Source organism: Uranotaenia lowii, chromosome 3 (genome assembly GCF_029784155.1).
Source record: "Uranotaenia lowii strain MFRU-FL chromosome 3, ASM2978415v1, whole genome shotgun sequence".
NCBI classification, from domain to species: Eukaryota; Metazoa; Arthropoda; class Insecta; order Diptera; family Culicidae; genus Uranotaenia; species Uranotaenia lowii.
The window spans coordinates 46,687,848-46,976,205 of NC_073693.1; the positions used below are offsets into that span (position 1 = coordinate 46,687,848).

At 33.9% G+C, this 288,358-nt stretch overlaps 2 protein-coding genes across 5 annotated transcripts; one reads left to right on the forward strand and one right to left on the reverse strand.

The window, feature by feature from the left end:
* The first annotated feature begins 3,152 nt into the window (after positions 1 to 3,152).
* On the forward strand, positions 3,153 to 241,938 carry LOC129752380 (uncharacterized). 4 transcript variants are annotated; one of them, XM_055748171.1, is made up of 8 exons: positions 3,288 to 3,482; positions 159,371 to 159,547; positions 159,613 to 160,060; positions 205,743 to 205,918; positions 217,717 to 217,789; positions 217,991 to 218,893; positions 228,326 to 229,006; positions 241,543 to 241,938. In XM_055748171.1, exons 3-8 carry the CDS (start codon positions 159,955 to 159,957, stop codon positions 241,707 to 241,709), a joined length of 2,106 nt encoding a protein of 701 aa, XP_055604146.1. In that variant the 5' UTR covers positions 3,288 to 3,482; positions 159,371 to 159,547; positions 159,613 to 159,954; the 3' UTR covers positions 241,710 to 241,938. The 4 variants fall into 4 exon arrangements, with proteins under 4 accessions (XP_055604143.1, XP_055604146.1, XP_055604144.1 ...); XM_055748170.1 differs by lacking the exon at positions 3,288 to 3,482 and adding exons at positions 78,800 to 78,836; positions 158,975 to 159,222 and having other exon boundaries at positions 159,371 to 160,060; XM_055748168.1 differs by lacking the exon at positions 3,288 to 3,482 and adding an exon at positions 3,153 to 3,277 and having other exon boundaries at positions 159,371 to 160,060.
* LOC129752144 (uncharacterized) lies at positions 3,384 to 12,089 on the reverse strand. Its single transcript, XM_055747938.1, has 3 exons — positions 11,600 to 12,089; positions 5,759 to 11,498; positions 3,384 to 3,426 (listed from the first exon to the last, which is right to left on the reverse strand). Exons 1-3 carry the CDS (start codon positions 12,087 to 12,089, stop codon positions 3,384 to 3,386), a joined length of 6,273 nt encoding a protein of 2,090 aa, XP_055603913.1.
* Positions 241,939 to 288,358: the final 46,420 nt, after the last annotated feature.

Below are 288,358 nucleotides of genomic sequence, written 5' to 3' on the forward strand. Positions count from 1 at the left end.
TTTATGATAATGAGACATCGATGATTGAAATCGTATTTAAGTAGGCTTCAAAATGTTGGTCTATTTTTAGATCATCGATGACGTGTTCTACGATTTAAAAGATTTTAGTTATAGAAATATACGAATTGTTTTGGTTTAATGCCTTTCAAAGGCAGATCCCCTTGAATATATATTCCAGATAGCGTCGAGGAACCATCATGAGCTGCAGATCGTATCGTCAGGGGATCAAGTCCAGGTACTACAATAACTTCATGAACGTTGAAAAAATTCAGCAACCAGGCAAATAACAAATTGAACGATATAAACTTGAATTTGACAACAAAAACGCATTTCTTTAAAATTATTTTATTTTTATTAAGCTGACGCAAAATGAGAGCCCTGCACTCAATTCGCAGAAAACGACCAAATAAAACATCAAACTTTCCATATTGCTACAAAAAATGTCGTATATAAAGATATTCCCAATCGCATATTGAGCGAAGACCTACAACATTACAACCTCAATCATCTATATGATGTAAATTGTCATAGTATATTCCAAAAAGAATCAGGGTAGTCGTAAATGATTCGCATGACAAATCGTGCAAATCGTAATTCAATACAATCCAAATCAAGAATATGTGTGCTTATACTGCTTATGTACCTGTAAGGCCTCCAAAATGATACGTATATTCTGGGTTTGCTGCATTATATACGATAGGATTACACGTATATTTGCACGTATATTTGTGTTGCAAATTCGAAATACTCATCAAATGGTTGTCTGGGGTTGTTTGAGCCGCCCCTGACCTGGGGAACAGACGCGTGCGGTCACCTTCTCAGTCTGCATGCGAGCAAAGCATCCACCGGGGTTGGGTACCCGATCTTCGCTTAGGTTACTCGCATCCCAGCCGGCACCGCGGGGAGGTAGAGATAGGTGTTGTGAATAAGAAGTGATATGACCACTATGGGGTTTCGTGTTGCACATTATCCACCATTCACCAGTCAAGAAGCGCTGGAGAAAAACAATACTAATGGAAAGTTACTGAGGAAGTCGATAGACAAATAATGAATCCAAGTGGTATCAAAACTGACTCGATCTCGTTTAGCAGAGTTGAAATCACAGATGAATCTAAAATTGCATAGAAGTTTAATGACTTCTCCATCGATAGAGTCATGGAAATTCACGACAGTATTCCAGGAAGCTTTAATTATTATTATTATTATTATTTATTAGAGACCTTTTTTTTAGCTCTAATGGTTATTTGAATAAAATAACTTGAAACGACGGAGATTTTAGCACATTTGAACCCTTAAAAAGTCAAGAGTACACTGAAACAGTGAACAGTATGAAACCCATTGGCGGGATAGATGGACTAAGAAGTGAGAGTTCGTATCAATAATACAATTCTCAACTGGTTTAGGAATTATTTGGCTAACAGAATGCAAAGTACTAAATTTGGTTCACCTCACTCGTGATACAGAGAAAATAATTTAGGAGTCCCCCGAGGAAGTGTATTGAGTCCATTGTTATTTATACCATACATCAATGACCTGAAAAAATACTGGATGATTATAGGAAACCACAAAATCGGAGAGTGTTTAAACTTGTTGATTGATGATCGTGCAATCGAAAGAGACTTGGTTCTAAAGTTACGAAAAAATTATAATTTTTAAGCACTAGAAGATAGGCTCTAAGGATCGATAACTCATATTGATCTAAAATGTACAGGGAGGTTTGAGAGAAATAGGGTGGGATTAGGAAACTATGTAGAAACTGTATTCTTTTGCCGGCCGGTTCACATATACACTCACAGCTTATTTTGGATGGTGGTTTTTGTCATCGGTTGAAAAAAAATGTTTTTTTTTCTAATGCCGATGTACATCCATACACATCACTCAGTACATTATTTGACAATATCCTTGCTGGCTTATTGTTTCCATCCTGTTTTGTCCTGTGATAGGATATGGGATATGTTTTATTTGGTCTCTTTCAGACATATGCTTTGAGGTTGCGCTGGGTGGAAAATGCAAGTTATTATATAAAAACCTTGTGAATGCCGATACGGCATAGAATCTCATACCGATAATTCCACCTCAAAGGACGTACATTATTGGAAAAGTGTCTAATTTATGAGCGAGAGGAGCAATTTTGTTATACCTTATCTGGTTGGAAGCGGGGTTCTTTTCCTAGGCGGTGAATCTAAATCCAAACTGAAGACATAAGTCTGGGGAAATTGTGGTGTTGTTTGAATGTGTAGTTTCTTATGCATGGGTTCAGGCTCGTCTGCTGGTGAGGTTCTTATTTCGTGGAGATGTTGCTGGTTACTGGTGCTTTGGTCGATTTATTGGGTGGTGTTTAATTTGACTGCGTTCGCGTATCTAATAGCATTGTTGCTCGTGTGTATCATTCTTCGGGCCTCATTGATCGGGGTATTCTTATCTGTGCTGAGTCTCAGAGCTGATTATTCTGCTGTCCAAATGGGGCATTTTCGACCCAAATCAGAATGAACTGTTGTTTCGCATTTTCCACAAAAGAGTTTATTTCATGGCAGTTAGCACTATCGTGATTTTGTAAGTAATTTCTAGATGCCAATTGATTTTTTCACCGGTTTTTAGGATGATCGTACTGCAAACATTATCGACATAACAGAGGCTACGAGCAATAAATCCGCGGAACGACCATTAAAAGTTTGGGAAAATTAATATTAGAGCCAATGGGACTCTTACGGTTAATGGGTTATTAGGCTGAAAAGTTGGCCTAAAAAGTCTGTTTCCAAATAACACGAGAAAAAGCTCAGTATTTACCTGTAAAAATTATCAAGCTACTTTTTCTGTAACATGTTACCTACTATTTCCGTTAGAAAATGATTGACTAGTGGTATAGAATCTCACGTGGTGTTCAAAACTTTAACCAATGAATTTCCCGTTCGAATGTCTTTCCGCGCCAATTTTCCTAAAAGCTCACCCAAAACAGCTGCGCGATAACCGGTGGAAACATTCTCCTGTCGGAATTCCTTTGCGAGAGAAAACCGACCGAGCCGAGTATAACCGAACTGTTCCGTCGGTTTTGTCCGACAGGCTCCGCGGTTGGCAGGCAGCTTCCGAACACGACACCGAACCGACGACACGGCAGGGCAGGTTGTTTGTCGTTACCCGATGTGGGACGGAATCTGATCCACGACGGGACGGATCAGTCTACTTCTGGACCGTGGCTCGTAACGTTGTTGGAAAACAGGAATTTTCCGCGGTCGTTTTTTTGCGGTACTTGCTTCTTGTTCCGGGACCCTTCGACCGGGTGAGTGAATGTCGGCAAGAACATCCGGCGTTTGGCCTCCGAGTTGCTGTTTTTTTTTTTCCTTAGACGTGTTCTTCCCGGCGACTGGCTAGTGTGTGGTCCTAGGTCACGGAAGTTTGGAGTGTGGTGCCGTGGCGTGGGTGTTTAGCCTGGAAGATTGGAGAGAGGAAGTGAGCAAACGAGATTTTACCCCAACACAGCTGATGTGCGTGTATAGTTTTCCTTTTGAGGGGTAGTTACACTTTACTACTGTTTGTAGTTTGGGGGTAGGGCATCCCGGGATAGTTTCTGGATGGTAAAGTTTGAAACTTGTGGCCAGCTTGTCGATACGTTGCGTTGTGTGGGGAAGCTTTTGCTGAAAGTAAAAGTTTTTCAATCGACTAGTGGTGGCTGACTGGGGTTCATGGAATATTTATACGTAGTCCGAGGGTTTTGTTACCGTTTTTCGTTAAACCGGTCTGTTGAAAAGTGGATGATTTTTCTTCGTGTGAGACAAGCCCATGTGTATATCAACCGAATGTTAAACTAGTGCGACAACAAGAAATCCCATTGTGCGGATAATGAGTGGAAAAGCGAGGATTGGGGAAAAGTCGTCGTCGTCTGTGTTACAGTTGATTATTTTTCTACCCTGAATGTAACTAACTTTTTTCCATCGTCCTCATCATCTCGTTCTCGTTTTTCCAGTGAGTTTAGCTAAAGAGTGCGGTATTTGCTATATTTTTGTTTTTCATTAGTTTTTCTGCTTCTGGCACTCGTTGCTGTTCGTCGTTCACCTTACCCACGAGAAGAAATCGAGTCTGTTGTGGGTCGAGGCTGGTATTTTCGTTTCGTTGTTTCCGAGAATGTTATGAGAAGGACCGCCACCAAGGATGAGGATGATGGTGTGTTTTTATTTGTTCGCTACGAGAGAAGCCGAGAAAGCTCTTAGCCGGGTGAAATACAAGAAAAATTGGGTGGGGTGGCGCTTTTTTGTTGTGTGTGGTTGGATAGACCAAATAAAGTGAACGGTTCTTTTCATTTAGCTTTAATTGCTGAAGTTGTAATTTTACTCTCTGTGCCTTTGCACCGTTGTCGTCGTCGTTCTTGAGAGGTTTTATTTTCGCCTTTTCTTTCCTTTTCATTACCTTTGGGTGATATTTTCTGCTGCTGCTGCTGCCGGACTAACGAACTAGTTCGAGATGACAATTATCTAGTAGGTACAATTGAGGTGGTCTTCTTGGGACAAAGAAAACTACCGCAGCATAATATGTGATGATTATTATCGCCAGCTGGGAAAACCGTCTAATCATCCTTATTAAGGTCCTATCAGCTGCATAGAATTGGTGAGTAATAAATGAGCTGCTTTTTGTTTGAGAACTGTATTAATTTACTTCTGATTGTATGTTTATTTTGATGGAGTTTGTTTTTGGACATATTGATTCGATAAAATTTATCAAATAATTTTAACGAATCCTCAATCATACAGAATGACCGTTTTACAATAGATGTGATCAACTCTCCTGAAAAACAAATTCAATAAAAAATTTTAACCAAATATATGAAAAAATATAACAACTTTGTCACTCTTGTATCACTTCACTGACTACATAAATACATACATTTAAATTCCATCAATCGTCTTCGAGATATCGAGCTATCTCTAGAAGACGAACGAAGGATCCGGAGTTCAAGGGATACTAAGCCTAAGACAATTTAGTTAAATATTTCACACTCTTTTTCTTGTTATGTAGGTACCTTCTTCTTTATACAGTACCTAACGAGTTTTTTTTTTCGTTTTTTTTACTTACAAAATGTCTCAAAAACCCATTCAGATAATCAGGATAATTAAGTGACACTTTTCCGTGGTGCGATTTGGGTCAAATTTGGCTAATATCCTTCTGGTAGGCCTCCGTTAACAGTGTGCCTACAGCTGATAAGACTTGAACAATTCTGTTGCGGATATGGTTGAAGCGAAACACCGATTCTCGATAGCGGATGCTTCAAACTGCAAAGTGTATTTATTAATTACAATGGGTTTATAATATCATGATTTTCAAAGTAGGTAACTTACAATTTAAGTGTGCCTTAGTGGTATTTCCACACAATTTCAAATATTGCTCAGCGGTTGGGCAATTTAATCTCCAATAAACTATCAAAGCAAAAAACGTTTGTTAAGTATTTCATCTGGCTATTCAGAAACGAGTTATCTGTGGCCTTACCGGTAAGGTATAAACTAGTTTTCTAATTTCCCTTTTAATTGTGCAAATAACTGTTGTACTACTGTAACGCGTAATGTAAACAACTTCAGTCTCTTCGCGATGCGGCTAAGGAAATTAATGTTAAACAGGTAAGTTTTATAAAAAAGTAATTTTAGTAAGAAAGAATACCTAATCCATCTAATCGAACACGTTTTACTATCATTGCACGCCCATTTGACGTCTCTCAATTGTTTTTGTTCCTATCATTCCTTAGTGATCGATTGGTGAAGTCGCCGAAACTCACTTATCAGACCTCGGCACAGTGGGTTCGACAACATCCCCCTCCCCGTGTAGTCTCGGGGACTTCCGGTCGTCCGTATCGTGCCGTGCTTGAACATCAAGAAGTGCTAAAATAGTTGCGGGGCGACGAATGATTCCGTTGCTAGTTTGAACCAGCGCTTGTCGCACTTGGCCATCAGCTCCCTGGTAAACTTCCAAAATGCGGCCACGTTCCCAACCATTACGATGACTTTTGTTGACCACAATCACCAAATCTCCAGCTCCTAATGGTTTTACTGAGTCAAACCACTTTGTCCGGCGTGCAATCGTGGGCAAATATTCTTTAATCCATCGGTTCCAGAACAGATCAGCTAGCGTTTGCACACGCGCGTCGGATTGAATAAGGCTAGGCGGCTGCGTAATACCCTTTTCTCCGTATAACAAGAAGTGATTTGGAGTGAGGGCTTCCGCATCGGTATGATCCAGCGGCACATATGTCAAAGGTCGGGAGTTGACGATCGCCTCCGCCTCCAGAGCAACCGTTTCCAGGACTTCATCACTAGGATGCTGTTGATGATTTCCAATCGCTTCCATCGCTTCCTTTATGGACCTTACCATCCGTTCCCAGGCACCGCCCATATGAGGGGATAGGGGCGGGTTGAAATACCATTGAGTATTTGTATTGGTAAAAGTAGCTGCACATTCTTCATTAATATTTTTAATCGTATCCCGCAGAATGTTACTGGCGCCCCGAAAATTGGTACCATTATCGGAGTACACGGAAGATGGTGAGCCACGACGTGCTATAAACCTTCGTATTGCGAGTATACAAGAACTTGTTGAGAGGCTACTAGCGATTTCCACGTGTACCGCTCGAATGGTGAGGCAAGTGAAAAGACACACCCAACGTTTCACTAAACTACGACCCTGTTTGGCCATAAGTGGTCCAAAATAATCCACTCCTGTGTGGGTAAACGGTTTTATGTATGGTGTCAGTCGAACTGCCGGCAGAGGAGCCATCCTGGGCGGGTGTGGTCGTGCGTTGCGGACACGACAAACCATACAATTCCTCGCTACTCGGCGCACAGCTACGCGCAAATTGGGAATTCGAAACTTTTGGTGGATCTCGTTGCAAATCGTTTCGTTGTTGCGATGAAGGAATAACTGATGATAGTTGAGAATAAGCAGATTGGTAAGATGGTGATTCTTCGGTAATAAGATTGGATATTTCATTTCAGTTGTAGCGCTAGGAGCGGCCCCTATTCTACTATCCATCCTAATGACACCCGCGTGATCCATTATAGGAGAATAAGGATGTAACTCACTAGTTTTCGGGATATCTGCGGACTTCGTTCCGTCTAGGTGACCTTGCAGTATTGCACATTCTTCTGGATAGACTTCGAATTGGGTTTGTTTCCATAGGAACGTTTCTGCCTCTAACAGTTCGGCAGAACTAAATGAACCAGAAAATGACATTTTTTTAAACCGTTTCGCCGCTCGTAGAAAACTTGCTGTAGCCCGTAGCAGTCGGTTCCATTGTGTGAAGCGTGTAACGTCAATTAGTGCAGCCGGAACTTCAGCGTGATGTAGAAATGCGGATCGGAGCTCGTCTTCCGGGGAAGAATAATTCTTACGATCGGATGGCCAATTCTCTTCGGATTGATTAAGGAAGTCGGGCCCAGTAAACCAACGATTATTAGGACTAAAATTGGGCCCATTTCCCCATTTAGTGGCGTCATCAGCAACATTTTGTTTGGAAGGTACGTGATGCCATTCAGAAATCGATGTCTTAGCCAAGATTTCACCTACACGATAGGTTACAAATTGATGATAGCGTCGGCTGTCTGATCGTAGCCAGGCAAGAACGGTGAGTGAATCGGTCCACAGAAATTTGCGATCAATCGGGACCTCTAAAGTTTCCAACAAAGTTTCCATCAAGCGAGCACCCATCAAAGCTGCTTGTAACTCCGATCGAGGCATCGATATCGGCTTTAAGGGAGCTACTTTGGTTTTGGCAGAAAGCAAGGCACAATGAGGACGTCCTTCATGCATATGACGCAAGTAAGCTACGCAGGCGAATGCGGATTCGCTGGCATCCACGAAAACGTGCAATTGCAGTCCGTTGAGACTTGAACTTGAAATTCCTGGAAAGAAGTAGCGTGGAACACTGACTTCGTTGAGTTTTGGTAAAAGTTTAGTCCATCGGTTCCATTTTGCTCGCAACTCTTCAGGCATAGTATCATCCCAGTCCGAGCCATATTTCCAGAGTTCTTGCATTATAATCTTGCCGTGAACTACAAAGTGAGCAATCAGTCCCAAAGGGTCAAACAGGCTCATAACTGTTCGCAACACTTCTCTTTTAGTCGGTGTGTGCTCTTGATTTATTATCTGTTCGATAGCTGGCTGCATAGAAGTGCTAAAGGTGAAAAGATCTTGATGAGGTTTCCACAACATTCCCAGGATTCGTTCCGCCTTTTCCGGTTCTTCCACACCTGGCTCCAGATTCAAATGTTTGATGTCGAGAGGGCAAGGGGCGCCTATTTTCTCGAGAACTTCCGGTGCATTCGAAAGAAAGTTGCGAATTTCAAACCCTCCCCGCGCATGCACAAGACTGACTTCATTTACCTGTTCCACAGCTTCCTCAATTGTATCAACACTGGCAAGATAGTCGTCGACGTAGTGTCCATGAACGATGGCTTCAGCAGCGCGTGGGTACTGTGCAGCATGTTCGGCTGCGTTTCTATTTTTTATATATTGGGCAATGCAGGGAGAGCAGGATGCGCCGAATGTAGCAACGTCCATGACATAAATCTGAGGCGTTTCTTCCGTTTGGTCGCGAAACAGGAACCGTTGAGCCTGCTTATCTTCGGGTCTTATCTTCACCTGATGAAACATCTCCTTGATGTCCCCGGATATGGCAACACTCCTTTGGCGAAAACGCAGCAGAACAACTGGAAGCGACGTCACCATATCCGGTCCCTTCATTAACATGTCATTGAGCGACACTCCGTTCGTTTTGGCTGCAGCATCCCAAATCAAACGCACCTTTTGGGGTTTCTTAGAATTGCGCACTATTCCCAGTGGCAAGTACCAGACTTCATTCGGATCAGTCTCGATCAATTCTTGATGGGTGATTTTATGAGCATAGCCCTTTTCCAAGTAGCTGGCAATTTGAGTCCGGACAATTTCATAAAGCTCGGGATCCTTTTGCAGGCGTTTATTTAAGCTAGCCTCGCGACGTGCTGCTGTGGGAAAGGTGTTTGGAAAACAACGGTGTTTGTATTTCCACAGCAGCCCGGTTTCAAAACGATCGCCTACACGTCGCGTGGTTCGCTGCAGTATTTCCAATGCCGCTTTTTCTAAGGTGAAATCCGGCTCTTTAATAACTAAAGTTTCTTCCAATTTAAGGAAACGACCCATCAAATCGTGTAGCTGCTGGTTTCCAAATTGTTGCTCCAAGTGTAAATTTAAGCTTTCAAAGTTCTTGGTTGTATTAATCTGCTTACCGTACACGCACCATCCCAGTCGTGTCTTAGCTGCTATCGGTTCGTTGTGGCGACCTTCCCGGAGGGTTATGGGTGTTAAAAGACTCACGTGTTCAACTCCGACGATAAGCATTGGTCTGACGTCGGTGTAACTGTTTAGCGGAAGACCCTTTAAGTGAGGAAAATTGGTCTGCATCGCATCGTAATCGAATGATTGTTTTGGTAACTTTAATTGCTCCACAGTTCGAACGTTTTTCATCGTAAATCTTTTTTCAGAATGCTGGCCAGAGATTTGCACGGAAATTCTTTGGGATCCCTTTTCCTCACGTGAAATTTCGCTGGTCCAGGTCAGCCACAGTGGTTCGTCGGGTCCTGTGATGCCCAGTTTCGTTGCGATAGAGGCGTCCATCAACGTCGATGAGGATCCATCGTCAAGAAACGCGAAAGTCTTCACGCTTTTTCCATTGTGGTGTAAGTCCACTGGTAGGTATCGAAACAGTACAAATGATGACCCGTAATGATGGTTTTGGTAGGAACACTCTCCCTGGGGTCTGGATGTCTCTTCCGTTTTTCGCGCATTCTTAGCGGCAACTCCGGAGTGTAACAAGGCGTGGTGTCGATTCCTACAGCCTTCAACGCCACACACTCTTCTAGAGCGGCAGGGTCCTTTCTTATGAGGTACCAAGCAGGTTTGACACATTCCCCTCCGCTTTACCGCCGTCCACCGCCCATGCAGGTCCAGAGTCTGGAATTGCCCACAGTACATAACTTCGTGGCTGGGATCATTACAGTAAGAACAACGCTTTGCGGGAGTAGGATCGCCTTCCGAATCGTCATCGACCGCTGAGTTTTCTAGATGGACGTTGAGTTTTTGTTTATCGCGCCCGGGTTTCCCTGCCTTCTCCATAGTAAACGGCATACCGTAAGGCATAACAACGTCAGAGGCCGTTTCGATCTGTTCCGACATAAATTCACTAAAAGTCGCCAGATTCACTTGAGAAAACTGTCGCTTATAACGCGCCCATTCCATTTTTGTTGGTGGTGGTAGTTTTTCTACGAGCTCGAACAGTAACATCGGATTCCATATATGTTCCGCCAAATTTGCGACGCTCATTTCGTCTACGGCATTTCTAACGGCAAGCCCGTATGCAATAAGCGACCTTAGATTTTCCTGTTTAGGCGGGGGCGTACGACGTAGCTTTTGCAACATAGAAAAAAGTAAAATTTCTGGGCGTCCGTAAAGCATCTGAAGTGTGTCCATTATGTACGGAACAGAGTCTGGGAACTGTAATTTACTTTTCACTGCTTCTAATGCCTCACCTTGCAAGCATCGCTGCAATCTGGCTAGGTTTTCGGCATAAGTGAAACCACACAATTCTGTGCTATTTCTGAATGTTCCAAAAAATAGAGGCCAATCATGGGGATTGCCTGTGAAAGTTGGAAGTTCCCGATTCATTATTTGACGTGCTGCAAGTTGGGAATTGGTGACGGCCTGATGCGGTAGTTCCGTTGGCCCCGTTTCAGGTCGTTGAAAGTCGGTCGTCGAATTCACATTTTGAGATGCAGTCCATTCGGGATGGTTGAAGAAGGATTGCACATTCGGTCGAGTTATACTCACAGGTCCATGATTAGCAATTGGAGCCGTCTTGGATTGGAGGGAACTTATGACTGTCGGTATAGGAACGGAATTGCCAGGTTGTGTAATCCAAGTAACTTGTGCAGTGTTGTTGATGGGGACATAAGACGGATAAGGGGGATGCGCTACTCGAGAATCTCTGTAAGTGGATTCTCCGGAATGGTGGAACTGCGAATTTACACTTGAAGAGAAGGAAGCAACTGGGTATGTGTGAATACCTTGTTCCTCGGGTATAGCGGACAGAGGTCTTCGATCACCCACGGGAAGAATAGGATCTCCTATTCCGGATATTCCTGACAGACTGTCAAAGGATACTGGAAGGCCACTAATATCTGTGTATGGAACGCCTTTGCTTGCGGAAAACGGTAGAGGTCCTGCCAGTTCAGTAAGGCTAATCGATGTCGGTTCGCCGAGATGCGTCGCAGTAGAGCTCACCTGTGCCGTTCGAGAGAGAAAGGTCTCGGGTAAACTCACTCTCGGTACCAAGCGAGATCTGCTAGTCTCAGTAGTTTGCAGGGTTCCTATTCTTAGATCCGACAAACTACCGCACAGACTAGGGAGAACTACGGCGGGAATGGTGGGATGAGTGGTGCTGGGATATCCTTCGCCAATAGTGTCGAAGCAGACCTTGCATGTGGTCTCGGCTTATTGGTAGTAGGTTGCGGTGGAAACTCCCATGCTTTTACGCGTTCTGCTGTTTCTTGCACAGGTTCCTGGGTCAACCATCCCTCTACCATCCGCCTACTTCTGCCACGACTGGAATTACTCTTGTCACTTCTGTCGCTCGGAGATCCTTCTCGTCGAACTTCGTATCTTTGCTTTACATAATCCTGCTTTATTGCTACTCTTTTCCTACGGAAGTCTCTCCTTTCTGCTTCCTCTTCATCTAACGCCTGTAGCTCTATCTGCTGTTGTTCTTCCAGCATCTGTAGATTTTCATCCACGCGTGACGATCGTCTACTGGTCCGTGAACGAGCTAGTGATGGATTCTTCAAAGCCTTATCTTTAGCACAACATGTGTTACACTTCCAGGTTTTATCCTTAACTGACGCGGTTACGCCAGCACAGTCGAAGTGGGCCCACGCTGAGCAATCGTCGCAACCAACAAGGTTAGCGGCACTATCCGAACGAGTGCACATGAAGCAATTGTGTGCTCCAGTAGCTTCAGCCCCGGTGACGGTGGCCTCCGTTGGTTGGTCCGTCTCGGGACGAGCATCGCCTTGGGTATTGACCATGGTAACCGATTAAATTTTTGAAGATTGTTGCGGATATGGTTGAAGCGAAACACCGATTCTCGATAGCGGATGCTTCAAACTGCAAAGTGTATTTATTAATTACAATGGGTTTATAATATAATGATTTTCAAAGTAGGTAACTTACAATTTAAGTGTGCCTTAGTGGTATTTCCACACAATTTCAAATATTGCTCAGCGGTTGGGCAATTTAATCTCCAATAAACTATCAAAGCAAAAAACGTTTGTTAAGTATTTCATCTGGCTATTCAGAAACGAGTTATCTGTGGCCTTACCGGTAAGGTATAAACTAGTTTTCTAATTTCCCTTTTAATTGTGCAAATAACTGTTGTACTACTGTAACGCGTAATGTAAACAACTTCAGTCTCTTCGCGATGCGGCTAAGGAAATTAATGTTAAACAGGTAAGTTTTATAAAAAAGTAATTTTAGTAAGAAAGAATACCTAATCCATCTAATCGAACACGTTTTACTATCATTGCACGCCCATTTGACGTCTCTCAATTGTTTTTGTTCCTATCATTCCTTAGTGATCGATTGGTGAAGTCGCCGAAACTCACTTATCAGACCTCGGCACAGTGGGTTCGACAACAAATTCCATTAATCTGAACACCCACATTTCAGACTCTACTCCAATAATGAACTTCCTTGGATGTGGAATCATCGTTATAAGATTCTATGCCGGATCGACATTAACAAGTTTTCTAATAACTCGCATTGTCCTCCCAGCTCAACCGATAGAGCACAGGATGGAAACAATTAGACAGCAAGGATATTGTCGAAAGATGTACCGAGTGCTGTGAGTGGATGAAAACCGGCATTAGAAAAAAAAAATTCTTTGTTTCCCATCCACGGCAAAAACCACCAGTCAAGATAGCTATGGGTGTATATGTCGGCCGGACATAGAAAACAGTTTCTAGTTTCCCATTCCCACCAAATTCCCCTCCTATTCTTACCCTTTTCCCATCGAACCAAAGGAGAATGAAAAAATACACCGGCCAAACGGCAGACGGTCAATGCAGTGCGTTTTAGAGCACTGGATAAGTTATCAGACTGTCAAGCGGAGATGAGATGTTGCTATGAGTTCGATTCTCACTTAATTTTTTTTGTTGGGATAAATTATAAAGAGTGTTACGCTTGAAGGTAGTGGCCATGCATCATTTTACTGGGAGCACGAGTTTTTATGCCAGTAGTGCTTTCCCAATCATATCATTTTTGGTACAGTACACTTCTAAGCGCATTTTTGACACAGAGATTTGGTAAATGGGCATTGCATTTTAGCAACATCTTCTATGGGTTCTTGGATTTTGGGAAATTCCTTTCTATATTGCCTTCAAGAGTCAGTGAGGATTAGGGGGGGTTCATTTCTGTTCGCATCAAGCCTCTGCTGAAAAAAATATGCTATCGCTTGGCAAGTTGCGACTGATTTTCCAGGGTGGCAGAAAAATTCCAGCCTCAGTGTTGTGATTATCTTCAGAATCGTCAGTGTTTTTTGTTAGTTGATCACTCAGGTGGTAGATCATTTTTTACAAATTGCGTTCCAAGGCACGGTGAGCCACTGCGTTTGCTACTCTGGGTCTATGGGAACATTTGGTGACTCATGATGTAGGGATACATACATCATAAAGTCCACCTGGGGTCACTGGTCATAATTCTAATCCGGATCTGCAACGAAGGCTATACCCGTGATGGGAGACCATGCTCGGCAATACTACTTCACGGCAATACTCGTTTTTTCGTTCTTCATCAGCAAAGCTCTCCCCCTCTATTGTCACGATTCGCGACTCACTGGTCAACTAGTCGTTCGCAGCTACTCGTTGACGAAACGCGTCTCTTCGTGACTTGAGACCGGGTAACTGAGATAAAGAGAGAGGATACGTCAATGATCACATAAATTGTGTAGCCAATGATTGAAATTGTGAGAGAAACCAGTGCTCAGAGAGAGAGAGAGAGAGAGAGAGAGAGAGAGAGAGAATGTGCGAATTGATGCAAATTGCAGTTGTGGAATTTTGATCATTACCGTTCCAAATGCAAGGAACTCTCTCTCTGTATTGCAATTCTCCGCTTGAGACCCTCATTTACTTCGCCTTCTTGACCCGATTCGAGACGAGATTATGTACCTTGCCTCTCCTCTTGTCTTGAAAGCTCTCTCTCTCTCTGTCTCTTGACCCAATACGAGACGAGAACAACTCGCCTCTCCTCGTGTCTGGAGATTCACACGTTTTCCACTCCTAATTGTGTTCTCCGTCTCAACTCGTTGAGACTCAATCTGATGTCTGGGCGCCACATGTTTTCGGCACAAGGCCCTCTTCTCTGCCCGTCGTGTGCCGATCATATCCGCTAATCGGGGCCAGGAATCTCCCCAAAAAGTACACCGATCAACACGACCCCTCCCTCTACTGGTTGTCACCTTGAGCTGTTTAACACTCTATCCTTCAGTAGTGGGAGGTCAAGGCAATACCAATAGATGAGACCACTTTCAGCAAAACCTCCCATCCTTACGATCACAACTCGAAGCCTGAACTCACCTCTAACGACTTGAGAACCGACATCTCCTCGCAATGACTCAAGATTCCCTCATGAACCTCTCTTCCTCGCGACTCGTGACCAGATCTCTCCTCTTACGAGGTTGTTTATTAAAACACGTTTTTCGATCGATCAACTGTCAATTCACTTCGATCGATGCTTTTTTCCGCCAGTCGAATACCTAATTGCGCTAATCGTTGCACAAGCAATAGACGAAATTATAGACAACCAGACTCAGCTAAAAGAGATTCAACTGGGCTGATTGTCTGACTACTTCGTTGTATGTAAGAATTTCTTCCATCAAATCAATGTTGCAGCTGGTCAGCCTGACACCATAAACTAACTTGGAAGTAACCATAGAGTTTTCGACCTAAAAAAGGGTTTTACGGTGAACTCTTCTCAGTTGGTATCCGAGTATTTTCAGGATTCTGATACGATTTTCACAGCTCCGTTTAATTTGTTGCAAGAGCACGCCTAGCACTTTCATGGTTCTAGTTTGTGGTATGGGTTCTTTGATCAGCTTGATCGGTCTACCTCGCTTTATATGCTTAATTCTGCATATGTGCAATAGTTTAGAATTCGGGATCGACAGCCTGAAACCAACTGATGTAGTCCATTTGGCAACAGGTTGTCAGCAAAAAGTTCTGTGTTTTTGCAAAAAACATATTCTGACTTTCTTTGATTTTATCCAAAAATTCTGTGATGATTTTCTGTCATGATAATTCTATAAATTTCATTGAAATGTCATGAAGCATTTGGTCTTTTTAAAATTTTATCATTTTCTGAAAATTTTAAATAAGTAATCCCAAATTTATACTGACATAAAAATTATGGTCTAGAAAATACTTATACAATTTTAAAAAGATGTGAATTATGTGAATTTAAAATAATATCTGTTTTCTGTGACAGATTGTGTAATCAAAATTTGCTCGAAATTCTGAGAAGATGAAAGATTTTTCGGTAATTTTGACAACCTTGCTTGCAGCTGCTCTCAGCTCTTGGCGTAATTTAATCCTATCCGTACCCTTGGAGATCAGAAGCACTCCGCGGCCTATAGGAGAGTTTCGACGTTACTTGTTCCTGTAACGTACACCTTCATTTGTTCTTTAACAATTGTGATTGATTATTTGCCTTGAGTGCAGTCAAAATAAGTGCAGTAAAAATTGGTCCTCGCTGAAAACACGGGCTGTATTTATACACCAATGGAGATTATCAACTAACTGATCAATCTCGATGGATTTCCTCAATAATTTGTGAACTGGCGTACAGCTTTCCATAGGCCTCATGAGAGTAGCAAAGTTACTCATGAAAATAGCTACAAAGATCATCGTCGTTCGGTATTAAAAGGGTTAATAAACTTTAAGAATTGAGAAAAATTTAGAATTATGAGCTAAGGTTACAAAACATTCTTTTTTGTGAATGTTTATTGTTTTCTCAATTCAAAATCAACGAATGAATGAAACTATAAATTTAATTTCAGTTTTCTTTAATATCAGTTTTTATTTTCTTCAACTCTTGATAGAATTTTTTATCTTTTTTTATATCAGTGTTTTTTTTCTGTCTGTCTGTCTGTTCCTTAGAGACTTGGAAACGGCTGTACCGATCGACCTGTAATCTGGTAACTGGTATTTTTTAGGACCGGAAATGGTTTTATAGAAGTTTCGAACCTTTCACCCTTGAGAGCGGAGCCCCCTTGCAAAGTCAACATTTTTTACTTATTTTGTGAATTTTAAAATGATTTACCATAATGGTTGATAAGTGATGATTAATTTAGTGATTTATTGTAATTGAATGTAAACGAAATAAATTTAATGCATTGTTAAGTCTGAACTGTCTTTGATATTCTGCGGCAGGCTGGTTAACATTTTTAGACCGTTGTAGAAAACTGATCGTTTTGTCATTTCCTTTCTCGTCTTCGGTAATCTGAAATCATGGACTCTTCTCGTATTGTAGCTATGTAGGGCTAGGTGGGGTAATTATGAACAAAATTTCTTCATTTGGCACACTTACAGCCACCATATGTTAATTTCTTATCACAAACTTTGAAAAGCTACCACCAATGAATGTTTCCGTGCTCTTCATCATTCTGTAGAAAAACTTTTGCTTTTTGGTCGCAACCTCTGTCCTTGGGACGTCTGTTCATAATTACCCCGTCTGTTCATATTTACCCCACTCTCTAGGGGGTAATTATGAACACGGATTACGAGCTTGGTATAAAATTTTTGAAAAGTAACAGTAGTTATACGTTACATTTATCCATAGTAAGCAGTGTATGGTGATTTTTTACTTAAAAAATTATGTTCATAATTACCCTAAACTCTGTTCATAATTACCCCGAACTATGTTCATATTTACCCCGAGACTTGTCCAATAAGAGTTTTATGGTGTCAGAAAATCTCAATTCAACACCAAATAATGAAAATAATTAGCAGTAACAAGAAAATGGGTTGTTTTATAAAAACTCAATCCAATTCATGTATAAAAGATGCAAAACAATAGAAAAATAGCTAAATATTTAGTGTTTTTTCTATTTATTTATTTTTCTATCTATTGTTTCGAGAGTTTAATTTCTTTGTTACATCTTTTACGTTTTGGTTGGTTTCTTTTTTCCGTTTATTTACGTCTTTACAGAACATTTTATTTGATAGGACCTCTCCATACGTGTGAAATTTTAGACGAGTTAGACTACTCGATAGTTTTTACATCGGTTTAAAATGTCCTGCGCAGCAAACATCAAATCTTCAACAAAATGTCGTGGGATAGGCTTTTCACGTACGTGCGAGGTATCATGAAATTGAAACCTATACATATATAGGAAATTCGAAAATATTCTAAAAGGGTTGTTTCACAAAAACACTTATTAAAATCTTCTTGGATCAGTGAACAGTCTTTTTTTACAATTCTTGTCAGTTCTATATGATTTAAAAAAAAATTGAAGTACTACCGAAGTTTTCCTCAACAAACTTAAAGAGAAAATCTTCAACCAAAAGATGTTCATTTTGCACCAAATTAAAAAAAAATATTCGAACAAATTAACATTGAAAAAAGTATCTATCAGGTATCAGAAAAGGGGTAGGCTTAAATTAATATTGAAAAAAGTATCTAAGTAAAAAATTAGACTGCAGAAAATAGATTTTTCCGGATTTAACACATAAAAAAATATTTTTTGTTGAAATTCTAATGTTCTGAATAGCAGCACGTTGTCCAAACATTCAGGAAAATTGATCTTTGCTTTGTGGACTTATTCACCAATTGAATTTATCAAAGTTTTTCATATATTTTACTGTTTCCACAGAGTTTTGAGGTTCATAATAATGTTAAATTTCACACAGTTATGGATAAAAGCTCGATCAGCAAACCTTTTGTAAACAAAGGGGAATTTAATTTTTAGTCAAATTAAACATTTCTGCACCCATAGAAGAGGTTGCAAAAATCCAATGCCTTTTTAGCAAATCTCTGTGCCGATAATGCTCTGAAATCTGCACTGTGCCGAAGACGGTATGTTTGAAAAACCGTAACTGGCATAAGGACTCGGCTCCCAACCAAAATTATGACCACTACATTCAAGCGAAACAAGAAAAACATTTTATGGGATTTCCTTCCTATTGGATAATTCATCCCAGAAACAAGAAAATAAAAATTAAAACCACAGCGCTGTAATGAGAATCGAACTCACATCACCAATTGTAGCGTATTGCCAGTCCGACATTCTAACCAGTGTACTATTCGAGCTTCATGCAGGACGAGGTATATTTGTCATAGGCTTTCTGTTACCGATCAATCACAAAAAACGTACAACGGCGGCTTCCCGGCGTTTGGCCTTTTTTCAATGCATTCCTTTGTCTTAAGATGGAAACGGGAAAGGGAACGGGAGTGAAGGAACGGGAAACCCATTGAATGAGAACTGTGCTTTGCTTACTGCCTGCTATTACATACACACGCTACATATACACAGCTGCTAAAGCCGGGCAGGTTGGCCGGTGTTGTTTGCCGGTGAATTGAAGGAATGTTTTTGTTGTTGCTTTTGCTACATACACACGCACAGCTTAGCCGTGTTTGTCGGTTGATTGAATTAGAAGGATGTTTTTTTTGTTGCTTTTGCTACATTCACACGCACAGTGCTCGGTTCACTGGCTGCCTGGTGTTGGCCGGTATTTATTTCCATCCTTCTTCGGCTTGTGATGCGATGGGGAGGGACGCGAAAACGTTTTTATTTTGTTTCATTCAGACATACGCAATTCGGTTACGCTGGGAGGTTAATGCCGGTGGGCGCAAATCGAATCAGTGCCGGTCGCGTTATCTTCTTGTACCAATGATGCTATGAAATTGACTACACGCCATTGGCACAGAGGCTGAATTTTGGGTGTGGTCTATAACCTTATTGTTTATCAATTACCAAAAAACCTGGTTTTGGAAGCAGGTAAAACCTGTACTCGGTATAAGAGAACTATTCCTGGGATACAGGTTTTCGGTTTTGGTGTTACCGGTAAAACTATTGACTGCCTTTTTTATTAACAAAAATCGAGTTTTCAGCACTATTTATTTAAACAAAATAAAGACTTGTTTAAATTTTATTACAGATTTAGCTTTTTTCAAAATTTCTGTTCTATTCACTTTTTTCCACTTTTGAAACTTTATTTTCAGTTTAAAAAAAATGGGGTTCAAAAGTTTTTGCAAAGACTGAAAAGAACTAGTAGAGCTTTTTTTCTAAATCCGAATCTCAATTTTGGAAAAAAAAATCAATGTATCAAAAATTCAAAACTTAACACATTGTAGACCTAATTTAATTATGAAATTTATTGAATTTGGTCCAGTGGATTCTGGGGTATAAATGCCGAGTGTTGATGTTTCCCGGCTAAGATTTCTTCACGGTCATTAATATGTTAAGATGTTATAGAAAGGGGGGGGGGGGGTTAGTAGTTTTTTAAGAAATTTCTTACAAGGGGAGGAGGGGGAAAGGGGTCTGGAAATACTTGGGTAATTAGTGAATGGCCCCCTAAGTTGATGAATAAATCATTTGACCATTAGAAAGCATTAGAAATGTCAGGAAATGCATAAGAAGATGTGTTCATAATTACCCCATAGGACGGAGACTATGGGGTAAATATGAACACTCATCTGTGAACCAGTGCGAATAAAATTTTTCAAAATTTCTTCAAAATCCAGACAAAGCATCATAAACTGCATGTAAAACAGTGGATAACAATATTCTAACAGGATTTCCTATGATCTGATATTCCAAACATTGAACACTTTCCGAAACGATTTCCGTTTCACGAGGTAATGGTTTTTTAAAACATCTGAAATGATATCATTATGATTTGAGAACAGATCGGAAACACCTTACAGCTATCAATCGGGTGTTAAACTACCACTTTTGGATCTTTTGGTGTTCATTCATCCCCCACAGCAGCGCGTATGGCACTTGTTCGGAATTACCCCGTGTTCATAATTACCCCACTTGACCCTACATCGTTGCCGTACTGCAGACCGTCCATTAAGTAAGCATGTAATGCAATGCATGTAAATTGGATTAATATGTTTTAATGTTATGAAATAAATTTTCGCTACAAATTTGTCAAATGAAGCCGAATCCGTTCGCGTCCCGGTAAAAGAGCAATAACAACAAACCAGCAAAATCAAATTGTTTCGATGATTTTGATGTTCTGAACGTTCACCTGCTCGGTAGAATAAGTCATTTATCCGATCAACTTATAAGAAAAACGCATCCGTGAACAACAAAGTCCTCTAAGTTTGGAATAATTAAAAACCTCCTACATCCGACTCTTTTCATGAGTTCTGCAGAAATGTTAGAAAAAGAAGATCTTCAAAAACTTACTCATACCATAATGCTAAACGACACCAAAACTTATTTTTTTTTAAATTTTATAAATGTATAAATGTTTTAATTTTAAATAAAATATATGTTTACAAGAGCATTGAGTGCATTTTTGCACTTGCACCATTGCATTTTTACCTTGATCTGATAGTAGCAGATCATGTTTCTGCCATGTTTTTACATAAAATTTCTCGGATTTTCCGGCTTGGATACCGTCTTATTTTTTTTTGGTTATATTAGGCTAAACGCAAGCACAACTTGCTTCAGTATTGGATCCACCTATTGATCAAATTCGAAGTCATTTTCAAATGGTGTTTTTTTTTAAATTATGTTGCATTACCAAATGAAATAGAATATTCTGTATTTTTGAAACTATGTATTTTCACTCTTAAATGCAGGTGTTCCTCAATGCAGTACGCTTGTTTCATTCATGCCGAACTCCCAGCAAGAACCAGAAATCTAGATACAAAAAAAAAACATAAAATTCCCATTTATCATTTTCTTTACGATTGTAATGTCTCAATCCCATTTCGCGTGTCCCGTTATTTCTTATTTGTTGCTGGTTGTGAGCCAGAAAACCATTCGGTAAAGAGGAAAATGTAGAAGTTTTGTAGCAAAAATATGTTCCGCTATAAAGCGTAAAACTTTCAACATTTAACACGTCGACCACCAGCTGCCGAGTAAGTTGTAAGCGCCAATTTTGTGTCCAGTACAGAAGGAACATCTTATTCACCATCCAGAACATCTTCCGATTCCGACTGCCAACAAAATGAATAGAAATAAAAAAGGGGGGAAAATAAATGCCAGATAGGTGAGGGAGTTTGGAGTTTGGGGGTATTGCAGGAAAACAAGCGATAACAGATGTTATCCTTCGACGTCCCTGGCCACAGTTTTGCACCGATTTTTTGCCCATCCTCGTTCGACCGAAAAGTCGAACTCAATTTGAAACCGTCCCGGCAGTTGTGGGAAAAATCGAAAGACCCTTCGAGAAAAGGGCCCCCCAAAATGGCATTTAGGCGACCATAACCCGCCCAACCTTTTATTGTCAGTTGTGTGTGTTGTGCATTGGATTTCTCGAGACTGGGATGCCGCACGAGACAAATATGGCGAGTGAAAATCTTGGAAGTTCTTTATGGGACCGAGGGCAGCTGCTACTGTTCCGAGAAGAAGCGCAGATTCATTCTTTATGGACCCCGGACGACGAAATTTTCCATCATTCAGAAGGTGCCGAGGGATGATAATAAGACGAAGACGAAGACGAAGACGATGCCAACGACGACGGAACTCCGGTATATGTGAATATTTAATTCAACAGCGTCGGGCTAATGAATTATTCATCAGTCCTTTTATCCAGTCAGTGTTTAACTTTGGTGTATTGGCAGTTAGGGGCAGTGACTCTCAGATTGATAAAATGGAAAACACTGTTCTTGAAACGAAATTCAGTAACAGATTATTTTAACATTCGACTTAACTCGATTTAACAAAAATTTTCAAAACTTAACAAAACTTTACAATATTATGAGAAAAATTAAAAGAAAATAAAAAATTTTACAGTTTTTATCAAAATTTTTAAAAATAGACAAAAAAAAAGACAAAAATAGCAATAAAGACAAAATTGACTAAAATGACAAAAATTACAAAAATGACAGAAATGACAAAAATGATAAAAATGACAAAAATGACAAAAATGACAAAAATGACAAAAATGACAAAAATGACAAAAATGACAAAAATGACAAAAATGACAAAAATGACAAAAATGACAAAAATGACAAAAATGACAAAAATGACAAAAATGACAAAAATGACAAAAATTACAAAAATGACAAAAATGACAAAAATGACAAAAATGACAAAAATGACAAAAATGACAAAAATGACAAAAATGACAAAAATGACAAAAATGACAAAAATGACAAAAATGACAAAAATGACAAAAATGACAAAAATGACAAAAATGACAAAAATGACAAAAATGACAAAAATGACAAAAATGACAAAAATGACAAAAATGACAAAAATGACAAAAATGACAAAAATGACAAAAATGACAAAAATGACAAAAATGACAAAAATGACAAAAATGACAAAAATGACAAAAATGACAAAAATGACAAAAATGACAAAAATGACAAAAATGACAAAAATGACAAAAATGACAAAAATGACAAAAATGACAAAAATGACAAAAATGACAAAAATGACAAAAATGACAAAAATGACAAAAATGACAAAAATGACAAAAATGACAAAAATGACAAAAATGACAAAAATGACAAAAATGACAAAAATGACAAAAATGACAAAAATGACAAAAATGACAAAAATGACAAAAATGACAAAAATGACAAAAATGACAAAAATGACAAAAATGACAAAAATGACAAAAATGACAAAAATGACAAAAATGACAAAAATGACAAAAATGACAAAAATGACAAAAATGACAAAAATGACAAAAATGACAAAAATGACAAAAATGACAAAAATGACAAAAATGACAAAAATGACAAAAATGACAAAAATGACAAAAATGACAAAAATGACAAAAATGACAAAAATGACAAAAATGACAAAAATGACAAAAATGACAAAAATGACAAAAATGACAAAAATGACAAAAATGACAAAAATGACAAAAATGACAAAAATGACAAAAATGACAAAAATGACAAAAATGACAAAAATGACAAAAATGACAAAAATGACAAAAATGACAAAAATGACAAAAATGACAAAAATGACAAAAATGACAAAAATGACAAAAATGACAAAAATGACAAAAATGACAAAAATGACAAAAATGACAAAAATGACAAAAATGACAAAAATGACAAAAATGACAAAAATGACAAAAATGACAAAAATGACAAAAATGACAAAAATGACAAAAATGACAAAAATGACAAAAATGACAAAAATGACAAAAATGACAAAAATGACAAAAATGACAAAAATGACAAAAATGACAAAAATGACAAAAATGACAAAAATGACAAAAATGACAAAAATGACAAAAATGACAAAAATGACAAAAATTACAAAAATTACAAAAATGACAAAAATTACAAAAATGACAAAAATTACAAAAATGACAAAAATGACAAAAATAACAAAAATGACAAAAATTACAAAAATTACAAAAATGACAAAAATGACAAAAATGACAAAAATTACAAAAATTACAAAAATTACAAAAATGACAAAAATGACAAAAATGACAAAAATGACAAAAATGACAAAAATGACAAAAATGACAAAAATGAAAAAAATGACAAAAATGACAAAAATGACAAAAATGACAAAAATGACAAAAATGACAAAAATGACAAAAATGACAAAAATGACAAAAATGACAAAAATGACAAAAATGACAAAAATGACAAAAATGACAAAAATGACAAAAATGACAAAAATGACAAAAATGACAAAAATGACAAAAATGACAAAAATGACAAAAATGACAAAAATGACAAAAATGACAAAAATGACAAAAATGACAAAAATGACAAAAATGACAAAAATGACAAAAATGACAAAAATGACAAAAATGACAAAAATGACAAAAATGACAAAAATGACAAAAATGACAAAAATGACAAAAATGACAAAAATGACAAAAATGACAAAAATGACAAAAATGACAAAAATGACAAAAATGACAAAAATTACAAAAATTACAAAAATTACAAAAATGACAAAAATGACAAAAATTACAAAAATTACAAAAATTACAAAAATTACAAAAATTACAAAAATGACAAAAATGACAAAAATTACAAAAATTACAAAAATTACAAAAATTACAAAAATTACAAAAATGACAAAAATTACAAAAATGAAAAAAAAAACAAACATGACAAAAATGACAAAAATAACAAAAATGACAAAAATTACAAAATAGTAACAAATATGACAAAAATGACACAATTATCAAACAAAAATGGCAACGAAACGCATAAAAATCTTCCGAATTGAATTTGGGCAGCACTGACCTTTCATTCCAAACTGTTCGACTTATCGTTTCTTATTCTTGGCCGAAAAAGGCGAGAAAAGAACTGTCGAAAGCTGGGCATCGTACCGAAGATAAGCAACCGTATCTATATGAACTTCTATACGATTATACATCGACGAACGACCTCACATTGTGGGAATCTCGAATTTGAAAGCAACCGGAAGCTGGGCATTTTGGCGAGAAACTCCTTCATCATACCACCAAGCCGTGCTGCAGGTCGGATGAAGGATGGAAGGTGCCAAGACTTCTTTAGATTTGGATCCTTACAGATGTGTGTCAGACAGAAGGCATTTTTGATTGTTTCTAGCAAGATAAACTCAGTCCACCCACACGGAGTAGGAACACGTTTAACTAGTTAGGCGGCCTTTGTGGGTTTGATGATAGGCAACTTGTCTCTGGCTGGCTCAGTCATTCGAGTCGGGAAAAATATGATACTATATCAATTTGAGAGGCTCTTAGGAAATTATTATGATCTAACTATAGAGATAACAGATGAGAAGCGCTATTTTGGGATGTTCTCGATCGTTCCGATGTCAGCACTGAGTGGTTTGTAGAAACGAACGAATTAGCCAGATGAATGGTTTGGTGATGGTGATTCGATAAATATTGCAGATTTTTTGAAACACAGAAAATCATGTCTAAATTTTGATAAAACCAACTGGATGATTTTTGGAAATCGCAAAATAGTAGTAAGTCCTAAGTTATTAATCGATGGTTTCGAGATCGAAAGGGTTAGTCAGGTCAAATACCTAGGAGTATAAGTCGATGAGAAATTGAATTTTATAGCTCACATACACTCAAAAAATTCGACACGTTAGGGTTATGTGTCAGCCTATATAGATTTTTGCAATTTGTCCCTCAATTGAAAAATATGTGTCCCACACATAGCAAAAAAAAAAACATAGAATGTTATTTGTGGTGACACATAAAAGGCTAATGTGTAGCAAATGTTATTTATTAATCTTCCTATTTAGTGGCTATATGTAAGGCAATATTAGTTTAATTAATTTTTTTTTCTGTTTATTCCTTCCAATTTTTTTTAATTAATCAATTTAATGAAAAATCATAAATAATCATAGTAAAATATTACGATTACAATAGTTTTATTGAATAATGTTATTTTTTTTTATTTTTAGATCACAATTAATGCAAATGTTTTTTGAAAACTATTTAAATAAGTAAAAATATCATTGAAACGCGTCACACATGAACATAAATCCAAATTTTGAAGATGCTGCAAATAACATGCATAAAAAACTGATTCTAGCTGTCTGTTTCACAAAGAGTGCATCGACACACTTTCTCATCATGAGGAATCAAGCTGATAAATTTTCCCCTGATGTTATGATGTTCCGGAACTTGCGATGCAATGCTAAAAACTTGAAGGAGCCAGAAACCGCTCGTTGCTCTAACCAGCTGGATTTTTTCCTAAAAAATGGAGACTAAGATTGAATGTAATATTTGAAACAAAATTAACATAACAGCACTTGTACCTGTTTCATAATTTGCACCGTTTGAAAGTTGCTACAATTTACTCATCTGTTTCCATCCACTTGAAGTAAACCGAATACCAAAAAGTATAAAAAAACGGCTGTATCTTCCTTCGAAGGGGTGAGTTTCTGCAGGTAACAATCAGGTTCGAGCATTTTGAGTTCGATCAATTGACGATACATTCTTTCTTCGCTCCGTATCTTGAAGAAAAAATTGTTGTTGTTTCGATTTGGCGTTCACGCCATTTTGAAATCAAAACGAAAAATATCATCGAAAAGATGTTCGATGACGTTTGGGCTGCTTTCACACGCTCATTTTAAAATAGTCAGCCCAATATATTATTTTTATATAAAATGTATGTGTAAAGAAAATGATTAGTATTTTGCTCTAATAAAATCGATGTGTTAAACAATTTCTGAAGCTTATGTGTGAAGAAACATACATTTTAAATGACGATTTTTTGCAGTGTACATATGACCCATTCCAAGCACCCCTCAACTAGAGAACTGATTTTTATTTTTCATTACCCAAAAATAAATTACATAGCGTTAGAAAGGTTATTTCTTGAGTGTCATTTTCCATTAAAAGATTTTCAGCTACCTTTTTTTAGAATTGAGTATGTTAACGTTGAAATTTAAAAATTTTAGTATGAAATTAAATTGATTTTTGCAAATATACTTTATGTATAACATAACTTTGTCAAAAATCTAGCTATGTCAAAAAAAAATACTGCAAAATGATGGTAGAAAAGCCATCTTTTAAGCATGATATAAGATAAATAACAGTTACTGCTAGTTTACGCTCTAGAATCGTTGATAAAGGAAACTATTTTTAAGCGTTGTGACGTCACGCAAATTCTACTGTTTTTAAATTTATGATTTACTGAAATTTCACATATTGTCGAAAATTGGAGGTCTCTTCAAACTTTTTGAGTGAAATTTAATGCAATTTTTAGATTGAAAAACGGTTTAGCAGGTTGTGAGTTGCACCCGGGTAAAGAATGCGTTGTGACGTCACGAAAATTTATTTTCTTTTTTTCGAAAACGTTCAAGACTTTTTACTTCAACACTATGATAGTATTTCTTCAATACAAGTTCAACACAACAATGTGCTTCAATAAACGAATTCTATTATCATGTTTTTAAAGAACCTATTTTTTTTTGCATTAACTTAGTTGTTTTTAAACATTTCTAATAGAACATATAAAACAGCGCTCAAAAACGCTTGATTCAAGAATAAACAAACTATCAAACAAATGAAATCCTCATGCATTTTGTAAAATAATATTTGTGAATCATAAAGCAGGTAGTTATCTGTGATTTGAATAAAAATCTTGCAAAAGATCAAGTTCTTCATATATCTATGTTAGAATGAAAAACACTGCTAGTAGCTTCTATTTCTTTCTGGCATTATGTTCAAACAAAATAATTTCCATGAAATAAATGCAATGAGATTCAAAAAATCTTTGAACATGGTAAACTTAATAGATTATCATTTTTATTAAAAAAATCATGAGATTTTCATAGAAAATCTATATATATATAAAGCAATTTCTGTATGTTTGTTTGTTTGTTTGTTTGTTTGTTTGTTTGTTTGTTTGTTTGTCCTCTATAGACTCTGCCGTCTTAAGAGCTAGAGAGCTGAAATTTGGCATGGATGCTTATTAGGACCAGGAAGGATGAAAAATGTTTTCAGATTTTTGGATGATCCCTTCTGAAGGGGGTCGTCCATACAACACAAATATTGTTTTCACGATATTGACGTTATTTTTCGTCGGATTGTGTTGAAAATTTGCGCATGAGTGTGTTGAAAGACGAGCAATCGATCCCAGGTATCAAATTTTGTGTAAGGGGACAGCCAAAGGGGTCGTCCATATTAAATTTTCAGTATCTTAGTGATATTGTCGTTTTTATACATCGGATTGGGATGAAAATTTGCACATAGGAGTTATTAGGGACAAATAACTGATTTCACTTATTCAAACTAAAATCAGGGGTCGGCCAAAGGGGTCGTCCATGTTAACTATTCACTGTTGATGCCGAATTTTCGTTATTATACATCGGATTCAGACGAAAATTGGTACACGAGGGTTTTGAGAGATGAGCAATGGATTTCAGGTATTCAACTCAGTTTAAGGGGCCGGCAAAGGGTGTCGTCTATATAAACCTTTCAATATTTTTGCAATATCGACGTTATTATACATCGGATTGGGATGTAAATTTCCACACGGTAGTTTTCAGGGACGGACAGTCGATCTCAGATTTCAAATATTTTGCCAAGGGTCGACGAAAGGGGTCGTCCATATAAATTATTTTTTCACTATTTTTAGCAATATTGACGTTATTATACAATGGATTGCTTAGGAAATTTGCACAAGAGAGTTTTGAGGGAAGGGCAATCGATTTCAGATACCAAAGTTTATATAAGAGCCTCCGAAAGGGGTTTAGCTTTTTGGTAATAATTGCGTTGTTATGCAATGATTTAGTTGAAATTTCTACACGTGGTTTTTGATTCCTGATTTACTATTTAGTAGCAGACAACAGAGAAAGTGATCGTCCAATATTTTTGCAATTATTACTTAACAATGAATTTGGAAAATGCTTGGCAATTGACTTTCATACAAACATATTCCAAGTTGAAAGCGAAACGGAGTTCGTATGGGATCAGCTAGTCTATATATATAAAAAGCAATTATCTGTATGTTTGTTTGTCCTCTATAGACTCAGCCGTCTTAAGAGCTAGAGATCTGAAATTTGGCATGGATACTCATTAGGGCCAGGAAGGATGAAAAATGTTTTCAGATTTTTGGATGACCCCTTCTGAAAGGGGTCGCCCATACAAGACAAATAATGTTTTCGCGATATTGACGTTATTTTTTGTCGGATTGTGTTGAAAATTTGCACATGAGTGTTTTAAAATACGAGTAATCGATTTCAAGTGTGAAATTTTGTGTAAGGGGTCAGCCAAAGGGATCGTCCATATTAACTGTCAGCTGTTTTTGCGATATTGACGTTGTTATACATCGTATTAAGATGAAAATTGGTGCACGATAGTTTTGAGTGACGTGCAATCGATTTGAGGTATCAAATTTAGTGTAGGGGGCCGGCAAAAGGGGTCGTCCATACTACACAAATACTGTTTTAGTTATAATGACGTTTTTATGCATCGGATCGGGATGAAACTTTGCACATGGGAGCTATGAGGGACAAACAATTGATTTAACTTATCCTAATTAAAGTCAGGGGTCGGCCAAAGGGGTCGTCCATACTAACTTTTCAACATTTTTGCAATATCGTCGGTATCATACATCGGATTGGGAGGAAAATTTACATACGGTTGTTTTCGGGGACGGGCAATTGATTTCAGATGTCAAATGTTTTGCCAGGGGTCGACGAAAGGGGTCGTCATTATTAATTAATTTTTCACTGTTTTTAGGAATTATAGACGTTATTATGAAATGGATTGTTTTGAAAATTTGCACACGGGAATTTTGAGGGACCGGCAATCGATTTCCGATATCAAAGATTGTATAAAAGGCCACCGAAAGAGGTTTACCTTTTTGGCAATAATTGCGTTGTTATGCATCTATCGAGTCGAAATTTATACATGGGGTTTTTTTGGCACGGTCAATTAATTCCTGATTTCAAATTTAGTAGCAGACAGAAAAATTGATCGTCCAATATTTTTGCAAGTATTAGTTAACAATGCAATCGGAAGTGCATCTGGAAAACGCTTGACTTTCATACAAACTGTTCATGACATATTCCAAGTTGAAAGCGAAACGGAGTTCGTATGGGATCAGCTAGTTAATTAATAAAATTAATTAAACTGCCCTTATTGAAATTTCCACCTCAAAGAATGTCACTAGAAGATCTAAATCGAACCCCGTGTTCACATAAAATCTCACAAAAGAGACTTTGAACTGAATTACAAAATTTAATAAATTCAAATATGTTCTAGCACAAGGTCTCATGCAAAATTTGGGTCAGATTATTCTAAGGGAAGGGGTTGCGCAACGCACCTGAAGTGTGTATGGAATTATGTAGATTTTGTTCGGCATGATTAAAAAACCGTTTTTCGTAAATAATTCAGGTCTTTATCAACCAAATTTCCTTTTAATTTGAGTATTTTAAAGCTTTGATTATGGCAATATTTCATCTGAGGAACGCGTTTCGATTAGAGTTATCATAAAACAGCTATAACGTTCAAAATAAGCGTCGATTAACGATCATTCAGGTATTTTTTGTATTTGACACATCAGAAGCTAATTTTTGAAACTCAAAAACCTTTTTAACTTAACCATTGTCGAAATGGGATCTTGAGATAAACTTTTTGTCATAATGAAAGTTTTGAGAATGACTAAAATTAAAACAAATCAGCCGATAGGGACTCCAGAAATTGGTGCATAACTAGGTTTTAATGTCCTTCCAAACCCAATTTCTCATAATTTTATACAAATTTTAGGCTCATTGTGCCCTCTATTTCCGTGGGCCAATCCCCAAATTTGGCACTGAACTTTGTCTTAGGCCTAGAATCTATTTAAGCTTGCAACTTATAAGATTTCCATTAGATGGCTGATTTAGGCACTCTAGTGTCGATTAACTAAATATCTTTGAAAAGATCGAAGGCTTTGAAATCATCATTTATTTTACCTTTCCTTTGCAATTAAGAATTAAAAAGATTCAGAAACACATTTCAACGCTTTTACGAATAAATATTTCCTGGTTTTAGTTTTGTTCAAAATAATATTCACATGATCGCACAAAAAAACTTCGAATAAAATTGATGGGAGCAGTGTTGCAAACCTTATCTACTTATATGAGCCTTTGAGATTTAATTCCTTTTGATTTTTGGGAATAAATGATTCTACTTTGATTTATTTCATGTAGCTAACCATAAAATTTCGTGACGTCACAACGCTTTGCAAAACCCTGCTTCAAAAAAATGGTGCGTTGTGACGTCACGAAACTGAATCGCACTAAAATAAATTGAAATCAAAATTTGAAAAAATCAAGAACAGCGATTTGTTGGTTGTAATGAATCGATACTTTCCTGAAATTTTCATGAAATTTGATCAAATAGAAGAGCAGAAAATTGCGGCGTTGTAAAAAAAACTGAAAAGTGGAAAAAGAGGCGCGTTGTGACGTCACGTTTCCTTTTGCTTATATTTTGATGATTGTATCCCATTTACCCGAAAACCATTGCCCAGAATGAATTTTTCCCAGAATGACAAATACCCGAAATCAAACCCCAGAATGAACCATTTCCCAGAAAAAAATTCTCCAGAATGCACCATTTACCGGAATTTTTTTTCCCAGAATGGACCATTTCCCAGATTTTTTTCCCCAGAATGGAACATTTACCAGAATGGCACAAATCCCAGATTTTTTCCCCTAGTATTTTAATTTGTTTTTTTTTTTCTAATGAATTCTTGTATATTTTAAATGATTCGAAATTACTTTTTTCAAAATGATTTTTCAAATGAAACTACGACTTTGAAATTTTCCAACTAAATTTATTTTAGAACCAATATTGTGTTTTGTTTATGGTTTGGGTACTTTAATTGATTCAATGCTTACCATGGTCCTTTAAAAAACCGTTTTGGTATCCGACTCCTCACGCTGCGCGTTCGAACTTGAAAGACGTTTTGTCCTTCACGCTGTCGCGTGGCGGACGGGGCTAAGGGATCACCCCTAGCTTTCACGCAGACCTAGGAAGCCCCGGCAGACCTAGACCAATGTCTTAGGGCCGCCGCTTCCGACGGCGGGTCGGCGGCCTCCTCGGATTTGGGAGCTTCGGCGGCTTTGTGCCGCCTCAGCCCCTTCATCCTCGTTGGTTGCGGCATTGCCGCAAAAGAATAAAGTTATGAAACCCCATTTTTTTTGTAACAATTCCTTTTTTTTAAAATAATTTCTAGTAAGGATAAATGTTTTCAATTTTCTGGGAAATGGTTCTTCTGGTGAAAACATTTCTGGTACATGGTTCATTCTGGTGAAAAAATTTCTGGGAAATGGTACATTCTGGCGAAAATTTTTCTGGGGAATGGTTCGTCTGGGGAAAAAAATTCTGGGGAATGGTTCTTTCTGGCGATTGGAATTCTGGGGATTTTTCATTCTGGGCAATGGTTTTCGGGTAAATGGAGTACAACCATTTTGATAACTATTTATTCTATACCAATACTTTTTGTTTCAAATGGTAGAGAATTAAATTTTGACCTTATAATGTACAATTTTTAACAATGTGCGATATGACCTGTAAAACTTACATACAATATACCAAAAAATTGTTTTGCAAACGTAGTGACGTCACGCTGGAATGGGTCATATACATAAACAAGCAAAAGTAAAGCAAAATATAAATAAATTAGAATCTATATTTATGTTCTTATACATTGTAAAAATTAAACCATTAAATGTTTATTAAACCTTAAATCTCTCTCAGTGCAAAACCTTAGCGTAAAACACATGTTTATATAGAAAAAATGTCAGAAAAAAGAATTTGAAACATATTGAAAAATTTGAAAAAAAAAACTAAAGTTTATAAAGAAGCTGAATATAAGTCAAACAAAGTTGACTTCGATGGAAGGGCGAAACGATATTAAAGAGTTATAGAAGAGTCAACGTTGATTGATATTGAAAAAATAAAAAAAGGTTGATATTTTATTATTCTGGATTTTTTTATGAATATAAAAAGGAAAGAATACACTCAAAATTAAAATAAAATCAACATGAGGTATAAGGAAAAAAAAAGTTCAGGTAACACTGACTGATTTTGCACGAATTAAAATAAGTAGAATATTTCACAATATTAAAGCTTGAATAAATATAAAGAAAAAGAAAGTTCAGTGTTCATGAAAAATTCAAATTATGAGGGAAATAAAAACCTTTACTTGTGATAAACTGCCAAATCTAATAAATATACATAAAAAGAAAAATATTTTTGTGAAGAAGAATGAGTGAAAAAAATACAGAGTGAATAATATAAAATACTAATGAATAAGTCAATTTTTACTCTGTAAAATGAAAATACGGCCAAGCTTTATTGATTACAATTCTAAAAAGATTCATTGATCATTTAATTGATTAATTCATTCATTTAAATTGAGAATTAGTCAACGAATGATGATTCCAAATTTTTGATGGGAATTTGTAGAAGAAGAGAATATGATTTGATATATGAAGGGATTAATATAAGGGAAATATTTTATATATGAATTGTTGCTGTTCGTTGGGTTCGATTGCTTCCGAGAATACCAGAATAGATTATTTTGCTTACAAAAATACTTTACCTTCAGTAAATTTTATTGAAGTGAAGCGGAGGAGGAGATTGTAGAATATAGGTCGATTCACGCACTGCCTGGCCTCACTGGTTTTGACATTTCGCGATTCCTGTTTTGATTCCTTATTTTCCAATTCTACACGCTGAGGAAGCAAAGCAAACATTTGGGTCCTCATTGAATTCTCATTCACACGTTTTTAGCAAAAGTTCTCAGCTCAATTTTGGGATAAAACATATTTTGAAAGAAAATTAGATGTTTTAAGTATCAAATAATCAAAAATCAATAAATTTGTTTGTTAATCCAGCTGGAATAAATGGACTTAATCCTAAAAGTTAAACCACTGACCACACTGACTGGACACTCGATTTAGATTTTTAACGCTGCACGAAAATCAACGAGAGTGTCGATACCAGAAATTTTCATGTTCGAATTGCTGCCGCGCAATACCGACGATAGGAGGCTTCTAGCCTGAGAGTTATTTGGTTCTAAGACTCATGTCAGTGTGGTTAGTGGTTAAACTATCTGACGTTATTTTTATTCCTCGAAAATATCATATCGTAAAAATTTATGATAGTTCAGCCTTTTCTTTCGGAATGTTTTCCGGAGAATTTTCCTATATTTGATTCTTATGTCCCTGGATAGTGTTGTCGTACAAGTATGTGCATTTGTTTACAGTTTCCGGTCAAAATAACAGAAGAAATTTCCGTACAATCGATTCGGCACATTCGAATTCTTTAGAAGTTTCCACATTCGGACATTCGATGGAATTTTTTTTTTGCAATGTAGACGCGCTTTCCCAGAATATTCAATACGAAATGGGTTGGTCTAGAAGAAACGTGTTGAAGAAGGGTTTTGAAAACATGTTGAAACATTTTAATAAACAAACCTCCTTTTCGAAATTTTTACGAATTTTCAATTTTCTGTTCATTTCTAAAGAGATAGACATGAGAAACAAAAAAATGCGCTAAATAGAATTCACAAAATGGAACTTGGTTTTTTGCTATCCTTAAACTGAGTTTTGAGTTAAATTTCTTGACCGTGCAGCTACACGAAAAATTTCGCCGCACCCCATTTCTCATTCGTAAAATTTTGTAAACAGGATGTGCGAACTGTCACCACAAAAGGGAGAATACGTCATCGTGTATCGACCCACAGATGAAGAGTGCATGTGTAATACCTCAAAATAATACAAAATTCGTTTTGAGTAAAATTGGCTTGATAATGAGTATACTCGATACAGCATGTAATGGAGGGATTACGGAAAAAAAGAAAAAAAAGGTCAGTCTTTAGCAAATTTTAGCGGCAACGGACGCGAGTTTTTGTGATGGAATGGATGTTACCGGAAGATTCGGTCTCGAAATATTTTTAGATGAAATATAAACGAAAAAGATATGAAGAAGATACTGTCATTGTGGTTGTGTGGATAAAGTCAACGAGAAGCAAATCACTTAATTTCTGACCTAAATAAACACGGTGAAATCAACGCAGTTTTTTAGTTTCATTCACGTCTTGAAAATCAATCTTTTCACTTGAAAATCATAGAGTTTAAAAAGTTTAGAAAATACATTCAAACAAAATTTTTGAAATAAATCAAACACTTGATTGAATAAAATATTCAAAAATAAATTTCTTTGGGATTTTAATGTTTTGAATCATTTATACTAAACAGCGCACAATCCGATGATTTTAGACTGTAGAAGTCACTAAAAAACTGCGTGTTCCGTCGTATGAAGCCAAAAATCACGAAGCTTTTGGCTACTGTCGTGCAAATGTCTAAATTGGTACCAAGGTCTTTGACGACCAATGTGCAATTCAAGTTAGTCGTTGAAATTTTGTACCCGAAAGCGTTGGGACTTCGTTGTCAGGTGAGCACGATGGTAGTATATTTGGTGATATTCGAAGTAATACCTTTTTAATGGCATCAATCAAGCAGACAGTAAATGTCCTTTTGGAGAGCGCAGCAGTCGACTATCAAAGAAATTGTTCGGAACATCTTGAGGTCGTCGGCGTACAGAAATTTTTCTGACTCTAGAGTATAATTTAGATCGTTGATTAAAAAGAGTAATATCAGAGGTCCCAGAGGACTTCATTATTGTTTTTTAAGGTTTTTATGGTGCTTCCATAAAAAAATAAACAATGCAACATTACAGTTCTTCTGCATTCCTAAGAAATCTCACATCAAAATAATTTTCCTTAGAAGCCTCTTCAGCAAGATACAAACCACAAACTTCTTATAAAATAAGCTTGCCAGATTGCCCTATTTTACCCCGACTAGTTCGGATATTTGATAAAAAAAATAGTAAAAATTTGTAATTTTCGTTGAAAATTGCCTGGATTTAACCCGGATTTATCAACTTGCAAAATCTAACAAAAAAACTCACATAAAATAATTTTTTCGCATTCATAAACGATTTTTAAAAAACCTTTTATTAAAATCATCATGAACTGTTTTTTCGAAGCCTAAAAACGATGTGTTTTAAATAATAAAATATGTTTCCGGTGTTTGCTGCTTGAGTTTTGTCTAATAACTCCTGGGGTTTGACCTGATTTGCCCGGATTTCAGGTTAAAAATTTAAACATTAAATGCCCGTGTTTTGGGGTTTAAGATAAAATTACCCAAATTTGTTGGGCCTGGATGTGTGCGAGAAAGATTCTGGCAACCTATACAATAAAAAAACGCTCTTGTTTCAAAAGCGTTTGTTAAAAGTCAATCAGTATAAAAACTGCTTCTGTCCATAAAAAAACTAAAATTAAGTATTCGGCAGATAGCCATTTCAACTTCAATTCCGATATTTCCCACATTTTAAATAGACTTCTCCAAGAAAACCATACGGCACAGATTGCCAATGCATTTCAAATGGGAATATTTGAGCAGTTAAAATTTCTCTCTGGAGCCACCAGCAGTTGAGGTAGGGAAATAAAATCGCCGATTAGATTTCTTGAACCCTTTCTTTATTAGGATCTAAAAGATCGTACAAATGAAGGTTAAATTAAATTTTTCAGAATGACCGATGAACAATGTAATTTATTTTTAAATGTATTATCTTGCGATTTTTTTATTGGAATTTTTGTTAAAAAAATGAGTAGACAAATGGTGGTGAAATTTTTGAATTTTTAGCCATTTCACGGATCCAAAACACATGCCATTATGTATAAATTTGTTATAATCTTTCAACAGCTTCACCATTGACGATTAATTGACGATCAATTTTTGAACGATATTGTGCTTAACATTTTATATCAGCCTATCAGTCATAAGTGCACAGGAAGAAACCGTGTCACCCTCGACTGAGTCACCCCTTTCAAAAAATCCTTCTCCCCCTCCCATTCGGCGGGAAGAAAAGATTTTCCACTCCTAAATTACAACCACCAGACAGTGGAAAGTCTATTGTAAGGTGAGGTCCCAGCACCAAAGTAGGAAAACGTGTCTGACTTGTGGTCTTGTCACACATTTCCATTTTTTCCTCGCTTTCGGGAAAGAGGTTAAAAGAGAGAACGAACGAAAATAAAGGAAATAAGTATGTTCGTGTGGTGCGGGAAAAGTGAACCAAAAATCGCAAAAGCCTCAGCTTTTTCAGCTCTCCATTTTCGTTCATAAGTAAGTATATTGAACCGGGAGGCAAGAAACTTGTGGGATGAACTAGGCTGCAGTTTTTTTTCCACACAAAACTGACTGGGTACAAATGACAATGAGCTGTCGCTGTTGGTCGTGAATGGAAAATTGTTGAAGCAGCAGGATGTATCTACGAGTGGGGTAGATCGGAGAATGGATAGGATAAAATCGAGAGCTTTCTTCCCAACAAAGGTGCTTGTATTTTGAAGTAGGAAAGAGGTTTTGGGGAAAAGGGGAATCGTTTTGAAGATGATGCTTTATGTGTGAAGGGATATATCCCCATTTTTCACATTTGAATGGAGCTCGGGTGAAGTTCAGTCAACCCACATTTTCAACGATAAATTGGGACATGTCAATTGGGAAATTTGTGCCCATTATTGATAAATCACACAAATTTCATAAAACAGAATTCTCAATAAATGAATCAATTTTTTTTGAACAATTTTTTCTGTTTAGAATATTTCACCGTTTAGCTAGTTTTTTTCAATCTCTTCTCGACAAGACCTTTTCAAAAACCACGAAGGTTTTTGGCTTATGTCGATGAGTTTTGTTGCTGGTTGCGGATACTCAACATTTTCTTCAGCAGCAGTGTTATTTGCTGAGGGAAAAAAAGTTTAAAGTCAAAACCATGAGGGCTAAAAGGGAATGTGGTCTCATGGAGCTGAGGATAAGAAGCACATTCTCCTCAGTAACTCTGGCTGGAGCGCTCAAAAGAAATAAACATGTACAAGAAAGGCAGGATTTCTTTTTTTTTTGGTTCCGTTGAGTGAGCTTACAAAAAATCAAACACAGACACAATACACGTTTATGCTAAGTATGCGGTTGAAGAGCATGTTACATGAAATGTTTTGTTATCGTTTGTTCGTCGTGGCTGCTGTTGGTTGGAGGCGAGATTTCATTTTTCCCTGTTCCGTATCATTTCTCGAAAAGATGACAGAACGTGAGATGCTGCTGCTGGGTAAAATAAATATTGGCTGCGTATTAACGAGACAATTTAGAATTGTGGTTATTGAATGCGAAATAGGGCACCCACATCTTTCTTCCTGTGGCAATTCAATAAACTAAGTAGAGCGTGTTGAACACCCGATTATGAAAAAATGGTTGAATTGACATTAGCTGTTTAGCGAATCCATTAAAAGATTTACAATAAGTTGTATGATATCAAAACTTTGCTTGGAATAAATTCGCATGGATTAATTTGTCGGAAAGAGCCTGCTAAGAATTAAGTCAACCTAGTAAAAAGAATACCAGTTAAGCAGTACCTAGTTTAATGATAGATATTCACAAAATTCAAGTGACACATTCCAGGCGCTTGTACCGCTCAAAAGTGATTTTTATCCGTTCGCGTATAAAAAAATCTCAAAATTGTCTATAATTTTGATAACTCAAATCTTACAAAACCAACGGAAAAAAGAGAAAAAAGTTTTTTTACACATGTTTTAGATGATTTTTTTTTTAAAAAAACGAACACAAACACATACAGGATCTCAATGAAACATGATGTTTCCTCGAAGAGATTCCTTTTTCTTAACTCTAAGCGTACATCTTTCGAGGATATGATGGCATGCATCCTAAAAAGGCTAAAACCACCAACCCACTGAAAGTGTACTATGTATGCCGTGACCGGGATTCGATCTCATACCCCCTGGCTTAGAAGACTTGAAGGCTATCTTCTACGCCACGGGCGGCGGCTTAATTTTGAAAATCAATTTTTTTGTTGGAAAAAAATGGTTATTTGGACAATTTTTACAAAATCATGAACTTAAATATATGGATGATTTTTTTTTTGAAATATTTTTAGTATGTTTTGAAGCCAAAAAAACACGACTTCATTTTGTAGAAAAAAGAATTTGTTTATAATCAATGTATTGGTTTGAAAAGCTAACAAAAACAGTCGCAAATGAATGAATTAACGTCACAAAAAATGGGAACTTTTTAATTTTACGAGAAAACTATGACATTTTTTTGAATAAAAAAAAAAGATTTTCTTTGAAAATGATAAGACGATTCCAAAACTCTAAAATTTATAGAAATCGGTTGGAATCTAGCTGAGTTACAACTGCGCAAATGAGTGAATTCACGTCACAAAATTTGATTTTTTGTTAAGTTTTATATGAAAAATGTGCTCTGAAAGCTGTTTTGACCCTCCAGATGGTCGGATTTTTACAAATCGAGCATAATTTAGTTTATTTTTTTTTAAGTTCATTATTTTCAAATAAAAATACAAAAAGATTGAAAAAAAAATTTTTTTTGGTGAATCTTTAAATGAAGACAGCAGTAATTTTAACATATGATCCCTCAATATGTTGCTATTCAAGTGCCTATCAAAATAAGGAAAAAGTTAGGTGCAGATACTAAAAATTTATGATAGTAAAAGTCGGAACAACAAAATATCGTTTTTGAAAGTGTACTTAAAATTTGAAGACTCCAAAGAATGGTTCAGTATAACCACTGTATAACTCCCAGCAAACATTTTTGTAGGTATATTTCTCAACAACTTTGTTATACGTTTCATATACATTTTAGAATGGTCGTATGAAACTCGAAAAAACAGCATTTACCTACCAAAGTGGAGGCAATATACATAAAAATTTTCAACTTCTGGCTTAAGCTATAAAAGTATACGATTTCGACACCATATTTATACATACTAGAAGAATGCAAGAGAGCAAAAAATTTTCCTCTCAACGCATGCGAACCGTTGCCAGCGACAATATTTGCTGCTTTTGTCATTGGGCAATTCTTTTTTTTTTGTAATTCCTTTATTTGAAACGGCTCATACCTTGAGGCTTTAAGGAGCCAAACTCGTTTTGTTTTTTTACAATTGTTTGCTTAGGTCTAGATCACTTTTTGAACACTTTATAAAGAGAAAAGAAAATAGATAGAGAAATATGAAAATAAAAAGAATTATAGACGGAGATCAATAGCTTTTAGGAAAAGGTATATTTCGAACATGATTGGGCAATTCTTGCAAATACACCATCTGATTTTTAGCAATCTGGTTGCACTGCTGGTCGCAAAGAGAACAACAAAACTGTTCTCTCTTTTGACCCACGCGGGAGAAAAAAAAGGAACGAAATCGTCTTCAAAATCTGCAAACATGGCGGACTTTTAATCATATCCGATTTAAACCATTTAATACGACTTCGAGCAACGATTTTTACGACATTTTACTTGCGATAGTTGGAATTACGATTAGCAGTAACGTTTTTAATGACTTGAGTTATCATTTTTAATGCAATTTCATGTTTGCTGGGCTTTATATTTCGTGACGTGAATTCAGTCAACTACCCTGTTCTGTTTGAACTGAGTGAATTCACGTCACAACTTCAAATAAGCATAACTTCGTTCGTTGTTGTTCAATCGAGAAGTACATCAAATTGTGGGTAATTGTTTTCTTTACAACTCATTCGAAGACACCGATATTCTATTTCTACAGAGAGAACAGGAAATCAAAGATGTATGTACTAAAGTCCGAAATGGTTAATTCTAGCGTGATTTCACGTCACAAAAGTAATTAATCACAACAAAAACAACTCAAATTTTAAAATGGCCAAATTATATTCATTTTGAAAGAAAATTCAATTTGCGATCGTTTGCTACAATTTTTTTTTAATTTTCAAGTAAATTGGTTGACTTCTAGTATGATAATAGTGCAGAAAAGTCCGGAAAAGCGATTTCACGTCACGGTCGAATTTTAAAATAGAGATCAAAAATATGCCAGATGTAATAAGATAACTGAAATACAGGAGCTGCAATCTTAAGTTATCAAAAGTAGCTTTTTTTTATGATGGTTGCCATAGAGAATAGATCTTTTAACAGTTATGTGGCCAAATGAAATCGATTTGTTCATAGTTTTTTTTTATAGTTTCTTTATGAATTTTTTTACTTTTTACTATTCGACAAATAAAAAAAGGCTACGCAAACCAAAGAAAACAAATTTCCCCAAATTGTTAAATGTAAAAACTCACACAAGTTTCAGAAAATTTAAATCCTATTTTCACCTTAAGCTCAGAGAAAAAAAAACAGATTGTTTAGAAAACACGTTATGAAATACAGTCCCCCCACAATCATGGGTCACACACAATTATTAGTCACCGGTCGTTTGAACTGCTGATATCGACTGAACAAAAATAAATTTTTTCAAACTACTATTTTTAGTTTATCGATAATATCATCAAAATGCATTAATAATTTTATGTGTGCGCTTGTTTACAGTCAAATTGCTGTTTCAATAGTTTTTGTCACACGTTAATAATTATTTGTTGAACTATCGCAAAAATTTCCAATGTTATAAGGTTGACATCTTAAACCGTTAAGCCTCTTATGCGGGTATTTGAAAAATTCTAACAAAATAAATTGTTCTCATATAAGCAAAAAGGACGAGTTCAAGTTTTCCGATTGAAACTGTGCGAATAAAATGCGAAATTTCAAAATTATTTGCAAAATCAAATTGACCCATAATTGTTACAACATCTACCAAATTTCACACAATCATGGGTCACTTTTTTGCTAGCAAAGCAAAACATTTCTTGGTTGCTATAGCTCAACCCAAATATCCCATGAATTTATAATATCAAAGAATGCCCCTGAATGTTTTCCAGAATCGCGACGATTTTCATGTTGATATTCGAGTTGGGGATGAATAACACGAGAGTGTTAAAATCCCAGAAAAACAAAAAAACAAAAAAACAATGTTGATATTCGAGTGTTGCCATGGACTTCTATGTGAATAATAATTGTGAGCAATTTGACTCAAAATTGTTACGGGCTACAATTTCGACCCATGATTGTGGTTTTTCCAAAACGCTGATTGTTTCGGTAAACTATGTCATTTTTTAACACAACTGAAAATAAAAACACATTTGAACTCAAAGAGGAAGCATTTAATGACTGAAATGCATGAAATACTTGATATTTGGTCAACAAACACCCGAATTAACAAGTATTTTGTGGTGAAAGGATACGTTAAGTGACTAATGATTGTGGGGGAACTGTATTATTTTTTTTCTTTTTCCCTAAAAACTGTGAACTTTACATCAGGCCCGTGTGGAGGACCGGTCCAGGAGGGGAGGAGGGTTGGTCTCGAAATTCAATTTCAGCTAGAAATAATAACATTAGATATTAAAAATGCTGAATAAAAAGGAAATTGATTTTTAATAGTATTTTCCTACTTATGACAACCACACAAGATCGAAAAAAAAAATTCAATTTTACTTTAACAATTCAAAATTTATCAGAATCAATTTTAAACCAATGATTCTGCTGGTAAGTCATAAACAAATTATTTAAATTGTTCGATAGATCTTGGCGAAACAAGAGAAAATTTGTTAGAGCATCTAGCTTATAAGAAAAAAAAGTTATGAATTGGAGAAGTTGAATTATTTCAAGATAAAAAGTGGCAAAAACGTTCGGTTTGCGAGCCATGTTCCAAATTTAGTCGACATGCAGATGGTTTCAACAGTCAGCTTTGTCAGTTTCATAACATTATTCTACCACGGTAGATTTTTTGGGCTCCATAAGTTACTTTTTCTTGTTTCACCCACCCTACCCTCGTATCCCAAAAAACCTAGTTTAAAATATATTTTCGCCCAGTCTGCTATGCTTATGATATCAATATGTATATGAAAAACCATGAACGAATTGGCGATTTGCTGCACAAAACGACTCTAAGTGAGAACTGCGATTGAAATGATGATGTTATGGATAGAACTGTTAAATTGCATGGTACCTTTTCAAAACATGATAGAAATTTGGAAAATTTTGTCATTCAAGAAATTTTTATTTACAATGGGTTAGTAAATGAGATAAGAAAAAGTGGTTTACATAATCGGTCATAGTTATCAAAACCAGTTCATTCTTCTATCTCTCATAATTTTTAGTTTTCTGTATAAAAACTGTGGGGTGCTAATAAAATCATCCAAAGTAATCAAGTTTGAGTACCTCCTTCGAAATCAAGGCATGTTTGGAATAGAACAACCGTTTATAAGGAACTATTTACAAGCATTTGAAAGATGACAATTTAATTACAAGTAATAGTTTTCAACACCTACAACATTGATCGTCGCCGAAAAAAATTATAAATGTCTGAAATTTTCTTTTAAGATGTTAAGTAGAGCTAAGATTTGAAGTTTTAATGATAAAAATCATATATTTATTCTATTTAACCTGTTATTTTGGGAAAGCGGCATTTTACAAACATGATTATTATTATTATTATTATAATTTATTAGAGACCTTTTAACCACCCGGGTCATTCGGGTCTTTACAAACATGATGGGGGCATACAAAAACACTCTCTTTTTCCACCTTTCAATCATTATGAAAGCTTAAAAAAAGCATAATTATGGTTTACTTCTTAAGTTTAATTGGATAGGTAACAAAAACTACTCAAGTTTTTGTTTTGAGCTCCTTTAAAGCATGGATCACTACAAATATGGACACACTATTTATTTTACCATAGTGCTCCTAGTTGTCGGATCTGGAATGTTTTGGCAGCACTTTGTAGAGGAATGTTTCTTCTACCAGTGCTGAAAATGTCATTACGATTCGTTTTGTTTCAAAAAAGTTACACGTGATGGAAGCCGCGAGATGAAAATAAATTTTGAACAGCCACGTCAAAAACCCGACGTGGTCGGGTTCAAAAATCGCGAAATCGTTAAAAATGGTCAAATCAACCGTGTGTAGCGTTCTCAAACGTTTCCGTGAGATGCGTACTATAGATCGGCAGATTCATACCAAGCGTTAGAGTGGACCTAAGAATCAGAAACTGCATTTGAAGGTGTTGAGAACGATCAAGGAAAACACAGGGTAGTCGGACTATGACATTGCCAAGAAATTCAACGCCGACCGGTGCATCGTCAGCAGAATTCGTCTACGCGAAGGAATACGATCCTATCGGACCAGTAAGCAACCAAACCGGACATTGAAGCAGAATTTAGTAGCCAAAGGACGTGCCCGCAAGTTATACAAGAAGATTCCAACGAAGTTCGACGGATGCATCCTCATGGATGACGAAACGTACGTGAAGATGGATTTTGGGCAGCTTTCTGGCCAAAAATTATGTAAAGCCACTGCAGTGGTGCACTGCACTGGTCATGGTGATGTCCCCGGCAACTTCAAATTCGTTTTTGCTGATAAGTTTGCAAGAAAGTGTTTGATCTGGCAAGGTATTTGCAGCTGCGGACGAAAAATTCGGTTTTTGTGAAAAACAAGACCATGGACTCCGAAATTTACAAGGAGGAATGCCTGAAAAACTTTTTTTTTCGTTCATTAGATCTCACAAAGGACTAGTTAAGTTTTCGCCAGATTTGGCAAGCTGCCACTACAGCTAGGAGGTTCTACAGTGGTATTGGGCCAACGGGTGGATTTTGTCGAAAAGGACATCAACCCACCCAACTGCCCTCAATTCCGCTCTATCGAAAAATTTTGGGCAATTGTCAAGCAGAAGATGAAGAAGAATGGTAGGACGACTCGGGAAGCAACAGAGATGAAGAGATTGTGGAACAAAATGGCCGCTGAGATCAGCGAATAGGGTGTTCAAACTATAATGAGTGATACTCAACCAAAAGTTCGAAAATTCATCAAAACAACATCGGAATAATTTTTTTATTATTTTTCCTTTAAAGTGCAATAAAAACCCTACATTTCAAGTACAAAACATTTTTATTTCGTTTATATAGCTCCGAGATAGACCCGTTTTAATGCGTCCAGATTTGTAGTGATCCATGCTTTACGTATAGTTTTTATAAGTCAAAATATTACATCAAAAGGTATCAAAACCTTGTATGAATTTTTAAATTTTTAGGAGTTGGTAAATTCATAAAATTCTTTCTTGCCTTATGTTCAAAGCGTATCACCCTCAAATTGCATTGATTAGATATGTTGTCTTGTCAGCCATTTCGTCAAACAGCCGTAGGCGTATTTGACCCGATAGGCCCATTTAGGAAACCTTTTTTAATCTAAGAACTCAACCCGAGTTAGAAATTTTTTTTATGGTGATAAAAACAATACATGACAAACTCAAAGCGAGGTGAATTAGTGTGAATTAATTGAAATTTCGTTGCTATCATCTCTGCTGTCAATGGTGGCTCCAGAGAAAATGCCTAAATTTTGGTTTGCATAAAATGGTATAGTTCCAAGTAAGAATTAAATTCAAAACATATGAATAGAGTTTCTGCTTCTAAATTTATTAGTAGGATGGTAGAGTCACATTCACCATCCTCAGCTTTTAAAGATGATATCATCATGAGATAATTGAATCTATCGCAACCAGTCGTTTTTCCCCTCGGTGCGGCACAAATCTCTACAACCCGATTTCCTTCTAATTTATAATTTTCTCGGTTCTGTTAGATACAACCTTTTACTCCGTTCACTCGTTTGTTAGCGTCTGAATGCGAGGGGTATCCCTCGTTGGGGATGTCCTCCTGAATGAGAACGAACGTTTGAATCCGCTGCCGTAGGAAAACCGCAACCGATTGCTCGAGACGGGTAATTTATGGCACACCGCACAGAGCAGTTTTATTGGGACCCAATTGAGGATCCCCCAACAGAAACCAACCCCGCTCGCTAACGAATAGATGGGTGGTAAACATTTTACCAGCACCCTCAACCCAACACAATGATGGCGGTGTCGCAGTCTTTACTGGAACTTTATTGCTGCCACGCGCCGCCTTACTGCTGCAAGTCAGACCCCAGTCAGTCACACCTTCTTAAACCGCATTGATTGGAGGGTTTCGTGAAAAAGCGAGTATAGTGATCTATCAGTGAAAGTGATGTCGTAAGTTCAATCTTAGCTTAATAATTTTTTTCAGTTGTACAATCCATTGACCCGAACACTCTCAGATAACATTTTTTACGATTTACATTGAGACACATAAAGCACATTTTCATATGTGATGAAAGAAATTAGAGAAACATGAACTATCAAAGAACGAAAGAACATAAGCCGTAAATAGGGGAACATGCCCTATTATGCGCCATCTAAGCGAATCGCTGATTTTCTATGTATTCCACGTACAAATTGTGTTAAAAATGGGTGTAATCATTGAAGAAAAGTGTTTTCTACAAATGCCTATGATTTTTTATTACTCAAATCGCTACAGTTGCTTCAAAAACTTGATTTTTAAAAACCATATTCAAAGCCACAGAACAAAACTGTGTTGCAAATACGCGCCGCTGTGTATTCAATACGCGCCTAGTAGCCGAACACACCCGAGAGCAGCCGAAGACCGAAAACACACCAATACTTACAGACACTTTGATTGAAAAGAAAATCAAAATGGACTAATCAAAATTAAAAAAAAAATAAAAATAGATTTTTTGGGCTGAATTAATGCTCAGAATATGGTTTAAGACTTTTTGTTCATTTTCAATGAAAAATGGCCTTTTTGAAAAATTAATGCTATTTTCAGCCAACTACGATTGGCGCGTTATAACGAGCGTATGGGCCGTGATAGAACATACCCATAAAAAGCATACCTTAGCGAGTTCATTATGATTTTTTTGCATAAAATCATAGTTTAGATTTTCCTCTATCGATGTGTCAGAAAATATTGTCCTATTCGTTTTCTCTGCTTTGTGACACCTTATTGAAAGTGTTTTAAAATATAGATCGAAATGAAGAAAAACCTAAATTGTGAAATTATTACGACACAGGGGCATTTTAAGGAAAAATTCATACTTGCCATGACCAATCACAGCATTTGAAACAATTTGGTGATATTTTGCAGGCTTAAAATGTTACAGATTCTTCAAAACAAGGGTGGCGCGTATTAGCCACATGGGGCGTTATATGAACTTTTCCCCTATCATGAAAATTTCGAAAAAGATACAACGGCTCACCGACAGGACTTGAACCTGCAATCTCCGCTTCGGTACAACGGCGCGTTAGCCAATTCCACCACGGTGAACGTGATGGAACCGGCGAACACGAGCAATCGAGCTCTGCCGATCAACTGCTGGACCTTCTATCGAAACACCATGTAGGGGAAAAGTTCATATAACGCCCCATGTGGCTAATACGCGCCACCCTTGTTTTGAAGAATCTGAAACTTTTTAAGCCTGCAAAATATTACCAATTTGTTTTAAATGCTGTGATTGGTCATGGCAAGTATGAATTTTTCCTTAAAATGCGCCTGTGTCGTGATAATTTCACAATTTAGGTTTTTCTTCATTTCGATCTAAATTTTAAAACACTTTTAATAAGGTGTCACCAAGCAGAGAAAAACGAATAAGACAATATTTTCTGACACATCGATAGAGGAGAATCTAAATTATGATTTTGTGCTAAAAAATCATACTGAACTCGCTAAGGTATGCTTTCCATGGGTATGTTCTATCACGGCCCTTGCGCTCTTTATAACGCGCCAATCGTAGTAGGCTGAAAATAGCATTAATTTTTCAAGAAGGCAAATTTTTATTGAAAATTAACAAAAAGTCTAAAATCATATTTTGAGCGTTAATTCAGCCCAAAAAATCTATTTTTCATTTTTTGTTAAATTTCTATTAGTCCATTTTGATTTTCTTTTCAGTCAAAGTGTCTGTAAGTATTGGTGTGTTTTTGGTCTTCGGCTGCTTTCGGGCGTGTTCGGCTGCTAGGCGCGTATTGAATACACAGCGGCGCGTATTTGCAACACAGTTTTGTTCTGTGGCTTTGAATAAGGTTTTTAAAAACCAAGTTTTTGAAGCAACTAGGTAGCAATTTAAGCAATAAAAAATCATAGGCATTTGTAGAAAACAATTTTCTTCGACGATTGCAGCCTTTTTTAAAACAATTTGTTCCTGGAATACATAGAAAATCAGCGATTCGCTTAGGTGGCGCATAATAGGGCATGTTCCCCTATATCCCGCATGTGATCTTTCCCTCTATTGATCTCTCTTGTTTCTCTAACCCCACCCATCGACTCGGGATTTTAGCCGAGCGAGCACATGGTCGATTGCTTCGGGTTTGCCGCAACTTACGGTCAGATGAAGAAGCAATCCGAGATATTAACCAAACAGTAGCGCCACCAAGTGCTCCATACTAGAGTTTAGAGAATTTAGGAAGCTTTTAGGAAAAGGCATATAATTAAAAGGAAATTAACTCCTAATGTTATTTTTTAACAATCATTTTGCAAAATTTTGTCATGAGAAGGTACTTGCAAGACATGCCGACAGAAACACATTTGATTTCTTACAAAATTTTTCGAAAAATGTGCAAACAGCTCTAACATAAGAGCAGACATTTCAAAAGTGCATTTTTCATAAATGAAATACAACTGTAAAATAAATCTATAAAAAATCTAAATAATTTCAAATCTTCTTCCAGTACAAAAAACAACTCAAACACTCCGTTAATTCCAGAAAAAAACATCAAATTTGTTACTTTGGTTAACAGAAATCAGGATAAAATTCCAGTTTTTTCAACCAGGTTTTTTTCTTGTTAGAATGCTTTTCAAAACAGAACTTTCGTAAATTTAGCTTACAAATATCTCCAACATTTTTTTTGGATGAATGTTTTTGTTAAAATATCAATTTTTCATTCAAAAACTTTTAAAATACTTAGGTGTGTTTTCAATAGCAAGAAAAACACCGGTTTTTGAAACTCAATTTATCGCTTAGTAGCTATCAATACTTTTCAAAAAATAATTTAAAACACTACAAGAAGACCTAAAAGTTAATTCTACTTACTTTTTAAGAGATCTCTGAAGTAAAAATCCGTAGTAAAATGAGTTTTAAAATCATCGAAAATTTACACACTTTTGTTTACCTTTTTTCCTAACTACAAAACGTCAACCATTTACCTGGCATCGCGGATCAGTGCCGCTCAAGGTTCCGAGCAGACCAGTTACACAGGGAGGTGTTGCTCTGTTGAAATCAATACTGATGTTATGAAATCGCTTGGTTTCAGGTACAAAGATGTACCAAGCGATTTCATAACATCAGTATTGATTTCAACAGAGCAACACCTCCCTGTGTAACTGGTCTGCTCGGAACCTTGAGCGGCACTGATTGCTTCTTCATCTGACCGTAAGTTGCGGCAAACCCGAAGCAATCGACCATGTGCTCGCTCGGCTAAAATCCCGAGTCGATGGGTGGGGTTAAAGAAACAAGAGAGATCAATAGAGGGAAAGATCACATGCGGGCAGGGTTGCCAACTATTTTTCAGAAAAGTCTGGAAGATTTTGAAAAAATGTCTGGAATTGTCTGGAAATGTCTGGACACCAAAGTTTTGAAGGTGGCAAACTTTTTTTTGGTCACCATAAGGGGCCGTTCACATACCACGTGGACAACGTAGGAGGGGGGTTTGGAAATGTCCACGCTTGTCTACGGAGAGGGGGTTAGGGGTTTGGGTCATGTCCACGTGGACATGCTTACTTTAAAAATATTTTCAAAAGGTAAATAAATATTAAGAAGTTTAAATCAAAATCTTCAAATAGTATACCTTCCCAGTTTAAGTTTAAAAAGTAAGCAGCTACTTGAAAGCAAGTGATAAATATGGTAATAACGAAATTTAAAAATTTTAATTTTTAAAGGAAATTCTTATTCGGTTTTTCAAAATCAACCATTTGAATAACAAAACGGCAAAAAGTGGTGTTTTCTAACTTTTAATTATAGGTATTTAAAATAAAAACTTTTTCAAATCTGTCCACGTGGGAGGGGGGTAGGGGTTTGCCAAATGTCCACGCTTGTCCACGGAGGGGGAGGAGGGGTCAAAAATCTCATTTTTCTGTCCACGTGGTCCACGGCCCCAAAGATCAATTTTGCAAGTTGCAATACACGCAGCGGAATGATTTTTGATTTCAAAGAAGAGTGCCGAATTTTTTTCTTTGATTTTTGTTTAAACAGATATTGCTTTGGTTAAAAGGTATTTTCCTTGGTTTTAAAGAATCTTTCTTTTCAATCAAAATCTTGATGCTTTGAAACAAAAAACATCAAAAGAGCAAAGTTGTTTTCGTTTGCCACAATGTTATTGAGATTTAGATTTGGTTCATTGAACCATTTTCCTTTTATTATAATTGTAAGAAATATATTCTGTTGATCCGAAGTTCCTATTAGGAATTTTGAATAAGAAAAACAAAGAAATTACATCATAAATTGGTTCACTATAATTGAATCATCCGGTCCTAATTTTGGCCTGAGGGCATTCTTCTTGGGTCGCTCAATAGATTTCCGGAAGAAATTCCGGTTGCTAGCTTGATTGGTCATCCAACTGGTGAATGACGATGAAAATTGGGCCAAAGATAATCAGGATTTGGGGTGGAACCAGTCGTGGTCCTGTAAAAATGCAAGATTTTATATGCAATCTTACATATTCACTTTTAGATTAACGGATTAACACACACTTACCATTTTTCATCAAGAATTCTCCTAAATAGCTGTCTCTTATTCGAATTATTCGCATTCGATTTTTGCTCAATCTAAAATATCTTCTAAGTTTGAAGTTTCAATATAAAGCAATTATTCCTTTCTGTTGAAAACATTTTTTTTTTGGTTGAAAGAAAACTCAACTCAATAAAAAGTGCAAGTGGACAAATATCTTTTGAATCCAAGAATTTGTTCAAAATCAAAGTCCAAAATTATTCAGTTCAAAAAATTAATTCTTTCTTTCCAAAATTATTTTTTCGAATCATAAAAATAATTTATTGATTCAAAGAAAACAGGAATTTAATTAAAAAAACCGAATATTTTAAATCAAAGTCAATTTTGATTTGTTTCAAAATCCAAGTTTTCTCTGCGTTTCGTATTTTTTCTGTTACTATACCAGTCACGTGCTCTGACTGACTCTCGATTGAATATTCATCTTCAAAGCATTTGCCATTATGAATAAGTTTCGAACACTTTTCAATTTATAATTCATAAAATCTATCATTTCCTTTCATATAACACCATGGCCAATTTGAATTTTCATAGTTTCTTATAATTAATTAATAATTATTAATGTCCAAACCCAAAAGTCTGGAATTGTCTGGAAGAAATGTCAAAAGTCTGGAAGTCTGGAAACCTAAAAAAATGTCTGGCAAAAGTCCAAAAAGTCTGGAAGATCCAGACAAAATCTGGAAGGTTGACATCCCTGCATGCGGGATATACATGGTGTTTCGATAGAAGGTCCAGCAGTTGATCGGCAGAGCTCGATTGCTCGTGTTCGCCGGTTCCATCACGTTCACCGTAGTGGAATTGGCTAACGCGCCGTTGTACCGAAGCGGAGATTGCAGGTTCAAGTCCTGTCGGTGAGCCGTTGTATCTTTTTTGAAATTTTCATGATATTTACGGCTTATGTTCTTTCGTTCTTTGATAGTTCATGTTTCTCTAATTTCTTTCATCACATATGAAAATGTGATCATTTTCAGGTACAAAGATGTACCAAGCGATTTCATAACATCAGTATTGACATAAAGCACCTTAGAGCTATAGTTTATTTTATCTTCAAACAGCCATTCTCAGCAGTTCTTTTTTTCCCAACACCCCAGCTGTCTTCTTCCGGAAGCGGAAGTTCTCCGAGACGGAAGAAGAAGTGTAACGCACCAGCAGCTTCCCTCCGTCAGGCAACCGGCTGCTGCTTGGGGGGCCTGGTGCGGTGATAAATTTAAATTTTCAAATGGAAAATTTTATTCACTTTACCATCGCCGGTTTCTCAGAGTGCGGGACGAATGAATCTGCAGGAAAGCTCCCAGCTGCTTCCCTAATCGAGAGGAATTTTGCTACTGCTACTTCTTCGAAAAAAGTATTTTATTATGCATTGAAGAGATGAATTGTATGGTATATTAAACTCCGATCGAGACCCGTCCATTAGAAAAGGATTATTCTGTCACACAGGGTCTTCAAAATGCTTGGAACCAATTTGCTTGTGGCAGCTGAACTTTTTGTCTCTAGTCTATTGAGACTTGAGATGGAATCAAACAGATGATTTATATGAGGCAATGAATTTTTCAAATGTAATTGGCAAACGGGAAGAACCACATATAATCGTCCTGAACCTGGTAGTATTTTTTTTCTAAATAATTCTAGTATTCTTACCATCGGATACAATGTTAAAATCTTCAAAAATGTTTCACAAAAATTTTCCGTAAGTTTGAATGCCATATGTTCAGCCTTTTAGAGTTGATAATGAAACTGTGAGATGGGTCATTCGAAACTTAAAATCGGTATTGAAATCAATATTCAGATAGAAATAAAACAGGTCGACAATATTCTCATTATTTTCAAATGATTTCAACTTAATTTGGGGCACTAAATTCAAACCTGGAATAAGGTTTTCGTATGAAACTCAATTCTTTTTTCAATGTTTTATGGAAATTGAAAAAAAACTTATCACTGCATCGCTAGATGTTTAGAAGGTTCATACGGAATTTATTCATGCATTAAAAATTACTGTAACTAAGGATAAATAAGAGCCTGAACTTTTACCAATTTAGGATGAAAACACTTTATGCAACAATAGTATGTGTTTCATTTATTTGTCAGATTGACTAACTCTCAGTTTGATTCAGTAAGTAATAGATATGTTTTGGGTAATTTTATTCTGGTTCCTTATTATTTTTTCTAAATGATTCAGGTTTGAGAATATTGCATTGATTTTAAAATTGATAAAATAAACAGTGACATGTCTAGTCTTGGAGGGCCTTGAATATCTTGATTATATTTGCTTAAGCCTTTTAAATTTATATTTTTATTGTTCATCATCCTCAACAACTAAATTAAAAACATAATAAAAACATATTGAGTTCTTGTACAAAATTCATAAATATTAAGAAAAAGAATCCAAATTAAATTATGCATTTAAAAAATACTCTGAAATAAATAAAAAAAATAAAAAATTAGACACAGAATCATAATTAACGTGTTTTTTTTTAAATGGAATGAAAAAAAACTTTCGCAAAAAGTTACAAAATCAAATACCGTATATAAGCAAGTTGCAGCAGCAGTTACAGATTATCAGCTTCTACAGAGAGTTTAAAGAGATTTCAACATTTAATCCTCTACTGCATACGAGTCCTTATATTCCCACGATGTTCTTTTTACATTTTGTCCTGGGAAATTCATAAATTGCACAAAGCATAATTGAGTACTTAAATACTGTATAAGAAACTTGAAAATTTCAATTAGCAATTATAAAAAGTAAAAAAAAGTTTTAATTTATATTTATCTCAGTTCTTAAACTGCTAAAACATTAAAAACTATTTGAAAAACAATTTTGTTTTTGGCTTAAATAGCTTAGTTGACGGTCAATAAAGTTATTTCCGTTGACGAAAATTTTTTCTCAACGGATCCATAGTCCATGCAGTAGAGTGTTAATTTTATATAAAGTCGAACCTGGATAAGCGAAAAAACCTCTAGATATATGAGAGAGAAATCGTCAGGACCAATTATAAAACAAAGCTTCTTCTAGTGGAATTGGAGAACATCATGTTTTCGGAATAAAGTGGTGGTATCCAGATGACATTATGGTTCCAAAGAAAACTGAAATAAAAAATCATCAAAACCTAGCATACTTACAAACTTCTTCAATTCCATTTATAAACTCGCTTGGGAGATTTTGAACTGATTCTTTTTTAATGTTTACGACAAAATCACAATAAATATAGATTTTGTGCAGTTTTGTTTGCTTTCCTGAATAAATTTTCATCATTTATGCGTTTATGTCCCTGAATAAGTGAGAAAGCTCTATAAGCGAGCAAAAGTGTTCGATCCAATGGACTCTTGCTTATCCAGGTTCGAACGTAAACAATATAAAATCTTATTACAAATTGTTAAAATTTAACTAAGAACTCAGAAATAGAGTTCAAAATATTAACTATTGATGGTTGGGATGAGTAAGGGTTTGTACTCAAGAGTAAACCATTAAAATAATTATGAATCTCGAATTCAATGCTGAATGAAAAATGAAAATAAATAAAATATTTTATTCTGAGATTTAAAGAATACCTTAGCATTAAATTTGATAATCGAGAATGCAGTAAATTCTCACACAATGATTAAAAAATGGAATGCAATGTGAATATTTATTCTTTTTTCATTTAGGACTTAAAAAACGAGTAAATATTTAACAATCAAAACTTAGTATTGAAAATTTATTTATAAATAAAAAAATCAAATTTTTTTTTTTATTTTATACAACCAGAATTTCTATCGTTCACTCGAAGGTCAAAGATCATGCAAACAAGAATATCCATTTCCCGGCCATTTTAGTACCCCCGGGAATCGGAAAATCTGACGATCCTTTTCCCGAAAATTCTCGGGATTCCGGGAAAAATTGAAAACGAGGATTTTAACACTCTACTGCATACTAAACTTTATCTATATGGTACTTAAAATTTTCAGGCAGTTGTATTGAAAACATTTCAAACTTTTTTAATGTCTCAAAAATTCAATAAGGAATTATAAAATCCAATCCAATCCAACAAAATACTTTAACCGACAAACTTGACTGATTCTTGCTGCAAAAATTTGAAAAAAATGATAAAGATTTTTCACTATCGATAGAAGTTGGTTAGCTAGACTTCAGGTTATTCATCAAATGTCGTAAATTTTCAGATAACTATCCTTTTGTTTGAAAATATGTAATTTCTTTGTCGATAATTTTGCTACTGACAACAGTTTGCGAAACGGAAGTTTTAAATGATGAATGTTGCCAAATGGAACATTCTGACTCTTTTCGAAGCGTTCATTTATTTGCCTTCAATAGACGTTTTGTCGTTCCGTTTCAAGAAATTAAGCAGTTTGATAAAGCGCTGGAGGAAAATTTCTCAAAACCCCTTTTAGAACCTTTGGAATGCTAGAAAACGCCTAAAGTCGCAGTTTTGTTTTATAAAAGGTTCATAGAAACATTTCTTATTTCTTAAAATTAATTTGAGTGCAAAGTGCAAAGTGCAAAGTGCATAACTTTTGTAAAGTAAATTTTAAGATGATTTCTGTAGAAAAATATAAGTGGTACTATTCTTATTTCGCGCCCTTTTTTATATCTATTTTTGGTCCTCAACGCCAATTGCTTCTTTAAAAAAAATAAACTACTGCTTGATTTATCCGTTGAACAGGTTAAAATTAACTGTAGAAGAAAATTCTGACGATTTTCGTTCAATCATAACATGATCAAATAAAAAAAAATTATATTTCTACAAGCGAAACTCATAGTCGTACTATTTTTATTTCGCTCACTGTATAAGCCAATTTTTAGACAAAAAATTCAAGTCTAAGCCATACATGAAGGTAGGATCATCATTTTTCCAATTTAGATCAAGATTATTGGCTTCGGGAATTCCCGGGATTTTAGCATTTCCGGGGATTCGGGAATTCTCGATTTCCCGATTGTTCCTGGGAATTCTCAGGCAGAAAATCCCGAGTACGACACTCTAATGCAAGCAAATTTTTATGCAATTTGTTTAATGAATTGAAAGTGCATAATTAAAAAATCACAAACTACCAACTTGTACCGAAATTTTACCTACAAGTTGAAGGCTTAAAATCTGGAGTAAATCCGAATAAATTATTTTTCACAAAATCTTTTCTTGTTACTATAGCCCTGTTTATTATCAATCATTTGATGTTTAAGATTTAATTATCGCAAGAATAGGAGCAAAATTATTTAAATATTAATGCATCAGCTTTCAAATCATAATTATGTTCCTATTCAAGTTTTAGCTTCATGCCACCTGAAAAACGTGGCATCAAAAGAACTTGCATACAACTTGATCAAAGCGCGCGCTTTTTTTTAACTCCTGGCTCAGTCATGGGGTACTAGATTGAATAAAATATCTTTACTTGTGCACAAGTTGGTGTGGAGAAAACTTGAATGAAAAATATTTTATCAATTCAAATTTGTTGCAAACGTCTGTAAATAACTTGACCGCTATAAATCCAATTTGTATGTTTATTACATCAAATAAAAAGGTAATAAAAAGGCTAGTTTTACAAGAAAAGCTTTTGCGAAAATTTTTTTTTTCTAATTTACTGTAGATTTTTAACTTTAACTGTAGATTTATGGTAGTTTCTGATTTCTTAAATTTTTTCGGTTTGTTTTGAACGGTTATCTAAAACAGATCCATAAAACTGCTAATAATATCAACCACCGTGCATCCTAAAATTATCGTTTCATATTAAAAGGGGCATGCTAGAACTCTCATAAGAAAATTTTCAAGAAAAATGAACTTTTTTAACAAAAACTCATTGCGCAGAACAGAAATTAGTTCAATAGATTTAAAATTTGGCAGAAATATTTGAAATTGCATGAGGAACAACCCATATGAGTCCGGCTTTGATCTGCGAAAAAGCCGAAAAGTGTACTAGTCTAATGTACATATATGTTATAGAATAACTGTTGGCTTCGAACAAATAATTTCACAAATTATTTCCAGATTTGTTAAAGTATGTGAATACAAAGGAAAAAAATCCTCTCATTACTCCTAACGAGCAACATTGCATCAGCAGCAGCAGCTAAATTCAACTTTAACTTACCCATACACCCGGATTCTAGCCTTCCTAGCCTCCGTCCATATTTGATGAATGCCAACAAAGAGCCCAAAAGAGGAGAAGGAAAAGCGTACAGAAAAAATCCGTTGAGCCTTTTGCTGACATAACACATGTTTTCAAGCACGCCACCGACCTTTGGTGGGGGCGAAGGAGTCGCGAAAGGGTGGCAGTGAAGTGTTTCAAAGTCACTTTTTCCCCATTTTTTCGAGAACCAAGTGAGCCTCCGAGGAGGCCAAGGTAGAACTAGACACAACCCGGTTGAAGTCTCATTTGCATCTGCACCTTCACAAGAACCCGTCCTCTGTTCCCGATTCTTGCTACTTGTGGTCTTGTCGGAAAGGCCAAAACCGAACCCTTCTAGGCGGTGCTGTGTGCATGTGTGTGGAAGTGTGTATTTATGCTAATGCTCATCTTTCTACAACTTTCTCCCCCATTTTTTTTAACTAAAGGGGCTGGAGAGGCCTGATGGCAGTCGGCCGGCCGAATTGCAAACTCGGGAGATGCAAATGGAAAATCGTGCACAAGAGATGAAAAGCTCACTGCATCCTTACTCTGGCTCGAGGACCTCTACATTGCATCTTGTCTTGTACATTGTGGCAGCAGAAAGGTAGTAAAAAAAAACCAGGGAGGAAAAGTAAAAAATCAAGCACCAAAACCGGCGAACACGTGAGTGAGAAGCTTCTTGTTCTTGTGTTGTTTCCTTTTTTCATGCAGCAGCTAAAATGCTGCCAGGACATTTGGAGAATCCGCCAAGCTAGAAGTTGCTGCTGTTATTATTATTTTTTTTTTTATAAATTTCGCTCTAACTCACTGACTCGGTTGTGCATCGTTTACAATTGCGGGGGAGGAGTCATTGTATCTCTGCTGAAGGCGAAGAGGAACCTCACCGAAGAAAAAAATCCAACCAGAGAAGTGTTCAGCCAAGGCACACGAAATGAATTATGAAAATGCTGCTTAGGCTTCAAGCGACTGAACGACCAACTGGAGGGAAAAACCAGCGAGTCAGCGAACGAAAAAAACACAGATTTCCGAAAGGAATCTCCAATTGATGAGGAGAGCAGTTGCGGGGGTGGAGACACACAGATGATGGCGCTGCTGCTGTCCTCGTAATCATTATAATGGATATTGTTCCATGCTCCAGAGTGTTTAGCAGCTCTCGTAGGGTCGAGACTCCGGGTGGATGAGATTCACCACTTTTGGTATTTACAGCTTCCGTGGCGTAAAACGACTTATAATTTTGAATTTGAAAAATAAAATTAAAGACATTTCCAAAAATAATCAAATAATTTGTTCCCTGTGAACATACACGTAATTATAAACTGGCGAGTTTTTCATGTGTATACTAATTTTTAAGAATATACTACCCCACTGTACCCCTTTTCTCGATCAGCTGCCCTGTTTCCGTTTTTATTGTTGAATGCTTTTTCCAAGAGGAAAGGAGCAGCACATTTGCAGAAAGCTGCAGAGCCAAATGTGCAATAGGCGAAAATTGTTCGTACATTGTAAACTTGTTTCCTACTGATAATGGAAATTATTCTTCGTTCTTCGGAACGAAAGGGTGCAAGATTTGATAGATTTTTTGACATTGAAAAAAAAAGAAAAATATTGTGTGCATTTTTTTCCAGTCAGAAAATAGACGAAAACATTTAATAAATGTTTTCCATAGGCAAGGAAATAATAACCCATAAATGTATAGATCTTAAATAAATTATGGATAGTGGAAATAATAAAAGCCAAGGACTGAAAGCGAGTAACTGCTTTCTAACCTCATGCTAAGATATGCTTGTGTTTTGGATATTTATAATCTAGAACCTCCTGAGGGGGGTGACATTCAGAGCTTACAAGAGAGCGGATAAAGAGCACAGTACTACCTTTTTGCATTTCTTACACAAAGGTAGGGGAAAGGTTTCCTAAATGGGCCTATCGGGTTAAATGACCCTACGGCCGTTTGACGAAATGGCAAACAAGGCAACATATCTAATCAATACATTTTGAGGGTAATACGCTTTAAACATAAGGCAAGAAAGAATTTTATCAATAAACCAACTTAAAAAAATTTGAAAATTCATACAAGGTTTAGATACCTTTTGATGTAATATATTGACTTTTAAAAATTATACGTAAAGAAGCTTAAAACAAAACTATGATGGTTTTTGTTTCTTACTCAAATTAGCTTAAGAAATTAAACATATTTCAGCTTTTGTGGAGGTTTAATAATGATTATATAGTGCAATAATAGAGTGTTTTTGTATGCCCCCATCATGTTTGTAAAATGCCTCCATCCTAAAATAACAGGTTAAATAGAATTAATAAATGATTTTTATCATTAAACCTTCAAATCTAAGCTCTGTATAACATCTTAAGAGAGAATTGACGATCTAAAAATAGATTTGATAATGCTTTTCTCATGGATGAACTGCCTCCATAGTATGGAAACCCTAACTTTTGTTTTACAGGTCGGACTCGATTGTCCGGAGTATCGATTTTATTTTCACTCCGGATAATCGAATCTTCCGGATAATCGAATCATAAAAAAATGTTTTTTTTTCAGTCTGAAGACGTTAAATTGTAATTTTTTTGTGCATTATTTTCGTAAAATGCAGTGGCGTAAAGCCAGAAATCATTTTTATAGGAAAAAGGGGTAAAGTCGTGATAAGAAAAAAAAAAAACAAATATGTAATATTATACAATTACTGGTTTCACTTTACCTTGACCTGACACACCTCGGAAGTGATTTTTGTTCTCATGCTTCGTTATTCAATGAATGAATATGTTTTTAAGCTTAAATAAACGAGAAGTTTCCTGACAAGAAATATAAATTTTATTTAAACAAAATGAGAATGTAACAAAAAAGAATATCAAAAGGGGAACATACTGAAATGACACCCTAGCATAAGTCCCTCTTTTTCTTACTACGTTCACGTTTGTACATTTGATCATACTTTGTAAATAAACTAAAGTACATTTCAAAATCCACTCATTATCAACCGAAGACAATCGATAACTAATCAAACTAGATAATAAATAATTAACCCGTTACTTCACACGATTTTTTTTTAAATATTTGAACAACAAAAAAGCTTTTGTAAGGAAAGAGCTTGAACAAAAGTTGTTCCCCATGGCCTCAAAAGTTGTAATTCGTTGAAAAAAGTTTTTGATTGTTTCAATAGTTGCTAGATTGTTTTTCAATAGTTACTATATCTAAATTTCAAGAAGGATTATAGACAAGCACAATGAGTACACAAGGAAGTTTATACAATTATTGACTGCATCATAGTAGATTTACAAACTTGATAAAGACGCAAATGTTGTGGATCACTTGTGCTACCATGGGATGTAGAGGGTTAAACATATTGACAACTCTTATTCTTACCCCTCCTGTTCCTAGCTACGTTCTTGGTTGACCACATATTTATATTATGTATGATAGAGTTAATGAGTTTGATCTTGAACAATACACTGTGGATAACCGAGTTTTAATATAAAGTACAACTAGGGTAACGGACTTATTTTGGACCAGTAGACCTATTTTGGACCACCTTGTCTAGCTCTCTTATAAAGCAACATTTCATGGAATTTTTAACCAGATATAGTTAAAGCCCGAGCACTTGATGTTGTGCACTATTTATTTTCATTACTAGTTGCTTCATAAAAGAGCTAGACAAGGTGGTCCAAAATAGGTCCCCTGGTCCAAAATAAGTCCGTTACCCTACTATACTAGCCCCTGACCCCCCTAACTCCGTCCAAAGCTGATAAAAATATTATTTTGTGAATTATAACACTAAATTTTTTAAAAAATCAAGATAAAAATTAAAAAAAAAATTCAAAAAAAAAACTCCGGATAATCGAGTCTAAAATTCCGGATAATCGAGCCCCGGATAATCGAGTCTCCGGATAATCGAGTCTCCGGATAATCGAGTCCGACCTGTATTCGATAAAATTTTAATATAAATAGATTTTTATGAAACTTTAGCTTTGTCGTTCGGAAATTATTACTTTCTAGCAGTTTCTTTGAAATTATACGGAAAAATTGCCCAAAAAACAGAAATTTCGTTCAAAACATAATTAGGCGCATTTAGCCCGCACGGTTTGAGGTTCGGCATTTTAGACAACACTTATAATTAAATCATTTTCTTGGAAACAGAAGAAAATTTTAACATAAAAATTACTCCAATGTATAGAAAACAGTTCCTGCACACGTGTGTAAAGTTTTTTTACACATCTTCGATGTGATATTTGATTGAATCAGTGTTCTGCTGAATGGGCGCATATAGCCCGCTCCTCCCCTATTTGGGAGATCATTAATTATGGGGATTAGATGTATGTACCTTCATAGGTACCTATTGAATCAGCTTGACAAGTTCTGATGTCTGTGTATTTGTGTATTGGTGTGAATTTTTGTAACCCTTGTTCTCCACGTTTTTTTGCGAAACAGAGCCGCACAATAAAATTGATTTTTATCTTAAAAAATGGATTTTTTTCTCTTCAATCTATAAAAGAAAGAAAAAAAACAAAATAGTTTGAAATTTTTTTTTTTAAATATCATAAAATCATCACTCCAAAAATCGTGTCCATTTGGCTTGCCAGCAATGTCCAGCAATCACTAATCAAGATGATCGTTAATATGACGTCGAATTGTACGTGACGTCATAGACACGATGGGCGCGCTTGCTATCTGTATGGAACGATGTGTGGAAGGACGGGAGAAACTAATAGCCCTATTATAACTTTCATTTAATAGTATTCCTTTTAAAATTTAATAATGAAAAAATTTAAATAATTACAAAATAACAAAATTGATAAAATTGAAAGAACAAAAAAAAATTGATAAAATTGAAAAATTGAAAAAATTGACAAAATTGATAAAATTGACAAAATTGACAAAATTGACAAAATTGGCAAAATTGACAAAATTGACAAAATTGACAAAATTGACAAAATTGACAAAATTGACAAAATTGACAAAATTGACAAAATTGACAAAATTGACAAAATTGACAAAATTGACAAAATTGACAAAATTGACAAAATTGACAAAATTGACAAAATTGACAAAATTGACAAAATTGACAAAATTGACAAAATTGACAAAATTGACAAAATTGACAAAATTGACAAAATTGACAAAATTGACAAAATTGACAAAATTGACAAAATTGACAAAATTGACAAAATTGACAAAATTGACAAAATTGACAAAATTGACAAAATTGACAAAATTGACAAAATTGACAAAATTGACAAAATTGACAAAATTGACAAAATTGACAAAATTGACAAAATTGACAAAATTGACAAAATTGACAAAATTGACAAAATTGACAAAATTGACAGAATTGACAAAATTGACAAAATTGACAAAATTGACAAAATTGACAAAATTGACAAAATTGACAAAATTGACAAAATTGACAAAATTGACAAAATTGACAAAATTGACAAAATTGACAAAATTGACAAAATTGACAAAATTGACAAAATTGACAAAATTGACAAAATTGACAAAATTGACAAAATTGACAAAATTGACAAAATTGACAAAATTGACAAAATTGACAAAATTGACAAAATTGACAAAATTGACAAAATTGACAAAATTGACAAAATTGACAAAATTGACAAAAATGACAAAATTGACAAAAATGGCATAATTCCAAAATTGAAAATATTGACATTTCAAATTTGACAAAATGTTTAATATCTATAGTTTATTTGATCGATTATTGTTTTCTACGTTGAAGCATCGTATTTCACTCTAACAGTTGTAATTGTACTCAATTATTTTTTTCAATTTATTCGTTTCCTTCACTAGTGAGGTTGAATTATTTCAGACACATGGTTTGGCATATTTTTTTTTTAAATTATACTCTTTATTTTTAAACCTCTTCTATTTTATAGATATAAGATCATAATGTCATAGAAACGGGATTATTCAAGATATTCAATCATTCAAAAAATTTTAATTAGTTTCAAGTTATGTTATTTATATTAAAATAATAATTATATCAAAATAGAAGAAAATGAAAATTTAATCATTACTTTAATCATATTGCAGTTTAAGTTTAAGAAAACTGGAAAAGCAATTGAAAAACGGTATTATAATGTTTAATATGACAGGTAAAGGGGCCCCTTTGAGATAATATCTCGGATAGTTTCAATCTAATATAAGTTAAGGAGACCCTATTGAGTAAGTATTAAGCGTAAATAAAACCTAATGTTCTGAGTTCGTCTTGGCACATCACATAAATTTTTTGAAAATATGAAGAAAAAACAGTGCCAAATTTTTTCCAGCATTTTTTTGGCTGAACAAATTAGCACTAATTTTTACAATACCTGGCAATATCAGGGCATTTGATCTCGAATTTTTCAAAATTAAATCCGGACAAATCTAAGCAGAATTCGATCAAAATTCTAAAAAAAAAATCCTAAGGGAAGTGACTAAAACCACTTGAAATTTTCAATCTCTTTTTAAACTCCAAAAAATCAAAGCTCGGAAAAATTGAGCCTAATTTAGTCCTTAGTTTGCTTTATTTGTCCATTAGCTGGCCCGGTGTGCTTTGCTACACCTCCTGAAAATCAATAGATTGTGTGAAAATAATTTCATTTTTAATAAATTTTCGATATCTTTACAATGAGAGCTTTCGCATCAAATTATTATTGGAATACAAAGAAGATTAGATGCTCTGAATTTTTTTACATGATCTGAAATTGCTTTTCAATAATTGTTTTAAATCTTATATTAGGAACTCGTTTTTATTCGCTATAAAACTGTATGGAAGATCCCCTTTCCCCTTATTATCCACCCAATGGAAGGACAGATGGGTCTCAAACTACGAAGAATCTTGACTCGTAGCCTTAAACATCATATGTAAAATTTGAATTCATTTGAATGATAAGTTATCGAATAATGCGATATATTGTATAGAAGACCCCCTACCTTCCTTTATCTCCCTAATCGAAGAGTTTGAACCCCTAACAGTTATAGAAACATTTCTCGTACTCAAATATCCACCCATGTCAAATTTAGTTCCATTTGCTTGATTAGTTCTCAAATTTTGCAAAAAAATGTGAGAGAGGCCCCTCCCCCTTCTGTATCTTCATACCCATATACCTTCGCATGCCAAATTTGATTCCGTTTGCTTGATAAGTTCTCGAATTGTGAGGAAAATTGTATGGGAGACCCCCTCCGCCTCATATTTTTCCATTGGAAAAGAGAGGGGTACCAAACCATTTGAGGAACATTCCTCGTACCAAAATACACTCCCATGCCAAATTTGGTGCCATTCGCATGATCAGTTCTCGAGTTATGAAGACTTGTTACTTTTATTTGAGAGCCCCCTCCCCCTTCTAGTGAGAGGGAGGGGTCCCAAACTATTATAGGAACATTTCCTGGCTTTAAATACCCTCACCTGCCAAGTTTCACGTAAATCGGTTCCGTAGTTTACGAGTCTATAGGAAACAGACAGACAGACAGACAGAAATTCATTTTTATATATAGGGGAGAATGGGGATACTTGATCCCCTTTTTTTATTTTTATCATATCTATTTGGAAAAAATAGCAACTCGCCGTCTTTTGCGTTTTCTGACAGCGTGTTATTTCAAGTTTATACGCTCCAAAAGTTGGAACGATAGATGAACTCGTAGAGGAACTAGAAGCATTTTCGTGGAAGTAAAAAAATGCGATATTTTTTAAGTTAAGAGAGACTTGATCCTTTATTGAAGGATTGGAAAAAAATCAAATAAACTTTAAAAAAAGAATGTCGATTGACTATTTTGGTAATGTTTTTTCTCATTACACAATTTATAAATGTCATAAGAAGAAAATTCCAAAACTATGTTTCAACCCTAGTTTCATTGCATACTTTAAGGCGCTATTTTCAGAATTTAAGAGAAAATCAACTTTCTTAGCCCTTCTTGCCAGACAATTATTGTATGAATATCCGTTATTGAATACCGTACCGTAATCTTGTAATGAGCAACGATCAAGATCCATTTAGAAGAAAAAAAAACCTTTTTGAACTTTAGGGATCAACTGAACCCATAATGAACATTTTAGAAAACTTTATCTGAAAAATGATGAGAGTTTACCATTGTTTTGAAAAATGGTATTATGAAGTTCATTTTACACTCTAACGATTTATGTATTGTAATATATATTTTTGTTCCAATTTTTTCATGTATAGAAAAACATTTTAAAGTGATTCAAAAGATCTTCAAGTCTCATTTTGTGAAATTTTTCAAACAAGGTTCAATAAATCAAAACATTATTTTGTTAAAATTTTTTGAGCTTAAAGCGTACATGTTTTGCTCCATTTACCACATTTTTCTAGAACATTTGATCCTTGTAAGTCATTCCAGTTTCGAGATATAGCTAAGGAATCAAGTATCCCCAGGGATCAAGTATCCTCATTCTCCCCTATAGATCTGACTTTGGAAACCCGGACATGTCCGAATATATCCGGGGAATTTGAAATGCATACTCTACAATATATAATGGGAAAATATAAGATTGTAAAAATTACTTTTATTAAATTAAATTTGAATAAAATTTATACACTATTTAAAATGGATCTATTTTTCATGGCATCTGAGCTTCTAGACTGTCTTGAGTCTGAACGTAACTTGAATGTTTGAAGAATAAAGGAGCCACAATAGGAGGGATCATAAATACAATAAATAATCCCTTTAAATTTAAAAACAAAATCGCTCTTTTAAGCAAAATTCAGACTGTTGGTAACTGTTCAGGAATCGCCCCTGACGTATTCAGCGATAGCATCAGATATTTCTCTTAGAAATTAAACTCACTCATTCAAACAAACGTTACAAATAGTGGACTGTATTAGCTAACAATTATTTTACAAACTAAGAGGACTTCTGATACACAATACTTTTGGCCCTTATAGCCTCTGACTTGACCATTCTGGGCACTTACACTGGCCAATCTTGCCTCCAATAAGGTGAACCTTCGCTTCTGTTGGTTGGTCGGGAAAAGAGATCGAACCAAGGACCAACTTTGGCTCGACCCTGTGTCAATCGTCTTCGGAACCGATGATGCCCGATGCATTTTGGCGCGCATAGCTGCCGTTAAAGCTAGCAGCATGGCGATGTACTACTGGGCCCTTTTTGGTTCAATAGGGTGGTTCAATTTCCCCTGCTCGTTCCAGAACAGTAACAGAACCTGTTCGAACGAAATTTTACTTCCATAACGTTTATGCATATTTTGAACAAAAAAAACCGAACTTTTGGATTCCAAATACAGCCGAGTGAATAGCTTCCCAAAAACGATATGGCTCCATAAATTTTTCTAAATGTCTTGACTTTCGTATGGACTACCTAAGATTCCCCAAACGTGGGGTTCCTCCATTACGTTTGGTTCACCATTATCAAAACATATTGATTCAATTCGTTTAACAAAAAAACACCCAAACATTGTTTCAATCGCTTCAACCAAATCGATCAATGTCCCGTTTATTTTCTCAGAAATTTCCCGGTATCAGTTTCCAAACGGTTTGCGGCTATTGACACAGCAAAGTCAAAACAAATAACCCGACAAAAGGTTGCCCTTTTCAAACTGGATGCCGGCTGCTCCAAAAAGCGAGAAAATTTACCTTCACGCAAAATAAACGCACAAATCAAAATGTCTCGCATACGGTACCCCAGAAGCTGTCAAATCCTTTTCCTTCCTTTCGTTCGTTCACTCGCCGGTTTGTGTAGCTAATGGCCGACGTCGTCCTGTTTATATTTGGGTGTGACCTACCGTCTGATTCCCTTCCCTTCTGGGGTCCCTCCAAGACCTAGGATTCGAAAAAGTAAAATAAGCGCAATGCGTGTATGAATGTAAATCAATATCTGACGACGGAAGGCCGACCGACCGACGTCAAGGTCCTTTTTTGACGACGTCTTCCGAAGGAGAAGAAATTTGAGCAAAGAAACTGCTATATTTACACCCACACTCGGCCCAAAAATGGTTTCTTTTGAGCTTCACGAGCGTTTGTTTGTTGAGATCTTGTACTGCCTAATGGTCTCAGACTCATTCAACTTTTTTTTCCATACTACATCAAACAAATAAGGTGTCTATGAGGAGCAAAATGTGGCGATAAGATACTTTAATGATGTGATCATTTGAATGATGATAGTGAGCATTTATTTTATTTATTTATTTTTTACATGATTTTCCGTCTCACGACATAACCTTAAGAACAATATTAGGATATGGATAGGAATGTTAAACGCTTCTTCGTCATTATTGAAATTTTTGTCATTTTTGTCACTTTTGTTATTTTTGTCATTTTTGTCATTTTTGTCATTTTTGTCATTTTTGTCATTTATGTCATTTTTGTCATTTTTGTCATTTTTGTCATTTTTGTCATTTTTGTCATTTTTGTCATTTTTGTCATTTTTGTCATTTTTGTCATTTTTGTCATTTTTGTCATTTTTGTCATTTTTGTCATTTTTGTCATTTTTGTCATTTTTGTCATTTTTGTCATTTTTGTCATTTTTGTCATTTTTGTCATTTTTGTCATTTTTGTCATTTTTGTCATTTTTGTCATTTTTGTCATTTTTGTCATTTTTGTCATTTTTGTCATTTTTGTCATTTTTGTCATTTTTGTCATTTTTGTCATTTTTGTCATTTTTGTCATTTTTGTCATTTTTGTCATTTTTGTCATTTTTGTCATTTTTGTCATTTTTGTCATTTTTGTCATTTTTGTCATTTTTGTCATTTTTGTCATTTTTGTCATTTTTGTCATTTTTGTCATTTTTGTCATTTTTGTCATTTTTGTCATTTTTGTCATTTTAGTCATTTTTGTCATTTTTGTCATTTTTGTCATTTTTGTCATTTTTGTCATTTTTGTCATTTTTGTCATTTTTGTCATTTTTGTCATTTTTGTCATTTTTGTCATTTTTGTCATTTTTGTCATTTTTGTCATTTTTGTCATTTTTGTCATTTTTGTCATTTTTGTCATTTTTGTCATTTTTGTCATTTTTGTCATTTTTGTCATTTTTGTCATTTTTGTCATTTTTGTCATTTTTGTCATTTTTGTCATTTTTGTCATTTTTGTCATTTTTGTCATTTTTGTCATTTTTGTCATTTTTGTCATTTTTGTCATTTTTGTCATTTTTGTCATTTTTGTCATTTTTGTCATTTTTGTCATTTTTGTCATTTTTGTCATTTTTGTCATTTTTGTCATTTTGAAATAAAAATCAAATATTTTGACCTGTGATTTACATGGACAGTTTTTTAAGCCAACCTGAAATTTTTTTTCGAAATATGGCTATTCACATACATGAACATGCACAAATATCTCCAATGTCACAAATAATAGAGACATGTCTTCAGCATTGAACCCCATCGAGTGGAAATCGCAATGCCGTTATCAAATCGCACCACACTGACATGATTTTTCGTTGGAAGGGCAAAAGTTGCAAACCAGCCACTCAGTAGAAAATGCCTCTTTCAGCATCCTTGAGCCAGGAGCAGCCAGGGATGGAAATGGATGGACGGAAGGATTTGGCAAATTTTCACCCCCAACGAGCCAGTTCGAGCCGTCATTGTGTTCTCGCCATTGGTGCACAGAAATCGGGCATCGTCGTCGTCGTCCTCGTCAATGGACTAGTCAAACACACATCATCGTTAGCCTGAAGAGAGAGCCTTTGGAAATCGGATTTTCAAACCGCGTGGTTTGGAGCCTTTTCCACATTATTGATTATTTCCTTTTTTAGAATTTTGCCACATCCAATCCCCATTTGCCATCGTCGTGGCGTTATAACTACCAAACCACACATGATGTGTAAGTAGGTTACATTCTTGAAATTTTCGAATCGGCTAGTGGGACATATCGTCATATTCGCTTCTCTTCGTTTTGGATGCTGAATGGTTTGGTGCGAATAAATTGTTTCATTGAACAATGCAAGAGTGACCAGACAAATCGGACCTTTCGTCAATTGGCATTAAATACATTCAACCACGATCAATAACATACATAAATTGAGTACACACACATAACAAAGTGAATGCTGAAAACCGCATAACAAGTGGTAGACATGTCGAATTTTTCAAACCCTGAGGTCTTGAAAGCTTCGTTTGGGTTAAAAACTCCTCAAAATTTATTTTTCAAGATTTTTAAATAACGTTTACTAGAGTTTATTTTAGCTTTTAGATTTGTATGGGAAAGTTAAAATAATCTGAAAAACGAACATTTTTTCTGTTAATCGTGCTTGTGAATTTTCAGCTGAACATTTTCAACTAAGTCCGTAACTGAGTTGTATCTCTTCAGATAATAAACATATGAGGCCCTTAGAGCCAAAGGGGTATAAGTGACAAAATGGAAAAAATCGAGATAACCGTCTAGAACGAATCCTTGACTATTAAACATCATATGATATTTTAATCATAATTTTTTTTCATTATTTTCTTATGTTTTGATCTCGTTGAAAAAATCCTGCTAACTGAAAATTAATTTTTGTTTGGAGCCAAAGGGGAATAAGTGCAGCACTTATACCCCTTTGCCACCAAGTAATTTACTTATACCCCTTTGCCACCAACCCAAATGTCATTTCCAGTAAGAAGTGTTTTTTTTTTCATGGGGACGAAAAATAAAAAAAAGTGGAATTTAATTTGGTTTAAATTTTCCATTAACAGTTAATCATTTCACTGCATTTAGTGATAATTCTAGTGAACAAACTATTATCAAATTTTGTATTTTTTCTACTCTAACCCCAATTAATGAATTCCAAATTCCTGATTTCTGGTCATAATTATATGGAGTATGCCACAAATTTTGGGCTAGGTTCAATATGTATTTGTATGAGATGGATGATTGCATTAACGTTGAAGCACTAGTCGTTAATGTATTGTTAAACATCAACTCATAATGAGCGGAAATCCTTTTCCAATGTTCAATTTATAAGGAAAAGGCGCAGGAAACATGCATTGATTAAGAATTCATATAGAAATACTTTCCACGAATTATTATCATAATTATCCTGATGAAAATTTGTTGCTTGAAAAGATTTACTCCAACTGACAATATAAGGTTGATCTTTAGACATGAAATCTCTCGATTAATTGTACCAGGGTACATTTCCCATCATAACAGTAAAAAATGAATATGTATACCTAAGTGAATTTATTTTGTGGCAAAGGGGTATAAGTGCATGTGTTTGGAGCCAAAGGGGTATAAGTGCAAAAATAAAAATTCACGTGTCGTCTCAATTTACGTTAAATAAACGTTGTTTTTCTTAAAAATGATGTCAAATGATTTGTTTTTGTTTTAGAAGATCATACTCGTTGAAAAATTTCATAAACAATATCTTTGGAATTTTTTTGGAACATAACAAACTTTAAGTGCATTTTTCTCGAAATCAGCTTTTATGCACTTATACCCCTCTGGCTCCAAGGGCCAACAACATATGAGTTGTCAAAGCTTTCTAATTGATATATAAATAAGAAAGCTTTGACAAGTTATTTAAAAGAAATTTATTCCGTAAAAATTGAACTAACTTCATGCTTCGACTAATATCGTGAAGAATAAACTGCATGTTGAACTGTTTCATGTTCTAGAAATTTTTAAATCACTATCCCAAGTAACAATTTTAGCTTTATTATGGTCAGCATAACTTCTTTAAAGCTATAACAATAATCATTATAAAAAGCCTAAGCGCATTCCATACATCACCATAACCCTACATAAAACAAAAATCCGGCTGTTTGGCCGTCGTCAACGTCAAAACGTCATCATGACTAATTCTTTATTCATTGATAAAATCATTATGCTGTAACACTTTGGTCACCAAGGATTTTATAAAACCTGTCAGCAATTTTTTTTTCTATTCCGTGGGTTTTTCGATTTTTTTTCATTTTTTCCATCAATCACGATGGTTGATGAATAATGATTGCATTATTGAGATATGATCTGGTTATCTTAATAACAAAATAGTTATGTTTTAATTATGTTATGAGCATCTTTTCTGTTGCCAGTCAAGGTTTTAGATAAATGCGTGTGAAATCTTAAAATAAATGCGCCTTATCAAATATTTTGAACAAGGAAATTTTGATAAAATACCTATTTTTATTGGAAAAAAAAATTAAATTTTAAATATTTCGCGAAAAGAAAACTTCAATAAATATAATTTAAAAACATGACATAATGACATCGCAAACATAATGGAAATCTTTGGAAAATTAATGGCCTGAAAACATTTTCAAATACTTGACATTGTGAATTCATCAACATGGTGTCATTTTGTACCCTTCGATTTTGCAACCAACATGGCGTTATTTAGTCAATTAAATGCTTAATAGCTTTATTATGGTCAGATAAATGGCTAAATAGTTTTGAAATGGTTTTATGAGAGACATACAAAATGCTAAAATTTGACGTTTCTCTCGCAAGCCAACCAATTAAATGCGTTGGATGGGTTCCTCCAAGGGGGGGGGTAAATAGAAGGTGATACGATCATTCAAATTTCAGAATCAGCCATGTTGATTGCTTCGTTGCGTTTGTTTACCTTTAACCCACGGAACAGTTGAGACCAAATCATGCCTTTTCATTTTAGCACACTGCTAGTTTGTAAACAAAGATAACGAGCATCACCCCACGTCACCGCGCTCTCCACGCCTACTGACTGTAAAAGTCAGAGAACCTAGTAATTTAAAGACCTTGGGTTCCTCATTTCCGAGTTCTCGCGTGAGCTTTCATTATGTCTTATAGAACATTTTAATTATTCACGGACAACTACTATAAAAGTTATCAAATCAACTTTAAAATTTATACTTCAAAGATAGAATATGTTGTTCAGACTACAAGTTGCAACTAGTTCATGTGAGTTTTTGTATTATTTTGTAATATAAACCTTTTGTTTACATTTTGTTCCGAACGAACCAAACACTTTTTAAATTAAATAAATAAAAACGGCATTTGTTGAAATGTCCAGTAGAATAATACCATGAGTTGAAGTCGAATTTCGTTGTCTGACGCAATTTGGAAAACTTGTAAATTAGGATAAGTCGAATTTCGCTATCTGACGCCATCTTTAAATGCTTCCGCTTAACCCTTCATTTCATGATTTTTTTTTATTTTTCCTTTAAAATCATGTTGAACAGTTGAAAAGGATGAGTACATCACGAAAAAAAATAAGACTTTTCACTTTTTTCATACATTAATTGTTGCAAATTTGTTGCTTTATGAAACGAAAGGTTAAGTTTAAAACACTGTTCATCACTGAAAATCGCATTAACCTCCCATATGAGTATAGATTAGAGTTGAAAATTAGCAAGCATTGTACTGCATTCTTCAGTTTTTCCATTAACAAAATTGTTTATGCCAGGAACTTGTACGCCACTGTTCTTAAATTAATAAATTTGACTTTCAGATTTATAAGCTTCTCAAAAAAATACGTTTTGGTTCAATGATTCTAATGAATCATTAAACATGCAAATTTCGAGTTCGCTAACAGTAAAATATCACATTGATAAATCATTTTTTCGCGTAACTACATATTTTCTGATTCGAGTTTTGGAATGATTTTAAGCTCTTTATTCAATATGTTTCATACTTTTCATAATCAGTGGTTTCCTCACTTTCTTTAGTTCCTGTTACTGATTTTTTTATGCAAATGACGAAAAACGAAGATTTAAGTTTGTTTCCTATGTAATGTATGGAAAATGTGAGATAGCGAAATTTGACTTGTACTTGCTGAGTCCTTTCACCCAATTCACAAAATGAAGAGTTTTTATACGATTTTCAATAATTTACAGCATTTTAAAGTTGAGCGGATGCCGCCATCATGAATTTCAATATGTTTTATGAGATTTTCAGTAATTTACAGCTTTGAAAAGATAAGCGGAATCCACTATCATGGAATAATGATGGCGTCAAGCAACAGTTTTTTTCCTAATAATTGGGCTATTTCACTCAGGTGTACCGATATTCATAACACTACGGTTATTTGCAGTATTTCGAAGATTTATATATTATTTTTTAATGTATCTAAAAAATAACACACATGACTTATCAAAAATGTCTAAAAATGGGAGCTCCAATTCAAATCTAGCCTGAGCCTGATCGTGTCGTGTTTTGACATTTTGATTGAGAGCTGCCACTTTATTTTATTACGCTTTAAAAATCAAGCACTGCGTGTCCTTATAAAAAAAATACATAAAAAAGCTTGAAACAAACTTCTTAGTTTATGTTTTATTAGAGTTTTATGGAGCATTCCGAATTCTTTCTAAACAGTCAAGAAATATTTCACGAAATGTTCATGAAAACTTATATATCTACAAGTCTTTATTAGAAAAAGCATTTTGCTTTTGCTTTCTCTAAGAGCAAGTTCACTCGTGTTGGGAAAAAATGGTAGAAATTTTGACACTTCTGGCACATTTTGAAAATTTTATCATGTAAAAATGTTTGATAGGCTCAATTTTTTTGACAGCAAAATTTTTTGTGAAGAAAAATTATCATCCAAGCTAAGTATTTTAAACCCGTGGATTTCAAATGGTGTAAATGCAAACTGGCACAGCGAGACCATTCATCAAGTGATAATATCTTTAACTTGACAGGACTGGGACCGGGATGGAAAGCGCGTAATCTGAATTCAGGAAAACTTTTACATTCACAGATACTCACACGACCAACAGATAAGCACCGTATTCTTTACCTGAAAAGTGGAACTTTTGCTAAAATGGTTTTTAATATAAAATGAAACCATTGATTTATAAAATCAGTAAAAATAAATGTTGGATTTCGATAATCAAGTTTTGACCAATAACGATGAAGATTAATTTTTTTTTTGTAAGAATACATACAGATTTTATTTTTATTTAATCTATTTTAATCAAGAAAAACGAAATGTGTGCCTATTTTAATGACGCACTAAAACTACTCAAAGACAAGAGATTGCACAAGAAAAAATTTATTTTTAATCGTAACAAGATTTTTTTAGTAATCTAGAACTGTAATGTTAAAAAAATGCGATTTAGAGCAAATGGGTGTTGGGAAAAAGTGGTAGATATTTTGACACTTTTAGCAAATTTTGAAAATTTTGCCATGCAAAAACATATTCAAAAATCTGTGACCTTCAAGTTATTTTTTACAACACGTGTTGTATTTTCGCATGCTGTGATGCAAAAAAAAGCAATATTTCCATCCCATACGGCTGAAATAGAAACAGTACTGTAAGAAACTACAACGCCCAAAGATCTTAAAAACATTTTTGCAAGGTAAAATTTTCTCTAAGAGCAAGTTCACTGGTGTTGGGAAAAACTGGTAGAAATTTTGACGTTTTGAAAATTTTACCATGCAAAAATGTTTTAAAGATCTTTGGGCGTTTTATTTTTTCACAGCGCTGTTTCTATTTCAACCGTATGTGGTAGAAATATTGCTATTTTTGTATCACAGCATGGGAAAATACAACACGTGATATTAAAAAACTTGAGGGCCACAGATCTTGAAAATGTTTTTGCAAGGCAAAAGTTTCAAAATGTGGTATTTCTACCACTTTTTCCCAACACCAGTGAACTTGCTCTTAGAAGTTTTCAAGTAGTTTTTGAATATTGTACATGTGGCAGTATTTAACATAGTAGGCGATGCGCGTAGAAGAAAGGCGTAATTTTTTTGACAGCAAAATTTATCGTGAAGAAAAATTATCATACAAGCTAAGAATTTTAAACCCATGGATTTCAAATGATGTAAATGCAATCCGGCACAGCGAGACCATTCATCAAGTGGCAGTATCTTCAGCTGGACAGGACTGGGACCGGGATGGAATCCGCGTAATCATAAATCAAGAAAACTTTTACATTCAAAAGTACTAGAAGAACCAACAACTAAGTACCGTGTTCTTTACCTGAAAAGTGGAGCTTTAGCTTAAATGGTTCTTAAGTATAAAATGAAACAATTTAATTAGAAAATTTATAAAAATATATGTTGGATTTCAATAATAAAGTTTTGAAATTTTGATTATCGGCTGATTTGAACTATAACGAAGAAGATTAAATTTGAAATTTTTTTTGTAACAATACATACTGAATTTATTTTGAAGATTATTTTAATCTTTATCTTTATCTTAAACGGAATGTGTTCCAATTTTAAAAACACAATGAAACTACTCAAAGACAAGAGATTGCCCAAGAAAAGAATATATTTTTAAACGTAACAAGATTTTGTAGTAATCTCGAACTGTAATGTTTTAGAAAATGCAATTTTCAAAAATTGCAAATTAATTTCAGTACAAAAGATTACAAGAAAACAACTTTTGATTTCTATTTCCTTACGTTTAGAAGCCCCAAGTTATTATTTTTATAGTGTTTCATGATTTCGAATCCCCCTGTAAGTTTTTTTTATACACACTCACCTTAAAAAAATGTTCACTAATCTAAATTGTGATTTAAAAAAAAATAAAATAAAAAATCGGTAGCTTTAAAGTATTCCGAAATGTTAAAAAAATCTAAATTTAGATTTTTCAACAATGTAATTGTATGGAAAATTATTCTTTTTATTTGATAACTAGCTGAACCCGTACGAACTTCGTTTCGCTTTAAATCATTGGTACGTCAAAATGAGTTTAGAAAATGAATTCGAAACATTCTTACGACAATTTTGGGGAAAAATTCAACAGTGTTTAAAGTCGCTACTATTACTATTACTTGAAATTCAAATTAAACTGTTGTTTGGTTTTTAATAAAATTTATGTGAGAGTGTTTTCTTCTCGATCGGTTTCAACTCTAAACATTATGGCAGAAACATGTACTTTTTGTTTGTGTGCACGACTCTTTTGCTTGACCTTCACACTTAAATTGGTATCAATTAACTGCCTCCAACAAAATTATTGCACAAAACACTGAACTTTCAATGAAACCCTCTTTTTCTGTCCCATGGCCCGAAATTCGATAATTGAAACCAATTTTACGTTCCTCAAAACTCCTTTGTGCCATTTTTTCTTTTCAAATTATATGTAAAATAACGTCAGGAACTTGAAAACAGTGATCAGTGAATAGAGACGCCCCTTCCGCCGACCCTTGACACGGAACATGCTACCTGGAGTCAATTGCTCATTTTTTCTAACCCTCATCTGAACATTTTCATCTCAATCCGATGCATGATCACGACAATATCACGAAAACAGTGAGCAACTAACATGGACGGCCTTTTTTTTGACCACGATTCAAAACTTGACACTTGAAATCAATTATCTTTTCTATTAAACTCCCATGTGCCAATTTTCATTACAATTCTATGCTCAATCAAGAGAATATCGTAAAAACAGTGAACAGATAATAACCCCTTTTGCCGACCCCTGAGATTTGAACCCTGAAAGCAAAAGAGCGTCCCTCAAAACTCCTATGCGGAAATTTTCATCTCAATCCAATGTAGAACAACGTCAAAATCGCAAAAACATTAAAGTTGGGTATGGACGACTCCTTCAGCCGACTTCTGATCCGCAATTCGAAACTTGAAATCGATTGCTCGTCTTTCAATACACTCATGTGCAAATTTTCATCACAATCCGGTGTATAATAACACCAATATCGCAAAAACATTAATCAGTGAATATGGACGACCCCTTTGGCCGACCCCTGACCCTAAATTTGATAACTGTAATCGATTGCTCGTCTCTCAAAACACTCATGTGCAAATTTTCATCACAATCCGACGGAAAATAACGTCAATAACGTGAAAACAATATTTGACTTGTATGGACGACCCCCTTCAGAAGGGGTCGTCCAAAAATCTAAAAACATTTTTCATCATTCCTGGTCCTAATGAGCATCCATGCCAAATTTCAGATCTCTAGCTCTTAAGACGGCTGAGTCTATAGAGGACAAACAAACAAACAAACAAACAAACAAACAAACAAACATACAGATAATTGCTTTTTATATATATAGATAAACAGTTTGTACGGCTAATGAGAAATAAACGTTTTATTTTCCAGAATTAAGAATTAGATATGCATATTCATTTGACTAGTTCACTTTTTGGTTTTCTTCGCAAATCAAAGTCGGACTGTTATGGGTTGTTCCTCATGCATTTTCAAATATTTCTGCCAAATTTTAGATCTGTTGAACAAATCTCTGTTCTGCGCAATGAGTTTTTGTGAAAAAGTTCATTTTAAAAAAAAAATCTTCTTATGAGAGTTCTAGCAAGCCCCTGTTAATAAAAATCGATGATTTTATAAGGCATGGTGGTTGATATTATCAGCATTTCTATGGATCTGTTTTAGATAATCGTTTAAAACGAACCGAAAACATTTAAAAAAATTATAAACTATCAACTTGTTCAGAAATTTTACTTACAAGTTTAAAGTTTAAAATCAGCAGTGATTCCGAAAAAAAATATTTTTTACAGAATCTTTTCTTTTTTTTAATTTTTTCGGTTTTTCTGAACGGTTCTCTAGAATAGATCCACGAAAACGCTTATAATATCGTTTTACAATAACAGTGGCTTGCTAGAACTCTCATAAGAAAATTTTCAAAAAATGACTTTTTTTTCACAAAAATTCATTGCGCAGAACAGAGATTAGTTCAAAAGATCTCAAATTTGGCAGAAACACTAGAAAACACAACCCATATGAGTCCGGCTGTGATATGCGAAAAAAGTCGAATAGTGAACTAGTCTAATTTCATACATGATCTCTGTTAAAAAGACAATCAAATAAAAATGCTATGAGTGACCGCTTAATAGCAAGTATTGTTACTGATGTAAAAAGTACACCTTAATCCGCTAGTTGAGATTGAATATTTCACTTGTAACTTGTAATATGTTCATTTGTAAATATCATACTTTTTCGGTTGATTTGTTTTGTACGATTGTACGGAGAATCGCGAAATCAATATGAGGCAAAGAGTTGAATTGCACTGATGAGTTTCCATAAACGATGTTTTTCAGTTATCATAACCTACATAACAAATTAAAAATTTAAAGGAACAAAAAGGGAGAATCACTTCATCCATTAACAAAACTTCAATATTTCAAATATCTTCTTATAAATATTCTCGAAGTTCGAAGTTTGATAGAAGTGTCTTTACTCTCAACGGCAATTTTTGAAAATACATACATGAGGAATAAGAATTAGAAAACAGGTTTGTTTAATGATAACTTAAACACGCTTTTTACTTTACTATTCAAATCACTGACTCAAAGATAGAAAATGGAGTTTCCTTAAGATAAACACCCAGAAAAATCCAGGCTTCTGAAACAAAACAAAACTGATTTTGATTCAAAACATTCATTTTTTTGAACCAAACTCTTGTTATATTTGAATCAAAGAATTTTGTTTTTGATTCAAAAAAATAATTTTTGAAAGAAAAAAATTGATACTCTAAACTAATTATTTTTTTACTTTGATTTTCAAGAACCTCTTTGATTATAAATAAACGGTTCAATTGCTTATTTCTTTCGAAAAAAAGTGAACTTTTTTGAACCGATGAAAAAGGTTTTTTACTTAAAGAATGGATTTCTTCAAATAAAAATTTCAGCCTTTGTTCCGAAAGAGATTTTAAATTAACTTGCAAGAAGAACAGAAAACCGAAAAATCGAATCAAGTTAGTATATTTTATTATTTTATTATATTTTATTTGGAGAGTGAATATTGACAATTTTCTATAACTGCATGCATTTTTACTGGACCACGGCCAAAGGATGGTTTTGTTTCAAGTCCCTGAATGCCTCAACCGAGGTGAAGCTGCACAAGATGCTCCAAATCCAGTGGTCGTGTAGACGAAAATTATGACCGAATGATTGGATTATAGTGAACCAGTTTGTGACCCACCGTTTCATTAGTTCGTGAAAAAAAATAAATTTGAGGTTCAACTTCTTTGTTTTTATTATTTGAAAATCTTCGTTTGAATTTCGAAACATCAGAAAATATTTGTTGCAATTGGAATGAATGGAAAATGGATTAAAGAATACATGTTTTTTTCAATTTAAATATCAATTGCATTGTGGCTAAAGAGAATAACTTTGAATCAAATGAAACTGTTTTTTGTATCAAATCATTGATATTTTAAATCAAAGATTTTTCAAAAGAAAAATTCTTTGAAACAAACTAAAATGCATGTTAACCAAATAAATTCTCATTCATTCCAAAATCAAAGGACAATTTCCCTTGTTTTTGAGACACTTTCCTTGGATATTAAAATATAGATTCGCAGACATATTTTCCAAATTAGTCTTAGAATATATAGAAACAAAACGTTGTTGATTTATCCTAGAAAGTATCCTACTAACAATCCTTCATTTCTAAACAACTTAAACATTATATTAAGTAAAAGTTTATTAGCGTTTTCAGAACTACCTGAAAACAAATGGTTGAATGAAGAATCTAAGCATCTTTAATAGCCATAATAAAACAGTTATAAAACAAGCTGCACATGAAATGCTATATAATAAAACTTTCGATCAATTCAGATTTTCTAATGAATAAATTATTTTCTTCATTTTCAGATTCAGTCAAACGCACAGGAATGCAATATTCGATAAACAAACAAAATCCTTGATTTTTCTCATGGATAATCAGTTTATGGTAAGTCTATTCAGAAAAAAAATCAAGAAGACCTTTTTTGTGTAAGAAATCATTCTTAGGATATTGAAAATAGTGGATCATAAAGTTCGACAAATATCAAACATTTAAAAAAAATTTGGTCACTCTACCTATTCAATAGCAAACGACGGTAACACCAATCGGTTGCTTGCAATGGGGCTGGGTAGTTGTAATCAACTTTTCACCAGGCTGAGCTGCAGCCCGCTCTCCTTCACCAATTCATTGGATACAGAAAGTGGAACGAAATCCTTTCGGCTTGCTCGCTTCAATATACCAGCATATTTACTATGTCGTCGAACGTATGGATGTAGAGTTTTTTCTAAGTCGATGTTCGGTGGGGTGGGTGGATATTATAAAGTGACCTTTTACGCCATGATATGGAAAAGCTTTTTCCGCCATTATGAACACGAGCCTGAAGAGCTGGAAGATGGGTCCTGAGGGAGGGAAGGCGAGAAGGTTGGGTTTTTCAATAGGAGCAAATCTTTTACAGAGAAAAACCCTCATCATCATCATTGGCGTCCCGGTCCTCCTGTTTTTTGTCCTCATCGTCGCCGTCCTTCCTTCCTGTCGTCCGATATTATGAACGGTGGTCAATGGGTAGACCATATGAGATTTCGATAAACTCTACCAGAAGTCACAAATGATCACATGTGTTCCTGGACTCGTTAGGACATTATTGCAGATTGCTTGTTAAAAATTACTTAGTTTTTTTTAAACATCTAAAAATATTGCACATCCCATTTCCAAGATATTTTCAGGATTGTTTCAATCAAAATGTTGACATTTGAATTCGATTTAACAAAAAAAAAACTGGTGAAAAGTCTCGATTTCACTTCAAGAGTAAACCGCCAACTTGTTTCAGTAAAAGTCCCAACAACCGAAAGTAGCTTGAAGTAACGAATCGGAAATTGTAGTTACGAAAACACTCGGTTTTGCCATCAGGCACCGGATATAGTTTTACATGTTCTCATCCACATCCGCATGATAGTGGCTCCAGAGAGTACCAGATCCCCGAGACTCATACACTCCATTGTGATTGCCAGAGCCCTTGAGCTAACATTTCTCTGGCTTTGGTGTTTGTTGTGATGTGTGTGTGAGTGCTAATATATGTGATCCTGATCCTGGGTGTGAAAACAAGGAAAACCGGAAAAGGCGTACGAAAAACACCGGTTTACGACGGGGAATGTTTTTGATAAGTGAATCCATGATGCGAGGGTACGATGCGCGCCGCTCAATTGGAAACGATTTAAAGTTTGGCCGTTTGTTACCGCAAGAGCCCGGATCCAAATGATGTCGGAACAAATTCAAAACCGGGATAGGACCCAATCGGGATGAAATGGGTTCCATGCCACAGCACCGATCCGGAACGCCCTTGGGATAGTTTTCGAACTGGGCACATTTGGACAAAATGTGACTTTTATTGAATTCTGAAAAAAATTCTATAAGAACTTATTGATTATGATTTTTAGAGCACACCTCAAAACTTTTCAATGATTTGTAAAAAAAAATTTAAAAATGTTTCACTGTGTCCAAACTTTGCTCAAAAATATGATTCTCAACGCCAACAGCAGCATCTAACTGCGGATAGTTGTAATCTGAGGAAGGACGATTCGAACAAAACTTTTCGCCACCCATCCCAAAAAGGGCCTGGAAGAAATAGAAATGCCAACCAGGCAACCGGGTAGAAGGATTTCGATGTCCGGTATGGCTTAACATTAGTTTTGTGGAATTTTGTGCTGCTGCGAGACGGCTAGGAACGTTGCATCGAGAGCGATTAACACGTCATATGCAAACCACACTGCTACGAACGAGTACTTACGAGTACCTACCGATAATGGACTGGAAGGACTCGAAAGTGTTTGGCGTTTGGGTTTGTTTTCAGCAAATTATTAAGTAGAAAACCAGATTACACGGGAACATAAAAAACAATGTTCTGATTATGAGCGAAGTTATGGGTTAGATAAACTTCTGTGTGAATTTCAATTAGAAGGAGCACATGAATGTTTATGAAATCTGCATTTACAAGTTAAGTACAAATTGAAAATTATACTCATTTCTAAGCTCTGCAACTGTTCCGTTTTATTTTAACAGGCAAATTTATTTTAATAGGAAAACTTCATAGTTATGTCTGAGGAGATTTTCAATGAATTGGATTCTGAATCTGGATTAAAATTGGAAGTTGATTTTTTTATGTGTAATTTTTTGTACGATGTTGAAAATTTAATGTCATCATGCTTAAATGATATTTGAACTGAAGCTTTAAACTAAATCATTCAATTGTTATATTTGACATTTTATTGATGAATTTTTTATTTTGATTTCTTATTTTTGGTTTATAGTTCTTTGCTTCGAGCAATATTTGAATAATTTTTCTAAGAGTAACAACAAAAAGTTATTGCGGGTGGAAGAGAGGTACCATCAACTGGGGTAACATACAAAACTTTTCAACTGCAATGGTTTCTTAAAATTGTATGTCCGCCCACAGATATTCATACGGCTTTTCTATCCATAGTTTTAAGGCTATGGGCTGGGCCAGATGAAGCCATGGGGGGCCCGGGGCAATTTTTCCTTGGGGGCCCCTATGAATCGTTTTTTTCATGTGCCATCTCAAAAAATACATAATTTAAGAACATATGAAGGAACTGAAAATTAGATCTACATATTGCCATTAAATAACCATTATGTCGGCGTAGAAGGCAGTTTCTGGTATCTTCAGACAAAAATTGTTAAACCATTAAGTGCAAACATTATGAAACAGTTAATCAAATAATCGAAAATTTAAACTATGATTAGAGCTGTTAAATGCAGAGTTCAATTAGCAACTTATTTAATAACTCTATCAACAACTAAAATTCTCTGTTTTGGAAAAATTCAAAAATAAACAAAGTAAATTTTAAAAAATAAACAAAAAAATTCAACTTATATTCCATGGAGATACAGATATAGAAGTTCAAGAGTAAAGTTCGAAACCAGATATCAGATTTTATCCAGAACCTCAATTCAGTGTCTTAATTTCAAATTAATTCAGACACGAATGTCACAAGGATGGTAAAGTGTCGATAGAAAAAAAAATTGATTTTTGAATCAAATTACAAATTAAAATCAAATATGGAATTCAAAATCGAAGTTACAATCAGAGCCTGAACAAGAATTGTACAACTCTTTATCTAAATGTTACATATATTTAAAACACAAAAAAGTTTTGTGTGTGTAATGTGTAAAAATCCAAATAAAAACTTATTTACCTTCAAAAATGATCACGAGTTTACAAGACTTGAAAATTTCAATGAATTTAATCTCTGTTTTAAAATCTAGAAGAATTACAAAAATAGAAATATTTATTTTTTAAAATCACTCATAAAAATTCACAATTCAACAACGATTATGTTTTTATAATGAATATAATTTGAGAATGGACGGTCAATTGGAACATGATAAGCTGAATTCAGGATATTTACTAAGCATAAGACATAAGTTTTATCACCTGGAAAGTTTCAATTCGAATTTCAAATCTGATACCGGGTTTGGAAGAGAAATTCAATAGAGAAACTTAATATTTCCGATTTGCCAAATTCAAGCAACTACAGTAGTTTTTTCTTCTATAATTGTTTTTTTTTCTTATAATTTTTTATCGGAAAGAGGGTACATGCACTATTTTTGCATTATTTGTACTCATAGTTTTGATTTTGCTATTTTTCTGGGTTTATTCACATTAAAAAACAAATATTTCAAGTAAGGCTCATAAAATGAAAGCTCAAGGTGATTTTGATGACTTTCTTCTTGAATTTCGTTCGAATAATTACTAGATTCAGCGTGGGTTTGTGTGATAAAAAAATCGGAATCAAATGTCTACATTTAGTTTTGAAAAAATGAAATTTCCTGATTAGATCAGCCCGAATAAATGCCGGAAATATTCTGCTATGTTTATTCTGGTTAGTGGGGTGTGTGGAGGGGGAGTGGGGCTTGTGGGCCTTAACTTATATTACAGCAAAACGTAAAACTATTCGAGATATTCTTCCAGGAGGTCTCCTTCGGTGTTAAATTTAATTCCAATTTTCTAGTTTTGTTTCCCTTGATTGAAGATTGATCACCCCGATGGAAAATTTAACAACAATTTATTTGGGAAACATTTAAAATTCATAAAGTCAGTATACCTTTGATTTTTTTAAATTCAAGGGTATACTGAATGAAAGTTCTAAATTTTCATGAAGCTCAAGCTGGCGCATATTCTTAACAGTTTTTTTTCCGCTTGGGAGGGGGGTGATCAAGGCCGTGCGAACGGGTGGGGGTTTTAGGGGTTTAACCCCCCCCCCCATGAAGATTTTTTCAAAGTAAAATTTTCGAAGAAGTAAAGAGAACTTACTTCATCTTAAGGGGGGGTAGGGTCTAACGGGTATAAAAAAACACCATTTTCACGATTTTTTTCTAGAGCTATCGTTCAAACAAATGTATTCAAATTTTTTGCATTATACAAAGCATTGTTAAAAGAACATTTAGTAATTTTTTCGTAGAAAAATATTGAAAAATGAGCCGGTGACGGAGCACTTTCGAGGATGCCTTTTAGAAATCAGGATTTGCGGTGGACACTGTATCTCAGCACAGAATCATCTGAAGTCAAATAATCAGAGCAAAATATTTTTAATAGATGTTTTTCTGGACCCCAACGTTTTTATTTAACTTAAAAATATTTTTATGAAATTTTTGTGGCTTTTTGAAGTAAAAACTACGATTTTTCACTTAAAAATCCGCCATTTTTCACCTGTAAAATCTCCCAAAGTAAAAAATCAAAAAAGAAAAACGTTGGGGTCTGGTATTTTATAGGTAGAAAATATGTTTCAAATTTGAAAAGAAGCGGATAAGTAGTTTTCAAATGACGATGTCCACGGACTTTAAAAATGTGCTTTCGAGAAAAACGCGTTTGAAGTTTCTGCTCTTGCTTTCTTGCAGTATTAGATAGGAGGAGATAAAGGCCTATAACTTCTACAGTTTTGCTTCAATTGACTTGAAAATTTGACACAACATTCTTGAAATGTTTTACAATAAGAAAATAAAAAATAAAAAAATCGATTTTTTGAAAGTGTTAGACCCTACCCCCCCCCCCCCCCCCCTTAAAATGTGTTAAATAAGTGTTAACAGAAAGTCAGAAATTTTTCTCGCCTCCGGCGGAAATTACTCTTAATTCACCATACGTTTGAGACATTTTATTTTACGACATTACATACGAATTGAAACTAGTTTTCAATTGTAAATTTCGATTTGCATTTCAATTAACCTTTAGCATGGAAACTCTAAACTTGACATACAAAACCCCTACCTCGTCTTTAGAATAGGTTTTTATTCCAGAAGTGTAACCAAACAAATTCAGAATTTGAAACATTTTAACTTCAAAATTTATTCACCGATACTAATTTTATGCATCAACAAGTTGGAAGCCATGTATCATGACTCACGATGGTCATCAGAATTAGCAAATTAAAATCTAAAACCTAGTATTCTCTACTTTTTAACTTAAAATTTTGATTTACAAAAAAATGTGCTGATATGAAATATTCTTCAACAAACCAATTTCAGTCTCAATTTTATTTTGTGTTTTCAAAGTGCTCAACATCACATTAAAAAACGTTTTGGTAAATTACACAAGGCCCCGAAATTAACATTCTTCGAGGTGCAAAAAATTTTAAAAGCTAATTTTTACTTAGCTGCCCTGGATCTAAAGATGCAGTTTTACTATCAGCTTTTGTTTATTGAAAAATTTTTGCAAATCTTTAGAAAACATTTCATAAATTTATGCATTTTGAAAAAAAATTCAAAACAAAAACACGAGATCTAAAAATTAAGGTATAAATCAATTTTCAACTTTCCTCCAAACTTCAAGTAATTTTGAAATCTGCGAAAAAGTTATATAGGTTTTCAATTTGTGTACTTTTCCTCATTTTTCTTAAAGTTTTAAACCAAATTGAATTTTAAATATTTTCAAAGAAAAAATCTAATCGTTTGGCAGGTTTGAACAACTTTTCATAAACTGTAGAATTTAACTTTTTTAGATTATGCATCATCATCATTGGAATATTATTCCTTAATTCAATTAAATGGGTATAGTAAACAAATTCAGAATCAGTTTTTTTTTGTAGCCGTAGATGTGTTACTTCATCAGTTATCAATGATTGATTTAGCTTAATACTGATGCATTTTAAAGCTTATCAACTCCATATCAGTCACCAAAACGCAAGGTGATTTGTGAGTTCAGGACGTTTAAATCTATCAAATCAATCATTCAATCATAGGAATCAAAATGCTGTTCCTTGCAGTTGTTAATTTTTTTTTTTAACTTTATAAAATGATTGGACGAGTTTAATAAAAAAAATCCTTCTAAAAAATTCAAAAAATTATCTTTTTCTTCTTCATATTTTGATTTATTCTCAAATAAATTTAACGAATTCTAAAGAAAAACTATTTAAATTTTACGAAAATTTTTTTAAGTTTCTCTTTGTTTTTCTTAACTGAATTTTTGTGTTCTAATAACATAATCTACTGCTTTTGAAACTAATTTTTTTAATTAGAAAAACATTGTTTCCATCTCCTGTCCTTTTCAGGACCCGATATTGCAATTGATAGCAACAAAATATTCAGATCTTCAAATTTTTAAACTTTGATTGAAAATTTTTGAATGTTTTTATTAGTTTCATTATATTAAATAATGTTTTTAACCGATCATGAATTTTAATTTATCTCATCTCTAATTGATTTGATTCGAAGTAGCAATTTTAAAGTAAAATTTTAATTTAATTTGTATTTTCTTTGAGGTTTGAATATTTACAACAAAACTTGGTATTCATTATTTTTATTTTATCAGTTCCTTATTGATCATTTCTTTTCTAAATATATGTAAAAAGAAGTTATTATTTTGAACTCCAGGACTTTTTTTGCCTTTTGTTTGAATTACTGGATGAATTTTAATGTAGCGTTTTATCTTTGACTTTGATCAAAATTAAATATTTTCTTCTTTTTATCAAATAAAATTCAATAATCTACTATTGAAGTTCAAATGTTTTTTTCCTTATCAAGAATTCACATTTCTAATCGATATAATTTTTTCCCAAATTCAAGATACCTACTACAGTGGATTTTTTTAATCAACACTTCCATTGAAAATGAAGAAAAGAAATGTGAAATAAGATGAGTTATTAACAACAATTATTATAAATTTTTAACAATTTTTCATCATGGTTAATTTTTAACGTGATCAGAAATTTATTGAAAATTTGAATTTATTATTTTTTGAGCTTGTATGATAATTATAAGTGAGAAAATTGTTTAGAAATCAGTTTACCTTATTGTTGTGTATTTTTGGTATTGTTATTATTTTCGGCAAAATTTGAATTTCGAAACCCCCCCCCCCCCCCTTTGGACGAGTCCTTCGCACGGGCCTGGGGGTGATCGTCTAGTTTCCCCCTCCTCCCACCGCACATGCACCTTACCTAGGCTCATTAGGTTTGGATTCTTCCTTTATCAAAATTGCATTTTTGTAATTATCATCATTCATCGTTGCTGACTAAAAAGCCTGCTTGTTAATTTAACAAGCAACCTTCTCATCTCATCGGGAGAGGTTCAAAAATTATTATCGCAACTGATTTATAACCTTTTTGCCACAAAAAAAAAATACGCAAGCCGCTACTACTTACATTTCACTTTGCCACCTGCCCCTCGTAATAGCCCAATTTAAGCTTGCTTCATTTAGAATTGAAAAAAAAACTTTTGCTCTAATTGTCGCGCTGCTGCTAGACGGATTTGGAAGTTTTAGGAGAATTCGACTCCGGAAGGGATCAAGTCGTATCGAGCTAGCAAACAGCCAAATCGGACCATAAAACAGAATAGTGTGGCCAAAATCCATGCTGACCAAGTTCAACGGGTGTCTTCTGATGGACGATAAAACCTATGTCAAGGCTGACTTCAGGCAAATCCAAGGTCAAAAACTTTACTTGTTAACGTCTCGGAGGGATGGTCCAGTAGACTGAGTCGATTTGGGGTCATTTTTGAATTTCTCAAACCCTGGGGTCTTGAAAGCTTCGTTTAGGTCCAAAACTCATCCATGATTTTTTGCAGAATTTTTATGTAACGTTTACACGAGTAAATTTGAACTTTTAGGTTTGTATGTGAAAATTGAATATTTTGTACTGAAAAATCAACATAATTTTTGTTTCTTCTGCGGAACCGAGCCTGCAAATGGTGTTTGTGCCAATTCATAAATTTTCTAAAGGAAATTTTCCGCCGAACAACGAATATCATAACTTCGTATCTTGTTAGACAAAAAAGTTATAAGCTGTTTAACAGTTGTATGTCTTTTTGCATTGATAATCAATAAATTCAGTTGCCACCACTGCTGGGTGCTCAGCGAAGTATTGCAAGACCACTTTGCATGCAATACTTCGTGGGGTACAAGCAGTGATGTCAATTGAATTTATTGTTTATCAATGCAAAAAGACATACACCTGTTAAACAGCTAATAACTTTTTTGTCTTAAAAGATACGAAGTTATAATACTCGACAAAGTTGTTCATAGTTGGCACAAACACCATTTGCAGGCTCGGTTCCACAGAAGAAACAAAAATTATGTTGATTTTTCAGTACAAAATATTCAATTTTCTCATACAAACCTAAAAGTTCAAATTTACTCATGTAAAGGTTACTTAAAAATTCTGCAAAAAATCATGGATGAGTTTTGGATCAAAACGAAGCTTTTAAGACCCCAGGGTTTGTGAAATCAAAAAATGACCCCAAATCGACTCAGTCTCATGGTCCAGCCAAATTTAAATTTGTTTTTTTCCGACAAATTTGCGTGAAAATTAATGATTTGATTAATTATTACAGCAAAGTCGTTCAAGAATGGTACGCAGAGAAAGGAGTCCAGTTTGTTTCGAATAATCTTAACCAATCCAAGTGCCTCCAGTTTCGCCCTAATGAGAAATACTGGGCAATCATTAAGAAGAGACTCAAGGCAAAGGGAAAGGTTGTCAAAGACATCAATCAGAGGAAAACCTGGTGGAATAAGATAGCTAAAATGATGGACGAAGAAAGTGTGCGCCGCCTAAATAGCCGTGTTACAGGAAAAATCGAGAATTTCTTTAAACCGTAACGAATAATTTTTCCTTATTTTTTCTTAACAGTATGAAGAAAACGCTACTTTTATGTAAAAAAGATCTTGAATTAAATTATAAATAAGTGATATAATTATTTTTGTTCCAATTCTATCTGAAGCAAGTTTTGCTAACGATTTTTCGATAGTCGTGCTAAGTATTCGGCAGACTGGGCCGAATAGAGCGAAGATTTATTTTTTAAATTTAAACAATAACATATATGTTAAATTTTTCAAATGGTTTTGAAAAATTTATAAAATATCTAAAAAGTTATGTTTAGAAAGCTACATAATCATCAACAACTTATGGTTTCAGTTAAAAAATCTTATGTAAATACATGTATCTTACACAGAAGAACGCTTCATACCACGATTATTGTTGATTATACATTTTCATGATATATCCAGGCTTGCCTATATATCCAATAATTAATTCGTGATAAATCAAATTAAGCCGAGATGCCCACATATTATTCATAACGAACACACACATATAGGATATCAGTGATTCTTCATGTTTCTTTGAAGAGATCTAAATTCTACTTAAAACTAAAGCGTACAAGGATATAATGGCTAGCAACCATATGTATGCCGTGACCGAGACTCAATCTCTTGACCTCTGGCTTAGAAGACTTGGAAGACTTCATCGCAAATCAAAAACTTAAAAAAAACTAGCTCACAATTTTAGAAACTTTTAGCCTTCTGGCAGGCCAAGGAACGAGTTTTTCTCCGAAGGTGTTGATACCAGATCATACTATTTTTGCCCCCCCCCCCCCTCTTGCCAACAATTTTCGTGACAGTAATCAAATTCTCCATTTCTCCACAGTAGATTGATTTGTTCACAGATGAGAACAGGATATTTCAAATCATATTAACATGCACAGAATGAAGGCTCACATCAATTGCAACCTTCCTAGCACAAGCGATATTGGATTTAAAAAAACCCACTCTCGATTGCCAGATAGAAGGTACAGTTGCGTTCAAAAAAGAATGAAATCGCTTGAAGCTGCGCATCCACTTCCAACTTTGACAAGCTGCCATTTCTCTCTCGGTTGATATTTTTTCATGAAAATTTCACACAATCTAGTTCAACTATCCAACTAACATTGCACAAAATTTGATGTCTTTACATTGACGGAAAACAAAGATACAGCTATTCCCGTAAAAAAGGGAAATTTGGAGTTGCTTCACTAAATTTGCTATATCTTTGACAATTTTCATTGAAAAATCTTGAAATTTGGTCAAAAGATGTGAAAATGTTTGATCTAATACCAGGCCAAGTTTCGTCAAAATCGATGAACGTGATCAAAAATGCTGCTGGGTTGAAAATGAGGTTCATTATCGCCCAGCAGACGATTTCATTCTTTTTTGGACGGATGTTTATATGGAAATCATCGTAATCCATGTATTCTTGGTATTTTCTTTCACAAAACCAAAATTTATCACAAAGAATGTTGTAAATTGATAGGAACTTTATTCTTCCTTTGTTTAGAAACAGAAATTGTTCCAACAGAACTGGTATTGAAACACAAGAGCGAATAGAATATTCGCTTAAATTGTAGATCAAATATGTTTATCGTTATAATTAGCAGGTCATTTCTGAAACTCTGTTCTTCATATTTTGAACTCTGTTGAAACATTTTCTCTTTCGAAACAAAGGACGAATGAAGCTTTTAGCAATTTATAACATTCTTTGTGATAAATTTTGGTTTTGTGAAAGAAAATACCAAGAATACATGGATTACGATGATTTCCATATAAATATCCGTCCAAAAAAGAATGAAATCGTCTGCTGGGCGATAATGAACCTCATTTTCAACCCAGCAGCATTTTTGATCACGTTCATCAATTTTGACGAAACTTGGCCTGGTATTAGATCAAACATTTTCACATCTTTTGACCAAATTTCAAGATTTTTCAATGAAAATTGTCAAAGATATAGCAAATTTAGTGAAGCAACTCCAAATTTCTCTTTTTTACGGGAATAGCTGTATCTTTGTTTTCCGTCAATGTAAAGACATCAAATTTTGTGCAATGTTAGTTGGATAGTTGAACTAGATTGTGTGAAATTTTCATGAAAAAATATCAATCGAGAGAGAAATGGCAGCTTGTCAAAGTTGGAAGTGGGTGCGCAGCTTCAAGCGATTTCATTCTTTTTTGAACACAACTGTATATAAAGAGTGATACGGTCAAAATTTGGTCAAGGGAAAACGCGTGTAAATCTGTGAAATCGTTTATTTAAAAAATCAAATAAAATTTCTTTATCAAGTTTAATTAGTATAAAATTCAGGAAAAATATTCAGTTAAGCTTCCGCTTTTCCAAATCCGAATTGCCGGGTCTTACGCTTAACCCCTGCCATCAGATTTTGAACAGCCACCTTGTCCACCTTCTTCGCTGCAGAGAGCCAGTTTGCCTTGAACTGCTGCTCGTCCTTAGCAGTTGTTTTGGTCTTCTTTAGGTTCCGCAAAACAATAGCCCAGTATTTCTCAATTGGGCGGAGCTCTGGCGTGTTGGGAGAGTTCTTGTCCTTGGGAACCACCTGCACGTTGTTGGCGGCGTACCACTCCATGGCCTTTTTACCGCAATGGCAAGATGCCAAATCCGGCCAAAACAGTACGGAACAACCGTGTTTAAAAAAAAAAGACATACACCGTCTTAGCCGATTTAGGCTTTACAGACTGAATAAATGAGGTGGACAACTTAAGATTAACATTTAACACCCAGTACCGAGATAGGAATCGAACCCATGCCATCAGTGGACCAGCGATTACCGTTACCGTCTTACCACGCTAACCACTCGAACACCGAGACGTACGAAAGGAAAGGCAGCAGACGTTTATTCAAACTCTCTTTCACGTAAATTTCTTGGTTGACAGTCCCGGAAGCTATGAAAATGCTGCTTTTCAAGCCACAAATACATATGCCTTGTCAAACCAGATATTTCTTCGCGAACTTTGACAGTTTCATGTACTTGAAAATATCTGCCACCTTTCTCCTTCTTTTTGCCGTATAAAACTCCTGTCCCGGAAGCTGCTTGTAGTCGGCTTTGACGTAGGTTTCGTCGTCCATTACCACGCAGTCAAACTTCGTCAGCATCGTCGTGTAAACCCTCGGGATCGCGCTTTGGTCGTCGTATTTTGTTTATCATCGCGATTTGGAGTCACTACCTTTCTGTAAGTCGATAGTCCGGCTCGTTTTTTGGCTCGATGCACGGTTGTAGACGATATACCCAGCTTATTTGCGGCATCTCGGAGAGAGAGGTTAGAGTTTCGCTTGAAACTACCGGCAACTCTCTTTGTCGTCTCAGCGGCTTCCGGTTTTCGATTTCCCCCCGATCCAGACTTCCTGGCTGTCGACAAAGTACCCCATGCACTTTAATGACATTTGTAACGGTTGATTTGGCAACTTTTAGCGATTTTGCCAGCTTTGTGTGCGAGCTGCTCTTCTTTCTTGGACGGCATTTTGACAAATAAAGAGTGAATTCCAAAATCAAAATAGGAGCATCAGTCTACACACACACCTTCAAAATGAGGGGTGTTCAGGTTTTTTAAATGCAAAATTTAAAGAAATACGTCAAGTTGATATTGACCAAATTTTGACCGTATCACCCTTTATATTGCACATTTGATCTTATACAAATACGTTCAGAAATTTCTTTTAACCCCTAAGGTGTCAAGAGAAAAAAAATGCTTATCAAACAAATCGCGTTGAGCTAATCTACCCCGTCACGTGCTTTTCTCAGATCCGCCAAACACTCCAAACACCGCAACCCGCACACACCGGAATCGATTGACGTGAGCGAGTACGTGAGCTTCCGCACCGGAGCAACAATTTTCCACCCCGAAAAACATCCCCCCTTTCCACAACATCAACTCCAACAACAACAACTGGGTACGCAACATTTGCACCTGTGGATTCTGATTTAATTCTAACTGGGATGCCTGTCTGCCTGGCTGTGCCGGGATTTGTTTGCACAGTTTGGGGCTATTCCGGTTGCTGCTCGCTTTGCCAACGTCAACAACATCAGCAAACGTCCCCGAACACAAACATACCTACAAACGCACGTACGCACGCACGTACACTTACAATGCAAACACACATACACAGCTACAGATCCCAAATGGAAACATCATCCCCCTTGAACGATGCGGGTTGAGTGGGTGAAGGGAGAAATTATTCTCCATCGGGTGATTGCGGGTCCTTCACGTCTGTTTGAGCTCCTTCTCGAGACCCGCCAACCGGAAGTGCTTTCACCTTCCGACGGAGAAAGGGGAAGATCATCATCATCATCATCACCATTCTCCGGAAGACTTGATGTTTTCCGAGCCGATGATGACGGGATTGTCCTACCACCACCACATCGCCTCCCCATGGGAAATTTCTTGCGGATATATCTTTTATTACACCCTTAATCCCTCCCGAGTAGGTACATACCTACTGATACTGCCAACATTCTCGGAAAGCAGCAGAGACCGGAAATGGAAGGGTGAGTGATATTGCTACCAACCAGACACCCGAAAGGCTTGGCTCGGTTAATTCCTCTTTATGGAAAGGAGTGAGCCAATAAATACGACGCATTATGGGCGGCTTAATCCAGAGGCAGATCATTTGCCATCGATTATCTAGCTGGGAGAATCTGACAAGTGGGTAATGGTTCTTGATAGTTGGGATTTGATTTTTATGGTTTCGTCTAGTGAGAAAATTTATCAGATTTTCAAATTGGCAGAATTTTTAAGAAGTTTCTTAAATCTTAGATTTTCATTCAAGATAAAACTGAAAAAATACTTAGCTCTCAAGACTAGAGGTTACTGTTAAAAAAACGATATGAACTACAAAACTGCATTTTTGGCTAAGCTTCAATTGGAGTAGTGTTGTTCCTGTTGGAAACTTCATCTGAAATTTGAGAAAAATCGATACATTTAGGCTACTCAAACGAACTAAACATGCAGAAGAAGCAGACGTGTTTTCCGACAGTGTATTTTTTGTCACCATTTTAAGCAAAAACAGAAGGGTCACATGCAGACAGAGATTTTATGCTGGTTTTAAGACAGAGTGGCTTTGAGGAGCAGTGTATAAATTCGCCACCGACCGTGGCGGATAACAGTCAAATCTTCTAAGCCAGAGGTCATGAGACCGACTCTCGGTCACGGCATACATACCCAAGTAACAAACGGGAAAATATTTCGGCTTTTTCAGTCAATTTACGGATCAAAACACCTTCTCTTCTAATTAGAAGAGAAGGTGTTTTGGATCCGTAAATTGACTGAAAAAGCCGAAATATTTTCCCGTTTGTACATTTTCACCAGTTGAAAACAATCATCTACCCAAGTAACAATTTAAGTTTTATTCCAACCAACTGTTAGTTCGCTTAAGACTATTTCCTAAAGCTACTTTATAAGCCAAAGCGCATTCTACGCTATTAGCACAACTACTTCAAAGCTAACATTTGGCTAAAAGGGACCATTTTGTTAACGTTTTTAAAGCTAATTCTATACGCTACAATAAAACATCCAACAGAATAGTTTTATTCGACCTTATAGACATAGCCTTAAGAAACCTTTCAGAGTTCTCTTAAGACTATCCACAGCTCTTTTTAAACTACGTCAAGGAATCTGATAGGAATTTTACTGTGGGAGCTGTGGAATCTGATAGGAATTTTACTGTGGGAGCTGTGAAATTTGACAGATACTCTACTGTGGGAGCTTTCTGTTCTGATTTTTTCTCGTGTTATCACTTACTCTCCCAGGCATTTGGTGATTGGCGAAGATTGCATTTAAATTATTTTAAAAATATTTTCATTTTTGTATTTAATATGTCTTAGCATGAAACTTCGTGCAACCTCAGATTTCTGGTGAAATATATACGAAATAGCATCAAAACATATGCGCGCCTAAAAGAAAATCAAGGTTGACACAATTTTAAAAATTTTTTAGTTTGAAAAGTAATAATTTAAGTAACATTTAAATTTGCTCAAATGATGCAATTTTGGTTTTGCATTGAAATTCATTACCTATACAACCATAGATGCCAATGTGCCTGATTTTTCAGGTATTGCCTGATTTTTTGAGGTTCAGCCTGACAACCTGATAAGCCATTGAATTTCCCTGATTTTTTGAAAATATGCCTGATTTTGCCTGATTTTTGCGAATGTGATGAAAAATGATTAGTAAGAAACTGGATTAGGTACTATTGCTGAAGTGAAAAAGTGGAAATGTGGCTGAATCAAAGCAATCGAAAGATTCCCTCGAATTCTTATTTAAAAAGGGAATTAAAGGGAATCTTTCGATTGCTTCGATGCTATGATTCAGTAGAATTATTCAACCAAGTAGGCTCACAACACATATTAGAGAGAAAATGAGGAGCGGTGAAAAAAAAAGGTCATCACTTTTAGCGAAATTTCCGTTTCTTTGTCGTAGTCTGATTTTGCCTGATTTTTATTTCGCCAGTCCCCAGATTTTTGCAAAAAAATGTTGGCAACCCTGTATACAACAAATAGTACCGAAAACATTGTCAAATTTGTTGAAAAAGTCTAGTTTTTAGTAATATAATGTTATTTCCAGCAAGATGGCGTCAGTAAATTCGATTCAATTTTACAATCAACATGGCGTTCAGTAAGTTTATGTTGAATATCTTAAGGCAGTTGTAAAACAGTTTTAAAATTGTTTTTGTCGGTTCGAAAAATGTTGCAATAAAACAATTTCAACAAACAGTTTTAAAATGGTTTTAAGAGACCTTGAATCACAGCTTCGTTTGACGTTTCTCTAAATGGAATACACGCTCATGATGGATTTATCCATTTTTGAGTAAGATAAGTGTTGATTCTCAACACGGTTGGTCGCTCTAGAAACGAACGTCACACCAAATTTGTAAACAAGGCGCGAAGCGTTTGTTGTTCGTTGGATGTTAAGTGTGGCCAGCTTTATAGTTTAATTGTTAATTGTGTTAAAATATTCGCGCGCGAAAAAGTGTAATTAGAGATAAAATTGAAATAAATGCTCTCTTTTACTTTCGGACGTCCACCAAGAAACAAGTTTTATTTTGTATCCGTAATTGCCTGAACAAAACATAAGTTTGTCGCAATAAATGAGATCATTTCGATTTGTTGCTTGGCAGAAGGCATTCATAAAACTTTTCGTTTTGTCTCCTTTTGACTATAATAAGAGGATGGTCAATTACCTTTAAATAACAAGTAGGTATTGATATCAAATAATCTCAGACTGTTTAGGAATAGATCATTTTCTTTAATCAAAAGCCTGGCCTTAAAGCTTAATAATAATCCATATAATTGGGGATTGAGGATTATAACCAAACGATTTCTTAAACCGTCAAACGACGATTTGATGAAGCGCAATAACACGTTTAGCAAACGATTATAGAAATTGTAAAATACATTGCCAGAATCGTGGATTCAGAAATAATTGTATTTTGAATATGTAGTTAGGTAATGTAACTGTTATGCATATTGGACACGATAAAACGATTTTATAAAACGTGCATCGGATATTTTGCTTACGATAATCAAAACTACGTTACGCTTCAAATAAATCGTAATTTTCAATAATCGGCCATTGCTAGTAGTCTTCATTAATATCATCTAAAACTTGTTGAGGCTGATGAAAGTATAGAATAAGCATTTTCACTTGTAATGAAGCTCAATTTTTTGCATGAACATACTCAAAATCCAGTGCAAAGTTCAATTTAAGTTTGAAAAATTACAAGTTGTCAAAAAGTTTAAAAAACAAATACCTTTGAAAATTCGTAAAAATTCTGTATTTAGTATTTAAACTATCTCAAAATATGCCAAACTACGTCAACTTTGAAATTCTCTTTTCAAAACTTATCTGGTGTTACTTAAACAATTTTGATGATTCATTGATTAAAAAGTTTTTGTGATCATGATCTTAAAAATTAATTAAAAATATATCCTTGTGTGCATCGTTTAGCTTCTAACTTCAGACTTTTTTTGACTCTAAGTTAAATGTTTTTTGAGCATTCTTTAGCTTATTCCGAAGCATGTTTTTTCGAGTTTATTCTTAGACTTTGGATATCGATGAATAACGATCAGAAGTGATGTGCTGAATATTGTCTGAGAAACACATTTGAGTTACATTACGAGTTTTCAAAAACTTTAAATTTTTGTTGGGAAACAAGAAAGATATATTGGTTTTAGTGAGGAGTATTTAATTGACAATTCAGGGACTGTAACGGGTAAAAATTTTTGGGACGGATAAGGGAATTTTAGTATCAATATTTTAAAAGATGATGGCAAACCAATATAAAAGTAATGCACAGATAGCACTATAATGTGCAGATTTCTCTACGATAGCTAATCAAGGCATCAATATGCTCAATTTATTTTCATAGAACAAAAATGTGAGATCCTTATAAAGGCATGGTTTGAGGTAAATTGAGCTAAAAACAAAAACAGTCATTACCAGCGTTGTGCGCGCGCTTTTCAGTTTTGATTTCTCATACATGGAAAAATTACAACGTTTTATGATGTCTGCAATGCTTAACGACTTTTCCATGTATCGTGTGACCAACATTTATTGCTAAATCTTAGTGAATCTCGGAGAGTACAATCCTTGGTTTTCGATCTATTGACGATAACTATTGACGGTTGTTCTAAAACTCCCGACTATTCTGGATTTATTTAAACAAAAAAAAAATGATCCTATGTAAATTGCGTAGGATTTCATATCTACCTTTGTCCTGTTGCCAAACGTCCGTTCAATGTTTGCGTAGAAGTGGTTACTAGCTTAATTCGCCATTTTACATGAGTAGATAATGGTTTCCGACTGGTGAAATTGTACAAACGGGAAAATATTTCGGCTTTTTCTGTCAATTCACGGATCCAAAACACATTCTCTGCTTATTCCGACGTTTCGTTCTTTATTTGAACTTTTTCACATGAATCTACAACAAACATTACAATCTCTTCATGAACTAATTGACAACATAAAACAGAAAAAAACTTACAGAAAATTGTGTTTCTTCATCTGGAGGATCAATAAATAATGATCGTTTGTTACATGAAAAGAAGAAGTAGAAGTCCTACACTTTTGCAGGCCTATTAGAAAATTGATCAACCCTATGAAACATTTTATGTTTGGTAATCATTCACACGAGGTGAAAAATTTAGAAAATTTAAGGGTATAACGACTTAAAAAAGTGAGGGTCTAGTTTAAGCAAACCTTCTTTCTACTGCGCTCCCATGAGAAGGGCATAACTTTTATCATCTGACGGTCTTCAAAAGAAATCAGTGAAATTATGTCTCGTTTATGAAAATTCGTGGAGTAATCTATGTAAGTGCACAAAAGTTAGAGCCAAAAAAGTGCATTTGGCCGTTTCGCTAGAACAAATGATATCAAATTTACAATTTCGAGGCTCTTTGAGCAACCGCTAGAGTTAACCAAATGAGCTGAAATTTGGCATGGAATCTTTTGACAGCCGTAGATCGATTCCAGCTCCCAAGGTGTTGAATCTTGAACATAATTTATTTTTAGACAACTCTAACCTGGATTCCTAGATACCTGGAGAACATTCTTGAAGACAAACTGTCTATACAGAAAATTTAGAGTGTCTTAAGGATGCTGATCATCCCATCTGACGTTAAAATCAGCAGTCATTTTACATCAACAATGTTTCGAGAACCGGTAACTTTTTTTTGTTTTTTTTTCGGGGATTTTGATCCTATTCGATGAAACATCCTAGGGCCCGAGAACCATTTACTTACTTTCAAAATTACTACATGAATGTTCGGCACAACTTCCAACATGATTCTGTGTCCTCTTACCAGACAAACAACTTTTCAAATTTCAGTTGTCAATTTTTCAAATTTCAGTCGTTCGAAAGAGTGGTCTTCCCCTTCTCTTAATTGATTGAATCCTCTTCGCTTTCTTGCAAGAGTTTACGAACGTTCTAGGAAATGTGTAAATAGGGAATAATAAAGAGACATGATCCCTGAGATGACTTGATCCCTCAGCCTTGTGTCATAACTGGAACTGCTTACACAAGTGTTATGTGCCAAATTCAGAAAGTTACCTTTGAAAATTTTTCAGTTACTATACTTTGGTCGTTTTGAAAAAAAACATCTATTACTCCTATTACGGCACGATCATGTCAAAATATTAAGATAAATTCTTCAATAATACACCAGATGTTGAGTAATTTATTTTTGAAGCTGAGTGCTGCAAATGAGATTTCCCTGCCCTTCTTGTTTAGCTGGATTAAAGGCTTTCACAACAGCATTCTCTTCATTTCAAAACAAATCCCTACCCCAACAAGACCTTCCTTTGAAAGGAAAAATCTGCCACGAATTCACGTTAAATGATTCCTTTTAGTCAGTTAAAGTCCCGGCGTGGCTTTTACCACCCTCAGACCTCCCAACATTTTTTCCTTCTGGCATAGCTCGTGTCGGTTGAAGGATAATGCCCTGTACATAACAGGCTTTCCTACGTTACCTACCTTCGGAAGGCCAGCAGAGCTTTAGCTGAGAAGAGAACTTCTCAGTCACCACTTGGCTCACTTTATGGCCCCTGACGGAGATTTATGGACCACTGGTCAAAAAAGCAACCCCCCCCCGTTCACTCAAACAACACTGGCAATTTCTTGACCGAAACGCTTGAAAACAACAACATCCACCAGGAGAAACAAAAAAAAAAAAATAACCGAAAAACGAAAAACACTCATGCCTCGGGATGACGGGGGTAAAAAGCAATTTGTTGGATGTATGAAAAATGGAACTCCGGTCAATAAATTATATTATTTGGAAGATTATGAGCCATTTAATGGTTGAGAAAGTGTAATACTGCTGCTTTCCGGAAAGGATGACCAAATTAAAAATTGATGTAGGAGAAAGCAGCAAACTTTTAATGGGTGAAATCTTCAATGGAAACATGGTTTGAAAGGTAAAATGTGTAGATTCTTTTTTTTTTAATTTTCGTTCAGTTTTAACGTTTATGCCTTAAAAAAAACTCTTCTTTCATTAAAATCATATCTCGCGTAATCTTTCATTATGTCGTATGAAACAAAATGTAAACAGACAGTTTCATTACAAAAAACACAGAAACTGATAAACATTTGTTGCATCTGCTTTTCATTTAGAAAATGTGTTGTCAGATGTGAAGCACAAATTTAAAGGTATTTTCCTTATTTTCACAGCAGTTTTTACTAATTTCTAAAGATTTTTCATACAACGACGTATTGAAAGCGCACGCGAGATGTAGGTTCATTTAAGATTTGTTAGATTTGTTATTCTGATGTTTGAATTGTGTTTAACCATCAACTTCGATATCGTATTCTCAATATTTTTTCCAGAATTCTTTCCCGGAACCTCATTGGCCGTTTCCCTTTCTTGTTGGTTTTTTTTTAAATCGAGAACAGAAGGTTACACTTTCACCCCGACAAAATAAATCGTGGTAGAGGTGCCGATGGTTTTTGCGCGCCTTTCGGTTAATCCTTTGAAAAGTTTTTTTCCCCAGCCAACACCTTTCCGGTTACTTTGAGTTAGGAAGCCCATATTTTTTTTGCTTGTTTGTATGGTTTTTCTACTTTTCCCTTTTCAAATATTGCCAAGAAGGTTTAAGTATATTTTTTCTTCTCGGAAAGTTTTCCGAGATTTGTGAAGTGTTTTCTTTGAAATTGAATAGACTTTTTACATTTTGAGTACCGCTATTGAGTTTAAGGTAACTTCTAGAAGACTTCAAAGAGTTGTTTCGAAACCTTTTGATTGATTTTTTTTATTTAAAATAAGCTAGAAACTGTCTAATTCAACAAATTTGGTACCCAATGCCCAAAAGTCCAAAAATAATTTTTGAACTTTTGAATCAAATTTACAAGAAAAATATGCTTTTTTTTCTGCAAGAAAAATAACCCTTTCGTCATCTCTTTCGACTTTCGTTTCTCAAAAATAATTGAATAACGCGAGTTCATCGTTGTTGCCGACCGAACAAATGAACCGATTAATGAGATGGATTAAAAGTTTGTCGACGGCCAAATTTAGGATTACCGTCTTTCCCCCTTTCCCGGGGTTTGAGTTTTTTTTTCAAAAGTGTTGCCAGCAGCAATGAAAGAATGAGGAAGTTTCAAAAGTTTCTATTTCTTTGTTGAGTGGAAGAAAGCTATCTTTCGAGTCTACAAACGAGAAACCAAAAATTTTGGGATGGGCTGTGAGAATGATGATAATGATGAGGATTCAGAAGCTAAAAGTAGGAGAGGGGGTTTTCCTCCCTTCAACCCTTTGCTTCGGTTGATAACAAATGCGACATCGATCGAAAATAGAAGGCGAAAAATTAATTAAAAATCTTTGCCAAAAACCCCATTTCGATCGGCCGAAGCCGCGCTCAGCCAAGGTGAGAGGTCATCTGCATAATGGGAAAATCGTTTGAAGTTCTATGGGTCCGTCACCGTTCTTGGAAGTGTGAGCGAGCTTTTAATATCTCGGGTAATAAAAGTTGGGTGAAAAGTTTTCGATGGTTGTTCTATGCATTCGATTTTGTTTCATGGGCTCGAGCAGGGGAAAAATAGGTTTCGGAAAATCGTTTTCTGGCAGCTTCCAGTTGAAGATTGGGCACATCTATGTTGTACCTTCAAAAGAAGAAGGCGCGCGGCGGGCTTGAGAACGAAAGCAAATGACCGTAAAATTTAATTAAAATCGAATTCTCACTCGAGTAGCGATAAACAATTTAACAATCGAACATTAGCCGATGAAGTAGCTCGGGGAGGAGGAACAAAACCACTTGTCCTTTAAATGCAAATTCTGGCTGATTCTGAGAACCAACTTCGAGAGGTTAGAGCGTCTTGGATTTTTTCCTTTAAAAATGCCTCAGTAATACCTTAAATAACCCGTTTAATGACAAACAGATAACGAAAATTAATTCTGTTTGAGAACCTAAAAAAAACTCACCAGTTCTCAGACATTGATAAAACCTCCGCAAAACGAATGAAAGATGACTGTAAGACAACTGTAAGACATTCGCAAGACGTCGAAAAATTATTGGCATGACGTTTGACAGACATTTGCAAGCCATTCGAAGGTTAATTGCAAGACAATTCAATGACATTTAACAGACGTATGCAAGGCATTTGCGAGACATTTGCAAAGTACTTTGAAGAGACTTGTAAGACGAATGAAAGTCTTTTGAATAATTTGTGAAGATATTAAGAAGACAATCACAAGACGATTATAAGACGATTGAAAAACGACTGAAAGACGACTGAAAGACGACTGAAAGACGACTGAAAGAAGACTGAAAGATGACTGAAAGACGACTGAAAGACGACTGAAAGACGACTGAAAGACGACTGAAAGACGACTGAGAGACGACTGAAAGACGACTGAAATACAACTGAAAGACGACTTAAAGACGACTGAAAGACGACTGAAAGACCACCGAAAGACGACTGAAAGACGACTGAAAGACGACTGAAAGACGACTGAAAAATGATTGAAAGACTACTGAAAGACGATTGAAAGACGATTGAAAGACGACTGAAAGACGACTGAAAGACGACTGAAGACGACTGAAAGACGACCGAAAGACGACTGAAAGCCGACTGAAAGACGACTGAAAGCCGACTGAAAGACGACTGAAAGATGACTGAAAGACGACTGAAAGACGGCTGAAAGACGACTGAAAGGTGACTGAAAGACGACTGAAAGACGACTGAAAGATGATTGAAAGACGACTGAAAGACGACTGAAAGACGACTGAAAGACGACTGAAAGACGACTGAAAGACGACTGAAAGACGACAGAAAGACGATTGAACGACGACAGAAAGACGACTGAAAGACGACCGAAAGGCGATTGAAAGACGGCTGAAAGACGACTAGAAGATGACTAAAAGCCGAGATGACAGAAAGCCGACTGAAAGCCGACTGAAAGCCGACTGAAAGACTACTGAAAGACGATTGAAAGACGATTGAAAGACGACTGAAAGACGACTGAAAGACGACTGAAAGTCGACTGAAAGACGACTGAAGGACGACTAAAAGTCGACTGGAAGACGACTGATAGACGACTGAAAAACGACTGAAAGACGATTGAAAGACGTTTGAAACACATTTCTAAGACAACTACGAGACATTTGCAAAACATTTGGGAGACTTAAGCAAGATATTTGAAAGGCATTTGAAAGACATTCGCACCAAACATTTCGAAAATATTCGCTTGATATTACAAGAAAATTCCAATTTCAAAGATTCAAAATCTTGAAATGACATTTTTATAATCTTTTCTTGAAGCATTTTCTAAACACTTTTTGGGTGTTTTCGGATCGTTTTTCGCATTGAGAAGCTAGAAATAATTTGATGAATTGTGCAAATTTATTTAAGATTTTTAAAGTAAAATTTGTAAGCACTTTATCAAAAAGTCCCGAATCGATAGCTACGTTTTAAGAAAAGGACACGAAACCCGAAATAAAATTCGAAAAGCATATCGATGGCTAAAGCCTTTGCACAGTTGACTAGGGACTCTTGAAATTGATAGGATGGCTGAAGGTATAAATGCGAAGACTAATGATAACTTTTGGTTTCTCGCTTTTTTGCTTCTCATCCGACTTTATTTCTATCTTCCCGTTTAGTGTCCCCTTTTAAGGGATATATTGATAGCAGCTCTTTACGGTTTGTCACCTGAGGGATTAATCGAAGCAGAAAGCTTTCAATGAATGCCCCTGAGTATGGGCTCATAAGAAGATCCATTTTTTCCTTCGATAGGATGTGGAAAAATAGTCTTCAGGTGAGGATTTCGGAAAATTGCTAGTGAGAGATCGAGAAAAAATAGTTCGAAACATTGAAGCACCTTCATGATTTTTCCAAGTTTTGTTTCCATCCAAATTTTGAGATCAAAATAAGAATGCAAAAATTAGGCTTGAAAATTTTAAACCCAAAACTAATTTGACAAGATCTGAAAGTTGATACTTAAATCTGTGTAAAGGATTGAAAAAGTTAAGATTGATACAAAAAAGAGACGAAAACGTCAAAATGACAAAAAAATAACAAAAATGACACGAAAAACACAAATATAATACAAAATTGCCAAGCAAATCTAAAAACAAAATAAAAAATAACACTAATCAATTCTCAATTCTCAATTCTCAATTCTCAATTCTCAATTTTCAATTCTCACTTCTCAATTCTCAATTCTCAATTCTCAGTTCTCAATTCTCAATCCTCAATTCTCAATTCTCAATTTTCAATTCTCAATTCTCAATTCTCAATTCTCAATTCTCAATTCTCAATTCTCAATTCTCAATTCTCAATTCTCAATTCTCAATCCTCAATTCTCAATTCTCAATTCTCAATTCTCAATTCTCAATTTTCAATTTTCAATTCTTAATTCTCAATTCTCAATTCTCAATTCTCAATTCTCAATTCTCAATTCTCAATTCTCAATTCTCAATTCTCAATTCTCAATTCTCAATTCTCAATTCTCAATTCTCAATTCTCAATTCTCAATTCTCAATTCTCAATTCTCAATTCTCAATTCTCAATTCTCAGTTCTCAATTTTCAATTTTCAATTTACAATTTTCAATTCTCAATTCTCAATTCTCAATCCTCAACTCTCAATTCTCTATTCTCAATTCTCACTTCTCAATTCTCAATTCTCCATTCTGAGTTCTTAATTCTCAATTTTCAATTTTCAATTTTCAATTTTAAATTTTAAATTTTCAATTTTCAATTTTCAATTTTCAATTTTCAATTTTCAATTTTCAATTTTCAATTTTCAATTTTCAATTTTCAATTTTCAATTTTCAATTTTCAATTTTCAATTTTCAATTTTCAATTTTCAATTTTCAATTTTCAATTTTCAATTTTCAATTTTCAATTTTCAATTTTCAATTTTCAATTTTCAATTTTCAATTTTCAATTTTCAATTTTCAATTTTCAATTTTCAATTTTCAATTTTCAATTTTCAATTTTCAATTTTCAATTTTCAATTTTCAATTTTCAATTTTCAATTTTCAATTTTCAATTTTCAATTTTCAATTTTCAATTTTCAATTTTCAATTTTCAATTTTCAATTTTCAATTTTCAATTTTCAATTTTCAATTTTCAATTTTCAATTTTCAATTTTCAATTTTCAATTTTCAATTTTCAATTTTCAATTTTCAATTTTCAATTTTCAATTTTCAATTTTCAATTTTCAATTTTCAATTTTCAATTTTCAATTTTCAATTTTCAATTTTCAATTTTCAATTTTCAATTTTCAATTTTCAATTTTCAATTTTCAATTTTCAATTTCCAATTTTCAATTTTCAATTTTCAATTTTCAATTTTCAATTTTCAATTTTCAATTTTCAATTTTCAATTTTCAATTTTCAATTTTCAATTTTCAATTTTCAATTTTCAATTTTCAATTTTCAATTTTCAATTTTCAATTTTCAATTTTCAATTTTCAATTTTCAATTTTCAATTTTCAATTTTCAATTTTCAATTTCCAATTTTCAATTTTCAATTTTCAATTTTCAATTTTCAATTTTCAATTTTCAATTTTCAATTTTCAATTTTCAATTTTCAATTTTCAATTTTCAATTTTCAATTTTCAATTTTCAATTTTCAATTTTCAATTTTCAATTTTCAATTTCCATTTTTCAATTTTCAATTTTCAATTTTCAATTTTCAATTTTCAATTTTCAATTTTCAATTTTCAATTTTCAATTTTCAATTTTCAATTTTCAATTTTCAATTTTCAATTTTCAATTTTCAATTTTCAATTTTCAATTTTCAATTTTCAATTTTCAATTTTCAATTTTCAATTTTCAATTTTCAATTTTCAATTTTCAATTTTCAATTTTCAATTTTCAATTTTCAATTTTCAATTTTCAATTTTCAATTTTCAATTTTCAATTTTCAATTTTCAATTTTCAATTTTCAATTTTCAATTTTCAATTTTCAATTTTCAATTTTCAATTTTCAATTTTCAATTTTCAATTTTCAATTTTCAATTTTCAATTTTCAATTTTCAATTTTCAATTTTCAATTTTCAATTTTCAATTTTCAATTTTCAATTTTCAATTTTCAATTTTCAATTTTCAATTTTCAATTTTCAATTTTCAATTTTCAATTTTCAATTTTCAATTTTCAATTTTCAATTTTCAATTTTCAATTTTCAATTTTCAATTTTCAATTTTCAATTTTCAATTTTCAATTTTCAATTTTCAATTTTCAATTTTCAATTTTCAATTTTCAATTTTCAATTTTCAATTTTCAATTTTCAATTTTCAATTTTCAATTTTCAATTTTCAATTTTCAATTTTCAATTTTCAATTTTCAATTTTCAATTTTCAATTTTCAATTTTCAATTTTCAATTTTCAATTTTCAATTTTCAATTTTCAATTTTCAATTTCCAATTTTCAATTTTGAATTTTCAATTTTCAATTTAATTTTCAATTTTCAATTTTCAATTTTCAATTTTCAATTTTCAATTTTCAATTTTCAATTTTCAATTTTCAATTTTCAATTTTCTCTAATTTTTTTTTTACTTTTTTTCATTCCTGTGTATTTCAGTATGTGATACAATTTCAAACGTTCTCTTGTTAATTTTTTTTTCTGATTTTATCCTTTCTTTTTCCATCAACCTTTGTGTATCAGAAGTGGTCATTTCAAATTGAGATTGAAACCAATCCGCACACAAACGCTTGTGAAAACGAAAAAAAAAAACAGTAAATGAATATAAAACTGACAAGGGATACACACCAGTCAGCCGGAGGGGTCTGTATTGAAATTTAGGCTGTCACCCACTTAGAGCCCGATTTGTTCCTTCCTCAAAATGAGCGGTTTTTTGCCGAAGGATAAATCGTTTTATTGAAGAAACAGTGAAAACTGATGCTGTCTCGAAGAAACGTGGAAGGTTCAACACCAACACAGAAAAAAAAGAAAAAGATCTAAACGGAGGAAAATGTGATGGAATTTCGTTTCCTTGATTTTCGTTCCCTCGAATTCGAAAAGGCCTCGAAGAAACCATCTCTGTCATTTGGCATTTCGTATCTTGGCGTATTTCCTTCAATTTAGGCTCTTCCTCCTTCTCCCGGAGTTCAAATTTGTCAACTCTTGGGTGATGTGGGTTGGAGTTTAGGATGATTCTTTTTATATTAGGCTTTTTATTGCTCTATATTTTAACCCATCTTCGAGGAAAGGGACTCAGCGCTAGTGAATGGATTCGAGAAAATGTACTTTGCCTATTCGGGTTTACTCGAGCGAATGCTTTGGGATAAACCGTGGTGTTATTAGGAAGTTAATGAACTCTTTGGTTTGGTGACAAGCTGATTTTTTGACAAAAGGCTACGCAAGTTGGAAACAAATTTAAAAGTGTGAGAATTCAATCATTGTAGCTTCTGTGAAGAAATTTTATTGAATTTGAAAATTTCCTAAAAAATTTGTAAAACCGTTAAATTTAACCTATTTTATTTAATGACCTAGCTTGGAAAACTAAATTCTTAAATAAATTCTTACATAATCTTCCCTTGGGAACTGTGTCGCGTGTTTTTTTTTGGAATTCTAATCAAGTTAAAATGATTACCTACATCGTTTAAGTCCTGATTATAACAGCCGGGCACATATGATTAGGGGGTGCTTGAGGATGAAAGCATTCTTTTTTTTTCCGCCCACATAATCCTAACATTTAGGAAAGCAACATAAAAAGGCTCCGGAATTTTGGGGTGTAGGAGTCAGCATATTTTCGGAATGCCCCTCCGATCCCCCATGCTATTTTACATCCCGTGGGATTTTTTCCCTCAAGCTCCCTGGATTGACTGAAGCAATGGCTTGTGGGTGGAAGTTAATATTTGATAAAGCACGCTTTTCTTGCTCGGAGCTTTTATGATGAACCTCACAACGCACACGTTCGAGAATAAATTTATGAGCTCTCTTCGGGGTTATGGATACACTTCACACGATTAACAATGTTGTTACGTGGAATTAAAATTAATTAAAATGATTCCGGGGGGTGCAAAGAAGTTTATTTTTCTTGAGTTAATGTTAAATAAAACGTCATAATGTACGTCATTGAGAACAGTGATTGTTCAACTATTTTTTTTGTCAAAATCGTCAAAATTGTCGAAATTGTCAAAATTGTCAAAATTGTCAAAATTGTCAAAATTGTCAAAATTGTCAAAATTGTCAAAATTGTCAAAATTGTCAAAATTGTCAAAATTGTCAAAATTGTCAAAATTGTCAAAATTGTCAAAATTGTCAAAATTGTCAAAATTGTCAAAATTGTCAAAATTGTCAAAATTGTCAAAATTGTAAAAATTGTCAAAATTGTCAAAATTGTCAAAATTGTCAAAATTGTCAAAATTGTCAAAATTGTCAAAATTGTCAAAATTGTCAAAACTGTCAAAATTGTCAAAATTGTCAAAACTGTCAAAATTGTCAAAATTGTCAAAATTGTCAAAATTGTCAAAATTGTCAAAATTGTCAAAATTGTCAAAATTGTCAAAATTGTCAAAATTGTCAAAATTGTCAAAATTCTCAAAATTGTCAAAATTGTCAAAATTGTCAAAATTGTCAAAATTGTCAAAATTGTCAAAATTGTCAAAATTGTCAAAATTGTCAAAATTGTCAAAATTGTCAAAATTGTCAAAATTGTCAAAATTGTCAAAATTGTCAAAATTGTCAAAATTGTCAAAATTGTCAAAATTGTCAAAATTGTCAAAATTGTCAAAATTGTCAAAATTGTCAAAATTGTCAAAATTGTCAAAATTGTCAAAATTGTCAAAATTGTCAAAATTGTCAAAATTGTCAAAATTGACAAAATTGTCAAAATTGTCAAAATTGTCAAAATTGTCAAAATTGTCAAAATTGTCAAAATTGTCAAAATTGTCAAAACTGTCAAAATTGTCAAAATTGTCAAAATTGTCAAAATTGTCAAAATTGTCAAAATTGTCAAAATTGTCAAAATTGTCAAAATTGTCAAAATTGTCAAAATTGTCAAAATTGTCAAAATTGTCAAAATTGTCAAAATTGTCAAAATTGTCAAAATTGTCAAAATTGTCAAAATTGTCAAAATTGTCAAAATTGTCAATATTGTCAAAATTGTCAAAATTGTCAAAATTGTCAAAATTGTCAAAATTGTCAAAATTGTCAAAATTGTCAAAATTGTCAAAATTGTCAAAATTGTCAAAATTGTCAAAATTGTCAAAATTGTCAAAATTGTCAAAATTGTCAAAATTGTCAAAATTGTCAAAATTGTCAAAATTGTCAAAATTGTCAAAATTGTCAAAATTGTCAAAATTGTCAAAATTGTCAAAATTGTCAAAATTGTCAAAATTGTCAAAATTGTCAAAATTGTCAAAATTGTCAAAATTGTCAAAATTGTCAAAATTGTCAAAATTGTCAAAATTGTCAAAATTGTCAAAATTGTCAAAATTGTCAAAATTGTCAAAATTGTCAAAATTGTCAAAATTGTCAAAATTGTCAAAATTGTCAAAATTGTCAAAATTGTCAAAATTGTCAAAATTGTCAAAATTGTCAAAATTGTCAAAATTGTCAAAATTGTCAAAATTGTCAAAATTGTCAAAATTGTCAAAATTGTCAAAATTGTCAAAATTGTCAAAATTGTCAAAATTGTCAAAATTGTCAAAATTGTCAAAATTGTCAAAATTGTCAAAATTGTCAAAATTGTCAAAATTGTCAAAATTGTCAAAATTGTCAAAATTGTCAAAATGGTCGAAATTGTCAAAATTTTCAAAATTGTCACAAATTTTAATTTTTGTAATTTTTGTCATTTTTGTCATTTTTGTCATTTTTGTCATTTTTGTAATTTTTGTAATTTTTGTCATTTTGGTCATTTTTGTCATTTTTGTCGTTTTTGTCATTTTTGTCATTTTTGTCATTTTTGTCATTTTTGTCATTTTTGTCATTTTTGTCATTTTTGTCATTTTTGTCATTTTTGTCATTTTTGTCATTTTTGTCATTTTTGTCATTTTTGTCATTTTTGTCATTTTTGTCATTTTTGTCATTTTTGTCATTTTTGTCATTTTTGTCATTTTTGTCATTTTTGTCATTTTTGTCATTTTTGTCATTTTTGTCATTTTTGTCATTTTTGTCATTTTTGTCATTTTTGTCATTTTTGTCATTTTTGTCATTTTTGTCATTTTTGTCATTTTTGTCATTTTTGTCATTTTTGTCATTTTTGTCATTTTTGTCATTTTTGTCATTTTTGTCATTTTTGTCATTTTTGTCATTTTTGTCATTTTTGTCATTTTTGTCATTTTTGTCATTTTTGTCATTTTTGTCATTTTTGTCATTTTTGTCATTTTTGTCATTTTTGTCATTTTTGTCATTTTTGTCAATTTTATCATTTTTGTCATTTTTGTCATTTTTGTCATTTTTGTCATTTTTGTCATTTTTGTCATTTTTGTCATTTTTGTCATTTTTGTCATTTTTGTCATTTTTGTCATTTTTGTCATTTTTGTCATTTTTGTCATTTTTGTCATTTTTGTCATTTTTGTCATTTTTGTAATTTTTGTAATTTTTGTCATTTTTGTCATTTTTGTCATTTTTGTCATTTTTGTCATTTTTGTCATTTTTGTCATTTTTGTCATTTTTGTCATTTTTGTCATTTTTGTCATTTTTGTCATTTTTGTCATTTTTGTCATTTTTGTCATTTTTGTCATTTTTGTCATTTTTGTCATTTTTGTCATTTTTGTCATTTTTGTCATTTTTGTCATTTTTGTCATTTTTGTCATTTTTGTCATTTTTGTCATTTTTGTCATTTTTGTCATTTTTGTCATTTTTGTCATTTTTGTCATTTTTGTCATTTTTGTCATTTTTGTCATTTTTGTCATTTTTGTCATTTTTGTCATTTTTGTCATTTTTGTCATTTTTGTCATTTTTGTCATTTTTGTCATTTTTGTCATTTTTGTCATTTTTGTCATTTTTGTCATTTTTGTCATTTTTGTCATTTTTGTCATTTTTGTCATTTTTGTCATTTTTGTCATTTTTGTCATTTTTGTCATTTTTGTCATTTTTGTCATTTTTGTCATTTTTGTCATTTTTGTCATTTTTGTCATTTTTGTCATTTTTGTCATTTTTGTCATTTTTGTCATTTTTGTCATTTTTGTCATTTTTGTCATTTTTGTCATTTTTGTCATTTTTGTCATTTTTGTCATTTTTGTCATTTTTGTCATTTTTGTCATTTTTGTCATTTTTGTCATTTTTGTCATTTTTGTCATTTTTGTCATTTTTGTCATTTTTGTCATTTTTGTCATTTTTGTCATTTTTGTCATTTTTGTCATTTTTGTCATTTTTGTCATTTTTGTCATTTTTGTCATTTTTGTCATTTTTGTCATTTTTGTCATTTTTGTCATTTTTGTCATTTTTGTCATTTTTGTCATTTTTGTCATTTTTGTCATTTTTGTCATTTTTGTCATTTTTGTCATTTTTGTCATTTTTGTCATTTTTGTCATTTTTGTCATTTTTGTCATTTTTGTCATTTTTGTCATTTTTGTCATTTTTGTCATTTTTGTCATTTTTGTCATTTTTGTCATTTTTGTCATTTTTGTCATTTTTGTCATTTTTGTCATTTTTGTCATTTTTGTCATTTTTGTCATTTTTGTCATTTTTGTCATTTTTGTCATTTTTGTCATTTTTGTCATTTTTGTCATTTTTGTCATTTTTGTCATTTTTGTCATTTTTGTCATTTTTGTCATTTTTGTCATTTTTGTCATTTTTGTCATTTTTGTCATTTTTGTCATTTTTGTCATTTTTGTCATTTTTGTCATTTTTGTCATTTTTGTCATTTTTGTCATTTTTGTCATTTTTGTCATTTTTGTCATTTTTGTCATTTTTGTCATTTTTGTCATTTTTGTCATTTTTGTCATTTTTGTCATTTTTGTCATTTTTGTCATTTTTGTCATTTTTGTCATTTTTGTCATTTTTGTCATTTTTGTCATTTTTGTCATTTTTGTCATTTTTGTCAAATTTGTCATTTTTGTCATTCTTATCATTTATTTTTTTAAAATTTTGCTGACAATTCCTATTTGGTCAACTTTGTTCATTGTCAATTTTGTCAATTTTGTTAATTTTTTAAATCGTGTAAGATTTTTCAATTTTTTTTTTTCATTTTTTCGATTTTTTTTTTGAATTTTTTTAAAAATTAAATTGATTTTATTGAAGAAATGGCAAAATGATAAAATTTTAAATACTGGCCTTTCAAAATTGTAAAAAGTTTAATATCTTTAGATTATTCGACCTTACTTTCCCGCATCTTGCGGCGATTGTAATTTGACTCAATTTTTTCCATTTATTTGTTTACTTCACTAGAGGTTACTCGGAGCAAACGTCATATTATTTGATACACATGTTTGGCATATACTTACAACTTGTATTCTGCATTTTGATATCCCTTTCATTTTAAAGTTTTTTAGGCTGTGATTCCAAAAAGAGTGTCTTGAGTGATTAAATTTCAAATTTTATGAAGTCTACCAAAGAAGCAAAAAGAATGTCAAAGGGTTATCAGCAACGAGAAAGATGCTCAAAAGCCCCAAACTACCAAACTGCCAATAAATTATTAATAAATCTCGGGGATGCTGGCAGCCAAAATAAAAGCAAAATTAAACAAGAGAACAAAAATAAAGCAATGAAGGGTAAGCCTTAAAAAAAGGAAGATGGCTTACAGCTCCATGTGGGAAATTCAATCTGTTCCAAGCCTCCAAAATCCCACTGGGAGCTGTCTAAGTAGCTATACATCGTCTAGGCATCGTGGGAAGGAATGAAGCAAAACTTGTGTTCTCCGTGTTTTTCCTTCGCGTGAACTCTACTCTAGAATTGGCTCCCCCAGCCCTTTTTTCGGTGTTTTGTATTCTTGGGGGCATAAAAAATACAACGGATATCGACAAATTGCTTGGCAGATTCGGCAGTTGATTTGGTTGCTGTTTTACTGACGGCGGGGGCCGTTTGAATAAATAAGACTAAGCTCTACTTTACATTCTCTAGGGAATTTATACTTTCCCTTTCTCTGATTTTATTTTTTTCTTCTTCCAAACTCCCCAAAAGAAGCTGATTAAGGCTGCAAAATGTAACCATCATTATACTTTCGCTCCCGGATGGGATCAATCGACTGAAAATCGACGGAAGGTTGTTTGCAATTTTCCTTCCCTCATGGGCGGCTGTTGAAGAAAGGTTGAAGAGTGAGCAAAAAACAAAATCGATTAGCCTTCATCAACTCAGGACTGCTGCCAGTAGTGGGAAGATCTATCGCTTGACTGGACCAAACTGATGCGGACAAATGAACTGTCAAATGATGTCAAAATATGTGTTTTTCAACTTTGACTGAGACTTTGATCTGAGATAATGATGTTTAGACATTGAACAATAACCCTTGAGCTATTCTTACACAAATTTTACACAAAAATCTTAAATTAAAAGAAAAAAAATGTATTCCAACTGAAATTACATTTGAAAAACAATTTTTGATTATCTAAAATTGAGTTCATTTATAATTAATTTTGTATTCAATGTGCTGTCTTCAAAATTAATTCTGATTCCATTTCCTTGTATTCATTATTCACGCGTAAATACTCATCTCGTAAACATCAAAATTTAATCCTGGCATTAGTTGATGAGAAAACAGTCACACCATACGAATCGGCAGCTCGAGGGGAAGCAATTTGTTTCAAAATGTCCGATGCATGGACGCCAAAATTCGTGGTTGGATCCGGTTCTTCCCGAAAACTTCATGACGGGCAAACATCGAACCGCGGGCTGCGTTCCTCCGATGAAACCGCAAACGCTGACGACGACTAGTTTGTTGTTGTTGCTGTCCTTGGTCGTCGATCCCTGGGGTGGATCGGGGTGAATTTTGTCGTTGGAGAGCATAGCATAACTAGGATGGAAGCTTCTTGTGCGCCATAATCATTTATTAAATTGATTATTGATGGTATAATAATTTTTACAGTTATTATCGTTGATATGAAAAATAAATAAAATTGATTTAGAAATGCGAGCAGCTAGATAACTATCTGTTTCCTTTTTTGCTTTTTAAAATTTGTGTTCAAATAAAAAAAAATAGTTTTTAGGAATTACAATTTTGATTGTAATGCTGATAAGAAAGCGTTTTTTTACCGTCAACTGGGGCAACATGCAACACTTTTCAAATTCAATGGCTTCTAAAATCTTAATTCCCACAGTTAACCCTACCTCTTGTTCATCAAAAGTTTTAAGGTTGATGGGACATCAAATTGACGTAGTCAGTAAAATTATTGGTTGAAACAGTTATTTTTAAACTTACAAAAACATGCGATTTTCACCCTACTAAGAAAAAGGGGTGAATTGCAACAACCTTTGTTTATCATGAAAAACCAAATGAAAAAGTTTGAAAATGTATAACTTTTGATACATTTGTGATACTATAGCGCATAAAGCACCAATTGCAGTAATTTTTAGTTTTGTTCAAAGTAATTTTTTACATTTTTGCTGTCAAAAATGTTTTTAAGGAACAAGTGTAAATTTGCTGCATACATTTAGGAGTTAAAAATATTACAAAATATTCAATTAGCTGAAATCGTGAAAAAAATCTTAGGATGGATAAAATGTTAATGTTAACAAACGCATAATGCAAAACAACGATATCCCAGTGTATGGAAACGAGATTTATGAGGTTTAGTTCTGATTTGCATTTTATTGCATTTTGGCCTAGACAGGCAACTGAACTATAAAAATATGTATTTAAAAAAACTTGGCGATTGTCTGAAAAATATTTCTACACCAACAGTGTCGGTATAGGATAAAAAAAAGCAATATAAAGTTTGTAGGTGATGTCATTAAGCCAATCCGTCATACTGGGTAAAGTTTTTTACGGCATCGAAAAATGTAAAAATTTGTTCATCTATTGCTCGATTTTTTAATTTTTTTATGAGAACCAAAAACGTTTAAAAACTTTTTCACGATGTTAAAAACTGTGTCATCATCATTTTGCTATCATTCAATGATAACTTTTTTACAGTGTATTCAAATAAAAATTGAATGAGTTTTGTGGTATACGAATGTTGCATCTAACCCTGCTTTTGCATCATGCCCCGTTTGATATCTCCTATCAATAGCTTGCTAGAACGATAATTTACTTTTACATTTTCAAAAATTACATTTCACACGTTACATTCACCATGTACAAAACTTTACTAACCTTCGATTATTTAATAAGCCACTCAATTTATATTTTCAATTAGCTAGCCTCAAAAAGCATTAAATGTCAAACTATTTTTTTGATAAGGAAAACTGGAAAAAATTAAAAAAATATTTTATTTTATTTAAAAATACTTTTTTTTTAAAATAATTATAGCCTTTTAATATTTTCGAATCTCAATTTCTTAAATTCATTTTGGATTTACTGCATTCGAAATTCTTCAATCATTTTCTAGTATTTATGAATCTATCATTTGTATATTATTTTGTGTCAAATGTATCCAAATCCAGCATTATGACACTCGTGTGCAACGTTTCGTTATGCATGAACCTGAACAAAATGTCATAGGGTTATCAGCAACAAGAAAGAAGCATCATATATTTAATGAATTTCCTTTTCCATTACAAACTTAACATCATAACTACTATTTGATCATAATATTCAAGAACATTTTCGGTTAGTCATAAAACTTCAAGTAATGAGTCGCTTGAAATTCAAATTATTCGGGTCAGATAATTTTTTGCCGTATTTTTCTTAAACATGCTTGATGACATAAACTCACTCGGCACAAAAACCATTACTCTCTGGAACCTCTACTACAAATACATAATTCTATACTTTTGACAAAAATATCAAATTCTTCTTTTGTCGCCCTCCCCTTCGATTTTTCCAGATATCCAGAAAAGGGAAATTAAGAAAGTTCAAGGAATTTTATTGGAAAATTTGAAACATTCTTCGAAAGTTCAAATAGTTTAAAGGACAAAAATCATACTGATAACGGTGGGATTTGTATCACCTTTTGTATTTGAGATATTTTCTAATTTTCGATCTAAAATAACCCGAATTATCGATTTTGTGCAATTTAGATTGTATGCAAGTTTGTTGCATACATGCTTTTATCCAATATGTTCCTATTTATTGAAAATTTGTTAAATTTTCGAAGGTGATGGAAAGTGTTAGAGAAACATGAGGTATCTAAGAAAGAAAGAACAAAAGCCGTAAATATCATAAATTTTTCGAAAAGATACAACGGTTTACCGACAGGAATTGAACCTGTAATCTCCGCTTCAGTACAACGGCACGTATGACAGACACGAACGTATACTTGAGCATTTATTGTACCTTTTATGAAGAAAATACTAGACCGCAGGTACAAATAGCTTGCTAAACTAGAATCTTCTGCCCAAATTTTTCCATCGCATTTATGCAGTCGGCATCATCCATCTCCTCGTCCATCGATTTCGTGTAGAATTGTGTCCCGGGTAGCGTTTCAGAATCCTGTTTGACGTAGGTTCCGTCGTCTATTTAGATGTACCTGTTGCTGTTGTCCAGAATCCGTTCTTAAAGTTTCCGTGCCCCTGTTTTTGCTCGAGATTGTTGCTCTACTGATTTGTTGGGTACCTCCCGCTTCTTGTGCGTCTTCATTCTTTGGCGTTAATTTTTTAATCATCCAAGGGGACGGCTTTTTCCGGAAGATCACCATCGACAAGGAAATGGCAGCCATAAAAGAGAACGAGACTCGGGCAGGAGAAAATGACGTTATCACTGAGCAGTCGTTCAACGATTTGATCGGTTGTTTTTCAGCCATCTTCGAGATCGAACATCAGTGCTGCGGTTAGCGCACTGAATAAATACCAGGCCAGCCCGGTGGTAAGACACTTACAAAGCCTGAAGCGTATTCTGCTATACCTTCGAGGTACGACCGATACGTCGTTGGTATTCCACAGAAACGCTAAATCGGAACTACTCATCGGATATGCTGATGCAGATTTTGCAAACGACTCCGATGATCGAAGATCTGTATCAGGATCATGGAAGCAAATCGAACCGATCTGATAATGATAACTGGTTTATCACTTGTGTAACACTAAGCGATAAATATAAGAACGTGATGACTTTTCATCCCTTTCCAATGCCGATCAAGATACTCGTTCAAACTTTGCTCCAGTGGGCATCAGATTTCTTGATGTGCGCCCCGTGCAATTGTTGGTGCGTCTACCGGCCGTGTCGGCCCGGCACCTTGAGCGTCATCAAGCAATTGTTGGTATTTTTGGTTAGTGCGTCTACCGGTCAGGTCGGCCTAGCACCTTGTGCATCAAGCAATTGTTGGTGTCCTCCTGCGGTGCCAGCAAATTGTTGTTGCTTATTCTTAACGTTACAAGAGACGATAAATTTGAATCGGAAAGCACAACTTATCGAGAGCAAAACTGAAGTTGATAAGCGCTCGGTATAGTGTTCTTGAGGATGAAAATCTCTCTCACGGGTGTTTTGATCGGCAAATTCTATCGGAGGATAACGATTTTTGGATTCCCTGATCAGGATACGCTTACAAGATCTTCGGGGATCTAGTTTCGTGATCAACGAAACGTCAGAAGACGGTCAGTCTGTCGTCGGCCGGAGCTGAGATAGGAGCCCTTTGCCAAGTAGTCAAGGAAGGTTTGGGATTAACAAACTTCCTGGGTGAATTGGGTGTGGTTAGCATTCCTTTCACGCTAATGAAAGACAACATTCCGTGCTATGCTTCTTCGAGCCAAACGTGTTTTTAAAGTTGAAGAAGTGTATTGCGGGGTTACGGAAGAGCATAGCTTTCCTGAAGGAGTGTTTACAACATTCCTTGCATCCAGTACCTGGAGGATGCGGGGACCCATCAGCGGATGAAGCATCTGGCCGTGAAGAATGCATTCATCAGGGAGATCGTGTGAAGCGGTCAGCTTTCTCTACGACACATATCAACTGAGGATCAGCCTGCTGATGCGTTCACGAAGGCATTACCAAGAGCGAGGTATGCGAAGCTGTTCAGCATTCTCAATTTACGAATTGAGAGGAGGTGTTGATACTTATGGTTTCGAATTCTTTGAAGAATCGTTTTTCCGGATCGGATCGATCCATTTATTCCGCAACGAAACCAAACCACATTGCTTTGGTTCTTCTTGCTATGTTCAATTTGCAATCCAGAACAATAGATCAATGATTGCTGATGAAAGGTGATGATGATAAACGCGGTATAAATGTTTGCATCATCGAACGGTTAAACGAGACTACTCAAATTGGGTTCGTGGTAACACAACAGTGTTGCCAGATATTCTGGGTAAGAGTAATGAAACTATAATAAACAAAGAGGCGCAATTTGATCCCTTTTGAAATAATGAGCTTGCCACCCTGCTGTAGGGCTGCCTCTAAGACCAAGGTGCGTATATATAGGAGGTGTATGAAGATATGAGAAATTCCCGATTCAGCCATTTTGATTTGGCTACTATGGAGTTCGTGGAGTTTGTTTACTAACAAAGCCCTCAGCTCGAACAAAATTTCCGATGTTTACAAACAAACTCACTGAACCTCACCGCGCTCTCCTCGCCTACTTACTGACAAAGTCAGAGAACCTTGTGATCTAGTTACCTTGTTTAAAACTGCTTGGTTTTGCTCGATTGGAATGACACTGACATTTCGTCTCTTGTTTACTACAGGCTCGTTAGGTAAGAGTATCAAAGTACTCATTGAGAAATGAGTACTTACTAGGTTAGGGAATATGAGAAGTGGAAAGTGACAAAAAGCTATCGCTAATGTAATGGGCAGTTGTTCAAGGACTTGACGAACAAACCTGAATATAGATTAACTCTATTTCACCACTGAAACCTACGTTTTCAACAAAACTTTTTAGCCAGATAGCGATCAGTTAAGTTTGATATGAGTGACTACTTTAGCTTCCAACTGGGAATGGCTGAAACCAGGTTTTCTTCCGGATCTAGGCAGATCCATCAAGGACGACCCGTTGCCATATTTGTCGATGATATTTTACACGCTTGTGTGGTGTACTTTGAACCGTTTTGCGATTTGGTTATAGGTAACACCCAAGTGTGCAGAATTTTCTTTCTACAACAATACGAACCATAACCATTGCAATACACTTTTTAAGCATGTAAAAAAACTTTTGTTTGCATGCACACAGAAAAAAGTTTACCCATTTTTGAGTAAGCTAGTTTTAGAAGTTGCTTATGACTTTTTGATACAGTTTTTATTGCCATTAGGTAATCCCAAAGTATAGGTAAATTTACTGCAGGTAAGCTCTATTGCAACAAACAACGCATGGTAGAGTGCACGTAGGTAAACTTCTGATTTCACAAACGAAGAGGCATTACCCAGGTTGCACCACGAGGAGGCGAACTACGTTACAACGTTCAAGGCCACTTTTAAAAAATTTGGTAACATCATGATCTAAAATGGTTCAAAAATACTAAGATTTTACTGTGATATTCATTGTTAAATTGAAAATCAATGTATGGTCATAGCAGATCGTGGCCTATCCTTGTCTACTAAGCCAACGTTCATGAGATCGAATCCCGGTCGTGACATAACCTGGCACACATAGTATGACGAAGGTTGGCGGTTTTAGCATTAGTGAAATGCTAGCCGGGTATTCCTTGGAATTGTACGCCTCGATGATATGCAGCACATGCATGTGGATGGAGCTTTTCAAGGGAACTTAGGAGGTCCTAGTTATGTGTGTGCTCGTAGTGCTACCGGTAAACAACTGCTATTTCAACCAATAGTGCAGGGATGTCAAGTAGCATAGCAAAGTAAAAATTATAACGCGGGGTAATACCACAATAGATCAACTTAATGGTCGCAGTGGACTCTCTCCCCAACAGGAAAAAAAATAGTCATATTATCTTTGCTATTCGCTATTCGGAATGGAACAACTCTTTGAGTACCAAACATCATATGGTATTTAAATCATAATTATATTTTACGGTTTTAAACAGTTTTCAATATTTTGTAAAATATTTAACTAAATCAATCGTATTTGCTTCTGGGCCAGATGGGTTCAAGTGCTGCACTTCAACCCACCTTGCACTAAGAGAGACATAGAAATGAAATCATCACAGGAAGATAAAAAAAGAGATCAATAGATTAAGAAAAAAATTCAAAACCGAGATAGTTTTTTTTTAAGAATTATTATCACGTTGATCTTAATTAAATGAAAGTGGCCAACTGGCGGCAAAGGATTTAATGAAACATTCTTGGAGCCAGGGAGGGTAAAGTGTTTGTCTGTTATGCTAGATGGAACAAACTGCAAATATTGAAGAAAATATGCAACCACCTCGATTATTCAGGCAAACATATATTGGTTTTTATAAAAAAATATGTCAAACGCTTCATTTTATTCTCAAAGTCAGTTTTTAAGAACTTAGCCCCCTCTGGTTCTGAGGAAATTCATTGGGAAACTGACAAGTTTCGTGCATTTGATAGTGCTTTCTTTAAGAACTGTACTCGAACACATTAAGAATCTTCGAATTTCGCTGAGGATTGAGATTTGAAATAATTTAAGGGAAAACATATTTTTTGTATGGAATCTCCTTAGGACAGCGAATCAGCAGTAAGTTTTTTCCGAATTTAAGTAGGTGAGGAGTGTCGTAAACTCAGGAGTTTTCTCGCCTTCTTTTGCCATCTTCTCTTGTCAAGTGATGCTTGCACTACAAAAACCGAAACAAGATTCTCCTTTACGTTCAGGCGCCGTTTTCTATTTATATGAGCGTATTTTGCGGCAAATGGTTTACAATCGAAGTAATCCGTTTTTCCGATTATCTAATTTTACTTGTTCGTCACTTGATTCTGCATGTTCGGAATCACAAAACTTTTCACCCCTTTTTCTCATCTGTGTAGTATAGATGATAAAATAAGATAAATTGTTAAATTCATACAGTTCAGTTTATGAAGAGAAGAAATCTAAAAAAAAAACTGTATGGTAAATTATACAGTCTTTAATTCTTTTGGGTGTATCATCGGTTCAATACCGTTTACACCGAGCGTCGTCTATCCAAGAGCATAAAAAGGTATAAAAGCAGACGTAGTTTCGTCAACAAGTCATTCGTTTAGGGGAGAGGCGGGCTATATGCGCATATTAGGGAAACCACTCGTTTTCTCCCATATTCCAATAGATAGGAGTCTGAAAACTATATACACATGAGCGGACATCTGTTTTACATTCTTTAGAGCAGTTTTTCTGTTAAAATCTCTTGCAGTTTTTGTGAAAACTATTTATTTATAAAAGAAGTCAAAATAGCCGTTCTGAAACTGGCTAAATGCGCATATTTATGTTTTTACCTATATTTCATTTACACTTGCAATATTTTGTTATTATTTAATTGAAAATGGCAATATTTTGTTCATATCGTATTTTAATCGGACCAGTATGAAGTTCTTCTTTTTTCGTTGTAAGATCGTGATTGGAGCGTGGATTTGATGTTTCAATTTTAAAAAGTAAAAAAAAAAACTTTAAGACTAATCTGTTTTTCTTGATATAGGCATATAACCTGCCTTGACATGGGAATTCAGAACCTATCTCTTATTCCAATATATTATCATTTACAACCTTACCAAAAGCTTCAATTTGTGAATTTCCAATTTCCAGATGAATAAGAAAGAAAAACCATTAAAATTCATGTTCACGGAATATGTACGCACGATAGTTAAAGTTCAATATATTTTAACAATACTGACAAAAATCTTGTTTGAATTTTAAAATTTTTTCGACTTCATTTAACAATTTAATTTTTTCATGCCATGTGTTAAAAGCGTAGGTATCACCCTCAAACTGCACTGATTAGATATGATGAATCTCCAGCCATTTTTTTCAATCGGCTGTATGCGCATTTTACCCAATATGCGCATTTAGGAACACTTCCCCCTACAGACAATGTTAGAAATAACAAGTCCTTCTCTTGAAGCGGTCTGAAAAGTCGTTTCTGGAGGAAAAGTGGAATACTCGGTAAACTCATCACATTTTGTGAAGAGTTCAGTGTTATGAGTTGCCGAGCATTGGTAAGATGCTAGCCATCTTATCCTTGAAAAATGTACGCCTTAGAGTTAAGTTAATTAGATCTCTTTAAAGAAACATGAAATTTCACTGCGATCCTATATGTGTGTGTTCGTTTATAAAAAAAATTATCTGGTGTGACTTAAACAATTTTAACGGTTTATTGATTGAAAAGTATGGTTCTACACCAATTTTTTACATTTTTTGTGATCATGATCTTACATAATTTTAGAACATATATTCTGATGTGCAGCGTGTAGCTTCTAACTTCAGCTTTTTTGGACAATAAGTGAATTTTTTTTTAGCATTCCATCGCTGATCTACAGTTTTTCCGTAGCATGTTTTTTTTTGCTTTTTTTTAGACTTTGAATAACGGAAAACTAGAGTGTTGTGGTTAAATATTTTTGGAAAATTATTTTTTAGTTACATTTCGAGGTAATGTAACTCAAATGTATTTTTCCAAAGTAATTATAAATTTTGTAAAAATCGGTGGAAACAAGAGAGATATATTGGTTTCAGTCAGGTGTCAAATTGACACTCCAGGAACTGTAACGGGTCAAAATATCAGGGACGGATGAGGGTTAAACGCGCAGCATCTTCTTGCGAAATTTTTTAGTTGTTTGTTGAAAAAAATCATCAAATAAACATCTTTTTAACCGTAGGATAAATTGAAAATTGAAAGATTTGTTATGATTTCGCAAACCAAAACCATAACACATTTGTGCGGTAAAAATTAAAGAAAATCAGGAAAAGTGGTGAAAAAGAAACAGTTCTTTTTGGCAGAGTGTACTCCATTCTGTATATTAGAAAAAAGCCATATTGGAAATCACTGCTACTGGATCCTAGATCCCAAAACACATCAAGCAACATCAAAACTCTCTTGACCACCATCACCCTCCCGAGACAAGCTTTCGGGCGGTCGGTCGCGGTCCAGAAAACCATAAATTATTCATGCTGCAGTGGATTTGTTCTGGGCACGTTTTTCTGTGGCGACACTTATTTACACATTTGGAGGACCATCATCATCATCATCGTTCGTCGTCGTCATTCTCGGTGTCCTCGTTGATGTTGGCATGCTCGCTGTTGATGACCGCGGCCTAGATGCTGCTTCCGGGTGGATTTCTGGGTGCTGTGCTGAATGATGGCTACGACACACGGGTCTGTTGGTGTCGTTCTCGTAGTTTTGGTCCGTCGTCCGCGTCGGATTGCCTAACGGATTGCGCTGGCCACGTGTTTTGGAATTTGTCCTCCAACTGAGGTCTTCCTCTCGCTCTCTCTGGTGGTGATGTCGAGGTTTTATGGCATGCTGGAGCTGGAAAATCTTCCACGGTTTGTGGACGGCCAAGGATTTGTAATCTTGCTAGTTTATGACCCTGGCAGAAGGTGGCTGAGAGTGGGGGTGTAGTTGTTGCAGTGATTTATTTTTAATGAATTTTTGGGTGTTTCCGCGATGCTCAAAATGCAAAGACTAGCAGGTTTTGGCAATAAAAAACTACAGTTAGTGAGGAGTTAAAATTATGATGATTAAGATAAATAGTCTCATTTTTTAAGAAACATTTTTTGTATTTCTTTCAAACAAATTTTCCATTTCCTTCAACTTGTTGTGTTTTCATTCAAGGAAATGGGCCATTTGATTGAACAAAATAATTCTTCCAACTTACTAAATACGGTTGCTGGTTGAACTTAGTGCGAAAGGTCAGCGGTTACAATTAATTAGTGGATAAACAAAGCCGTCGTCGTCGTCGACTTCGATGTCGTCCTCGATGTCATTGTGTTTTGTGGAACCAGCAGGATGGCTCGAAAAATGGATGAACGTACGTACATAGATACATACGTTAGATATTGAAACCTAGGGGAGGTATTTACCCTTGATCTCCCGCAATTAGCTTAATTTAGAGCTCCATCACCATCACCATCACCCACCTCGTGCCAGAGGATGCTTAGACTGTGGAGTTTTCTCGTCTTGTTTATTTGAAGAATAGTTCCACGAGTTGATTTTGTCTGCTCATAATTGTGTCTTTGAGTGCAGACTTTAAAATTTTCTTCATTGAACATTTTTTCAATTAGATATTACGATTCTCTGTACAATATATTGAAATGATCAATACACTACATTTTAATAGATACTTTTTTTTTGCGTCTTTATAATTTTTTTTTTTCACTGATACTTCTCATTTCTGAATCTTATGTTGTTTATAATCGACTGAACCTGTGATATCTTTATGACTTTTTTTCTTGAAGGAATAATCTGTTTTTCTCTTAATTGCAAGCATCATATAATTTCGTGCTAATAGACAACTTTTATTCTACAGTAAACAAAATTTATTTATTTATTATACTTGCAACGAACTTGCGACACTATTTTTCGTTATCTACGCGTCAAACGCTTTCACTTGATCGGTCGAAAGTTGAAATCGGAGCTAAACTAGTTTCTCGTGGTATTAACACTAGTAGCTTGTCTCAGGTCTCAGGTCTAAAGTCTCATGTCTCAGGTCTCAGGTCTAATGTTTCAAGGCTCTTGTTGCCTCAGGTCTCATGTCTTGTGTCTTATGTCTCAGGTCTCAGATCTCATGTCTAATTTCTAATGTCTCATGTCTCATGTCCATGTCTCATGTCTCATGTCTCATGTCTCATGTCTCATGTCTCATGTCTCATGTCTCATGTCTCATGTCTCATGTCTCATGTCTCATGTCTCATGTCTCATGTCTCATGTCTCATGTCTCATGTCTCATGTCTCATGTCTCATGTCTCATGTCTCATGTCTCATGTCTCATGTCTCATGTCTCATGTCTCATGTCTCATGTCTCATGTCTCATGTCTCATGTCTCATGTCTCATGTCTCATGTCTCATGTCTCATGTCTCATGTCTCATGTCTCATGTCTCATGTCTCATGTCTCATGTCTCATGTCTCATGTCTCATGTCTCATGTCTCATGTCTCATGTCTCATGTCTCATGTTTCATGGGTCTAGGTCTAGGTCTCAAATCTCAGGTGTCATGTCTTAAGTCACAAGTCTCATGTTTTATGTCTTAGGTCTCATTTCTCAGGTCTCAGGTCCCTGAACTCAGGTCTCAGCCCAAGTAACACAGATTAAGCTAACTAGTATTTGGATGTTTTTTTTTAGTTGGTAAACACAGGTGGTAAATCCCGGTTAACGGATTGTATTCCAAGGCAAGGCGAGCCACCGCGTTTCTCCAGTTTTCTGGGTCCATGAGTACAATGGGAAGACTCATGATATACTCCGTGTATACCCACTACTCCCTAAACTCCACCTGGGGCCGCAGAGCTGGTTCCCATCTCGAACTGTTTAGCACACTGTACTTCAATAGTGGATGGTCAATTCGCACTAGTGCGCTCCAAGGCAATACTCATTAACGAGACCACTTTCAGCAAAACCTCTCATCCTTACGACTCGACGCCTCTAACGACTCGAGATCCGACCCCTCCTCGCATCGACTAGAGGTTTGCCTCTCCTTTGCACGATTCAAGGCCCGATCTCTCCTCTAACGACTTGAAATCTGACCTCTCCTCGTAATGACTTGAGGTGACCACTTGTACCCCTCCTCTTGTTGATACAGAGCCTGGTCCCTCCGCTTACGACCCGAGACCCGATCATAAAGACTCGGGGTTGACCACACAAGCCTCTCCGCCTGGAGGTTCGAGGCCTGACCTCTCCTCTAACGACTCGAAGCAAGACCTTTTATCTCCAGGATTCGAGATTCGCCACCTTGCCCGTGGTGTGCCAGATCGTGAGCAGCTTATCCTTGACTCGCGCCTGTCATGGCACGCGCGCGGTATTTAACGCAACTACTCGGATGATTACCGACGAAGACGTCATCCTACTCCGACTTGAATGGCTCACCCGGCGTCTAGAGCCACTATTCTTCGATTGTGGAATAACCCTGTCCCGACGATTTCCACTGCGATGAAGGTAAAATCTTATCCCCACAGCTTCTGTCGTTAGGATGTTTTATTATGGTTTTATTTGTACAGCTGGTTTTATAACTTTCTAAGTCTGGTGCTTATATTCTTAAATCGACAATACGTTCTCAGATAGTTTTGAAAACGCTAATTAAGCTTTTATTGAACATACTGTTTTAGTTGTTTTGAAATAGTTATTAATGCTCTGTTTAAACTTTAATAAAACACAAACTTAGAAGTTTGCTCCAAGCTTTCTTTAACATGTTCTAAAATAGCACTCAGTGCCTGATTATTTAACCGCCATAAAACTTAGTGACAGTTCTCGATCAAGATGTCAAAACAGGAAATGCTCCGATTAGATAGCACATATTTGAATTGGAATTCCCATTTTTGCACATTTTTGATAAGTTTTGTGTGTTGGTTTTTAGATAAAATAAAAAAAATATAAAAACCTTCGAAAAGTTCAAATCACCGGAAATGGAATGAATATTTTTACAATTTGAGTATTGAGTTAAAGGGCCCAAATAGTAGGAAAAAAATTGTTGCTTGACGCCAATATTAATTCAAGATGCAATCATGGATTCCGCTTCCGCTTTTATTTTCAAAGCTGAAAATAACTTAAAATATCATGAAACTTTCACAATAATAAACGAGTAGAAGTCGAATTTAGTTGTCCGTCGCCATCTTAAATTGCAAGACGGTGGCTACCACTCAACTTGAAAATACTGTAAATGATTGAAAACCGCATTAAACCCCTTACAATATGGGTATTAGTTGGAAGAGACAACCGGTAGAAATCGAATTTCGTTATGTGACGCCATCTTGAAATCCCAGATGGCGGCTTCCGCTGAACTTTAAAATGTTGTAAATGACTTAAAATCGTATGAAACCCCAACAATATTGCTATTGGGTAAAAGGGCGTAACGAGTAAAAGTCGAAAATCGCTATCTTACGCCATCTTGAAATCCAAGATGGCGGCTTTCGCTTAAATTTAAATGCAGTAAATGACAAAAAAGAAATCTTCCGCTGAACTTTGACATGCTGTTAATCATTGGAAATCAAATGAAACCCCCACAATATGAGTATTGAGTGAAATAGCTAAACTAGTAGAAGTCAAATTTCGCTCTCCGACGCCATTATGAAATTCAAGATGGCGGCTTCTGCTGAACTTTCAAATGCTGTAAACGACTAAAAATTGCATGAAACTCCCACAATATGGGTATTGGCTAAAGGTTAAACTAAAAGAAGTCAAATTTCACTATCAGACGCCATCTAGAAATCCAAGATGGCGGCTGCCACTGAACTTTTAAATGCTGTTAATCACAGAAAATCGCATGATACATCCACAATATTAGTATTGAGTGAATGGACCAAACAAATAGAAGTCTAATTTCACTATCAGACGTCATCGTTAAATCCAAGATGGCGGCTTCTGCTGAACATCAATATAACTTTTATCCCTTAAAATCAAATGAAATTCCCACAATATGAGAATTGGGTGGAAGAAATAACTAGAAGAAGTCGAATTTCGATACCTGAATCCATCATTAATCCAAGATTGCGGCTTTCTCTTTTTTTTCAAAGCTGTAAATTACTGAAAATCTAATTAAACATCCACAATACGGGGTATAAGATGAAAGGTGCCAAAAACAAACAGGGTCTGGTTTATCTAGTTTTGCCCGTTCACCCAATACCAATATTGTATTATTGTATTACTTTCGAGCGATTTCCAGTCATTTACAGTTCAGTGGAAGCCGATATCTTAGATTTCAAGATAAAGTCAGAAAGAGGAATTAAACTTCTACTGATTTTACCCTTAAATCCAATAATAATATTGTGGGCGTTTCATGCCATTTTAAGCAATTAACAGTTTTTTGAAGCTAAGCGATAGCCGCCATCTTGGAGTTCAAGATGGCGTCAGATAGCGAAATTCGACTTTTACTTGTTTAGCCCTTTTCATTCAATAACATTATTGTTGGGGTTTCATGCGATTTTAAGTCATTCACAACATTTTTAAGTTCAGCGGAAGCCGCCATCTTGATTTTCAAGATGGCGTCAGACAACTGAATTTGACTTCAACTCATGGTTTATTCCATGGGTCATACATAACGAATCCCTTTTCATTCAAAAAGTCTGTCCTCATTTACTGTACTAATGATTAACAACTTAGATATGAGGAACTCACCCTAAGCGTGTAATTTGATTGGATTGCGAGAGAAACGTCATATATTAGCTTTTTTCATCTGGTCATCATTAAGCCATTGTAAAACTTATTAGCCATTTATCTGACCATAAAAAAGCTACTAAGCATTCAATTGCTTAACGCCATGTTGGTTGAAAAATCGAAGTGCACAAAATGACGCCATGATGATGGTTTCACAATGCAAGTATTTGGAAATATTTTTTCAGGCCTATTTTTCATCAATTCCATCATGATTGACCTCCAGATTTGACGAGGCGCATTTATTTTAAGATACTATTTCATTCAAATTTTGCCTAAAATCTTGACTGGCAGTAGAAAAGATGCTCATAATACAGTGAGCGAAATAAGAATAGCACCAGTATATGTTTTGCTTGTTAAAATATGAATGATTGAAAATTACGAAAATTTTCTTCCACAGTTTGTTTTGAATTGCTTAACGGATAAATCAAGCATAAGTTTACTTTTTTTGAACGTAGCAATTGGCGTTGAGGACCAACGTTTTTCAACAAAAACAAGAATTTTTTAAAAATTTAGTGTGTAAAAGTCAATAATAATACTTCTACGAATTATTTGAATAGATAACTGCATTTTAAGGAGTTTTCCAGAATTCCGAAGGTTTTCAAAGGTTTTAAAAGGGGGTTTTAAGAGATGCTCCTCTAGCGTTAAGGAATTTGATATTTGAGCTGTAATTCTTTACCAAACTACTTACTTTCTTCATTAAAATGACGTGAAATGATTAAACAAACATTTGGGATTAATTTTGAATCAGAAAAAAATAGGTTGGAAATCAAAAACTTTGAGTTTGTTCAGTAAACCACACTTTTTCCAGTTTCAAGTCGTAGATGGCAGCACTATCTTGCAGTTAAAACCAAATTTAGTCTCAATATTGATTTTCCCGGTTTATTTAGGCCCATATTCATCCTTTTGAGATATTTTCCTATCACAGTTTCGTGGAAGTTCACGCTGCAGAAAGCTTTTCCGGATTTGCAAAAGAATCACCAGCACAAAAACGTACAACCGCCAAAATTCTTGCTCATCTCAACTTCCAATTCAATTGCAAATCATACCAATAATACTGCTAGCTGTCTGGTCCATCAAGCTTCATCGCAAAATATAACTTTATTCTGATGATCGGTCCAAAAAATTCACTTTTAGTGACGTTGATGCAATTCTATTTTTTTTTTGGATTTAGTGATCTTAGAATTTCCAAAGCGTTCACACGGTACATGTATTTATTTCTTGACCAAAATCATCCAGAACTCCCTGATTAATCCCGGATATTCGAAAATGGGCATGAATTTGGTTAAATGGCAAGATAGTGCTGCCATCTATGACTTAAAACTAGAGAAATAGTGTTTGACTAATAAAAAACATTAGTATTTTTGAATTCCAATCTGCTTTTTGGATTCAAACTCAGCCTCAAATCTATGTTTCATCATTTTGCATCATACAAATGAATGTAAATAAAGAAATCAAGCAGTTTGATAGAGTATCATAGCTCAAATATCAAATTCCTTAACGCTAGAGGAGCATCTCTTAAAACCCCCTTTTAAAACCTTTTAAAACCTTTGGAATTCTGGAAAACTCCTTAAAATGCAGTTACCCATTCAAATAATTCGTAGAAGCATTATTATTGACTTTTACACAGTAAATTTTTATAAATAATCTTGTTTTTGTTGAAAAACTCAAGTGGTGCTATTCTTATTTCGCACCCTTTTTTCACATTTTTGGTCCTCAACGCCAATTGCTACGTTCAAAAACTTATGCTTGATTTATCCGTTAAAAAACTCAGAACAAACTGTGGAAGAAAATTTTCGTAATTTTCAATCATTCATATTTTAACAAGCAAAACACATACTGGTGCTATTCTTATTTCGCTCACTGTATGGTAAAACATTGGTGTTTTGGCTATTAATTTTACCATATCTCAATAATGTCCTTATCATTCATCAACCATCATGGTTGCTGGAAAAAATAAAAAAACTCCGAGAACTCACAGAATCGAAAAAAAAACAAAAATTGCTAACATGTTTAATAATAGCTTTTTAAAAGCTTTAGTGACCAACCCAGACAACCAGAACTCGTATTTTATTTTACAGATTATCTATATATATAAAAAGCAATTATCTGTATGTTTGTTTGTTTGTTTGTTTGTTTGTTTGTTTGTTTGTCCTCTATAGACTCAGCCGTCTTAAGAGCTAGAGATCTGAAATTTGGCATGGATGCTCATTAGGACCAGGAATGATGAAAAATGTTTTTAGATTTTTGGACGACCCCTTCTGAAGGGGGTCGTCCATACAAGACAAATATTGTTTTCACGTTATTGACGTTATTTTCCGTCGGATTGTGATGAAAATTTGCACATGAGTGTTTTGAGAGACGAGCAATCGATTACAGTTATCAAATTTAGGGTCAGGGGTCGGCCAAAGGGGTCATCCATATCAACTGATTAATGTTTTTGCGATATTGGCGTTATTTTACATCGGATTGTGATGAAAATTTGCACATGAGTGTTTTGAGAGACGAGCAATCGATTACAGTTATCAAATTTAGGGATAGGGGTCGGCAAAAGGGGTCGTCCATATCCACTGATTTATGTTTTTGCGATATTGGCTTTATTTTACATCGGATTGTGATGAAAATTTGCACATGAGTGTTTTAAGAGACAAGCAATCGATTACAGTTATCAAATTTAGGGTCAGGGGTCGGCAAAAGGGGTCGTCCATATTCACTGATTAATGTTTTTGCGATATTGGCTTTATTTTACATTGCGCATTGGATTGTAATGAAAATTTGCACATGAGTGTTTTGAGAGACGAACAATCGATTACAGTTATCAAATTTAGGGTCAGGGGTTGGCCAAAGGGGTCGTCCATATTCGCTGATTAATTTTTTTGCGATATTGGTGTTATTATACACCGGATTGTGATGAAAATTTGCACATGAGTGTTTTGAAAGATGAGCAATCGATTTCAAGTTTCGAATTGCGGATCAGAAGTCGGCTGAAGGAGTCGTCCATATTCACTGATTAATGTTTTTGCGATTTTGACGTTATTCTTCATTGGACTGAGATGAAAATTTCCGCATAGGAGTTTTGAGGGACGCTCATTTGCTTTCAGCTTTCAAATCTTGACTCAGGGGTCGGCAAAAGGGGCTATTATCTGTTCACTGTTTTTACGATATTCTCTTGATTGAGCATAGAATTGTAATGAAAATTGGCACATGGGAGTTTAACAGAAAAGATAATTGATTTCAAGTGGCAAGTTTTGAATCGTGGTAAAAAAAGGCCGTCCATGTTAGTTGCTCACTGTTTTCGCGATATTGTCGTGATCATGCATCGGATTGAGATGAAAATGTTCAGATGAGGGTTATAAACTATGAGCAATTGACTCCAGGTAGCATGTTCCGTGTCAAGGGTCGGCGAAAGGGGCGTCTATATTCACTGATCACTGTTTTCAAGTTCTTGACGTTATTTTACATATAATTTGAAAAGAAAAAATGGCACAAGGGAGTTTTTAAGAACGTAAAATTGGTTTCAATTATCGAATTTCGGGCCATGAGACAGAAAAAGAGGGTTTCATTGAAAGTTCAGTATTTTGTGCAATAATTTTGTTGGAGGCAGTTAATTGATACCAATTCAAGTGTAAAGGTCAAGCAAAAGAGTCGTGCACACAAACAAATAGTACATGTTTCTGCCATAATGTCTAGATTTTGCAACCGATCGAGAAAAAACACTCTCACATAAATTTTAATAAAAAGCCAATCAACCGTTTAATTTGAATTTCAAGTAACAGTAATAGTAGCGACTTAAAACACTGCTGAATCTTTTCCCCAAAATTGTCGAAAGAATGTTTCGAATTCATTTTCTAAACTCATTTTGACGTACCAATGATTTAAAGCGAAACGAAGTTCGTACGGGATCAGCTAGTATCATATAGAATGTTATTTAAACTCATTTTCGTATATCTGCACCTATAATGTGCGGTCCATGCATATTCTTTATCGTATATGAATGAATTGCATGATTTTATAACAACAATCCGTATACCTGTACCTACAATGTGCGGATCATGCATATTCTTTATCGTATTTAATTACATAGCATGATTTTATTACGACAATACAATCCAAATGCTATTGTGTCTATATGGCCTCCAAAATGATACGTACATACTGGTTTTGCTGCATTATATACAATATGTTTACACGTATATTTGCCCATATATTTGTGTTGCAAATTCGAAATACCCACTAGATGGTGGTCTGGGAATTAAATAAAGCTTAATGATTGGTCATGATGACGTTTTTAGGATAGGATTAAGTATTTAGCCAGATTTTGGTTTTATTAGAGTTCTGGTAATGTTTTAGAATGTGCTTTAGCTTTTTATGAAGATAAATGCTATAGTTCTAACAAAAGTTAGCTGACCATAATAAAGCTAAATTGTTACTGGGGAGGTGTCATGTCTAAAGTCTCAAGTCTCAGGTCTCAAGTCTCAGGTGTCATATCGAAAGTATCAGGTCTCAGGTCTAGGTATCAGTTGTCTCAATTGTCAGGTCTCAAGTCTCAAGTACCAGTTTGCAGGACTCAGATCTCAGGTCTCATGTCCCTTGTTTCAAGTTTCAGGTCTCAAGTCTCTAGTCTCAAGTCCCAGGTTTTAAGTGTCAAGTTACATGTCTTATTGTTCCAAGTTTCAGAGCTACAGAATTTGAATGGTCTTTTTTTACACGGTTTTCGGGAATTAACACGGTTTTATGCACGTTTTTTTTAACGCATGTATATCAGTGTAAAGTCTGCTTCATTTAATATTGGAACAAATTCTTTTGCTCATTGTGGCGCTCCTAGTGGACGGATTTGGAAACTTTTTTCACCCATGTGCCGGGAAATTCATTACCTTTCACTATGTATTTATGTCATAACACCAAACGATAGCATTTTGTAAACAACCGCCATGGAAGACGAACGGAGAGATCAAATTGTGCACAGTTTTCTTACGAGTACGAGTACGAGAATTTCTTCGAAACAGCAATGAATAAGTTTTTTAAACTTTTTTTATGAAAGAGTAAAGAAAATGCTACATTTGTATGAAAAACAAATTATGAATTCGTTAATAAATGACTGAACTACACGCAATTGTTGTGTTCCAATATTAAATGAAGCAGACTTTACATCCGTCGAACTTGGTCAGCACTTGGTCGTACAGCTTTCGAGCACGGATTCTGGCCACATTGTTCTGCTTCAGCGTCCGATTTGGCTGTTTGCTGGCTCGGAATGACCTTATTCCTTCCCGGAGACGAATTCGTCGCACCGTACTGTGAGCGGCCTGGAACTTATTGGCCAAATCGCGGTCTGAAAGATTGGGATTCCTCTTGACGGCCTTGATGACTTTCCCACGCAGTTTCCGGTCGACAGTTCCACTCCGACACTTCGAATGCGGCTTCCGAGCCGTCGTCAATGTTTCCTTGTACTGCTTGATAACACGCCATGCGGTATTTCTGGGCATTTTAAGCTGTTATCGTTTGGTGTTATGACATAAATACATGGTGAAAGGTAATGAATTTCCCGATACGTGGGTGAAAAAAGTTTCCAAATCCGTCCACTAGGAGCGCCACAATGAGCAAAAGAATTTGTTCCAATATTAAATGAAGCAGACTTTAAAAAAAAATCTTGGTGTATGTTTGCATACTTAATCTCAAATTAATCAATTATTCAAAAATAATATCTTATGATCAACGCAAACGTTTAACTGAGAAAGCTTCATGATCTGACTTCAAATTGCTTATTTCGACCATAACACACAGAAAACCACAACTAATTGCCACCCTCACTGACTGGAATGGGGGTCTTTCTTACCACAACGAGACTCCAAATTGAATGCAATTTCCGCAGTAACGCATCTAGTTACTCACATTCCACACATACACACACAATCCGGAATTGGCCCATCCGGACGTTAAAAGTTTTGCTCCAGAAGCTCGGTTTGCCATCGGTATGAGCGTCCGGGGTACACTTTCGACGAGTGAGCGGCCAGAGCGAGTGTGGGCGGTGATTGTACCGGATTTATGCTTTAAGTTGCAATGACTGTGTGACTTTTTTCAATTTTGCCTAACGACCGCTTTGAGTTGCAACTGATGGAACTTGTCGAATTTCAGTTTTTATTTTCGATCTTAAATAACTTTCTTTATTTAATTTTTAACACTAGAAATTAATCAAATTGAAAATCACAGCCAGGAAAAAAGAACGTAACAGGTTTTTGACAGGTTGTAACATCGACCGTCAATATGGAATATGAACCAAACGCACGAACGATTGTCGTAAAAATGAATGCATCATTTCATTCGATGGAGCAATGCCGCTGACTGGGCTGGCTGGCATTTTGCATAATGAGCTTCGGGAATCTGGGACTTTGGCACGATTGACAGCTTAAGCTTAAGTAGGCAAGTAGGTATGTTGTTGCGATTTCATTCATTAGCTACTGGTTTTGGGGAAGATTAAAGCTATTTGAAGGTATGAGCTTGAGATAAGATTCCGTGAATGGATTATGATGTTTGTGATAAGATTCAAGGAGTTTTGTTTGACAAATTTTGGAAGCAAGCTATCCTGATAAACGTGAGATGTCTAATTCTAAGTACATCAAAATGTTTGAAAATGGTTTTATATTTAAAAAATTGTAAAACTAAATTCATTCTCTAGCTTTATGGTAGATTTTTTTTTCATTCTTAATACTCTAAGAAATCCACTTTTGAGCTAAAAAGATGTTATGTTCTCTGGAGCAACTTTTCAGAAATACCTTTCTTATTGGTAATAAGACCTTGAAAACTGCATAAAAATTATTCAAAACTCTGTTTTGAATATACAAAATCGAATGATATAACGTGAAATAACTTGATCCCAAATTATGTTTAAAATAAGTGTAAAAAACATGTCAGAAAAATTGGCTCGCTTTCGGGGCGGTTTTTAATCCTTTATCACTCTAGACCTAAGACATTTCATTCAACGACACTATATGACGTTCATAAATTTAATCTTATTTTTATCTTTCAATTGCAATGCAATTTTATAAACCTTTTGGTTTTAAACTCAATTCTTGACACACAATAAACCTAATTCGTCTTTTGAAATGGTTTTTATTTCGGAGTGTATCAAAACAAGCTCAACCATTACTTTACTACCTATCACCAAAGTTACCAATTTTTAGCTATGATATTGTTGTTCAATCAGTGCATGAAAAAAACAAATTATAAAGATTTGTTTATGGTGTTTGATTATTCAAATTTAAGTTCTTTTAAATTAACAGTTTTCCGTATAAAATCGAAACATTTGAAAACACATCTTTTAGTTTTTGAAATGATAAGCTGTATCCAAATGAAATCTTTGAATTTGCTACAAAACTGGTGAACTTAGCTTATTTAATTTGAACATAGACTAAGTTTTCAATTTACAATAAAAATAATAAGTACAAATGCGATCTCAATGTAAATTACAAACGAAAAAGTCATCTTGATAATTTTTACTACTCATTTACTTATACATACTTATTTCATTTTCAAAATTTAGAATATTAATTAAAAATCTTAATTCTGCACCTGAATTCAGGGTATGAATTTTAAATTTGTTTTAAAATCTCAATGAGATTTCTGATTTAAAAAACGATTCCTGAATTAAGATTCCAAATCAGCATTACGAGTACAAGCCAAGTATTTAAATTTGATCAGGATTCCCAACCATGAACCTATAATTTTTATTATGATGTTTTGGTTTTTAAACTGAAATTATTTTTTTTTTATTACTTTTCATTCGACTTGCGAATTTGAAAAAAAAAAATGTGAATAAAACTATAAAAAAATGGTGAATCTTGTTCTAAGTTTTCAAATCTGGATCTCCATTTTTAAGCTTAGTGATGTTTGGATTTTGCAAAAGAAATAAATCTTAAGTTTGGATTTTAAAGAATTTAGTTAGAAAATCAAGCAAAACCCACGATGGTGCCTGATTTTATTCATAATATTTAGAAAATTACTATCTCTTTTTTTCTCGCCGCAAGTGTGCTAACTTTAGAAGCGTAACTCAAATAATATAAATTTAATATTGAAACTATATTCAACAAAGTTCAACACTACGCTTTCGGTAACTTAAAGGTATATATTAGGTTAAATTTGGTCTAGCGGTTTCTGAGATATTGAATGCGATATTATTGAAAACGCATATGAATTTCGAAAATCATTTATCCAGTTTTGAAGGATATTCAAAACCAAATTTGAGCGATGAGAAAAACAGCTTTTCATTTCTATTTTTAATTATAATTCGTACCAAAAATCAAGAATCCCAAACAAGATACGAAATCCGAAATATGAAAACAAAAATTCAGTTAATATTTTAATAATATGGAACCAGAAGCCCTGGAATGAGTATAATCTCATTTAAAATTTAAGGTTCAGAAACGAATTTCTATCAACAAGCAAGAAAATTTTGCAAAACTGAAGCAAAATTTTGAACAGGGGATTAATTTTCGAGGTTTTAGAATTATCTAGATTTTACTGACTCATTTTTGATTGCAAACTTCATATCACCAGAACGAGAGATAGACAAAATCTGACGAAAGATTGGATCTCAGAACGCCAAAATCTTCTAAATCAATCATTGAAACAAAAGCATAAAAATTTTGTCTCTTAAATTTTGAATTGAATTTTATGAATAATTTTTTTATAGTGGTAATACCTTTTTAGTCATTTATTTTAATGATAAAAATATATGTTTTTCATATTTTTGTTTTATTTATGACGAGTTTAATCATCGGTAGATACGTTTATGAATTTAATTTATCTACCTTATCGGTGAAAGTTATGTTCTTTAAACAAAAACATTTCAATATCATGAAAATTATAGGTGGTTCGAAAGTTAGAAGAAACGAATAAATTTTTAAAATGAGCTAGGAGAATTTGATTTTCAGAAGAATTTTTATCACATATCATCAATTTTATCCTCATAGAACTAATTTTCAATTTTACAAACATGAAATATTGTTTCTGAATAAATCTTTAACTAATATAGCCAATACATTGAATCTAAATTTAATTTTAATTTTCGAATAAATTTACCAAATTTTACTGTAATGTTTTTTTTAATTTTCAATATTTGTGTTCTGGAAAAGAAAAAAAAATGTAATATTTTTATTTGTTTTATCAAATTAAATATAATCATTATCTTTGTGTTTTGAGATAAGTCTCTGAAGATCAAAATGGAACTCTTTTCTAATCGAATATTCACAATTCATATCTTATTTCAAATTAAAGATATTGCAGATTAATATTTCAATAATACCATCAATTGAAAATAAAGAAAAGAAATGTTAATTTATTTATATGATCAATAAATCAAAATTAATATAATGTTGTATTTGATTTCCAAAAACCCTGAAACGCTATAAGTCACTGCATAAGTTTATCCCTGTATGGTTCCAAGTCGCGGGAAAAGTTGTAATTATAAATTATAATCAAATAAAAATGTTCTTTAGTGTTAACCGTTCTTCAAACAAGTTGTTTTTCTTCCCATATCTGGAATGGTCTGACACAACATGTTGCTTATCATGGATTATTTCTGACCTGACCTGAAATTTATTTTAGAATGCGGGAATTGATTTTAAATCTGGTGTTAGGGGAACTGGGGGTAAGACACCACGTTAAGTAGAATCTTTTATAATTCGTAAATGAAGAATGCAATCCAGTAAATAAGACAATAGTTTTGAAAAGGGGGCTGTTCTTCACCAGAAATATACAAACAGGAAGACTTATACCAATTATATAAGTCTTAATCGTAGAATCATGAAAGCCTTTTAAAAGTATGATTTCCATTTCGTATGGGGCAAAGTGCGCGTATGTGTGTACCCAAACGAGCCGCTTAATGTTTAATATGTGTTTATTGATTCAAGTGCCTCCTAAAGTGTTTGTCTGATAGAAAAACTTCTATTCTACTTCCACAGATGGAAAAATGTATTGCTACCCGCAGTGCTGCCAGATATACTGACATTCTTGTGAATAGTTCATTAAATCTATATTAAATTTAGGAATTTTAAATATATTCGTTTATATTCAAGTTATGTTTTCCAATTCAAAATATTAATATCTTTAAAGTTGTTGTGATGAAAATTGCATATAAATTTAAACAAATATGAAACATGCTTAAAGATAAACGGACATGGCACATTTTGCCCTGTCTATAAATGTTTGTTAAAAATCGTTCAAAATAACAGAAAAAATAATTGAATAAGGAAATTTTTCCTTTTTTGATGATTGTCAAGACCAATGTTCATCATTAGAACAGAAGCCAGGTAAGTTTTTTGCTGATACCGGCGCCGTGATTCCCTACGAGAAAAATTGAAAAATTGCAAGAAAAGCTCCTAAAAAATTTTGTTTTTGTTTTTACGTAATATAGAAAACATAGGAGGTTCACAATTGTTTATAAACGCATAAAAGTGTAAATTGAACAGACTGACATTTCCAGAAATGTTGAAAAATGTTTGTTTTATGAAATACTGATGGTGGTGCATCTTGTCCTGACTGCGCATATTATACCCAGTTCCCCAATACCTTTTTCATGTGTTCTATTCCTGTGCGATTTTTAGTCAAAAATGAAGACCATCATTTTTTTTTTTTTTTTTTTTTTTTTTTTTATCTTTATTATAGAGGACCATCATTTGGAAATTTCTTTTTTAACTTAGATTTTGATTGAAGTGAATTTTAGGAATTTTATTCATCATGTTATGTTTTGAGACGGATAACTATGTAAATAAGAATGAATTTAGAATTAATTAATTTAGAAGAAATTAATTTGTACATTTTTGGTATTGTTGGTATAGTACTCGTTAAATTTTGAATTTCGAAGACCCCCCCTTGATGTTGGCATTCCCCTGGTCGCAAATATTAAACTATTTTGTTAATATTAGTTGGTGTGTTGGTAATCTAGTTTATCAATATTGCAAAATCTAGTCGATATGTTTTATAAGGTTTTTTGTAGATGATTCCGAATGAAAAAAGTTAGAAAAACAGTTCTACTTTTAAAATTTGTGTACCTTCTGACAGAAATATTATATGCAATTTTCGAAATCGTCAAGAATAAATCTTTCCAACGATGTTAAAATAGGAGTCGAATTAAAGTTTTGACCGCCATCTCGGACCTTACGATAGAAAAAAAATCTTACCTTCAAAAAAGACATTCAACTTCAGCTTTGCTTCGCTACATCTCATTTTTCAGGGATCCGATTTTCAAAACTCAATTTTTTTTTCAAATTGATTCATTATCATTTTTATAGAACATACTTAGACTTCGAAAAATCACAGTTCTTCAGTATTTTGGAATAATGATTATGATGTTTGAAATGTGTGCTTCGGGTCATATTGACTCGAACAGCTTTGGAAAGTTTGAAAGTTTACTCTCTGGAGCCACTTTCGCTGAATGATCTACAAATATTTAACATTATTGCGACGAAACTTTGCCGATTTTCTCCACTTTCCGATTGGAAATTTTAATTTTTTTTAAAATCAGACGAAAAAAAAACTTTTTTTGCCATTGTTTTCAAAAATGTTTCATTTTGACACTGTTTTGGAAACTGTATCAAAAGTAATACTTCTTCACAGATTTTTTTTTCAGAAGGAAAAGCAGTCGCTATAAAAAACAAATTTCGTATTGAAAAACAAACACTTAAGTACAGAGTTGCAAAAACAACTATTTTGTTACTCATTTAGGTTTCCAGCTGTATTGAAGTACCACTAGATTCGGTATGAAATAAGTTATCTGGTGAATATAAATTTATCAAGGAAATCTTGCGTATAGCTAAAATGCAGTGCAAAGTCGAATTTAAGTGCAAGAAAATCTGACTAATTTCAAATTGACATTGAAAAACAGCTCCCTTTCAAAATTCGTCAAAAATTCTGTGTTTCGTATTTTGAAAACCTAAAGATGCGAAAATGTACCAAATTACTTAAACTTTTCAATTCTCTTTTCAAAATTTATGTTATGTGACTTAAACAATTTTTTTGATTAATTGATTGAAAAGTACGGATTTCAAAGCACTTTTTAGCATTTTTTATGGTCTTGGTCTTAAAAAATTTCAGAGAATATATCCTTATGTGCAACGTATAACCTCTAACTTTAGTTTTCTTGGACCTTAAGTGAATTTTTTTAAGCATTCTATAGTTAATCTGCAGTCTTTCTTCCGAAGCATGTTTTTTAGGATTTTTTTTCTTAGACTTTGAATAAATGGAATTATGTTTATCGCCGCGTTTTAATGTGATTCAAATCATCGACGTTTTTCGGTGGATCCGCCTAATGACTTTGAATAATGGAAAACTGAAGTTTTGTATGTGAATAATGTTTGAAAAAAACACATTTGATTTAAGTTACGTTACGAGGTTTCTAAAACAATTTTTTTTGTTTAAATCGGTTGGGAAACAAAAAAAAGATATATTTATTTTAGTCAGGAGTGTAATTGAAACTCCACGGACTGTAACGGGTAAAAATTTCTGGGACGACAGATGATAGTTAAAGACTATCAATCTGAAACTTGATCGTGTAGAAAATCTGTGGAGAAGTATGGGGATACTTGATCCCCTTTTCTTATTTTTATTATATCTTTTTGGGAAAAAAAGTAACTCGCCATTTTTTACGTTTTCTTATAGCATGTAACTTCAAGTTCATATGTTCCAAAAGTTGGAACGATACATGAACTCGTAGATGAACTAGTAGCATTTCCGTGAGACTAAAAAAATTGTGATATTTTTTTGAGTTACAGGAGACTTGATCCTTTACTGAAGGATACTATGGACAAAAATCTAGTAAAAGCCGAAGATAAAAGGTCCGGTGACTATTTTTTGCCATATTAGTTCACATTTAACAGTTTATGAGTATCAGACAAAGAGAATTCTAAAAGTTTGTCTTCTACCCTGAAGTCATTGCATACTTCTAGGCGCAATTTTCTAGTTTTTAGATAAATACAGTATTTTTAGTCCTTTTTAACAGATAATTTCTGGATACACATTAGATATTGAACATATATTAGAAATTTCATGATAACCAATGATCACGATCCATTCGAAACATAAATAATATATTTTGAGCGCTAGGGAACAATTATATCATAACATACATTTTGAAGAACTTCTTTTTTAAAAAAATTGAGAGTATACTATTGCTTTGAAAGTATGTCATTATTAATTTCATATTATACTCTAACATTTGACATAATGGAATAAATATTTTTTTTATAATTTTTTTATGTGAGAAACATTTTAAAATGATAAAAAAGATCTTCAAATCACATTTTGTTAATTTTTTCAAACAAAGTTCAATAGCTCTAAAAATTAAATTTTTAAAATTAGTTGAGATAATAGCATTCTTGGCTTATTCTATTTGGCACATTTTTCTGGAACATTTGATATTTGTAAGACATTCCTGTTTCGAGATATAGCGAAAAGATCAAGTATCCTCATTCTCCCCTAAAGTTTAATTCTTCAAACTCTCTGGAGCCACATTTCTGAAATGCATTCTTAATCAATTTCAGATAATTCATAATTTATCAAACTTATTCTTTTTTACACATTTTAAGCACTTCGAATCACACACTTGTCTAACAAAATTATTTCTTAAGAAATAAATTTTATATAGCTTACTCTCTGAAGGAATTTTACCATAGTGTGATTTTTGCAGCCATTTGTTTTTCTTGTATTGTCAATGACAAACATTCGATCATTATTATAAATATCAATTCTAGAATGGTATAAAAAACAATCATTTGAAATGATAATCTTCAAAATTTTGCTAATTAATCAAGAAACTCCGATTTGGCTTCACCAACAAATTTGCAACTGGTCAGCATTTTTTGGCGCTCTAACCACTTTTCATCCAACCAGCAAAACCGTTTCCGATTGTCTTTTCTCGACATTTCAGAGTGATGTTTTCCGTCCGTTCGGCAGCGGCGGACACTTTTCCGGAATGTAAATCAGATTAACTGCATTGAACCGTTTCTGGCCGGTTCGCCGCTGCTGGCCTCTTGCTGCTCAAGGTTTCGCGAAAGACTTCCCTTCTTTCCGTTCTTCATCATCATCATCGCCCTCTTGAGTAGCACTTCAATTGCATCCAAACCAAATGGAACTGGAATGAGCAGCAGCCCGTAGAGCTGGGAAATTACCGTATTCCATTAATTAAATTTCGTTCGTCTCTGTTGCTGCTACCTATCACCTCAAAGCCCTGGAACGGGGCTGGAAGCATTCCGATTTGAAGTCCCCTCCCAGCTGCCGGATTCCGGAATCCTGGAATGGAAGGGACTGTTTCTGGCTGCAAATGCAAAATATGCAAATCGTTCCGCTGCTGCCGGGTTGCTTGGAAGAGGACAAGACAAGAGATTCATCGTAATTTGATTACACTCTTTGTGAGTGAAGGAAAAGTAGGGAGATTTGTGAAGGGCACAAAAAATGCTCCCTGGAATGGAAATGCTGGCTGCTGCTTGATGCTGTTGGTGAGCATTGCAATGAATGGCAAATAAAATTAAGAAAAACTATTGCCACCCTTTTGACTTCAATCTCCCTCATGCTGTGCCGGGATGTTGTTGATGCAGTTGTTTGATGGATGCTTTTATTGCTGTTCCCGGTTCAGTGGAGCAAAAAAAAATCTCCAGCTAGGTACTAAACTCGCGAAGTGGAATGAAAGTAATGCATTACTTTTTCCGTTGTTTTGTTTCGCGAGATGGATTGCAACTTTTTTTGTGATGGAAAACACACATTGTTGCTTCAAGCAGTAGTAATCTGGAAACAATTAGAACTGCACGTTCACTGTTTCAAGAGTAATTTAAGCTTTGATTTTATAAATTAAATATCTTCTTTTACAGTGAACCATTACAAAATGAGATTCCAATCAATTGTAGACTAGCGACCGTATTTTTGATCGAAGACTGCTCATAAGTTCCGGCACAGACTAATTTAAATACAATGATTTTGACCACTTTGTTCCCGTCTTTTGCGAAGTTTTCGATAGAATCTGCAGGCATTACATGTTTTCAAAAATACGATATGGTAAGGACCCAAATTAAATTAATCGGTCTCGCTTGAGGATAATTTGATGGATTCATTTTCTTCAGTACGATCTGGATTTTGTTGGAGTTGTACCAAGCCATCGTGTCTTTTAAGTAGTGAACTGATGCTAAATCCCGCCAAATCAGTACTGGGTGATCATGCTTGAGGATTTTAGGGAGCAGACAACGGTTCATGGACACTCGGAGGTAAATTGCATTATTCATTGTGTCGGTGGTCACCAACGGCTCGGAACGCTTGTCACGCTCACATATGGTTAACCATTGCTTTTTTTTTTAAATTTTTTGTAGAAATTGATGTTTCCGTCAATACTTTGACCTTCCCGAACAGTGTAATACTGGTCAGCCGGAAGCGTTTTTAACTTAGCTTGTTTGACTACTCATATCCACCTTAAATCATTGATTCCGAAATTACAATAAACAATTGATCAAATTTTTCATAATTAGTATTTCATTCATGCACGTCGAATTCCAAGATCGCTGGCGTGGTTAAGCAGAACAAGTTCCAAATCGCCAATGGTTGCTACTCCGTGATTAATCGAGGCCATAAATTTTGTACAAAGTCCAAAAGAATGTAGCTTGGGATTAGCAGTACATTCTCAATGTACAAAACTGATGCTCTCCACTTTTTTAAAATGATTAATAACGGCCCCGGCCACGTCCTAGTAGTCAATGAGGAAAAGGAAGGAATGTTAGTTTGTTAGACTCTTTAGGTTGAACTAAAATTTTTCACTCCTGCATACTCCAAAATTAATTTTTAAATAGTCAGTACCAGAGATAAGCTAGTATCACCAAGTAAGGAAACCGTCTGTACGTCTGCGGATCTATATTCAAGTATCCAAGGAACAGGCTGTGTTAGTTAGAGAAAGGTAAAGATCAGGATCCATTTTGGTAAATGGGGCGATCATGTTTTCCTACACCTTCTATGCTCCTAAACATTTCCTTAGGAAAATCCTATTTCTATGAGGCATTCAATGGACGTTTTAGAGAAAAAATAATTTGAATAATATAAAAGCCGGATGCGTTTTTGTAAACAAACTTGCAATAGGTTTCGTTGTCGATGGTAACTCACACCGATTTTCCGCACAGCAGTTGATCATATAAATTATGACCTCTTGGTTTAACGGAAGCAGCATGATTGACTCGACTTCGGCTTCGTCTGTCACTTATAAGTCTTAAGTCCCAATCGTACCTTGGTACGATGGACGGTGCGAAGAGAGGATCTCACTTTTTTGGTCACATACCGAACTGAGGCAGACTTTCAATTGGCGTAATCACGCATGACTTTCCGGTCCAAAGTTTTGTCCACCGGTTTCCACGCAGTTTTTTCCTCTCCATACTTCCGAATCGTCTTACGGACCGCTCCATTTTCGCCAACTAACTCAGAAAATTCTTGGGGAAAGTACATCATTTATGCACGATATTTTTGCACTTTTTCGGGAAAAGGCTTCTTATTTTCACGAAAATTATTATAAGGTAGGGTTCACGATACACACAGTTTCAAATTAAACTGTAAACAATAACATCCAGAAGAAATGAATTGTTTGAACGTCATTCGGAATGAGCAGGGTTGGTTCGAAATATATGACCTTGTTGTTTATTTATTCAGATGTTTTAGTTTACGTGTTTCTAAAATATTAGCTATGCTAGGAGACATGAAAAGAAATAATTGTGCACAATTTTTCGGGAATTCATCATTGTCGACTTGGAAACTCATGAATTGTAGATTTTTTTCTGAACTTTATTTCTCCCGAGTATAAGGAGTATGAGGACACTCCTAGGAATGCTCACAAAGTTCAAACCAATCATCGGAGTGGAATTCTTGATCGCAACAATTTCTAAAGGCTTGTGGTTATGGTGAAAAATTGAAAACATACCGTTGAAATTTACAGTAAATCCGTTTTCGGAAGGCAAACAGTGTTGCCTGACTTGACTGGTAGACAACCAGCAAACAACAAATGATGGGCAGTTCTATTTTTCGCAATATAAAAAAAAAAAACTTTGACAGATTTGAATTTAAAAAAACATAACTGCATTAAAGTGGTCAAATTCTTCGAGATTCTTGCCCGTAGAAAGGTTCCTATCAGATAAAAATTGATTTTTCCAGGTGAATTCGGTGAAAAACATAGTAAAAAGGAAGATAAAGCAAAAAATTTTTTGTAATCAACGGTAAAGTGTTTATAAAAATATATGTTCATCATATAGATATCATATTTTTATCTTTATTTCCTCCAAAGAAATTTATTCAATAAAACGATTAGTTTTCAAAACATTCTCGGGAATCTTGGCTTTCAGGTTAAACCGAAAAAATATAAGAATAGCTCAAAAAACCTTCTGTAGACCTCCATACATTTGTTCACAATGTGGAACATGCTTCGACGCTGCTCTCTACAACACCAAAGCCAAAGCCACCTCACCAAAGCCAAGCTTTTCACAACTGATTCACTTCACTACCACCAATTGCTCAAGGAGGGTCAGCAGAAGAATTTTACAGCCAAAAAAAAATTCCTCAAACATTTTCCGGCTTTTTTTCTACAAAAAAGATCAAATCTGTGTCCTGTGGAGGGAACCCTGAACTGGTTTTTGAGTGTTATTTCAAGAACAACACTGCTTACAACTCAGCAACGGATCCTCCATGACGTACTAAAGTCGTGCACAACTCAGCGCTTTGGTCCAGATGGATTCACAGCTTCAGTAGGCTGGAAACCACACGAATTCCACAAAATCAACCATTGTCATTGTAAAAGTTAGTTTTTTCGCTTTTGGAGCTTTACGGTAAAAAATACCAGCCTGCCAAACTCACATCCCAAGTAATCCATCTTGTAGGAAAAACTCTTAGCTTTACGATATGGTACCGTATTTAGATGACCCAATATTGGCACTGACAGGGTCTAGAACGACATATACGGAAAAAGTGTCAACGAGCATCGTCGGAAGCACTTGCAATTGACAGAAGGAATGCATTCAGGTCGTAGAAAAGATTGAGATTCAATCTTGATTTTTTTTTCGTTTGATGTGGTTTCCAAGGTTCCACAGAGTGTTGCTTGTTATTTAGGTTTTCCGATTTGGTTAGTTTGTACGCAGGGTTACGATTTTGAAGCATTTCAAAAACGTACGGGAGCTTTCCTCTTTATATAGATTTATCCAAAATAAACCTTCCAAAGTTTGACTCTATTCACAAAAAAACAATTGAATATTTTCTGGAAACTTATTTTTATTTAATTTCTGAATCTTGAGGAATATGGATTCAGAGGATGAGAAATGAATGAGGGCACAAGACCAGTCCGTGAGGTCTAGCTTTGGAATCAGGATTCTTATTAATGTAATTTTATGACTGAATTTATAGACTTCTTCGTTTGTTGTCGTTGCTTGACTAGTCAGTCAAAGATTAATTGCAAAACTGTTACATTGGCACATAAAAACGCAAAGTAAACAAAAAGTTAGCCATTGCTAAAAATAGTCCAGAGTAGGTATGCTGTTATCAGAAATTCAGTTCTTCATTAGGCCGAAACGTTGGACGTAATGTAAAAAGTATTGTTACTATTTCATTTTTAGACTGAAAAGATAAAGCACAGCGAAAAGAATTCAGGATTCGAAGACGAACTCAATATTAGTCATTTTCCTATATCCAAGCTCGGGATCGAGGGTTAACGATGTAGATAAGTATTAAAACCGAGATCAGAATCAGAAGCCGCAATCCGTATCCAGGAATATGGAAGTATATAATCAAAATTGCGGTGCCCAGGATTCTGAATATGGGTCTGAATCCGGGATCAGCACCCACGATCAGAATTTGAGATAAGGATCAAGTCCTCAGAATCCGAGATGAGGTTCAGAAACAATCCCCAATATCATCATTTATGATTTATCGTGAGATTAAGATTCAAGAAACAGGATCAGGACCCAAGATTCAGGAACGGAATCAAACATTCAGGATCAAAATGAAGATTCAGGATCAGAATTCAGAAAAACGAACCGGAATCAGAATTCAGAATGTTGAATCTGGAGACGAATAATGGTCTTTGGATCAGAGTCAGAAGTAAGTAAGCTTATGATCAGGAATGATCGGGATCGAAAAAATGTTACGGAACAAGAGCAGTATCAACGTTCGAATTATTATAAACATAAGGATTCAAAACCCCATCCTGACCATTTTTGTATTCGACATTTTCATTATGGGGCATCGATGTAAATTGATGTGAAAAGATAAAGTCTGCTTGAACCAAGCTTTCGAGATTCGCTCAGAATAGCTGCTCTCTGAACGCTTTTTTTTTAAAGCTCCCTCAGGTTGTGAGACGAACCGCTTTCTATACTGTGTGAGCAGAGAATGGGAAAACTGTACAAGACGCACCAGCAGGGTAAAATGGCCAATGAAATTTTTACTCAAAAGTACGCCAATTTTTGGCTTCGAATGACGTTTTTTTTCGTTTTTATTGTGGAAAACAATCTTTTCTAGCATTTCTTTGGTAAGAAATTTACTAAATCGACTATAATTCTTGGGAACAATAGGATTAGTCGATTCTCTGTAAATCTTGTAATTTTTTATGGTTAACATTTAAGGTTTCATGGTAAACCAGCCAGCGCAGTCTGATAAAACTAAAGCTTTTTGTATACCCCCGCGAATGCACCTTCGAATGACTATAAATAAGGCTATGATCATTTAGTATCCGGGCACTTCATTTCGGTGATAGCTAGGTTACTAGAGCTCGGATATGCTCTTTAGCAGCGTTGTGTTGGTTATGATAAGGACTATCTTGTCTATTTTTTTCACATTTTTACGTTTACGTATGTTTGAGATATTTACGGTGCAAAAAGCCATAGTAAAAAAAATTTTGCACAAATTTGCTCCTTTTATGCACTTTGCACCTTGGAAATTCATTATTTTTGACTTGAAAACTCATGAACTGTTTATTTTTTCTGATTTTTTTTTTTGGTCCAGATGGTTGAGAAGTATAAGGAGCTTACGATGCTTACGAAATTCAAACCAAGCATCGGAGTGGAACCCTTGATCTCAACTATAGGAACAAATTTATGGTTATTGGGGACAACTGAATGCAGACCTCTTAACTATGCAGTAAATCCGTTTCCGATAGGCAAAAAATGTTGCCTGTCAAGTGGACACCCGGGAATTAACTAAAAATTAGCAATTCCATGGATCGGCATCTGTGCAACCGGGTTTTACGCAATGTGACAGATGTGTTCTGATGGACCAAGAAATTTATGTTAAACCCGAATTTAAGAGGACATATTCTTCGAGATGCCTACTCATGAAAAGGTACCAACCAGATTCCAATTGATTTTTGCAGATGAATTTGTATAAAATATCATGATTTTGAAAAGGTTTAGCTTCTGTGGTAAAAATAAAAGATCAATACCAGGGCCGTAGGAAGAACCGACTCATGGGGGGGGGTTTTGGTGATTAATTTTCACCTATGATTTTTTGTCTTACAACACACGAATAAAAAAAAAAATTAAAACAAATTATGTGTGTAACTGTATGATTATTCATTTTTAAGTACTCATTGATAGTTTTCGAATGGAATTTTAACTAAAGAGAAGACACAAATGCCATAAAGTTGGTAAAGTGTCATTAATAAAACCTTAAAAAAGTAACTTTAGAGAAGTGGTTCTTAACTTAAAGGGTGAGCTGGTAGATCAAAGTTATTTGATTTGAGCATAAAAAAGTTAATTTTAGGGTAACCTTCAATTTCTTAAAAGAAAACTTATTCTATACTCAGATCAAACAAGCCCAATCTTCTTAACTCTTTTGCAAATTCCTAGATTCTAACCTTTGAAAAAAATAAATAAAATTTTCCAAAAAAAAACAGTAAAAGATAAAAAATTTCCGAATAAAATTTGCTTGATGCAAACTTGAACTATATTTAAGTTTGAAATTTTGCTTTTAAAAACCTTCAATATTAATAATGTACCAACAATACACCGAAAAAATAATAAAATTGTGCAGATTTTTTAGGTGAAGATCAGGTACATGTTTCTTAAACAGGAAATATTTTTTATAAAAAATCAATTCCATACTTAAAATCCTGTGGATGATTTTTTTAAATATAACTTGGGGTATTTTTCATTAATCAAAACTTAGCTTAGCTTAGCTTAGCTTGTTTGACTACTCATATCCACCTTTAATCATTAACTCGAAATGCTTAATTTACAGTTTTTTTTTTCAAATCGATTTTAGAAGAATTAAGTATTTTTTACATTTGATTTCAAACTATACATTTCGAATTCCATGATCGCTGGCGTGGCTAAGCAGAACAAGTTCCACGTCGCCAATGGTTGCTACTCCGTGATTAATCGAGGCCATCAATTTTGCACAAAGTCCAAAAGAATGGTGCTTGGGATTAGCAGCCATTCTCATTGTACAAAACTGATGCTCTCCCTTTTTTATGATTTATCTGATTAATAACGGCGCCGGCCACGTCCTAGTAGTCAATGGGGAAAAGGGAAGGATTGTTAGTTAGATACTCTGCAAGTTCAACTAGCAACCTCTCACTCCTGCATACTCCAAAAAAAATTTTTGAAATAGTCAGAACCAGAGATAAGCTAATATCATCAACTATGAAAACCGTCTATACGTCTGCGAATCCATATTCAAGTATCCAAGGAAGGAGTTGTGTTAGTTGGTGAAAGGTAGAGATCAGGATCCATTTTGGTAAATGGTGCGATCATGGTTTTCCTACACCTCCTATGCTCCTAGACATTTCCTAAGGAAACTCCTATTTCTATGAGGCATTTGATAAACGTCCAATAAAATGGATCGAATAAAATATTGAAGGCAAATCAATACCATCCAAATTTCTTCTTTGATAAACTTGCTCTTTTCCCTAACCGTTATCCCTGTTGAAGCAAAGAGTTTTCAAAAAGGCTTTACTGTTCAAAGATGGACAGCAACTTAAAATAAAAATGAATTATATTTTAATATTTAGACCCAAATTTTCGCAATTTTTTTTTTAAACTCTTTGATTCTTTGCTCTCCTTTGCCTCACGTTTTAGAAGTCTTAGGACCTTTGATGCTCAAAGAGTACAAATCAATGTTTTGAATAATCAAAACTTTTAAAAACATTTTCGATTTTTTTTTTCTTTTTCCACCAATTTGAGTAAATACATTCAGCATATTATTTAATCATTTAAATTTATATATCAGAAATTTAAATCAATTGCATGATGTTAACTTAACGTGATTAATTTGGCATACCCTATTTATCACGTTATGTCAACATCATGATTCATAAACTATGGTACGAAAAAGGTGCCCATACACAATATTATATGCTTCATGTAGACAAACGCCTAACTGTATGCAATCAATTTGCCGTATCACGGCTTCTACCTTTTTTTTTGCGTGCAAACCTCCTACACAACTTTTTCGTCGAAGAAAAATCCCCTGGTATTCTATGTTAATATGGATTCGTGGCTTGTTGATGAACACGGCTGATTTTAATTCCACAAACATCACTAAATTTTATAAAATATAATTTTATATTCGCGAAAAACAGAAAATGAAACGAGTTAAGAAACAAAATATTCATCCTAAAGCATAATTGAGTTTCTTTTTTCCAGATCGCCGTCTTTATGCAATCCAACTTTGTTTTGTAGCGAAGGGCGTAGTAACAGTGGTAACAGTGCCCATTAAATAAAATCACTTGAAAGTCTTTTCAATTTTCTAGATTTCTACTATAAATTTCACTGGCGCTTGCCTTTCACAAGTTGTAAATATAGAACCGAACTGCATTCCAAAAATGTGTCTCAGAAATTTAATAATAAAAACTAAAAAAACATAGGTGTATCCTTCATTTAATTTCCACAAGAATTCGGTAATGATTTCTGCGACGGGTAAACGCATACAGATATGCTAAAAAAAACTTTCAATTTAAATTAAACAAAAAGCTCCTTGAGGATTATATGTGAAAGAGATGAAAATAATGAAAACATGTTACTTATCTTAAACTTGAACTGGAAAACTCATCTCCAATGCATCGCTCGGTTGGTGAAAAAATCTGGGTTGGTCCGGAGGGCGTAGTGCTAGCCCCAGCAATTCCGTCGATTGAATGTTTTGCACATTTTTCACTTCTGCGTTTAAAATTCCCGTAATGAAATAAAAACACTTTGCTCCTAACTTTCACGCACAACAATTAAACTTTTCTAATTCAACCAATCTTAATTCCAATTTCCGAAATAATTTTAGGAAATTTCACGACGAAAAAAAAACGCGTGCGTCGCCCAAAAGTCATGGCTTACTCCTCATTTTTTCATTAATCAAAACTTAGAAAATAAACTCAAATTCTACTTTATATCTGTGGTTTTCAGCTGAATTGTTTGTACAAATTTATTCAGATTAAAAATTTTGAAATCTGGAAATTAAATTGACTAGCAAATTTTTATGGTTATGTTCACTTGAATTCCTCAACAATTTTATGTAGATTGAAAAACTTTTTCATAAGCTAAATCTTTTCTGAATTTTAAATCTGAACTCTAAACCTGAATTAAAAAATTTAACATTGAATCTATTTTCGAATTTCTATACGATTTCCGAGATGTAAAAAAAACGATTTCCGAATCTCAATTCCAGATCAGAATTTCACGATCCAAATCTTAGAGCCCTCATTCATGAATCTTTCATTTGAATTCTGTAGTGCTGGTTTAATCTTAATTTATTATTTCAATTTTTTATTTTCAATCTGTTTTGTGAATCTGATTTGAAATGTGAATTTCGAATGGGGAATCAGAATCTGGTTTTCAATTTTGGATCGCCACTTAGCAGCTTTAAATGTTTTAAGTTTGTGTTAGAATAAAGTTTAAAAACTTCGAATTTGAATATAAAATAAATTTCTTGTTTTCCATATTCGGAAAACTGTTTTCAAAATATTGAAAATGCATTTAATTTTCGAAAAACATGATTCAAATTTGATATGAAATGCAAAACCGAATTCGAACAAGGATTTCAAAGCAGCTTTCCATTCCTTATTTCTTATCATTATTTGAACTGGAAATCAAAAATCCTAAACTTGATAAAAAATCAGAAATACGAAAATATGTCGAAATACAATTTAGGATATAGGAATATGGAACCAGGAGTCTGGTCCGACTCGGTTGCCCAGCTTTCATTGGAAAAGCCCACATTTTTCCTGGGTTTGTTCTCATTCTCATTTTTAAATCAAACTTAAAAAAAATAAACAAATTGTGTTGGAATTTTTTTTATTTATGTGTCCAAATTTTTTGCAACAAGTTTAAAAAAAATATCATGAAAGGTTTTTTAAGTATTTTTTTGAGATTTTTGATGAGAAATTGCTAGGTTTTGAAATCTGACAACCTTATTCTATGAGCAAGTGAGAAAATTTTGAAAAACTGTAGCAAAACTTTGAACTTGAAATTGGTTTTTCAGGTTTTTGTATTAGTTTTTAGTTCAGATAGTTACTCTTGAATATCTTTGCTCTATGATCATAATTTCATTATGAACTTTAAATTTTGAGTGTAGAGTAGAATACCTTGCTTGCTTTTATGGATCCTCATGGGGGGGGGTTTAACCCCCAAAACCCCCCCCGTTCCTACGGCCATGATCAATACATAGCTGAAAAAAGTGTGCAAAGATAAAAATTATATTTTATCATAAAATAAGAGTATTTCTTGTCATCAACAATAAATTTTTTTTTTATATTTTTACATTAAATATCATAATAACACCTTCATTTCCTCCATAGAAAGTTTTTCGATCAAATTAATAGTTTTCAAAACACAGAGGTTTGAAACTGCCCGGATACTAAATGATCATAGCCTTATGTTGTTATATTTCACTAACTTTCTTTAATTTTCTACTAAAAACAATCATTTCAAAATTGGGGCAGAACGCGCCCAAGACCACCTGTTTAACGTTTAACGATGATCAAAACAAAATGTCTTTCATTTTATTTTCTGACCCCCAAATTATGATAAGAATGCATAATTTTTTACAAATTTCGTGCTTTTTCAAGTTTAAAGGGTGTACCAATATTCCGATTCGAAAAAATAGTCACACGTCAAATTTGTCACGATATTGGTCAAGAAATGGAATTTCGTTGCCTACTTGAAGGCGTTTTACCTATCAGATTATCAAAAAGTGTATTTTAAAATGCGAAATTTTCTGTAAGTTTAGCAATAACAAATTGTTTTTTTGCCATAGTATGGTTAGTTAACAAAAAATGCGATGAACATTACTAAACATTTGATGTTTCAATTATTATATTTTGTATTATCATTGTTCCATTTCATACCACCATCCTTTTCATAAAAAAGTAAATGTTTTCTGATTGGTTCGCCTATCTGACTATTAAACAGGGCTGACTTCATTTCTACAATAAAGTAAAGCTGGTAGTCAAAATGTGCGCTAAAAATTAAAAAAAAAATTAATGGACAGCAAAATGAACCTTTTTAGCGGGCACCTGGCAGGTTTCCAGCCAAAAACATTTGGTTGAAAAATGTCGCCTGGATGTTCCGTTGTTAAACAAGAAGAAAAAAAAATGAAAAATTTGAGGTCTAGTACTTGAGGAAGCTGACGATTCGTGGAAGCTGTAAATCAGTCAGTGTTTCATAACGATGATAAGATGAATTATCAAATATAAAAAAGACAGCTTCCAAAAGTAGCCGTTTTCCGTACATAGCAATTCAACCGGTCCCACAAAGTTTAAAACTCTGTTTTGGTTGGATTTGGAACTGTGTCATTATACGAAAACTGTTGGATTAATAAAAAGTCAAATATCTTATTTTGTGCTGAAGGAAAACATTCGGTTAAACTTGTCATAACTATTCAACCAAATTTAAAAAAAAAGAGTTTTTATGAAGCATCAGAAAACAGAAAACGTAATCAAACAAGCCTGGATTTAGAAAAAATGGTCATATTTAGTATACCGTCAAACGGGGCATCATTCAACAGCAGGGTTAGATGCAACATTTACAAAACTTATTCAATTTTTATTTTGGTGTAATGTTATAAAGTTATCATTTAATGATAACAAAATGAAGATGACATAGTTTCTCACATCATGAGATATTTTTTTAAGTTTTTGCTTGCCCAGAGAAAATAAAAAAAAATCGAGCAAAAGGTGTTTAAATTTTTACATTTTTCGATGCCGTAACATACTCTACCCAGTATGACGATTGGACTTGATGATATCACCTTCAAACTTTAAATTTCTTTCATTATCCTGTACCAACACTGTTTGTGTAAAAATATTTATCGGACATTCACCAAATTCAAAAAAATTAATAAAAAATTTAATAATTCTGTTACCAGTGTGGGCTAAAATCTGGGCAACAAAATGCTTATCAAAGTTTCCTCTTTTAAATCTCGTTTCCATATGCTGTATGTGGTGAATCCATACAACTATTGGGCCATTATTCTTTCCCATCATTTTGATTTTTTTATCACTCGCGGCGCGAACAGCAGAGCATACTGTGCTCGGTAAAGCTGGTTTATAGACTGACGAGCTCATCAATGTTTTGTGGCATGCACGCTCAACTTGTTATATATTATCCATAAACAATCCGATTTTAAAACCTATTTAGCCTGAGTAATTTTAAACCATTGCAATCCTAAAATTATTTTACGCTTTTCTTCCAATATGTATAGTTTTTCAACTATTTTCAGAAATTTCCATTAACTCCTGGACTGTACTACCACATTCGCCCCCCTTCCCCAAAAAGGAAAACTTAAGCTCAAAATAATTGAAAAATCATCATATCAGAGTTATGTTGGTACGAAACTTCTACTATTTGTAATTTGCATTCTATTTTCGAAACTTTGTTTACAAAAAAAAATATTCAGCTTGATAAAATTGATTTAAAAAACATAAACTCTGCACTTTATTTGTCAACTTCAACTTTACTGCAACAGAAAATGGTAACACTTTTTAAATTAAATCGGATTTATATATCTTAGTTTTAAAAACTTATTTTTAATTTACGTACAATGGTATATAAACTAATATACAGTGTTGGGTATTAAATCGCAGATCGCTAATTATTCTGCTTTGTTTTTGTTGGAAAATTCATTTTCTTTCCAAGTTAGTGATAAACAAGCTCCCCGCAAGATAATTTGACAAGCAAGATGACTGATATGAAGTTTCCCTCAGATTGTGGAGCTTTTTTATCTGTCAGCTCACCAATTTAGAAAATATTAAATTAGCGGTCTAATAAGTGGTCATATTTTTAAAACCAGACTTTGAATTTAAATATTCGGTTAAGTGAAGTTTTTCTAAATTTCAACTTGAAGGAGAAGGGAGAATTTTATAAAAATATACTTTTTAAAGTTATTTGCATTTTATTGTTTTTTTTTTATTTCAAAAAGGTAAAATAACAATGATAATTTGAAAAAATATCTTTTTTTTTCTTTTTATGAACGGTTTTCCAACTAATTGAATTAAAATTTTATCAAATGGGAAACTTTAAAATAACGATCACAAAAATTTCAAACTTTTAGATTAGGTATGAGCAAATTTTGAAAGTTTCCCAAAGAACAACACAAGAACATAACACAGAAGAGCTCTTTTAATATTTTTTTGTTATTTTTATTGAAGAACGTAGAAAAATTTCATCTGAAATGCGAAAAGCCCGTTGTGCAGAGTGATCCTGATGGGATGAATAAGCCCAGAAAGTTTAAAATCTCTAAAACCGCTATGAGTGAATTGTCGAGGAAATTAAATTTAATTCATAACTCATGCATTGAGTCTGAATTGGAAGGCATAATCTTGTCTGTTAGCTCGTTAAAAGTAAATTAAACACTTTTAAATTTATGTTTTGATCAAATAGAGAAAAATAAACTGGTAAAAATCTGTACTGAATCTCAAAAATCTTTATTTTTAAAACACAAAAAAATTTTTTGGCTAAATTTATACTTAAGGTAACCCATTGTAATTTGTTTGCATTTAATACTAAAGAAATATTTGTTGTGTGGCCCGCAAGCAAGTCTTAGTACCAAAGTTTGGCCCGCCTGTTGAAAATATTGGCCACCCCTGGTCTAGATATTCCTTTTTTATGCTATTCTTAATTCTAACACTAAAAATGACTACTTTATTCCTTATCATGGAAATTTATTAGTTGTTATTGGTACATGCCTCTTGTCTCTTCATTCTAAAATCTTTACATTTTTCTTTAATTTGCCTTTTTTAAGTCTTTTCACTAAAAGCACATGTTCGAATTTTAACTTATTCTCAACTGTTGACTCTTTTTACACTCAATTTTTTTTAACTCTTTCTGGTCAGCTCTAACCCTTTGACTATTCACTTTCGACTCTAAACTTAACTTAGATTCTTGATTCTTTTACCTTAGGTTTTTTTATCATAAGCTATTAATTCTTGACATTTGTATATAATTCTATTCGTGGTCAATGACACTAAGTTCATAACTTTGGAATCTACTGTACTGGGTGTTAAATGTTAATCTTAAGTTGTCCACGTCATTTTTTCAGTCTGTAAAGCCTAAATCGGCTAAGACGGTGTATGTCTTTAACCTCGGGTCATGAAATCCAATTCTTGACTCTAGAACTTTGACATTTGGCGTTTGACTCTTGATCCTTTGACTCTCAACTTTCAACTATTGAACCTTATTTTTGACTTTTAACTTGTGGCCTATGACACTGAACTATTAATTTAAGCCTTTACTACGACTTCCAAACCTACACATTTTCTACTTAACCCTCGAAACTATGAATCTTGACTTTCAACTATTGAACCTTGACTTTTATTTCGTGGTCAAAGATTCTTGGCTCTTGACTTTTGAGCCTTCACGTTTTTATAATTCCGATTCTTGGTAATTACACATCGAGATTTGACGTTTTCACCCTTGACTCCCAATTTCTACTATTGAATCTCAGATCTTTACTTTTAACTTAAGACACAAAGCTTTTTTTTTTCTTTTGCACCTTGATTTAATATTTCCGATTCTTGGCTTTTGACCATTGACTTTTCTTTCCAAACCTAGACTTTCAGCTTGAAATTCGTACTTTTTGTTTCAATTCTTCACCCTCAGCTCTTGATTCTGGAACATTGGCTCTCAACTTGGGTCATGCTTATTCCATGCCATCTTTTATTAAAATCCAATCGGGTCATGTCTATCCATGCCGTCTTTTGCAAATATTTCACCAGGTAGGGGAAAGTATTCCTAAATGCGCATGTTGGGCCCATGGGTAATATGCGCATACAGCCGATTGACGATATGGCTGGAGATTCATCATATCTAATCAGTGCAGTCTTATAAATTTCTAACTTTTTATCATTGAAACATTAAATCTACGCTCAAATCATGATCTTACAGCGAAAAAAGAAGAACTTCATACTGATCCGATAAAAATGCGATATAAGCAAAATATTACCATGAAATTTGGCCATATGGCATACTTAACTATGTTACATGTAAAAGAACTAGTGATGTAAAAAATTTCACTAAAATTTCAGCCTTGACGTATGCTTAACATCCGTTTCTCCCATTTTCAATTAAATAATATCCAAATATTGCAAGTGTTAATGAAATATAGCTAAAAACATAAATATGCGCATTTAGCCCGCCAGTTTCGGAAATCGGCTATTTTGACTTTTTTTATTATAAAATTATTTTCAAAAAAACTGTAAGAGATTTTAACAGAAAAATTGCTCAAACGTAAATAAAACAGATGTCCTCTCATGTGTATATAGTTTTCGGACTCCTATCTTTTGGAATATGGGAGAAAACGAGTGCTTTCCTTAATATGCGCATATAGCCCGCCTCTCCCCTATATCCATCAACATTAATCGTTATTTTAATTTAATAGTGGGTCATACTTTATCATGCCGTCTTTTTTTCTAAATCAACTTGGATCATGCTTATTCCATGCCATCATTTATTAAAATTTAATAGGGTCATGCTTTTCTATGTTATATTTAATAAAAATATAATAGGGCCATGCTTTTCCTTGCCATCTTTTGTCAGTTTTTTTTACTGGTTCATAATGTATCATCAATCCTTTATTCAATTCAAATGTGGCATGTTTATTCAATGCCATCAAATACACGCGACTGTACGTTCTGACGCTTAGCAGAGGGACTCGCGATTTATCGGTCACCTTTTTCTATCCGAGAGCATCGTCATATGACTCACACGTCTACTTGTTCCATTGAGATGTTCTCTTTCGCTAGAGATGAATCGAATTTACATGGCAATTGCAGTTTGATATCTTCCTCTAACTTTGTCAAGGAGTCAAAAAATCATTATTCTACGTTAGAATTAGCAGAAAAAAAAAACTGTAGCGGTCAAAATTATCAAAAATTGTACGTACCCTTGTACGTCTCGGTGGTCGAGTGGTTAGCGTGGTAAGACGGTAATCGCTGGTCCACTGATGGCATGGGTTCGATTCCCATCTCGGTACTGGGTATTAAATGTTAATCTTAAGTTGTCCATGTCATTTATTCAGTCTGTAAGCCTAAATCGGCTAAGACGGTGTGTGTCTTTAAAAAAAAAAAAAAAAAAATTGTAACTCTGGACTCTTTACGCTGTATTTTTGTCAACTCTTCGCTTTTAATTTTTTTTTAACTGAACTTCGTACTCTTTATTCTTTACTCATAACTCTTGACTCCTTATTTTCACTATTTACTTTTTAACTCTTGACTGCTTCACTCATTCACTTATCACTCATTACTATGGATATTTACTCTTTTCTCTTTACTCTTCACTGTTTACTTTTTTTAACTCTTCACTTTATTCACCCGAGGAGTACTCTTTACCTAAATATTTGAACCATAAGTCTCTTTTTCACTCATTACATTTCCTTTAACTTTTGATTCGTTTTCACCAATAACTCTTCGCTCTTATGTTTGCTCGACTTATCCATTTATTTATTTATTTGCTCTCTATATGCTACACATTATTATTTGCTTTTATCGTTTTACTACTGAGCGAACGTAAAAACAGAAAACAAACAAGAGTGGTGAATATAAATTCCACGTGGAAAGGCAATGTGCCTTCTGAAAGAATTTTTCACCGATGAAGGAAAAAATTATTGGTCCCTCAAAATTAGTTTTTAAATTGCAAGCACATTTGAAGGCAACAGAAGGCTTAAAAATACTAAGAGAAATGCATGAAACGTCGATATTTGGTGTTATCTCAAAAATAAAATTTGGCAAAAATCAACCTTCTGGGACTTAGCCGTTAGAAAGTCGATTTTTTTAAAAAAAAATTATTATCGAGATAACACCAGATCTTGCCGTTTCATGAATTTTTAGTCATTTGGCATCAACATTAAAATTTCGAATTTCCCGCTTTAATTGGTCTTCCCTTCGGTGATTTTTGAGGGTCGAAAACCGAAACTTTGAGCGCTTTGATTCAACCCTAAATCAAGTCCGATTGAGCTGGAATTTTTCACAGGTCAGTTTTTGGGCTAATCTAAAAAATGTAATTTGTTAGCTTGCGAAATTCGACAAGACTCATTTAGATGCCACCCAACTGTATAGTTTGGCAAAATTCAGGGATACCAATTTGATGAATTTACCTATTATTTGCTAATTTAAAGGCATCGACTGACTTGTAAATTCGTTTAACTTTGACAATCGATGCAAGTTTAGCAAAAAAGCGTATACATAAACATATTTAACAAAAACGCCTAGATAAGCCTATTTATTTAAAAATTGTTCTAGTTATCGAGGCGTGTATAATCTTTAAATATTCAACGAAATTTGCCTTGTTATCAATTTTAGCATCGATTATTATGTTTATACGAAAAGCATGGGAAGGTTACTTACATTCAACCATTTTAATTTGCAATTGTGAAAAATGTCGTTACCATTTTATTGACAATATTTTCTACTTTCTTTTCTTTTTCTCCACAGGTGGACTAAAATCACTACTAACATTCTCTCTAACATTCCACGTTCACTTATCGCTATGTTGAGGCTGTAAAAAGGATTGAAATTGGAATAGCACCTCGTTTTCCGGCTGTGACAGTAGCAGTGCAGAGATTTCACCGGACGGCATCCGACTTTTGTTTCCAGCAAGTGCTATCGCTGACATGGGCTGGGCTTGAGATTTTTTTATGCCAACTTCCAATTTTCATCTGTTCGGTTTTGGGAAAACGAGGGTGTGCAAATGAAAGCGCTTCTTACGGCTGAATGATTTCGCTTTTCATTGTCTGTCCATCCTTGCCTCCCACAACCCTTTTTATTGTGAATGTAATTGGAATTTTTACCGATTTTTTTCTTACTTTTTATCTCTCTCACTCGCCATAGTGTTATTTGTGTCCGGGCGCATTCATTGACTTGACGCCATGGTAGAAAATTAAATGAAAAACTAGTGAATGGTGTGAAACCCAACTCTGGGTCCAGTTCCTGGAAATAAGAAAAAAACGGCAGTTCGTGTTAATTGAATGTTGGATCACTCTTACTTAGAGACGGGAGCTGCTGGAGGTTGGTGGGAGGGCGAATTTTTTCCAACCAACTTTTTGTAACCGTTCTCTAGGAAATTTTCGCAGCCTGGCAACGAATCCTGCAAAGTGTGGAGGAAGTTTTCGTGATGGAAGTAAATGGTTGTGCCAAGTGGTGAAAAGTGAAATCCTGCTGCAGCTTTTTTACTGGGAGTAGTGTGGTGGAAAGTGGTCGCAGAAAAAGTAGAGCGCGAAAATTGACCGGTTGAGTAAGCACACAAGTTCTGAAACAAAGTCCTAGAAAGAATAGAGCTTTCTTTGATTTTTTTCTCTTAGTCAACGACGACGTGGGCTTAGCTTTCTGGGCTTCCAGTGAAGTGTTGGGGGAAATCAAAAATATTGCTTCCGTGAGGTTGCTCTTGTGGGTTGCGAAAAGATACGGATTATCAGATGGTCGCCATGGAATTGAGGAGTAGGACGAGAATGACGACGACAACGGAAGTGCTGCTGTGGATTGGAATGTCCGCGGTCCTGTTGCAGAGCAGCGCTGATTGTGGTAAGTGGAAAAATATTACATTCGGTTCACCTACGTTGCGTTGGGTTAAGGATTGTTGATTTATTGAAATACTTTGAGAAAGGGCAAAAGTCGTTTGGGGGAATTAAAATTTTGAGGTGGTACATTTCAAGCGTAAATTACTATAATGATGAATCAAAATACGAAATATTTGCTTCTAAAAAAATGACATAAAAATATGATTTTTAGTACAACATATCGGACTACTCACATGACAGATGATCAAAATTTTCAAATTTTCAGTATATTTTTTCCCTGAGAACTTCAAATTTTACATTTCTGAGTTAAGATGAGTTAAGGTTTCTTCATAAAGAAATAATAAGAACTTCAAAAATTTAGATAATAATGATTTCTGAATAAATTGATTTTCGACGATTTTATTCCAGAAAAATCTTAAAACGATATTTATTTCTTACTCCGACGTTTCGGCATTTATTACGCCTTTTTCATAGAGTCTATTAATATGACAAAATAAATAATATGTTTAAAAAGGTGTGACAATATATGGTGTGCTTACTGAAATGTCTCGTTTTATTTGTCCAAAAAGTTTTTTGAATCTGCTAAACTGCCTAATCGGGAAATGTAAGTCCAGTTGTCCGTAGTGTATAATAAAAATATTCAAAGTTGAGCTTTCTACTTGTATGCAATCTTCCTTGAAATCTGTTATACTTACTATTGATCTGGTTGATTTGGATATAACACTTCTAAAGTTTTGAAATATAAAAACGGATATAAAAATTATTTGCACTACTTTTGATGTTATTTTTTGCCTAGCCACTACTGATGTTTGTTGTATTCTGTGTGTATGATGTATCATTATGTGCATTGGTGTGTTTTTGTTTGTTTTTGATGGAGCTGAAAATGCCGGCATAGATGACACTGAGCCCTTCAGTCTACTTATTAACCGTGTTGCCATTCCTCGCTATTTGACACATTTCTAATGTTTGTAGACCGGAAGTGAAATTATGACGATCAATTACTGTCGTGCTGTTCAAATCAAAGGAGTGATCATGTTTGATGCTGTGATGAAGTAATGCAGTTTGTCCATTCAAATTTGCCATTCGCGGGTCGTCTTTATCCACTTCTTCGCTTCGTAGTTTGTCTAATGCCTTTTTGTTCGAATTTTGTCCACCAATCTGTAGTAGAGAGAACCTGGAATAAAAGAAAATCAATGAAGCAATCAGATGGAATGAATTACCTAGCGTTGAATTGAATCGATTCCTGTAAACAAAAAGTTTTCTGCTTTCTGTTTTGATCGTGACGTACTTGGTTGGCGAAATTGACCGCTAGCAGGCGAGGCGAAACAAAACTGTTATACAAAATTCGAACAGTGAAGTAAATCATACTTTTCTTTTAAGCTTAGAGCAAGTCCAATGGTGTTGGGAAAAAGTGGTAGGAATTTTGACAGCTGTAGCACCGATGGGAATTTTTCTATCGTGAAATATAGACCATAAATGTTGGCCGTCCACCGGTGTGATAGAATACGAAGGTATAAAATCGAAAGCAACCAGCGATGCCAAGTGAATGTGCTTTTCAGTAATTTTACTGACTTTTTTTATTTTGAATTCACCGTTTGAAAATTGAAAACAAATTCATTTTACTTGATCATTAACTTGAAATAGTACCTAGTGTCAATATGAAAATTTTATTATTTATATGTATGAACAAGTATTGTTTAAGTTATAATGTATTCCAATATTAAACTGTATTCTGCAGGATTAGGAGTTTTGTGTTGGAGTGCATTTGATTACACGAGTTGATAAAGTTTTTGAACTCTTCCTAAATCATTTTCAAAGTGATAATTAAGCAAGTGACGTATAAAAAGTATAGGTAATTCAAACACAAGCTGAATTTTACTCCCGATTCGACGCCTACGTTTGATCTGATTGACACTTGTCGAATTAACAGCGAGGGTTCCGTTTTCTAAATATGATGGATCCATTAAAGGCGGCGTTCCGAACTTGTTATCGGACATTCCGTCGGAATATCTTTTTCAAATAAAAAAACGAAACAATTTCCTACTCCCGAAAACCTCTCAAACAAGCAGAATTTATTTATTCACCCAGCTATCTGGCATCTCTGCGCCTCAAAATGTATTTGATTGGCAAGGGCATGAATAAAATTGGCTGTAAGTTTGAAAGAGTTGAATAACTTCATTGCAATTCGTATCAATTTAAGTGATAAAAGATTAAAAAAAAAAGAAAATATCACTTTATGTTTAAATCTTGAAATTGCTCAATTTCCTTTATTTTCCCCTCAACTGAGGTTTTGAGCATAAGTTAGATGGCAGCACCGAAGCGTTTCATGCACGAATACTGTATTGCAACGCCGACTCTATCACTCGGTTCGGTGTTGCAAAACATCGTGTTTTTCTATCACCCTCCGCCAAAAAGTGTTATACGATACAAATTTTGCAGCGCGAAACTGTTCGAATATCAGATTTTCCCAACACCGGTGGACGGCAAATGTGTTGTGATGTGTTGTAAACCTTCGAAATTTCTATCTCCATCTCAACCAGTGAACTTGCTCTTAGAATATATGTAGCTTTGTGTCAGGTAGCACATTGAGAAATGACTACACAAACACTTCGATAGCGAATGCTTGGTGTGGATGAGGAAAAAACGTTCGTCAGTCTTACCTATAACTAGTTTTGGCTGCCAGACACGCTTTTCCGCGTCAACGCAGTTTGCTTGGAACATTTAATTTTATTGCGACAACACAATCCTCTCCTTGAGTGTGTTAGTTGTCATTTCAATATATTGAGAATCGCAGTCATTACAAGGTATGGAGTAAACGACGTTCAAGAAATCGTCCATGTTTACCGGATCTTTTACTTTCGTTAAAATCTGCTTTAGTTTAGAAATCGTTTTCGTAGCTTACTTTATCGGTGAACAGTCTGTTTTTAGAAATTTTCAAAACTTCCGAAGTGTTATATCCATATCAACCAGATCAATAGTAAGTATAACAGATTCCAAGGAAGATTGCATACAAGTAGAAAGCTGAACTTTGTATATTTTTGTTATACACCACAGACAACTGGACTTACATGTTCCAATTAGACAGTTTAGCAGATTCAAAAAACTTTTTGGACTATTAGAACGAGAAATTTCAGTAAATACACCATATATTATCACACCTTTTTAAACACATTATAAATTATTTCATATTACAAGACTTCTTGAAAAAGGCATAATAAATGCCGAAACATCGGATGAAGACATATGTAAGTATCGTTTTAAGATTTTTCTGGACTGAAATCACCGAAAATCAATTCATTCATTACCCAACCAGACGGCAGAATTTCACTTAAAGTTATTTTTTTATGAAAATTTTGGGAAACATATTGAATTTGAAAAAAATAAATAAAAACAATTTAGAATTAGACTTAAAATAAACTAGCAATACTGTAGCAAATAAAAAAGAGCACGGATATAAAGGTGTATTTGACTAAATCTATCGAAAACAAAATGTTGTTTTGAGTTGAATGAAGAAAGTTACGATTTAATCATTCTACATCTTATTTACCTTTTGGATAAATGCTAGGGGTTTCTCATATGAAAAACGTTTATAACCTGCAGGCGTATTTAAGAACGTTCATCAAAACTGTCAATATTTATTTAAACAATCAGGACCACATTTCAAAAATTAAGAAAATAAGTTTCAGTCTCTAACTTGGTGGAGGTTGGTTTGGGGAAGTATGTTTGTTTGAATTTTCGTTTAGTCTCTGGAGCCACCTTTTAAAACAAGCTTTTTTGAGTTGATTTCAAATGGAAGTTTATCTCAAACAAATTTACAAAAATGTGAATCTTTGTAAAAAAATCATGTGATGTTGAAAAATCACTTCAAGAGGCTTCAGTGTGCATATTCGAACGTCTGAAGTTATTATCTTTTCATGAGATTAGAAAAATATTCGCTCAAAAACTCAAAAACAGACTGCCTTAAGTTATTATATCAGAAAAAAAAAATTGTGCTTAGATCCAATCAAAAGCATGCATATTGCATATTTTAAAAAATTTTGGTCAATTAAAATAGAAAATGAAGGTTTAATCAAATAATCAGCTTTCTGAAAGGATCACTATAACATGAATCTCATGTTAAATTGTTTGTCATTGGAGTTTTTTTCTATTCTTAACATTCTCTGTGAATTATTAATGTGAATTAGTAATTATTAAGTTTTTATGAAAATTTAACAGATGTTATCTCTTAAGTCGATTTTGGAAAAGAGTTCAAAGAAAAATGCATCAAAAAATTCTTCTGCAAATTTCCAATTTCAATATTTTAATCTTTACACCTTTGATTAACTAAAAAGTTTACCTTTTCGAAAAATATTATGATATTTGCTCAACTTAGACTTTTAAAGTGTGTTTCTCGAAATTGTTTTATGGGCAGATAATTGTTTTTCATATGTAGAAAAACAGAAATCTTAGTCCTTTTTACATATTTTAAGGCAAAGCAAGCAGAATTTCATTTTGATCTTTCAAAATCATCCATTCAGACAATGCTAAAGGCTGCTCAGTTAGGAATGCGCACCCCACCATTACAAATAAACAAATTTAAAAAAGAAATCAGAGACACAAACCTTTTCCTAAAATGCCTAAATTCACCCACATCTTTATATGATTCGTATAACCAAAAAAGTTTACTTTTTAGAGCGGCTAACCAAGCACAAATAACAACACTAGCACAATACAGCTAAAGTAAGCAGTTCAATGTCATTCTCATATTATTCAATACCTATATATGTACATTAGACTGAGTCGATTTGTGGTCATTTTTGAATTTTTCAAACCCTGAGGTCTAAAATGCTTTGTCTTTTTGCAAAATTTTTAAGTGACGTTTAAAGGAGTAAATTTGAACTTTTAGGTTTGTATGGGAAAATTGAATATTTTGTACTGAAAAATCAACATATCTTTTGTTTCGTCTGTGGAACCGAGCCAACTGATGGTTTTTGTGCCAATTTATAAAATTCCTGAAGGAAATTTTCCGCTGAACAACTTTGTTGAAGACCGTAACTTCGTATCTTATAAGGTAAAAAATTTATTAGCTGTTTATAGGGGTATGTTTTTTTGCACTGATCAAAAATAAATTCAATTGACATCCCTGCAGGGTGCCTAGCGAGGTATTGCATGACTACTTTTCATGCAACATTTTGCGAGGCTCAAGCAGTGATGTCGATTGAATTTATTGTTTATCAATGAGAAAAAACATACCCCCGTTTAACAGCTAATAACTTTTTTACCTAATAAGATACGAAGTTACGGTCTTTGATATAGTTGTTCGGAAAATTTCCTTCGGTAATTTCATAAATTGGCACAAAAACCATCAGTTGACTCGGTTCCACAGACGAAACAAAAGTTATGATGATTTTTCAGTACAAAATATTCAATTTCCCATACAAACCTAAAAGTTCAAATTTACTCATGTATACGTTACTTAAAAATTCTGCAAAAAATCATGGATGAGTTTTGGACCAAGACGAAGCTTTTCAGATCCCAGGGTTTGAGAAAATCAAAAATGACCAAAATCGACTAAGTCTAATGTACATACCATAAAATAAACCATAAAAATATCATGAACAAAGACGCTCTGCGCTTTTGAAAGAAAATTAAGGTCCTGGAAATGATTTCAGAATTATTTCTATAAAAGTGTGATGAAATTGAAACAATAACTTTGATAAAATCGAGCGCGAATTTGGCGAGTATTAAATCGAAAAACTACTGTAAGCCATAAAACAATCGAAACCAAATAGCTTTGTTTGAATTTTGGCAAAAATTGATTGTTGACTCATGAACAAGACTCTCTTGAATTCAAATTCTAAATTTAAAATTTTTGTGGCGCCAGAAAATAGAAAGAATACAAATCAACTGTAAATCATGTATTTTTTGTTTGCATTTGTATTTGTATTTGTGTAGCATCAGTTCTTTGTTCTAATATTTCAGTTACTTCTGAATATGCACTATGAATTTTGCCTCACTGTGACTTACTTGAAGTCGACAATTTTTTTTCCTAACAATGTATGTGTTGCTAATATGACAATTGTTCTTTATTGAGTTTTATCAACTTATGGTTTATATCCGTCAATTTCGTGTCATAAACACTCCGCCATTGAGGCCCTCCACCATGGGAGATCTCCAGGCCTCTGCACAGTGTTCTAGTTCCCGAAAAACAGACAAACATTATGATTTCCATATTTTTGGCTCGGCATCTTACTGAAATTGTTCAATTATCATAAATTCTTAGAAAATAACTTTTTATTTTCATACTAGCTGATCCCATACGAACTCCGTTTCGCTTTCAACTTGGAATATGTCATGAACAGTTTCTATGAAAGCCAATTGCCGAGCATTTTCCAGATGCAATTCTGAATTCATTGTTAAGTAATAATTGCAAAAATATTGGACGATCACTTTGTCTGTCGTCTGCTACTAAATTTGAAACCAGAAATCCTTTGACCATGCCAAAAACCACGTGTATAAATTTCGACTCGATCATTGATTGCATAACAACGCAATTATTGCCAAAAAGCTAAACCCCTATCGGGGGCTCTTATACAATCTTTGATGACTGAAATCGATTGCCCTTCCCTCAAAACTCCCGTGTGCAAATTTTCAAAGCAATCCATTGTATAATACCGTCAATATTGCTAAAAGCAGTGAAAAATTATTTATATGGACGACCGCTTTCGTCGACCCCTGGCAAAGCATTTGACATCTGGAATCGGTTGCTCGTCCCTGAAAACTACCGTGTGCAAATTTTCATCCCAATCCGATGTAAAATAACGTCGATATTGCAAAAATATTGAAAGGTTTATATGGACGCCCCCTTTGCCGGCCCCTTACACTGAATTTAATACCTGAAATTTATTGCTCATCTCTCAAAACTCTCGTGTACCAATTTTCGTCTGAATCCGATGTATAATAACGACAATATCCCATCAACAGTGAATAGTTAATATGGACGACCCCTTTGGCAGACCCCTGATTTTAGTTTGGTTAAGTGAAATCAGTTGTTTGTCCCTAATAACTCCTATGTGCAAATTTTCACATCAATCCGATGTATAAAAACGTCAATATCACTAAGATACTAAAAATTTTATATGGACGACCCCTTCTGCCGGCCCCTTACACAGAATTTGATACCTCAAATCGATTGCACATCACTTAAAACTATTGTGTACCAATTTTCATCTGAATACGATGTATAATAACGTCAATATCGCAAAAACAGCGAACAATTAATATGGACGACCCCTTTGGCTGACCCCTTACACAAAATGTGACACCTGAAATCGATTACTCGTCTTTCAAAACACTCATGTACAAATTTTCAACACGATCCGACGAAAAGTAACGTCAATATCGCGAAAACAATATTTGTCTTCTATGGACGACCCCCTTTTTTTTTTTGTAAACATGTTTATTTAGTACACTACTTAATGATATTAAAAGTTACATTCTATGAAAAAGTCTAAAGCAGTAATATCAAACACATTATTGGTCTCTAACACAAAATTTATGTATAAAATAAATAATTTTAGAGCTTCTTCTTTTTTTCCGTTTTGGTACATTCTTTAACTCAGGAATCAAGAACATGGAGAAATTTATTCTTCGCTGCATAAATGTTTCCAATTTATGTTGAAGATGGCTCCAAACTCCAGATGTTCTGCTACACGTAGTGAATTTATGCTCCATATCTTCTACAGCATTTGGACAGTGGATACAGTTTGGGCTGGTTGCTCTTCCGGTTCGGAACATCAAAGCCGCGTGAGGTATTTTTCCGTTGATTAAACAGTAGTACAGCGATCTTTCTTTGGAAGATAATTTTCGGCATTGGATGTTTTTCCACACTCTTCTCCAATCTATCGTCTGGTTTTCGTCCATTATTTTTGGCGCTTGAAGAGATGTTCGAAAGTATCCATGTACAGAAGCCGAATGAGGATGTTCGATAATATTTGATGGCAGGTATGGAATTTCTTTAGCGATGTGTTTTAGGCAAGGGTACAGAGACGGAATTCCTTGTATGTTTGGAGGATTAGTCATTTGATCTAAGAAGTTAGCAGCAAAAGTAGTAAACTCCAAACAGCGCAGAAATCCACTGATAAGCAAAGATTTGCATTTTAAAATAGGAAGATGAAGGTTAAGCCCGCCTTGATTTTTTGGTAGCGCTAGTTGATGGATTGGGACCCTTGTTGGATATCGATCCCATAAGAAATTTCCAATTTGAGATGTGATACGGGCTACAGCACTATTTGGGATACTCAATATGGTTGCCAAAAACCAGAGCTTTGATGAGATAAAAGTATTGATAAGGACCACTCGTTGATGGAGACTGAGTAATCTTGATTTGTACATCCACATGAGTCGTGAAGTTTTCCTTATTAGTTGGTCCCAGTTGAAGTCGATGGTTTTTTTTGTGAGAATTGAAGAAATGGATCCCAAGGATTTTGATTGAGTCATGTAGATTAAGCCAATCAGGATTCGAGCCTCTGTTTTGTTCGGGACCAAGATCCACTGCCACGGTTTTTGGGATATTCAATATTGCTCCTGAGCATTGACCAAAGCTTCGAAACGTATTCTTGATAAGGGAAATCTTTTTGGTGTCCGTGATTATGATGGAAACGTCGTCTGCATAAGCTACTACAAGGTCCAATTGGTGATTGCATATAGTGAGAAGTTTTTCTAAGAGTGGATGAAGGTAAAGAACAAAAAGGTGCATGCTTAAAGGATCACCTTGTCGCACGGAACGTTGGATAGGGAATTCTGGGGAGAGATTTCCATTTACGAGGAGCCTGGAGTACGACATAGACATAATCTTATCAAGAAGGGAAACCAAACCCGGATGGAGAGACATTTCACGCATAACATTTAACAAATAACATTTATTGACCCTGTCAAAAGCATGATCAAAATCAAAAGAGATAAGCTTCCCTGATCTTCGGCGGCAGACTAATTCAGCTATCCGATCTTTAATTGCGGCAAGCGCTTCAAAAATATTCCTCTTCATATTAGAGCATTTTTGATTGGCATTCAATAAATTGTTTTCCTCCATGATTTTTCCCAAACGTTGCTTTAAAATTCGGGACAGCAGTTTGTAATCGAAGTTTAACAGTGATATGGGCCTGAAGCCATTAATCGTGTCGTCCGATGATTTTTTCTTACAAAGTACAATTATGCCTTCTGTGAACTTTTTTTGGATGTTACCGTGCAAAGCTTCGTTGACAACTAAATTCAGCTGTCTGTGGATAATATCAAAGGTTTTCAGATAGAATTCCTTGGCTAAGCCGTCGTTACCTGGAGATTTTCGAGATGCACTACCTTTGATGGCAAGGAAAATTTCTTCTGTGGAAACATCGTCCATAGCATGATGATTGGAGACAGAGCTTGCGGGAATATTACGATTACATGGGAAAGAATTATTAGGTATTTCATTTTGAACTGCATACAAATCAGAGAAATACTGAAATATATGATCACTTATTTCATTCTGGCTAGTAAGGACCTGATTTTCATGTCGAATGCTGTTGATAATAGTCTTTTTCTTACGCCTATCGCAAAGCTGAAACACAGAGATATTTTCACCTCCTATGAGCTTATCATTTTGTCTCACATAACTTTCAGAAATATTTTTTTGGAGTTTGAGCATTTTGGCTTTTATTTTATTGACTTCGGGTAGTGCATTTTGATCAACTAACAAATTGTCATAAGCTCTACGTAAATTAGCGTATAATATTTCGTTTTCCTGATTGAAATCTCGGAACGTTTGATTAGTTTTCCATTTAAAAAAGTTTCGAATACGTGGTTTGGCACATTCTAGCCACCAACTCATCCAAGAGTTATAGTTTCTACGTTCCCGCAGAGAAATCGATTGCACATCACTTAAAACTATTGTGTACCAATTTTCATCTGAATACGATGTATAATAACGTCAATATCGCAAAAACAGCGAACAATTAATATGGACGACCCCTTTGGCTGACCCCTTACACAAAATGTGACACCTGAAATCGATTACTCGTCTTTCAAAACACTCATGTACAAATTTTCAACACGATCCGACGAAAAGTAACGTCAATATCGCGAAAACAATATTTGTCTTCTATGGACGACCCCCTTCAGAAGGGGTCATCCGAAAATCTAAAAACATGTTTCATCCTTCCTGGTCCTAATGAGCATCCATGCCAAATTTCAGCTCTCTAGCCCTTAAGACGGCTGAGTCTATAGAGGACAAACAAACAAACAAACAAACAAACAAACAAACATACAGAAATTGCTTTTATATAGATTAATTTCAAAAAGAAATTTTTAATCTTTACCGAAAGAATTTGAAAATTTTTAATAGCTCAGTTAGGTGTTCTCAGTATTAAATTTTTCTAACAGCTTGCTTCAAAGTGTCTCATATCACAGAAGGCTCATTGGAGCTAAAGTCAACCTCAATTTAACACAAATAAAATTAAATCAAATCAGTTTGACATAAATTGCTGCTAAACACTTTATAAATTTTTTGATCAACTGTTTTTTTTACTAGTCACTATTAGAGTTTCACAACAAACTACATATGTATATAAATGAAACAATTGCGAAAATATTTATCAAAATTGAAAAATAAAGGTAATAACGATTTTTTTTAGAAACCATCACTTTTTTCTTTAAATGGTTGTTCTTATCACAAAACACTTCGTGTAAATTTTCAGTAAGAGAAAAAAAGGTTTGAAAAAAATATCGTTATAACAGTTTCTGATTCTCCTTGAAGTTTCCATTGGTTTCATGAATTTTGACCAGCAATTTGGCTCAATGATTTGATCAACAATTAATAGAAAGTTTCAGAAACCGTGATTTAACCGTGTTTTGAGAGCTATTTCTGATAACCACTGGATACTACTTACAGATAGTTAACAGAAATTTATATTGACATTGATTTAAAATATTGAATAGATGTTTTTGAGTGAATTTTCGAGAAAACTGTATTTAAAGATCCAATAAGAAATCAATCCAGTTCGTGATCCGAAAGATTCTCTGCTCATAAGTCAAATTTGAGTTAAAAAAGTGCTTCCAATGTTCGAAACCGTTCTCCAAAAATGGCATAAAAGGCAGCCCAATTTGCAAGTTGTTTTTGTAATGATATGTGGGAATCTATATCCAACATAAAATTAGAGTGGAGTTATGTGGATTTTTTTTAATCTCTGTTCGAGTTTTGAATATTTTAAAATTTTAAAATTTCTATACACATCGAAGCAGGGATATATGATGTCCGGTAATGGATCTATTTTTGTGATGCGAGATCCTTTCGCAAATTCCTGTTAAATTTTTTCTAGAGGCAGAAACTGGATTTATAGCTGTATGAAATTCAGGATATTTTTGTTTTAAACCCGACTATAACTTGGTTTTGGAGCTCTGATTTGATTACATTATCAGGCATTAAACTAACACGTTGTCATTTCAATTATACTTTGTTTCGTAATTTGTGAAAATCACGTTGCTTTCAGCGTTATATGAATAAAAAATCTTACATGGTGAAAAAATACTCCATCTGCCTCCGGAAATAGAAATCGTTTAAATTGTATGCATGAAAGTACCTCTTGGTATGATGATTTTCATCTCAAAACCAAACAGTAAATTTTGAATTTTTTTTCAGTGGTTGACGATTTAAAGTTTTTTACATTCAGTGGTTCCTCACTTTATTTGACATTGCACCTTCAAGTGTTAAAGCTTGTGTCACAGTTTTGAATTCGTTTGAGTTTTGTCGTTTCAACCGATCATTCATTCCGCTAGGTCCATTGCTGTCTGGTACAGAAGAAATGTTATTTTTCGTACCAAGAGGCAGTCTCTGGAGCCACCATTTGAAGGCTTACGTAGAGCTTTAAATTGTAAGTCAAAAATGAAAACTTTAATAATATCGAAGAAACTTCAAACAACGATGTCTTTTTTTGATGTGGAATGCATTCAAAACATGGTGTCGTTGTGCTTTCAAAACCCTTTTAGGATGGCTGCCTCAACGAGGTGTCCATGTAATTTTCCAAACTTAAATTTTACATAACTGATGTGCTCTAACGTAAAATGAAAAATTTTACGCATTGGGTCTGTGTCACAAAATATTCTATGAAAAATACCATCTTATAGTCCATTTTTTGTTGTTGCAACCTTCATCTTAATGAAATATGAAAGCAAAAATAACAATCAATATGAACCTTAAAAAACATCATCATTCTTCTACCCTCTGTTAAGCAAAGCAGACCATTGTAGCTAAACTAAATACGAGTTTGATAATCTTAAAAAACTTACAAAAAAAAATTTCTCTATTTTTTCAATTCTGTTGGATTATAGAGAGTTTGAATCAACTTGACTGATCGTGGAAGTGATTAAAAAAAACAGAAGTGTTAACAAGAATATGGCAAATTTCATAAAATTAAAAAAATCACAAATTGAATTGTTCACCCACATTTAAGCATTTTGGTAACATCATAAAAGCCCTTTGAATGTTTGCCATAATTGAATGTTAATTGTTTCCATTTTCTTCTTTTTATTTGAATTAACTTAATTATGGAAAAAAAATTCAATAAAGGGTAAACTTTTTTTACCAAAACAAAAATCAATCTACAGCTGCTACATTTTCGTGAATCTGTATCCATTCAACAGGATCACTTTAATTTCATTGCCATAAATTACCAACTATAAAAGCAAATAAATCTCAAGTTCACCCAGTTCAAAGTTGGTTGAAATAAAATTAGCCGACGAATGCCTTCCGCGCTGTCGTAGCTGTTGAAAGTTTTCCGGAAGAAGTCAAAGTGCTCCTCTCTCAAGGAGCTGCTGAATGAAACCTTAGCACCGGGAGAGAAAGCGGAAAAAACAATGGACCCCGGTGTAAAAGTTTATAATGCAATCGTTTTGGGATGTGTTTCCGGTTCCGGATTTTTTTCAGAGAACAAAAAAAAATAACAAAGATTCTCAAGGAAGTTGTCCACTTTTTCTCATTAAATTGTTTTTCCTGGTGAATCGAAACTTCTCCCAGAAAGTTGTGCTCAATTGATCATTTGTTTTTTGAGAATTTTCGGAATCAAAGCCGATTTCCGATGAATTTATTTGAAAAGAGATTGTTTTCCCTCAACATTTGATTAAAGGCGTGTTTAAAATTAAATTAAGTTACCAGTATATCTAATGTTAGAACGTTTTACACCAAAAAGCTCGAAACCCCTTGAATATAAAATAACTTTGTTCCGTTTCAACGGAGGCTGCCAATGAAATATGATAATATATCAACAACTTTCTCCAATATCTTCCCAGCTATCCCATTATCGCAGAGTTTTGATTACAGGAAAACTTCCATAAACCATCATCGATAAACAACATTGTGGGTGGGGATGATGGGAAGAAACTTAGACAATTGCTGCCAAATCGATGCATTATGCTTCGAAACAACCAGCAAACTTTCAATCGCCGATTAACATCGTAATGAGAAAACTTTTACCTTTGCGAGTCGATCCTGTTGCCTACCTTTCGGAGATGTTTAAATACTGTGAAGTGTGCCCCAGGCCCCAGGAGATCTAAATATCTTTCTTCCTGTCTGCCCTCGTTGAGCCCTTTTTCTGCCCCTCGTCTGCGGTGCGATGAAATATCAAAGAATGAAACATTGACTCTTCATTCTTGAGACTTCTTTCCCAGCAAACCGAACCGCTTCTCGATAATGTTGATTGTTTGAAATTTTCAAGTACCATCGACATCGGCACAAACTGTATCGGTTGGCAAACAAAAGTGCTCAAAGTTTTTTTTTCTTTCATTTTCTCAGCTTTTGAAGAGTAAATAGGTATCTCTGTGTGCTTGTTTTAATCACTGAAAGGTAATTCAAAAGCTCTTGAACAATCGGAATCGTTTGTCTGAGGCCAGAATAGATTTGTTAGATGGTTAAATTTGCAAAGGTTTGCTTGATGAAATTTCAAAAACTCAACAAACAGTTTTCCGTTATTTTCTAAAACTCAATGAGTTTTACTTGTGTTAATCTTCAAAAACATCTCCCATATGACTGTTTTTTTTTTTGCAAAATTCTAAAACATAAATCATAAAAGCAAAATTTGATTTCCACAAAAAAAGGGTCCCGAAAACTACAGTAAATGAAAAGGAAATCAAATTAGAAAAAAATGACAAAAATGACAAAAATGACAAAAATGACAAAAATGACAAAAATGACAAAATGACAAAAATGACAAAAATGACAAAAATGACAAAAATGACAAAAATGACAAAAATGACAAAAATGACAAAAATGACAAAAATGACAAAAATGACAAAAATGACAAAAATGACAAAAATGACAAAAATGACAAAAATGACAAAAATGACAAAAATGACAAAAATGACAAAAATGACAAAAATGACAAAAATGACAAAAATGACAAAAATGACAAAAATGACAAAAATGACAAAAATGACAAAAATGACAAAAATGACAAAAATGACAAAAATGACAAAAATGACAAAAATGACAAAAATGACAAAAATGACAAAAATTACAAAAATTACAAAAATGACAAAAATGACAAAAATGACAAAAATGACAAAAATGACAAAAATGACAAAAAATGACAAAAATGACAAAAATGACAAAAATGACAAAAATGACAAAAATGACAAAAATTACAAAAATGACAAAAATGACAAAAATGACAAAAATGACAAAAATGACAAAAATGACAAAAATGACAAAAATGACAAAAATGACAAAAATGACAAAAATGACAAAAATGACAAAAATGACAAAAATGACAAAAATGACAAAAATGACAAAAATGACAAAAATGATAAAAATGACAAAAATGACAAAAATGACAAAAATGACAAAAATGACAAAAATGACAAAAATGACAAAAATGACAAAAATGACAAAAATGACAAAAATGACAAAAATGACAAAAATGACAAAAATGACAAAAATGACAAAAATGACAAAAATGACAAAAATGACAAAAATGACAAAAATGACAAAAATGACAAAAATGACAAAAATGACAAAAATGACAAAAATGACAAAAATGACAAAAATGACAAAAATGACAAAAATGACAAAAATGACAAAAATGACAAAAATGACAAAAATGACAAAAATGACAAAAATGACAAAAATGACAAAAATGACAAAAATGACAAAAATGACAAAAATGACAAAAATGACAAAAATGACAAAAATGACAAAAATGACAAAAATGACAAAAATGACAAAAATGACAAAAATGACAAAAATGACAAAAATGACAAAAATGACAAAAATGACAAAAATGACAAAAATGACAAAAATGACAAAAATGACAAAAATGACAAAAATGACAAGAATGACAAAAATGACAAGAATGACAAAAATGACAAAAATGACAAAAATGACAAAAATGACAAAAATGACAAAAATGACAAAAATGACAAAAATGACAAAAATGACAAAAATGACAAAAATGACAAAAATGACAAAAATGACAAAAATTACAAAAATGACAAATATGACAAAAATGACAAAAATGACAAAAATAACAGAAATGACAAAAATAACAATAATGACAAAAATCACAAAAATGACAAAAGTGATAAAAATGACAAAAATGACAAAAATGACAAAAATGACAAAAATGACAAAAATGACAAAAATGACAAAAATGACAAAAATGACAAAAATGACAAAAATGACAAAAATGACAAAAATGACAAAAATGACAAAAATAACAAAAATGACAAAAATGACAAAAATGACAAAAATTACAAAAATGACAAAAATGACAAAATTGACAAAAATGACAAAAATAACAAAAATGACAGAAATGACAAAAATGACAAAAAATGACAACCTTTAATTGTTACAAAAATGGAACTACTTCCAGTGAGTGATCAAAGTTTCCCCAGTATACGTTTTTCTTGCAGGTTAGGTTTGTAAACTTATAGATTTTATGACACGCTTTGAAATGGAAACTTAACGCAAAGGACTACATTTGGTTTTAAAAACCCGAATATTTTCAAGGAATATCAGAAATGTTTTAATAAATCGTCTCATTATAAAATCTCTCGTCATATAATGAACACAACAACTTTGGACGAAAAGAACCATGTATACACAAAATACAACACTTTATAAAAGCTCCCAGAAAATTATCAAACCAAATCAAGCCATCCGACCGTGAAAATGTGTAAAAAGCATGAAATTTGCTGCAGCTCTCGGTCGAAAAAAACCGTTTGTGCCACCCACAATATCGAAATAAACACGGCGGCGGTAGAAAAACCCTTCCCGAAATTGATTGTGTATTGCTCAACATAATGTAAGCAGCCAACGCATATGTCGCCGGGACTCGAAATTGACTTGGGAAACAATTGTGCAACCTTCTTGTGCTCTTCGGTTCATTGAATCACCATGAATGGTGGTCGACCCACAATAACAGGAGGACTTTGATTTTGCCGATCCGGCCAATTGGAAACAGAAAACATCCATCAATTCCAGCTGGTAAGGAGGAACCTTCCCTTTTGCTCAGCGCTTCATTCTCTTCTCCATTTGTTCCCATCTACATTGAGTCTCACGCTGATTGACTGCTGTTCAGTTTCATCCTCGTTCAGTTCGAAACGAAATGGATTCCTTTTGATATGCAACCTCAACCCAACATTGATGATGGTTCCTTTTACTACTTAGCATGAAGGAATACGTTCCAATACAACGGGAATGGCAAATGTTAAAGTGACTGGTAGAACAATCCCTTTAGTAGATATCTTAATGAATTCTGGAGCACATTGCTCACATAAGAGAATAACACTTGAACGAAATGTGATGAGGTGAATCAATTTTGTGGATCTCGTGATGAAGTTTTGTTTGTTTTTTTTAACCTAAAAAAACGGAAAAAGAGAAAAATCTACATTAAAATGTCAAATAACGTCTTTAAACATTCACTAATGCACTTTAGACATATGTTTGATGATTTTCTGAAATCTTTTCTTGTCCATTAATACTACCTCAACGATCAATGTAATCCCAGTTTACGGTATCTTAGAAAAGTAACCAAATCCTGATTCTTTTCGATATCCTAATTCACGAGCTTATTATTCTGATAATTTTTCAGATAATAACCTGATCGTGATCCTGATCCTAATCGACACTTAGCTAGGATCCTTAGGCCTACGCTTGAACATACGCCACACAGGTTCACTGGAGTTTTCCTGAATCCACGGAAGCACCTGATTCTTCAAAATGCCATATAACCTTTAGGGGGTTAAATATACCGATCCGTACGTGAATTGGACACCGGATGAACCGAAAAAACTTTCTCGTTTGAAAACACGACAATCAGCTACTTCTTCTTCAACTTAGACAGAAATTGCTATGAGCGCTCAAGTGACAGTGCTTTAATTCGTTTTTTTATCCAATGGCGCTTCGTTCTTGCCCTCGATGATGCATTCAAGTTATCTTTGGCCAATCTTTGCATGGTAGAATTCTAGATATTCGCTTTCTTAGCCAGCCTCCGGATTGATCTCACAGGATTCCGCTTCACTTTCGTCTTGACCGATCCTACCACTTTTACAGTGCGTGCAGGCCGTGGCCTTCTACTACCCGGCTTCCGTGGACATGGCCCATCATGAAAAAAAAAAAAAAACGTTTCAAGTGGTAAACAGTCGCTAGATGGTATCATACAGGCGCAGTTATTTCTTTTGGGCGAGAAGCAAACAGACTTCAGAAAATTTTCACATTTTTTATGGGTCATACTGTAAATCTCATCCTGTTTTCTTTTTCCTCTTTTTCATTTTTACTATTTCTTCTTTGCCTCTTTCTCCTTTTCCCTCCTTCTCGTTTTAAATCTTTCTCCTTTTCTTCTTTAGCCAACTTTAGACTTAGCCAGCAGATCGTGGCCTAGAATATAGCATCCTTGTCTTTTAAGCCAACGTTCATGAGATTGAATCCCGGTCGAGAAATAACCTTGCACACATAGTATGATGAAGGTTGGCGGTTTTAGCATAAGCATAGCTGATTTCAAACACCTGTATCTTTCTAGTTCGGATGAGTTCGGTTCATTTTTTGGTTGCATCAGAATCATTCAGGTTTCACCGTTGTAATAACATGAAGTTTACAACGTTAAGTTGTTTATTTTGTAGCTTTATAAATGTTTGAAGTTAACTGTTTTAAGGAATCTAGAGGACATTGTTTTGCATTTTCAATTAGCTATCCGAAAAACAAACTCGTCCAATATGTTGTATCTTAAGCAAAAAGATAGGTTGGTCGGTTCGTCAACGAGCTTGTAGACGAGACAAGAGAGCCTGGACAAACTCCCTAGCCGAAGAGGGAGAAAGAGCCGCCGTCATTGGAGATATCCGATTATTATATGATATTTCTCGCCGCCTTAGTGGTGCAAGGACTAATGCAAGAATGCCGCTGAAAAACCGAGCAGGTCAGCTGCTGACAGATCGAACAGATCAGCTCAAGCGTTGGACTGAGCATTTTGATCAACTTTTTCGAGTTACAAATAGCAATGGCCAACAGAACCCGCAGCTCGAGGCGCCCACAGTAAGTCGCATTAATGGCGTCAACTCGGAAGCGCCCTCGCTGGCTGAAATAGAAGCGGCAATCAAGGACATGAAATCCAACAAAGCGCCTGGAATCGATTGCATTCCTGCTGAAATGCTGAAAGCCGACCCTGCCTTGTCAGCACAAATGTTGCACCGTCTATTCGCTGACATTTGGGATACTGCAACATTCCCGGCCGACTGGATGCAGGGTACCCTCGTAAAGGTCCCAAAGAAAGGAGACCTAACAGAGTGCGGTAACTGGCGTGGCATAACTTTGATCTGTACAACCCTCAAAGTACTCTGCAAAGTGATCCTGAACAGGATCCAGGAGAAAATCGACGCTACACTCCGACGGCAACAAGCTGGATTCCGATCCGGACGATCATGTGTGGACCACATCACAACGCTACGAATAATACTGGAACAAATCAACGAATTCCAGGACTCTCTTCTGCTGGTGTTCGTTGATTTCGAAAAAGCATTTGACCGACTGAACCACGAAAACATCTGGGCTGCTCTTAGACGACGAGGGGTCCCAGAGAAACTAGTCCATCTCATCGAAGCACAGTACGAGGCATTTTCGTGCAAGGTCTTGCACGACGGTGTCTTGTCCGAACCAATCCCGGTAACTGCTGGAGTGAGACAAGGATGTATTTTGTCACCGCTGCTTTTTCTCATCGTAATGGATGAGATCTTGACTGGATCGATTGACTGTAGACCAAACCGAGGATTGCCGTGGAATCCTTCAACCATGGAGCAACTGAACGACCTTGACCTGGCAGACGATATTGTTTTGCTCGCCCAAACACAACAAGACATGCAGAGCAAACTCGACGACCTCACCGAAAGCTCCAAGGCAGCAGGTCTCAAAATCAATGTCGGAAAGACCAAGTCGATGGAAATCAATACAGAAAATCGTTCCAATTTCGTGGTAGCTGGACAACAGGTTGAGACAGTGGAGTGCTTCCAGTATCTTGGTAGCCAGATTACGCCTGATGGTGGGACCAAGAAGGACATCGAGACCCGGATCAGAAAAGCCCGATTTGCGTTTGCGAGTCTCCGAAACATCTGGCGGTCACGCCAGATCTCTCTACGAACTAAGATCCGAATCTTCAACTCAAACGTCAAATCCGTATTGCTGTACGGGTGTGAAACTTGGTGCACATATGCGGTGACGACGCGAAAACTGCAAGTTTTTGTGAATCGCTGCCTGCGGAACATCATCCGCGCTTGGTGGCCTGGCAACTGGATCTCAAACGTTGAACTTCATCGCCGGTGTCATCAAAAGGCGCTAGAAATCGAGATTCGGGAACGTAAGTGGAGATGGATTGGGCACACGCTGCGAAGAGATGAAAACGAGATTTGCAGAGAGGCGCTTGACTGGAATCCAGATGGGCATCGAAGAAGAGGCAGGCCCAAAAGCTCGTGGCGGCGAAGTCTAGCCGCTGAAATCCGCACAGTTGACGAGAACCTCGGCTGGCAGCAAGTGAAGACGCTGGCTCCGGATCGCCAGCAGTGGAGATCTTTTATCTCAGCCCTATGCGCCGGTCAATCGGCGCTGGACCCTTAGGTAGGTTAGGTAGTCGGTTCGTCAATGGAGGCTTAAAAACGTCATACGCGAGCGAGAGAATGATATGGTTGAAGTTTCAACAAAATAAAAACGGTTGCTTATTGTCAGTTTAAATAAACTTGAAATTTGTCCTCTAAAATCCTTGAAAAATGCTAACTTTTATCATTTATAAAGCTACAAAATAAACAACTTAACGTTGTAAACTCAATGTTTTTATAACGATGAAATCTGCATGATTTTGATGCAACCAAAAAATGAACCGAACTCATCCGAACTAGAAAGATACAGGTGTTCGAAAACAGCTATTTTTACAGTGTTTTTTCCAATCTAACTCGTTTCAGTCTGAATATTTTTATTAAACGTATTCGACAAAACTGTTCAATTTTGATTGACTCAAAACTCTTTTGAACATACTTTGCTTGAATAACCTCGGCCTGAAAAGATATCGTTGAAAAACTGAAAATTTTGAATAAAAAACATTTTTTTAATTTTGAACCCTTCTAACTTTTTTGGGTTACCTTCTACGACGTTAATGTTTTCAACAAAATTACTACATTTTTTACAATCTAAAAACTTGCCAAAGACATAGTTGCTCTAAAATGAAAGTTACAAAAAATAATTTTTCTATCTCACTGCTTGGTGATTTAATCATTTTTATCAAAAGCTCATTTTTAAGTGCTTTGAGTGTAGGTAAAATGTCCCGAAGACACTATGGGTCTAAAACGCTCCGTTTTGTCGTAAACAATTTTGATCACCTTTTTGCATCGTTTTCCCCTGTGTGTGTTGCAAGGTTTCCTTTCTCTTCGATTGTTTTGCCGGTGATCATAAGCGCGATATCGTCTGCAACTGTGCACCTGCTGGCAGTCTCAACGTTAACACCTCATTATAAAGGGCATTCCAGAGCTCTGGTTCAAGGATGGAACCCTGTTGTGGTTTCATAAGTCATGACTAAATTTTCCAAGATGCATCCTATTATGCTGCAGAGAGCATTAGGCACACATTCTGTGAAGCGTTATAGCGAAACAGCTTGCCAGCTGACATTGTTGAAGGCATTCTTAACGATCCAATAATGGCGCAGTGACGAATACCTGTTCGCTTTTTTAGATATGCGCGCTTCGCGTAGTCTGCCATCATTCGGATGGCGTCCACAGTAGATTTCCCTTTCCGAAAACTGAGCTGTCTATCCGGCAGTCCACTTCCACCTTCTGTGTAGTAAGTCTGTTGAATATTATCCTCTCCAGTAGTTAACCAAGTGAATCCAGCAGACAAAAGGGCCTGTACGATGATGGATTCCCTTGGGGTTTTCCCGATTTTGGTGGTTACACCAACTTCGCCATTTACCAAAGCTCCACAGGATGATCCCTCATCGAGACACGTGTGTAGCACCACTCTGAAAGTATCCGACATCGTCTGTATCACCACCTTCAGCACTGCATTTGGAATTCCGTCTGGACCAGGGTCTAGTTTTTTTAGCGAGAGCCTCTGAAACTTCACTTTTTCTCCAGAAATGGGTTAACACAGAATTGGCAACCCATCAACACCCAGTCACTAGTCTAAGCTCCGGGGACTTTTGGGTTTGGGCGCTGAAATTTTCTGTTAGCTCCTGGGTCTCAGGGCGTTTGCTAGGCTTGGGGAACTTTCAAATGAGTGGATGCCTGAGTGAACAATAAATACCTTTCGATTTTCAGCGACTTATTTAGATGGATTTCGGAAAACTTACGGGGTCAGTATGGAAGCGAGGGAATTGCTTTACTCGTTCAAACCGTCGCGTCGTGGTCACCAAGCGCCAGGCGAAGCTTGGAGGTGACGAGAAAAACGGTGCGGTACCATGCACCACTCTGTGGGTAGGTCAGTCCAGTATCTCTGTCGGATAGGCAAATCAACTACGTGCCTATGGGATCTCTCGGCTAGACACTCGGATGCGGCGTGCCGAGCAACGGGATGGGATAGAGACGGTAGTGCGGTACCACACACTTCCGGCTAGACGATGTTGTCTCTCTTCAGTTGAAACTCGGGCTACATGGCTAGCTGACCAAACTTAAATATGTACATACAAGGCAGATTTTTCGGTCACGATGGTAGCTATCCAACTAACTGGTTGATTTTGCACGCATGGGGTTTGACGATAATCAGGGACCAGGCTTCCGAAAAGTACAGCTTTGCTATGACAGCTTTTTTCTTGCCAAACAAACTGTCTCGGTTTTCCTTACCACTCGGTTCGCTGCTGTACCGTCGGTAACGAATCGTAATGCTTCGGCTACATCGCACACGTGCGAGAACTCAGGCTGTATCTGAACAATCTGCTCAAAGCATGCGTTGCCGAAAGTGTTGTGCTGTGTAGCGAACCCAACCGACAGTTCGGTTTTCATCCCCCCCCATCCTCCTGTTTCGAAAATAATTTCATCCTAACTGTCGGCTGCAGGGCGTGACAGTTTTTGCAGGACTGTCACGGGTGACTGTAGTACCCATACCGTACCCATGCCCGATCGTATGCGCTGTTGCTCGGATCGAATAGATCGAACGAGCCAAATATTCACACCGAGCAGCAGCATACGACCGAGGCGTAACGCGATGTGTGGTGCCGGTGCAGGTTAGGCGGAAAGGGGTGGGGAGGGTGATTGGGGTGATCACCACCCGCAGTAGCTTCAAGCAAAAGGAAAATACGTTCGTTCGAAATCAACTCAGCCCGAGCGAATCTCGGCTACAGTCGGACGGAGTGAGTAGTACTGTCATGCGAAATTCAACGCATTGAAAACTGTCACGAAGATTTTCCCAAAACTGTCACGAAGCTTAAAAAACTTTCATACCCACGAACAAACTCTCGCATGAGGTAAAATAAGCCATCGCTGTACATCGCCCGACCGCTCCTTTTAAAACTGTCGGGGAAGAAATATTCGGGAAGCTTTCATCTAGGTGCATGTGCGACATTCGCAAGAATACTGTCGTTCGCCAGTACTTTTAGGAAGCCTGTCAGGGACACTTTGTTCTCCATCTTCTTCTCACGGCACGGCCACACCTCGGTTTGGCTGATCTAAACGTTGGGACGTGTTCGGATCCTTTTCGATTTTCACATTTTGGGGAGCACTTGCTGGGCACATCTGTCTTCGATCGCCGCCGGGACCCAAGAGATTTTGTGTAGCTTCTTCACTCGCCATGTTGATTCGGCATCTCGACGCCGTGCTGCTGTTTGCGTCCTTCCAGAACGCGTGCTTGTGTTGTTGCTGCGTTCGGCTTATACGCAACCCTTCGGACCACGTGTTTTTTCGGTTTCGTCTTAGGTACTTTCCGCAGCTAGCTATTTATAATATTTTACCATAACTAAAACCCATCTATTTATTTCAATAAAAATCGAAACAATGTTAACAGATTGGTAACTGCACAAGTTCCCCGTTTGTTACTGGCTCGATGTCGTGGGCTCCCTCGTCGTACGTGGATAGTGGCCACTGCGTCGGGCCATGCTATGGGAAAAGATGTGCAACGATCTTCGGACGGCGGTCCCTATCGTGATAATGATCCATGTCTTGATTCATACCGTGATTTAGAACACGATTCTGATCCTTTTTGGATCCTGATGGCGATCCGAATGATGATTTTGATTATGATCCTAATGGTGATCCTCATCTTGATTTGCAACTAAATCTTGATCGGAAAACTGATTTTGACCCTTATCAGGAATCTATAGGGTGTTCGATTATGTTTAAGCACGATTGAAAATGAATAGTATAAATACAAATTAGGAGCATATAAGGCCCAAAATTTCAATCTTTCTCACTTGAGGACAGTATAGCAGATTCATCCCAGTCGGTAGTATCTGGACTTTGTGCCAAGCCATCGTGTTTTTTGAGTAGTGAACTGAAGATACCAATCTAGCCAAAAAAGTACTGAGTGATGCATGGCAGCAGGCGACGGCTCAGGCACCCTCGGACGTAAATAGCTGGATTCATTATGTCAGTAGTTACGAATGGCATGGATAACATGTCACACTCACTCTCACATATGACTTGCTTGTTGCAGCTCTACCAAGGGGTCCGTTACCACTGGTTTGGGACAGGTTTGACTCATCTCACTCCCTTCCAACTGTTCGAAACAAATAAAGAATTCTGAAAAGGTTCTTAAGAAACCTGTGGTAACTGTTGCAATTTTCCTTCGAAATAGTATTTCATTCAAAGACTTTACCTTTTTTTCCATTCCAACTTTGCATCTTTCGACCACACAAAACCTTCCGTAATTTTTTTTGTTCTTTCACCATCAAAATCGAATCTAGAATGACTTTCATCGTTCATCCCCGTACCTTCTGCGCTCAATCAGTTCACGCTCACCCATTCATTCATCTATATTTTCTCTCTCCACAGGCACCACTCAAATTGCGCGAAGAGATGATTGTCTTTTACACTGTTAGCTTGAATCAATCAGCTTAGTTAATAAAATGCGGTTATTCAAGTCAAATGAATAATCTTGAATAAATAATATCTCAGTACATTAATGTTGTTTTGATCAATGTATATAAATTTCAACAATTTGCATTTCATATATTTAAATCCTCATGACATATCTACCACAAAACCTACTCATGATTATAAATTTGCCGAGATACTCCGGCTGGCTTGAACCCACAATCCATTGTACATCAGTCTTCTGATCGTTTGATGCCCTGTCCAACCCCCCGCTGAACCCCATAATAGAGTTAAGCTATTTTAAAATATGAATGTAAAAAAATAGTAACACTTTCAACATCTTACCTCTTTACCATTTGAAAAGGATACTTAGCTAATAAATCTTGATACAGTCTTACCATTTTTGTAGCATTTGGTATGGTATGGTAAATCGTCATTTACCGAGACCTTCATCCGCCAGCAGACACTCCCTGAATATATCATGCTAATTCGGCCGAACGTTGCCACTTTGAAATCTTACCTCAAATTCCTTCATCATACCAAAACCATATATCCGCTTTACTTCCTTCGACTAGACAATGAAGGTCATCTTCCATGCAAAAGAAACCTAACTTTCTCGTATTTATTCTAAAGAAAGTTCATAGAAAACTTAGCAAGCCGCAACATGACGTAGCCCGTACAGAGAACCAACAACTAACCACAATATAATATTTTCTCCTGACATCGCCAAACTATCGTTAAATTTCAAATTTCCCGTTTCATGTAATTCCGGATGATTTTACATTTCATAAATCATAAATTTCTAAAGTTTCATAATTTTAGCTGTTCTAACGAATAAAAATGGATTATGAATTTCTTCCTGACAACTTTTAATGCCATGCGACCAAAACTGCGAAACTTCTTATTATTTCCAAAGACTCCTATCGCTCTTTCACCATTTTCTTCTTCGATTAACGCAGATTCCACAACGCACCTTTGAACAAAATACCACTTAAGCCATTCTTTACAGACAGCGTTAAAAATCGAAACTTTTATATTTTAATTATCACTCAGCTTTTCCCGCACATCTGAATGTATATTTTCGCACATTTCATTTGCCCCTCGTGCAGGCATAATTTGCACTTGTCTCTAGAAAATCTAACTTAATGCGAGCATTATTTCCGCCGGCTACTTCTGTTGGAAACATCCGGTCACCGACTGATATCACTTTTGTCAATTTCTTAAAACTCTTTTGCATGAAAAAACTTAAATAAACGGAAATTGTGATTTCCGAGAAAAAAAACACGCCCGCTGTCAACCGCACATCGCCTACTTCAATTAGTGTACACCTATTTTCCACACAACAGTTGATCATATAATTGACGTTCTTGGTTTGAAAGAAGCTGCTTGTTTTTGATTCTGCTGCTGCCTCTTCTGCTTCTTATATGTCTTTAGACCCCATCTTACCTTGGTACAGTGGACAGTGCTGAGGAGGGATCCACGTTTTTGGCCACATCCTGAACTGAGGCAGTCTTCTTACTGGCGTAAGCATGCATGACTTTCCGGTCCAAAGTTCTGTCCACCTGACACGGTTTCCGCCCAGATCATATTTTGTCCACGAAGTTGCTTTCCTCTCCATACTTCCGAATCGAATTTCAGATTGCTCCAATTAAAACTTTTACCATTTTCGCTAACTAAATCAACGAAATGCTGAGGAATGTACACCACTTGTGCACAATATTTTTACGCTTCTCCGGGGCAATGTTTTTCATTTGTCAAGAAAGTGGAGCTCACATTCCACAGAGTTTTAAGTTAAACTGTAATTAACCGCATAGAGCAGCTGTGTAAACATCATCCAGAATGAGCAAGGTTGTATCAAAATCGTGCTTAGACATAATGGGACACGCTATAATCGATATGACCCTTACCTGTAGATCTCAATCAGAGGCAATCTGATCCCTCCTGGAGACTGAACTTCATAATGATCCTTAAACTTGTCTAGGTTCTGATTAGGTTGGGTTATTCGGTGGAGACTATTTGGAATTTTTAACCCATACATACCGGACACGAAAAAAATACTTCGAATATCGAAAGCCTTCAAATGTAGATGACACAAAATTCGTTAACGATTTTCAATTTAAACTTAAGTAGCTTTAACGTAAGACGAAAATCTATGCACATAATAAAAACATGTATTATAGTTATGTTTATCTAAAGGTTTTATATTATTATAGTTATGAAACCATTCACCATTGTTTAATATCATTACAGTTACTTAAGATGGCTCACAGCAAAAGAAATGTTCTATTTTATTTTATGAAAATTGGAAAAATGGAAAGAAAGGCAGCAATTTAATTTTTTCCATCCTCCCTAGAATTTCCGCTCTTTGAAGCTGGACCATTTTGATCATCACCCAGTTGTTCTGGAGCTACTACGGTTGCTGCCGAACTGACCGATCGATCAGCTGTTTTTCTAGTTCCAATCCTATTTTTCTTGAGGTAGGCCAAACCGAGGAGTGCAATTTTCCAAAACACTCCAATCAGGACAACGGTTCCTATAAATACCAATAACAAACGCATTCCGATACTGTCTGTGTAAATTGCCATATTCGCATCGTTTATATCCGTAAAGTTTTCCATAATTTTCCAACTATGGTCCGGCAGCTTGGCATCGTTTGTTGAAAGTTCGGTGCAGTTGCGCATCCATTGGTTAAGTTTTCGGAACGAGTTGCAGCTACAGGTCGAATCCGGCGGACGTTTTGTTACGGGATAATATTTCAGAATATCGCCCAATCCATCCTCGAGTGACTCGATCATCGAATTAAAAGTGATCTTTCCACTAGAGGTCGAGATGTTTAGCTGCCCGATATTGAAAAAGTCGAACTGGATCTGACCCGAGAAAAAGAAACATTTGGGGTTTTTTGTTTTCCAATTAACGTACATCTCCGAGCAAGCTGACAGTCGATTTTCTTGGGTGGCGTGCAGTTGCATTAGGAAAATTTCCATTTCCTTATCCGGTGAATGACAGGTTATATTTAGCTGTAGGATCAGCGACATCAGTGTGTTGCGGTAGCCAAATGAAGCTTGAAGGCATTTCTCAGGAGTAGATTGAAGGGCCATAAGCAGGTCTTGGTTCCGTTTAACACCAGTCTTGAACGGCAAATTAGGCTGGACAACTGCAATTTCAACGGGCCAGTTGATTTGGCTGTGCAAACAGCTTCCGAAGTTTGCAAAACGCGTACAATTGTTCGGTTTGAATGTAATTGAACACTTTTCGTTTATTGTTGTGATAGCTGAATTCAAAGTAAAAACTGCTCCCAATATAAAACCGAATAGCGTTTGCATCCTGACGTGATATTTAGGAGCACAATTCAACTGTGAATGCTGATGGCTGCTTGGAATTTTAACGTATGCTCAACACAACATATGCTTTCTTACATCCATTAAATGTGTGATGCCATCTAATGGATGTTAGGCTGCTTTTTGAATAATTTATGAATTCAAATGTTCGTTTGTGGTTAGTAAATTGGAGTAAACCGGATGAGAAAAATCTAGAAAAATTTGGAGAACTTGAAATCGATTCTGGTTTACCGGTATGTTTTGAAGATGCTTACAAAATAACAGTCCAGAAACAGTTTTTTATTGCTATGGAATGTTACAAAAATTGTAACAATTTCAGATCGCTTGTGTGGGAAAAAAACATACAAAAAAATTAAAGTGTAATACAAAAATGCAAAAAATCAAGAACAGACGGACTGGTAAGAAATTTTGTGTTCTTGTAAATATTCCTAAAATGATTTTTGAAATGGTTGCTATACGAGTTATCCTAAAAATTTCAGTGACACCTTACACTTGACATGAATGTGCTACCCGTATATAATAATTGAGACCCAATTTTTTGCACTTTAACACTTTAATTTGGGCAAAATGATTCCAATGAACACAACTTCGTTTTGATTTTGCATGTAGAATTTCACTTCTAATTCTTTTTAAAAATATTTTAAATAGAATATGACAAAACTATGGCAGAAGGAAAGCATATGGAAAAGTTTGACAAAAATATAATAAAAATATAACAAATATATCCCAAAATTTTGAAAATATTCTTACAAAACTTGACAAAAATGACAAAATTTTGTCGAAAATATAGCCAAACTATGACAAATATATAACAAATGCGAATCTACGACAAAAAAATTTAAATCAAGATTAAAATTTGACTGCAAAATAGCAAAAATTTGACAACACTTTGGGTAAATGTGATAAAAATAGGACAAAATATGGCAAAAAGATTATTTATATGACACAAAAATGACAAATATTGTCTAAGACAAAATACTGACAAAACTATGAGAAAAATAAGAGAATTTTGAAAAAACCTATCAAATGAGATAAATGTTATAAACATATGTCAAAACTGTGGCCGAAATGAGACAGAATATGAGATAAATATGACAGCATTACGACAAAACTTTGATAATGAAATGATAAAGCTATGATAGCAATATTATGATAATGATAATCAGAAAAACATGACAAATATTTCTAAGAACTGTCAATGAAATGACAAAAATCTGCCAAAATAACGACAAAACTGTGACCAAATCGTGACAAAAATTTGACAAATGTGATAAAATCAGATTAAAAAATGTTATGAATTTGCTAAAAGATGAAAAATATAACATAATGACAAAAATTGGAATCCAAAATGACAAAAAATTGGCATGCAAATTAAGAAAAAAAAACATAACTACGACCGAAATATGCCAAGGGAGATATAAACATGAAGCATATGACAAAATGACAAAAATTGAAAACTGAAATGACATAAAATTGGCACACAAATGACAAAACCAGAGGTGAACCAGCCTGTGGCTGAAAACCTCTTAAATAAAAACAAAAAAAGACAAAATTACAACAAAAATTAAAAAATTTGACACAATCCTCCAAATTTATGCACAAAATATTCTCTAGGGGGAAATTTGACTTGCAGTTTTTTTGGCCTCAAATGTGGACCGATTTTGTTGTTATTAGGTTAATTTTGGAGATAATTTGTTCTAGTTTCTCAGTCCCTCCAGTTTTCAAAAAAAAGTCGATATGCTTTACCAGATTATTAGAAATTGATTCTGAATGCTCTATTGGTTCTGAATGGAAAAAGTTTATAAAAACCTTTTTATTTTTAAAAATAATATAATTTCTAACAGCTTCGTTACATAAAAGTCAAGGCGGTAGGAAAAAAAACGGACTCATAGAGGGTTGGTGACATTTTTTCTTAAGCTAAATTGACTTTTGTTAAGCTAAATCGTGTATCATATTCAACTTCAACACAAAAATATAATTTACGGTATCTGATTATTCATAAATCAGTTCATCAGATGGTTTACTTTCCTATTTTAACCTAGAGAGTTTTTCTTAAAATAAATATAAATTTTCCAAAAAAAAAAAACCAACGAATTTTCTTTCCAAACGATCAAATTGCACAACCAAATCTTTAACAAAAATTGAAGAGCTTTGGGGAGAGTAAACGCATTGATAACTTGTTCAATTAAACAAGTATAAAGCAATATCTCATCAATAAAAATTTAAAAGGCGAAGGATTATATACTATTGACGCGGCATATATGAAGTTCGAAGCGGAATCGGAAATTGTCATCTGAAATCTACTTATTTAACCATGATAAATCCTCAGAAGATGATTTTTAAAAATCTCGATTAAGACTTTGCGACAGACAATTTTTCTCAATCAAAAAACGGTGAATTGTAGATCTCATAAAAAGGTTTGGATTTTTAGAGATGATTTATATTTTTTAAATGTAAAATGTGCGTATTCTTGCTTCCTAATCAAGACATGAAGCTGCAGATTTTGGCATTGGATTTGACTTAGGTCTGTTTTTAAATGTTATGTTTTATTTTAAAGAAATATTTTTTCAATTTTTTATTTTTCTATTTTCGAAAAAAATATAAGCCAATTAATTCGAGAAAAATGTTTTTTTTTCGAGAAAAATGTATTTCTTAATTTTTAACATAAATGTTTTATCTAAAGCTACATTTTTTTTAAATTGCTAATATAAATGTTTTTTTCTAGAGCGACGAATATCCAATACGAATTAAAACCATATTGTGGGTTTTTATATTTCAATTTTGACTCCAAATGCTGTATCTGGAAAAACTACAAATTCTTAATCGTTATTCGAATTCTCAGTTTTGAAAATAAAATCTAAATCAACCACATATTTTTTAACTTAAATGAATCGAATGCGAAATTCAATCTCAATCAAAGAATAGTAATAATTCAGTTTTGATTTTCTTTTATGTTGATAACATTAACAGTTATTTTGAAATCTTAATTGAATTACTGATTGAATTTCAAAAAATTTTTTAGTTCCTAGTTTTCAATGGAAACTTTTTTTTTTAATTTTCAATCAGAAGAAGGATGCAAATTCGAATCTGAAATAGATGATGATACATAGTTTTAACATTGGTTTTATACTTATTTTTTAGGTTTAAAATTTTTATTTCAGATCAAACTGAGATTCAAATCAACTTCTTACTATCAACTGTTTTTCGATTGTTGGTTTTTCTGTCTAGTGATAAAATTGTTAAAATACTATTTACAGTTTTTTTATTAAACCAAAAAGTCAACAAACAAAGAAGAACATAAACCCAGTCGTAAAATTACATTGGCATTATTAACTCTTACGCTTTACCTTCCATTATTTATTAATTAAGAAGTTTATTAAAATCATACTCGTTTTCAAACAATGATTTGAAATAAAAATTGCTTACTCTAAGTTGGAAACAGATAATAGATATTTGGTATGAATGAAATATACCTACTAAGTACATTTTAATTCAGATAAAACATCTATAATGGTTTATTTAAGTATCGTATCTTTTTGATATAATCGAGAAAATTTTGAAAATCTGTATGAAAATTCTTGTCTGAGATGAGTTTTTGAGCCTATTATTCTTGTTCTGAATCAATATTTTTACTTTCGAACAACAAAGTAAGAAGCGTGGTTTCATTAAGGTTTCAGTGACACCTACATTTGGCATGAATGGGAATCCGTATATGGAAATTGTGACTCAAAATTTGGTTCTTTACTACCTTTATTCGGGCAAAATGATACCAAACATTACTTCTACTTTTTACATTTACATATATATGTACATATATGGAAAAGTAATGACAAAATATGACATAAACAAAACAAAAATATCGCACAATTTTTCCAAAAATCTTACAAAAACGACGAAATTATGTCGGAAATATGACAATATTTTACCTCCAAGACCATCTCCCCCCGTTTCTACGGCCATAACTTAAGTGTTTTATTGATTTTTGGAATTGGTTAGATTACATCTTTCCAGCGAAGTATAAATATGTTGGGGTCTAATAAAAGTTCTGACCACTATCATGAATCTTCCGATAGAAAAAAAAAAACTAATCTAAAAAAAGACATTCAAGGCTGCTGTATCTCTTTTCCAATGAATCGATTTTCAGAACCAGAGTTTGAGTTTTTTCTCGTTAATTTGATTATCATAGAACATACGTATTAAGTATTCTTCAGTGTATTGGAATGATGACAAGGATGTTTGGAATGAATGCTTTGGGTCATATTAACTCCACCATCTTTGGAAGGATGAAATAATAAAATTCTGTCAAAATACGACACTAAAACGACTATTAAATGACAACACTCTTACAGAAAAAAGCCAATAAATTGTCAAATTTTATAAAACAAATATTAAAAATTTGAAGAAGCACATTATTGAAAATTTGACAGAGCACAAATGATCAAGTTGGTTAAAATCCTCTTTAAATAAACAAAACAGAATTCAATAGAAAAGTTGACAAATATGGCTAAATTTTGATTAAAAATTTGAAAATAAAGTGACAAAAATGTTTTGCCATGTTTTTGGAAAATTTATACCAAATTTGTAATTTGTAATATGTAAATCGCCATAATTTTTCAGATGTTTTTAATTTTTTTGTCAGATTCTGTCAATATTTTGTGAAATTGTTGTCACATTAGTCATTTTTTGTCAGATTTATTTCAGAGCTTTATCATTTTATTTTTAAAATTTCTCACAAATTTGTTCATTACTTTATCACATGTGTCATGTTTTAGTAACATTCGTCTTATTGTTTTCAATTTTTTGTATTTTTTGTATCAATTGTTTGGCATTTTTTTGCAATATTATTGTCAAAATTTTACACAAACTTCTTCACTACTTTTGTCAAATTTTTGTCGAAATTTTGTCATTTTTTATATTTTTGTCATGTTTATTTACATTTTTTCTATTTTTGTAAAAAAAATTTTAAATTTATTTGTTATTCTTTTTTTCACATTTGCTCTTTTTTATTCAATTTTTTAAAAAAAAGTTTTGTGTTTTTTTTCGTATAATTATTGCAATTATTGAAGTTTTGTCATAGTTTTGTCAACGAGGAAGAATGACCTTAACGGGTTAAACTCCTATCAAAAAGAAGAAAAAAAAATAGTTTTGTTACATTTACCATAATTTTGAATCATATTTATCATATTTTCTCACATTGGTCATAATTTGTATAACTTTGGTCATATGTATTTTTGTTTTCTTCATCACAATTTTTTCATGTTCTAACCAGACTTTTTTCATTTTTGTCATAGTTTATTTATATTTCCAACATACATGTTTTTGTCCCCCACACGCTTCCTCTCCAGCGTGTTTCTCGCCAACCCGAACATTTGTTTGTGAAGATATGACAACTAAATTTTTATTTGAATTTATCAAGAAACAACAGTACATGATAACGAAAACAGTCGAATAACACCGAAGGATACACGAAAAAGACATAAGACATAAGACATTAGACATAAGACATAAGACATAAGACATAAGACATAAGACATAATAAAAGAAAACTTTTTTTTTTTCGATTACAGTCGTTTTACCATTCGCATTCGCGACTTTATCAACGTTGCAGTTGGCGGATTGTTATTGAAAAACTTATCCGGTACAACTGTGTTCGATGTTTGCTCTTGGGCTCGAACTCGCGGACATCGGCTCAGGAGACAACAGACTTGCCAACTGAGCTATATCACAAGCCACAATAAAAGAAGACGTTTTAAAGATTAGTTTTAATTCAAACAATTCAGAACGCTTCGTTCTTTTGTTTTTGATTTTTGTAAATTTTGAATGTAGATGAAAAAGAACATTAACATACATACAATTTTCAAAGCATTCCGGAAAAAAGTCACGCATTGAAAAAAATAAAATAAAAAAAGACTAGAAATAAAAAAAAACAAAACATTAAAAAAGTAAAATATTGTCGATTCTGATGATCTGAAGACTTAAAATAGGTCATCGACACCTTCAAAATTGTCGAAAAAAATGGGTGAAAAAAACACTGCTTAAAATATCAATTTAATGCTCGAAGATTGACGCACTGAATCCTTTCAGGTGACATCCGCACAGTAAAAAGATAGACGAAAGCTTCCAAAAGAACAACACAAGAAAATAACACGGAAGAGTTCTTTTTATATTATTTTTCATTATTATTATTAAACAGTTTCAGTCGTGCGCTCAACGAGAGCGGTCGGTTTTCGTTTTCTCTGCGGTCGGTGGATGGTGGAATGGAATTTGTTACCTTGTCAGGATTTTGGTTTTGAGCTTCGGCCCGCGACTTTGTGATTGATTGCTGTAAAATCCTTTACTGATAGTGTGGTGTCGGATTCAACGAAATTTTAGAAATGAGGAAGGATAATTTTGGTGTTTGAGTGTAACAGTGATTTTGTTAGAAAGTGTGTTTGTGTCTTCATCGTGCTGACGCTTGCGAAACATGTCCGAACATGTCCCAACAATCAAAGCAGGCGAGCGGCGTCATCTTTAGAAAGCTGATAAACCCGGTGAGCCAGTTCCAATATTAATTATCTTGTCTGTTCCTTCTTTTTCTCATCTCTCCAATCATTCACATGGTACGTACTTTGTTTTTTCTCTTTCAAATTTATGATTGCATTAATTTCGGTCTAAGTAGGCGTTTAATATCGTGGGTGAGTGTACGTGTCATAAACATGTATATGTTTACGATATGTTATGTTTACGATGTGGTAACAGACTAGAAATTTTCTAATTAGCTTAGCTTCGGTAATTTTTTTTTTCTAAATTAAATTTACGCTCTCGTCAGGAACAATACTGAAATCCGAAGTCTTTCATGATTCTTCCTTAAGCTTGAACTTGACTTAACTTGAAAAAAGATGGGGTAGTGTTATAAGAAGTGTGCTTTATGGAAATTGTGATAGAACCTCGCAAATTGAAGCATGTTTGCTTTAGGAAACGTGTAGAACGGCAGAATAGACGAAGTACCAAAAAACGGGTTAAGTTTCAAGACAGATTTCAACGTCTTCATTTCATCTCAAAATAATGTTATTATTTTTTTACAATAATCACAGCAATCAATGGCTGTGGAAATAGTCTGATCTTATTTCTTCTGCGTTTTGTACGGGGTGTATGTTAATATTTTGTGTTTTCAATATGATTGAGACTGTAGTTATGATAAGATTAATATGTAAACCAACTAATATATTTCCCATTTTGATCCATTTGTTCGCTAGGTTGCAGTATCAGATGAACCACAATACTTTAAAAAAAGTCTGTCAACATTATCGCTGTTTCATTACCAGTATTTTCAAATTTTGGATTTCAGCTTTTAACGGTGCCTGGATTATTCATACCTACTCATATTCACATATATTATTTTGCCCATCTGATTTTATTTTCAGTTTTTCAGTGAATCACATATTTTAATAAATGATGGTATATTTTGTAAAAATCATGACTTTTAAATACAAGTTTACCCGTCCAGTTATTTTCAGTTTCAGTTAGTTTAACTAATGAATATTATAGTTACAACTGTAATTAATGAATTTATAAAAATTGTTTTAGCATGAAAGCTGGAAATATCCTTCTCCAATAGAATTCAAATGCTAGTTTTAAACAATCATGCTCATCAATCCCAATCAAATGGTTTATAAGGTTGAGTTCTACATTTAATTCAAAACTTACTTAACAAACATTTAAGGTATATTTGGAAAACTCTACCAATGTTGATGTTTTTGTAATGTTTAATTTTTCAGAGTGCATCTGTAGGACAGGATGCAATAATATCAACAATCGATTTTACTAACATAATCATTGATTCCAGTACCAAACAATGAACGCAGCGGTTTTTAAATCTTATTTTTTTTAAATCTTATTCAATAACCTCTATTTAACTCTAGGTTTACAGGAGAAAGATTTGTATTTTTACCATATCAAATATTTTAACCATTTCTGTAATTCGTTATATATTTCAACTATCTTCTTCTTAATTGTATACTTGATTGATTCACCTCCTGTAGTGGGGCAGCAAAATGAGATATTTCTAAAATGATGTACCCGGTATCCATTTTTTTTTAAATTTTTGGCAAGATATTTTTATAATTAAATGTTTTTGTTTATGATTATTTTATATGACTTCTATTTACACTCATCGGTTGCAAAAGTAATTTTTTTTTCACATGTATGATAAAGCATTTTATTCTCGAAAATATAGTGGTAGCTATCGAATTATTTATTAAATAGTTCAAGTGAATATCAATTGAACTATTTAATGAAATCAGATGTATAATAACATATGTATATAACACGTAAATTAATTCGTGAAATATTGATCATTGATTAATAATGATTTTTCATACTGTTTTATTCATTTAAAAATGATATTTTTCTTAAATTATAAACAAATGTTTTGATAGAATTTCTTTGTTAGGATTATGTAAGAAGTATGCATATCAACATATTAACAATGATTAAATTAAACTTCTTTTCAGCAAATATTTTAGATGATTGTTTTATTTAATATTTATTGTATTATATATTATTTCATATTTAATATTTATTATATTTCATTTCATATTATATTAAATTGTATTATATTTGGCTGGAATAAATATCAATTTCTTTTTTGTCATTGCCTCCCCCTTCGAAATTAATTTAAAAAAAAACCCGAAGGGGAAAATAAATGAAAGTTAAAGTATTTTAGGTAAATTTCATAAAAAAAAATGAAATATCCGAAAAATTACAAGACCAAAAAAAAAACTAAATTTTAAAAGATAAGAGTTATTGCACCTTTCGTATTCTTGATTTAATTAAATTTTTGTAAAAAAATCTACTTGATTTCTAGGTTTTGTGCAATGATATAGTATGCAATTTTGCTGCATACAACATTTCGTGCAATTGTTTGTTTTTCGAATTAATTTTTACTGTCTACCTCACCCCCCACCTCGCGATGTTCCAACTCCGAGTGACAAAAGGAGGATTTGAAATTTGTTCCACTTATATGTTATATGATATTTCATTGTATTATGTTATTTTACTATATTATATTTTATTGTATTATATAACATCATATTTTATTATTACAATATTATTTAAGTTGTCATTATTACATATTTATCTAAGCAACACGGGCAGGGGCATCTGAGTATCCTCGTTTTACAAAAAGAGCGGGTTACCGTGTATGCTAGTACCGCATTGAATACTAGACGTTCCTCAATTTATGTCAAGGGAATTTAGCATGATTGAGAAAAATAAAGTATTTGATTACTTTTTGTAAAATAAGGACGCACTCTCTTTTCGGAAGCCTTGGCGGCGGGATTATAATTTGCATGCTATCGTGGTTAGTCAGCAATATGGTTATAGCTTCTCGAGACTTTTTCCCTTTACAGCCCTGGATACCTTTAGTGCCTCTGCTTACGATTCCATTCCTTTAGAAGTCTCATTGAGTGGTTATGATTGTGTTGTGTGGTAGCCAAGATGGACGTGTGGGTTATTTTTTTTGCCACAACCGCGGCGCTGCCGTAAACCCAAGGTGGATTCAATACATACATACATACATACATCCGCATAGTAAAAAGATAGAAAACCTACATAACAACTTATAGAAGAATCCCGTTCATAGAATAATTGACATTCGGGAGAGTTTCTTCCATAAGCCGAAAGTGTTTTCCGGGAACAGTAGGAATAACTTGGATCAAAAACCAACTAGCTGCCTCTCTACCATACTAGCACGACAAGGAAAAAGTCTCAAACTGTCATCACCATGGCTCAAAACAGAAAGAAAACTTTTCCCAAGCCCGCTCGTGAATGGGGTTTCAGTTTTGCAGCTAGTTGAAACAATAGGAACTTACACACTCACACACACACTTATAAAACACTCGTTGTCGGAAGTGAAGATTTTCCTGCTGGGTACCTGGGTACATCCGGTAGTTCCGTAGGATGTTTTTGGTTCAGGGTAAGATGAAAAAAAACAAGTTTCTTTAAAAAAAAAACAAGAAAACATACCAACTGAAAGCTCTGCTGGGTAGCATAAGTCATTTAGTTTTTCATCCCTCAGACACAGCCCCTCATTCACATGTTTTCCTCGTTCTGTATCTTTCATGAGCTGGTGTTGACAATGTGACATGTATGGTGCCGTTATTTTCAGGTGCAATTTCTTTCATCACCTGAAAATTTCCCACCCCAGGAAGCATTGTTCTGGCCTTAAAAAGTCAGAAGGGCATAGCATCTTCGGGGTTAAAAACTCTAGAGAGAGAGAAGACCTTCACAATAGTGGAAATGGTATCAGGACGAGGGTTGTAAAGAAAACTTTTTACCACTTGTTCCTCCCCAAGTTTGGTGACCTATTTGATAGCTAGAGAAAAATTCTGGGAATGAGTTTTCGAAATGAATGAGGTTTAAAATGCAACAATTGTTGAGAACGCAATAATCGAACCAGTAAATCACTTTTGTTTTGATTTCGGAATGGATCCAGTTGATTTATTCGAATTTACAGGAAAACAAGACAAATAAAGGGGAGCTTCAAAGATACCCCAAGTGAGACGGATCTATTGCATTTGTGTAGGAAAAGACAAACGGGGGGATTTCCTGTCAAAGGCAAGAAGAGATAGAAAAGGAACTTTCTGTCTTGCCCTTGAGCTTGGGTTAAAAGCAGCTCACCATGCTCACTAATTGGATGCACTGCTTCTAGTGGTTTGAAGAGGATTAAAGTTTTGCCTTGAACTCTAAGGTAGGAACGTAAGTGTTTCTGCTCACTGGAGTGTTTTACAGCATTTTCAATCGGATAATAAAGGAGCTCGTTTCTGAAAACCGGGCTTCTTTCCAACACTAAATAAGAAGATTATAATTATTATGGAATAATGGATAATTATCGACAAATAAGTCCAGTTTCTTTAAAAAAAATTATTTCAATCCTACGATTCAGTGTCATAAAACACCTTAATCAGGGATCAAAATGGTCAATCTTACTTTAATAAAAGTGCTTTAATAAAAGCGTATTGTCCAATCTTGTTTTCTTTTGGATTCCAATAATTCAAATAAAATTTCAAATTTTTAACACATGAAACACTGATCAGTACTTTCAGGATGTAAAAATGACAAAAATGACAAAAATGACAAAAATGACAAAAATGACAAAAATGACAAAAATGACAAAAATGACAAAAATGACAAAAATGACAAAAATGACAAAAATGACAAAAATGACAAAAATGACAAAAATGACAAAAATGACAAAAATGACAAAAATGACAAAAATGACAAAAATGACAAAAATGACAAAAATGACAAAAATGACAAAAATGACAAAAATGACAAAAATGACAAAAATGACAAAAATGACAAAAATGACAAAAATGACAAAAATGACAAAAATGACAAAAATGACAAAAATGACAAAAATGACAAAAATGACAAAAATGACAAAAATGACAAAAATGACAAAAATGACAAAAATGACAAAAATGACAAAAATGACAAAAATGACAAAAATGACAAAAATGACAAAAATGACAACAATGACAAAAATGACAAAAATGACAAAAATGACAAAAATGACAAAAATGACAAAAATGACCAAAATGACAAAAATGACAAAAATGACAAAAATGACAAAAATGACAAAAATGACAAAAATGACAAAAATGACAAAAATGACAAAAATGACAAAAATGACAAAAATGACAAAAATGACAAAAATGACAAAAATGACAAAAATGACAAAAATGACAAAAATGACAAAAATGACAAAAATGACAAAAATGACAAAAATGACAAAAATGACAAAAATGACAAAAATGACAAAAATGACAAAAATGACAAAAATGACAAAAATGACAAAAATGACAAAAATGACAAAAATGACAAAAATGACAAAAATGACAAAAATGACAAAAATGATAAAAATGACAAAAATGATAAAAATGACAAAAATGATAAAAATGACAAAAATGACAAAAATGACAAAAATGACAAAAATGACAAAAATGACAAAAATGACAAAAATGACAAAAATGACAAAAATGACAAAAATGACAAAAATGACAAAAATGACAAAAATGACAAAAATAACAAAAATGACAAAAATGACAAAAATGACAAAAATGACAAAAATGACAAAAATGACAAAAATGACAAAAATGACAAAAATGACAAAAATGACAAAAATGACAAAAATGACAAAAATGACAAAAATGACAAAAATGACAAAAATGACAAAAATGACAAAAATGACAAAAATGACAAAAATGCCAAAAATGACAAAAATGACAAAAATGACAAAAATGACAAAAATGACAAAAATGACAAAAATGACAAAAATGACAAAAATGACAAAAATGACAAAAATGACAAAAATGACAAAAATGACAAAAATGACAAAAATGACAAAAATGACAAAAATGACAAAAATGACAAAAATGACAAAAATGACAAAAATGACAAAAATGACAAAAATGACAAAAATGACAAAACTGACAAAAATGACAAAACTGACAAAAATGACAAAACTGACAAAAATGACAAAAATGACAAAAATGACAAAAATGACAAAAATGACAAAAATGACAAAAATGACAAAAATGACAAAAATGACAAAAATGACAAAAATGACAAAAATGACAAAAATGACAAAAATGACAAAAATGACAAAAATGACAAAAATGACAAAAATGACAAAAATGACAAAAATGACAAAAATGACAAAAATGACAAAAATGACAAAAATGACAAAAATGACAAAAATGACAAAAATGACAAAAATGACAAAAATGACAAAAATGACAAAAATGACAAAAATGACAAAAATGACAAAAATGACAAAAATGACAAAAATGACAAAAATGACAAAAATGACAAAAATGACAAAAATGACAAAAATGACAAAAATGACAAAAATGACAAAAATGACAAAAATGACAAAAATGACAAAAATGACAAAAATGACAAAAATGACAAAAATGACAAAAATGACAAAAATGACAAAAATGACAAAAATGACAAAAATGACAAAAATGACAAAAATGACAAAAATGACAAAAATGACAAAAATGACAAAACTGACAAAACTGACAAAAATGACAAAACTGACAAAAATGACAAAAATGACAAAAATGACAAAAATGACAAAAATGACAAAAATGACAAAAATGACAAAAATGACAAAAATGACAAAAATGACAAAAATGACAAAAATGACAAAAATGACAAAAATGACAAAAATGACAAAAAAGACAAAAATGACAAAAATGACAAAAATGACAAAAATGACAAAAATGACAAAAATGACAAAAATGACAAAAATGACAAAAATGACAAAAATGACAAAAATGACAAAAATGACAAAAATGACAAAAATGACAAAAATGACAAAAATGACAAAAATGACAAAAATGACAAAAATGACAAAAATGACAAAAATGACAAAAATGACAAAAATGACAAAAATGACAAAAATGACAAAAATGACAAAAATGACAAAAATGACAAAAATGACAAAAATGACAAAAATGACAAAAATGACAAAAATGACAAAAATGACAAAAATGACAAAAATGACAAAAATGACAAAAATGACAAAAATGACAAAAATGACAAAAATGACAAAAATGACAAAAATGACAAAAATGACAAAAATGACAAAAATGACAAAAATGACAAAAATGACAAAATTTTTCAAAATTGACAAAATTTACAAAATTTACTAAATTTACAAAATTTACAAAATTTACAAAATTTACAAAATTTACAAAATTTACAAAATTTACAAAATTTACAAAATTTACAAAATTTACAAAATTTACAAAATTTACAAAATTTACAAAATTTACAAAATTTACAAAATTACAAAATTTACAAAATTTACAAAATTTACAAAATTTACAAAATTTACAAAATTTACAAAATTTACAAAATTTACAAAATTTACAAAATTTACAAAATTTACAAAATTTACAAAATTTACAAAATTTACAAAATTTACAAAATTTACAAAATTTACAAAATTTACAAAATTTACAAAATTTACAAAATTGACAAAATTGACAAAATTGACAAAATTGACAATATTGTCAGAAAAATTTTAAAAATAAAACCATTAAAAATGTCTAACCATTTAAAAATTAATTAAGTTTAAGAGCCAATTAAAAAAACAGGTTTTTTGTTTCCTTTGTTTCAATGATTGTTTCAGAAATTTTAAACATCCTCGAATCCTTCGTCAGTTTTTGTCTATCACCTCTAGTTTTGGTGAGTTTATAAATTAAAAAATAAATTAGATTTGAATTTACGTGAAATTAATCACTGAACACGAATGAACTAATAAAACAAACATGAAACACAAAAATTTATTCTGAATTTGCTTTATTATCAATTAGTCAATCAAGCAATAGTATTTAGTAGAGATGTACCGAATAGTGGTATTCGGCGAACGGCCGAATACCGAAAATTGACCATTTCAACTATTCGGCCAAACGAATATTCGGCCGAATATTCGGTCGAATATTCTGTTGATTTTTTCAATAGAAATACTTTTATTTCTACCGCTATTTATAATAGAAATCTTATATTTCTGCCATCTGAATTTCCCTCATGTTCTTAAGTCGATTATATCCAACCAGATGTATCAGATATTTTTTAAGTAGAGGTCTATTTCATTTTCAAAATGTCACCATTAGCTAAAAAGACATCAGATGCCTTGTAGGTTCTAGGACGTTAATCACAAAGAGATCGGATTCTAGTTAAATCTGAGACAAAACATGTCAAAACAGGTGTTAAGCTATTTGAAAAAGCTTTTTTATATTGAAATAGATGAATGTCTTATTTTTGCAAGATGTCATCAAAATAGTTGACAAAAAAAACGATGATCTCTGACCTCAAGCATACAATACTTTCTACGACACTTATCTACACTTTTTTCGATTATAGTCGTTTTACTATCTTTATGGCATTCGCGACTTTATCAACGTTGCAGTTGGCGGATCGTTATTGAAAGACTTATCCGGTACAATCGTGTTCGATGTTTACTCTTGAGCTCGAACTCGCGAACATTGGCTCAGGAGACAACAGACTTGCCAACTGAGCTATATTACTAGCCCTTATCTACACTTCCGGGTCTGAACGATTTTATGATAAACTTGGGAAAATAGGGAAAATCTGAACAGAAACTAGGCATTATTTTTAAACATACAAGAGGAAAAATAAATAAAATGACTTCAAATTAAAGGTTTTCATCGAATTACAACAGCAATTTTAAAATCGAATCTAACGAATAAATTTACTCTAAAAAATCGTTTTAAAATAGAGAATTTAAAAAGTTTCAAAAAGACATTTGACTTTTTTTTTTATTTGATTAAACTAAAAAATCTTGATAAAATGCAGAAAGTTTAAAAAAATATGTGGCCAAACCGGTCAGATTTAACTTTTCTCGAATTCTTTATTTGGTTTATGAGCAAACCTGGGTATTTCAAGTAAATTTGAAAAAAAAGTAAATCAAAGTATAAAGCTATCTACAGTGAAAAATACACGGATACATCTAAAATGTTTTACTGAAACCATAAGTTTTTGATGATTTTGAAGGTTTTTCAACATAACTTTTGGATATTTTATATATTATCCAACATCAGTGGAAAAATTTGAGAAGTCTTTTTTTGTATAAATTTGAAAAAATAAATATTCGGCCTATTCGGCCTATTCGGCCGAATACCTAGCTCAACTATTCGGTGAGCCGAATATTCGGCTTAACGGCTTTTTGGCGATATTCGGCGCCGAATATTCGGCCGACCGAATATTCGGTACATCTCTAGTATTTAGCATAGATATTATTATTTCTAAGATAAAATGATTTAAAACAAAGGTTCTATTTCATTGTAAAAATTTGTTGATGACTTCAAAATGGTTTAAGTTTTGTTTTAAAAATCATTGAAATTTAATTTAGTTTAAAATTATTTTGAATATTCCTTCAAATTCCCTTTTTTTACAAATGGGAGAAATGAAAACCGAAAATTCTATAACTTTTTTGTCAGAGATGTCAAAGTTACTTGCTGTCTTCGGGAAAGTTGATCAGTGATTAAAAAACATTATTTAAAATTTTTTTGTAATGTTTTACAGTTTTGTACAAAAGCGCAAAAATGTCTTACTTGATTTCCAACCCATTTGAAAAAGATATATTCGGATATGTTTGTTCACACTTATTTTGAATACCTTTTGAGATCACGTAGTTTCTCATTGCTATGGTAAATCCATTTTTGGAACTGAATTTTTTTCTTTTAAAAATTCTCAATGTGGTGGGGATTAAACCCCTGAATCCCCCACCTCCTCGTTCGCAGGACTTTGTTCCATGGTATTAAAAAAACAAATTGGGGCGACCAATGTTGCAGAAATTGAAACCTTTGGACTTTTTAAACTCGAAACTTTTGGTTTCTCTACCATTGTCACACAAACCGAAACTCAACCTACATTAAACTTATCTTGGTTCAAATGTTATATTGAAGCAAAAGTGTGTTAATTTTTTTTTAATTTTTGCGTTTAAATTTATTGAGCAAGTTTTATAAACATAATCATGAAACGTTTTTTCGAAGCCTAAAATTCGATTTCAAATTCGTCAATGAATCAAAAAACAATTTTTTTTTGATTTTTTTTGAGTAATTTCTGGGTTTTGACTAAATTTGCCCGGATATTGCACGGATTTTTGCTTGGAATTTGGAAATTAGACCGGATTTGTCCGGCCCGGACACGTGCTGAAAAAAAAAACTGGCAACCTTAAGCTACAAGCAAACGAAAGTTTATCAGACGAGTGTTTGTTAGCCATTCATTGTCATAATTTGTCTTTAATCGAAAATGATTCAAAAATTGGCATTATTTTAAAACATTACTCTTATTATGAAATAACTTATCTGGGCTTTCTGACAAATTAGCACAGGCTTTTCCGATTATTAAACTTAATTTTACCTCCAGGTTTATTTTCAATTTTTAAAGAGCAAACTAGAAAACTCAAATTACAAATGCAAATACCTAACCTAACGTGACCACAAGTCAAAAAAGTAATCATGCTCCAGGGAATAAACGAACATAATTCGATTACGTCTTATCGTTCACAGAAAATTTGTCGTTCCGTTTATTTTGTTGCTCAACTCAGCATTTTTTTCAACTAACACTGCTTGGCATGGTTTGAAGCTGTGAATCATGTCACTGGATGGGATATTTCACATTGATTAATTGTAAAATTCTATAAAAAATATTTCAAAATATTTTCTTTTTTTTTAAATTAATTTTTATATGCAAAAGTTTTCCAAGTCGAAGTGATTTTATAAAAAAAATATTTTATGAAAATGAGTCAAATCGTTTGCTAAAACATAATTCACTATCGACTTTAAAAATAGGAACCCATTCCATATGCTTGACATTTATGATTAATGAACAATTGTTGCCATCTTCGGCACAAAATTAACAGAAGTGGTACTATTTTTCCATTGTGCCTGCGAAAGTTGTTGCTTGCAAAAGCATCATTCCAGCCTTTTCGGTTTGCTGGCTGGCTAGCTGGCAGAAGTGGAGATGATAAATGATTGCTCCATATATCTTGCCGAATCCGAAACGCCTCCTCAGCAGACAGAGCTCTAATAGTTTTGAAACTTTCCCCCCGGGGGAGTCTGGCTGTGGTACTGTTCTATCAATGAATGGTGAAGGAAAAATGAGAGCTGGGTGGTGTAATCTCTTGAAAATTTGAACATTTGCCAATTTTTCTTGTCCCCAGAAAAAAAAAAGCTGGCCCAAGAGTTGGCTAGCTGTCTGGGTTGTCTGGTACGGATCGTTCCTCGAACTAATAGCGTTTTCCTTTTTTTCCCAAATTTTTCCCTACAGTACCCATGAAGTATGAAATCGGCTTCCGGAACAGTATCGATTTGGATGCGGAACAGACGGAAGCTCGCTACGACCAGGGTCTGCTGTCGGACATCATGAACGATGAGGACCAGGGTGAGGTGCAGAAGGCCGAAAGTTGTACCGTGGACAACTACCGGTACGACCATGGACAGAAGGTAGGTCGAGTGACTTTGATTGACATCCTAGGCTTAGGTACTACAGGTCAAACGCTGAAGTGGCAATCTGATTGATAGCCGTTTTTGTGGACAAAATTAAAATTGTGTTTTATACATAGCTGCAATAGACTGATTTAATTTGGGGTGGTTTTTTAATTTTCGAGGATTTATTTTGGTTCAAAACTCATCTATTATATTTCGCGGAATTTTATACTCTCAACTTTGTCAACTATGTTAATATTAATAATTTTTTTTTGAAAATCAACATCATTTTCTTTCTTTTCTTCAACTGAGCATACTGATGTTTTCTATGAAAATTTATAAATTCTTTGAAGGATTTTCTGCAGAAATTTTTTAAAACGACAGTCATCGTAATTTTTGGGGTAAAATAGTTAGAAGCTGGTGAAAAGAAGTATGTCTTTTAAAATTTAAATAAAAGGAATTCAACTGACATCGCGACTGATGTATATAGAAGTGTTACTATCTTTGCCAAAGTTGTCTAGCATAAAATTGCCTCAAAATGACTCAATCGTTCAATTTTTATTTCGATATACTGTAGGTAATAAAGTTATCATTGAATGATGATAACAAATTGATGATGACAGACTTTTTAAAATCGTGAAAAAGTTTTTGAAAGTTTTTGATTCGTTTAAAAAATTTAAAAATCGAGCAATAGATGTACAAATTTTTACATTTTTCGATGATGTAAAAAACTTTACCCAGTATGACTGATTGGCTCAATGATATCACCTACAAACTTTGTATATTGGTTTCATTATCCTATACCAACACTGTTGGTGTAAAAATATTTTTCGGACAGTCATCAAATTTAAAAAAAAAATATATTTTTATCATTCAGTTACCTGTCCGGAGCGAAATACAACAACATGCAAATTTAGATTTATTTTCATGATTTAAGCTAATAGAATATTTTGTAGTATTTTTGCCCCTAAATGTATGCAGCAGATTTACACTTTTTTCTTAAAAACATTTTTGACAGAAAAAATGTAAAGTTTAATTCGAACAAAACCAAAAATTACATAAATTAATTGCTTTATGCGTTATGACATCACAAATGTATCAAATACTATATATTTTAAAACGTTTTCATTTGAGTTTTCATTGGTTACAGAGTTTGTTGCAACTTAACTGTTTTACTTAAAGCTTAGTTCTTTTAGAAATGGGACACTTTCTTTTGCTAATAACTCGTTTACTAGTAATCGGACATTCAAAATTTTGACAGCATTTTGTTGCCTGTAAAAAGTACTATCCGACCTATTTTTTTCAAAATTTAAAATTTACGCTTTTTTGAGATATTTACGATGCAAGAGAAAAAGAAAAAAATAATTTTGCACAATTTCATTCAAAATCCATCATTATCAAATTGATAGCCGACAAAACCGTTGATTATTCGAAGAACTACTGTGTGTGAGTGGTGGAAAAGTATGGAAATACTGTCAAAAATGTCCACAAAGTTCAAATCAACCATTCGAGTGAAGCATATGATCGGCAACTTCGGCTAAGGGTCATCAGGGAAGTCAAGTCTCATACCAGCATTTTTAATTTTCAATAAGCGAAAAACTAAGGGTAGATCGCTGAAATTTCCAAAAAAAAAATTTCTCCGATAGGCTGAAAGTGTTGCCTCTTAATGAGTCATTCAAACCTAACCTCAAACAAAATTTTTCGCTAGATCCACAGCTCTTAAGCTGTATATCTGGTTCCGAGGCTATGGGACAGACGATTTCTGATGAACGACAAAACTTATGAAATACCCTATTTTAAACAAATTCCAGCGTTAGAATCCTATACCACGTCTTCTCGTGGCAAGGTCCCGAGTATATTAAAGTATGTATTTGCTGGTTATTTTGTATAAAATATAATGATTTGCCAGAATTCTGCTCCTGTGGAAAAAAACAACAATTTTCAAAACGAAAACTATGATTTTCACTCTTTTCAAAAGCCTAAAAAAAGTAATCTTTTATGTACCTTCGCAACCTACGATCTATACTAACCGATTATACTTTAAGTTTAATCTCCTCATGGTTTTACTTCGTTATTGCCAGATTTTGCCAGCAGAAATTCCATTAAAAACGCACAAAAAGTGGCTCAAAAATAATCAAATTTGTTAATTTTGAAACAGTGGCCTCAGTTTCTTTTAAAAGAGAAGTTTTGGTCCGAAAAGTATCAGAAATTGAAGGAGGGGGATGTAGCCACCTAAAATACAGATTAGACGAAGTATTAGATTGAAAAACTGATCATTATCATGACCGAAAAAAGTGTGCGCTGGCCGAAGGGAGGTAGCAAGAATAAAGTAGAATTTATTCTTACAAAAAAACGATAAATATTTTTTTTCAAATTTTTTCATGAATTATCATAAGATTACCTTCATTTTCTTCATAGAAAGTATTTAGATCAAACGAAAGGTTTTTGAGATACACGCATTCGTAACAGTCCCATTTCTAAAAGAACTAAGCTTTAGTAGGGTGAAAATCGCAATGTTTTTGAAAATTCAAAAATAACTAGTGAAACCAATAATTTTTCTGACTACGTCAATTTGGTATCCCATCAACATTAAAACATTTGATGTACAAGAGGTATGATTACCTGTGGAAATTAAGATTTTAGAAGCCATTGAAGTTGAAAAATGTTGAATGTTGCCCCAGTTGACGGTATATCCGAAGATCACACGATTTCACAACAAATGTTTGAATGGATTATAAAATAGATACATTTCCAAAGCTTAAATTAAATGACCATTAAATGACCATTATTTGTGACTTCTTTAGGTATTTATTATGCAATAAAACATTTTGTTATTTGAAATGTGCAAGTATGTCAGTTTAAAATTAAATATTCGAAATTAATCGAAATGGTAACACTCAGTGTGCCGGTTCTAGATTTCAAGGCCATACCAAAACTTATTATTTTAGGCACCTTTAAGCCTATTAAATGCATAAAAGCTGTTCATTGGGCACAGAATATTTTATGACGAGTCTTATATCATCGTGTACAAAAATTGCGAAAATTTTGGTCAGCCACCTCAAATAAAATTTATAGATAAATTTTGTCTTTATTTAGTTCGTCATTTAATTGAAAAACTAAATATGTTAATTTTTTCTAAGAAACAAGATGTTCCCGGTATCTATTTCAGACAAAAATATTAAAATAATAATAATGAAAACGATACACTTTTATAATCTACACTTTACAAAAATTACACAAAGTATGTATTACATAAATTTAATCTGCATGGTGATAGGGAATGCTGATTGAGATTTCATAATCCAGCACTCAGATTCAAGAAGAAACCTCAATTTTCGATTAGGTGACAAAGCTTGAGGTATAGAGAATACAATACCAAACATTAGTTCAGATTTGTTAATAGTCCAGATATCAAGATTCAAAACCTCAATTAAGGTTTCATTAAAAAAGTAACAGTCTGAAAACGAAATCATGATTTGAAATCTTAACTCTAATCCACTATTAAATGTCAATATGACAATATTGGAAGTTTGGTGGCTTGTAACTTTAATCGGGTGCATCCAAATAAAAAAATATTCTTGGGGGATCCTCAATGAACTCTTAAAATCTTTAATTTAGCATCACTACATTTTTTATGGACGCACCCCGAAAGCCCAGGAAAAGAACTTCCTAATCAGACCTTGAGTATAAATTTGACACTCCTCGCTTAAAACCGCTGTACATGCCGGACTCGATTCTGCGTTCCTCGCAAAAATTATTTTATTATTTCTGAATAAGAAAAATGGTATTTAATGCTTCTCTAACAAAAACATTAAAGAAAAATAATGTCCAAATGTTAGATTTTCAATGCACACGAAAGTGGACTTTTGTGAAAAATACTCCTACGCATTGGTGTCAATACACAAACTATCGGCGCCAAGAAAAAAGGCAATATTAAATATGGGCTTGAAATATAACTCAGTTGGCAAGTCAGTTGCTCTCTGAGCCGATGTCCGTGAGTTCGAGCCCAAGCCAAGAGTAAACATCGATCATTGTTTTAGAGATCTTCTGTTTAGAAATTAGGATAATTGCTTTACAGAAAGGCAGATTTCCACGACGAGGACGATATTCTGCTGGTCGTTATCAGGAGGCTACTAATATCAATTCATCAAACATTGTTGGAATGATTGAATTGATTGAACCGAATTTTATTGTTGTTATTGTTAAAAAAACTGACTTCTTTCATTCTAAGTAAACCACGATGTTTAGAAAACTTTTTATTATATCCGTATGGTTGGATGGTTGAAAGGGAAGAGAGTCTAACCTCTTTGCTTTGGTTGCTTTTTGGCTTTTACATTGACATTTAGAGTAATTCAAATCTAGATCAAAGCATAACTGAACATAATTGGAATTTAGCACTTGAATTTCAAAGATTAAAAAAACAGATCAAATTTTGGGAAAATATAAAGTTAAGAACTTACAATATTCACACTTTTCAAAAAGAAGATGTTTGATGTGATAAATTATGAAGAGATCGTGAAGAGTGTTTTGAAGTCTAATAACCATTTTTTATTATTATTTCTCTCTTTACGAAGGGAGGATTCACCTAGCAATGTGATAGAGTACAATGAGATTATTCTAGATACCTCGGCGTTAGGCAGAGCAAAGCCATTTGTCTTTGGAGAAACAATTCTGGTTGCAAAAATTGCGTGAGAATATTAAAGAGAATTTCTGAAGCTCCAAGAGCAAATACCCAAATACAACTGATGATTTTGTTACATAGATTTCTTTTTTTTTAGTTGCAATAACACTTTCTTCCTAACGAGAACAAAATTATTGGTTTCGAATAGATTTTCAACTTTAGTAGAATTGAAAAAAAAAAAAAATATAACGGATAATCGAGTCAAAATACACGGATAATCGAATCACGGATAATCGATACACCGGATAATCGAGTCTACGTAGAATCGAGTCTGACTCTCTTGTTTTTCAATCAATTTCTACAAAATTTATAGTTTTGGAAATCTCGTTATCTAACCCCCATATATACAGTAAGCGTAACAAGAATGTGTTTTGCTTGTAAAAATATGAATGATTGTAAATCACCAAAATTTTCTTCAACAATTTCTTTTGAATTGCTTAACGGATAAATCAAGCATAAGCTTACTTTTTTTGGACGTAGCAATTGGCGTTGAAGACCAAAAATAACCAAAAGGGGTGGGAAATAAGAATTGTACCACTTGTGTTTTTCAACAAAAATAAGATTATTTCTAAAAATATGATGTGTGAAAGTGAAGAGATGCTCTTCTAGAACTAAGGAATTTGATGTTTGAGCTGTAATTCTTTACCAAACTATTTACTTTCTTCAACTTTTGGAATTCTTGAAAACACCTTAAAATGCAGTTATCTATTCAAATAAATCGTAGAAGCATCATTATTCACTTTTACATAATAAATTTTTAGAAATAATCTTGTTTTTGTTGAAAAACAGAAATGGTACTATTCTTATTTCGCACCATTTTTTTTTTTCATATTTTCGGTCCTCAACGCCAAATGCTACGTCCAAAACAAGTAAACTTATGCTTGATTTATCCGTTAAACAATTCACAGCAAATTGCAGAAGAAAATTTTTCCGATTTACAATCATTCATATTTTAACAAGCAAAATACATAGTGGTTCTATTCTTATTTCGCTCACTGTATGTTTTCAGACACTAGTCACCTAAAACACTTCAGTTTTCCATTATTCATAGTCTAATAAAAAAAAAGAAAAAAACATGGTTTGGTAAAGATATTTAAAAAAAAATGATATATGATAATAATATGACGATAAAAATAACAAACATTCAAACATAACAAAAAAAAATGTAAAAGAGTGTAAAACATGATAAAAATAACAAAAAATGACTAAAATGTATCTTAAAAATCATGAAAAATTGAGTTAATAATAGTAACAATGGATTATTCTCATTAACAGGTAAGAAAAAAGTTGATGAAAAGAACCGTTCGGTTTTGCAAACAAAAATTCTCTAGCGTGTTGCCAAAAACGAAAGGCCGGTATTGGTTTTAGTCAGGAGTGTCAAATTGTCGCTCCAGGGACCGTAACTGGTAAAAATTTCAGGGACTGATCAGGTGAATGCATGTTTTTTTTCGAAATTGATAAAACAATTGCCAATGCAGTTGAGTTATCTTATTCCGAATCGATTGAAAAAAACAGCAAATGACGTGGACAACTTAAGATTGACATTTAACACCTAGTACCGGGATGGGAATCGAACCCGTGCCATCAGTGGGCCAGCGATTACCATCTTACCACGATAACCATTCGAACGAGACGTACAAAAAGTTGATTATCATAACTGAAACTGGGTTGATGACGGTATATTCAGTCTAATAAAAGTTGTCACTCAATAATGTTAAAAAAATACTTTCAAATAAACTATTGATTTAGTTTGATGAAATCTTTTTTGGAACTATTGGTTTAGTCTAATCCTTTTTCGAAAGTTTTTACCTAAAATGGTATATTTCGAGCAGGGGAATGTTTGTGATTGATTTTTGTCGAAGAAAATAGTGATTTCGAAAACCTTGGTAGGTGTCAGCCTACGTTGAACTTAGAACCTACTTTAACATCGGATTTCAAGAATTTTTTTACACGAATTTTAAATAAAGACGAAAGTCGGGTAAGACGGACCCTTAAACATTTCAAAAAATTAGAATGTTTGGCACAAATCTAATGATAGGAATATTTTTTTCTTTTTTGATAGGAGTTTAACCCGTTAGGGTCATTCTTCCTCGCTGATGGATGGATGGATTTTGTCGAAAAGAACATCAACCCGACCAAAGGCCCTCAATTCCACTCTATCAAAAAAAAAAAAAAAAAATTTGGGCAATTGTCAAGCAGAAGATGAAGAAGAATGGTAGGACGACTCGAGATGCAACAGAGATGAAGAGATTGTGGAACAAAATGGTCGCTGAGGTCAGCGAATAGGGTGTCCAAACTATAATGAGCAGTACTCGACCAAAAGTTCGAAATTTCATCAAAACATCATCGGAATATTTTTTTCATTATTTTTCATTTAAAGTGCAATTTAAACCCTACATTTTGAGTAAAAACATTTTTATTTCGTTTATATAGCTCCGAGATAGACCCTTTTTAATGCGTCCAGATTACAGATGATCCATGCTTTTTTTGCAAGCTTGTTTTAAATTGCTATAAAAACAATTATGATGGATGAAACTTACTAAATCCAATTGTCAATGTGATAGCGAACAATCAAAACTACACGTTTGTTCGAAGAATGCGACGAAAAAAAATCTGAATCTGATTTTCTATTGCGATTCTACCTTAGGGTGTCCGATTTACCAGACTTTAACTTAAAAGGTACATTTTTACTATGAATAGATATGGGAATTTCGAAGCAAAATATGACTTAGAAAAGATTTGTTCTAGAAACTCGAGGTTTTTTGTTTTAATTTGCCAAATGAAACTCCTAATCCATCAAAATGACGGGCTCCGTAAACCTAGTGTGATGGCCTTTTTAAAAGTAAAAAAATATCGAGATATGTTTTTCATTAAAACAACAACACCATAGTTATTTTATTTTCACAGTTGCCAGTGAAACGATGTTCGTACGGAATCAACTAAGCCTGAAGCTCTAGACCGCCACTTGTGGCGTGGAGGATAGCCTTCAAGTCTTTTAAGCCAACGGTCATGAGATCGAATCCCGGTTACGGTATACATAGTAAACTTTCTGTGAGTTGTTGATTTTAGCATTTGTTTAATTCTAGCCTCGAAAGATGTACGCTTAATGTTTATTCAATGGGTTCTCTTCGAGGAAAAATCAAGATTAATAAAAGTTCTATATCTATGTGTTGGTGATCGTTAAAACATGTTGTCGAACGTCCCTTCTCAACTCCCCGGAAATTTATCTTAATCATCAATTGCGAAAATAATAGTGTAACGAAAAAATGTCGAAAATTTTCTTCCCAAGTGAAAATTTCCAAAATTTATCCGTAAAACTCTTATAAAAAATTTTTTCGTTAAAATTCAGTGACTTTTGGTGTGTTAACCTCAAGTGAAGTGATGTTAAGTTAAAATTTACGAACGGATAAGTTTTATCCAAAAAATTTTTCAAGAGATGGGACTGGGCTGGACCCTCGGACCAGTTTTGGGCGATTCATCATCGAGACAGGTGTTGACTTCGGGAAGGATCCGGATCCATTTAAAGCTAAGTGTTTTTCTTTATTTCTTAGACTTAGTTGCTTAGTTGTTAATTAAATAAGTATTATTGCTACTTTGAAATTTTTGACGGCAAATTTCTCAGCAAACTTGAAAGCCGTCTCAGCTAAATTCACCAATAGTTTCTTTAAAATGTAATGCAAAACTTATTTTAAAATAGCATTTATTCAGGAGCTTTTGCAGAAAATGCATAAACTGTTGCAAATACACTTTTTGATAAGCATCGATATTTATTTTCTTTCGTTAGAATAGTTCAATAACGGTTATTGTGAACATAAAATTCAAACCTTTGGTAAATATTTTTATTATTAATTTGAATTAAAACGATTTTCTTGCGTTTGTAGATTTCGGTTACATTAACAGTTGCTGTTGATATGCTGTGGGATATTTGAGAATCTTTTGATATAATAACATATAGTGTAAAGAACCTTTCCGGTTCGACCGCGGATGATGCATCTTTTCCAGGGAAACCTCTTAATTACTTAAACTACATCTGGAAAAAATTGTGAACTCTTGGTTTTTTTTTTGTAATTATTATTGAAGCTTCTTATACTTGAGGTTTTAAGGAGCCAAACTCGTTGTGTATGTTTACAATTGTGTGCTTAGGTCGAGATCGTCACTTTTTGGAGAGAACAGGAAATTGATAGGGATATTCCCACCTAACCTTCACATCCCTGTTTCATGTAGGACTATTTTGTTTAAATTAAAAATATTTAAAATTCGATGTACTAAAAATTGAATAGAAAAATTAGATTTAAAAATGTGTCATCTAGTTAAATTCAGAGCTATAATTTTACGATGAGCATTTTGAATTGATGAACTTTTTTTAACACGTTCGTCGCCACGGCACCCATATTCGGGTGACGGGTGTATTTCCTGGGGGGCCCCGTCACCTCAAAAAGCGTGTGACGCTCTCTTACTTGATTTAACGCTCAGCTTCGCCACATGTTTCAAATATGAGAGTTCTCCCTCTTTGCTTTCTCTCTCTGAAAATTTCTTTGGGCCCGGCTAGTAAAACTACCAAAATGAGCGTGGCGACGAACGTGTTAAGGGATGGTTTTGTTGATATAATTTTTTTTAAGTAAATCGCGTTAAACGTTTTTTTTTAAATTTATTATTCACTCATTCATCACCGCTAAACTTGTTGCATTTCAGGATAGATTTTTTACATATAGATATAAAAAAATTAAAAAGAAGGTAAATCTTCGAATTGATATTTCACTGGATATTACGGTTATACTATAGGCTTATTTTTTTACAAATTTATGTTGGAGAAAGATAGTAGGAATGTTCATGAAAAATAGGAACTTAGTGATAATAGTTATTTTTTGTCATCATTACACTAAACAACCTCATGCCTCCACATTAACTGGAAGCGTCGAATAGGAGCTAATAGGAGTAAGGAAAATATTTTTTATGGTTCGCCGTAACACTTGTCAAAAGTGTCTCCCAATTAATTCCTTTTACCCAGTCCCGACCAAAATTAATTTGCTAGGATGCAGAGGTAACCTCGGTCCTAATGCACAAAATAAATCTTTCATCCCTTTCTTTTTTTCCAATCTATCCATTGACTACTAGGACGTGGCCGGCGCCGTTATTGACGTTCAAAGAGAGAGCATTAGTTTTGTGCAGTGTAAATGAGTTGCTAATCCTAAGCACCATTCATTTGACCTCTGAACAAAATTGATGGCCTCGGTCAATCACGGAATAGCAACCATTGGCGATGTGGAACTTGTTCTACTGAGCCACACCAGCGATCGTGGAACTCGAACTGATTGTAATCATAATTTGATTTTGAAGGAAGTAATCCATATTCTATAACTATGCATTTCGGGTTGAACGGTTTAAGGTGGATGTGAGTAGTTAATCAAGCTAAGCTAAGCTAAGCTAATTGCGAAAATAATAGTGTAACTTTTAAAAATTGAAACTTTTTAGAACCCCTAGATTACCCAAGAAATCATCGGTTTTCTAAAAACTATTTTAACAATATAAAATTTACTATGTTTTAAGAAAAAAATCAAAATATCAGTGATTAATTGACCATGGACCATTCTTTATTTTAAATTTTTTAGCAACAATTATTTTGTAGAAATCTTTCAAAAATGCCCACGTGTTTCGAAGAAATTTAATTTTTATGTAATTATGCACATTGATTTATTAATTTATAATTCACGCTGATTCTAAAGGTGAGAATTGCGTATCTTGAGAAATTTAGTTTATAGTCTCAAATAAAAAAAATATTATTGTCATTTAAAACGATAAAGTCATTCCTGCGTCCAAAACAGACATCTAGGTACTTCAAGGTAGGTTATATTTCAGCATAAAAAATATGGCTTAAGAGCTTAAAACTCTTGATTTTGTTTGTGTTCAAATAATTGAAGTACCTTAACTATTTCTATATATATAAAAATGAATGTATTTCTGTCTGTCTGTTCCTTATAGACTCGAAAATTATTGAACAGATCAATGTGAAATTTTATTTGCAAGAGCTTTTGGGGACGGAAACGGTTTCTTAAACACTTTCAAACCGCTCCGACGTAGTGAAAGAGGAGGGAATCCCATACAAAATTAATATAAATTTGAAACAATTTAAACAATTATTCTGATACTACTGCGCCGTTTTCAAGATCAGGAATGGTTTCTAGTATTCTTCAAACCTTCAAACCAAATTCAAACAGAGGGTGCTCCCATACAAAATTAACAAAAATTTGACACAATTCGAAAAAACTTCCAAAACAATTGAACCGATTGACGTGAAAGTTGGTGTGAAGCTGGCTACAAGACCGAGAATGGTTTCTATAATACTTACAAACCTCTCCGAATCCAAAAAAGGGGCCTTCCATAAGAAATTAACAAAATTTTGACACAATTCGAACAATTTTTGAAAACTACTGAACCGATGAACATGGTGTGTTTTAAGACCGGAGAGGATTTGACATAATGAGAAGATTTATTGCATTCACTAATAAGTTTTTACCAAGTTAGATGAAGTATTGAATTGATTGACGCTTCCTGTTTTAATGAATGCAGACTCTTATATTCAACAAATGAGACATAATTGTTATTAAAACCAATGTCTTAGTGTTATATAAAGTCATAAATTTCATAAAGTTTGGCACGTTTATTATGTACAAAACTTGCCTGTATCTAAATACTCCCTTCGCTTCGCAAATGGGTGATTTTATTAAATTTAAATAGTTTATTCATTGTAATGAATATCCCTCCTTTATGTTTTTCTAAAGGGTGGCCCCTTCAACCTTAAAACCTTCAAGTTACGTTGAGGTTCAGTAAAATCTAGAAGCTCAAATGACATGAAAAATCGTTTGCTTGAATAATGTCGAAATTTACTAAAAAAAAGTTGTTTTTTTTTAATAATTTTAACGAACTCATTTTTTCCATGAAAGGGGTAGAAAGGCACACCGGGTCAGCTAGTATTAAAATATTTATCAAGGCTTTCAATAAAACGATAGTAAAGTGTAAAACATTTCAAGGGTTCAATTTAATTCTATTGTCTTATTCATTCTGCTTTAATTTAATTCCAATCCAATAGACTAAATTGTAACTAAAAATCAATCTTGTCGTTGTTCTATATTTATAGGTTCAGCGCAGTGATCCGTGCGAAATCTGTCTTTGCATTGACGGAGAGATATTTTGCTGGTGGAAACAATGTGGTAAGAATCATCAAAAAATCTTTAGGTTTTTGAAAGATTTACATTCTGTATTTCAACCTTATATATTTGATGTGAAATTTATATTTTATCGTTCAAGTAACAAACTATTTTATCCAATATCCTCTTCCAAATTATAATACCTATCTTTATTGACCCCCAAAAAATCGAACTCTAAACCCTTCCCGTTCATTTTTCTCCCAGATTCGGTTCCCGCGAGACCCGAACTAAGCGCATCCAGGCTGCTGTCGCCGGATGTCACCATATCAGGAGGCATCAGTGCAAGCCACCATCCACCCTCAACGACATCACTTTTCCAACCGATCCAACCACAACTGTCTCTGGCAGCTGGAAACAGTCAATCTCCTTGGTTCCGAACCACGGCTGCTTTGACATCATCCGGACCAGTTCTGGTTCCTTCTACATCCTCGCCATCGACCAGGACAACTTCCGATGAGTCTGGTCCATCATTGGCGATGGTGGTTTCCTCTTCATCGACACCTGCTGCTGCTGCTGTTGCCGCCTTTCAGGAGCAACCGGATGCGGGACAAGTGCGGGTGTTACACTCCCCAAATCAACCGACTCGGTCCCAGAATCCGGTCGAAAACATCCCCCAAAATATACTAACATTCCCCCAGTCGCCACCCATCATGATGTATAGACCGGTGTCAGCTTTAGCTCCAGCAGTTAAAAATGGCACAATTTTTGGGGAAGATTCGACAGCAGCCGGTCGTAAACGTGGTTCCGGGAAAAAAGCCAAATTCCAGGACCCAGGAACAGCTAAAAAACCCTACCGGAAGCCGAACAGCGGCAGCAAAGGTTTCGTGTTGAATTACGACCGGTTCGGTGGGGTTAGCGGATTTTCCGGTTCTCGCAGCAGCAACATGGGAGGAGGCCAAAGGTCAACGGAGCGGTCGTTGTTTGCTGCGGTCACCGAACGGTCTGGCGGCGTAACTAACAAAATGGATTCAATGGAGGAAGGTGAAGATGAATCCGACGAAGGAGAAAGTGACGAAGAGGATATCGTAGAAGAACAGCACAAGCAGCAGAAAGGGGATGTGATTGATGAAGTGGCTGCTAAATTGCCAGATAAAGTCGTTGGCACCGGTAAGTGGCGAATGGATTTTTTTCTTCTTCTAGCTTTCCTTTGGATATTTGTTGCAATCGATCACTTTGAGCTAAAACAATCGATTGTTTGAGAACGTTTGGGGTTCTAAGTCTGGAACAAAGGACTTTTTTATGTCTGATAATTGAGAGAAAACGATTTGTTAAAGCTTCAAACTTGTCAAAACAGAAATGTTCAATCATCTTTGGAGAGCAATCGATTGGCTCTTTTTGAAGAAAGTGCATGATTCTAAAGTAGCAGGGGATTCTTATTTGCCATTCCTTGTGACGTTAGGTTACACTAATCTCAAAAACAAGTATTGTTTTTTGTATCCAAATATTTAAGTTCAAACTAAAAACTATTTTGATCTATGTGTAACCGATCATTGTCAACTGAATTCTTTATATAAAAAAATTAGATTTGCTTTTAAAAATACCATTAAAATATTACAAAACTAGTAGGGGAGAATGGGGATACTTGATCTTCTTTTCTGATTTTCATCATATGTTTTTGGATATATTAAGCAACTCGCTGTCTTTTGCATTTTCTGGCAGCGTATAATTTCAAGTTAATGTGCTCCAAAAGTTAGAACGATACATGAGCTAGTAGATAAATTAAAGCCTTTTGCGTTAGACTAAAAAGTTGTGATATTTTTCAATTTACAGAAGACTTGATCCTTAACTAAGGAAGACTTGATCCTTTATTCAGATTGTCCTGACCCAGGCCCGTGCGAAGGATCCGTCCATGGGGGTGGGGGATTTCGAAATTCAAATTAAGCTAGCAATAATAACAATAATAAAAATGCACAAAAAAGGAAATTGATTTCTAAAACCATTTTCTTATTTATTGCCATCACGCGAACTCAAAAAAAAAAGAAATTTCACTGATACGATACAAAATATATCAGAATCAAAGTTTCAAATAAATGATATTTCCTGTAAGATTTTAATAAATTATTTAAAATGATGATCTTATTCTGATCTAAAAATTTCAAGTAATTTTTTTCGAAACACGAGAAAACGAACACGAATCAAAATGTCGAATAAACCAGAATTTTCAGCTTTGGACAAAAAATCAGTGCACACAAAATACATAAAATAAAACACCAGATTTAAAAAAAAAACTTTTATATTCTAAATTTGAAATGTGATTTTCGATAAGGAAAAATAAATAACTATTTTAAACCTAAGATTTTATATAACACATATGTAGATGATGATAAATGATTTGAAGATTTGCTGTAAATTTTGGAATCACAAAGCAAATACGGACTATGTTTATATGTGTCCAAACAATCTGAGCATATGATAAGAAAGTTATTTAAAACAAAATTCGCAAAAATCAAAGAAGAAATCAGTGATTATTCGGAAAAAAAAATCAAGAATGAAGTGAGGAATAATACTGTACATTTCATTATGTGTATGCCAGAATAAATCTGGATAATTTTTAATGTCTCCCCCAAATAATTAATATATCACGTTCTCTTATTTATTTAAAAAAGAATGTAGGTATTTAAGGATCTCAGCGAATGAAGCATTATTTTTTTAAACACAAAATGTCTTCTCAGCATCAAATAAATGTTAAAGCTTTACGACGACTGGATTAGCATTGTCGAGTTTTGAACAAATTACAGTACCTAATTATCAGCTTATCAATGGAGACATGCAGCACAGAATAGATAGAACAAAAAAAACATCTCCCTCTTTAATTCAAATGTCTTGTACAATTTCAAGCTACTGTGCTTTAGATTTAAATTTTACCATAATTTGTTAGAAATTTATAATTCATTTATACCTAAATTTTTTTGAAAGACTTCACAAAAAAATATTCCTAAATTTTATCCGGACAATATCAGAGTAAATACCGGAAATTATAGAAATTTGAATAAAAGAAGAACTTGAAGAGAAACATTGAAAATAAATGGGAATTTAAATCAGAAAAGCGGTCAATTTTGAATGCTCACTTTATAAGCATAAGTATGAGTATGAAAATTACTAATTGGTTGTTAGCTTTTTGATCATTATTGAAATTAGCGAAAGTCAATTTGAACAAAATAATTCTTCAGTTCCTTCAATTGGTCCAATCGGCTATACTGAGATTCTTCATTGAATATACATTACAATTTCTATCTTAAACCAATAATTACAATTGCAACTTTTCCAACTACTGATTCTGATGAACTTTGATTTGGAAATTTTCCTAACTGAAGTAAACATCCTGAACTAACCATCGCATTTTCCAATTGATAGTTATCAAATTGTTTTCAATGCTAATAGAGATTCAATTTATTAAAAATTTCAAGTCTTGTGTTGTTTTTAAAGTTTCATGGTTTTCTAAACTTTGGGAACTCGAGATCTTATTAAATCGATTAAATTATCGAGATCTTGTTGAAACTTCTAAACTTATCTTATCAATGATAACTGAAAATGTGTTATGAATATCTTATCTACATTCTGTGTTCATATTTTCCAATTATGAATTACTATTTGACAAATTTTTCTGTTTCCCATATTTGAATTGGAATTAAAAATCCGCTGCAATCTGGCATCATCCACTTCCACTTTAGCATTCAACTGGGGCTGACTGGAACCAAGTTTTCCTCCGCATCTAGGCAGATCCTCCAAGGACGACTCGTTGCCATATTTGTCGATGATATTTTTCACGTTTGTGTAGTGTTCTTTGAACCGTTTTGCGATTTAATTGTAGGTAACAACTTTTTCAGTGCAGCAAGTGTGCAGAATTTTTGTCTAGTTTCAAGATCAAGATCGAAGCAAAGATGGATAAAACTAATCCGAACAAATTGATTGCACAACACTTATTAGGCGTGCAAAAAAACTTCTGCTTGCATGCACACAGAAAAAAGTTTTTGGGTAAACTAATCACTAATCACTAATCACTAATCGTACTTCCATAGCCAGAACTTATGTCTGAGTCCCAAAGAACAATGAATGAGTTATTGTTCTTCTTGTCTTCGTTCATGTTTTCAATTTTTTTTTTTTAATTCTTAAAATATTTATTTATTAAGGCCGTATACTTTTACAGTATTTTTGTGCCGAGGGTTTCCACTTAAAACTAAAGGAGGAGTACAAAGAAAGGGTGAGGATATTGGGGAAAGGTAGGAAGAACAAAATCACTTTTTGATGTCGATGCGTGATCGACTTCGAGTTGCTCGAGCTCCTCCTGGAGGGATGGAATTGGGCTCAGTGTTAAGCTCATCATCATGTGTACCTTCACGAGTTGAAGGTACTTGAGTTGAGGGCTGAGGCAAGGCGGGGTTTCGTTTCCGGGGGGGCGATTCGAGCTCCAAATTTTGCGTTGCATTTGGAGCTTTGGCTGATGGTCGTTGATGTGATGCGGTGTTTTCTATTCTCGTGCGTTTCTGTTGACTGATCTGCTGTTGGTTTTCTTCTCGTTGTTGCTGCTGTTGGTTCGATTGTTGCGGTGGTAGATTTTCGGTTCGGGGTGTTTTATCATTCGGCTGGACAACGTTCTGTTTAGCTACTTGCGCGTAGCTCGTGCTGCTGCTGTTGGTTTGGATTATTCGTCGGGCTGTGACAATAGGTACATTTTGGTCGGTGCTTATTTTTATCGCTGCCGTTTCAGCTACCCACAAAGGGCAGCATCTGTCGATAGGACCATGATTTCCTTTGCAATTGTGGCAATAGCTTGGAGAAGTACAGTTTTCTTCTTCGTTCTCGTGGATATTGGAGCATTTTTTACAAGTTCGTGTCTTTTGTTGGCATTTATTTTTTGGGTGACCATACTTTAAGCATTGACGACATAGAAGGGGTTGTGAGTAATAAGGACGAGTACGAATTCTCAGTAAACCGAAGTTAATAAACTCTGGAATAATTGTGCTGTTTATTGTTAGTATCAGTGTAGGTGTGTCTACGACCCCTGAAGCTGTTTTCTTGGTGATACGTCTAACGTCTATGATTTTTTGTGGTGCTAATTCGGTTTGTAATTCCTCATTTTTCATACCATCAACTTCTCTACAAGTTACTACAAATTTTCTTTGGTTTAAATGAGGATGACGCCCAATAAAAATCGGGGTACCACTCAAATGCGTTAATTTAGCAAGCAGCCTTATTTGGTCCTTATTCCTTACTTTCAACACGTACCAGTTATTCTTGCGCTCAACAAAACCTCCTTCAATAGTCCCAACATGATCCGCGATAAATCGAGATATCACAAAGGGATTTTTGGGCAGCTCGTGTCCTTCCGCAGCTTTCAGGATTAGGTAGTACAGTCGACCGTGTAGGTTCTGGTGGTCTAACCATTCCGGAACAGTCCTACCGGGAAAATCCCCGGGCGATGGGCTCATCGCGAGAAAATCGGTAGTCTAACACCACTTAGAAAAAACTTATCATTTGCCTTTAGTCTCAATATCGAGAGAAAGAAAAAACCGTCCGATACCGACGAAGGCAGAAAGCAAACTGATGTTTTCAATTATTTTAACATAAAAACATTAAAATGATCAAAAACATAAAATGGTTGGGCCTACCATGGAGCAGAGAACGCAGAGACAACCGGAACACAGGAACAGGAAGAAACGTGGACCACCAGTACCATACGTTTCAAATTGGCAGTATCGTTGGAAGCATGCTAAGAAAAATGCTCCTTGATGAAGAAACCAAGCTTGATGTATAGTGATTTCGCCAATCGCAGGGACTATTCTTCAGTGGCTGGAAATGATTTATTTTGTACACAGAAATCGCAAAACCTTAGAATAGAGGATTTTGAAGAATTGGTGTAGTAAAAGGATTGGAAATTTCTAAGCTTTAATTTCTGTGGATTTCTGTTTTCAATCATTTCTGGTCATCGACCAAGGATAAAGCGCCTTTGCTCGCTCTTGAAAAGAAAAAAAGACCAAAAGAAAATAAGTACAAAAAAAAACCTTTCGAGATCTGTTTAGAACTCGAAAGGTTTTCTAAGCAATCAATATAGCAATCTTCCGTTAAGAAGAATAAAGTGAGCTTTCATATAGAAGATAAATATTGCTCAATGAGTGACCATTTATGTTCTAAAATCAAAATAATAACTTTTCATCAAGAAAAAATATGTTGTATCTAATTGTACAATTCCTTCAGTCACCAGATTTAGCTCAGTCTTTTATCAGTTCCACGTTGATGTACACAGAATTCAACATATGCATACAGAACAAAATTGAAATAAAACTTGAGTTACTTGAAAACAAAACTAATCTTTTAAGTTTTTATGGATTATTAAAAACAACTAAATATTAAACTAATATAAACATATTTAAATCATTCATATTATAACTATTATGAAAAGATACTTATCATTTAGCCATTAGTTGGCTTCAGCAATTTTCAACGACCCACCAGCAGAAACGACAAATTGTTTTTGTCATAGGTCATAGCACGCATTGAACTATTAGTTAGGGACTTCCCGGAAAACTAACCTCCCCACAACATTTCCAAACTTAACCACTGCCCCCAGCTTTTTAACCGAATCATCACGACTACCTTTTTTCACCTAAAGGCATTTCATTTATTGGACGTACAAAACACAATCACTAAAAGTGCAAATCTTAAAATTATTAGGAAACAAATTCTAGGCCCAACTGTCTATAAGTCCACTCTTTATTTTCCCTTGCCCAGCAACACAAACAGGCTTCAACACATTCACTCAAAGCAAGGCAGCATAAAAAAAACCTAAACCACAAGCTTTCAGGAGCAACTTTCGATTTTAAATCATTATACACACATCCGTCTGCGCGTTAAAAACATTTTCAAATAGATTTTCACAAAATTCCTATTTATATAAAGAAAAAATTGATAATTTTCACTGGAACGAAAAACAAACACGTGCGATGCCATCGGGTCACCGCCTACTTCAGAAAAAAGTTTTTGGGTAAACTAGTTTTAAAAGTTGCTAATGATTTTTCGATACATTTCTTAAAGTTTCAACACTTTACATAAAAACCACTATTTTATATTACATGAATATGGAATTGAGATAAAATTGATATTTGAAATTAAAAATTAAGTAATTTCTTATTTGGCTCTGATTGTGACTTTGTTTCTCAAGTGCATTTCTGCATTTATAATTTGTATTTTAAATATTGATTTGAAGATGTTTACTTCCAAATTATTATAAAGGAAATATTTATCATGCTTTCGATGAAGCATATACCTAGCTTTCAACGATGAAATAAAAATACTTTAATTACTTATTTGATTTTTTCTTAACTATAAAATTTAAGTTGCTGATTACGGATCGATTTTTGGAATTAACAGCTTTTATAAGAGTTTTCACTTTCGATGAGTTGGCATATAAAAAAAAGATTCTTCATTGAACCGACCCACTCTTTAAACGGAGAGGTAAAGCCGCAAAAAAAACTCCGAAACCAAATCACGGTGATTTTTTTTCATTTGTTATGATTTTTTTTCGACTTTTATTGCATAAAATAAATTTCCAATTGAAAGTGAACAACAAAGTTATTTCAAGATGAGATTTTTTTCCTATTAAAATTAGATATAATACCTATATTAATCGTAGTACGTTTAACAAAGTGACTTTTTTCGAAAAAAATTTCACAGATTAAATATTTGAATTTAATGTTGAAACAACTATAGTTTTCACTGGTGATAGTAATAGTGAAAGTTCTTACAAGCGAAAAGATTTATAAATTACGAATATTTCTCCTAACTTCGGTGAGTCAGTGAGAATTATGTCATGTGTGTAGTTTCAAAAATCCAAATCTGTCGAGCAATCAGTACGTCACTTGAAACAAAATGTGGACGAACAGTTTTATTACAAAAAGCACCGGAATTGACATAGATTGTAACAAATCCTTTTCATTTGGAATATTTGTTGTCTGGACAAAATGTTCAATATGTGAAATATCCCTCGGTTTTATAAACCTAAATAATCACTCTACAAAATTTTAATAAAAGTTGTTGTGTCGTTTCTGAGATATTGCATTTTGAATAGAAAATCATGAAAAGTCCGATTTTCATGAAATGACTGTATCTCAAGCCACAAAAACTTTTGAAAGCTCAAATATTGTGAATAATAGTGCGATAGTTTATGTATCTTGTGCAGAAAATTTGGCATTACATAGCATAGCATAGCATAGAGTGACTCCACAAATCTTGAAATGGTCAATACACGAAGCACAATTGATAATCAAGAACAACACAAGATGTTTAAATGAGTACCGTAAAACAAGGAAACTTTGATCACCGGGGTAACTTTGACCTATTTTGGTCAACTGAACTAACTGGTGAACTATTCCACATTATCATCAATATCTTAGCCTTTCGTTTGAATTTTTGAAAACTGTTTTTTACGCTTGAAAGCCTATTAGTTGACTATCAAATAGTCAAAATTTGGTTTGTATTCGAATTTTTTTTCTGTTAGTAAAAATGTAATTTCAAAATCTTAAAATATCTATTTTTTCCAAGGTTCACAATCAAACAGCTCGCCTGGTGATACCAAAAAGCATTTAGAAGCCAACGGGTTGTTGAACGTGGAAGAACAACTTGTTTTCTTTGTATAGGTATATTTATAGTGCAATTTTTATAATCATTTAATGATAAATTTTTGATACTTAAAAAATAAGGACATTTTCCAAGAGTGAGCTCGTATTGGACAAATGGATAGGAAGCCTCTCAAATGGTTACATTTGAAGAATAAATGAAAATGAAAATGGTTGGAGGGCCTAGGGGACTGTGTGAAGGTAAAATTTCATTTGTATTTTGAAGCTTAAACTATTTAGCAATTGTAAATTTTTTGCCCCCAAATGTATGCAGCATCGTTGTTCTTTTTTCGATTATAAATGTTTTTAAAAGAAAACGTTGAAAAGCAAGGTAAAATTGATAAACTAGCATTTTTAAATATTTTGAAGGGGTTTTGTATCCTTTATGATCAAGAAAACTCGTTAAAACCGTTAAAATAGAGACTGATCAATGTTACCCCAAAGCATCAGATTCTGAAAACAGACAAAATTGATTTTTTAATCAAATTTCTGCAACTATGTCCAGTACAGGTTTTAAAAATATAAAACATTCCACATTCCCCTTAACAGAAGAAATAATCGAAAAACACTAAAAAACGTGTACAATATACCTTACTGATCTTCAATGGCAACGCTTTAAATGTACACCGCTACAAGTCAATGTAATCATTGTAGGGACGGTCTTAAACAGCTAAATCAATCTTTTTAGGTGCAGAGAACTCATACGACCCAGGATGCTGTGTTTAGAAAGGTGGGGAAGGATAAGTCATTGGGAATCCTTATGATGCTCAAATAATAAGCAAACTGAGTCCGTCAACACCAAACTAATAGCATTTTTTGGTGTTGTTTTTTTCACGGAAGCAAAATAAAGCATAATTAGGGATTCAGAAACTTTCATTTGATATTAAGTTGAGACCAAACTTAGTTATTAACAGCAAAATGGAAGCAAAATTAAATGTAGAATTTTTATTGATAGAACTTCCGTTTCGCAAACTGTTGATAGTAGCAAAATCATCAACGAAGATATGATATATTTTGAAACAAAACGATAGTTATTTGAAAATTTTCGAGATTTGATGAATAACCAACTTCTATCGAAATTCTTTCCAATTCTTTAAAATAAATAAAAGAAGTCGATTCAGAAAAAATAAAACAAGTCTGCTAGGATACTTAGTTTTTGGTTCCTGAGTTTCATAATTTCTTATTGAATTTTTAAGGCATTAAAAAAGTTTGGAATGTTGTGCTTTACTACTATCTAAAAATAAAAAAAATACCATATAGATAAGGTTTCGTATGGAGTAGAGTGTTAAAATCTACGTTTTGAATTTTTTCCGGGATCCCGAGAATTCCCGAGAAAAGATTCGTCAGATTTCTTGATTACCGGAAGCGCTAAAATGGCCGGGTAATGGACACTCTAGGTTTGATATATTACCTTCTCTGAATTTTTGGAAAATTTGATCAAAAAATATCATCAGATCAGTTGTGAAAAGTTAAGAAGAGTTTTCCACTTCTCTACAATAATGAACTGTTCTGTTTTATAATACACAGTTATCTGAAATTTTCGAGACATACAGAAGACAAAGCATTATTTTTACTGGAAGCTTATAGAGCTGTCAAAATTTAAACGCGTTGTTACATAATATTAAAATAAAAGTTGAATAAGTGTTGTGGTATACAAATGTTGCATTAAACCCCGCTGTTGCATGATGCCCCGTTTTCCGCTACTGAAGATAAAAACAGAGGCCATTTTAATAATCTTCTTTCTATAGTTATTTATTGTTATTTCTAGTTCTGAGTGCTCCAATTGATTTTCATCAAAATTGTAGCAAAAATAGTATTAAATTTTGCTGAAACTTCAGATATTTAATAAAACCTATATGTTTTTTCTCAGTTGATAAATGTTTGTAATCAACCAACATGTTTGTTTCGTTTTTTGTATCTTCTCCAGATTCCGAATTCGGTGGCTTCGGTTTTGGCATGATCAAGGAAGTGGAAGAGGACAAACAGCAGCACTACATCATCACCTCGTCCGGCCACGTGGAAATGTTTGACGACGGGAGCATGGAAACGACCGAGAACGCCTTCGGGATAAATCAATTCTCCCAGAGGCAGCAACAGCCATTGCAGCATGAAGTGCCAATTTCCTTTGCTAGCACCACACTAAATCCTTTGGCGGCGGACGATGGCAAAGCACTTCCGGCGAAGGGCGGCCAACCGATTCCGCCCATGATAACGCTGACAACCAACGTGACACAGAATTCTAATTATTCGTACCGGACTGGAGGGACCGATTCTGGTTCTGATTCTGGGTTGGCCCTTTCCTCGGGGTCTGTCATCGATGTCCTGAACTCGACGGCCATGTCAGCCATGACAGTGGACTCTGGCAGTGGCGGCGACTATCTGGATGACAACCAAACGGAACTGATCTATCCGGCGGTTCCGGGATTGAGTGACCATCTAGGCAGCAATAGTCGAAGCAGTGACCCTAGTAGCAGTAGTAGGAGGGGAACCGGAAGTGACCGGCAAGTGATGCACCCGTCATCAGCATCCAGAACGACAGTGGCCGGCAACAGTAACAGTGAAGATAGCGGAGGCACGAGTTTACCGGAACAACATTGTGTTGTTATGGGTAAGTGTGGTGATTATGGATGGAATTAGTTTTGAGTTGGTTCTCGATTAGGAGCCTGTGGTCGAAATGCTGATTTGCCTTTTCAATCGTCAATATTTAGATGGAAATTGATTTTACAATTACGCTTTATGGGGATAATTAAGCTGTTTACACACAAGTGGGAATCTATAAAGCGATGTGAAGTAGTTTAATCACTTTTATCGTTTTCTATTATTGCCTCTCCAAAGTATGCGCTCTACTTGGTATTTATTTGAAAAAATGGCAAATTTTATTTATAAAAATCGAAGCATTTTCTTTGCATTATACGTGACGGTGTACGTATAAACGGACGGTGTGAATTGAGTGAAATTTGGTTTCCGAGGGTTTTTCGGGTCATGTATGGTTTGTGTAATAGTTTCAAAAATCTCACTTTTTATGGAAGGGGGCTCCCCCTTACAAAATCATCTTTGTTTGTTTACCCGTCCTTTACCTCTTTACTGGAAAAGTAAGTAAGTTCTCACGAATCAAAAGTCATGGCACCCATTTTGTCGACCGAATTTCGTTTCCTTTGGCGGGGTTTTTTCACCATCACCATGGGCCGGGCATTAGAAACAACCATCCAGCCAGAGTTCATGTGTACTGGACAGCAAATCCAAGCCTGCTGCTGATGGAAAATTTGATGGCTGATAGTTTTTGCGGGCTTTTTTTCTTCTGCAGTTTAAAGCACGTGTTATCGGTACGAGATATTTGGAAGCAATAAAGAGCCTACATTTTAGTTTGAAAAATACAACTAGCCTGTTGGTAATATATTGACTTGAAATGTAGTGGTTTTCAAAGTGCTCCCTACCGCCGCTGGGGGGCTTTGAGAGACTACAAGAATATACAGTGAATTTGAAAGTTAACAGAGAATTGAATGAATGAACTATTCAGACTGAGTGCTGGAAATTAATGGGCCGATTTTCATAAAATCCAGCTTTAGAACCAACCAGTTTCATATTTTTAGAGTTCCTCTTAGAGAAAGAAAAATTAATAAGATTCAGAGTTATAAGTTGAAGGCTACGATTGCAACGCTTTGATAGCCGTCGGGAAATGTAAACGAGGGATTTGAAAATTGATTATATAATTAAATCTTTAGTTTTTAGATTAATACAATTAAATTTTATTGGTCAATTTATAACTTTTGAGTTATTATTGGTCATCAATGTGTTCAATTCTACCATCCAATTTTGAGAAAACTAATTGTACAGCCGTGCATTACTACGATTTCAAAGAAGTAGAATCTAAAAATCTTTGCAGTGGTCACTCTTAACAATAATTATTGGGATAATTGTATCCAAGAATAGAAAAATTTAAATAGAGCTAAAAAACCTTTATCATAATATTATAAAATAAGCGATTTCAGTTCCGAGATTATTTGTTCTTGATTACTTAAATAACTATTTGTAAACATTCAATTTAATTAAAACTGATCATAAGACAGTGTGAAATTAAACAGCGAAAAACACACAATTACAATGCAAAGTGAGTCTTCAACAAGGTTCTGAAGTCTTATTAGAAATTTCTAAGTAAATAAAACCTACGGGGTACATCTTGAAAAGTGGAATAATCTCCAAAAGAGATTTTTATTGAATGGGGGATGAGTTAGATAAAAAAAAACAGTTTTATCATTTGAAGATAAACATATCTATTCAAGCTTTCTAAAAAATGGTGGGTAAAAATAATGTCTTTCGAGATGGGATTTCATTCATGGGAAATCATTTAAAATTTCTATAATGAAAACCTAATATCTATACGTTTTCCAATAACATGAAAACGATAAACACAGTTTATAATCTCATTAAATAATTAAAAAAGACTAAAATTACATGACCAAAAATCGGTCAAATTTCTAAATGATGATGATGATATTTATTAAAGACCTTTTACCCTCAGAGGTCACTCGGGTCTGAACCTCAAATTTCTAAAGCTTCTAAAATTTAGAAAAGTCAAACGACTCATTTTGATTAATTTTTTTTTACATGAACCCGAGCAAGGCCGGGTAAAATCAGCTAGTTATTTCTATATACCAAAGCCTTATATTTGAGCCAAATCTGCTATCGAAAATTTTTAAACCTTATAAATTTTGTCAAAATTTCATTTCGCGGCTTCCATCACGTGTAACTTTTTTGAAACAAAACGAATAGTAATGGAATTTTCAACACTAATAGAAGTAACATTCCAAAACAAAGTAGAAGTCGCAAAAGCTGAAATCTGCATGGAAACACATTTCGAAATTATTTTTACTGAGCATTACAGAACTCTTCAAAATCTTCCAATACGAATTCAAAGTTCGTCCGCCCTGAGTTCGTCTGCGGCGAAGGGGTTCTCCAGCCTGTGAATTCAGGCAAGTATAATACCCCTGATCGCATTCCTGTGCCTGATGATGTTCTACCTTTCAGTGCACGCTTCTTCAAATCCGCTCTGGGTCCTTTAGATTCCGTAACCCTTTACTACCAGAATGTCGGGGGTATTAATTCCTGCCTGGCCGTCTACCTGCTCGCAACTTAGTGTTCCTGCTATGACATCATCGCCTTCACGGAAACATGGCTGAATGACCGCACACTATCAAGTCAGATCTTCGGCCCTGATTACGCAGTGTTCCGCTGTGACCGCAGTGCCCGTAACAGCAAAAAGTCCAGAGGAGGCGGGGTGCTACTTGCCGTGAAGTCGAATCTCCCAGCGCAGCTCATCGACAACAAATCCTGGTGCGATCTGGAACTTGTGTGGATTCGCATTGATCGTGTAGGCCGGAAACTGTACGTATGTGAACTGTACCTGCCACCCGATCGCTCAAGAGTTGTTGCCCTCGCTGAGTCGTTTTCTCGCTGCATCGTCGAAGGTAATTCTTTCTACGCTCCAGAAGATGACTTACTTGTCATTGGCGACTTCGATATGCCCGGTTTGAAGCGGTACTCTAACCATGGTAGCTTTCTGTATCCGGACCCTGCCTGCTCTACTTTTTCGGCGCCTTCAAACATCATATAGGACTCCTTGAGTACAGCGACCTTGCGCCAGATTAATGGCGTGGTGATCGAATACGGTCGTACGCTGGACCTTTGCTTTGCCAATGATGGATCTCGTTTACCGATCATCGAACTCGCTCCTGCACCGCTAATTAAAGTAGTCCCACATCACCCTGCTCTATTGGCATCACTTGAAATAACTAAGCTGAACGCCACAGTAGGAAAACCAGCGACCTTCTACCTCGACTTTGAAAACGCTAACTTCGACGACATCTCTCACATTCTGGCAACTATCGACTGGGTATCTGAACTTGATCTATCAAATCCTAAAACCGCTGCTGAAACCTTCTCATACATTTTGAATTATGTCATTGGTTTAATCAATCTTCGCGCCAAAACGCAAAATGGGAAATAACCCTGCTTCCGCAAGGGTTCTCTAACGCGAGTGGGTGTACGACTTGAAGGGGGTGATATTCACTCGGACAGGCACGTCCGACGCGAACTACTTTTCAAAACGATCTGACTATATTTTCCTTTCTTACAGAATTTGGTCTAGATTTGAATGAAGTTGCAAGCTCAGCGCATAATGTGCGCGCTCGTTGTGTCGCTGGCATCTCTTGTCATCATACGGCGCTCGTGTGTTCCAGCCGAGCCTGCCGCTGACTGCCCTCCAATTGTTTCAGGCGGCGCGCATTCTTGCGCCACCGCCAGGCGATGATAATGATGATCACGACCACCACGAAGAGGCCGTTGATGGTATATCCTAGTACGTTGTGTGTGGAGATGTTGTTCTCCACGGTGACTTCTGCTTCAGTTGAAAACGGTCACATCTCCGGTTTCTGGTTGTTCGAGTGGCGATCGACGATTAAATGAATGCAACATTGTTGCTCAGAGCTGCACCAATATGATTGTGCAGACGCATCACTTTGGGGTGTACGGACTAGTTGCCGAGTCTGGGCCATGTTTTAGCCGTATATTCATGGCACATTTTGTGCTGACGAATTTCCTTGATTGGCAACCATATTCTTGGTCTCGCTAAGCGGACTTTATTGCTGTCCGCTTAGCATGGCAAAATTGAATTTCTACACCGTATATTATGTAGAAGTTTGGAACAGGGTGGCCCAAACTGATCGATTTATCCATTCCAGTCATCGATCGCCACGTTCCAAAACGCTCTAGCAGCGGAAATACGCGAATCCCTGGATCACGACTGAACTGCGACAACTGAAGACGGCTAAAAGGTGTGCTCTTCGAAACTACAAGAAGCAAAAATCATCCTACACTAACGATATACATATACCGTAAACTTAACTCCGTTTATAAAAAAGCCAGCGAACGTTGTTACCATAACTACTTACGTCGCGTACAACGTAACCTCAAGTCTTGCCCAAAATCGTTTTGGAAACACGTAAATAGTCAGCGTAAGGAACCTGGTATACTTTCAAACATGCTTTTGGACGGCATCACGGTGAACTCTGATCGTGGAATCTGCGATCTCTTTGCCCAAAAATTTTCCAGTATCTTCACTTCAGCTTCAACATCCCCAGAACATTTAGCTTAGTGCTGTCAGGAACGTTTCACCATTGGGCTTTTCAATAAATGGTATTGAAATCGAGGAGGCAGTCATCTCTAAAGGAGCAGCGAAGCTCAAGAATTCCTTTTCTACGGGCCCGGACGGGATATCAGCTGCTTTTTTGAAAAGTTTCATGTCTGTATTGCTGACCCCTATTCGGCTCATTTTTCAAGCTTCGCTTGATAGAGCCATCTTCCTTTTACTATGGAAGGAAGCTTACATGTTCCCGGTTCATAAAAAAGGAGATAGGAGGGATATTAACAATTTCCGTGGATTCTCTGCCTTATGTTCTATTGCCAAGCTATTTGAATTGGTGGTCTTGGATCCTTTTTTCACGTCCTGCAAAAATAACATCTCCAACGATCAGCACGGATTCATGCCCAAACGCTCTACAACAAGTAACTTGCTGACGTTCACTTCTGTTGTGCATGAAAGTTTTGCTGCCAAATCTCAAACTGATGCAATCTATAGAGGAGAGTGGGGATACTTGATTCTTATTTTCACCATATCTTTTTGGAAAAATTTAGCTACTCGCACACTTTAACATTTTCTGACAGCGATTAACTTCAAGTTTCTATGCTCCAAAAATTAGAACGATATTCGGACCTGTTGATGAACTACAAGCATTTTCGTGGGAGTAAAAAATTGCGATATTTTTTTAAGTTAAGGGAGACTTGATCCTCCATCGAAGGAGACTTGATCCATTATTCAGAAAGCCCTAATCCTTGGAAAAATCAAACAAATCCCCAATACAGAATGTCAATTGACTATTTGGTCATGTTTGTTCTCATTTCACAATTTATAACTGACAGAAGAAGAAAATTCTATAACTTTGTCTCAATGCGAATGACATTGCATACTTAAAGGCGCTACTTTCTATAATTAAGAGAAAATTTATTATATTAACACTTTTCTCCAGACAACTGTTCGATAAATACTAGTTTTTGGATAAATATTAGTAATCTCGTAATCAGTTCAGAAGAAAAAAATACCGTTTTTAACTTTAGGGATCAATTGAACCCATAATCAACATTTTAGAAAACTTTTTTTTGAAAAAAGTTGAGAGTTTTCCGTTGCTTTGAAAATATGGTATTAGAAGTTCATATTACACTCAAACGATTGATATATTGGAACAAATATTTTGGTCTTATTTTTTTCATGTAAGGAACAATTTAAAGTGATGGAAAAAGATCTTGAAGTCACATTTCGTGAAATTTTTCAAACAAAGTTCGATTACTCAAAATATTGTCTTGTAAAAATTTTTTGAGCTTAAAGCATTGTGGTTTTGCTCCATTTGGCACATTTTTCTAGAATGTTTGATCTTTGTAGGACATTCCAGTTTCGAGATATAGCTAAGAAATCAAGTATCCTCACTCTCCCCTACCGATCTGTCCGCTGCATTCGACAAGGTAAACCATGAGATTGCCATCGGAAAATTCGGACGCTTAGGATTCTGTGGTACGCTACTGGGTTGGTTCCGCAGTTACTTAACCGGTCGTAAATTGATTGTTCGAACGGGTGTCACCTTTTCCAGGCAGTTCCCAGCCACCTCTGGTGTGCCCCAAGGTAGCCATCTAGGACCGATCATTTTCCTTATTTATTTCAACGACGTGTTGTCACTCCTCGACGTCCCCAAACTTTGCTTTGGTGATGACCTAAAACTATTTTTCACCATAAACGACCACGACGACATAAAGTTTCTGCAATGTCAATTCAACCTCTTCGCTGATTGGTGCGACATTAACTGCCTGCCATTAAACTGCAACAAATATGCAGTCATCAGCTTTTCTCGTAAGCGGCATCCTTTAATTGCGGAGTACTTCCTAGGAGACGAACCCATCTCATGTGTGAACCACGATAATGATCTTGGCGTAATCTTAGATCAGCGCCTGGAATTCAAGGCACACACCAACTACGTGATTGACAAAGCATCCAGAAGTCTCGGTTTCATTTTTAGAGTGGCGAAGGACTTCAAGGACGTGTATTGCCTGAAAAGCCTATACTGCAGCATTGTTCCATCCTTGAATACGCATCAGCTGTCTGGTGTCCCTACTACCAAAACGGTGTCGATCGGCTCGAGGCTATTCAGCGGCGATTCTTGCGATACGCCCTTAGACACCTGAACTGGCAAGACCCTTTTCGCTTGCCAAGCTACGAAAATCGATACCGCCTCATAGATATCGATACTCTTCAAGCTCGCAGACAAGCAACACGTGCCTCATTCGTCGCCGACCTCCTGACATCGCGAACCGACTGTCCCACGCTACTGGAGGCTATTCCGCTTAGTGTACGACCCCGTGGTCTTAGAAATCTAGATCTTCGGTTGTACATTCCCTTTCGAATGAACAATTTCGGAGCTAACAGCGCCCTCATCGGCGCAATGAGATCGTTCAACCGTTTCTCGGTGCATTTTGACTTCGACGTTTCGAGGGATGTTTTCCGAAAAAAAAGTGATACGGGCCTTGAGAACCCCATAGTTAAACTTAATGTTATGTTTTTAATTTTAATTTTAAGTAATCATTTGGATCAACATGTGATCCGTTGATAAGAAATAAATAACAAATAACCATAGGTTGGTCTAGCGGAATGGTTCAATATTTCCCATTCGTTTGATGCTTTCGGTCAAACCAAACAAAATACTTCATGCTGTAATGAAATCTCAGGAATAAAAAACAGGAAGCGCATAGAAACTGAAAAGACACCATCGCTAGCTAATGATTTAGAACAGGGATAAGCAAACCGCGGCCCGCGGGCCGCTTGTGGCCCGCGAGACCTTCTTGTGCGGCCCGCGAAGCTTTTCTCTAATTGAATTAATTTCTCCAATTTTCGTACTAAAGATTGTCAGTTGTCATAAAATGCCAGTCAAATATTTTGACTAATATGGCTGCTATAAGCACATGCCGAAGATTATTATTTTTTCCACTTCCGTCAAAGATGAAGCTGTATGATAAATCTGATCAACAGATATTTTGTTTAAAAATATAATTTTTTTAAGTCAAATTAGGTTAAAGCCGCTATTTTCGTGACACTTAAGTTCTGAAAAAAAATGAATCCTCAACAACTAAAATATGTTTGTTACGAGAAATTGAATATTTTTACATTGAAAATAACAAATTCAAAAGATTCTCTTAAATCAGCGATACAAATCCTATCCCAGTTTTTTTCCTACATAATTAAATACAAAGACTCTTGATATTTTATCATTGTGAGCCAACCACATTTTAAACTTTATTTATACATTCTATAAAACTGAATATATTTTCTTCCGCTTTTGTTTTCAACCGGTTCTGAAATCTCTAGATGATGCAGTTCGTTCTACAGTTTTTCAGTCTTGAATTTTGCATTTCCCAATCCAATCTTCAATCGTTGTTAATTTATCCCCAGGTACATGATTTCTCTTCCGGATTTTCATAGTTGTGAGCCAACATTTTTTTAAAATGCAGAATTCTTCATCCTATTCCTTTCCCCGTAGTATGAAAATTTAGCTTAGAAAATCTTTACGAATATTTAGAATCAATTAACCAATTAAGAATGTAAACTGTAATCAAGGCTCTTTGAAAAAATTTGTTTAATAATCTGTGGAATTGTAGTTTTTTTGGATATAAACAGGTTTTGCTCACCATCTTATTACGAATTTCATGACAAAAAATATTTTTTTCACCGTTTAATAAAAAATTAGGGCCTAGATCGCTAATTTTATTTTTTAAACAGCCAATCAACGTCCAACTTTGAAAAGATAGCGGTTTCGAATGAAAAAAAAAATAACCTTGGAAAATTTCCCGTTTTTTTAGAAAAAAAAAAGTTAATTAAATGATACCTATCTTTAAAAAGACGATGGTATGGCAAAAAATCAAATTGCCTTATTGAAAAAAAACTAATAATTTTAGAACGATTACAGAAACTGACTTTTATTTAATGATCTACCTAATCAATTTCGGCTTGTATAGCCTGTTAAAATTTGTTAAATGATGAAAAATCCATTTTTTTTTATTTTTATTTTTTTTATTTTTTTTCGCCAGATATTTATAGTTATAAAAATAAATGGTCTTATGTAATTATGAACTGCTGATTACTTGCAGCGTTATTTTAAATGCGGCCTGCCAAACTCAAATTGGCCCATTGACTCAAAAGGTTGCTCACCTCTGATTTAGAATATCAAGAAGCATGCAACCAACTAGCCATATGAATTAATAACTCCTTCGAAGAATACAATTAGAAAACATAAAATCCAGCCCAGGAAGCTTCTTGAAGTATGCGAGTTCAAAATTGGAAAGTAATAATTTTCCGTCTCGTCAGCACTTGGATAGCTCGAACGGTAATAATTATCATGAAATATGTAATTTGTTAAATAATTTTTTTTCCCAAAGCGTTTACTCTTGTTTTGCGGAAGCCGATCGCGTAACTGCATTCTTCGATTAGCTTTTCAACTCATCATCATTAACTGTGGTAGATTGAATCATCCTTGAGGAAATACACAAATCAACTTGCTTCCTAGATAGCTCCAAAGGATCCGGACCTGATGGAATGTCTCCATTACTTTTAAAAAATATTGCAAATTAGCTAAGTATGCCCTTGTTTCTTGGTTACCTCTGGTAACTCTTGGGCTCGAACTCACGGACATCGGCTCGGGAAGCAACTAACTTGCCAACTGAGCTATATCTTATGCTATTCATATTTTTAAAACCAGTACTGGACTTCTATGAACGTAAAACATGCTTGCAGAAATTTATTAGACTATTAAAAAAGTGGATTTAAAAAATCGATTCCAGCTCTGTTTAGAATTTGATGCTTTGGGGTAACATTGATCAGTTTCTATTTTTGACGGTTTTAACGAGTTTTCTTGATAATAAAGGATACAAAAAACCTTCATAATATTCACAAATTCTGGTTTATCAAATACTAAGGCAGTTCGGATCATTTAGGTATTTTAAACCAAATGAAACAAATAAAAAGAATAGATAATCAAACAAAATAAATAAAACAAACATCAGTTGAAGCAAAACAAACAGTTAACAAATTGCGGACCAAGTAAGAGAATTTTCGTCCTTTTATTTCTGGGAATGAGCTACTCTTAGAGACATAACTCAAATGAGGCCTTTGCAGCCAAAGGGGTATAAGTGCATAAAAGCTTATTTCGAGAAAATACGCTTTTAATTGATGTGTTTGGCCTTTTCCTTAGATTTTTTGAAAATTTGTATTCTTCTATCAAATGTGACAGTATGTGAAAAAATTCTAAAAATCCGGAAAAATCATCAAATATAGTTTGAAATGTGAAAAACCGTTTCGCATCATTCACTCAAAATCGACCATTTTGTCACTTATATCCCTTTGACTTTGAGAGCCTCATATGAAATTTATCATGAAACTCTACAAAATTAAACACAACACTTTCGGTGGCTCAAAGATACTAAATTTGTAACTTTTGGTCCAGTGAATACTGAGATATAGAATGCTGAATTTTAGTGTTTCTTGGTTTAGATTTATTTGCGGTTAAAAAAACAACATTACGGGCCTAAATGTATTAAGACCGAAAAACAATTAAAATTGAAAGAAGGATAATAATGCTGCATAAATTAAGGAGCTATTTTTTTTAACCTAACTTATTAAATTTAAATTATAAAATCAAATGAAATTTTGGCTTTATTCAGTTCCCTAAGCCCTCGCACTATTCCTCTTTTATTTTTTTTTTTCAATCTTTACCATTTGATAGGGTTTCTTGCCTTTTTTCCTGGCTGGCAAACTCTTGGAAAATGTCTCTATTTTTTAAATTACAAAAATCTACCTCAAATTGCAATAAAAATTGCAGCAAAACTATACATATACTACGGAAAAAGTTGAAATCTCACACAAATCAATCTGTTTGTTTCTTAACGTTTTGATTTCATTAGGAAGGGTTTTTGTTTGCAAGCCTCCGATAAAAATAGATATTTCAAGATATTTAAAGTTCTTACGTAAGCACAAATCATATAAAAATGAGTCAAGATATTTAAATTAGATTTTTATTTTCATTTGATGTTTTTCAAAAACAAACCAAGTTTTTCACAATATTAAATTCTATAAGTTTTTAAAAGTAGAAAAAAGTTATGAGATATTCCAACTTCAGACTTAGTTATTGATAATTATGTGGAAAAATTTCATGTTGATCAAATTTACCCCGCGGGTTAATGTCACCCCAGTTTACGGTACCCATTTTTATAAAAGATGTATTCGTTTTTATGTAGCACCGTCACGTATAAACGACCTTCGAAATAAAGGGAAACTTGGTATTCGTGAGTTTTTCGGGACAGAGGTGGTTTGCATAAAAGTTTCAAAATTCCCACTATTTATGGAAGGGCGCCCCATAAAAAATCAGCTTAAAGGGGACACAACTCGAAAAAATTTAAGACGATTTTCTTGAAATTTCGGTTTTATGAGATTCCGATTTTTTTTTCTAATAATCAAAAATATCGACCCCCCTTAAATAAGCTTTTTGTTAGTAATATTTTTATTACTTTTACTATGAACTTAATATTCAGAATTTTCCTAGTTCCTAAAATTCAGTTACTAACAAAAAATCACAAAACTATTTCTTACTCTGAAAAAACAAATAAACATTTTTGACCTTTTTAAATTAAAGATTTTAGTTAATTTTAATATTTTGATGAAGACTGGAAACCGTTTGCACTTATGGTTAAAACATAACTAAAAATCGTTTCAGCTGAAATTTTTAATAAATTTCCTCAATTTAACTGATTATCACCTACAAACTGTATGTTGCTTTTGTTCTTCTATACCAACACTGTTGGTGTAAAAATATTTTCCAACAATCGCCGATTTTTCTGCAAATGATTTCAGCTAGTAATATTTTTTGTAGCAGTTTTACCCCTAAATGTATGCAGTACCACAATACTTTTTCTAAAAAAAATTTTGATAGAAAAAATGTTAAATTTGATTCGAGTCACACCAAATATTACTGCAATTGGTGCTTTATGCGTCATGACATCACAAGTATATCAAACAGTATAAATTTTCATTTGACTTTTGATGAAAAACAAAGTTTGTTGCAAATTACCCCTTTTTCATAGTAGGGTGAAAATCGCATGTATTTGCAAATTTCAAAAAAGCTCGTGAAACCAATAATTTTTCTGACTACGTCAATTTGATATTCCATCAACCTTAAAACTTTTGAATTATGATTATCTGTGGACATTACGTTTTTAGAAGCCATTGCAGTTGGAAAGTGTTACTTGATGCCCCAGTTGACAGTATCATAGTTGAATGCAGCGCCACCAAATTTCTTTAAATCATCTTTTAAATTCTTTGTATCTCGGGAAAATGTGGTTTTGCCCTGTGTTGTTTTTTAATATTCTCTTGCACCTTAAATTAACAAAATTTAAAATCTCATATCAACAACATTCTTCCATACCCATACCACCATATACTAAGCCCATTGATTGACTCATTATTAGCTCCGGTGAAAGGTCACTGATCCGCATCGGCGAGATTAGCTTCTCGTTAGGCATGTCTCACATTCAGATGTTCGGCCGATTAGCCTGGCCCCAAAACCGATCCTCCCAAATTGAGCATAAACAACGATTATGTGGTGGGTGGCCAGACCATTTTGGTACCTGGGTTGGATTTTCCCCAAACCCATTCCGTCCATTTGACTACGGCTAATTGGGTTTGGGCATGGTTAATTATTTCCGGGTATTCAAATTGATGTTCAGTCCTGTCATATAATTAAACTAGAATGTTCAAAGCGAGCGTTTGTTGGAAATTTTGGTCCTGTCAATGAGGGGTTAACCTTCAATGGAATTAATTGGAACAAATTTCCATTGAATTTGAAAAATCCCAGTGTAAAATGTCAAAACCTTTCCTATATTATTCGTATGATTGAAAGAAGAAATCATTCAATGCGAAGCAATAAGTCCTTAAAGCACCTGATAGATTCTTTCTCATTTCTTTCTCATTTCGATGAATCCATTTTCGGATTCATTCACCAGGAGTCTCGTACGCTGTCGGTGCCGTTCTGAAGCAGGAAACGGGCAACTGTCTGCACTGCGTTTGTGTGGCCGGTCCGGAAAATGACCCGCAGCCCAGAGTCACCTGCACCCCGCTCAACTGTCCGCCGTTGATTTTGCCCGACATCCTGGACGGTGCCGGGTTCTAAAATCCGGTCGGTCGATGAACTACTGCCGGTGAAAGAAAGCGAAGACGACGACGACGAGGACGACGAAGCAGCAGTGTGCCATAAGTTGTAGAAATGGAAGATAGAAGTTGTTTTGCTTTGTTTGGTTTTTGAGTTTCGTCTCTCCCTTCGGTGCATCGAAACGGATTTAAAGCGCTTCGTTTTTCCATCAGCAAAGGATTTCCAATGTTGTCCCAGCAGAGTTTTTGAGGTGAGTTTGAATCCTGAGAGCGTTTTCATCATTTCACAGAAATAGAACTTAGAGAAGCCTTCTTCAGTCGTTTCTAGAAATATTAGAAAAGAAACCAAATCTTGTAAACTTCTTTGTAGTTCATTGAATCGCAGATAATGATTTGAAAATCATGGAAACTTTAATAATTTTTAAACATACCTTTAAACAACTCTACCAATAACTCATGTTTGGATAATGTTTGTTTCCTTAGCCAGTTTAGGTTATGCCTCTCAAAATAGATCATAATTTATTTGAAAAGCTGGCAGAAATTAGTTGCTTAGTCGAACTTAAGGGTATTATGAATTCTTTACTCTCTGGAGCCACTTCTCAGCGCAATGTTTTCAAATTCAATAATGTGAGTACACGAAGTAGTCCACGGTAATATATGCGCGTTCCTAAGGAGGAGGGGGTGGGGGTGATCGGGGTGATCAACCCCTTTTCCCCCACCAAGCGGGAAAAAGTGGTATAAAATAAACGAAAACGCTCAAACTTGTATGAAAATTTAGAACTTTTCCTAGTCGGTATACCCCTTGAATGTTCAAAATTTTCCACTCCGTGGAAATTTTTACTGGGCAAAAGAAGATATGTTAATCAATTTAGAAAAGTTTAGTTTGGTGATATCATTTCACTTTATTTCTACGAAATTTTTTATCGTAAATTGCCTTTTTTGGTTTCAAATTTTTAACATACATAAGTCTTGATTTGTTGTCGGTTTTTCTCAATACCACTTTTTGGCCAGTTTTATATTTCTTCTTTCCTATTTAATCTACGATCTTTTTTTAAAGTAATTCAGAATGGTAATAAGTTTTAGCCCTAACTGTCATTAGTTATTTTCCACGCTTATGCTACCAAAATGATAATTTTGTGAAAAATAGGTCCATTTCCAGTTATCTTATGTTTTTCTTAGATGTGGCAGTTGTCCAATCTGCTCAAAAAGTCGAACAGGGGCTAACATTAGATAACTAGAAACATTTTTCTCAAAAAATAAGTTTAAATAATGAAAAACTTTAATTTTATGCTGATTTGACTGAGCGGGGTTGGTTTTAAGAGGGTTAATAAAGTTCAATTTTTTTCCATACATTAAAAAATTAAAAACAGACATGTGAACATAGAAAGGCAACTAATTTTTTTTTTCAATTATTTTTCGTCAATGTGAATCATTTTCTGTCAAAAATGATACGATGAATATGTGATGATGAATATGTAAAGAAGAGATTCCATTATACATTTCATGATATGCTTTTGACATGATTTAGACAGAAAGAATCTCTAAATCTCTCAATTCTTTTTCTTAATAAAAGGTTATTAATCTCACTAGATTATTCAATAAGGCTGGAACAAATATCAATTTCTTCTTTTGTCAACCCTCCCCCCCCCCCCCTTCGAAATTTCTAAAAACCCGAAGGGGGAAATAAACAAAGTTTGAAGTATTTAATGTAAATTTCGAAAAAAAATCAAGAATCCAAAAGATTACAACACGAAAAAAACAAATTTAGGAAGATGGAAGTTATTTCACCTTTTGTATTCTTGATTTTATTGAATTTTTCGAAGTTTTTAGAGTCAAGGAAGGATAGTTAGAATTGAAACTAACTCTGTTTTAATATCAAGAAATGAGTGCTTTGACGATAAACATTAAAATTAAGCGTCAGAATTGAAAATACTCACTCGCAATAACAATGTATACTATCCCGCTATCACTCGAATATTTTCGCGGAAACGAGGCAATCTCTCAAAAGATCTTGGAGTGATTTTTGAGTTATTCGAATCCACAATAATCAAAGCGTTAATATTGTTTGCAGATCATTAATACAACCATAATTTAAATTTAAATTTCTAATCTAATTTCAGATTTTATCAATTGCAATTTAAGAATTGTATTAACTGCACAAGGTAACAGTAGTTTTGGTGCATATGTTTTAATAACTGATTTTGGAAGATTTCGGAATCGAAAATAAAATATTTTATCAGATTTTTGTACTATGGCTCGTGAAAATTTTAAAATTAACCAATTTTTAATGAAATTAGTCATAGATTTTCAGCCTAAGCACCTACATAGAACTTAAAACTGATTTTAAATCTTTTTAATATTTATCATTTATTCAATGAAGGATCCAGATTTTGTCTATATTCTCTTGTTTAAGAGATACACTGCATTGCAGTGATTTAGCAAATTATGTAATGCTGGATGTATTTCAAAAATTAATAGAAAAACAACTATTCCAGACGTTACATAAGGCCGTTTGAGAGAATTTGGTATTAAAGATTTTAATTTACTTAACATCTTCGTTGAAGACTACAAATATCATTTCGGTTTAGCATTTCTTTGAAATTTCATCAAATTCCTGGATTTTTGTAAACCTCAAAAAAAAACAAAAGAACTTTTGTGAATTTATACCAAAGTCAAAATAACTCGAAATCATCGAGAAAGTATACCAAAGATTTTAAAGTTTATTTTAAAATTATTTCTAATATATTTCAGTTCTTTCTATAAAATGATCAAATTTGTTCAATGAGTTTTTTCCCATTTTCATAGATCAGCCTTGAATCTCAGAAACGAGAGCTGAGATAAAATCATATGCATATTAGAAGTAAGCATTGCGAAATCAGTTAAATTAAGCTCTAAAATTTTTTGCCTTATGTTATTATAAATTGATGCTTCATTTCATTTTCCTTTAATTTCACAACGCAACATAATTCACATTTTCAAAGGCTCAAAGAATATAAGAATCAAGTAAGAATATTTTTTAAGCGCTGATTCCAAATATCCATTATTTTTCTACTAGCTTTAGTTTTTTAGATTATTTTTTAAAATAGCTAAAATTTGTGCACTTTTTTTGGCAAAAAATTTTGAAAAAAAAGTGGTTGAAGTTTTTTTCTCGTTTATTTTTTCCGAATTTGTAAAAACAGGAATTTTGACGGAATTTTAGATAAGATTCAAACTAAATTGATTCTTTGATATTTCTAAATCGATAAGTCAAATAATTTCGCAATCTTCAACTAAGAAAGAAGAAAATATCAGAATTTCAAATTAAGTTTAAAATTCAAAACAATTGTTAGTTCAAAAATCATCCCAAATACATATTTGCTTTTTCAATTGAAAAATTAAATCATTAAATTGCTTTGTGGTTACCTTGTGCTGGTATGAAGAAATTCTAAAAAAATAAATGATGAAAAAATTCCTTCAAATGTTCTGCTATTTAACAACCAGTCATGTAGTCAATGACATTTTTTACGAGCCTTACTATACAAAATACGAAAATCATCAACATTTTTTCGCATTGAAAATTATATTTACAAACATAATTAAACAAGCACTCGAAAATTGGATCTATGGGAAAGTTCATAAGAAAAATATGCTCATATGCTTACTATTTGAGTTTTGTTTTGCTCTCTAACATGAAAAAAGAATGTTTACATGAATTATCAAAAAGTCATTCAAACGCAAGCAATATGCAAATTATAGCTCGAGGGGTATCTTTAGTCACAACTTAAAATATATTTCATCTGTCTGAAATTTTTCCATTATCCAAATTAAGAGTTATGGAAAATATTCTGTCAATATTATTAGATACGATGAAGACGAACATATGTCTTATATGAGGAATTAAGCCACAGTTTATCCTCAGCCTTCGTCATTATCAGATGTGTTTCTTCTCTCCAAATTTTGACAAAAGGTTAATAACACTAGTTTACAAAATTTTAAAAAAATCGTGAACTTGATTAACTGACCAACATTTTTGATGTAAAATCGGGCGCTGAATCCGAAAATGAAATTCAAAAAAATCTCAGTAGAACCGTTTTTAAGTTATGCTCCAAATATGAAATTTCGAAAAAATTAAAAAAGTTCTTGTACTTAGATTAAAATATCTCGGACGACATAACCGTAATTTGAAATCCCTATTTTGCATATTGAAGGTGCATAAGTTTTCTATCGATCAACTGAACACTGTTTTTGCGTTTGACCAACATTATTGCTGATATTAGTGACTTTATGAGAAAAAAAACTGTAAAAAACGCATTTTTTTAGAAAAAATCTTGTTTCAACGAAAGTTTTAAACTCGATGGTAGCATTTAAAAAATCTGATTTTCTTTTGTGCTTGAATGTAAATTTAAAACAAAGATTTCAATTGGATGTTTATCAAAATCGGTTAAAAATTGACGAAGTTATGGCTACTTTACCATAACTGAAATTTTCGGAGTTTTTAATAATTTAACGAACCGCAGTACACTTATCATAGTATAGTAAGAATGAAACATGATAAATCTCACTCGCTCCAAGTCAAAATTATTTATTAGCTTACCAGAAGGTCACATGCCAAGTTTCAGGAAGATCTGACCATAGGGAAGCGTTGCTTAAGTCTCAAACGTGAATAAAATGTTGAGATATTTTGCCCGAAAGGAACGAAAAATACTGGTTTTTCATCAATAACTTTTTTCATCACTAGCTGATTGCTTTTTATTGTTGATTTTCTTAAAGCCTAAGTTGAGACAAATATTTCACCCGAAGACTGTAACTCGATTGGAGTTGAAACAGAAAAGTTATTACGGTTCAAAGATTGTATTTGTGTCGAAAATTGTCGTATTAAACGCAATGCGTAAAAAGTACTCATTGCGTGTTGGACAAAATTTGCGGCCTTTGAACCGCAATAACTTTTCTGTTTCAAATCCAATCGAGTTACAGTCTTCGGGTGAAATATTTGTCTCAACTCAGGCTTTAAGAAAATCAACCATAAAAAACAATCAGATAGTAATGAAGAATGTTATTGATGAAAAACCAGTATTTTTCGTTCCTTTCGAGCAAAATACCTCAAAATCCTATTCACGTTTGAGACTTAAGCAACCCCTCCCTATGGTCAGATCTTCCTGAAACTTGGCATGTGACCTTCTGGTAAGCTAATAAATAATTTTGACTTGGAGCGAGTGAGATTTATCATGTTTCATTCTTCCTATACTATGATAAGTGTACTGCGGTTCGTTAAATTATTAAAAACTCCAAAAATTTCAGTTATGGTAAAGTAGCCATAACTTCTCCAATTTTTAACCGATTTTGATAAATAACCACTTGAAATCTTTGTTTTAAATTTACATTCAAGCGCAAAAGAAAATCAGATTTTTTAAATGTTACCATCGAGTCTAAAACTTTCGTTAAAACAAAATTTTCTCTAAAAAAATGCGTTTTTTATAATTTTTTTTCTCATAAAGTCACTAATATCAGCAATAATGTTGGTCAAACGCAAAAACAGTGTTCAGATGATTGATAGAAAACTTATTCACCTTCAATATGCAAAATAGGGATTTCAAATTACTGTTATGCCGTCCGAGATATTTTAATCTAAGTACAAGAACTTTTTCAATTTTTTCGAAATTTCATATTTGGAGCATAACTCAAAAACGGTTCTACTGAGATTTTTTTGAATTTCATTTTCGGATTCAGCGCCCGATTTCACATTGGAAATGACCTTCAGTTTACTGAGTTCAAAAATGCTGTAAACTAGTGTAATTAGTTTTGTTTGAAGTGGTGTTAAAATACCGCGGTGCTTGCGATGAGCTCGGGGATTATCCAGGACTATTCCGGAATAGTTAGGATATTCGGAAGGATTGGACAATGCTATACAACTTCAACAACTGGCAATCGATGTTTCAAAGCCAAGATAAAATTAAAAATTTATTATTATAAATATAACTTTTCACAGATACAGCCGATAAAAAATTTCATAAAAATAAATTTACGATGATTAACTCTTCATCTCCAGAATTTTTGAAAATTTAAATTTTTCCTCGAAGAAAATATTTTGCAGAAGTGGCATTAGTCGACTGTTTATAATGGTAGATGCGCAGATGATGAGGACTGATAGCTGCTTGGTACCTCCAGGGAGTTACAATCTTTTTGAAGGAGGTACACAGGGTTTATGGATCAGTTAGTGACACATCGGTGGATGGTTTTAAGTAAATGTAATCGAAGATTTTGCCGCGGATGTGTTGTTACACATATTTTTAAATATTATCAAGTTCCTTTCTTATTTCAATATTTTAGGAAGTTGGTTGTACTTGGACTTGGAGAAAATTCTGTGAGACGATTTAGTGAGGTTGACTTTGGACGACTGATGTCTAGCATACGATTACTCCTCAAATTGTATCTATGTTTCGTTGTTTGATTTGTTATGCACTTGTATAAGGCATTGTAATTCCCTTAGTGCTAGGATGGGTAATATTGACTTGGCAGCTTCTTCGTACAGGTTTACTGTGGGATGTAGTCGTGGTTTTCTATAAATCGTTTCCAAGCATCGATTTTGAGTAGCTTGAAGCGATTTTAGTTTTGTTTTTGTGGCGCTTCCGTATATTGATACCATGTAATTTAATCTGGATTGCACGAACGCTAGGTACATGGCCTCGAACTGTTTTGTAGGGACAAATTTAGACACCTTCCATAACAGGCTACAAGCTGTGCTAACATCGTTTTTTATATGATAAATGTGAGGCTGCCATGATTGTTTGGTGTCAAACATCAACCCAAGATATTTGTAATTATCGACCTTTTCAATAATCGTAGAGCCAATAGTCAACTCACGGACCTCTTCGACTCACTTTCTAGGTGAGTGAAATAAAACGTATTTAGTTTTTGATAAGTTTAGTGATAACAGGTTTTCTGAGAAGAATCCCATTAGTATCTGCATATCATGTTCCATTCGATTTATCAGTTCATTAGTGTCTCTTCCAACATAGGTCAGCGATGTATCGTCAGCACTATGTTACTTCCCTGAGGTATACCAACTGACAACGGTCTAAGTGCACTTTAGTGCACAGTGCACATTTACTTCCACGTACTGGAGACGATTTGATAACTTTTAATAAGATCGTTCGCTTTTCCTTGGATGCCGTAAAACTCTAGTTTTTTTTACAATAATATGTGATCGGCGGTATCGAAGCCTTCTAGGAAGAGAACTGCGGCGTATTGTTGGTTTTCGAATGTATCGTAAATTTCCTTGCATAGATCACTAGCTACTCTAGATGGCTGTAGAGGAGTTCGTGTGGCTCGAGGAAACTAGTTATTCGAAAAACTAAAGTCTGCTTCATTTAATATTGGAACAAATTCTTTTGCTCATTGTGGCGCTCCTAGAGGACGGATTTGGAAACTTTTTTCACCCACGTGTCGGGAAATTCATTACCTTTCACCATGTATTTATGTCATAACACCAAACGATAGCATTTTGTAAACAACCGCCATGGAAGCCGAACGGAGAGATCAAATTATGCACAGTTTTCTTGAAAATCCATTGTTGTCGGCATCGAAGCTAGCTAAACAGCTTAAAATGCCCAGAAATACCGTATGGCGTGTTATCAAGCAGTACAAGGAAACATTGACGACGGCTCGGAAGCCGCATTCGAAGCGTCGGAGTGGAACTGTCGACCGGAAACTGCGTGGGAAAGTCATCAAGGCCGTCAAGAGGAATCCCAATCTTTCAGACCGCGATTTGGCCAATAAGTTCCAGGCCGCTCACAGTACGGTGCGACGAATTCGTCTCCGGGAAGGAATAAGGTCATTCCGAGCCAGCAAACAGCCAAATCGGACGCTGAAGCAGAACAATGTGGCCAGAATCCGTGCTCGAAAGCTGTACGACCAAGTGCTGACCAAGTTCGACGGATGTAAAGTCTGCTTCATTTAATATTGGAACACAAACAATTGCGTGTAGTTCCATCATTTATTAACGAATTCATAATTTGTTTTTCATACAAATGTAGCATTTTCTTTACTCTTTCATAAAAAAAATTAAAAAAATTATTCATTGCTGTTTCGAAGAAATTCTCGTACTCGTACTCGTAAGAAAACTGTGCACAATTTGATCTCTCCGTTCGGCTTCCATGGCGGTTGTTTACAAAATGCTATCGTTTGGTGTTATGACATAAATACATGGTAAAAGGTAATGAATTTCCCGACACGTGGGTGAAAAAAGTTTCCAAATCCGTCCACTAAGAGCGCCACAATGAGCAAAAGAATTTGTTCCAATATTAAATGAAGCAGACTTTAGTTGCTGCTCCAAGATTTTGCTTAATATTGAGAGCACAGATATTGTTCTATATTTGTTTACGTCATTTTTGGGCCCACTTTAATGAATTGGAACGATCCGAGCGACTTTCAGAAAATTCAGAAAGGTTCCGGTAGCTACGCTTTCATTAAACATTCTTAGAAGATTTACAAACAAAATATGATGTTTTTTTTCACAAAAAATGCACTAATTCCATCGGGTCCGATGCTTTTTTTTGCATCCAAATTATGTATTCTGATCAGGCCTGTGCGAAGAGCCCGTCCATAGGGGGGGTTTTCAAAATTCAAATTGAGCTAGAAACAATAACAACACCAAAGATGCGCAATAAATCCGGTAAGTCAATAAAAAAAATCAAAACTATGTAATTCCATGTTTTGTTGTAAATATTTAAAAAATAAAGCATTTCAAAAACATTGAAATTTTGCTTCAAATTTGCTACTTCAATTTTTCATAGATTTACTAAAAAATCATGATCGATTCAAAAAAGATAATTGAAAATAACAAAAAATACGTGAAACGATTGTAAACTTTAAAATGCATATAAAATAGTTTGCCAATCAAAATACTGAGTCCTGACAAGGACAAAACTTAGAAATTGTGTTTTACTTTATAAAAATTAATGAATATTTGGTTTTCAGAAAACAAAAATTCAGAATCACAAAACAAAAACAAACTTATAATTCAATATCTCAAAAAATTTATTTGACATTTAAAAAAAGACAATACATTAAAATTCGGTGAAGTTATTTTAAAATACAAACAAAATTTAAAAATCAAAAAGATCAAATTTTTTCAATAAAAACTTCTTACGACTTCGAAAATTAATTCATAGAATTCAATTGATAGCTAAAGAAAACAACACTTTATGCCTGTGATAATTTGGTAGATTTCGAATTTTCCTGAAATTTACTGAATATCCTGAATCTTAACATAGATTTTGTCAATCGCTTCTAGTTTTGATAATATAGAGTTTATAAGTATAAAAATGAATCAGTGTTGATTGAAATCAATCATTGATAACTGATTAACTAACAAATCTACATGAAAGAACAAAAAATGACTTTGGATTTGTTTACTTCATTTGACTAAGAAGGAAAAATATTTTGATCATGATGATGATGAATAATCTCAAAATAATAAATTTAACATTTTTTTAAAATTGGAGAAATTTCATAACAATGCAAAGGTTTCATATAATAGAACCTTTTTGTTGAAGCCTGCAAAATTATTTAATTTTTACTTTAAAAATATCTAAAACTTAATTTTTGTTGAAACTTTTTCAAAAATTTGTTAAAATTCCGTTTTTAAACAGAAAATTTTTTTCACAGAAGTCAAAATAACTTGTGGTTTAAGAAAAAGTTGATGGTTAAATTTAAACCTTTATTGGTTTTTTTTGTAAAACTTTAAAGTTTTGTCGAAAAAATTCCGATTATTCTTAAATTATTTTTACACATAAAAAAGTTATACAAAAAAAAGCTGATAGAAAAAAAAAATAACTGCATATTTCTATTTAATTAATTTAATCAAAATTAGCTATAAAGTTATTTGCACTTCGGAAAGGTGTGAATTTTGTGGCCTTGAGTAATTAAAAAAAAGCCCTTTGAATGTGCAGTTGAGTATTAGAAGAACAAGAAACACAAAATAAAATTGAAGCTAAAATTTGTTTCTTGAAGAATATTTATAATTCGCAGGAAATTTGTAATGACCTTTTTTTCATAATCAAAGTGATTAATAATAAAATTGAAGCGAAAGTTTTTTTTTTTTTGGCTAATTCTGATGATTATCATAAGTATTAAACGCCTGTTACATTTCTACCAATTTGTTGATATGTAAAATAAGTATTCGATGAATGAATTTTGTTACCTTGAATTCCTGAATTTCGTTGGTTATACTTCTTAATGAAAACCCATTCTAAATACAACCCATTTTTTTTTTGTCAAGATTTCAGTTTCAATACAGATGATTACAAACTGAAATATACAATTAAAAATTAGTATCAATTTGGAAACATCTTAAAATGAAATGTTTGAGGCCTTGAGTGATTTAAAATAAAATTCCGCCGGAGGCGAGAAAATTTTCTAACATGTATGGTAAAATCCTTTCTTGAACTGAAAAAAATTACTTTGAAAAAACCTCCATGGGGGGGGGTTAAACCCCTAAAACCCCCCCCGTTCGCACGGCCTTGATTCTGATCAATACTTCTTGTTGAGTTGTAGGAGTATCAAAATTGACTCGGGAATAGCATTGGTCAACGTCCCATATTTATTTTTTCGTTGACAACTAATAGTTGAGGCAAGCTGGGGGCCTTTATTCGCAAAAAACTCGTTGAAGTGACTTGCGACAGACGAAGGGTTACTGGTGAGTTTTTCGTTTATGTTCAGTGTTATTTTGTTTGTTTTCACATTTTTCTGATTGGTCAGAGCGTTTATAGTATTCCACATTGCTTTTTGACTTGAGGACCGGAAAAGTGATCCGTAGTAACACGTTTTAGCTAGCGTTTTGGCTAGTTAAATTTTTTTAGACATCTGTACAAGTAATTACTGGAGTCGACAATCATGTGGGTGGCGTTTGCATCGTGATAGAATAAGGTTGCCAGATTGCCCGGTTATTCAATATAAAATTTGAGAAAAGTCCGATCCGGCCCGGTTGCCCTGATTTTATTGGAAAAGCCCGGATTTTGCCAGCGTTTATTCATATTCTCATTCTCAAATCCAACAACAACAAAAAACAAATTTTTTTATAATTTTTTTTTATTCATGTGCCCAAAACGAAATTTATCGAGCCAATTTCATGAAAATATACATGAAAGTTTTTTTGAAAGCCTAAAACACAATATTAAATCTGCTAATAAACAATAATGGAAAAATTGTTTTTTGCAAGTTTTTTTAAATTTTCGACGAGTAACACCTAGGTTTTGACCAAATTTGTCCAGATATTGCCCGGATTTTAGTCGACAGCTTTGAAATCGAAATTTGAAATCGAATTTTTCCAGGCTTCTTAGATAAAATAGCCCGGAATGTCCGGTCCAAATACGTGTTGAAAAAATTCTGGCAACCTTATGCTAGAAGATTGTTATTATCTTTAACCCTTTATTTCATGATTTTTTATTTTTCCTTAAAAATCATTTTAAACAGTTGGAAATGATGAGCACATCAAGAAAAAAAATTAAAATAAAATACGATTTTTAACTTTTTCCATACATAAATTGTTGCAAATTTGTTACTTTATGAAACTAAGGGTTTAGCAACCTCCAAACACCGGAGTTTATCCAAGGGCAGAAACCTTTTACCACAGACAAACAGACAGGACACTTAGAAGAAAAATCGGTTGATTTTTCGCAAAACGATTACATTACCATCTAGCGGCGACATTGCCTACCAATCAATTAGAATTCATGGTCATGGTTTGGAAACATTAAATTGTCATAGGTGACCATGACTTACTTAAGTAAGTAAGTAAGTCATGGTCACCTATGACAATTTAATGTTTCTCACTAGAACGAAAACAATCAATTTATCGTTTGTAAAGAGATACTTTGTTATTTTCGTCTATAAACTAATTCAAATTTTTGTATTTCAGAAGTTATAGATACTACTGTTCTGTTGCTTGTGGGTTCTACTTCGGGGAGGGTGGGGTACATACCTGTTAACCTGTCGTGATGCACCGACTCGCGAGTAGGAAGGTTGCTTGCGCTTCGGGGACGTTGATGCTGCCCGTTCTTCGAGCCTTTACCCAAGGAAGGCCGATTGATGACTGACTGGCTGACCGCTGACTGATGTGACAGTTGAACGCGGGCGAATGATGGGCGAAGTGCCAGCTGACGAGGGGCTATCTGATGGCAACTATGCAGCTGGTAACAACATTGGAATTCTATGAATTATCGACACTCCACATTGCTGACGAGTAACGATCTAGTTCATTAAAAGAAGTTAGATTAGAAGATTTCAGAAACCTCCCAGAGAAGAATTGGAGTTAACTCCGGTCTCCATCAAGCATTCCTGCATGTTATGGAAAGAATGCTTTTAGTAGGTAGTGACCGCAGTGATTCAGCAGCCGAAGTTGAAAAGCCTATCTTTTGAATTTTATACATGAAATCTTTTCAGTTTTATATTTTTGCAATACAAAATTACAAAAATTGGAAGGAGTAGACACTTTGCACAAGCTTATAATTGATCTAACTTCATCTAATACAAGCTATTAGTGAGTGTAGGGTTAGAATTTTTAGATTTTTTCAGATTCAATTCTCTCTACCATAGCAAATGCATTAATTTCAAAGAACTATATCTGAAATCGCTTCCGAAAATCTTGCTGGGCATTTAACAAATGGGAAAAGAGGGAATTAATAGGCAATTTTCATTCAACAGAAACGTTGTTTATTAATACAAAAGTCTAAAAAAAAACTGCAATTCTCATCTCGACAGCTTTTGGATTCAATATCCCCGGACCATTTGTTTACAGCAAAATGTTTTGAACAAGAGCGGCCGTGAAGGAAAACTTCCAGTAGTAGCTTCGATAAAATTTAGCTTGAGTTTTCAAAATAGTTTCTCTTGATATTCATCGCCTGGGCTATCGTTCCTGGATTCCTGAAATATTGAAATCTGGGTTTTAAAAGAGGCACAAAATGAACAAAACCAAAACTTATCCTTTAGCACGAACGCATTTCTTCCGAACGCTAGTTTTGTTTGTTGTTAAATCAGACTGAATGATATTGGAAACCATGGAGGTATTCAAAAACGGAAGGGAACCATGATCGAGAATCTTTTATTCGAATGCAGTGCACTCTGGTGTCGACATTGCCTAGCTTCTAGAGAATCTAAAACGGTTTGCGAAGAATGAAACAGGAGTGTCCCGTCTGTTTGTCTGTGCTTTTACTTTGGCTTGAATTTCAACTTTTTTAGAGTATTTTTAAGGAGATTCTTGTGTAGATAGATCACCTATTCGAGTTCTTCTGGTGCAGAACTAGCGGAGATATTGCGTATCGAGTTTTCGAATTCGGCGTCATCTTTTGTATAATCAACTATGGTTTTCTGGAGTATAGTATTGAAAATTCGACTATCCAGACTGACGCTCGAAAAATTTATACAATGGTCGCTTATAACGGATAATAAGGTTTCATAAATTACTCTGTCAACAATAGCTTCCGAGCATACGACATAATCCAATATATTACCACTTATTGGTCTTGTTACAAACGTATTGATAATAGCGAAATTGTAACTGTTTTACATGGAGCAATAGTCTCTAGTAGAGTCGATATGAGTTTTGTTGGCTGGAATGTTGATATCTCCGACGATTAAACATGAGACACCTCTTCTAATACTTGCTAGTAAACTCACTAGAAACAAAGGCATGCTAGCAATGGGAGCTTTTCATCAACATGCCCTCTAACCTAAAATTTCAACACCTGTCAAGCTTTCTCCTATTGGCGCACTAATGCCACCTTTCTTTCAAATTTCTATAAAATAAATTCTCTCTAGTTTTCATTCCGCCGCACATGCCATTAAAATAATAATCATAAAAAATTACGGCGATTAAAATCATATAACGATCTTCTTTATAGAAAACAGCAAGTCCACCACCATCCCTATCGTGGCGACAAGAAAATATCCCCTTGTATCCCAGAAAGTTTCAAACCTCTAGCATTCAATTGCATTAGACGCAAAGTAAAACGAGAGTTTGAGCTTGTTGTATTTTTATTTTAAGATTCGATAATTTCATAATGGTAATTCAAATTTAATGTATTCATTTTAAAATGAAAGTTTGATTATTTAAGAAGAGAAATCACCGTGAATTTGTTGTATGAAATTAAGTTGCTGCTTTATCGGTGAGGGTTAAAGAGTTGAAATGAAAGACGGATAGAAGATCAGAAGAAAACTCTAAGGTGGTGAAAATAGCGAAGAGCATTTGGAATAGAAGCTTGACAACATACTAAATTCTTTGTCCCGCAACAATTAACTGTATTGAAGAAGTAGTACCCGATAGAGGAGGCACTACATTTTTCGATACAGTTAATTATGGATGGTTCGACCGCCATGTGAGTGCACATGTGCCGCAAATGCTCTTTGCTTTTTTCACCACCTTAGGATTTTCTTCTGATCTTCTATCCGTCTTTCATTTCAACTTTTTAACCCTCACCGATAAAGCCGCAACTTAATTTCATACAATAAAAGTTTGAGTTCACTGTTCCGTATGTTTATTTAGTTTTGGACACGCTTTGGTTCCGGTTGCTCTGGCGATGAAGTTGAGTTCGAAGAAAAAAGTCCACGTTTGTTGATATTTTTAGATACTATTCTTGTTTACTGCTAACTTTATCCACCTTTGCACCGTCTTGACGTCTAATTAGCACTTTTTCGTTCCTCCCTGGCCAAATATATTTAAATCCATATTGTTCCTGGACGCCCTTGGAGCATTCTAAAAGTTCTCACTCAAACGAAGTCATTTCATCTGGGATGGTTATCTTCTCGTAGATTACAGCTTACAGCAGATGTAACCAAAACTCCTCTTATCCACTTTAAGCGTAAGTTTCCTGTTATGTTCTTCTGCTACGCTAGTTCAGATTTGAATTTCTTGTTTTCATGTTTTGATGAAGACAATTCATGTTTGAGGAATTCATGATTAGTTAGAAATGTAGAAAACCATACCATTTTTTTCCATTTTATCGTTTAGAATAAAGATGTGATGGAACAAAGATAAAAAAGTGGCCCACGATACCCCACTCTCCCATAATGATTCCATAGTTTCCAATGGGATTGTTAAAGTAAATTTTATTTCAGAAATTAAGTATGATTTTATCAAATTTAACCGAAAAAGTTGGTTGATCCGTATTAAATATTATTGACTCTTGTTCGACGAAACACACACCGGAAATTGATCACACTGAGCCCATCGGCCGATATTTTGTTGGTGCCGAGCATGTTTCGACGACTGAATAAATTGATCCCCGTTAATAGCTTCGTAAATGATAAATTGCCAAAGTTATTTCCCGGCAGGCAGACAGGCAGGTGTTGTACGTACCTACTGGTATCAGAACACGGATTGATTACACACAGTCCAACGCAGCTGCTGCTGCTCTCTCGAATTGCCAAAAGCCATTGCCCTGGCTGGCGTATAATGGAAATCTTCTTTCACACTTTCCCGACCCCTCCGATATCCGTTTCCGTGTCTGACTCCGACTTCAGGAACCCGAAAAACTGAAAAAAATGAGTTTCTACATACTTTTGACGGGTGTGTGTGATTGTGAGAACATTGGATCAATTTCCGCTTTCTGATAACGATCTTGAATACATATATGGGTGTGTGTTTGTAGATACCTTTATTGATGGCATGTGACAATCCGAATCTAGGATTTATCATCAATTTATCAGAAAACAAAAAAAAAAAAATGATGATCTGTCGTATCGATTGCCATAAATACAAACACGGAAATCAGGAAAAAAAAATCTTCAATACTTTGGCAATAGGAGAGGGTATCAAACTTTTAACGAGCATTTTGCCAAAATTGCTCCTATTTTTGTTTCGCTAATTGGAGACTGATTGCATTTTGTTGGCAGAGTTGGCACTTGTTGTTTGAACGAATTTTAGGTGTGTCGTATTGCATCCCATTTCATTGGGTTTTTTGAATTGCTGGCTTTGTATCCCCTTTTCATAAGCCATGTATGAATAAAGACAATTATTCTTAAAAGCTTTTTTCTTCCTCTGGAATGTGTTGTTTAGAAATCAGTTTTAGGGATCATGCTTGAAGCAAATTGCTCCGAACGATTGCTTATCCATTTTAAGGATAATTTAATTCAACCTCCCAATCCCAAGCTCTTCCACACACACTCCATGAACGTCGTATGTATCTCCTGAATTTTGCTATTCATCCGTCGGTGGATCATTGAGTGGCTGGCAGCCAGGATGAGCCTGTTGACTTGGCGTTGATGCTTAATAATAAAGGTTCGGTTGACGTAGAACACAGCCGCTTGAAGAGATGCGATGCGATGCGTTTTACTACGACGTCAAGCTTTCGGATGCCATCACACGGGATATCAGATCATCGTTAGCTGAAATTAAGGCTGACGTGCACCAAAAAGTGAAGTGGCGTACATAACCTGTCATTGTTGAAAAGTTACGGAACTTACGATTAGATTCACGATTACCAGCGCATTTTTTGGCTTGTAAATAAATTTCAATCAATCTGAAAAAATAATCAAATATAGTTTGAAGTATGAAAAATCGTTTTGAACTTTTAACTCAAAATCGATCATTTTTAAACTTATACCCATTTGGCTCTGAGGGCACTCCCTGCGTAGGAGAAAAATATATATCGCTCAGAAATCTCCTAGAGCCAACTAGTTCCTTATTCCCGAAGCTTCGTATCCCGATCATATAAAGTTACCAATACCATTGTGTTTATCGCCCAAAAATCTCCCAACCAGCGAATGTTTTCCGCGTGAAACGTTTTTTCCTTGATGGGCCATTTCCACCGATTTTCCACACAGCAGTTGATCATATAATTTTCTATCTCTTAGTTTGACGCTCCGGTTTCTTCTGCTTTTTATGTCTTTAGACCCAATCTTACCTTGGCACGGTGGTTGGTGGTGAGAAGAAATCCCAATTTTCGGCAACATCCCGAACTGAGGCAGTCTTTTTACTGGCGTAAGCAGGCATGAATTTCCGGTCCAAAGTTTTGTCCACCGAACCCGGTTTTAGCCTTGATTTTTTTGTCCATAGAGCTACTTTCCTCTCCATTCTTCCGAATTGCATTTCGAACTACTCTGAAGCTTACTTCTTTCATTTTTGTTATATGACTCAGCGAAATGTTGTGGAGGAACAACATTTGTTTACGATATTTCTGCGGTTTTCCGGGGAAATGTTTCATATTTTGAAGAAAATTATTACAATTGGAGCTCACAATACACTTAGTTTTGAAATGAACTGTAAACAGCAACACATAGCTAGGTTCAGCTGTTTAAACGTCCACCGGAATGAGCAGGGCGGAATCAAAATCGTGCTTAGACATAACGGGACACCCAATAAATTTAATTTAATTTCCAAGAAAAAAAACGTATTTGCGAAGATGGAGTTTGAAATCCGAAAATTCAAACAAGGAGATTTAAGCATGAAAATTCTACTATCATCTTCCTGTTGTCAGTTGCATAAGTGGAAATCAGTTGGTGCTGCATTTGAAAAAAATACCGCCAAAGGAGCCCCTTGCCGATGATATGAAAAGTATATTCTCTAATAACATGATTTTTCGCTTTGAAAATATTCGGATATGAGACTTTCATATGTACATTTGCTAAAATATCCTTAAAAGATTTAGGTGTGTTTAAAGTATTGTTGGCAAAATAATAGGAAGAAGATGATGAGCTCAACTTGTTGTTTTTCAAGGTATGGCTTTCAAAATTGAGTAAAACTTTATATAAATTGCGATGACTATAATTGTAAATATTTCAGCTCTATCTTACTTCAAAAAATTATACCGAATCAAGTGTTAACTGAAGAAATAAGGCTTTTTACGATATTTTCTGCTGTTAAATATGCATCTTACAGAAGTGTTACTTTTTTTATTTTTTTTTTTCGTGCGAATTTGTGTTTATTGTCAACCAAAACCTTAAGATTCCTCCTACGGTAAATATGGTTTTACGTCAGAACAAAACATTTTCGTATCGATTTTCCAAACGGTAGTCTAAACTTTCAATAAATTTGAAAAAAAAATAACAAATACTGGCATGCAACAAACTTGCATACAAAATGTTTGCAGCTAATCGAAAAATCGAGTTTATATCAAAAATTTAAAAAAAAATGTATCGATTACGAAAGGTGACAACATTTCCATCTCCTTACCCCAGCATTGGTCCTGAATAAAATGTGCGTTCGAAAAAAAATGCAACACTTTGTTTAGTGAATAGCTTTTAAATTCATGGATGGAAATTGATGAAATTTTCAGCGAAGCTACCTAGTAATGTATCATTTACTTGTGCTAATTTTTGTGAAGTTCTGATTTGTGTTTTTTCAGATAGCGTCCTATGAAGAAGATTTTCGACTTTAATTTTTGGACACCACGTGCGTCATCAATAATGTATACCTTGAACCAACAACCCTTTTTCAAAATCATGACTTATTTTTATCACGTTTTATGTTTCTTGACCTTCTTAATCACTAAAAAAATTTAACTTGGTCGAAGTTATGACAAACTAGGCAGAAGGTTCTCCTTCGGCAAAAAAACAACATATATGACTTTTCATCACACTATCACAGCTTTCGCGTAATGGCACGATTCCAGATCCAATTAAAACAGAGTGGAAACTTTGTAAGACCTATTGAAGTGCTATGCAAGGAATACGGTCGCATTTGGAGGCAGTCTTCTTTCTAGCCATTCATTGGTCAATCGTGATGAATCACTGACTGATTTGCAGCTTCCACAGCCGTCAGCCTTCTCAAGTTCTAGACAACAAATTTTTTTTATTTTTTCTCTTTGTTTGCCTCCGAAAAATACAGGCTAGACTTGTCAACAAATAATTTCTTACTGGAAACCTGACAGGTGCCCGCTAAAAAGTTCGTTTTGTAATCCATTACATATTTTTTTCAAAGTATCTCCCCGCTAGCGGTCCAAGTATTTTGCGCACGATTTGACCACCGTATTTTGTTTATTTTACTGGTGGGCAGCTTTTCTGCAGAAATAAAATGAAAGCATCCTGTAGAAATGAAATTTGATTTTTTTTAGTCAGCAAGACGAATCGCTCAGAAAAGTTTTTCTTTTTTATCACTTGCCCTGTTGAAATTATCGGATTTTGCTTGATAAATCCTCTCACATTCCATAACAACATGGAATCAATCATCTTCAATTTTATTCTAAATATCGCTCTTTATAAGATCCTTTACGACTACTTAAACGATTGATCATATGAAATTTAGTCAAAAAGTTGATTTTCAGCTGTTTTGGGGTCTCCCACTGGATCTTTCCAGAATTTTTATCGATCTTGCCAAAAAAAAAATTATCCAATAGCTTTTGTATTGGACGATATCTCAAAACCACCTGACCGATTGTTACCAAATTTTGCACATGTACCCATTACATTACCCAAAAAATAAACACATTACATTCCCAAATAGTTTCACTGAAAATTTCATCAATTTCCATCGATGCATTCAAAAGTTATAAACATAACAAATTGTTTAATTTTTTCGAATATGTTATCTTATGTTTATCTTCTATCTTCTTCTATAGGGGAGAATGAGGATACTTGATACCTGGGGATACTTGATTCCTTAGCTATATCTCGAAACTGGAATGTCTTACAAAGATCAAATGTTCTAGAAAAATGTGCAAAAATGAGCCAAATAACAACGCTTGTAGTTTAAAAATTTTTAACAAAATGATTGTTTGAGTAATTGAACTTTGTTTGACAAATTTCACAAAATTTTTAGCCGCAGCCCGTGGGGTAGAGGATAGCATTTAAATCTTCTAAGCCAGCGGGCATGAGATCGAATCCCGGTCACGGCATACATAGTACACTTTCTGTGGGTTGGTGGTTTTAGTATTTGTAAGATGCTAGCCATCATATCCTCGAATGATGTACGCTTAGAGTTTAGAAAAAGGTATCTTTTCGAGGAAACATCAAGTTTCATTGAAATTCTGTATGTGTTTGTGTTCGTTTTTTTTTTAATGTAACTTGAAGATCTTTTTTCATCACTTTAAAATGTTCCTTACATGGGAAAATTATGACCAAAATATTTGTTCCAATGAATCAATCGTCCGAGCGTAAAATGAACTTCATAATGCCATATTTTCAAAGCAATGGAAAACTCTCAACTTTTTCCAGAAAAAGTTTTCTAAAATGTTGATTATGAGTACAATTGATCCCCCTTCCAAACGGCATATTCTTCTTCTGAATTGATCGTTTTGATTGCTGATTACGAAATTACTAATATTTATCCAAAAACTAATATTTATCAAACAATTGTCTGAAGAAAAGAGCAAAAATAATTAGTTTTCTCTGAATTATAAAAAATAGCGCCTTTAAGTATGCAATGTCATTAGCGTTGAGACAAAGTTATAGAATTTGCTTCTTATGTCTGCTATAAATTGTGAAATGAGAACAAACATGACCAAAATAGCCAATTAATATTCTATCTTGGGGTTTTGGATGATTTTTATACAAAGGTTAGTGCTTCCTGAATAAAAGATCAAGTTTCCTTCAATAGGGGATCAAGTCTCCCCTAACTTCAGAAAAATCGAAATTTTTTTACTCCCACGAAAATGCTTCTAGTTCATCAACGGGTTCAAGTATCGTTCTAATTTTTGGAGCATAGAAACTTGAAGTTACAAGCTGACAGATAATGTCAAAGACGGCGAGTTGCTAATTTTTTCCAAAAAGATATGGTGAAAATAAGAAAAGGAGATCAAGTATCCCCACTCTCTCCTTCTTCTTCTTCTTCTTCTTACATCAACATAGCCAAAACGTGTAAGCATCCTGGAAAATGGGAGACTTGCGTCTATCATTTTTCTTTTCAGCGTATTACCTGTTACATATTCCTATGCATTGCAGATATTACTACGGCCAGGCCAACCATGTGATGAAAACCGCAAAAGATACAGGATACAGGGGCGGAATGAAGCGTGGAGATCCCTACCAAACGCTTCATATGACATTTTGAATATGGAAAGACCTAAATATGAATTTATGTCATTTGGGAAATTGTATATGTAATAACCTAAAATTAACTTAGTAAATTGAAAATATAAACATGAAATCTACTTGTAAGTACTTAAAGTCTAAAACGAGCTCACCAATTTCGTTGATAGGTACAGGAATTACATAAATTCTGAAAATATGGTATGTTTCACGCTATGGAATTCCATGTTGCGGGTATTCAGCATCAAGTTGTTTGATTATCAGGCACTTTTGTACGATCAAAGCAACCCAGAAAAATCGATTCAAGCACATTCGCTAACTATTTTCTGCTTTATCATCACAAAAAAACTGTTTCTGATAATTAGTTTGAAGTTTAAAAAGTTAATTTTCACTACAATTTACAATTTCTAATATGTATGCAGTTACATACTTTTGACACATCAGTTTATCTAACGAAATTTATCCTTTTCCGGCGAATAAGCGTTGCTATTTCACGAACAAAAGGCACTTCCGGCTACTCACTTACAACTCCTAGGGCATTGGTGCCTATTCAATTTTCTTGTAGTGTTTAAAGCTAAAATTTATTCACCACTTGAAAATTAAAATTTTTGCGGACTCCGGGTTAGCCCAGATATTTGAAACAAAATTTAAGAACAATCAGACCAACAAACACTTTGCACTAAATGTGCAAAAACTTAGTCCCAGCCCATTTCTTACACCAAAAGTTTTTGATCAGGCGAACCATTATTGGTACACTAACCAACGTTATCGAGTCGAAATTTGTGAGATCTATTAGTGGTTACATCTCAGCGACATTATGAGACAACTTGTTCGTAGACTTCGTTTAGTTTTAGGGAAGAAACAAATTAAAATTCAGGATATCCATGAACCGAACTTCAATTGCACAGGAAAAACACTATTCACACCACAAGCACTAGCAATCAACCCACAGGCCCATTCCAAACACTTCCGGTGATCAGTGTTTCAGTAGATATCCGGTCACTCTTACAATGGAATAAATTTTCGAACAATTAATCAATCGTTTTCCATTAAAAACAATGAAATCAGAGAAAATTTTCACGGACCCGAAAAAAAACACGTGTGTTGCCATCCAGACAACGCCTACTCCTCTCAAGTATCCCCACTCTCTCCTGTATATAAAACAGGGAGAGAGACAGAAATGTGCGAACACGCAAAACTCTTCACTAGATAATCCGATTTGCATGCCATTTTTGTTGTTGTGTTCGTCTTCACGCGAAGAAAAACACAACGGAGAGATAACTTCGAAAATGTTTTTGTGGAATTTGAAAATTAATTTTTAGTTTTTATTCGTATCAAGTCATTTCACCTAATTTTCATTTTTTTTTTTTCATTCAAATCACCCAGGGAAGGAAGGCGCCAAAAGCAATCAAGGCTTACTGACGTTCATCCATCTCTCTATAGGAAGTTTTGACGCCTATTTTCGTTGCCAGTGTATTTTTCACGTGGCACCAGTAAATGGATACTTGGATATGATTGTCCCTATGGGGTGCTGCAACTAGCCATTAAAAAGCATATTCACGAAGTTTGATTTTTGTTGCATCAGAATCAAGGCAATTCTAATATTTTCTTAGATGCTTGTTCGTGCACCGTTAATTTTTTGAGTTTTTATAAACTTTGCTGAATAAATAAAATAAATGATAAATTATCACCATGAAAAGACATCAAGAAAACATAGAGTTTTATAAGACTATTTTAACTTCATAAAACTTTCAGTTCAAGAGATGGATTTTTCCTGTCTTCGACAAAGTTTCATGAATTATTATGTTCTACAATATTGTAGAATAGTGCAGTAGACCTTATTTTTCCAGTCAAATTATCCGCCTTCAGTTGTTGTAAAGGTTTGTCTAAGACATGAAATGCATTAGACACATTCCACGCGCTTGTACCGCTTATAAGTGATTTTTATCTGCGTATGCAAAAATCTCAAACTTGTCTAGAATTTGGATAATTCAAATCTCACAAAACCAACGGAAAAAAGAGGAAAAAAAATTTGTACACATGTTTTACATGATTTTGAAAATCAATTTTATGGTTAGAAAAAGTGGTTATTTTGAGAACTTTTACAAAATAATTAATAAAATTAATAGATGAATTTGTTTTGGAATTTTTTTTAGTACGTTTCGAAGCCAAAAACACTTCTTCATTGTGTAGAAAAAAGAATTTGTTTATATCCAATGTAGTTGTTTTGAAAAGCGAACAAAAACAGTTGCAAATGAGTGAATTCACGTCACAAAAAAGTGAACTTTTTAATTTTACGAGAAAAATTTGACAATTTCTGACATAAAAATATGAGATCTTCTTTGAAAATGATAAGAAGATTCTAAAACACTAGATTTTTTTTGAAATCGGTTGGAATCCAGCTGAGTTACAACAGCGCGAAGAGTGAATTCACGTCACAAAATTGATTTTTTTGTGAAATTTTATAAGGAAAATATGCTCTGAAAGCTGTTTTGACCCTTCAGATGGTCGGATTCTTACAAATCTAGCATAATTTAGTTGATTTTTTAATAAGTTCATTATTTTCAAATAAAAATACAAAAAGATTGAAAAAAAAATTTTTTTTTTTGGTGAATCTTTAAATGAAGATAGTAGTATTTTTAACGTATGATTCCTCAATATGTTGCTATTCAAGTGCCAATCAAAATAAAGAAAAAGTTTGTAAAAGTTGGAACAACAAAATATCGTATTTGAAAGTGCACATATAATTTGGAGGCTCTAAAGAATGGTTCAGTATAACTTTATACTTTGTGACGTGAATTCAGTCAACTACCCTGTTCTGTTTAAAATGATTCCTTATTTGAAGTTGTGACGTAATCACAACTTCAAATAAGCATAACTTGGTTCGTTGATGTTTAATCGTTAAGCTACGTACATCAAACTGTGAGTAATTGTTTTTTCTACATCTCATTTAAAGACATCGTTATTCTATTTCCATAGAGAGAACAGGAAATCAAAGTTGTGCTAAAGTCAAAAATGGTCATTTATAGCGTGAATTCACGTCACAAATGTAATCGATCACAACAAAAACTACTCAAATTTTATAATGACGAAATTATATTCATTTTGAAGGAAATTCAACTTACGATCGTTTGCTACAACCTTTTTTCATTTTCAAGTAAATTGGTTGACTTCTAGAATGATAACAGTGCAGAAAAGTCCGGAAAAGCAATTTCACGTCACGGTGGAGTGTGTCTGAAGGTTTTTTTTATGTTCCCATTTTAAATTTTTTTCACCAAAAATTTGTAGTTAAAGAAAATTTTCTTTCTCATGTTCTCAAGATCAGAAAATTTTATGTGCATGCGTTATGTGCGGCCCGCCGAAAAAAAATGGAAATTCATATTAGAACGTTGGTTTTTAAGGTTGCTCACCCCAGATACAATCCTTTATTGACGAATTGAACACAAAAATACATAAAGTTATTATTGTGAACTTGTGAACAAGAATGAGCCTTGTATTTTGATGACTAGGAGAAAATGAATAATAAAAAATAATTTGTCTCTGACTTTGATCACTGGAATTAAATTGAATATTTCCTTCTTTCAATCAAAATTTAAATCAACATCAAATATGCGTTTTGTATTATAAATGGATACTAATTTTTTTCTTATCGAAAATTTCAATTTGTCATTGAAAAATTTTTCTAATTCATGTTTTTACCGAAGAATTTATTGATCAATCTTTCCATCGAAAATTATAAAAAAATTGATCAAGATGGTTTAAAATAAAAAAAATTATTAAAATATTATCATTTTGCTTAACGATTCTTAATCATTCCTAATTACTGATTTGATCTGAAATTTATTCCAGAACTTGAATTCACAACTCTTTTTTTATAAATTTAGTGTTATATTTTATGTTTTCAATATCTGTGCACTGATTGTTATGTCCGAAGCTTTTAATTCTGGTTTTATTCGGAATTTTAATTCGTATTCATTTTCTGGTGCTTCGGAAATATTGATTTAAAAACCGGGCAAAACCGGGCAATCTGGTAACCTAAGTCATGTAAGTGTAGTCAGTGATTTATCATTTATTGGTTACTTTCTCGTGTAAATATCTAAATCTGAAGTCAGATGTAAGCTCAAAACGATAAATTCTGTCAAAACCAATCTTTAAAAGGTACATGATCTAACTCTGAGTAATCTAGAGAGAAAAAATTGGCTGTGAAATATCACCCAGAGGTTTTGGGTGTCCTCTCTAATGGATCGCTGCTCATCCCGTGGCAGGTGTGTATGTAGAGATACCCGAGGATTTGGTGAAATTGTGGGAGTCAGAAACGGGCGGCCGAAGCGAACAATTTAACGGTATGTTTTAATGATGTTACTGGAGAGGTGTTTAACAAAAGAGATAAAATTGCCTGCTCTTTCCGGCTATTACCGGGACCATAATTGAATGAAAGTGGATGTGGGCAAAATGATGTATCAGAAAGACAGGAGAAAAAAAAAATTTGCATGTTTTACATTTTGAAAGCATGGCGCTCGATTTCAGCTTTGTGAACAGCTTAAGGCATTTTGGCCGGTTTTCAATTAAAATGAACACCGAAATAAAAATAGGAACACATTGAAATGTGCGTTTAAACAATGAAGATAAATATAGTAAAATAAAAAAAATGTTTTTGTTAAACAAGTTGTACCAGTGACATAAATGTACGTACATACATAGATTAAACATTTTTGTTAAATTTCAAAAACTTAATCAGCTGAACAATTGGGTAGTCTTAACAGGATTTGGAGTTCTAAGCCTGGTGAAACATGAACAACCCTAGCTAAGCTTTTTTTTTGTTTCCATCTTCAATCACTCGTTGCCCCAGCAGCTTACCAGAGAAGCTTATAAACGATTGTGCAATAAGTGGCAAACCATAACTCAATTCAAAGCAACCTCTTAGCTTCCCGACTTAACAGACTTAAGAGAGGCTTTCTTCGGGGTATCGGTATTTCAATTGGCACCATTAGCTTCAAGCATCGGGTTTAAAAGGTAGACAGAGGAGGAGCTTTTTCACCGATGATTGTATTCCGCTATTGAAATGCTCCCACTCATCTTCAGATCCAAAAAGGAAGTTAAAAACGACGTTTCAACTCGTTTGCAAACAAGAATGGATGCTTTCGTCACCATCTTTTGCCTACCGATTTTGATTTTTGACGATTGGTTGAGCCCTCTAGGATGCCATTATGTGAATATTTTTTTGGATTGTTTGTTTAGGTTTTGTCGTGTTGCTTTACTCTCTGGAGCCACGTTTTTGCAGTTATTTGTTTCAACAGTAAAACAAGAATACGTTTTATTTTAGTCTTATCCTATTGAAAAAAAATGGTATAATTTGTTAAAGTCTCTGAATCAATACAAAAAACCTAGTTCAAAGGCCTGGATGAATATCTGTATAATAGTTCTGATTAAACATATAGGCATAAAGCCTTTTCAACATTAAAGTAAATTTACCCAGAAAGACTAACTGAATATATTTTCTGGCACCCGTTTTACACAATCATCAGCATTGAGACACAAAGTCAACTGATTGCAATTTAATTTCGATCAAAATCCGACCCGCTAGTTCGAAAATCAATTTCCAATAAATCCCAAAAACCACCATCGAAATGGTTTGACGGGGCGTTTTTTTTTTTTCATTATTATTTGGAGGCGTGTGTGTTTGCGAACGCGTGGATCTACCAAAACCGCCATTCGAAATGTTCCGAAAGCTTACAGTCTCACTCACAAACACTCACACTCATTCGCTATGCAAATTTAATAAATATATAGGAAAATTAAACGAACAGCTCAATTTTCAAACGAGCAGCGGACAACTACTGGTGTTTAAAAATAAATAAAGTTAACAATTGGCTGGCTTCCGCGCGGGTTGGGATGAAGTGGACAGCAGTAAGCATGAATTGTTCGCAGTTTGTACTTTGCACACTTCATTAATAATTGAAGCGATGCAATTGTTCAGAAATGAGCAATCAAAATCAGCATGTGCGGGCCAATGAATCGGGACAGAAAGATGGGGCAGAGTTCAATAGTTTGATTCGGCAAGTGGAATTAATTTTAGATCATCATAATTGTTCGGCGCAGCTAGTTGATTGTTCCCGAGCGTTTCATTTTGGAAATTGAATTCATAATTTTTGGTTTTGATATGTTGTTTCCTATTAATTTTTGTCGGAAAAAGTTGGCAGTTGTTTTATGTACGAACTCAAGTAGTGCCAAATATTTGAATAAGACAACAAAATTGACAAATTAGAAACAAAACCTGTCCTGAAATGAGTCCATAATTAAAATTTCATAAAAAATAGATGACAAAAATGACAAATATGACAAAAATGACAAAAATGACAAAAATGACAAAAATGACAAAAATGACAAAAATGACAAAAATGACAAAAATGACAAAAATGACAAAAATGACAAAAATGACAAAAATGACAAAAATGACAAAAATGACAAAAATGACAAAAATGACAAAAATGACAAAAATGACAAAAATGACAAAAATGACAAAAATGACAAAAATGACAAAAATGACAAAAATGACAAAAATGACAAAAATGACAAAAATGACAAAAATGACAAAAATGACAAAAATGACAAAAATGACAAAAATGACAAAAATGACAAAAATGACAAAAATGACAAAAATGACAAAAATGACAAAAATGACAAAAATGACAAAAATGACAAAAATGACAAAAATGACAAAAATGACAAAAATGACAAAAATGACAAAATTGACAAAATTGACAAAAATGTCAAAAATGACAAAAATGACAAAAATGACAAAAATGACAAAAATGACAAAAATGACAAAAATGACAAAAATGACAAAAATGACAAAAATGACAAAAATGACAAAAATGACAAAAATGACAAAAATGACAAAAATGACAAAAATGACAAAAATGACAAAAATGACAAAAATGACAAAAATGACAAAAATGACAAAAATGACAAAAATGACAAAAATGACAAAAATGACAAAAATGACAAAAATGACAAAAATGACAAAAATGACAAAAATGACAAAAATGACAAAAATGACAAAAATGACAAAAATGACAAAAATGACAAAAATGACAAAAATGACAAAAATGACAAAAATGACAAAAATGACAAAAAAGACAAAAATGACAAAAATGACAAAAATGACAAAAATGACAAAAATGACAAAAATGACAAAAATGACAAAAATGACAAAAATGACAAAAATGACAAAAATGACAAAAATGACAAAAATGACAAAAATGACAAAAATGACAAAAATGACAAAAATGACAAAAATGACAAAAATGACAAAAATGACAAAAATGACAAAAATGACAAAAATGACAAAAATGACAAAAATGACAAAAATGACAAAAATGACAAAAATGACAAAAATGACAAAAATGACAAAAATGACAAAAATGACAAAAATGACAAAAATGACAAAAATGACAAAAATGACAAAAATGACAAAAATGACAAAAATGACAAAAATGACAAAAATGACAAAAATGACAAAAATGACAAAAATGACAAAAATGACAAAAATGACAAAAATGACAAAAATGACAAAAATGACAAAAATGACAAAAATGACAAAAATGACAAAAATGACAAAAATGACAAAAATGACAAAAATGGCAAAAATGACAAAAATTACAAAAATTACAAAAATTACAAAAATTACAAAAATTACAGAAATTACAAAGATTACAAAAATGACAAAAATAACAGAAATTAAAAAAATTACAAAAATTACAAAAGTTACAAAAAATTACAAAAATTACAAAAATTACAAAAATTACAAAAATTACAAAAATTACAAAAATTACAAAAATTACAAAAATTACAAAAATTACAAAAATTACAAAAATTACAAAAATTACAAAAATTACAAAAATTACAAAAATTACAAAAATTACAAAAATTACAAAAATTACAAAAATTACAAAAATTACAAAAATTACAAAAATTACAAAAATTACAAAAATTACAAAAATTACAAAAATTTCAGAAATTACAAAAATTACAAAAATTACAAAAATGACAAAAATTACAAAAATTACAAAAATTACAAAAATTACAAAAATTACAAAAATTACAAAAATTACAGAAATTACAAAAAATACAAAAATTACAAAAATTACAAAAATTACAAAAATTACAAAAATTACAAAAATTACAAAAATTACAAAAATTACAAAAATTACAAAAATTACAAAAATTACAAAAATTACAAAAATTTCAAAAATTACAAAAATTACAAAAATTACAAAAATTACAAAAATTACAAAAATGACAAAAATTACAAAAATTACAAAAATTACAAAAATTACAAAAATTACAAAAATTACAAAAATTACAAAAATTACAAAAATTACAAAAATTACAAAAATTACAAAAATTACAAAAATTACAAAAATTACAAAAATTACAAAAATTACAAAAATTACAAAAATTACAAAAATTACAAAAATTACGAAAATTACATAAAGTTACTAACAAGTGACAAAAATAGGTCATTATTCAAATTATTCATTCATTTGGACTTTTTCTCTGGAAGACTGGACCGAGCTCTGGCACTGGTTTTTTATTTGATACCCTTTTTTGTTGAATTTTGTTTTTTATATTTCTATTTTTACCTTAAACTGAATTTATTTCTGAATTTTGATTTAAATATTGGAATTAAGTTCTATATTCTAATATTGTTAATGAGAAATACAAAATCATCATTATTGTTCTTTTACTTTTGTCGAGCATTGAAGTCCTTTAGAATTCATTCGTTATTTGAATCATTCCATCAAACGTTGAAAATCTTATTTAAATTTATGGTATTATTTTAGATTTTAAATGCATATTGGAACAATTTTTTTATTCGTCTTCGAAATTTTACTTGAAATTTTCTCATTTATCTTTTTAATTCTATATGCTGGAGCCACTCGCTTTTTAAAATTTTTACTCTGCACCTGCACAATTTTTTGAGACTTAAACTATGAATTATATTTTTGTGGTTCACAAGCATATTTCCAAGGTAGGATTTCGATTTTTTATTTTTACTTCGATATTTTTTTACGGAAAATTTAATGTGATGATGAATTGTATCCCGATTGATCTCTTGCGTTTGAATAAACGATTTGCAGTTATATTTTGTATTTTTTTTTAAGACAATGTTTTTTTCGCTACAAACTGCTACATATTTATCTTTAAATAAAAATGAAAAAATTGGCCACCCCCTAGAAAAATTACCCAGGGCCCCCCGACGGCTTTATCCGGCCCTCCTCAGTGATCAAGTTTTCCGAAACCCACGAATAATATCAAATTTTGAGAAAAACGATGTAATGGATTTCTTTTTTCTCCGTTCTGTTAAATTTTGAAATTTTTACGGAATTTTGAAGAAAATTAAAATAAAAAGGAATCTAAGGTATATTTTCAAAGCATTTTTTAAACGCTTTGCAGTCTAAAGCAAAGTTGTGAAATAGTTTCAAAGCTGAAATGCTCCAAACTTCAAGATATACCTACTCTATTTTGGAAAATTTTAAACAAGCAAGGTGTTTTTCGAAAAAAGGATCGTTAATTTTTTCACCATTTGAAAGCTGGAACTTTCCCCTTCCATTTGAGCCCAAACTTGAAAAAATCCATCGGGGGTCTAGAATATTTTATTTTTTGAAGATTTGTTAACCTTTTTATTGGTTTTTTCAAATACAAAATCACACATATCACGATTAAACAGCTGTCTTACCAATAGCGTTTTTTTACTCCATATGTCAAAACCATGGTCTTATGGGAAAAATTTCAGGTTACAAACTTGTTCATAATATCAAAGTGGTACGAATTGAGAGAAAAAAAATGTAATGTCGCAAATAGAGTGAGTATTTTTTTAATTTGAAAAATCCAATCAAACTTCTCATCGCGGATTGTACCAAGAAAATAAATAGTATCCTGACGACTTAGTTATTGATTGTAAAGTATTCAAATGTTCAGGATGTGCAAAATCTAGACATATGAAAGTAGACAAATTATTTAAGCTTTTGCAATAATTTTTGTTCGTGACAAGATGTTATTTTTTGTTTGCATGAAAATAAGAAAAAGGATTCCCAAGATTACCAAAAATGCAAAAATCCACAGACAAATGTTTGCAGTGTTCCATATAGAAAATATTGTATAAAGAAGTATTCCAGATAAATTCCATACAGATTCATCTAGGAAATTTCAAATAAAAAGTAAACGTAATTGAAAACTCGCAAATGAATCTGATGAATTTCAGCCCAATCAACCAACTAAATGAGAATTTAGGAAACATTTTTAAAAAAATGTATTGAATAAATTCAATCACCTAAAAAATGTTGAAAACAATGCAGATGTTTAGATTTTTTAACATTTTTTTTACATGGAATTGATCTGGGCTAAAATGTAACAAGAAAGTATAATTTGTTTCCTAGTTCTAGATATTTGTTCATAAAAGTCCCTCACACAAACTTAGCTCAAAATAAAAATTATCAAATTTTCAAGAAAAGCCGGATATTTTTTTTATGATTAAATTTTTGTTTAAGATTGATTTGTTATGTAAATAAACCATCCTGACATTAAAATACTCTACAACCAATAACTCAGTTGTCAGGATACTATTTCTTTTCTTGGTCCAATCAGTAATGACAAGATTAATTAGATTTTTCAAATTTAAAAAATTATCAAGATTTAGTTTTTATCACGACATTACAACACTTTTTTCATAATTCGTATCACTTTGATATCTTCAACAAAGTTCTGGCTTGATATTTTTCCTATAAGATCATGATTTTGCCATATGAAGTTAGAATAACGCTGAAGGTAAGACATGTTTTTTAACAGTTATTGGTATGATTTTGTCTTTGAAAAATTTAGTTATAAGTATGATTTTGACTTTGAAAAAAACAAACCATTAAAAAGGTTAAAGAATCTTCAAAAGCATAGAATGTTCTTGACCCCCGATGGATTATTTTGAATTTGGGCTCAAATGAAAGAGGAAAGTCCCAATTTTCGAATGGTGCAAAAATTAGCGATGCTTATTTTATAAAAACAAAGTTTTCTCCAAGAGACATCGTGCATGGCTTCTTACAATAAGTTTTTTTTGTCTCGATTATGGTCCTTTTCACCGTTTTGTATCAGAGACACAATTTCATATATTTTTTATTTGGCTAGTGGACAGACATTGACTGGGGCTTGAAATAAGTTTGACAAAATCACAGAAACATCTGTAATTTCATAGAATTTTGAAGAAATTTTTATCACAGAATCTGTGTCACGGATCACAGGATTTTGTGAAAGTCACAGATTTCAGAGAATATTATCGAAACAGTTCATTTTCCCTGTCAGGTACTAGAATCGAACGTTAGGTAGATCAAATCTAAATTCTACCAATGTTTTAAATAAATGGAGAAAAACTTCATCAGTATGATGCTGATTTACATTTTATGTTGTTCAGCATAACAGATTACGCCTACGAAATTTAACTAAAAATTAAAAAAAATAGTGGCAGAATTTTTACCAAAAATCACAGAGTTTGGGAATTTATGTTGTCAAAAACACAGGGTTTTTGTTGGGTTGGGTTACTTTGCCTGGTATCTGGTGGATTGGTGGACTGTATGGATGCCTTCTCAATTGGGTCCTGTGCCTTGGAATTGGTGCCTGGAGATTGGTTCCTCGTTGTTGGTTGGGTTGAGCCTTTCTCAACTATTTATATCCCAATTTTGGGACGTTCCGGACAAAACAAATTAACGCGACGACTTATAAAAACACGACACTAATAATTACACATTTTATTCAAAAACAACTACATTATACATATATTTAAACTAACAAAAAATAAACGGGAATGATTTCGACGAGTGTTTAGGGCAACTGATAGCACACGAATGGGGGATTTTATAATGCAAATGGTGCTAACGCATTACTTTTTTTTCAAGGCCCGGAAAGTACGTAGCTGCATTCTTCAAAGTGGGGTAGTTGGGTGGTGGGTGGATGGTAAATTTGCTGTCTCTCTCTCGCTGTCATCTGTGGCTGTTGGTTGTAGTGGTGGGGTTCCTGTATGGTGCGGATTCCGTTCATAACGCTCAGCTGATTGGCCGTCAGGGGTAAGTGGATGCATTTCTGGTTTTTTCATCGTAATAGACAGTTTTTTAACAACCTTGGCTTGAACTAGTGATGATCAGCTCAGAAGGCTAAAAGAAGGATTTTCTAGTCTTCGTTAGGTCAAAATCTTGATGATTTCTAAAAATACATAGTTAAAGAGTTGTCAGAAATCTCATTGACATTTTAAAATCGGAGAATGTTTCCTATACTTCATATACTTATTTCAAGAATATACATAAATAAATTTCTACGTAATTGGTTTTTTAAAATTTATTAAGTGACATTTTCAAAAGCCAAACAATCAAAACGCAAGGTCAAAACCTAAGAAAATGGACGAGAAGGTCTACGAGACTGCCAACAAATCTGCTTCAAGTCGCTGTCAATCAAACAGCGCCGTCAAGTCCTGTACTACGGAATGTCCCTTCCGTTGATGCTTGACGTGATTCAAATTGGAATACTATGTTTTTGGGTTACATATTTTTCGGTATGTTTTTTTCTTCTAACTTCCTTCCGTTCCAATCGGTAGCTCACCAGTTTCCCCACTGCCTGTAGAGACCAAAAGAAAAATGTCTCCTCAATCGAACGCTCTCTCGCCTTTGTAAACGACATTCGATTAAGACGGACTCTGAATGACTCGACTGAATGGTTTCTGGCTGCTCTGAAGACGGTTGATCGGCGATGAATGAAAATGGGTGATAGGAGATACCAAACAAGAACGGAAGTAGGATGAGGTAAGATACAGAAAGACAGTATGATAGGTCAAGCGCATTCAACCGCAAATCAGTGGGGAGCTTCTTCCAATATTAATATCGCACGGAGGATGGAGCCATAAATTTTAGCCTGATTTCTCTGGCCCGCCCATTGATTGTTGACCGGTTTTTGTCGAAGGCGCGGTTCAAACTTATCAGCTACAGGTTGTGACAGCTTAATCAATAAATTTTCAATTTCCGTTTGGCACTACCCGACTGTTTGGCATCCATCGTTTAAGGCCGACCTCCTCCCCCACGATTTATTCCCTTTCATTGTCATCCCCCCATTCCACATTTGGTTTCCGGTAAGGGACCGGAAGACTCGAGATGATGATCTGTCTTCGGCTTGCCGCGGGGGGTTTTGGGTTGACATGGTGAAAATCTCTCACTTGCTCGAATTCGATCTTTGTCATTCGTTTTCCTTCCCTTAATCGAAGAATGGTGGAAACCTTAAGGTTTTGTTCGTGGGAATATTGTTGAATGTTGGTTTTTTCTCTTCCCATTCACTAGTAAAGCCGTGTGAAAATTCGTTCCGCTCATTGGAGCTGACACGTTTGGAACGATAACTTCTTCTGTTGACATTTCATAATGCATCAAATGAAACACTCAATAGTTTGTCGGTCGTTCAATTGACAATTCCAACAAAATGATAACGCATGTGATCCAATGCAAATGTTGTCATAAAGCTTATTAAGCTAATCACAGGCCTGAAACAGAGACATTCATTCATTCATTCATTCTCCGGTTTCCCATTTAGCTTTACATTCAATCATCCATCGCGTGATTTCACATTTTCATCAATGAGATTGACAGTTGAACCGTAAAACTGTGCAAATAACCGGAATTTCTCTGAATGTGTGTGTTTGTATGATTATGTTGGTGTCACACAATGTGCCACCTGGTGATTTGCAGCAAAATTGAGCACATAATAAACATCACTGTACCGACTGAATGCTGTTGTGTTCTGTGGTTTATCTCTGTTTTATCATCACCCATGGCAAATCATCGATCTGTAATTAATCAACTCTTAGTTCGGAGTCTGGGAATTCAATTTCAATTTGCTGATATTGCTTGAGAGATTGGGGACAATAAATCCAACAGTTTATTGTCTCCAACCTGAATCAATGGACAGATTTTGTTCTAATTCAATGATGAAGAAATTTCTTCGGTTTTGAAAACCTTCAAGAACTACAATAGCATTATTCTTTTTTCTCATTTCAGAATAAACCTCAAATTCCGATACTTCATTCGGGTGCAGAATGCCAGAACAACGAGTGCCGATGCATTTCCTTTCCGAGCTATTGAGTTCCAAATATCTAGAATCGAGATACGGCGCTTTTGATTGAATGGCAGTATTTTCTTCCTTATTCGTCTTACTTATTGTTACTGATTGGTTGCGGAATCTACGAGCAGTTTACATCAAAATGAGTGATGTGTAAGTACCTAAATATATGAAACAGGAGAAGTCCTTTAGCTCGGCTTTGGGGGAAGGGAATTTGTTTTTCAAATTTTTAAAAATCAATTAATTCGTTCAGTTTGAAAGACTAGAGAGCGAAGGAGAGGAGGAGACAAGAATTTAGTGGACTGCTGCACACTGTCCCTTCTCTTCCAATTTGATTTCATTAAACTTAATCAGAGGTTCAAAAAAAATCTGTTTTTTTACTTATTTTCTATAGAACCTTATTTATTTAGATATCCTTTGATTCAATTTCAATCTGTGAATCATTTATGTTCCATGCGGAAAAATGTTGATAAAATGTTTTTTTGTATACCAGGGAATTAGGCAAATATTGAATCATCAGCCCATTAAAGATGCTCTCTTTATAAAAGTCATTTAATTAAATAAAAATAAAACATTTGTTGTTGAAAAGTAGGAAATTTGTAGAAATCTTTCAATTATCTTTTTATTCCTGAGCATCATCAAATTAGCGCAAGGTGAACAAAACGATTTCTTACTTCTTCTTTCTAAAACTAAATTTAAATGTGATATAAAATTTGAAAAAAAAAATTATTTTGAAGTTTGGAGCTTTTTGAATTCTATTTCATTTATTGTCTTTTGTATTTCCTGCTTTTATTCTTGATTGTTAACTTAATTTAACACATCCCCGTATTTAGACGGAGCTCACAAAAATTTACCTTTTGCGCTGAACTTCTCGAAACACGATCATCGAACATATTGACTCTGTATCTCTACAGATTCAACGTTCTTTTTCAAATTTAGAAATCCGTTATATTTTATTTTCTATTTTACAATTTGTTTTGCAATAGCTATATTTTCACATTTCGATGACCATTATATGAATATTTAAAATATTTAATGTTAATATTTAAATCTTGATTTTTGAATTATAATCGAAAACTTGTATTTCCTGCTATTTTTTCATTTTCGAGTTTCAAAATTTATTATTAATAGCTATAAAATCATGATTTTATTTTGATTGTAAAAACATTTTAAACTACCTAATAGGCAAGTATTAAAAAAATAATTTAATTGTCGGCAAGTGCAAACGTACCCCTTTTTTAATTTAAAAGTTTTCCAAAATTAACATCCAAACCAGGGAAGTTATTTTTTTTTATTCTTGCTTTTCCCAAAGTATCTTTTTTTAAGTTTTTTCGATGGATGATAGACATTTCGGAATTATGAAATTAAAAGTGGAATTATTAGACAGAAATGAAAAAATTGATAGAAGAAAAGAGCTTTTTGGCTCAGAAGAAATCGCATGTGAGCTAGGGTGAGTGATTCTAAAATCAAAATGCATGTTCTGAAATGAAATTTAATAGTTTCATTGTTTTATATTAAGAAAAATAATGGGCATTTAGGACGCTTTTTGTTAAAATTAGGACTTTCCGTTAACCCTCTAGAACCGATGTTTTTAAGCTGAAAATTTACAGAAGTTACATTTTGTGATCACAATCAACTTTGTAATGAAATTTATGATCAACATTGTTCTACAAAACATATAATTGATTGATCAAACAACATTTTTTGAGAGAAGTTTTTTATTTCATTTTTTTTAACTGACTTTGGTTTTTTTTTTTTTTCAAATAATCAATACAGAATCTTAAGAGGCAACATTTTTTTCCGAACAAAAAATTATATAAAACTTTGTTTTCTTTGACTTTTTTTTTATTTTTTAGTAAAATGGGCTTTTTTCTTGTTTTCATTGGCTCTTTAGCTTCTATTAGCTAAAGCAAATGCCATGTCAAACAGCTGTCAGCATTAAGGAATCTTAGAATAACATCTTTTAAATCATTTTTCGAAAAAAAATTGTTGAATAAGCTATTCCTGGCGTTTAATGACAATTTTAGTAAACTTCATCTAAAGGCTGGGTTGGGTACAAGGGGATTTAATGTGTTAAAAATATTTACAATTGAAATATATTGAAAGGTAATCACAAGAAAAAAACGTAAATAAATTCCTTTCGTTTTAAATTTATTAATTTTTTATTGAAATCATGTTTGATAGGCAATGATAAACATTTACGGAAGAATTATCAAAAAAAAAGTTGTTTTAGTCTTCTTTTGTCATATAGATATGTTTGTTTTAAATTTGTTGTTTCTGAGAAAAAATTGAAAATTTATTGGTTAATAAAATCAGCATAAAACCAAAACCGATCATTATAAAAACATGTTTTATGCGCACTTCATACTAAAGGAAACATTTTGACAAACAGTTGTCAGTAGCCAAATCCTAGAAAAGCTTAAAACTTGAGAAAACTGAGAATGGACCTATTTTTCGAAAAAAATATTATTTCGCTAAAAATAACTCGAATGGTGGTTAAAAGGTCTTAATTAAATGATAATAAAAATAATAATAATCATTTTGATAGCGTCAGAACCCTTAATCCATGGGTTTTTTATCTTAAATAGCTATTGATAGTTAGATCTAAAACATAACACCATTCTGGGTTGTTTTATTTGTTTAATATTATTCCTTCAGGGGAAAACAAGAAAAAGTCTTTGCAACAAATATGTTCAATGTTTGGGACCGATATAGTACTAAAGTATTCTTTAGCCCATGTGTTTATGAAATTCTGAAATGTTTTCTAAACGATAAAGGTTTTCATAGAACTCTAAAACAAACAAACAAAATAAACAAATTGACAGCCAGTAGAAGTCCTACGCTTACGAAGTTCCTAATAGAAAATTGATCACCCCAATGGAACATTTGACTCCATATTAAATTTTCTTACCATAACGGCCGTTCAAATTATTTCTTTTTTTTTCCCACGGAGTGCAAAATTTTGAAAATTCGAGGGTTAACCAACTAAAAAAAGTTCTAAATTGCAATAACAGTTCGAGCGTTTTTGTATATTTGGCAGGGCCAGATTAATCCTTCGAGGAAAAGGGGGGGGGGGGGTTTAATTTTTCTCTGGGGGCCCTTATGATTAGGTTTTTTCTATCATGTGCCGACTGCATGAAAGGTACCGTCAACGGGGCATCATGCAACAGCAGGGCTAGATGCATCATTTGTAGACAACAACACTTAAAAAATATTTATTTTAATATAATTTAATAAAGTTAAAATTTTATTAGAACAAAATGATGATGACATAATTTCTCACATTGTGAGATTTTTTGATACCGTAGAAACTTTATTTTGCTTTCATTATCCTATATCAACTCTGTTGGTGTAAAAATATTTTCGGACAATCGCCAAATTATTTTAAATAAATATTTATATAGGAGTTCAGTTACCAGTCTGGGCAAGAATGCATTATAATGCATATCATAGATTCACCTTTTAAATTTCGTTTCCATATGCTGGAATATGATGATTTTGCATCACGCGTTTGTTGATTTCGAAATTTTATCGATCCAAACATAAATTTTTATAATTTCAGCTAGTAGTTTTTTGCAGTATTTTTTACACCTAATAGTATGCAGCACCCTTATGATTCGAGCAAAATGATTTGATTTAATTCGAGCAAAACCAAAAATTACTACAATTTTTGCTTTATGCTTTGCTTTTGCATCACAAAAACATATCAAAGCCTTTAAATTTTCAAACATTTCCCTTTTATTTTTCATTAGAAAAGAAGTTTGTTGCAACTTTCCCCTTTTTATTAGTAGGGTGAAAATTGCATGTTTTTGTAAATTTCAAAATAACTGGTGGAACCAATAATTTTTCTGACAACGTGAATTTGATGTCCCATTAACCCTGAAACTTTTGAAGTACAAACGGTATGATTATCTGTGGACAAGGCCGTGCGGGGGGGGGGGGGGTAAAGGTGTTAAACCCCCCTCCCTCTTGGAGATTTTTTCCAAAAAAATTTTTACCTTAGTATCGGTAAATTACCTGACCCTAAAAAGGTGCTTAAAGTAAGAGTTTTCAAGCAAGTTAGAAATTTGTTTCGCCTCCGGCGGAATTTAGTTTTAAATTACTCTAGACTTGAGACATTTCATTTCACAACACTATATGACATTCACGAAATGAAACTTTTTACTGATTGAAAATTTCGATTTACAATTCAATCAACCTTCTGTATTAAAAAACTCTTAACATCCTCGTCTTAAAAATGGAGTTTTATTGAGAAGTGTTACTAAACAAGAACAGAGTTTGAAACGAACCATTTTAACTTCATTAATCGAATACGAATTTAAGACATCGACAAGTTAGACACCATGTAACAGACATGTACCTCACACGATGGTCCACAGAATTAGCAAAACAAATCTTAAAATCCTCTATTTTATTACAAAAAAATTAATTTTAAAAAATTGGTTATGTCATTAAACGGTTATGCGATATGAAATATTTTTGAAAGAACCTCAATAAAAATTTTTTTTTTTGTTTATCTCAATGCTCAACATCACATTAAAAAAGTCAGATCACACATTACACAAGTCCACAAAATTTACATTTTTCCGAGGTGCAACGAATTAAAATTTTAGTTATGACTAATTTTGGTGTCCACGTACCTTGAATCTATATTTGCATTTTTTTTTATCACTTTTTTTTATTGAAATAACTTTTGAGGATAGGTTAAAATTATTTAGGAAAGTTCTGCACATTTATGACAAAAGTTTAACACAAATAAAAAAGCAATTTAAAACTGAAGTTTTAAGCAATTATCAACTTTCCTCAAGACTTCATGCCATTTAGATATCCCGAAAAAAAATTAAAAGTTTCCTATTTATTTTTTTTTTAATCATTTGACGATTTTTTTTTAAATTTTACAGCTAAAGAGATATAAGTTATAAACCAAATTGAACTCGATGAATTTGTTTTTTTAAGCATAAATCTAATCTTTCAGCAGATTTCATAAATTTGTTTAATAAATTCAAGTTTTATTTTTAACTTCTTGCAGTACTTTTACCTAATCATATTTTTGGAAATTTTTGAAAACTGTTGAATTTTACTTTTTTAGATCATCATCAAAATATTATTCCTTATCTAATAAAAAAATCAGATTTGAATATTTCCTTGAATGATAGTTAAAGGGTGTCCAGGATGAAATTGCAACACCAAATTGCCACCAAATTTTCAGGGATTGAAAAATAACTATAAAACTTCATTTTAAAGTTTTACTCTTATTTTATTTACAGTCCATACGCAAATGCTCGCACCTTGGCCTAAATCCCGGCCATAACATTCTGAACAACCTGTGAATCAACCGTTTTTTGCATGTAAACTAGAGTGCCCCAAAAGACCCGACTCTTAAAAAAGTTATGCGCTGCAAGCTTTAATTGATCCTAGACCTAGTACAAGATCTCATCGGATCACGGGAAGGGGTCGCTCAACGAGCCTGAAGTTTTTATGGGTAGATTTTGAAACATTTTGTTCGAGAGAAACATGAAAAACCAGTTTTTCATCAATCACTTTGGTTCCCGTCGGTCGATTTTTTTTCAAAAACAGTTTTTATTAATGCCTAAACTAATATCACAATCACAGCGTGAATTGTTGCACCTCACTAGAATGTGGATTAAATTAGCTTTCCAATGAATATACTTTTTATTGGTCCAAACAAAGTAAAAGCACTGATAATCCGGGTACAACCTGACGGTGGACCACAAAAACAGATGAAATTTCAATTTGTAAAAAAATCGCGCAAAGTAGTCAACTTTGAAAAATTTCCGTTAATTCTATTTTTGTTGCATCAAAAATAGAAAGACAACAAAATGTCAGAATTAGAATAAAATTGGTAATGATATGTTTTCAAAAGCTCTACCTCCGCTCCAACAGTTTTAACTAGTAATCTAACGAAAAGTAGGGTTTTCAGACCACTTTTTTGAGCTTTGTGTGACCATTTCATTAAAAAAAATTTAAAAAATTATTTCTTGACTTCATGATGTAGACATTAACTTCAGCTTTCATATGCTCAAAGCAAATATTTTTTGGACGTGTAATATATGAACTACAGCACTTTTCCTGAGGAATGTTTTTTCGGATTTTTTTTTCTTTCATGCTGAATAACGAGAAAACTATAAGCTTTAGCTATATATAATGTTCTAAACATATTTTACTGACATTACAAGGTTTCTAGTGATATAAGTTTTGTATGAAGTTCAAAATAAATCAAATGAATTAAACAGATTTTACTTTTGGAGTGTCAAAATGACACTCTAAGTCGGAAAAGGAAGTTTTTTTTGTCCAGGCTTCCAGGGTTCGTCCATAAATAAAGTAAAGATGCAATATTAAAGAACGTTTGAATTCATTTAGGGTCCCCGAAGAAATTTTTCTGTTTTGAAGCTTCTGAAAAAAGTAACATGCATTCAAACTTGCATTAGTGTCAAAATGACACCTTAATGCGGATGAGGGTTAATGCGTAAATATCTACATTTTCCTACTTTTTATATTTGTCAGGGCAAAGCTGACACCGAAATTCAAAAAAATGCAGGTTGTAACCGAGTAGAATGGTACAACTTACACTCAATATCAATATGTGTTACACATCATTAGGCAAAATTCTTCTTGGCGTGCAGTTCATAGGTATTTTTTTCTGCCATCACCATATCTTCGGATTGAACTGCAGGGTCAGGTGAAGCTACAAAATGCATCTGGGCCATTGCTCGTAATTTATGCTGACCCAGTATAGTAGATGGTTGCCCGAAAGTCACGTACAGGACATTTGCTCAAATGGAGGAGAGTTGGAATTTTTTTCTTAATTTGGATGAAAAAATATGAAACAAACCATTCAACTATTAGTTCATGCATACATGTGGGTATCAAAAAAAAGTCGAAACAAAACCATTAAATTTAATTTGACTGAATTTTCTCTTTTTTCGCTTAGTATGCTTGAAATTCATCCCACTGTTCCAACCGCCTAGAACGTTTTGGTCGGAAAACTCATTCTCCGATCTCCATTATAGATTCGTGACCTAAGGGGATTTTCCGTCGGTTCTTTTTTTCCTCATTTTAACTTTCTGCAAAGCTCCTCGTGGAAAATCAACTGCTGCCTGGTAGTTATAATGTAAGTAATGTGTTTCACTGGGAGTTTTGATCTCTTTTTTTTGTTCTGGCTAGCGGATGTGGTGTCGGGAATGCAAAATTTTTGCATTCTACTACCGGTTTGTTTTCCACACCGTTATTTTTGGCCCCTCAGGATCGCACCTCACCTCTGTGCCCTCCCTCAACGACACGGAGCAATAATCCATTTTTGATGCCTTTCCCCGCATATGTTGGGAAAATATGGCGCTCAACTGCCTCAACTTTTTAAAGTTGATGTGGTGTTTGAGTTTTTATAGTTCCTACCAGTTTGCCTAACTGCAGGGGTAAAGGGATTCCGCGATTTTGCATATATTGACCGCAAAACTTTGGCCAGCGTTTTGTGCAAATTGATAGCCACCCGTGTTTTGTGGAGCGTATGTTCACAATTTATGGCTTTCGAATGTACTTGAGCTGGATTCATCGAGTTGTGTTTAGGGAGTTCCGACAAAATATTTACTGGTGCCACGCCACCACCTTCACCTCCATTTCATGGTAACATATGCATTATAAATTGTTGCTGACACGTTCGTTTGAATGCAAATCTGTTTTGAAATATTTGGTCATCGGGTAAATGGTTGGAATAGTCAATTGGAGTCCTTTTTACTAACTTTTGCATATCAGACTTGAATTTGACCTCAACTAGACTGTGTTTTTTCCAAGTTTGAAATTCATCATTTTTAGATTTTAACAGATTGTCGGTGAAGTTCTTTACCAACATTTTGGAATATTATTCAATGCTTTCAGCACACTCAAATTTGTTTACGATCATCTTAGATTTACAAATAAGGCATATTTCTTCATAAATTTGCTTGGTTAACAGTCATTAACGTTAATAGGAATATTATAATCTTTCTACATCAAGTTGCCAAATGTTTGATAATTTTTTTTTAAATCTTTTGCTTTTCTGTTATTTCATGAAAAAATTATCTTTGTGGTACATAAATGTAGGACGGCAGCCAATGGTTCATGTCAAATTTCACAAACCAACCATATACAGTTTGTAGGTTGAACCCAAAAAACTGATCTGTGCAAAATTTAAGATCCATCGGATTTGATTTTGGGATGCCTCAACGCGTCTAAAGTTTCGATTTTTTTTTACAGTAAACAGGGAAAACATTGATCACTTTTTTCATTCGTTTCGAAATATTTGGACTGCTGAACACCTACAAGTTTTAAAACGCTAACATGATTATTGATTGCAGAACATTCAAACGACTTTAGTGGCTATAACTAAATGCTTGTTACAAACCCAGACTTTTGAGGTAACTTTGATGGTGTTTACGAATCTCAACATCTTCATCATTATCAATTTGGAGCCATTTAGCACAAAAGGCTTGAAACATGAATTAAAGATTTTTTTGTTTGGGCTAAACTGATTTTTTCAACTTTTTCTTAGAAAAACATTTATGCTCAAAAGATAGACAATGTTGCTGCATACATTTAGGGGAAAAATTTATTAACATTTTTCGATATTTTTTTTTGCCACAAAAACAAATGAAATTTTACCTTCATGCAATTCCCTAAATCTTCCTACTCTTCCCATGTTCTTTTTTTTTCTTCAGACTAAACCATTTGATAGAATTTTTAGACATTTTTTCTATACAGGCTTTTTCATGGAACAATATTTGTTTTTTTAATAAATTTTGTTTTTCAAAAAATGACCATAAAAATAACACAAAAACTTTACCTATAGGTAAAAAAAAAGCAAAACTTTCATATAAAACTAGTTATTTTCTTCTAAATGCTTTCGTTATATCAGGAGAGGTGTTTGGTTGTGAGCCTTCGAAAAGATAGTTATTTTTAGATTTTCAAATAACATTTTCAATAACATCAAAAATCTCGAATCACGATCCAAATTAAGCCTATTTCAAACTCAATTTATAGGCTTTTAAAAGTAGAAAATAGCTTACAGATATTATAACTTAAGACTAAGTTAATGATGATAATCTGCGATATATTCATGTTGATCGAAGTTACCCCGGTGATCAAAGTTTCCCAGTGTACGGTACTCTAGCTAACCATCAAAGGGGGGAGCAAAGGAAATTCGGAAATTCGAAACTTTAATTTGATACCAAATGACTTTTAACGCAAGAAACGTAAAGATCTGGTGATATCACGAAACCTTTTTTGCCAAAAATCGACTTTCTAGGGACTTTTTTTTATTAGAGACGTTTTAACTAACTTTTGGTTATTCGCGTCTTTGAAAAAAAAAGTTGACAATTCAATTTACTAACTACTTACACTTTTCATTTTAAGTGACTTACATCTAATGATTTTAATTTCATTTACAAAACACATAGTTATTTCTTTCTAATTAGTGTGGCTCCTGAAAGCTTAAACGTTAGTTATTAATAAAATAAAAAGTTATTTCTTTAAATTTACGCTAACAATCGATCTACTTTTAGATAAGCCAACAGCTTACCTATTTGATTTCTATCATCACTTAGATAAATTTTCAACACTATACATTGAGGTACACAAACAAACACAAACACTTTTACACATATACATAAATATTTATAAAAATTTCAAGAAACTAACTAGATCTTTCAATTGTTCCAACATTTATACCATTTGTGTTTCATCATCACCTAAAAAAAATTCTGGGACTTAGTCGCAAAAAGTTGATTTTTGGCCAAACAAATTTTATGGAGATAACATTATACCTCAAAATATCATGCATTTTTAATTAATTTGGCATTAAAATTAAAATTTCGATTTTCCGGGTTTCCTTCTCCTTTAATTATTTTTTAAATTTTGATGTTGATTTTCGGCAAAAAAAATTTATTCGAGATAACATTAGATTTCGTCTTTTTATGCATTTTCAAGTAATTTAGCATCAGCATAAAAAATTCAAACTTTTGGATTTCCTATGGCCCCCCTTTGATAAATTTAATGTAAAGGTATAAATTTTAAAAGAACTCCGATACCTTTCTACGAAGAAATAAATAAACTTCAAGTTTTAAGCGGTTCCAAGTCTCACTCTCTTAAAGTTCAAGGTCAATTATTTTACGTTTTCTTTAAGAAATTTGCAACGAAATAACCATAAAATTATGCGAAAAACTATACATTGCTCATACGCTATATTAAAATGTATGATAAAATTAAAACATTTGAATTATGACGTTTTTAAAAAAATTTAGAATGATAAATCTTAGAATGATAAATCTTAGAATGATGTCTATTAGAAGCCTGTTGTAAATACTTTTAAACGTGTAATTTTCAACTTTTCGGAAATATTTAAATCAAATTTAAACTTTGAATTCAGTAATCCTCTTTAAGATGTAGATATTTGAATTTTGGATGTAAATGTTCGAGTCGAAAATCCTCAATTCGTTACTGGAATGAATACCGGAAATTAAATTTCAAAGTATGAAAAATATTCAATATTAACTATTACTGTTTAAGTTATGATTCCATGATCGAATGGAAATGGAAAAAAAATCTGCGTTCAATATATTCAACAGTTATGATAATTGTTGAATATATTGAACGCAGATTTTTTTTAAATATTTTTTTATAGGAAGTTTAAATTATAAGATCAAATCCCACAAAAAAGGTTTGATTTTTTTTTTAGTTGATGTGATTTTTTATTTTTGCATAAATATGCAATCCTAGAGAGAAATTAGTTGTCCGAAAGAACAATTAAACATTCTGTTTTCTCGTTTAAATGATTTCGAAGATTTTATAAATTTTAAACCTAAGTATAAGGACTTCTTAATATAAAAATTACGTTGCAGAAAAAATGAAACATTTTATCAATATGAGACTTGGCGATAAAAAATTGAACAACAATTAGTGAAAACACATGTTTGCAGTGAATTTGACATCTTTTTTAGTGGCGACACAAAAAATAATGTGTTGAGTTTGAATTTGCTTATTTTTTATCTACTGTTATGAAATATAAAGGTTTTTTTTTGAGAATATTTCTGTAATTTGCCCACTAATTAACACCAGATTATGGTTATGAATTTAGTATCTGCTTCAACTTCTTATATTCCAAATTGTCCTTTTTTTTAATTTGAGAATGAAGACTAATATGGAAAAAATAAACTGAACTAGTTTAAATATTTTTTTTTTAGAGATATACAATGTTTATGGAATTCTATTTTTTTTCATATAATATCAAAATAACAACAGACTTGTATCAAATTGGAAAAGCGATACCATTGTTTTCTCAATTTTATATCCATTAGTGTTGTACATCATTTATGCTAAAATTAGTTTAAAAAAATACAATTACATTTTTAAAATCGTAGGGTTTAATTTGTTTGTAATAACTGTTTATAAATTTTTCTCGACAGAATGCACCCGAAAATTCCATTCTTTTTAATAGTTATGGATAGCGAAACTTACTAGAAAATTCTAATTAAGAAGGTAGGTTCAAATTTAAGAACTTCACAATATTAAATGAACCTATTTGAAAAAAAATCGAATTTTCAG

Excerpts from the sequence above, each read along its gene's own strand:
- LOC129752144 (XM_055747938.1), bottom strand. The coding sequence starts at position 12,089 with ATGGTCAATACCCAAGGCGATGCTCGTCCCGAGACGGACCAACCAACG. Across the intron at positions 11,499-11,599 it reads TAATTCCAGTCGTGGCAGAA|CCGAGACCACATGCAAGGTC; the intron begins GTAGGCGGATGG and ends ACTACCAATAAG. Across the intron at positions 3,427-5,758 it reads ACTGTGCCGAGGTCTGATAA|GCTAAACACCCACGCCACGG; the intron begins GTGAGTTTCGGC and ends CCAATCTTCCAG.
- LOC129752380 (XM_055748168.1), top strand. The coding sequence starts at position 159,955 with ATGGTCGCCATGGAATTGAGGAGTAGGACGAGAATGACGACGACAACG. Across the intron at positions 217,790-217,990 it reads TTGCTGGTGGAAACAATGTG|ATTCGGTTCCCGCGAGACCC; the intron begins GTAAGAATCATC and ends TTTTTCTCCCAG. Across the intron at positions 218,894-228,325 it reads AGATAAAGTCGTTGGCACCG|ATTCCGAATTCGGTGGCTTC; the intron begins GTAAGTGGCGAA and ends TATCTTCTCCAG.